General features: G+C 44.0%; 1 protein-coding gene across 1 annotated transcript; it reads right to left on the reverse strand.

Moving 5' to 3' along the window:
* Window positions 1-19,828: 19,828 nt before the first annotated feature.
* OPRL1 (opioid related nociceptin receptor 1) lies at window positions 19,829-175,061 on the reverse strand. The gene is made up of 4 exons (XM_077252956.1): window positions 174,671-175,061; window positions 138,077-138,296; window positions 44,240-44,595; window positions 19,829-29,866 (listed from the first exon to the last, which is right to left on the reverse strand). Exons 2-4 carry the CDS (start codon window positions 138,280-138,282, stop codon window positions 29,343-29,345), a joined length of 1,086 nt encoding a protein of 361 aa, XP_077109071.1. The 5' UTR covers window positions 138,283-138,296; window positions 174,671-175,061; the 3' UTR covers window positions 19,829-29,342.
* Between the last annotated feature and the right edge of the window lie 113,297 nt (window positions 175,062-288,358).

The raw sequence follows: 288,358 nt of genomic DNA on the forward strand, positions 1-288,358 counted from the left end.
AAGTATTGTAGCCAAGATCCCGGAGTCTGTCTCCTATCTCCCAAAATGTCCCCATGGATCTAATACCACTCTGATCAATCACATCTTTAATTTGTGGTATTACTCCCTGAGTGACGGGACGTATGATAGACGTTGATCCTTGTAGCACCGTAGGGAGCTGGGGATTATCTATTCATCAGTCAGAGGTCACAGTATTATTGCTAACGAGAAACGTTTTGCGTAACGTCTCCAAGCAAGTACTATAGTGTATAATGTAGGAGACATATCAAACTTCTTCAAATCAATATCGTATGGCAGCCAGAACAGCCCCTGGTAGAGACTCAGGGACAATTCATGTTCAATGTCCACCCACAGTTTGGATGTCCTATTATGAAAAAGATCTAATATGCAATTACCAATACTCGCCGCATGGTATGCTCTTAGGTCTGGAAGGCTCGTCTCCTCGTTGTTCTTGTGTCTGACCAGTTGGGTGTGACTTAAGCGAGAGCCACCGCTGTGCCAAACAAATTTCCTCATTATTTTGCATAGGCTATCAAAAAACGGTTTGCCTATATCCCCTGGAATAGTCTGAAAAAAATATAATATTTTGGGCAAAATATCCATTTTTAGGGCATTGACCCTTCCAAACCATAAGAGTGGAAGATTCTGCCAAGTTTCAATCTCCTTTTCCAAAGTTCATTTAAGAGGGGGGAAATTGAGATCGAATATTTTCTGAGTGTCTGCAGGGATACGAATACCCAAATATTTAATATGATGTTGACTCCATCGGAATGAAAAGTCAGACTTGAGCTGATCTACTTCATATTCAGATAAAGTGATGTTGAGCAATTCTGATTTCTGGAGATTCACCTTAAAGTTGTTCAATCTACTGAACTTGTCAAATTCTTTCAATATAGATGGAAGACTGACTTTGGGAGAGGTAATATACATCAAATGGTTGTCCGCGAATAAGGCTAACTTATGTTCTGTATGTCCCACTTGTATTCCCAAAATATAGAGAAGAAAAACCTTCGGCACTCAACTAGTCCACAACTTGTTTTTTATATTTTCAGAAAATTTATTTATTGATGGAGACAGCCAGCCAAACAAAACAGACATCAAACTTCCCAACGTTTCGGCAAAACAATGCCTTTCTCAAGGGGGTTGGAGTGGAAAGGGATATCACCCAGCAAGAAAAAGAGTCCCAAGAAGAAGATGATAATCATGGTGGCACCTGTATCAGAATGATGGAAAATAGAAAGTGTGGAGAAGTCTTGGAACGGTTCATGATCCAAAGCATACCACATCCTCTTAAGGTTGAACAAGGTTTCTTAGGATATATTCACACTGCAGATTTCAGGTCCAAGAACACAGATTTCTATACGCCTGATTTAGTTGTGTATACATAACATTTCAATCACTTATTCATCCCACCTGTATTCCCTTTATAGATGAATTCTGCCTAAGTGCATTTGCTAATGATTCCATTACTAAAATATATAGGTATGGAGACAACAGACAGCCCTGTCTAGTCCCATTCCCTATGGGGAACGGGGTCAACAGGCGCCCATTTAGCCTTACTCTGACCGAAGGATCATAATATAGGGCCATAATCCAATGTCTCATTCTTTGCTGTATACCAATTTCCTCTAATGCGGCTTCCATGAAACTCCAGTTCAGCCTGTCAAATGCCTTCTCGGCGTCTACTGAGAGTAGGCATAACAGAATCTTCCTAATTCGGAAACCTCAAGATCAGTGACATAGTTTTTATAATGTTGTCCCTTGCTTCTCTGCCCGGTACAAACCCCACTTGTTCTCTATGGATTATATTTGGAATATGGGGGGTTAATCTTAAAGCTATCATCTTGGAATATAGCTTAATATCAATATTGATCAAAGATATCGGGCGAAAACTAGAACATAACGAGGGGTCTTTACCTTCTTTATGTATCACTATAATATGTGCCTGTGTGGAATGAAATGGGAAATGGCAGGTCTGAGATATTGTGTTGAAAGCTTTCAACATTAACGGGGAGCATAATTCCTGACATGTGCTATAGAACCTGGGTGTAAACCCATCAGGTCCCAGACTTTTCCCTACTTTTAAGTTCTGAATAGCCTCTTTTAGCTCCACATCAGAGAAGTCTTGTTCTATTAAATGAGCCACCTCCTCTTGGAGAATAACTGTCTAAATACTCCACTATTTTCTGTTTTGTAGTTGAGGTAGAAATATTACCCTGCTGGGGTAAATTATATAAACCAGCATAGTATGTTCTGAATTCCTCTAAAATTTCAGATGTGAACTAAAGTCCCAGATGAAGAATTTATATTGAGATCAAGTCTAGGATGGAGCGATCTTGCCAGTAAGCGTCCACATTTGTCCCCAAATTCAAAATATTTTTTACGCATCTTGTCCCTTATACAAAAAGTATTTTGTTTCAAAATAGAAAGAGCTTGTTGTCTTAGAGATGAGATTTCTGCTTTAAGTATATCATTGGAGGCCACCTTATTGGCTGCTTCTTTGGTACCCAGCAAATCGAGAGTATCCTTTAAGGTTTGCGCCCTTTCTTTCTTGAGTCTAGAACCATGAGCTATGAAAATTCCCCTCAGTATACATTTTAGGGCTTCCCATTTAATGGGTTCCAGTGTGGGGTCATTAGAATGGTCCACTGAGAAATTATTAACCGCCCTCTTAATGTCCGCCATACACGATTCATCCTTTATAAGATTGTCATTCAGTCTCCATGTGTATCCACCACCCCTTCTCTCTTCATGTATCTCCAACTTTCCATATACCGGGGCATGATCTGACCATAGAATGGTATCTATAGAGCAGCCTGGGTTATTGTCTAGCAGAGCGTGTGAGATGAATATATGATCCAACCTAGAATAGCTGTTATGTGACAATGAATGATAGCTATAGTCCCTGATCCCCGGATGAAGCACCCGCCACATGTCCACTAGGCTAAGAGCGAGTAGATCCTTTTTTATTTACACAGTGACGGAAGGGAGACAGAGGACCTACCCGAAGATGAATCCAATGAAGGGTCCAGAGCAAGGTTGAAATCTCCTCCCAAAATGATGTTAGAGCCATCCGCAAATTCAGTCAGCAGTCGCTGGACCCCAGAAACAAAACTCACTTGACCCTGGTTCGGAAAATATATATTAGCAAACATATATAGAGTTCAAGAAAGTAAGCTTAAGGAAGATAAATCTCCCTTCTGGGTCTATCCTTGTGTCAGTTACCTTAGGTTGAAATGTCTTGTGGAATGCGACCAAAACCCCACAAACCTTACGAGAAGGATGAGGACAGTGATACCAGACTGGGTAGAATTTAGAGACACACTTAGGTACATTGGTGGCTAAGAAGTGGGTCTCCTGAAACATAACTACATTTATTTGTTTCTTATGAAAGTGATATAGTACTTTTCTCCGTTTCTCAGGTTTATTAAGACCCCTTGCATTATATGTGCAGAATGTTAACCCCGACATTCACAGAGGTCGTCAGAAGAATTAGAGAAGATGAAGGAAAGATATAGGAAGGAAAAGTAGAGGGGTTATCATCAGAGTAATAACCCCAGAAGGTTTCTAATATAGACAATTGTCTAAAACAGCAATTACGCTGCAAACCCTAGCTGAGGTAACGAGGCTGCATATGGTCAGAGGCGAGCTCTTCGCGTCCCAGCATATATATATATATTTATATATATATATATATATATATATATATATATATATGAGACACTTTGGGTCATCTGCATAGAGAGACATATAATGACATATTTACCCAGAATATAAGAAAAAAAAAGGGAATACCTGCATTAAATCAATTCCTTTCCAGAAACTTCTGGTGAATTGTGCTATAATATTTCCTTATCTTACTGGCATAGTAACACTAAACGTAAGAAGAGGTGCTACTGGAAACATAAATCAAATCGAGATAAAACTAAATACGTAGTTAAGACTATTTCCATTTAACTGCTGTGGAAAAGCCGCTTCCAAGAGAGTCATTCTCCAAGCGATATATAAGTGCCTTGAATGGACCGAAGCTGACATCCCTTCAAGGAACAACCGGGGATCGATTACCTCCCATCTACCTTGATCTTGGAGAGGCTGGTTGCCATTGTTCTCTGGGAGGCAGGGGTTTCAGGGATCCCGACATCGGCCAGTCTGGGAGTTTCATCATGGGTATTCCAAATGTTCCAAGAAACTTTGGAAGATCACCTATATGACGAAAAATTGCCATCTTTCCACCTTTTCTGGCAATTGAAAGGGATATCCCCAGCGATATTGAATATTTCTGTCTTTTAGCGAGCTCAACAGAGGCTTCAAAGTCCGGCGTAGTTATTATTATTATTATTATTTATTTATATAGCACCATTAATTCCATGGTGCTGTACATGAGAAAGGGGTTACATACAGGGTTATAGATATCATTTACAGTAAACAGGTTTACAGTGACACACTGGTACAGAGGGGAGGGAACCCTGTCCTTGCGGACTTACATTCTATGGGATAGTGGGGAAGAGACAGAAGGTAGGGGTGAGGTGGCGGCGGCTCTGGCGGTGGTGAGGCGGCGGCTCGGTTATTGTAGGCTGTAGGCTTTCCTGAAGAGATGGGTTTTCAGGTTCCGTCTGAAGGATCCGAGGGTGGTGAATAATCGGACGTGTTAAGGCATGGAATTCCGGAGGATGGGGGATATTCGGGAGAAATCTTGGAGGCGATTATGTGACGAACGAATAAGTGTGGAGGAGAGTAGGAGGTCCTGGGATGAACGAAGATTACGTGAGGGAAGATATTGGGAGATTAGTTCAGAAATATAGGGAGGGGACAGGTTGTGGATGGCTTTGTAGATCAGTGTTAGTAGTTTGAACTGGATTCGTTGGGGGATTGGGAGCCAGTGGAGGGATTTGCAGAGGGGAGAAGCGGGGGAGTAGCGAGGAGAGAGGTGGATTAGGCGGGCAGCAGAGTTGAGGACAGACTGGAGTGGTGCAAGAGAGTTAGCGGGGAGGCCACAGAGGAGGGTGTTGCAGTAATCGAGGTGGGAGGTGATGAGAGCATGCGCAAGAGTTTTGGTAGATTGTGGGTTGAGGAAGGAACGGATTCTGGCAATATTTTTGAGTTGGAGGCGACAGGAGGTGGCAAGAGCTTGGACGTGACGTTTGAAGGACAGGGCAGAGTCAAGAGTTAGCCCGAGGCAGCGGATTTCAGGAGCGGGAGAGAGCGTGATGCCGTTTACCATAATAGATAGATTGGGTAGGGGGGATACGTGAGGTGGGGGAAAGATGATGAATTCGGTTTTGTCTACATTGAGTTTTAGGAAGCGAGAGGTGAAGAAGGAGGATATGGCTGACAGACACTTTGGGATTCTGGACAACAGGGAGGTGACATCTGGGCCAGAGAGGTAGATCTGAGTGTCGTCTGCATACAGGTGGTACTGGAAGCCATGGGACTTTATGAGTTGTCCTAGGCCAAGGGTATAGATGGAAAAAAGTAGGGGTCCTAGGATAGAGCCTTGAGGGACTCCAACAGAGAGAGGGCGGGATGAGGAGGTAGTGTGGAGGTGGGAAACGCTAAATGTGCGGTTGGATAGGTATGAGGCAATCCAGGACAGGGCGAGGTCTTTGATGCCAAGGGAAGAAAGAATCTGTAGCAGTAGGCAGTGATCGACTGTGTCAAAAGCAGAGGACAGGTCAAGAAGGAGGAGGATGGAGAACTGTTAGCTTTGGCTGTGACTAAGTCATTAGTAATTTTTGTCAGGGCAGTTTCGGTGGAGTGGTCGGGGCGGAAGCCAGATTGGAGGTTGTCAAGGAGAGAGTTAGATGAGAGGTGGGAGGAAAGTTGACCATGGACCTGCTGCTCAAGGAGTTTTGAAGCAAACGGGAGCAGTGATATGGGGCGATAGCTGGGCATAGCAGTTGGGTCAAGGTTAGTTTTTTTGAGGATGGGTGTGATGGTGGCATGTTTGAAGGCAGAGGGGAAGGTACCAGAAGAGAGCGATAGGTTGAAGAGATGGGTTAGGGCTGGAATAAGCGTGTTAGTGAGGTTGGGGAGCAGGTGGGAAGGCATGGGGTCAAGTGCACAGGTAATGAGGTGTGATTTGGAAAAGAGGCGAGTAAGCTCTCCTTCAGTGATGTTGGAGAGGGAGGTTATTAGGGAAGGGCAGAGGTCTGGTATATGGAGTGGTTGGGGTGGAGGACAAGTAAAGGTTTGCCTTGTTTGGTCGATCTTGTTTTTGAAGTAGGTGGCAAAGTCCTCAGAAGAGATGAAGGGAGTTGGAGGTGGCAGTGGTGGGCGGAGGAGAGAGTTAAATGTGCTGAACAGTTGTTTTGGGTTGTAGGATAGTGAAGATACAAGGTTAGTGAAATAGGTCTGTTTAGCAGAGGTGAGGGCTGATTTGAAGTCAAATGTAGCTTGTTTGAAGGCAGTGAAGTCATCTGGCAGGCGTGTTTTCTTCCAACGCCGCTCCGCAACCCTGGATGCTTGTCGAAGTTTTTTTGTGACATTGTTATGCCAAGGTTGCCTATTGGTTTGTCGCACTGTGCCATGCATGAGAGGGGCGACTGAGTCTATGGCTGATGTGAGGGTCGAGTTATAGAAAGCGGTGGCGCTGTCCGTGGCGTGCAGTGAAGATATGGAGGACAGGGGTAGGAGAGAGTCTGAGAGTCTGTGAGTGTCTATATGTGCGAGGTTTCTGCGAGGATGTGGTAATGGCTGGACATGGGGGGCAGGTGAGGAGGACAAGGATGAGAAGGTGAGTAGATGGTGGTCAGATAGGGGGAAGGGAGAGGTTGTGAGATTAGATAAGGAACAAAGGCGGGTGAAGATGAGGTCTAGTGTATGTCCGTCTGTGTGGGTGGCTGTGGTGGACCAATGGGTGAGTCCAAAGGATGAAAGTAGTTGTATTGTTCTGCGAGCCAGATCAGGTAATACTATGAGAGGAGTGTCTTTAAATGAAATGGGACCTCTATCCCTGATTCATTTTAGGATTGCTTCCTTTTCTTTATAAAAATGAATCTGGCATATAACATCCCTAGGTCTGGTTAAATCCGTGGGTTTGGGCCCCAGAGCTCTATGTATGCGGTAAATTTCAATATTGCCCTGTTTTGTATTTTGCAATATGTCACTGAAAAATTTTTGGGCCCATTTTTCCAGTTGTGGAGGTTCCACTTCCTCACTAAGACCACGAATACGTAAATTATTACACCTGTGTCTATTTTCGATGTCATCTAAATGAGTGAGGATATCATTGATTTGGATGGAGTGATCTTGTAGCACTTGTTGGTGACAGTATAGCTGTTGGTAATGCTATTCCTGTATACCTCCATGTCCACAATACGCTGCCCCACATGTTGTATTTCCCTTTTGAGAGTAAACATGTCCTCCTTATGAGAGGCTTCCAGTTTATGTAATAAAGCATCCATCTCCTGCTTGGTTGGAATGGCTTTGATATGCGCTTTCCAGTCCTATTCCTCGTCTGCCATCTGCACCTGTGAATTTTTCCCGTGTCCCGAGGACATGCTGCGGGGGGAGGATGATGGTGATAGGGAGTTCTCGCCGTGTCCAGGCGGCTGAGCCCGATATGACATGGGGTGGGGATTCTTTTGGAGCAGTGCTGCTCCCTCTTGTTCCCGCTCCCTTCCCCTGTCTGGTACCTGTCGGTATCTTGCAGCCTCGAGTCTCCGCCACATTCTCCTGTTGTGCACGAGGAACGCCAGCCGGTGCCATCTTGGACAGCATGTCTCCGGTCTGCTGGAGTGCAGAGTGTTCAAAAAAGCAGGTAATTTCACCTTTTCCTCTGGTCGGGGGTGCTGTAGCTGATGAAGATCTCGTCTTACATCACATTCCAGGGGCTTTGTTACTATCCTATGCCTTTATGTCGGGTTTATTGCTGGAATCACGCCAGAGCTCTGCCCCTCTGCTTCTTATCTGGCCATGAGCAAGCCACACACCCCTTTTTATATTATTTAAATAAATCATTAAAAAAAACACATGGGGTCCCTCCCATTTTTGACAACCAGCTAAGCTAAAGCAGACAGCTGGAGGCTGGTATTCTCAGGCTGGTAAGGGGCCATAAATATTGCCCCCAGCTTAAAAACAGCAGCCCTGCAGAAATTTTGTTGTAACCTTGGCCAGATCTGTGCCTTGCCACAATTCTGTCTCTGAGCTCCATGGCCAGTTCCTTTGACCTCATGATTCTCATTTGGTCTGACATGCACTGTGAGCTGTGAGGTCTTATATAGACAGGTGTGTGCCTTTCCAAATCAAGTCCTATCAGTTTAATTAGGTTGATAGAAAACCTAGCACTAGGGGTGAGCGAAACAGATCGGCCATGTTAGCGCCATTTTTTCAGCCAATGAAGGAGTGTGGGCAGCGTGATGATATAGTTGCTTTCTGTGGCATCACAGAGCCATATTACCATTTGGGATGTAGCGATTTCCATAGTCCAACATAACCTACGCTTTGCACGGAGGGGAGAGAGAGAGAGAGAGAGAGAGAGAAAAAAACAAAAAAAAACCCCATTGACTTGCATTGGGTTTCGTGTTTGGGTCGGCCAACCGACTTTTCAAAATAATCGTCCGATTTCACACGATCCGACTTTTGAGAACGTCGGGTTTCACGAAACCCGACTCGATCCTACAAAAGTAAAAGTCGCTCAACCCTACCTAGCACTCAACTTAATTGCAAAATTGTGAAGAACTTTATTCACTCCATAGAGAGTAGTACAGCAAACGTTTCGGTCAAACCTGACCTTGGTCAGTTACGTACTATCTGAATGGTAGATTTCAGATAGATATCTGAGAGAGTTCTAATGATTATCCGTAAGGACTGACAGACAAGCGGTGGATACCGCGTCCAGGAGTACACAGGTGTACTCTGCCCACTCCACTAAGGCCACTCTAGGTACTGGCATATGGACTACCTATTACACTCCTTTATTACTCATCATAAACAGTCCTTACGGATAATCATTGGAACTCTCTCAGATATCTATCTAAAATCTAGCATTCAGATAGTACGTAACTGACGAGGGTCAGGTTTGACCAAAACATTTGCTGTACTACTCTCTATGGACTGAATAACTAGCTAGGTTTTCTATCTATCATATCACGGTTTGGGAACCTACCTAAGCACCCTCTGCAGTAGTGCTCATGGCTTTTTGTCTCTATCAGTTTAATTAAACACAGCTGGACTCCAATGAAGGAGTAGAGTAAAACCATCTCAAGGAGGATCACAAGGAAATGGACAGCATGTGACTTAAATATAAGGGTCTGAATATGGAGAGCCCATGTTAGTGCCTAGGGGATACTCGGTACTGGGTCTGGTGGTCGTTAAAGGGGTAGTCATAGTGGCAGCGAGCCGGTCGGTGGCCCTGGGCGTCCAAGTAAAGGGAAAGGACTTTAAAGGGGTGATTAGAAATAAGAATGTTTGTGACGCCACCAGTGGTATTCAGTCAGGGGTGACGGACGCTGCTTAAAGGGGTCCTCTGGGGAGTGATGATACTGCAGCAAGGATGGTATGGCTTCCCAAAGGTGAAGCTGGGTCCCAAGGGCTCCCGACGTATTTGGCAAGGATGGTGTGGTGCCAGAAATAATCAGAGGACACAAGGTTGCAGTCGCTTTTCCTATTTACTGGCGATTCACGGCCACAGTCCAGGGTACCGGTAACAGGTGTTGGTGAGATCCGGTTGGCCTGGAAGCGATTATGGATCCCCTTTCAGGTGAGGTTGTAACCCTTCCATCTTGTGCTGTAAGGTGAGTTCCTTGCTGCCTATGGCTCCACACAAGGTCCTCACTTTCCCTGTCCTAAGACAGTACCCACATGGTAGGCAACGCAAGCCTTTTTACAGGTGTCTCTAAGATGACTCCGGGATCTGTATGTTGCTATACCTTTGGGTGTGGGTGCGGACAGATGACTTGAAGTCTTCTGCCCTCCGGTTCTGCTATGGGACATACAGTTCCACACAGCCTAGGGCTCCCTGTGCCCAGTTCCTGTGCTTAGAAGGAGCTCAGTCGCAGCTCCCTTCCAGCTCCTTAATTCTGTGCTTCTTCCCTCTGGCACGTTCTACAGATGCAACACTGTCGGCTTCTCCTCTCTGGCCTGAAGCTGCAATACCATGCGGCTACACGCCTCCAGGTTTTCTGCTCACTCTCCTCTCTCCTCCAACTGTCTCTCACTGTCTGCCACAGACTGCCTAAATCCTCCTCCAAGCCAGAACATATAACTAGGGAAGCTCCCCTGAAACTGGGTTCAGAGCTCCCCCTTCTGGCCTGGAATCAGAACATGTTGTGTGTATGTAGCACCTGTTAAAGGGATCCTCCTCACTTCCAGGCATGGTATCACCCTCCCCGAAAGGAAGGCAACACCACTGTAACAACTGGCTTTCTGGAGTGTTACACTCCCCCCCATTAAATCCAGTACTCCTGGACTGGGAAAAGAAAAACAATAACAGGTTAGAATTATGCAATATTTTTGGAAATGCATTTCAACAGGTACATAAACTTTTTCTTCCCTTTATGGGAGGCTATTTTCTTTAAACGTTGCAAAACATAATTTACATAAGTGCAAACAGGTGAAAGGTGCAAACATTTTTACAAATCAAAGTGCAATGTTCGTAATATCAGGGTGTCCTTGTGCACCAACTGCAATGATGCGGCTGACCCGTTCTGAACCCCCAACGTAGGCTTGGGCAGGCTGCAAGGCATGAACATCTAGACCTGTCTTCGGCCACACCAAACGGATTGCTGCCGGCACGTGGTAAAACCAATAAGGTGTACCTTAAGAGGTGCCAACTATTTACAATGGAAAGTTTCAAGTTATTCACCGTTCATTACCTTGTTGTCCCTTTAAACTTTAATGAACACTAATAAACATTTCTAACCAAGTAACTACTAATTCTAATCCTCATTTACTTATTTCATCTTCATGGGTAGATCCTCAGGTTTGCAACCTCTTGGTTAGGAATAGTGCTCTCTGTAGGTCACAGCAGGTGACTCAAATCGGGACAGTCCAGCAACTGGGGTTTGTGTAGCCTGGGTTTGTACTTTAGTCTCAGTGGCTACATCTGAATCAGCACACTCTCCTGTGCATCTTTTTACATTCAGGGCATAGTATCCCTTTCACCATTGTGTCGGGTGAATGTCACTTTGTCTCCAGGGTAAAGGTCATGGTATGGGTGTCCCTTTAAGAGATGTGACTCAACGTCTCTGCGGTTGACAAAGAGTTCTGAAGGCTCTCCATGCTCTCTAATAAACCCCCATCCTCTATCCAGGTTAAAGGAGACCACAGTTCCTTGTCTGGTCTGACCTTAAATCGCGGGTCTGGCTTTGTGGGTTTAGGCTTTGGCCAGCATATTGCCTCCCACTTGGCTCTGCGCTCTTGCTGCTCTGTCTTCCGAAAGGAAGGCAACACCACTGTAACAACCGGCTTCCTGGTGTGTTACAATACTTACTCTATGACCATGTGATATTTCAGTTTTTCTTTTTTAATAAATATGCAAACATTTCTATGTTTGTTTTTTTCAGTCAAGATGGGGTGCAGAGTGTACATTAATGAGGAAAAAAGAACCTTTTTGAATTTACCAAATGGTTGCAATGAAAAAAAGAGTGAAAACTTTAAAGGGGTCTGAATAACTTTCCGCACCTCCTGTAACTATAGGATTAGTAATGGATAGGTGTCTTATAGACGCCTCTCCATTACTAATCTATAGGCTTTATGTCACTGGGCAATACAAAGGTGACATCAACCCCACAAATATGAACCCCACTTGCTACCACTACAGGGCAAGTGGGAAGAGCGAGGCAAAGCACAATAATTGCAAGGCTGATTGTCAAAAATGGGAGGGACCCCATATCGCTTTTTAAATTATTGATTTATTTAAATAATATAAAAAACCAACATGGGACCCCTCTATTCTTGATAACCAACCTTGCTAGCTGTTAGTTTTACCTGTCTGATTATCAAAAATACAGGGGAGCCCCACACCGCTTTTTTAAAAACTTATTAGAGCGTAGGGGCCAGCCGATGAATACTTCCATAAGCTGCTCCCGCTCTCGCTGTTATTAGTGGCAGCAGGCGTAGCGTGATGGGGGCAGTAGACCTATCAGACCATGCCAGTGACCGGTAAACTTCGTACCGCTGAACACAGCTGCAGCAGCATGGGAACCGTGGCTGTCTGACCGGCGGTAATGATTTTACTGCCGATCAGAAGCAGTGTTTGCACATGACAGCGCAACAAATACCCGGGTGTTTGGGGGGCCGAACCCGAACTGTAACACTGACTTCCTGGTGAAGTCCGTGTTGGATTTCTGTGCCTGAACAGTAGGTGTTTGGTATGACCACTGAACTTTACTGTTTGGGTTCGTCCATCTCTACCGAGTACCCCAGCGCTTCAAAGCCACAGTGCTAACCACTGAGCTACCTAAAAGTAAGAATACTATAGTGTCATAGTGGTATGTATTTTGTGAGTGTTGATGCTTCCTCCATTTCAATTCTGACTCTGCAGTTTGACATATAAGAGTATATGACTTCTACTGTATGTGACTTCTTATTTTTAGTTTCCCTGAATTTGCTGGTGTGATGCATCCTTGGAATTTACTATTAGGGCTCATTCACACGACCGTATTTTCGGTCCAAGTGCTGTCCGTGGAAAAAACGAACAGCACGTGGACCAATGTTATCCAATGGGACACTGCAGATGAGAGATTTGTTTTTCACTGCGTGTGAATATATTCTCAGCATGCACTAGTTTCTTCCATGAATTGGATGAAACTCACCCATTTAAGTCTATGGGTGCGTAAAAAAAAATCTAATGCCATACGGAGACACAGTATGGCATCCGTCTTTTTTTAACGGATACATTGCAATTCTGTAACATAGAAAACAGTAAATGATTAATAGCTGCTATAAAAAAAAAGACTGTTTATGGATGACAAGTAAGAAATAAATGGTCGTGTGAACCTGCCCTAGAACAGTTGTAAAGTTCAGACTTTGAAGGAGAGTGCTAAACACCATCAGCTCTAGCGAATCTCCCATCTACAGTGAGAAACATTGCATCATCTATTTACATAGTAAAACAAACATATGTGACTGTGTAATGTATTATTTTCCTGCTCCGTATCCTTTTCAGTTAACTATAGCTGTACATCTACTTGTACTAAAAGCATTTTATGGAAAAAGCAAATATATTTGTTATTCGCCGTCTTTTATCATAAAATATATTGCTCCACCTGAGGGCAAATTGCACTAGTGGCAAAGTATATATCTACTTAATGTTAAATTATAGATAGCGCCATAAATAAAACCGCGTCGCTGGCTGTTATTATGCACGTATCAGCAACATAGCTATTATTTACAAAGCCTGGAGCAAGACAAGTGCGGCAAAAGTAAGGGATTCGTGGTGATTTATGTTCTTATCACCATAATTAAATTGATGCATGATCTTTAATGTTGAGGCTTATTTTTCCTTTATCAGATGCAGATCAGATTCTTCCGGGCATGCTGAGAGTTCTAGTTCCACCCGATGTACTGATTGTAACCTAGCATTGTCGGCAGATTATCCCAGTAGTATCTTTACACATGTCCGACAGTCTATAAATACATCATGATATAAAATAGTCAGGCAAGGACACCCGGTGACATTTCTCAGAACTTGTTTCGTGTTCCGAGAACCTCCACGGAAGCTTGAAAATGTCAATGTGTCTATTTGCCCAGCATTAGGCCCCATTAATTGCGTTATTCAGGCGCACGGCTGCAAGTCTACAGGCGTAAAGGTCACAGGGAATTATTCAACAAAAATGACACGGCTCAACGAGACCCATTACATGTTTATTACATATTTCACCAAACAATACATAGGTGTATCCCACCCGGCACGGCCAGTGGGACCCACATAATATACCAAATGCAGAACAAAGCACCTGCATAGCAAGGATAGAGAGCCCTTTTGATTGCATAAGTGCAGTTTAGTAGATAAATAAGAAGCTAGAGACAGGATCCTCTTCCCTGGGTTGTATTAGATACTTATGGAGAGATTTAGGTGCCTTCCTACTTGGTTGTGTGGTATAGCAGCCACTCAGATTGATAAAGGAGAAACCGGACTTTATATCACCACATAGTAAGACTGAGAAGTGTAAACTGCAGGTACTGATATTCTTCATTAATGCCAATCAGTTATGATTACTACAGCGCCACAGTCCATCACTATGCAGGTCAATCACTTATCACTATAGTCAAGCTAAGTAGAGTCACATCACATAGTCACTGGATTTACATTCAGAGCAGTTTCACAGTTCTATATCTCTACAGCCGTGTAATTAGTCAGGTTATTGCAGTCAAACAGTCCTATAAGAGAACAGGTCAAGGTCAGAACAGTCAGTAAGCCGCAAGGGTGTAGCATGGTGTGCCAACAGCGGAGATAATTGTCATGCAGGCAGTTAGATACAGATTTGGGACTCTGTGGAGTCCTGTCTTATCATCTCCCACATGCTTCTGTTTGTATTAAGTTACAGCAGCCTTAGCTTTTTTCTGGCTGTTATAACTTGATGCAGGCAGCAGCTCTGACAGAACAGATAGAGGAGTGAAGGGGGATGGAGAGAAGAGATAAATTCAGGCAGGAAGCAGGTCTGCTCATCACTGCTCCTGCTGTGAAGTTACAGCAGCCTGAGCTATTTGCTGGCTGTTATAACTTGATGCAGGCAGCAGCTCTGACAGAACAGATAGAGGAGTGAAGGGGGATGGAGAGAAGAGAGAAATTCAGGCAGGAAGCAGGTCTGCTCATCACTGCTCCTGCTGTGAAGTTACAGCAGCCTGAGCTATTTGCTGGCTGTTATAACTTGATGCAGGCAGCAGGTCTGACAGAACAGATAGAGGAGTGAAGGGGGATGGAGAGAAAAGAGCAATTCAGGCAGGAAGCAAGTCTGGTCATTACTGCTCCTGCTGTGAAGTTACAGCAGTTTACAGAAGGAAGTATATAAGTATATCTATGTGTGTAATGATTATATGTAGGTATTTATATAAGTGTGTATACTATCTATGTTTAATACGTATTGTTTGTAATGTATGCATACATGTATTGTATTTGCATGTGTGTAATGTGCATACAGTCATAGCTGAAAGTGTTGGCACCCTGGAAATTGTCCCAGAAAATTATTGAAATTACACGTTTTGTTATATACGTTTACTTCCTTTGTGTGTATTGGAAAAACACACAAAAAAAAACTGAAAAAAAAAGGCAAAGTTTACATAATCTCACACAAAACTCTGCACACTTTTTAAAAAAAACATTCTGGGTGAAATACTTCATTTTATGGAACAATTTCAGGGGTGCCAACACTACCAGCTATGACTATATACACTCACTGGCCACTTTATTAGGTACACCTGTCCAACTTCTTGTTAACACTTAATTTCTAATCAGCCAATCACATGGCGGCAACTCAGTGCATTTAGGCATGTAGACATGGTCAAGACAATCTCCTGCAGTTCAAACCGAGCATTAGTATGGGGAAGAAAGGTGATTTGAGTGCCTTTGAACGTGGCATGGTTGTTGGTGCCAGAAGGGCTGGTCTGAGTATTTCAGAAACTGCTGATCTACTGGGATTTTCACGCACAACCATCTCTAGGGTTTACAGAGAATGGTCCGAAAAAGAAAAAAAATCCAGTGAGCGGCAGTTCTGTGGGCAGAAATGCCTTGTTGATGCCAGAGGTCAGAGGAGAATGGGCAGACTGGTTCGAGCTGATAGAAAGGCAACAGTGACTCAAATCGCCACCCGTTACAACCAAGGTAGGCCTAAGAGCATCTCTGAACGCACAGTGCGTCGAACTTTGAGGCAGATGGGCTACAGCAGCAGAAGACCACACCGGGTACCACTCCTTTCAGCTAAGAACAGGAAACTGAGGCTACAATTTGTACAAGCTCATCGAAATTGGACAGTAGAAGATTGGAAAAACGTTGCTTGGTCTGATGAGTCTCGATTTCTGCTGCGACATTCGGATGGTAGGGTCAGAATTTGGCGTAAACAACATGAAAGCATGGATCCATCCTGCCTTGTATGGAGCATCTTTGGGATGTGCAGCCGACAAATCTGCGGCAACTGTGTGATGCCATCATGTCAATATGGACCAAAATCTCTGAGGAATGCTTCCAGCACCTTGTTGAATCTATGCCACGAAGAATTGAGGCAGTTCTGAAGGCAAAAGGGGTCCAACCCGTTACTAGCATGGTGTACCTAATAAAGTGGCCGGTGAGTGTATGTGTTTAATGTGTGTGTGTGAATTGTGTCCATGTGGGTGTAGAGTGTGTATCATTTATCAATACTATATATTGTGCAGTATAACAGTACTATGTATGTATGATTTCGCTGCACAATGTATCTGTACATTGGAAAAGCAGATTGGAGGTTGTGGAATTAGAATCCACGGGAGGAAATAAATGGTGGGTGCCATGTCTCCTGCTGGTGTAGTGCAGCAATAGTAGAAGAGAAGAGGGCGGCACTGATGCGTTTCCTGCTATGATTAAGGGCGTTAGTTTTTTATCCTGTATGTCAGTTTTAATGCTTGATAAATAAAGATACCGTTTTTAATCAGCTGATAGAAGTGCCGCTCTCTTCTAATGCCTCTATACAGTATAACTGCATTACGTACGTGTGTGGTACAGCGGTACAACATGTGTGCGCTATACCTGCACTGCGGTATGTGGATAGTAGCACTATGTATGTGTGAGGTATTGAGTACTATGCAGGTAGGCAAATTCATCATGGCTAATTGTTTAGGTAAGTGACTTCGGCACAGATCACTGAGCAAACTTAGAAAACGCTTTCCGTAAAGTTCAAGAGTCAACTCCAGTCTATAAGTTCCTATGGTCTAAGGGGTTGTTATAAAGTCTATATCTACTGTAAATGAAAGGAGCTGGTCACTACTTGGGCAAACCCTTCCTATTCCCCCATTTACTTGCCTTCCGCACCGATGTTGTTCCAGTGCTGTCCGCACCGGGTTTCCCACCATTCGCGTGACATTGTTATGCCATGTCAGCGCTGTAGCAGGTCCATCCAAATTTTATTTGAGGGAAGTGTGAGCAGTGTAGCCCCTTAGCGGCCCTTGGCGTGGCATGAGAACATCACATAAATTCTGTCTTGAATGGCGCCGGTGTGGGAGATGAGTATCTGTTTTTTGGGTGGGGGTTTAAACCAGGAAATCAACATTTATAAAGGGATTGTCCAACAGAAACCTCAGAAAATATGGCTACCCTCAAAATCATTTATAGAAAAAAAAGTTAAAAATGCAATGAAATAAGTCAGAAACTAAATACAGATAAAAAAAAGAGTAAATCAGTATCTAGTTTAAATTTGTAAAAATAAACAACATAAAAATGAGTGATAAATTCCCTTAAGCCACACGGTCTAATATCTATAGGTAGCATAATTTTTGTTTCTTAGTTCTAAACATATAGACAGAACTGGTACCGATACTCAGTTGTTGTCAGTACCATTAAGGGTCAGGGGTTTATTAGTCAACTCTACACCTGAAAATCTTAAAATAAGTAATTTTTCTTGTGTTTTGTTTCTTGGTAATTCCCATCTCATGATTTACAACAAATAAAATAATTTGTCAATGTCTGGGAAAGTTTTCCAGCTTCTACTAAAGTGCATTTATTGCAGCAGGGCACAAGCGTGCAGCATACACTTCCATGGCCCATTGAACCAGCATGCGTGGGATATGGAACCATGGCACCAGGACAATTCATTGAACCAAGAAGCTTACAATCTTCCCACCTGAAACAAGTAGAAAAAGTGCCATGTTTAAGATGTACAAACATTTCAAACACTGAAATTCATAACATCATTTGTAATGGCCCTGTGGGGCCCATTTCACTAGTTAAGCATCGATTTTCCCTTCTATCTCAGATATGACTCTAAAGGCGCAGTCAGTTGGCCGTACAAATCAGAGTGAGACCTGAACGCGGTGTACAGACTGGCCGGCGGCTCTCCCGTCCCGAGCGTGACAGTTGCATGGACATACATGAAGCTCTTACGCTCGGGTCAAGAGAGCAGCCGGCCAGTCTGTTCACTGGGCTCTGATCCATATGGCCCTTACAATGCAAATAACAGTGATTGGTTCCCTGTAGGGGTCAATTCAGTAAATAAGGCTTACATTTAAAAAATTCTTGTCTTTTGATTAGTAAATCTAAAATGCAATTTATGCAATAGATAGAGATGAGCGGGTCGATTTCCGGGACTCAGGTCCAGCATCCACAACAAGAGTCCCATGAATCTCTTACCTTCCAGCATCCACGACGTGGAAATTCATGTGTCAATCAATATATTCAATGTGCGTGTAAATTTTAGTGTTTGCTGAAAAATTTGCTTTTGTATTGCAGTCACAGAAAATTTGGACCTGCAAATTTATTTCGCTCTAAGAAGTGACAACTATGTTTTTAGCAAAGTACATTCGAGAATGGCGACAGCCTCTATCTTGGCTGAGAACTTCTCCGATCTGTCCAAACCTGGTTTCAATTAGATCAGACTTGAGCTTTTTTCCTACCCACCTTCAGTTCATTTTTATGAGAGGTGAGTCTGTTTAGTGTAGGGTTGTTCCAGGTGGACTTGACACGTGCACTAAGATCCTCACGTTTAGGCCTCATTCAGACATCTGATTTTTAGAGTGCTAGCCATGTTTGTCTGTGGAAAATTGCAAGGAAGTATCTGACTTTGATCCAAAGATCGGATCAAAATCGGCAGCGCAATTCAATGAGTCTGTGAAAAAAATCAGACCGCACTTGAAGAAAAATAGATAACCCTAGGACCAAACTCTGATCAGAATAATTGATGCTCCCGTGGCTAAGTGGTTAGCAGTACTAAAGTCATGGCCATCCAAATTAAGTTTTAATAATGTGTCCTATTTTGTGGTACATATTTTAGGTCTGCAAGTTTTAAGGTACGAGCTTTCAATGTAAAGGGGGGAAAATACTGTACCTATAAAGGTTTTTTACTGCCTCCGACCCTGAATATCTGACCACATATTTTCTTCCATTGGATTCATACATGGATGTTGAGTCACAAAGATGTTCTCTTCTGGAAGCAACATCATCCTCTTCATACAATAACATAAAGCTATAGAGACATGATCTGTTTCCGTAGGGTACAGATATTCAAAATGGGACTGTAGACTCTTGTGGACCATCGACATACTCATTTTTCACTTGAAATAAAAAAAAATTGCCTATAGCAGATATTAAAAGAAAAAATGAAGCAAATACTGTTTTAGGCAGGTGAGGATATATGCTGGAAAGTAAGAATGCTTTTCTAAATGGAAGTGTTAATCGTTTATAGTTTCAGAACTAGCAGCAGTGAGTGAGATCCAGATACTGGTAAAACAAGTCTGGCTAGAAGTGGTCTTCATAGACCAATGGCGGTACAAAAACATACATTCGACTTGGAAACAAGGCCAAGTGACTCAACTATGACTGATAACATAACTGTGGTGAAAAAAAATGTCAGCAGGTTCCCTGGACTGAGGAGTCAAAATGTGAAATATTTGGCTGTAACTGAAGGCAGTTTGATAACCGAAAAGCTGGAGATCAGGACGATAATGAGTGTCTGCAGGAACAGTGAAGCTTGGTGGAGGATCCTTGCAAGTTTAGTCTGCATTTCAGCCAATGGAGTTGAGGATCTGGTCAGCATTAATGATTACCTCAATACTAAGAAATACAGGAAGATACTTTTCCATCATGGTATACCATCAGGGAGGCGTCTGATTGACACCAAATTTATTCTGCAGCAGGACAATGACCCCAAACCAACATCCAATGTCATTAAGAACAATCTTCAGCGTAAAGAAGAACAAGGAGTCCTGTAAGAGATGATACGGCCCCACAGAGCGCTGATCTCACATTATCCAATCTGTCTGGGATTACATGAGGAGACAGAAGGATTTGCACAAGGGAGATCCACTGAAGATCTGTGGTTAGTTCTCCAAGATGTTTTGAACAACCTCCCTGCTGAGCTCCTTCAAAAACTGTTTGCAAGTGACAATTTACCTAGAAGAATTGATGGAGGCAAAGGGTGGTCACACCAAATATTGATGTGTTTTAGATTCCTCTTTTATTCATTCACTTTGCCTTTTGTTAATTGATAACAATAAAGTATTAACATTTCTATTTTTTTATTGCAGTCTTACTGTTTTATGCAAGTGTGTAAAAAAAGTACTGTAGTTTCCTGCGATTTATGTCTACAGCTTCTTTGCAGATCTCTTTTCCGTGGAAACAGACTTCAAACAGTATGTAGTCTGATCCTGCAATAACCTGCTCTATATGATCGATAATTATTAATTTTATCGAAAAAACTGGAAATCAATGAAATTAATAATTATCGATCATATACCCGATAATGTGACAGACCGTTTAAGTAGTTTAATAAAAAAAGAAAGCTTTTGGATATTCAAGTTGGGCACATTGGCCCCTGAAGGATTGAACCTTGTGATTGATAAAGTGACTAGTTAGATGTTGGTCTGTTTCCTTGTTTTTATTATTATTTTTTTTATTATCTTTTTTTCTTATTTTTATTTTTTTATGATTAATTTCACTATTTTACTTATTTTTTTATCCTTGGTTATTTTTACTATGTTTTTATCTGGTAGGTCCCAGCTTTTAAAATGTTCTGGAAAATAAACAGCGCTTTCTCTCTTTTTATTAATTGTATTGCTATATTTGCATATGTAATTACAAGTGTCCTGTGATTTGCTGTCTCTTGTTTAAATACTGCTTCCCTTTGATGATTAATAAATGTCCACCTGAAGAAGACGGCCTATGCCATTGAAACGCGTTGTGGTTCACTCACATTGGTGCCTGAGTCCTTCATTCTGCGCTCCTGTGACCGGTCTTACTTCTATATTTGCAAATTAGTTATATGTCACAGATAAATGGTGTGTACAGGCAGGAACGTCTCCGGCCATTTCATTCTCCAACACCTATCCAAAAAAACTTGCAGGGACTCAAAAAAAAAAATTTGAAAATGTAATAACCTGCCCAACCCAAGAAGTAAGATTTTTATAGTCCATAATTAACACATTATGATACCTGAGTCTTGTCCTACAGACGAGTGCACACATGGGCGCAGAGCTCTACTGCGGAGAGGACATGAAAGCAAGGACTCTTGACAAGGATAGTTATAGGCGGTGGGTATCTATGTAAGAGGTTGATCAGAGCAATCTAATAAGTCCAAGGTGTGAAGGGTCAATGAGAAGATTCTATCTGAGAGTCAACGTGCAGTTTCCGACTTTAATTAACAGGAATACCATTATCTGCTTCATCTCCTACGTTCTGCTCCAGGGATTCTGAATTCGTCTCCTCGAACCAGAGCTTGTTAAAAAGGTAGCATGTGGCCAGATGATATAATGTTGTGGTTGTAGGGGGGTGATGTCTACCTTCTACCTATTCGCATTAAAAGACATCACCAAGGTAGATGGTAAACTAAAGGTTTTTTTAACTAAATATTTTTTTTAGACATATTTTACCTACCTTTTCAGCCCCCTTGTGAATGGAGATCAGCTTTGTTCCGGAACTCATGTCTGCTCATTTGGAACTCACCACGACCACTGCAGCCTGTGATTGACTGCAGGAGTTGGGTGACTGGAAGAGCACTACATTGGACATTGCTCCGATGATGTGTTCTTCTAGTTACTTGACTGCCGCAACCAATCACATGCTGCAGCGGTCATGTGACCAATGGAGCAGAGCACACAGTGGCCTTTGCTGGATCCGCGGGACTGCTGAAAGGAGAGTATGCATCCATTTATTGTTTTAAAACCATTCATTACTAAAAAATATATATTTTTATGTTAGAGAACCCCCTTATTTTGTAACCATATATTGTTTTACTTGTGGTAGCTGAATTCATAGGAAGGGTCTCTGTGTGCTATGGAGGATACCAAGCAGCTGTCCTTTTGCCCTCAGAAAGTAATTAAAGCCTGATCTGGAATGTGATCTTCACCAATACTGCAATGTAAGTGGAAAATGTACTTAAAAGCGTTGCACACCACCTTCAAACATTTTCTCAATGTGCCCAGGGGCAGAAGGCGGACCGGACAGCATGTGAAGGCTGCAGTGGATCAACTCCCATGGCTGCAGTGGATCCGTGATTCTCCTCGCCAGATGTTGATGCCATGAGATTCCACACATTGGGACATAGGCGCCATTCTTTACAGATGTAGCCATTCTTAAAATGACAAAAATATCAATTAAAAAGATCTCTCAGCACAAAAGAGTGTGCCTCGACACCTAACAATATAAATTCAATGCTTTTGCAAATTGTTGAAGCGTTAACTTTCTTATGTATTAGTTTAAGAACGGTTTCATCCATAGGTGAATACCCTCTTTTTTTGTCTTCTCACAATGGGCACATTAAGAAATATGCTTGAAAGTGGCATATAAGCACTTTAGGTCATGTAACTGGAAGAGGAGCACAAGAACATATCTTGTATGGTTAGGGATCTGGGGGATTGTCTATCAGTTCCTTAAAACAAACTAATTCTTATCTTTGCTGTAGGGCTCATCCGCTTATATATCCACCACAGATACCTGTCAAATAAAGTTGGTACAATTATATGACAGTAAATACTGCCAGCTATATATTCATTAAATCCTTTTCTGAAAATGTGCATTGCCCAACCCTCCGCCTGTTCAAAATCTTTGAGTTAGGTGAGCTCTTTCGGATGCCTCTGCTTAAAAGGCACTTGACATGAGAGCTGAACTTCAAAGGGATGGTTTCCTAGACAGGGGGAACAACTATCTTCATCAGTCTCATAGAAAGTGAATAAAGTGGTGATCATGCATTTGCATTGCCAAGTGGCGTAACTTGAAGCTTGAGGGCCACAATGCAAAATCTCCAATGGGGCCCTCACAACTAAGGCAGGTCTTTAATAGTAATAGTCTTTTCACATGGGGCAAATGGATCTTTGGAGACCCAGGGACTGGGTGCAATTGCTACCCCTGCACCTACTATAGTAATGCCCCTGGCACTACCCCTCCAAAACAGAGTCCTCAAGGTCGATATTGGTCCTACCAGCTGGACCATCAATCTATCACTTATCCACATGAAAAATGTTTATAGAAAGAAAGCCCCTTTAATTGTTTGCATGACCCCCACTTGCTACATTTGCACATCTTCTGTGACTTTCATGGAAAGGTACGTCCCACCGTCTGTCCTGTGTGCAGCAATCCTATTTTGATGATTAATGTGTGTTAGGACTGTGTCCGTGCCCTCAGCATTGGCCTACAGCTGCAGAAAACATCTTTATTTGTAATTGCAGGACGGGGGGAGGCATACTGCCAAATGTTGGTGAGTTTCCCAGAGGAAGAATTTCCGATTTTGGCTTAACTTCTTTGATTAAATTTGTCACCACTTATTTTCAACTAAAAGGAGTATCAGGTCTTGCAACACGTTCTGTTAAAGCCTATACTTTACGGAAAGGTTTTTGAATTTGCCAGGGAGGCTGGAGGTGAGAACGCTCCGCTGCCTCGCTGTGCCAGTCTAGACGTAGGATTTCACTGTGTAGAATAATCTGTTTAATGCTCGCGAAAATTGGTAGAGGAAGCGGCAAAGATGGAGGTGGGGGCGACTGAATGCGCTGAAGAGATTAATGGCTTCTGAGAATTTTACACATGAACCATCGGTAATTCTATTAACAAGAAAACAGGATAATTGCGTTCATTTGTTCTGCATAATATTAGCTTGATACATGTTCTTGATAAATGAAGCATAATTATTCCATAGAGGCAGCGTCTTATAAGCACTATGGTTTAGACAGTGACCTTGACAAACAGCGCGGATGCTTTTAGTCCTTTAAGTGTTGGCTTCCTGAGCGCAAAGCAGTTTTTTTTTTGCGGCTTTTATTTTAAATCCTATCTAGATTTTAATGTGACCTTGTCATGTTGAACATGCTGATCTATCTGCAGGCAGGAGGAGTAGATCAGATTGATGTATCGCTATATGGTTCAACCATGGAGAGATTTAGATTAAAATGGCATGAGAAGTGAATATCCACCCTTGTACACTATTTTTTCATATGCCCAGGATTTTGTGTTGGTTCATTCCTTAATATATTTTATGCTGATTTGACATCAAATTTTCTAATTCAGATCTTCAAAGTCAAAAGCCTACAGTCCCCATTAAGGGGCACTCAGTAGCTTCCTGCATACTTTTTATTCATTGATTTCAATAAGAACAAGCAGTAAGCTCCTAAGCTCCCTCTAGTGATGACTGCAGGCAAACAAAATTTTAGAATTTAAAAAATATTAAGAATCTGTCACTGAATGCTGGGAGTCACAATAGAGACCAAGGCTCTAGAGAGAGTGTGCAGATGTAAGAGCTATCACACCAATAAAGGGTATGATATACTACTTTTCTTCGATTATGAAGCCAGGCTTATAAAAACATTACTGTAATCACAAAATGACTATATCACCAAGCAGGGAACCAATCACAGTCCATTCACTGTTCACCTACATCATATTTAAAGAGGACCTGTCACTTACTCAAAAATATTGAGATAAATACCTTGCAAAAATCCCTGAGCTTCCCAGATTCTGCCACTTTTTTCAGTTTTGCGCTGCGTTGCTCCATTGCAGAGATAATCACATTTGTTTCTTCTGGAACACAGTATGTGAAATCTCTTCTTGAAGTCCATCTGGGCATTGTCACGGTCTTATATGGGGGTGTGTGCCTTCACAGCCAATCAGCACTGCCAATCAGCAGATGATCTATCAATGTCAGATGCTGCTGAGCTGTGATTGACAGCGTCTGCGAGGGAGGGGTGAAAGCGACGCTCCCAGAGTAGACTGTGTAGATACTCCCAGTTGCACTACAAACATAGATTTCACATAATCCTTTCCAAAAGCAACAAATGTGAATATCTCTGCGATGGAGCGACGCATTGCAAAAAGGAAAAGAGCTGCAAACTCAGGGGAGCTCTGGGATTTTTACAGTGTATTTTACTAAATTTTTTGGAGCAGTTTCTCTTTAAGGTTGAACTGCTATCATAGATATATACAGTGAACAGAGAATTACAGTACAAATATTATCTCAACCAATGAAAGCAGCAAAATTATGATACATTCGGAATAATAATTGGAAAACATCCCAACAATTCACTAGGGTGGTTTCTAATGGAGATGTGTAAAATATTGAACATATTTACCTTTTTATAGCGACCATTCCATATTTATCTTATATGTGCATTAAAGAACAAATCCGATCAGAATTAATTTTCTAATCCTTGACGTCATATCAAATATGCTAACTTACTTTCAATTTTTCTGAATGTTGGACCCATCAAGGCACCAGATTTCATATTCTTTGGAAAGTTTTTCAGTGCTCCCTGTCACCCCCTCCCCCCGTCCCACAAAGAAAAAGAGGAAAAACTATGTGACAACAGTTTTGAGCATAATTCTGGCTCACAATAGTAGCTGCCACTTTTCAAATTGAATGAGTTGATGCGTGCCCCTTGTGGAAAAGAATACAACTGCAATAATTCTCGGCATATAGACAAAAATATAATAGCTATAAAACTGCCCCCGGTGGACAATAATATAACTACTACAATAATACTAACCCCTGTATAGAGCAGAACTTGGAGCTACAGTGCTCATATGGAGAATTTCATTATCTGACTGGGGTTGTCCTTTAAACATATAGGCAACTTCCGGTGCCGTCAGGGATTTCCTTCCTCTTTAGTGTTTGGAGGGTCTCATGGTATACGCTAGTTCACAATACATTCCTTGGGTAAATCAATTGGCAATCCCAATTATTGTCTCATAGCGTCAGATAAATCTTGCTGCAAAATTAAGCACAAAGTCAGTGAAGACAAAAGCATTTCTGTATAGGTGAGTGAGGGAGCCCAGAACTGGCCGCGTCTCAGGCAGACATTCAATGAGTCGTTCTGCTAGCACAAAAATATGTGGGACATGAACCTGCATCCCGCAAAGCAGCATGTTAAGGTCACAGAAAACATTGGAGCAAGCAGAGGAAATCTGTACAGGAGGTTACGAAAAAGGAGAAACCGTCAAGATCCAATGCCGACCACTGAGAGACATCCACAAAGGAGCCATTCACCAAACAAGTCCACACCACACTCCAGACAGAAACACGGCTAAAATGACAATATTCTTAGCAATAAGGCACTCCTTCAAGCAGATTGCACTGTTCCCCTTCTTTTCATACCAAAATATATTACTTTTTTGTAATTTCTAATGTTCCCCACACTGCTTTTTTACAATAGATGAACATAAAATATGAAGGCTGTAAGATGTACAAAGCCACTGCTCGGTGCGGTCCAGGGTCCAGAAAGTGGCACGTGATCTTATATGAAGGCAAAAAAGTTCTAGAGGATCAGATACTATTGATTATGTGTGTCCCTCTTTGTCCTAGTCACCTACATGTTGCAGCCTACACCTACAAGTTGGCTGCTTACTCATAAAAAGCACCCATTGCCCGTGGTATAACTTGTAGTTGGGTCCAATAAAAGATCTATATTGTGGCTAAAGCCAAATGCCAATAATATTCTTCTATAGGTAAACTTTAAAAGGAATCTGTCAGCAGCATTTCTCCCCCATCTATTTACTGTATATGCGCACATAACTCTTCAAAGAGACGTACTGCAATAACTTTTGATGGCCAGTCCATCCCTCTTACTGAGAAATCAGGGTCTGAATTGACATGCAAGTGATGCTGAAGAACTATGGTAGATCTGAAGCCTCTGTTACTTCAGCTCTATTCTTTTCCCAGCACCACCTCCTTCTGCTTGATTAACAGCCTCTGTACTAAATGACTTCAAAAAAAGGAGCTGTTGGTCAAGCAAGAAAAGGCAGCGCTGAGTGCAGAATAGAGCCGGAGTGACAGAGGATTCAGATCTAGCATAGTGCTTCCATCTAATTTGCATATCAATTCAAATGCTGAATCCTCATTAGTGGAGGAACGGACTGACCATGTAAAGGTATCGCTGGACTGGTCTTTGAAAGAGCTAAGTGCGAATATAAATTGTTTGAGAGTGAAATTCAGCTGAGAGATTCCCTTTAATGCAGTGTAACTCCATATTTTAATGACCCCAATCATAGTCACTTTGAGACATTATATATCTATAGCTAAATCGCATATGGTATGTTATCCACTGCAAGCCACGTGGGCAATCCATATGCTTCAAAGTATATCATGTTCAGACGAGAATATTTTATAACTGGTAGGGCCATCTTTAGTCAAAGACTATAGCTTGGTCTATTGTCGTTAATAGTAGATGGGATTCTGGTATTTTATTGTTCTACTTGGAAACTACAGATGATTAAAGTTCAGTTTCTTTACTTAGGAGCAGTGAACATAAAATGGTTACTGCAAGAGGGGAAGCTCATTCTTAGCTACTTGGGACATGACACTCCATTCATTTCCCATTTAACATAGCCATAACCCATAATATTCCATAATAAATTATACAATCCTAATAAATATTTTCAAGGCCTCCATCATACACACCAAAATCATCCAACCAACATTAAAATTGAGGTCTGCAACACTCACTACAAACCCACTCAACTTTTGTCTATGCTCCAGATCATACAGCTATCTTTACCAATGCCAGAAGAGGTAGAAGTCCTAAGTAGTAAAATGTCCTATATCTTCACACCTTCTGAGGACCAGCAGAGCTTACAATCATCTGTACTTTGAGCATCACTGATCAAGGAATACATACTCTCAGTGGGCATTGGATCCTGGTCCATTCAGCATCTTGTAGGGCACAGAAAGAATTATCACGGGCACAATTAAAAAGTCAACTAGTTCTCTGCCCTTCTGCCCAAGGGACACTCTTCTTCATTTGATGGTTTGTTCACGTAGGCTGGCAATGTGGCCCGTGTGAGAAGCTCTATACATGGGTTGCTTCCAGAAACTTAATGTAAAGTCATAACTCTCATAAAAGCCATTTGCCTTTGGCTACAGAAATGTCTTTCTTTTTATTTTTTTTTTACGATTCCTTGCAGTCTGGAGCAAAGTTGAGCAAATCCCCAGAGATGAAAGGCTTATATTTTTGAGGCTTCAAATATATAGGATACATTATATATACATATACATAATGTATGTTTAGATAGAGTATATACATGTAACAGTGTCTATATACAAATCAGAAAGGCTTTAAGTAAGGGCAACAATAGGAACAACAGTTAAGGCTGCACGAGTGTAACGTTCTCAATAAATCAGATGTGGATGGATACAAGGGTGAAGACCTGTCAAGTATCTATAGAGAATATCGCCTCCGAGTCTGAAAAAAGGCTGTAATGAACTTTTTAGTCCGGATTGTGTTGTTTAGTGAAAAAAAATGGTTTGATCTTACAATTGTGCGAATGTAACTTGTCCAGTCTCGCAAAAAGTTGTGCCTTGTTAGACATGATCGTTTTTTTAATTACGGGTTTGAGAAACATCAGAAAGAACAACTTGATATAGGGAGTTCTATCTTTCGATCAGTCTAAACATTTTAAGAGAAGTTACACTTAGCAAGATGCAATGACACCAATTTGAGGAACGTCATTCAGAACATTGACCAAAATGATGAACCCATGTCTCTGATGTCTTCAAAATAAAGCTTCTGAATGATGGTAAAAAGATACTTCATGGATGTAGCTTGATTTTTCTGTCCAGAACACATTCATAGCTGATTCTTAGGTGTCTGTATGAGTTTAATGAGACAATTCTGGAAGAGAATTCCATCTGCGTGGAGGAACAACTGCGATAGGACATAAGACCATTACGGTTTTGGTCATTTATCTCAAAATGAATATCTTCCAGTTTCAGACAACATACCGAGTGCATGTGCAATATATAATTGTAATACATAACAATGTATGTACACATTCACAGATAACGAAATTATAAGCTGTATATATGCGAGGTGGAGGGGAACAAATCCCCAAAAGGTGGTTTCTGCTCCTCTGGAGCAAATTAACTTAGGACTCTTAAAAAGTCTTTGATTCTTGTACAGACTATAGTTAGAGAGTTAGAGTATTTTAATTTCAACAGGGAGGGTGAAAATCTGCTGAAGAAGATATTGCCCTCATTTTTTGTCTATACAGTAGTGAGATTTAAGTCGGCAGAACCCTAGTTGAAGTGTCTCTCCTCTGCTCTTATGAGAAGTTGACCAGTCCTATATTAAACAACCAATGGATTTCCACTTTATTTCCATTGTATATATGAATTGCATCCAAACGGAGGTGTTTTTTCAGTACACCTCCATCATCTTGGTCACAAAGCAGTGATTTGTGTTAGTTCTGCTTGTGGATTAGTCCCCACTTGGTCTACTTCTCCGCCCAACATGGGCAGTTCCATGCCTAGTCATGCTGGATTATTCGGTCCATCTGAGTTCTTGCAGGCGTAGGCAACATCTTTGGCAATGCTGCACATACGGTTGGACATTTGCAACTCGGTACGAAAAGCCGAGGGGAAGCAGAATTTCTTGAAGCATGCTTTAAAGTTCTCATCTAAGAAGGCATAGAGAACAGGGTTGAGACTGCTGTTGATATAGCCTAAAGCAATGCAAAAATGAAGTATGGCCACCTTGACATCACTGTTGGGCTTAGCTCCAAGGCTCTGCACTAGCACATAAATCTGAATGGGGGTCCAACAGATAATGAACACAGCTACAACCACCAGGACCAGCCTTGTAATCCGACGAAGGTTTCGGTCCTTCTCTCTTGACCCAGACAAGACTCTGACTTTTTTCAACCTTCTGATCATCAAACTGTAGCAGATGGTGATGATAAGGACAGGTATTACAAAAGAAAAAAGGAAAACGCAAGTACCAAAGACTGGTTCCCAATAATGTTCTGGATCAGGAAGCTGCACCATGCACTCAATATCTGTAGGGAAAGAAGACACAGTGTTATAGAAGACATGCCAGAGAATGCAGAGTGATAAAACTGCCTAGTTACATGCAAATTGCCAATAATTCACACACAATGGGCACAGGAAAATTACAGGTTCAATCGTCCTCTGCCGCACAAACACAATGTATCCAGAGTATCTCTGTAATTTTCTGCCTTAGAAATATTACATCAGTTTATACCTATTGATTTCTACTGTTATTGCAGTTTCTGTGCTTTTCCCCCATACCTTTATATTTTCAGCCATCTCTGCTCTATTACTGTGACTTGTGACTGGAGGATGATTACCTAATACTCTACATTATAAGGAAACCTAGTCTGGAAATGAATAAGACCTTCTCAGCTTTTCCACAACATCACAGTAAAAAAATCACTGTTGTTGCTTCTCTCTTAAAAATCAGCTCTCACCTATTCACCAACAACAATTATGTCCTTCACTTATAATCGCATTATCCAATTAAATATTGATGTTTTTACAATGGAAAAAAAGACCCAGAGAAGGAAAATTGCATCACTGAAAGGTTTAGCTTGAAAGGAAATGATCTGAAGGACAGACAGGGTATGTGTGCAATGTTTTCGGCTGGGGAATAGGGGAGCACAACAAATGAAATTCTGATGTGCCATTGGGGAGCACATTGGAGGTTCATCTCCTACCATCGTACTCAAAAGTGCTATAGAAAAAAACCTCATGAGTTCTTATTTGTCATCAATGGCCCAGTTGAAGGTGGAAATCTTCTAATTCATGACCGACACTTCAAAAAGTTATTCAATGGGTGCAAATATATCACTATATTAGTTTATAGCAGACATCTTCTATTTAATGCCGTAATCAAAAGAAAGCTTGTGCTGGAGAAAGGACTTCTTTCTTCTACTTCTGCAGTTTGTGGCTTGGTCTTAAAGCTCCTACACACATTAAAGAGTGTGTTACTGGCCGAACGATCATTTGACAATGATTATAAGACTGACACAGTAACATACATTTCAGTCAATATTGCCTATTATTGTCATTCAACCTTCCAGTTCATGTTCAGCGAGACCGAGTGATGATTGATCTAATCATTCTGAGAATGAACTGTCAACCGCCAAAGAATTTTATCACAGCCGGTTTCATTTTAAACAATGACCATCTGTGATTGGGGTGTAAAATGATCACTAGTTCCTTAGTTTTTACCTGATGAGGAACACTCATTTTGGTTGAAATCATTAATTGTCCTCAATTTTATCCTAATGTGTTGAGTGCCCCTAAAGACCTTTGAAGGACTGAGTATTGGAAAGGTTTACTTTAATGGTTTAGCTTGATCCTACCACTTAAATATTTTTAGTTTCAGTATGGATTTGGCTTTTTGGGAATGTTAGACATCAGTCCACATTGCTATCTAGTTATCAGGGGAAGGTGGGCTCGGGTGGAATAACAAAGAACAGTTGAGTCCATCTGAAACTTCAAGATCCAAGACTACGCTCATGTCAATCTGGGTCTGCAGTACAGGGGTCTTTCAAATATGAAGGTTAAGTATAATACAGGTTTGTTCTTATTGTCGGTATATAGCTATTAATTAGATGTTTTTATATCTTGTATGTTTCTTATTGTGTTGTATGCATTTATAATTTTCATTTTTTCGCAAACTGTACTATTTCACTTAGCCATTTTGTGTCATGGCCGTGGCCACGCTGAATGCAAGTGTATTGAGTGATGCCGGACACAGTTTAGTTGGAATGTGGCTAGACGTATGCAAATCACATACTTGCAGTTTGATGACCGTCCGCTTCTGGTGCTTGTACCAGAGAATCCTCACAGAGTGCAGTGTGCACATACCCCAAGGCTAGACAACCCGTTTAATGGCAGATATGTTCTTCTTTAACCATATTCCACCAAACATAAAATACTAAACACTTTTAAAAGACTAAATCCTTCAGAAAGATCCACGCCATCCTTATTTGAACTCATCAGTGAATGTAAATGACTTTGGAAGCCGGTTCCTCACTTGGCGACTCTTCTGCCAATAGCCAACTGCACATCACAGGCAGCTAAATCGAGACACTAATTCCAAGGTGATTAATCTTCACTTACTTCATTTTTTCTCTCAAAAGTCACAGCTACTGACTTAGGCTTGTGAAATATAACTTTAATAACACTCCCTGTTAGTAGAATGTAAAACCCTTTGAGAATGTGAAAATAAAGTCAGCACTAAGAAAGCAGGAGGCGACTGTCACCAACGACAGCTGGAAAAATAGTAAGCATAGGGACATGTTTGCCAGGGCTTGTTCTGCCTGGGCAATTTACTTGTATAAAAGAAGCATTTGCTCTTCAAGCGGCAGTGAAAGATGGATTTTATCGGCGTCTCATCTTGGTCCTCTGTATGTGTTGTGTTGAGCACAGCAGGGAGAGGACTCTACAATGATACTGGCTTAATAAGATCTTATTTCCCCAGAGACTGTAGTCTTTCCCCCACGTCTTGCCCAGATCCGGCAGTGCGACTGCAGACAAGATGCTTTTATTACCACCTGATGTCTTTGTTTTTATAAACCAGCAAAAATCAACGCTAAAAAAGGAAATACAACGACGGGGGGAAAAAAAATCCCAGTAATGAGATATCTACACGGGGATCTTTAGCCGAATCAACAAATACATATAGCATTAAGAGCAATCCAAAATAAAAAAAAGAAATAAAAACACCTCTAAATCCTTAAAGGGAATCTGTCAGTAAGATTAAGCCTCCTAAGCCGTCTATATGGGTATGCAGCTCATAGGAACTGAATAAAATGATACCTTGATATCTGCAATCCGATGTCTTGTTCCATAGAAATCCATGTTTTTCTTAATGAGTAAATGAGCAGTTAAGATCTATGGGCTGGACATAGATCTCTCATCTGCCCCTAGAGTTTATTTTAAATGAAGGGGGAATTACCAGTGTGACACATGTAGATCAGGAGAGCAGACTGTCACTCATTACATGTTTCACACTTAATTCAAAATAAGCTCTGGAGGCAGATTCTCAAGAAGATATATGCCCACCCAGAGATCTTAACAGCTCATTTAAATATTAGGGAAAATGAGGATTTCTCTGGAATAAGACATCATATGGCAGATATCAAGGTATACTTTTATTTATCTTCCTATGATCTACATGCTCATATAGATGTTCAAAACACTTTATTATAATCACAATCAATGATAAAAAAAATAGAACAGAGTATACCAGACAAACAGATACAATGGGGCTAAAAAGATGACAGAGGATGCCATCAGCATCAAGCCAAGCCCAAGGTAGGGTGTATCCCTAGAGAAGGTAATTGTATGCAAGTAATCCAAAGAGTATAAAGTGCAAGAGTGCAATAGTGGTGACAACCACTGACACACACAGCTATGCTAGCCGTACAATCAATAGGTAGTCCAATTCATATATTCCATAGCTGCAGTGACAGCGAATCTAGTACTAACATCTAAATGTGCATACGCATTACCTAGTGCAGATGGCAGAGAGCACACAGGCACACCTGTCCACCCCGACGCGCGTTTCGGTATGGTACCTTCCTCAAGGACAATCCTTGATTGTGATTATAATAAAGTGTTTTGGATTTCATGACTGCTTTGTGGTGCTTGAGGTTTCCTGTGATTAGTCTTGCAGTTATCCATATATTTCCATACTTGGGTGGTGTTTGGGTAGACATATAGATATATGTACATGTTTATTCCACTCTGTGACATTTTAAGTCCCCACCACCAATAATGTTCATCAGAATATTTCTTTATGCTCATATAGACGTTGTAGGGTTGATCCTACTGACAGATTCCCTTTAAAACATATTTCTTCTCTCCTTAGGATTGCTACAGAAAATAGCTTTGCTTTTCTACTTCCTGCAAAAGAGAATAAACTCCTGACTGTTTCACCAATTCTCTTTGGAGATGCTACAGATATTCATGGTGCCATTTCTTACAAGTGCAGTGCTAATCCAAATTCAGGCATCATGGACCTTTCCAGTCTGGTAATTAGTCTCGGTTTAAAATTTAAAGATTGCCACCGATATTTTCTTCAAAAGATGACTTAACTGCAACCTAATAAATATGCACAGGACACTGATAGTGTAGGTACATTAATGCGCTCGATGCTTGAGCATAGGGTAAGATGCTCACCAGCTTCTTTCTGCCCTAACATCCTTATAATTAGGAGCGTGACGGATCATTTAAGTCGTCTCCATTATACGAGTGACATTTCTACATATTAATCTTTTATTGTGCTGGTATTTATGCATAAGAATGACATTTCTGATGTGAAGGTGAACAATGCGTCTTATTAAAACTGTAATTTGAAAGCGTCAGCTGTACATATTGTGAACGCCAGGACACATCAATAAGTTTGCGCTTAGCATCTGCAGGAACGGCTCCTTTGCATTGCCTCAATAAAGTAGGCAAGTCTGCACAGAGTTGTTAAGCTTGGTGAAAAGAGGGTACAAGAACTGGATATGTTATTATTGGTTAGATTGGGCCCTTAGTTGCATTGTCCCACTGCTTAGTGCATGAGGCTCTGTGTAAGGTCGGGGTCACACTTTCGTGTGCAATGCAAGAAACTCGCACATCAATACCAGGCACTGCCGCCGGGACTCGGGACTGGCTGCATGTATTTCTATGCAGCTGAATGTTCCGCTCTCGAGTGCCGGCAGCAGTGCTGAGTATTGATGTGAGAGACTCGCGCGAGTTTCTCGCATTGCACATGCATCTGTGACCCCAGCCTAATAGGAGGAAACATTGCACCTAAGGGTATCTTCCTGATACTAGGTCATAAAAAAGTCAGTAGTAAATGCTACTATTGATTGGGATTGAAGTAGAAGAAAAGTGGGAAAATTTGGATGAAAAGTGGATTAATGGTCCCAATGAATCCAATACTCAGATGACATCTCTCTGTGCCATAATCATAAACTCAGTTGTCATTGGTAGGGATGAGACGACCCATAGAAGTTTGGTTCTGGTCTTTAGTACAAAGTTCAGTTAGGGTACCAGAACTTTACTCAAACTTGAACCAGAACCCGAACCCCATTGAATTGTATAGGAACATGAACTTTGCAGCTGGAGAAAAATCTCTGTTTCTCATAAACACCTGGATTTTTGAGTCACTACATGGATACAATTCACACCTTCACCAGATGGACTCAGGATAACTAAGAACATTATTCCCACTGCTTCTCCATTTGTAAGAAAATGCCTAATTTGATTACCTTGGCTTATCTTTAGTAGGCATCACACTTTCCCACCACCCTGAGCAAATGTCCTGCTGCAGTATTCTATAAATGTTGTGCTTGTTTCTTATTAATCTATTTGTAATCTTGCCTGAAGAAGGAGCCTCTGTGCTCTGAAAGCTTGCAAACATATTATTTTCTGGCTAGCCAATAAAGTTATCACTCCTAGAATACTTCTGTCATCATTGGGCAGAAAAGTATTCACATCGACCAATATGTGGGAATCTCCTTATTAAACAGATGGAATTATGAGTTTTTTCTCTTCACATGTTCTTGAGTTTATATTGAGTTTATTAATAAACACGAACTATTGGACTTTATACATTATATCTAATTTTATGCCTAATTTGTTGAATTATACATACACTCATATGATGTAAATCTGATTGTGCTTAATAAAAAAATTTGAAATAGGGAAAAGTTGATAAAATTGGTGGAGATTTTAAGAGTTGGGACTTCCAATGACTGCAGGACCTAATGAACCTAATTGCTTCTGTGGCTCCAAATGCAAGGTTTTTCGGCTGTGGGAAACAGAAAACTAATATCATTCCTCATTCATGGATATATCACAGTCATGTTTTGTGTGGCCAGGATGGTAAAAATATACTTGGAAACATGGCGGCCATATTATTTCACTAGGGAGTTAATGACATAAAGTCGAATTAGGCCTTAAACTTTGCTTTTCTTTCCATATTACTATCCTCCTCTTACCCCATAAAGTATGTGTTAGGTGTCGAGTTCCCGCCTCTGCACAGGGGTAATCTCGAGCCATCTCCGCTGCGGTCTCCCTTTCTTCTCCAGCCGCAGTGAAGCCTGCTCAGCGGAGACGTCAGTCCCAGGATCTGACTCAGGCTGATACTGGGCAACTGGTTACTACTGTTCTTCCAGGCTCTGCCTTTGTAGCCAGCGCTGAGTAGCAGCGAGCAGATCTTTCTGGGAATAAGTCCTGCTTTTCCCATACTGGGCATGCCCATGGCACGACCTCCCATTGGAGGTCGGAGGTCACATGCACAGGTCCTGAAGTGGTTCCTGTTTGACCACTAGGAAGCTCCTTGAGTGCTAAAACTATAAAAGGTTCGCATGGCCGCACGGCCATGTGCTAGTATCAAACCTATGCTATGAGCTCAGCACCAGTGTGGTCATGGTTGTATGTGGTCAGGGTTTGGCTGAAATAAGCTGCTAGAATACCGGCACCTCCGGTGAGGAGTTTTGTGTATGTTTATTCAGGGCTGGTGTATAGCCATTAGAATTCCGGCTCCACAGGAGAGGAGTTGCTTGTGTGCTATTGTGACTGCATGACAACTGTTGGCTCTATTAGGTAGCTGTGATCTCCTGTGAGGTTAACAGGGCACGGCGTTCTCTTTTCGTAGTGAATCTGTGAAGTAACAGAGTTTGCTTATACCGCCATATAGTACCACCTGTTACTAGCAGCAGGTTCCTCTCCTGCACGGTGGACCCCGGGTTGCAAACGCACCTACTATCTCATATATACAGTACAGACCAAAAGTTTGGACACACCTCATTTAAAGATTTTTCTGTATTTTCATGACTATGAAAATTGTACATTCACACTGAAGGCATCAAAACTATGAATTAACACGTGGAATTATATACTTAACAAAAAAGTGTGAAACAACTGAAATTATGTCTTATATTCTAGGTTAAAAATAGCCACCTTTTGCTTTGATGACTGCTTTGCACACTCTTGGCATTTTCTTGATGAGCTTCAAGAGGTAGTCACCGGGAATGGTCTTCCAACAATCTTGAAGAAGTTCCCAGAGATGCTTAGCACTTGTTGGCTCTTTTACCTTCACTCTGTGGTCCAGATCACCCCAAACATCTCGATTGGGTTCAGGTCTGGTGACTGTGGAGGCCAGGTCATCTGGCGTAGCACCCCATCACTCTCCTTCTTGGTCAAATAGCCCTTACACAGCCTGGAGGTGTGTTTGGGGTCATTGTTCTGTTGAAAAATAATTGATGGTCCAACTAAATGCAAACCGGATGGAATAGCATGCCGCTGCAAGATGCTGTGGTAGCCATGCTGGTTCAGCATGCCTTCAATTTTGAAAAAATCCCTAACAGTGTCACCAGCAAAGCACCCCCACACCATCACACCTCCTCCTCCATGCTTCATGGTGGGAACCAGGCATGTAGAGTCCATCCGTTCACCTTTTCTGCGTCGCACAAAGATACAGTGGTTGGAACCAAAGATCTCAAATTTGGACTCATCAGACCAAAGCACAGATTTTCACTGGTCCAATGTCCATTCTTTGTGTTCTTTAGCCCAAACAAGTCTCTTCTGCTTGTTGCCTGTCCTTAGCAGTGGTTTCCTAGCAGCTATTTTACCATGAAGGCCTGCTGCACAAAGTCTCCTCTTAACAGTTGTTGTAGAGATGTGTCTGCTGCTAGAGCTCTGTGTGGCATTGACCTATTGACCTGGTCTCTAATCTGAGCTGCAGTTAACCTGCGATTTCTGAGGCTGGTGACTCGGATAAACTTATCCTCAGAAGCAGAGGTGACTCTTGGTCTTCCTTTCCTGGGGCGGTACTTATGTGAGTCAGTTTCTTTGTAGCACTTGTTTTTGCAACTGCACTTGGGGACACTTTCAAAGTTTTCCCAATTTTTCAGACTGACTGACCTTCATTTCTTAAAGTAATGGTGGCCACTCGTTTTTCTAACAGTGTATTCAGTAGGACTATCAGCTGTGTATCCACCAGACTTCTGCTCAACACAACTGATGATCCCAACTCCATTTATAAGGCAAGAAATCCCACTTATTAAACCTGACAGGGCACACCTGTGAAGTGAAAACCATTCCCGGTGACTACCTCTTGAAGCTCAGCATGAGAATGCCAAGAGTGTGCAAAGCAGTCATCAAAGCAAAAGGTGGCTACTTTGAAGAACCTAGAATATAAGACATAATTTCAGTTGTTTCACACTTTTTTGTTAAGTATATAATTCCACACGTGTTAATTCATAGTTTTGATGCCTTCAGTGTGAATGTACAATTTTCATAGTTATGAAAATACAAAAAAATCTTTAAATGAGAAGGTGTGTCCAAACTTTTGGTCTGTACTGTATATATTTGGTGTGTTCCGCCAACCCTAACAGTATGGGTCAGGATAAAACCTAATAAAACATCTTATCAAGAGAAACTCAGGGTCAGACCCAAGAAGAAACAACATATATTGCAGATCTACGTTTTCCAAAGTGATCTCTCACAGATCCAATCCGTAAGACATTTTTGTTTTTAACCCTTTTATACAATATTGTTTTTGCCTTGTGTGTATGTGTTTTTATTACTTAGTCTTGTCGTAACTTTTTTTAAGCCCTGTGCCTAATTTTTCATATATTAAATCTAAAATGTAATAAGTTTGTTCTTTGGTGCTCTAAATGTACCCACAAGCTCGAAGAGGGAAAATATGGCCTGGTTGTGTTACCTTTGGTATGCCAGAGTGAGAGAACTGTACCTGTCAGGTGCTTGGGAAAGTTGGCATCAAGCTGGCTGCGGCAAAAAGTCTAGAGTGAATGTGTGGACTGGCTGTGGGGTTGTGCATAGCGCCTCGCCAGCCTATTGCGATATGTGAATGGATTAGTGAGGAGCGAAGTCCCCTTTTACAATTACAATCGAGTCACGTGTGCAGCGAGTGACAAGTTTTATCACCAGTTCCTAGCATACTTCACTGCTCCTCCAACTCTGGAGGGAGATGACATCATTAAAGGTCATTTTGGCTTGGTGGCATTGTTTGTACAGGTAAGAAAATGGTGAACACTGCAGGCAGTTGTCCGCATTTGCATTCATATATTTCACCCTGCAGCAAGCACCCTGCAGTATGAGCAGAGGACATGAATTATAGATGTGACTGTAATATCACATAGCGTTCAGTGATAGGGATGTGGTGGCGTTAAACCTCGGCAGATCAGTTTCAGTAGCGTCTGCCCCCCACCTCTCTCCACTCTTTCTCTTCCTCAATCCGCTGTGCAAGCGCATTAGACAATAAGCAGCCACATTAATTGCAACTTCAGCTGAAAATAATATTGAATCATTTTGGAAAAAGAAAAAAATAATATATTTTTTTTCTCCGCAACAACATAAAAGCAGGTCATGAGTTACACTAGCCACGGATAATTATAAACTTGGCGAAACTAACCTTCTTTTCAGATAAACCTTAATTATAATAATATTTCACTGCTGGAGAGAACAAACTCACTCCGTAGATTAGGTTTAATTGCAGTAAGTCACAAACAACCCCTATTTTACTAGACTCATTAACTCTTTCATAGAACCAATGTTGGTTAATAGACAGTCACAAAGAAATCGGTAATTTCGGGTCATTAAAAATACTGCCTTTGTTGGAAATCATCTAAAATAATAGTTCAGATAAAATCTGTGACACTAATTTTCTACATATTATCAATGGAGAAACAATTATTTTTTGAACTCCAAATCCTTAAATGTCACAGGATTATATCCTGGCTGCTTGCAGCCACCACTAGGGGGAGCTTAGTGCATACAGTTTTCTTATTGAGTTCACTGCATAAGTGGAATACATATAGCTCCTACTAGTGGTAAATGCAGGCATACACAGAATTTCATCATTTTAAGGTCATCTTTAGATGTGTTCACAACTCATTCATATTCCATTATTATCAAAAGTCGACCATTATCAGTACTGGATCATGGCAGGTAAACTTCCATTTTGAAAGCTTCCTGTGTTGTTACATGACCAGTGCTGTGTGTGAAGGAGTTCATTTCAGCAGACTGTAAACTTGTAAATCATCACAAAGCATGCACTGTGTGCTGAGGATTCTCCAGTGGCGATGTCGGAAGCAGTGGGTACATGATTGCAAATATCTGATTTCCATACATGCGATCACATGCCAACTAGTGTTGAGCGATACCGTCCGATACTTGAAAGTATCGGTAAGTATCGGCCGATACCGGCAAAGTATCGGATCTAATCCGATACCGATACCCGATACCAATACAAATCAATGGGACACCAAGTATCGGACGGTATCCTGTATGGTTCCCAGGGTCTGAAGGAGAGGAAACTCTCCTTCAGGCCATGGGATCCATATCAATGTGTAAAAGAAAGAATTAAAATAAAAAATAGGGATATACTCACCCTCCGATGCAGCCTGGACTTTACCGCCGTAACCGGGAGCCGTTGTACCTAAAAATGCGCCCTTGAAGGGCCTTAGATGACGTCACGGCGCTCTGATTGGTCCGTAGCGGTCGCGTGACCGCTACGCGACCAATAACAAAGCAGTGACGTCACCTAAGGTCTTTCAAGCGCTTGAAATACCTTAGAAGACGTCCGCAGCTTCTGATTGGTCGCGTAGCGGTCGCGTGACCGCTACGCGACCAATCACAAAGCAGTGACGTCACCTAAGGTCTTTCAAGCGCTGCGTCGGAGAGGTGAGTATATCCCAATTTTTTTTTTAATTCTTTCTTTTACACATTGATATTAATCCCGATACCGATTCCCGATACCACAAAAGTATCGGATCTCGATATCGGAATTCCGATACCCGCAAGTATCGGCCGATACCCGATACTTGCGGTATCGGAATGCTCAACACTAATGCCGACTAGACTTGTCCAGCTTTGCTCAATACAAGCAAATTCAGAGAGGCAGAACACGTCTAGTCAGAATGTGGCTGGAAGAATGCACTCCTGGCATCGGCAACAGGGAATCCTCATAGTCAGTCCACACGATGTGAGGATTCACAAGCCTGCAGTCACAGACTGCCTGCATATTTGTAGATAAAGATTATGAAAATTCACCGCACACTCTTTGTGGATTATTTTTCCAAATAGCTTGCAATTTTATTCATACAATAAATCAGGGAGCATAGCAATAGCTTGACAATAACATTGGTTAACATATATATTTTTCTAAATATCCAAATAGACAGTGTATGGCAGTGGCCAACCAATGCAAAATAAGGACCCAATATGGACAAATCATCAACTGAATCTAAAAAACACAGAGAACTTATAACGATCACAAAAGTCCAGCAAATTATGAATATAAAAATTATACTTTATTAACCAATAATTGTCACGATATGGTATGAAATATCATATAAGTTTAGTTCTCTTGCTAGCATGCTGTGGGCTTAGCCCCCTCCTTGGAGTGATTCAGCAACAGCTTGTAGCTGCAAATTCCTGACTTTCCTTCTCAGAGAGTGTGGGGGTTTTATGAGAGCCAAGGTATTTACGACCGGCATTTCCTGCCGTGTAAGCTCTTGTCCAGCTATAACTAGACTAGGAACTTCTAGAATCCATGAAAGTTCTTTGTTTGGTTTTTGTAAGATATTAAGCAAACCATCTAAGTTAAGAGCACGAAAATACATATTCTTACTTCCACTCGGTGGACCTACCCATCACTCTAAACACGGGCGTCTAACTCCATCTGGTGAAGAAGTAGGGATTTCTCTGTAAATATGTATCCCAGACAGGGCATATTTGATCTCATTGGAATGCCCACAATAATCCGAGATGAATGCTGGGTGTGATATGATAATGACATGTTTTGTAGCGGAGTTTTAGAAATTAGATATAGGTTAGGGAAAAGTTACTTAACTGAAGAGGTAGGAGGGACGAGGTGATCCAACCCCTTTCTGGGATGTTACAGGCTCCAGCTATAACTGTCTGCCCAGATCCCCAGCTCAGTCTTCTTGTCTTTTCCTGGAGAGCCCTGAGCACGTCCAATGAGCTGGGACGTATGGTTGCCTGCAATGCTTTGAACAACTGTAAGTGTTATTTCTCATGTTATTCCCTGTTTTTTTTATATAATTACCTTGTACATATTTGCAATTGTCTCTTTTGTAACATCCTTGTAAAATAACTTTTTATAAACACTGCCTAAAAATCATTTATGGGGTATAATATTTAATACTAGTTCGTTCTTCCTGCCCTAAACCGTACCCTGTCTCTGAAGGGAATTACGCTACTGTTTTGGGTTAGCTTCGGACCCGTTTAATCGAAGCTGGTGGCGGCACTACCGTGTGCAGGCCTTTGGGTGACATTGCAGTGACTGCGGCATTGATAATTATTGTTCCTGCCTGAGTGGGAGTAGTTTATCGCGTCGCTGCCGCGTGCCCAATAGCCAGTACATAGCAGGCAGCATTTCTGGCGACTAATTACCCTAGGTGCAGTACCTAATCTGACCTGACAGAAAGGGGGGCGCCAGAGAGCTGCAAGGTTTAAGTGGAACTGTAAGCGGGATATACACAAATCCCTGCAGTTCATGGTATATTGAAGAGCAGTGGGATACCTAAAATAAGCCCCTGCTGTAAACTAAGCGGTCCCTAGCCTTGTGTGTGTTTTTTCCATCACATTGTGGCAGTGGAGGGATAACTAAGATAAGCCCCCCTGCACGTGTGATAGCCGTCTGTTGGTCTAAAGTCACCCCAATCCGTGACATATTGGTGGCAGCGGCTAAGGGATCGTGACAATAATACAAAAAATGCAGGGGATATTACAGTAACTGTGAAACACACATGAAAAACACTTGGGGGCTAGCAAGACCCAGAGGACCAGAATCCAGGTATTATAAATGTAGTATTGAAAGCTGGCATCACAAAGGAAAGGGAGTATAAAATAAACAGCCTTGCATAATAACACCATACAACAGTATTGTTGGGGTACATATACAACAGTCTATCATCATAGCATCATACATTTAAAACTGTTGTGCAGTATATATGTCCCCATAAGCAGCGACATCACTGCTCATCAGTATATCAATGACTGATTTAATCAGATAACAGGTTGCATGGCCACAACACATTGACATTGCTAGAGTGCTAAGGTATAAATCAGAAGTGATGCACAATCGATTATATACATAGTTTCCAAAATTACCTATCAGATGTTAAAGTTGATGGCCCAGAATGTCCAGCTGTCTGCCCCGACGCACGTTTCAGATGGCACCTTCATCAGTTTTAAATGTATGATGCTATGATGCTAGACTGTTGTACAGTATATGTACCCCTACAATATTGTTGTATGGTGTTATTATGCAAGGGTGTTTATTTTATACTCCCTTTCCTTTGTGATGCCAGCTTTCAATACTACATTTATAATACCTGGATTCTGGTCCTCTGGGTCTTGCTAGCACCCAAGTGTTTTTCATGAGTGTTTCACAGTTACTGTAATATCCCCTGCATTTTTTGTATTATTGGTTAATAAACTATAATTTTTATACTCATAATTTGCTGGACTTTTGTGATCTTTATAAGTTATCTGTGTTTTTTAATAAATCAGGGAGCGTAACAGAATTGTGCAGTGGAAGCCATTATGTTAACAAAACAACAATGTTTTGGTTCCTCCAGAGCCTTTATCACAGAATGACTTAATCCAATGCCAAGAGGCACCAGAACTTGGCGCGGGAGTGCCGCTGCATACACTGATAGCCTAAGAGCCTCACTTCCTTTGTGTGGGGACAGGATAAACCCAAAAGGACTATCATTTCTATATAGCCTGTACTGGGCATTACAGGGACTTCTATCCCTCTACACTGCATTCTTCCTCTTGGCATTGGATTAAGCGATTCTGTGATAAAGGCTCCGGAGGAGCCGAAACCTTGTTGTTTTGTTAATATAATTGCTTCCACTGCCCAATTCTGTTACGCTCCCTGATTTATTGTATGAATAAAATTGCAAGCTATTTGGAAAAATAATCCACAAAGAGTGTGCGGTGAATTTTCATAATCTATGCTTAGGACCTTTGGTCCATTACACCAGCACCTCGTGATTTTTGGGCTGAGTGCATGCTAAAAATTAATTTCTATATTTGTAGATAAAGGCCGGACAACCATTTTAAGCCAGTCCTCTACTTAGCATATGTATTGGTCATAATAGAAAAGGGGTTTTCCTTAGCCAGCCCCCTTAACACACAGCGCCAATAAAGTGCCAAAACAAGAATCTATGAAAAAAACCTTATAGTATAGCTGCCAGGATACAGGATCTATTTCATTTTCAACACATTTTTGTTTCATTTTTGAACATATCTTAAGATCATTTTCTGACCAATTCCTTTAACTCCAACAGCAGTATCTGGGATAATAATAACATCTTATCTTTCCAAATTACCTCCATACTGACCTTCATTATCCATTTCTGCTGATCCCATGACCATAACAGGGACCCCAATGAAGGAGGCCAGAATCCAGATACAGACATTGACAACTTTTGCTTTGTGCGGTGTGCGGATGTCAAGGGCTTTGACAGGATGACAAATGGCAATGTACCGGTCCACGCTCATCATGGTCAGTGTAAAGGTGCTGGTGAACATGTTGTAGTAATCGATAGCGATGGCAATCTTACAGAGAGCGTTGCCGAAGGGCCAGATTCCCATGATAATGTCCGTCCCTTGGAATGGGAGCGTTATCAACACTAAGGCATCGGCCAAGGCCAGGTTATAGATGTAGATGTTGGTGGCGGTTTTCATCTTCGTATACCTGAAATTAACCAAAAGATGTGTTACTAGGTGCAATGGTTTATACAGAAAATGTAGTATCGCAGAAACCAGTCACAACCCAGAGTTCTGGCATGTATCCAAATAAAGCTTCATTAGTGGAAGCTTCAATTTATAGATAACATAGAAGGATCTTTTATATAAGATAATGTGTTTCAAAGTTGTACTGACGTCTTTATCAAGTCAGAAAACACGACAGATGACCTGTCATTTTTTTTTACTTGATAAAGATGCCGGTACAGTTTTGAAACGCATTGTCGTATATAAAAGAACCTTCTTCGTTATCTCCTTGCAGCAAGAACTCGTTTTCCATCAGCGCAGCCTATTTTTATAAGTGTTTTTTATTCCTTTTATGAACATTTTATCTTGGAATCCCTCTCCAGCCACGAGGCAGCAGCAGGTGCACTCTTTTGAGTGCGCTTTCCCCACAGCTCCTACTATCAATTTATAGGTAGACACCGGAAGATCTAACAATTGTTCTTTCTAGGACATAAAGGGGTTGCCCACTACTGGACAACCACTTATTAATGGCCATAGGAAGATAAACCAAGAAATATGACACCTTTCGGACCGGCGCTGGTATTCTGTGCTCATTGTTGCATCCCCTGCCGGTCTGCTAGCTTCTTCCGCTCAGGAGAAATCGGTGCCAGTCTGAGAGGTGAGTATCAATTTCTATTTTTCACCTCCTTTTGCCAGGACGCCCCCTGAGGAAGTGTGGACGAAACGCACGTCGGGGTGTAGGAACGAGTACACGGACATCACGCACCATGTAAGTTAGTTATTTTCGATTTACACACTGGAGCTTTAGCTAATACAGTAGGTGCCTTTATGCATGAAGGGCATTAATTTATAGCTTGCATATGTTTACATAGCAATTGATAGTTTGGTTATAAATAACCCAGCACTATGGCACTTTATGTGGATATCCTAGCAATGGATGGCTACATTGCTTTTTGCTTAAAGCCCAAGTTTTAGTGTGTTCATTGTTATTTAGGATTACTGCAGGTGTTTTTTGTTGATAGTCCTTGTTATTTGTGTTCCTTACATTGGAGGTAATTCTTTTTATGATAAATTGTTAGTGTATTTTATGTGATTATTCAATAAAATTAATTATGATGTGGAATAATTTTGTGCATTGTGTAATATGTCATCTTTCGCTTTATATAAGTGGATAGTGGCTGATTTTTGATTATGGTAGTTTATTTATAGCACAATGATAATTTTGGGATAACACAACTGTTTGATTTAACCCCTTTAACAAAGCAAACTAAAACTGACCATACATGACAGATAGCTGTAAGACCATATGGCTATCTAATCCAATCCAACCTCCATACTCAGCTGAGTATCTAGAGAGAAGGAAGTAATGGAGGCATGGCCAGACCAGACACCTTTGGTAGCAATTTATCTTCCCTAGAAATAAAGGGAAGCCATGCCCGATCCTTAATTCCCCCAATATCATTTGTCAGAGACGAGTAGGCACACCCTCATGTATATTAGATGTATGGACAGCCAAATTGAAAATGGCAGATTTGGCTGACATTATTTAACAATTAAGGTCAGGCAGGATAGATGATAATTTCGTAATTACCGGAGGACTGTCAATTAAGACCATCATTATTCCCGAATATGGGGCCCAAAAGACCCTTGTGTGAATCAATCGATAGTAAGCATGTGTAGCCAATGCTACATTAACTGTCCAGAGGAGTTACAGACCCTCACTATGGCTGCATTCACACAATGGACTTTGGGCCCAATGCGGGTCTCCGCAGCCAGACCTCCAGTAATGATACATTTATCACCAATCCTATGATTAAGGGATACATTTTATTTATAGGACAACCCCATTAAAGGGAAAGGTGCCGTGATTTTTATTTTTGTATTAATAATTATTGATTACATAATGAATTATTTTTAATACAAAATTAAATGCACTGGTTTAAAAAAAATGTTTAAATTATTATTTTATGCCGCCATTGAGGGCTGCCATTTTCATTTTCTGGTGAGTAAGTGTCTGAGCACAACACATAAGCGGTTGGTGTCTGACCACATCTCCTACACTGTGGCTGCCTCCAGCTTTGACCTTGTCACTCCTCCAGGGCTGCCCAGTCTACAGCTGTTGGAGGAGATGGGTGCCATTTTGTTTAAGCCGCAGCTAAGCTATGAGCTAGAATTTCCTCCCATCACCGATCACAGTGCTCAGCACTCTGATTAAAACATTAATACTTTCAAGCTTTTGAATTGTAAAATAAAAATATTGTGGGCATATTCCCTTTAACTCTGTAGAACAATGTATCACTACTTTCTGAGCTGAGCACAGACGAGACTAAATTAAACTATACCAAAAGTAAATGTTGGGGACACGATTCAGAGCCTTCTAGGGATGAGCCAACACATAAAACCTGTTGCCAGAGTTTTCAGTTCCATGCGTCCGGATTAAAGATTTCTGCCTTGGCAGGACTGTCTGCCACACGTACGTAATACACATCCAGGACTGCACCGAGGAGCTTTGCATTTTATAGGATTAGTTCTACGTAGTGTTGAATAGCTCAGCGGGGAACTTTTATCATCAGATTTCGGTTTCTCACTGCATTCAATGGTGGAACGACTTTCTATTATATTAGCTGCTGAATTTTATCAGAGAGATATATGACATATCACAGGTCAGTGTGTCATGTAATACACGGTGGCTCAGTGGTTAGCACTGTTGCTTTGCAGCACTGGGACCCTGGGCTCAAATCCCACCAAGGACAACATCGGTTTGCATGGGCTTCCTATGGGTTTTCTGGTTTCCTTTACACTCCAAAGACATACTAATAGGGAATTTAGATTGTGAGTCCCAAAGGGGACAGTGATGATAATGTCTGTAAAGCGCTGTGGAAATTAATGCCGCTATATAAAAAAAATATAAATAATACTGTGTCTTACTGCTGCCTTTGCATAAGTCCGATGCTGCCCCCTTAGCCTCAGTTGGGCACATATTATACAGAACATTTGTCTGATGTGAAATGATTCATATAAAATAATTCACCAGTTATATATACAGCAGGTGAAATAAGTGTTGGATAAGTCAACAATTCTCTAAGTACCGTATATATATTTCTAAAGGTGCTATTGACACTTACAGTACATCACAAAAGTGAGTACACCGCTCAAATGTTTGTAAGTATTTTATTATATGTTTTCATGGGACAACACTGAAGATATGACACTTTAATACAATGTAGTCAGTGTTACAGCTTGTATAACAGTGTAAATTTGGTGTGCCCTTTAAATAACTCAACACACAGCCACGCAGCAAAAGTGAGTACACCCCTAAGTGAAAATGGCCAAATTGTGCCCAATTTGCTATTTTCCCTTGCCGGTGTCATGTGACTTATTAATGTTACAAGGTCTGAGGTGTGAATGTGGAGCAGGTGTGTTAAATTTGGTGTTATCACAATCACACTCTCTCATATTGGTCACTAGAAGTTTAATATGGCCGCACCTCGTGACAAAGAACTCTGAGGATCTGGAAAAAAATTGTTGATGTACATAAAGATTGCCTAAGGTATAAGATGATTGCAAATACCCTGAAAATAAGCTGCAGTACTGTGGCCAAGACCATGCAGCAGTTTAACAAGACAAGTTTTCACTCAGAACAGGCTTCGTCATGGTCGACCAAGAAGTTTAGTGCACGTGCTCAGTGTCATATCCAGAGGCTGTCATTTCAAAATATACGTATGAGTGCTGCCAGCATTGCTGCAGATGTTAAATGGATGGGAGGTCAGCCTGTCAGTACTCAGACCATAAGCCACACAAACTGCATCAAATTGGTCTGCATTGCTGTCGCCTCTTCTAATGATGATGCACAAAAATGCCCGCAGTTTGCTAAAGACAAGCAGACTAAGGATATAGATTACTTGAACCAAGTCCTATGGTCTGATGAGACCAAGAAAAACTTATTTGTTTCAGATAGTGTCAAGCGTTTGTGGCAGCAACCAGGTGAGGAGAACAAAGACAACTGTGTCTTACCTACAGTCAAGCATGGTGGTGGGAGTGCCATGGTTTGCTGCTGCATGAGTGCTGCCAGTTGTGAGGAACTATAGTTTATTGAAGGAACCATGAATGCCAACATGTACTGTGATATACTGAAGCAGAGCATGATCCCCTCACTTCGGAAACTAGGCTGCAGGGCAGTATTCCAACATCATAACAATCACAAACACACCTCCAAGACAACCACTCCTTGCTAAAGAATCTGAGGATAAAGGTGCTGGACTGGCCATGCCAGTCTCCAGACTTAAACCGTATTGAGCATCTGTGGGGCATCCTCAAAGTGAAGGTGGCGAAGCGCAAGTGTAGCGCCCCCACTGCCGCAGGGCCGAGGGGTACCCGGTACCGGGCCTCTGAGTCTCTGTTCTGGGGTTGTCACGGTGGCTAGACCCGGTCCGTGACCCTGCTGAGGGGCGTACAATGAAGGTGGAGGTATGGGATGTCGTTATGGTGCGGTGAAGTGGCGGTCGCGGTAAATAACGAGGACACCAGGTTGCAGTCTCTTTACCTCTTTACTGAAGGCTTCAGGATCCTCAATCCGGAATACGGTTAACCGGGCTGCGCAAGCCTGGCCGGTCCAATGGCACATCCAGAGCTCCCTTTGCAGGTGGAAATCTGTGCCTACCTTCTAGCGCTTGTGTTGTGGTCCTCCCCTGCTGTGCTTACGGGATAGTCCCCACAACTGTTGTGTCTGTTTCTCGTGTTCCCTCACAACTCGATTCTGATGTTCTTCCACGTCCCCCAGATCTTATGGTTAGGACGCACCCGTATGACGGGGAGGCTCGGAGCTCTTCCGGGACTCTAGCGTCGCCCCACTCCTGTTGTTACCCCCCTGTGTCTTCCTAGGTCAATTGGGTGAGACAGCCCGCCTATAACTGACTGTCCTGCCGTAGGTTTGAAGTTTGGCCTGGAGCTCTATACTTCCTCGGCGTTCCGGCCACCGGTTATGCGCCTCAGTAGGATGTTGCCTCGTCTTACAGCACGACTCTTACTGGTATTCTCTTTGTTGCGTTGATCTCGTTTCTCACTCAGCTCAATAAACCTCGCTTCTTGTCCTTTCTTGGGGTACCGCCGCTATATCGTGCAGGCGCGGTCCCGTAACGTTCTCTCTGGTTGCTAGGCCTCTGTCAGGATCCCACCCCTGACAGGGACCCCTCTGAATCTTCCCCTACAACACCCTCTGCCACAAGGTGTTGCCTGGTTCCAACCCAGTCAGCTTTCTCAACTCACTTCCTATCCAACCCCCAGTTTTACCAGACTGTGAGGAGTGGCCTAATACATAGTACCCTTAGCTCCCCCTGGAGGCCAGACTGTGAAGTGTATTGGTGTCTGTGATACCTGGTCAGATGAACTCCTTCAGTGCCATCAGACGTACCATAGCCCCCCTTAGCGGCGGAGCACCAGTACTGCAACGACCAGGACTCTGGGGCGCGGCGCAAGGTCTCCAGCATCCACCAGCTCCGTGATGTGGAAAAGGATTCCAGTGGCAACCTGCGAAGCGCTAGTGAACTCCATGCCCAAGAGAGTTCAGGTAGTGCTTGAAAATAATGGTGGCCACACAAAATATTCAAACTTTGAGCACAATTTGGCCATTTTCACTTAGGGGTGAGCTCACTTTTGTTGCCAGCTGTTTAAACCTTACTGGCTGTTTGTTGAGATATTTAGAGGGCACACCAAATTTACACTGCTATACAAGCTGTACACTGACTACTTTACATTGTATCAAACTATTATATCTTCAGTGTTGTCCCATGAAAAGATATTGTAAAATATTTACAAAAATGTGAGGGGTCTACTCACTTTTGTGATATACTGTAATTCTCACTATTTGTTGGGAACAGGCTAAGAAATCAAACCATAGGTGTCCATATATTAAGTTATGTGTAATAATGAAAAATGAAGCAGTGAAAAAGTATTGAACACATCAAAAGTTATGACACCATCTGAAATCTAAGTATCAGTAATTAGAAAGCAATCCTGCCACTTAATATCAGGAAGCCCAATTGATGGTCTATAAAAGGTGTTTCATTACCAAGGACCAACACAAACAAAACAATTTCATGATGGATAAAACCAGTGAGCTGTGTCAAGACCTTTGCAAACTTATTGTTGCAAAACATACTGGTGGCATTGGTTACACAAGAATTTCTAAACTGCTGAAGGTTCCAGTGAGCACATTTGGGGCCATAATCCAGAAATGGGAAGAACATAATTTCAACACAAACCAGCCATGATCAGGTCCTCCCCACAAGATTTCATACAGAGAAATGAAAATAATTATCAGAAGAGTTGTCCAAGAGCCAAGGACCACCTGTGGATAGCTACAGAAAGAAATGTAATCAGCAGGTACAATGTTTTCAAAGAAAACAATAAGTAACAAAAAGCATGTACAAGCGTGTTTAAAGTTTCCTCAGCAACATTAATACAAGCCTATGAAATACTGGGAGAATATAGTGAGGTCAAATTAGACTAAAAATTAGCTCTTTGGATGCCATAATGAACACCATGTTTGAAGGCCAAAATGCACTGCATATCACCCCCAAAACACCAAACCGACAGTGAAGTTTGGAGGTAGGCAGTGGCAAACTTCAAATAATTGAAGGAAGGATGAATGGACAAATGTACCAGGAAATTTTTGATAAAAATTTGCTGTCATCTACCAGGATGATAATGATGATGAAACAAGAGTGGTCACTTCAGCAAGATAACTATCCCAAACAGACAGCCAATGAAACTCTTGATTGGTTTCAGAAACAGAAAATAAAGTTGCTAGAACAGCCCAGCCAATCACCTGACCTGAATTCAATAGAAAATATATGGAAGGAACTAAAGCTCAGAGTCCATAGAAGGAGCCCACGGAACCTTCAGGATTGGATGAGTGTTTGTGTGGAACAATGGGCCAAAATGACACTTGAGCAATGTATGCGACTATGGTAGTTTCTCCTTAAAAGAGGATTTTGTACGAAGTATTAATTACATTGCAGTAAGCATGTTCAATACTTTTTTCCTGTGTCATTTCTCATTATTATACATCCAGTTGTTGCAGTGTTGGCATCCTAGAAATTGTTACAGAAAATGAAGTATTCTCCCACAAAATTATTGCAATTGCACATGTTTTGTTATACACATGTTAATTTCCTTTCTGAGTATTGGAACAATATAAAAAAATGAGAAAAGAAGGCAAATTTGACATAATTTCACACAAACCCCCAAAATGGTCCATACAAAATTGTTGGCACCCTCAACTTACTATTTGTTTGCACACAATTGGAATAACTGCAATCAATCACTTCCTACAGTCATCAACAAGCTTATTACACCTCTGCAGGGGAACTTTGGACCACTCTTATTTGGCAAATTGCTCCAGTTCTCTCATATTTGAAGGGTGTCTTCTACCAAAAGCAATTTCAATAGAATTTAGATTCAGACTTATTGCTAGCCACTTCAGAACTCTTGGAAGCTTTGTTTACATCCATTTCTAGTTCATTCTTCAAGTATGTTTGTGGTCATTATCCTGCTGGAAGACCCATGACCTAGGATGCAAACCCATCTTTCTGACACTGGTCACTGCATTGCAGACCAAAATCCTTTGGTAATCTTCAGATTTCATGATGCTTTGCCAACAGTCAAGCCACCCAAGAGGAAGCAAAACAACTCCATAACGTCTTTGAACCTCCACCATATTTGACTGTAGGTACTGTGTTCTCATTCCATTTTCGATAAACAGTAGAATCATGTGTTTTACAAAAAAGCTCTATGTTGGTCTCATCTGTCCACAATACATTTTCCCAGAAGGATTTTAGCTTACTTGTGTATATTTTGCTAACTTTAGTCTAGCTTTTTTATGTCTCTGTGTCAGCAGTGGGGTCCTCCTGCATCTCCTGCCATAGCATTTCATTTCATTCAAATGTAGATGGATAGTTTGTACTGACACTGATGCACCCTGAGCCTGCAGGACAGCTTGAATTTCTTTGGAACTTGATTGTGGCTGGTTATCCACCATCTGGATTATGCTGCATTGCAACCTTTCATCAATTTTTCTCTGCCGTCCACATGCAGGGAGATTAGCTACAGTGCCATAGATTGTAAACTTCTTGATCATGTTGTGCACCGTGGATAAAGGAACATCAAGATCTCTGGAGATGGGGGTGTAACCATGAGGTTGTTGACATTTTTCACCAATTTTGCTTCTCAAATCTTTAAACAGTTCTCCTCTATCTATTCTTCATGCTTAGTGTGGCACACGCATATACACACAATGCAAAGATTTAGTCAATTTCTCCCCTTGTCTGGTTTCAGATGTGATTTTCATATGACTCACCTCTGTTACCTGCCACAGATGTGTTTGAACGGGCATCTTATGCTTGAAATAAAGTTATTTATCCACAATTTTGGAAAGGTGCCCACAATTTTGTCAGGCCCATTTTGTGTGAAATTATGTCCAATTTGCCCGTTCTTCTCAGTTTTTTTTGTGTTGGTCCAATACACATAAACAAAAAAAACATATGTATAACAAAACATGGGTAATTGCACTAATTTTCTGGGAGAAATACCGTATTTTTCGGACTATAAGACGCACCAGACCATAAGGCGCACCCCAAAATTGGGGTGAAAATTGCAGAAATAAAGATTTTTTTATAAGATAGGGGTCCGTCTTATTGTCCGAATTTACAGTATCTTACCTGAGGGCTAGCGGTGGCAGAGCAGGGTCAAGAGGAGGCATGGTGTCGGCAGAGGTGAGGTGATGCAGTACAGCGTGCACCTGAGCAGGGTCCCTTCCTGCTTAGGTGGGCGACGCCACAGCCTGGTGTCCATGGGAGGGTTGCAGCAGTGGTTACCGGCAGAGGTGCTGGGATGAGGAGGTGCTGGGATGAGGAGGTGCTGGGATGTTGTGAATTCCGTTCTCGAACTCCCTCCTGTGGTCATGAATGATATTTCGGCGAGTTCTGTCCGTGGACTACCTCTGGTGGCTGTGAGTGGAACTGCTGGTTCTGAGGTTGCTTCCTCAGCTGCCCTCGTTTGCGGCTAGGCTGGCTTCTCTATTTAACTCCACTCAGATCGTTACTCCATGCCAGCTGTCAATGTATCAGTACTGGTTCAGATCTCTCTCGGGTCTTTCTGATGACCTGTCTACTCCAGCAGAAGCTAAGTCCCTGCTAGTTTATTTGTTGTTCATTGTGTACTGAATATATTTCTTAGTACTTGCTAAGTTCTAGTCCAGATTGCTAATATGATATTGCCTTGCTAGCTGGAAGCTCTTGGTTGCAGAGTGGCACCTCCGCACCGTGAGTCAGTGCGGGGGTCTTTTTTCTCACTCTGCGTGGCTTTTTGTAGTTTTTTGTGCTGACCGCATAGATCCCTTTCCTATCCTCAGTCTATCTAGTAAGTCTGGCCTCCTTTGCTGAAACCTGTTTCATTCCTGTGTTTGTGACTTTCATCTTAACTCACAGTTAATATATGTGGGGGGCTGCCTTTACCTTTGGGGAATTTCTCTGAGGCAAGGTAAGGCTTATTTTTCTATCTTTAGGGGTAGTTAGCTCTTAGGCTGTGAAGAGGCGTCTAGGGAGAGTTAGGTACGCTCCACAGCTATTTCTAGTGTGTGTGTTATACGATTAGGATTTGCGGTCAGCAGAGTTCCCACTTCCCAGAGCTTGTCCTGTCTTCTAGTTTAACCATCAGGTCATTCCAGGTGCACCTAACCACCAGGTCCATAACAGTACAGCTGGCCCACAAAGTGTTAATGCATCTCAATAGAGGGATAAGAGAAGTTCTGAGACCATTTCTTTTTCTCTGCAGTGTGTTTTGTCTTTCTTTTCCCCTTAACCTCTGGGTGGTTCAGGACTCAGGTGTAGATATGGACATTCAAGGTCTGTCCTCTTGTGTTGATCACCTCACTGCGAGGGTACAAAACATTCAAGATTATGAAGTTCAGAATCCTATGTTAGAGCCTAGAATTCCAATTCCTGATTTGTTTTTTGGAGATAGATCTAAATTTCTGAATTTCAAAAGTAATTGTAAACTGTTTCTTGCTTTGAAACCCCGCTCCTCTGGTGACCCCATTCAGCAAGTAAAAATCATTATTTGTTTGTTACGTGGCGACCCACAAGACTGGGCATTCTCCCTTGCGCCAGGAGATCCTGCATTGCTTAATGTAGATGCGTTTTTTCTGGTGCTGAGATTGCTTTATGACGAACCTAACTCTGTGGATCAGGCAGAGAAAATCTTGCTAGCTTTGTGTCAAGGTCAGGATGAAGCGGAGGTATATTGCCAGAAGTTTAGAAAGTGGTCTGTGCTTACTCAATGGAATGAATGTGCCCTTGCAGCAATTTTCAGAAAAGGTCTTTCTGAAGCCCTTAAGGATGTTATGGTGGGGTTTCCCACGCCTGCTGGTCTGAATGAATCAATGTCCTTGGCCATTCAGATCGATCGGCGCTTGCGTGAACGCAAGGTTTTTTCGCCATTTGGCGGTGTCCTCTGAGCAGAGGCCTGAGCCTATGCAATGTGATAGGACTTTGACCAAAGCTGAACGGCAAGAACACAGACATCAGAATGGGCTGTGTTTTTACTGTGGTGACTCCACTCATGCTATTTCTGATTGTCCTAAGTGCTCTAAGCGGTTCGCTAGGTCTGTCACCATTGGTACTGTACAGTCTAAATTTCTTTTGTCCGTTACTCTGATTTGCTCTTTGTCGTCCTACTCTGTTATGGCATTTGTGGACTCAGGCGCTGCCCTGAATTTGATGGACTTGGAGTTTGCCAGGCGCTGTGGTTTTTTCTTGGAGCCCTTGCAGTATCCTATTCCATTGAGGGGAATTGATGCTACGCCTTTGGCCAAGAATAAACCTCAGTACTGGACTCAGTTGACTATGTGCATGGCTCCTGCACATCAGGAAGATGTTCGCTTTTTGGTGTTGCATAATTTGCATGATGTGGTCGTGTTGGGTTTTCCATGGCTACAGGTCCATAATCCAGTATTGGATTGGAAATCAATGTTTGTGTCCAGTTGTCAAGGGGTACATGGTGACGTTCCGTTGTTGTCAATTTCTCCTTCTACTCCTTCTGAAGTCCCTGAGTTTTTGTCGGATTACCGAGATGTATTCGATGAGCCCAAATCCAGTGCCCTACCTCCTCATAGGGATTGTGATTGTGCTATTAATTTGATTCCTGGTAGTAAATTTCCTAAGGGACGGCTTTTCAATTTATCTGTGCCGGAACACGCCGCAATGCGGAGTTATATAAAGGAGTCCTTGGAGAAAGGGCATATTCGCCCGTCGTCGTCACCGTTGGGAGCAGGGTTCTTTTTTGTGGCCAAGAAGGATGGTTCTCTGAGACCTTGTATAGATTACCGCCTTCTTAATAAAATCACGGTCAAATTTCAGTACCCTTTGCCTCTACTGTCTGATTTGTTTGCTCGGATTAAGGGGTCTAGTTGGTTCACCAAGATAGATCTTCAAGGGGCGTATAATCTTGTGCGTATTAAACAGGGCGATGAATGGAAAACAGCATTTAATACGCCCGAGGGCCATTTTGAGTACCTGGTGATGCCATTCGGGCTTTCTAATGCTTTATCTGTGTTTCAGTCCTTTATGCATGACATTTTCCGAAAGTATTTGGATAGATTCATTATTGTATATTTGGATGATATTTTGGTCTTTTCGGATGATTGGGAGTCTCATGTGAAGCAGGTCAGAATGGTGTTCTAGGTTCTTCGTGCTAATTCTTTGTTTGTGAAGGGGTCTAAATGTCTCTTCGGAGTTCAGAAGGTTTCCTTTTTGGGTTTCATTTTTTCCCCTTCTACTATCGAGATGGATCCTGTTAAAGTTCAGGCCATTTATGATTGGACTCAGCCTACATCTGTGAAGAGCCTTCAGAAATTCTTGGGCTTTGCTAATTTTTACCGTCGCTTCATCGCTAATATTTCTAGTGTTGTTAAACCATTGACTGATTTAACCAAGAAAGGTGCTGATGTGGTGAATTGGTCCTCTGCAGCCGTTGAGGCTTTTCGGGAGTTGAAACGTCGTTTCTCTTCGGCCCCTGTGTTGTGTCAGCCAGATGTTTCGCTCCCTTTTCAGGTCGAGGTTGATGCTTCTGAGATTGGAGCAGGGGCTGTTTTGTCTCAAAGATCTTCTGATGGCTCTGTGATGAAGCCATGTGCTTTCTTTTCTAGAAAGTTTTCGCCTGCTGAGCGTAATTATGATGTTGGCAATCGGGAGTTGTTGGCTATGAAGTGGGCGTTCGAGGAGTGGCGACATTGGCTTGAGGGAGCCAAGCATCGCGTAGTGGTCTTAACAGATCACAAGAATCTGACTTATCTCGAGTCTGCTAAGCGGTTGAATCCTAGACAGGCTCGATGGTCGCTGTTTTTCTCCCGTTTCGATTTTGTGGTTTCATACCTTCCGGGTTCTAAGAATGTGAAGGCCGATGCTCTTTCAAGGAGTTTTGTGCCTGATTCCCCGGGAGTTCCTGAGCCGGCTGGTATTCTCAAAGAGGGGGTAATTCTGTCTGCCATCTGACCTGATTTGCGGCGGGCGCTGCAGGAGTTTCAGGCTGATAGACCTGATCGTTGTCCAGCAGAGAAACTGTTTGTCCCTGATAGATGGACTAGTAGAGTTATCTCTGAGGTTCATTGTTCGGTGTTGGCTGGTCATCCTGGGATTTTTGGTACTAGAGATTTGGTGGCTAGGTCCTTTTAGTGGCCTTCCTTGTCACGGGATGTGCGTTCTTTTGTGCAGTCTTGTGGGACTTGTGCTCGGGCCAAGCCCTGCTGTTCTCGTGCCAGTGGGTTACTTTTGCCCTTGCCAGTCCCGAAAAGGCCTTGGACGCATGTTTCCATGGATTTTATTTCAGATCTCCCTGTCTCTCAAAGGATGTCAGTCATCTGGGTGGTTTGTGATCGCTTCTCTAAGATGGTCCATTTGGTACCCTTGCCTAAATTGCCTTCCTCCTCTGATTTGGTTCCACTATTTTTTCAGCATGTGGTTTGTTTGCATGGCATTCCGGAGAACATCGTGTCGGACAGAGGTTCCCAGTTTGTTTCAAGGTTTTGGCGGTCCTTTTGTGCTAAGATGGGCATTGATTTGTCTTTCTCTTCGGCTTTCCATCCTCAGACAAATGGCCAAACCGAACGAACTAATCAGACTTTGGAGACCTATCTGAGATGCTTTGTTTCTGCTGATCAGGATGATTGGGTGACCTTTTTGCCATTGGCTGAGTTCGCCCTTAATAATCGGGCCAGTTCGGCTACTTTGGTTTCGCCTTTTTTTTGTAATTCTGGTTTTCATCCTCGTTTTTCTTCAGGGCAGGTTGAGCCTTCGGACTGTCCTGGTGTGGATTCTGTGGTGGAGAGGTTGCAGCAAATTTGGACTCATGTAGTGGACAATTTGACATTGTCCCAGGAGAAGGCTCAGCGTTTCGCCAACCGCCGTCGCTGTGTTGGTCCACGACTTCGTGTTGGGGATTTGGTTTGGTTGTCTGTTATGACCCCAATGGCAGAGGGTCTCAGGAATAATGCTAAGTCTGTAAATACAGAAAACCAGCTCATAGGGCAGTGGTAACTGGGCTGACCATATAACTAATCCTAGCACCACAAATACCAGCAGCCGGGGAACGTTCCTACGTTGATCCTAGACGTCTCGCGCCAGCCGGAGAGCTAACTACCCCTAGAAGGGAAAAGAAAGACCTTTCTTGCCTCCAGAGGAAATACCCCAAAAGTTGGATAGAAGCCCCCCACAAATAATAACGGTGAGGTAAGAGGAAAAGACAAACATAAGAATGAGCTAGGTATTTAGCAAAGAGAGGCCCACTAGCTAATAGCAGAATATAGAAAGATAACTTATATGGTCAGCAAAAAATCCTATCAAAAATATCCACACTGGAAATTCAAGAACCCCCGAACCGTCTAACGGCCCGGGGGGAGAACACCAGCCCCCTAGAGCTTCCAGCAAGGTCAGGAATAACATTTAGTACAAGCTGGACAAAAATGATAGCAAACAAATAACCCAAAAAACAAAGAAGCAAGACTTAGCTTAATTTTGCACGAACCAGGACCAGCAAACAGGAGCAAACAGAATGTGTCTGATAACACCGATGCCAGGCACTGGACTAAGGTTCCAGGAGGTTTATATAGCAACGCCCCTGAAGTAACGACCCAGCTGGGTGCAGACTGAGGGAAGGAAATCCCAGAGTCATAACACTAGTAACCACAAGAGGGAGCCAAAAAAGTCTAATTCACAACAGTACCCCCCCCTTAAGGAGGGGTCACCGAACCCTCACCAGGACCACCAGGGCGATCAGGATGAGCAGCGTGAAAGGCACAAACTAAATTGGCCGCATGCACATCAGAGGCAACCACCCAGGAATTATCCTCCTGACCATAACCCTTCCACTTGACCAAATACTGAAGCCTCCGTCTGGAGAGACGAGAATCCAAGATCTTCTCCACCACGTACTCCAACTCGCCCTCAACCAACACCGGAGCAGGAGGCTCAGCAGAAGGAACCACAGGCACAACATAGCGTCGTAACAAAGACCTATGGAACACATTGTGAATGGCAAACGAAACCGGAAGATCCAAGCGAAAGGACACTGGATTAAGGATTTCCAATATCTTGTAAGTACCGATGAAGCGAGGCTTAAATTTAGGAGAGGAGACCTTCATAGGAACAAATCGAGAAGACAGCCACACCAAATCCCCAACACGAAGTCGGGGACCCACACCGCGGCGGTGGTTGGCAAAACGCTGAGCCTTCTCCTGTGACAATTTTAAGTTGTCCACCACATGATTCCAGATCTGCTGCAACCTATCCACCACAGAATCTACCCCAGGACAGTCAGAAGGCTCCACATGTCCCGAGGAAAAACGAGGATGGAAACCAGAGTTGCAGAAAAATGGCGACACCAAAGTAGCGGAACTAGCCCGATTATTTAGGGCAAACTCAGCCAACGGCAAGAAGGTCACCCAATCATCCTGATCTGCCGAAACAAAACACCTCAAGTAAGCCTCCAGAGTCTGATTAGTTCGCTCAGTTTGTCCATTAGTCTGAGGATGAAAGGCAGACGAGAACGACAAATCAATGCCCATCCTAGCACAAAAGGATCGCCAGAACCTGGAAACAAACTGGGATCCTCTGTCAGACACAATATTCTCAGGAATGCCGTGTAAACGAACCACATTCTGAAGGAACACAGGAACCAGATCGGAAGAGGAAGGCAGCTTAGGCAAAGGCACCAAATGGACCATTTTTGAAAAGCGATCACATACCACCCAGATGACAGACATACCCCGAGACACCGGGAGATCAGAAATGAAATCCATGGAAATATGTGTCCAAGGCCTCTTCGGGACAGGCAAGGGCAAGAGCAACCCGCTGGCATGGGAACAGCAAGGCTTAGCTCGAGAACAAGTCCCACAGGACTGCACAAATGACCGTACATCCCGTGACAAGGAAGGCCACCAAAATGACCTAGCCACCAGATCTCTGGTGCCAAAAATTCCCGGATGACCTGCCAACACCGAGGAATGAACCTCGGAAATGACTCTGCTGGTCCACTTATCAGGAACAAACAGTCTGTCAGGTGGACAAGAGTCAGGTCTACCAGCTTGAAATCTCTGCAACACACGTCGCAAATCAGGAGAAATGGCTGACAAAATAACTCCCTCTTTAAGAATACCAACAGGTTCTGTGACTCCAGGAGAGTCAGGTACAAAGCTCCTTGAAAGAGCATCAGCTTTCACATTCTTTGAACCTGGTAAATACGAGACCACAAAGTCAAAACGGGAGAAAAACAATGACCAGCGGGCCTGTCTAGGATTCAAGCGTTTAGCAGACTCGAGATACATCAAATTTTTGTGATCAGTCAAGACCACCACACGATGCTTAGCACCCTCGAGCCAATGACGCCACTCCTCAAATGCCCACTTCATGGCCAGTAATTCCCGATTGCCAACATCATAATTCCGCTCAGCAGGCGAAAACTTCCCAGAGAAGAAAGCACATGGTCTCATTACCGAGCAACCAGGGCCTCTCTGAGACAAAACGGCCCCTGCCCCAATCTCAGAAGCATCCACCTCGACCTGAAAGGGAAGTGAGACATCACGCTGGCACAAAACAGGCGCCGAGGTAAACCGGCGCTTCAACTCCTGGAACGCCTCCACGGCTGCAGGAGCCCAGTTAGCAACATCAGAACCTTTCTTGGTCATATCCGTCAAAGGTTTAACAACGCTAGAAAAATTAGCGATAAAACGACGGTAGAAGTTAGCAAAACCCAAGAACTTCTGAAGGCTCTTAACTGACGTGGGTTGAGTCCACTCATGAATAGCTCGGACCTTGACTGGGTCCATCTCCACCGCAGAAGGGGAAAAAATAAACCCCAAAAAGGGAACTTTCTGTACTCCAAAGAGACACTTTGAGCCTTTAACAAAAAAGGCATTCTCACGCAAAACCTGAAACACCATCCTGACCTGCTCCACATGTGAGTCCCAATCTTCAGAGAAAACCAGAATATCGTCCAGATAAACAATCATAAATTTATCCAGATACTTCCGGAAAATATCATGCATAAAGGACTGAAATACTGAGGGAGCATTAGAAAGCCCAAAAGGCATCACCAAGTACTCAAAATGACCTTCGGGCGTATTAAATGCAGTCTTCCATTCATCACCTTGCTTAATGCGCACAAGGTTGTACGCACCACGAAGATCTATCTTGGTGAACCACTTGGCACCCTTAATCCGGGCAAACAAGTCCGACAAGAGAGGCAAAGGATACTGAAATTTTACAGTGATTTTATTCAGAAGCCGATAGTCAATACAAGGTCTCAAAGATCCATCCTTCTTGGCCACAAAAAAGAATCCCGCACCAAGAGGGGAAGAGGATGGACGGATATGCCCCTTCTCCAGAGACTCCTTGATATATGAACGCACTGCGGCATGCTCAGGTACTGACAGATTAAATAATCTTCCCTTAGGAAATTTACTACCTGGAATCAAATCTATGGCGCAGTCACAGTCCCTATGAGGAGGCAGAGCACTGGATCTGGACTCACTGAATACATCCTGATAATCAGACAAATACTCCTCAGGAACTTCCGAAGGAGTAGAGGAAGCAATAGACACCGGCGGGGAATCAGCATGAATTCCCTGACAGCCCCAACTTGACACAGACATTGCCTTCCAATCCAAGACTGGATTGTGGGTCTGTAACCATGGCAGACCCAAAACGACCAAATCATGCATTTTATGCAGAACAAGAAAACGAATCACCTCCCGATGTTCAGGAGTCATGCACATGGTCACCTGCGTCCAAAACTGCGGTTTATTTTCCGCCAATGGCGTAGCATCAATACCTCTAAGAGGAATAGGATTTACTAACGGTTCAAGAACAAAACCACAGCGCTTGGCAAATGACAGATCCATAAGACTCAGGGCAGCACCTGAATCCACAAACGCCATAACAGGGTAAGAAGACAAAGAGCAAATCAAAGTCACAGACAAAATAAATTTAGGTTGCAAATTACCAATGGCGACAGGACTAACAACCCTTGTTAGGCGTTTAGAGCATGCTGATATAACATGTGTAGAATCACCACAGTAAAAACACAACCCATTCTGACATCTATGATTTTTCCGTTCATTTCTAGTCTGAATTCTATCACATTGCATTAAATCAGGTGTTTGTTCAGACAACACCACCAGAGGATTAGCGGTTTTGCGCTCCCGCAAACGCCGGTCAATTTGAATAGCAAGCGCCATAGAATCATTCAGACTTGTAGGAATGGGGAAACCCACCATCACATTCTTAATGGCTTCAGAAAGGCCATTTCTGAAATTTGCGGCCAGAGCACACTCATTCCACTGAGTAAGCACGGACCATTTCCGAAATTTTTGGCAATACACTTCAGCTTCATCCTGACCCTGAGAAATAGCCAGCAAGGCTTTTTCTGCCTGAATTTCAAGATTGGGTTCCTCGTAAAGCAATCCGAGCGCCAGAAAAAACGCATCAATATTCGCCAATGCCGGATCTCCTGGCGCTAGCGAGAAAGCCCAATCCTGAGGGTCGCCCCGCAAAAAAGAAATAACAATTTTAACTTGCTGAGCTGAATCTCCAGACGAACGGGGTCTCAGAGAAAGAAACAATTTACAATTATTCTTGAAATTCCTAAACCTAAATCGGTCTCCAGAAAACAATTCCGGAATAGGTATTTTAGGTTCAGACATAGGACTACTGGTAACAAAATCTTGTATACCCTGCACACGAGCTGCCAGCTGGTTTACACTTGTAATCAAGGTCTGGACATTCATGTCTGCAGCAAGCACAAGCCACTCAAAGGTAAAGGGGAGGAAGAGAAGGAAAATAAAAAAAAAACTCAGAATTTCCTTTCTTATTATCCCACTTCTGCAATGCTTTAAACATTCAATGTAGGCCTGGGGCATACTGTTATGACCCCAATGGCAGAGGGTCTCAGGAATAATGCTAAGTCTGTAAATACAGAAAACCAGCTCATAGGGCAGTGGTAACTGGGCTGACCATATAACTAATCCTAGCACCACAAATACCAGCAGCCGGGGAACGTTCCTACGTTGATCCTAGACGTCTCGCGCCAGCCGGAGAGCTAACTACCCCTAGAAGGGAAAAGAAAGACCTTTCTTGCCTCCAGAGGAAATACCCCAAAAGTTGGATAGAAGCCCCCCACAAATAATAACGGTGAGGTAAGAGGAAAAGACAAACATAAGAATGAGCTAGGTATTTAGCAAAGAGAGGCCCACTAGCTAATAGCAGAATATAGAAAGATAACTTATATGGTCAGCAAAAAATCCTATCAAAAATATCCACACTGGAAATTCAAGAACCCCCGAACCGTCTAACGGCCCGGGGGGAGAACACCAGCCCCCTAGAGCTTCCAGCAAGGTCAGGAATAACATTTAGTACAAGCTGGACAAAAATGATAGCAAACAAATAACCCAAAAAACAAAGAAGCAAGACTTAGCTTAATTTTGCACGAACCAGGACCAGCAAACAGGAGCAAACAGAATGTGTCTGATAACACCGATGCCAGGCACTGGACTAAGGTTCCAGGAGGTTTATATAGCAACGCCCCTGAAGTAACGACCCAGCTGGGTGCAGACTGAGGGAAGGAAATCCCAGAGTCATAACACTAGTAACCACAAGAGGGAGCCAAAAAAGTCTAATTCACAACAGTTGTAGTCTCGTCATGTCCCTATGAAGGTTTCTTCTCCTAAGTTTAAGCTTCGTTTCATTGGTCCTTATAAGATTTCTGAAATTCTCAATCCTGTGTCGTTTTGTTTGGCCCTTCCAGCTTCTTTTGCCATCCATAATGTGTTCCATAGGTCGTTGTTGCGGAGATATGTGGCACCTATGGTTCCCTCCGTTGACCCTCCTGCTCCGGTGTTGGTCGAGGGGGAGTTGGAGTATGTGGTGGAGAAGATTTTGGATTCTCGTATTTCGAGACGGAAACTTCAGTACCTGGTCAAATGGAAGGGCTATGGTCAGGAGGATAATGCCTGGGTTTTTGCCTCCGATGTCCATGCGGCCGAGTTGGTTCGTGCCTTTCATTTGGCTCATCCTGATCGGCCTGGGGGCTCTGGTGAGGGTTCGGTGACCCCTCCTCAAGGGGGGGGTACTGTTGTGAATTCCGTTCTCGAACTCCCTCCTGTGGTCATGAATGATACTTAGGCGAGTTCTGTCCGTGGACTACCTCTGGTGGCTGTGAGTGGAACTGCTGGTTTTGAGGTTGCTTCCTCAGCTGCCCTCGTTTGCGGCTAGGCTGGCTTCTCTATTTAACTCCACTCAGATCGTTACTCCATGCCAGCTGTCAATTTATCAGTACTGGTTCAGATCTCTCTCGGATCTTTCTGATGACCTGTCTACTCCAGCAGAAGCTAAGTCCCTGCTAGTTCATTTGTTGTTCATTGTGTACTGAATATATTTCTTAGTACTTGCTAAGTTCTAGTCCAGCTTGCTAATATGATATTGCCTTGCTAGCTGGAAGCGCTGGGTTGCAGAGTGGCACCTCCGCACCGTGAGTCGGTGCGGGGGTCTTTTTTCTCACTCTGCGTGGCTTTTTGTAGTTTTTTGTGCTGACCGCATAGATCCCTTTCCTATCCTCAGTCTATCTAGTAAGTCTGGCCTCCTTTGCTGAAACCTGTTTCATTCCTGTGTTTGTGACTTTCCTCTTAACTCACAGTTAATATATGTGGGGTGCTGCCTTTACCTTTGGGGAATTTCTCTGAGGCAAGGTAAGGCTTATTTTTCTATCTTTAGGGGTAGTTAGCTCTTAGGCTGTGAAGAGGCGTCTAGGGAGAGTTAGGTACGCTCCACAGCTATTTCTAGTGTGTGTGTTATACGATTAGGATTTGCGGTCAGCAGAGTTCCCACTTCCCAGAGCTTGTCCTGTCTTCTAGTTTAACCATCAGGTCATTCCAGGTGCACCTAACCACCAGGTCCATAACATTGGGATGAGGAGGTGCTGGGATGAGGAGGCGCAGTGAGAGGTATGGCGTCAGAGGGGTCCCTTTCCCCGGTGAGGTGATGCAGCAGCCCGTTAAGCAGCAGAGCCGGGTGAATACTGTTAGCGGTGGTGGCGGCCATCTTCCCGAGGCCGCGGGTGCGCAGATGAAGTGCTCTGCTTCCCGGAGCTTAAGGAAAATGGCCGCGGGAGGCCGCGCGTGCGCAGATGGAGATCGCGGCGGCCATTTTCCTGAAGCCCCGGGAAGCAGAGTGCTCCATCTGCGCACGCGCGGCCTCCGGAAGATGGCCGCCACCACCGCTAACAACAGGATTCACCCGGCTCTGCTGCTTACCGGGCTGCTGCATCACCTCATCGGGGAAAGGGACCCCGCTCACTGCGCCTCCTCATCCCCGCACGTCTGCCGCCGCACCTCTGCCACAGCACCTCTGCCGCCACACCTCTGCCACCGTACCTCTGCCGCCACGGTAAGCCTGCATTGCGACTATTAGATGCACCCCCCATTTTCCCCCCTTTTTTGGGGGGGAAAAAGTGCGTCTTGTAGTCCGAAAAATACGGTACTTAATTTTCTGGAAAGATTTCAAGGGTGCTAACACTTTCGGCCATGACTGTAACTTGATTTCTTTGCCTGTGTCGATTGGATGGGTTGTTACCGACATCTGGTGAGAATTTCATGTCAATAGCATCTTTAGAAATATATTTACTTAGAAAATTAGTGACCTGTTCAATACTTAATTTACCTGTTGTAAATTTGGAAATATTCAGAATAGAAGAAGCAGTGATCCACAGGGGATCGGCCATAAAGGGAAGTATTACCAAGAAAACATCTTCTAACACCATTGCGATCAAAATATGTTAGAAGATATCTGCAGTGGGGGTCTGTGTCCTGTCATATCCAGATCACTAGAACATTGGTTGACCAGGTTGACCTCTGAGTATAATGCCTTGGTCCATCTGAAAGATCATTGATTGTATGCGTTCATTCGCTACAATAGGACTGCATCCATATCACAGCCCCAGTGCATTAAGTGGAGTCCACTGTCCATACTAGTAGGTATCTCATAGGTGTCTGTATTTATAGTGCCACATCTCAGTAGCATAATGCATTGTAGATTAATTATAGGGAATACTCTCGTAAACTCCCATTAATAACCTCCAAAAGTGGGAGTTGAAGTTAAATTATATCCTGTTTAGAGAGCAAGCAGATTTCTCAATAAGTCATCCTGATGAGGTATTTTGCAGTTGTAGTGACCAAACTGTAACGGTGCACTGTTAGTGGAAGACTAGCAGCACTTAAAAGGCCATCCATGGACTAGCTTTATCCAAGGGTGTGGCAAGGGATAGTCAGAAAGTCAGGTCAGTAGCGGGATAGTCAAAACACAAGCCAAAGTCAGAAACAATAAACAAACTAGCTGCTTAGCAGCAGAGTAAAAGACGTGAACCAGGGTAAATAGAACTTATAACTGGCACTGGAGGTAGGGAGCTAGGGGTTTAAGTGGGATAATGCCCCATCCAAAACTCAGAGCAGGGAGTTAAGGAGACAATTAACCCACAAGTGCTGCATTGTCTTCCTGCATGGTCCACAACAAAGGTGCGGCACTACCCAGCGACAGTGCCAGATGGAGCAAGTACAAGCATGGATGTCATACAAATGTAGATTATTAATTTTATAAATCAGCCCTGGCTATACTGTAGGTGAAAAAGTGAAATTATACCTCTTGGATAATATGATGCAAGCAGCAAATAATGAATTTTAAGGCCTGTGAACATCAACCAAAGATAACAGAACAATTTGCTGCAATAGGATAATCCCATGACACATTATTCACTGACTCGAATACAAGATACTTTATTTCCAACCTGCATTGCAAATCCCATTAGAATTGATGTAACGATATACAGCAGATTTTGCACATTATAACCTTGGTTTCTTCATTCTTGACCCCAAAATGTAAAGCAAATAGAATACTTTAAGTCGGGTAAAGGTCTGGTCCTTACATGAAGACATGCTACAAGTAGAAGTAGGCAGCAGTGCGACAAGATCACAGGGTATAAGACCACTATGTGACTTATTGAGTTGATGTTCCAACATAATATGGTAATGGTTTTAGTTAGAAGTCTCTCGGTGCACACGTTTGGGCCGTTCTTGATTTCCCTCAAGCTATTTCCACCCTTGGGCTGTGAATTATTGAAATTACATGGAAATGAGGGATGGTGCAGAGCAGATGTAGCCGTCATTTAAAACGCATGCTGAGCCTTCCTGCTGATCTTTGTAGCGGAGGATATAACACAGAGCCTGAATATGTACAAGGGAAATACAGAATACCTGTCACCGAGTGATGAAACAGACCCCAGCACACATAAAAGAAAAGAATATATTAAGAAGTAGATTAAAGGACCACTAGACCTAAATCATAAATGGTATTAAAAAGAGGATATTACAGTGAAGCTTCATGTTAGGATATCTGCTGTCGATCTCATATAAGTGCATGAGTGATTAAAAGAATGTCCTCTTCTCTTTTATGGTAAAGAAATGGAAATGAATGAATTGACTAACTATCATTACTATGTGGGTAATTACGCTGACAAAACTAACCATCCTACAAGTCGAGGGTTCATTGCTGACTTGGCTCTGGTACACAGTGTCTACAAGATATAGTGTTGGGAGTCTTAGGGCACATCTATTATTGTGACTCCAAAACTAGGCTCCAAGTGTAGGGTGCTCTTGAAACACTGTTGTTTCTTTTTTGTCTCTATGTACCAGTACTCACACGAAGAGATATCATCAGACAGCTTGACAGAGGCATGTATGAAAAATTCCAGAAGAAGATTTATTTTCAAGTTGATTCTTGTAGTTATGCACAAATACAGCTTGGAAAAAAAGTCTACACTGAACAAGCATACAAGGCAAGAGCTTCTTAAGATGGCTGACATATTCAGAATGAGGAAGAAGAAAGGAGGGGTTACTGATATCAGAGCTAGTGAGGCAGACAGGGAAAACTTATTGCATAGCAACGCAACAACAATAATACAATACAATACTGTATAATTCCCAAGTCAGGGGATATGACATCAATTGACCATGGAATTTTGGGATTTTGAGCTTGGCACAATAGTAGTAATATATATCAGAATGATTACAACTACTACTTTTCCCACCTTCTGGAAAAGACCACATTATAACCTTGTGGAGCACAGGGGAGGGCCATGTCAATTACTGCTAATATAGAAAAGCATTGAATATGTGGACCCAGGTTGTAGCAGAATTATCTCTCCCATATTTTCCTCAACATATTTTTAAGGAAATCATCTTTGATTTCATAAAAAGAGAGAATACACAAGCGTTCAACGTGTCAAAGACACAAAACTGGCTAATAATGGCTCAGTTATAGCTCTGGCAAAAATTAAGAGACCACCACATCAAAACCCTATCGTGGGCAGCCCAATCTCCAGACCTGAACCCCACTTAAAACCTCTGGAATGTAATCAAAAGGATGATGGATAGTCACAAGCCATCAAACAAAGAAGAACTGCTTACATTTTTGCACCAAAAGCAGTGTGAAATACTGGTGGAAAGCATGTCAAGTCTTCCTGAGTTAAAACATTAGTATTGTTTTTTTTAAATGATTATGAACTTTGCATTATTTGAGGTCTGAAAGCACAGGTTTTTTTTTTAATTTTGCCCATTTTTCTTTGTCAGAAAAAAAAATACAAAATTTATTGCTTGGTAATTTGGAGACATGTTGTCAGAAGTTTATAGAATAAAAGAACAATTTACATTTTACTCAAAAATATACATATAAAGAGAAAAATCAGACAAACTGAACATTTGCAGTGGTCTCTTAATTTTGCCAGAGCTGTATTCTTAAAAGCTGATTAATGACCAGATACTGTAAATCTGATTATCTTGATTCTCTTCACTTCAATATCAAGTCGATTAAGTGCAATAAGTACAGTGGGCCATACGTTTTCTTCTGTATTCAAAACTGTTAAGAGCATTATCATGCAATTTCATTTTAAAAGCTTTTACAGAAGTTTTGCTGTACTACACAATGTAACTAGAGAAAAGTGTAATAATGGTAGACTGAATAGCACCTTGGCCCTAGTGCATAAACTGTACCTGATGCCACCAATTCTCACATTCCTTCGAAACCAATATATTCTTATCTTCTTATGTGACCAAGGCGCTCCATCATTTTCCAGCACCAGAACTGGACACAGTATTCCAGATGAGGTCTGACTAAGGAGGAGTAGCGGGGGATAATTACTTCAAATGATCTAGACTCTATGCTTCTCTTAATACATCCTAGAACTGTGTTTGCATTTTTTGCTGCTTCATCACATTGTTGACTCATTTGCTGTCTGTGATCTATTAGTATACCCAAGTCTTTTTCACACATGCTGTTCCTCTCATTCCGTAGATGTAATTTTGTTTTTTCTAGCCCAGATGTAGAATCTTGCATTTCACCCATTAAATACCATTCTGTTAGTCGATGCCCATTGTTCAAGCTTAGCCAGATCCTTCTGAATCCTTTCTCTGTCTTCTCTAGTGTTAGTTATCCCTCCTAGCTCCTAACTTTACAACATCTGGAAATTTGATCAGTTTACCTTCAGTTTCCTTATCTAAATCATTTATCAAAACAACACTGGGGCCAGGACAGAGCCTTGTGGTACCCCAATTAAAACACACTTCCAATTGGATGTACAACCATTTATTACCACTCTTTGAGTACGATGACTGAGCCAGTTATGAATCCACCTAACCATAGCCTTGTCAATCCCATACTTGATCATTTTTTCAATAAGGATAGTATGAGATACTTTATCAAATGCTTTGCTATCTACTGCATTTCTCTGATCCACCCAGTCAGTGATTCCTTCATAGAAGGAAATTATATTAGTCTGGCATGACTTGTCTGCTACAAAATGCAATGGCTCTGGTTAATTACTATATTCTTATCCAAGTACTTACATACACTCTGTTTAATAATTTGTTCAAAGATCTTTCCTGGTATAGAAGTAAGGCTCACTGGCCTGTAATTTCCTGGCTCCATCGTCTTTCCTTTTTTGAAGACAGGGACAACATTTGCCCTTCTCCAATCTTCTTGGACTTCTCCTGTTCTCCACGATTGTTCAAAGATTCTTGCTAATGGTTCTGCAATTTCCTCTGCTAACTCTTTAAGTACATTAGGGTGTAATTCATCTGGAGCAGGCAATTTAAATTAATTTAAATTATCTATGTGTTCTCTTACCATCACTCAGTTTATCTCATATCCCTTCGATGATACTGAGAAGACAAGTTGATGTTACAATTGCTTTCTTAGTGAACACAGATGCAAAATAGGAATTTAAAAGTTCAGCCTTCTCAACATCATTTTTGATCACTTCACCCTTTTCATCCTGTAAAAATCATATAACATGGTATAGTAATCCTTCTTTACTGCTTTTAGTCTCCCTTGCAAGCCTCACTTAATAACTGGCCTTAACTCCTCTAACGCTTGCCCTGCATTTTTTGCAAACAACATTATATTCTTGTTTAGATACGCCCCCTCTTTCCATTTAATATACATTTCTTTTTTCTTTTTAACAAGTGATTAAATTCTGTTTTCATCCATCCTGGACTCTTTAAAGGGAACCTGTCAGCAGTTTTGGCCAGTATAAGATATGGCCACTGCCTTTCAGGGCTTATCTACAGCGTTCTATAATGCTGTAGATAAGCCCCCCCCCCCCCGGTCTGACCTGCAAGATAGGAAAAATAAGTTGTATTATACTCAACCGGGGGAGGGGGGACCCGCAGGTCCGGGTCCTCCCATCTTCTTGCAAAGCTGCCCTGCTGTTGCTTCATCGCCCCCGTTGAGGGCAAAGTACTGCAGTGCGCAGGCTCCAGGAAAGGTCAGAGAGGCCCAGCACCTGCACACTGCAGTACTTTACTCTGCCCTCAACAGGGCAGATACGTACGCCTGCGCAGGAGCGCGATGCCGAGGAGCGATGAAGCAACAGGAGGGCGGCATCGCAAGTAGGTGGGAGGCACCGGACCCTGACCTGTGACGCCCATCGGACCGGCCCGCCCTGGACTGCTCCCCAGTGTAAGTATAATAAAACTTATTTTTCTTATCTTTCACCTTGGACCAGGGGCTTATCTACAGCATTATAGAATGCTGTAGATAAGCCCTGAAAGGCGGTGGCCATATCTTATATTGGCCAAAACTGCTGAGAGCTTAGTTTTAAATGCTTTAATTTCTTCCTTCTTTTCAGAATTGTTACCGACTGTGCAGTGAGAATTTCATTTAGCACCATCTCCCATCATTCTTGGACATTTCTGTCATTTAGAACATCCAGCTATTGGACCTTTCCTACCCTCTTTCTGAGTCCATTAAAATCTGCTTTTCTGAAGTACAGCCTTAAAGTCTTCCTCCTGTTTTAATCCCAAATTCAAGGATAGCCACCTTTATTTTCTCATCCAATTCCTCCCTGTTGGAAAGAATTAGGTCCAAAACTGCAGATCCTCTTGTTATCTCATCTACCTTTTGAAAGATAAAGTTGTCAGCAAGGGAAGATAAGAATATTCTGGACCCATTACTTTTGCCTGAGAGAGATTTCCAACAAATATCCAGATAGCTAAAATTTCGAAAGATCCCTATGTCGTACATTTTTTGGAACAGAAACATCTGATGTAAAAAGAGTTCATCCATACCTTCAGTCTGTCCATGTGGCCTATAGTAAACACCTGCAATAGTGTTCTTTCTGTTTTTATCTTGTTATATTCTTATCCAAATGGTTTTTACAGAGCTACCTGTCTCTGAAGCGTGGATCTCTATGGAGATATACATTTTCCTAACATACAATGCAACACCTCCTCCACTCCTGTTTCTAATAAATAAGTTGCAGCTTTCAATCATGTGTATCATCCTACCAAGTTTAAAAAAATTAATTCATTAGCAACACTTTTTCTTGGTCGTATATTTCCCGTACCATATTGCTCCAGTTTAAAGCTCTCCAAATATGTGTTTTTCTGTTTTTGTAAGATGTAACTCATCTCTAGCAAGGAGTGTATCACACAGGTGCACCAAATTTAACCGTTGAGCCAATGTTCATGTTCATGCAATATAATGGGTATATATGTTTTTTAGTGTTTGCTCAGTTTGAATAACAAATATGTCAAATTCACTAGCCAAATGTGTCTATGCAGCTTCAGGTTTCTAAACCTTTAGTACTTACTGCTCCATCACAATGTGTCCTATTATGGTTACTGTCCACTTAAAAAAAGAGTGTAACGCAATTCATGTACAATGTGACTAAAAATACACTATATAGCTATAACAAAGGCATCACAATATATTTTAAAGAAAAAAAGGTCAAATGGTTAAAAGTTGACTCCAATAGTGATGAGTAGATGGTAGATGTTTCATCCTTCTACTTACCTTTTATAACGTAAATCTGCTGCTTAAGTACAAGAAAATAGATTGAAGGGATTACCTCAAGTTCTTAAATGGGTAAAATATCAAAGTGCTTGTAAAAACGTGCAATTTTGCAATTTACCACTTACTAAAATATCTATCCATTCTCACAAATGGATTGATTTTAATTTTATAGTATATGGCTTGTATCGGAACTTACGGGCAACCCTGTGGTCTCAGAGTGGTTGGTTACCTAGGTATGAAGCCCCCTGCTAGCAGGCTCTATGCTTTATGGCTTGCTTGTGCCACTTTTAAGTTGAATCCAACCTGCTTCAGTGTCCTTATCCCTGCTCCCATGCTGCAGAGGCAAAGTTACCTCTGCAAGCAGACTGTGAGAGAACTCAGTTTGGACCAGTGGTGGGATGATGCTGTTGGTCCAAACTTTCAATCTTTATTAAAGCACTATTCTTGGCAATTAAAAAACTCAGAGGCTGATGAGTGATGCGCCTTCGAAGATACATGAAAAAACCCTTTATATCTAACATACAGGCACATGCCTAAGTATAGGGGGTGTGCAGAGGTTGAGATTATTTAGGAGTTCAAATGATCATACAGAAGAACACCCTTTCAACTGATGCTTTACATTTACATTTAGGGGTCATGTTTCTGATTTTGCATTGGAACATGGAAGATTCAGGAACATGGAAGAGCAGGATATGTCTAATATATATCACATTGTATCCCACTGCATGAGGAATATGCCATACAAGAGACGATTTGGGTTTTGGTCCTGATTCATCAAGACTGGCGATCTTCTTCCCAGTTTTTGTGAAGGGGTGAAGTGGAGCCAAATGCTTCCGATTCATGAAGCATTGCTTAAATCAGGGGTGTCTGATGAATGGTGTGTACCTTTGTGCGCCTTGCCACAAATGTTACTCCACTCTCTAGCATAAGATTTCTAGCATAGGGAACACTATAGCTCATCATAAAATAGATGAGCAGTGGAGTCATGCCAGCACTGTGCCTCCCTCCTGCCCCAGTTCTGCCCATTTTGGTGGAGCTGGGAGAAACTTGTGTGAAAACGACAAAAGTGGAAAAAAAAAAATTGCACAACTCCGAATTGACCCAAAATTTTGTGTCTTTTCAAAGCAGTTTAGGACAGAGTTCTGGCAAAATTGCTTTGATAAATTGGGGCCATTGTCAGGGCTGTGGAGTCAGTAAGCCAAACCTCCGGCTCCGACACCTCAATTTCCTTGACTCCCGACTCCGACTCCACAGCACTGCCCTCACTAATGAGCATGTGCATAAAGTGCAGCACAGATTCATCTCAACTAGAAGCCCAGAGCCTTAGATCAGGAATAGAACAGACATTTATAGAACATTTCATAACTTTCCTAAATTCTTATTAAAAAATGTACAGCTGATCCTGCATTGTTCTACGCTACCCAATGTATTATATATTTTAGCAGTCACAGTCGGTCCATTTTATACTGACTCCGGCTCCACCAAAATGGACACTGACTAACTCCACGACTCTGACTCCACAGCCCTGGCCATTGTAGCTATCTCCAGGGCTGGTTTTAGAGAAAGTGGGACCCTGGGAAAAAGTTTAAGTGGGGCCCCAAATGCCCACATATACCACATATTCCACATCACACAAACATTTTGGCTGTATTTAGAGGTGCAAAGTTCAGGCTATTAAACAAGCGTGATTGACGACGTTGAAGTCGATTGACACTTGTTCCTGAGTTTCTTTACACTGGTTGAGGAAGAATGATGGGGACAGATAGTCCTAGATGTAGTATAATGCACTCCTCATGGTCCTTGATAGAGTATAATGCAGCCCCCCTTAGGGTATACTGCAGCCCCCCATAGAGTATAGTGCAGCCCCCCTCAGAGTATATTGCAGACCACTCATAGAGTATACTGCAGCCCCCTTAGAGAGTACTGCAGCCCCCTCAGAGTATACTGCAGCTACCCACACACAGCACACACAGTATAATGCAGCTCCCCTCCACACACAGTATAGTGCATCTCCCCACACACACAGTATAGTGCAGCCCTCCTCCACACAGTATAATGCAGCCCCCCTACAACATACAGTATAATTCAGCCCCACTCCACACACAGTATAATTCAGCCCCACTCGACACACAGTATAATGCAGCCCCCCTCCACGCACAGTATAATGCAGCCCCCCTACAACACACAGTATAATTCGGCTCCACTCCACATACAGTATAATTCAGCCCCACTCAACACACAGTATAATGCAGCCCCCCTCCACGCACAGTATAATGCACCCCACTCCAATACACAGTATAATTCAGCCCCACTCCACACAGTATAATGCAGACCCCCTTCACATACAATATAATGCACCTCCCACCCAAAACACAGTATAGTGCAGCTCCCCCAACACACAGTATAGTGCAGCTCCCCTCCAAACACACAGTACAGTGCAGCTCCCCTCCAACACACAGTATAATGCAGCTCCCCAACACACAGTATAGTGCAGCTCCCCCAACACACAGTATAGTGCAGCTCCCCATCACACAGTATAGTGCAGCTCCCAACACACAGTATAGTGCAGATCCGCTTCACACAGTATAGTGCAGCTCTCCCAACACACAGTACAGTGCAGTTCCCCCAACACACAGTACAGTGCAGCTCCCCCAACACATAGTATAGTGCAGACGTGCACACACACAGTATAATGCAGCCCCCCTCATTCTCACACACACACAATAATGCATATACTGTATACACGCACACAATACTGCATACACACATACTTGCACAATAATCACCCCTCCTCCTTCTTCCCCGTGCTGCTCCAGGCTCTAGTGCTCCAGTCTCATCGACTCCACTGCTGGCAAAGCGTGGCGCATGATGAAGTGACATCATTGCGTGCCTGCTGAATCACAAGCAGAGGGGGAGTGATGGGAGAGGGACCTCATTGATGACATGACCTTTGTGTACAATTATGAATGACAAGGTTATGAAACAATTAAAATATGGAGGATCAGCCCTTAGAATCATATCCTCATAGACTCAGTCTGACACTTTTATACTCTAAAATGTATATCACACTTCAGAACAAGGAGAAAATAACCAATAATAAAGGTAAAAGGGTATACATTTTATTAGAATATAAATTTAATTTTAAAATAATCAAACATGAAAAACAACAGGACAAGCACAGGATAATATAATCAAGGGCAGTGTGCCCAGAGTGGTAATAGTATAATTAATAATGATATAGTACTCCCATAGTAGGGATGGGTTATATATGTAAGAAGGCAAGCCTGGCCACAAACTGAATACACGCATAAAATAGCCAAAGTGGATAGCCACAGATTAGAATCAATAGTCAGTTAATAAGGGCAGAGCTTACCAGAACTGTGCACAGACCCAGAGGCAGACGGCAGGAGCCCCGAAGCGCGTTTCGAGTCCACACTGGCCGCTTTCTCAAGGGGATGTACAGAAATGCAGTGGCAATGACTTTATGAAGCCATGGTGTCTTTTGTTGTTTTTATCGTTTTTGTGTCTTTTTTATTGTAATAACTGTTTTAATATGTATTTTCGTTTGTTTGTATTTGGCCACTAACACTCATCGAGTGGTCAAGTTTCCCCTTCTGATGCTCAATCTGCCGTCACCTTTACAAGTGCTACGCCCTGCAGCAGCTTCGCATAACATGATGTTGATGATCTACAGACATGTTGCCTTTAATACGCCTTATATTTACCCCCTTCTTTTCTTGTCCTAATTACTTATTATTAGTGTTGAGCGATACCGTCCGATACTTGAAAGTATCGGTATCGGATAGTATCGGCCGATACCCGAAAAGTATCGGATATCGCCGATACCGATACCCGATACCAATACAAGTCAATGGGACACCAAGTATCGGAAGGTATCCTGATGGTTCCCAGGGTCTGAAGGAGAGGAAACTCTCCTTCAGGCCCTGGGATCCATACTAATGTGTAAAATAAAGAATTAAAATAAAAAATATTGATATACTCACCTCTCCGGAGGCCCCTGCACCTCACCGCTGTTAACCGGCAGCCTTCTTTGCTTAAAATGAGCGCGTTTAGGGCCTTCCATGACGTCACGGCTTCTGATTGGTCGCGTGCCGCTCATGTGACCGCCAGGCGACCAATCACAAGCCGTGACGTCATTCTCAGGTCCTAAATTCCTAGAATTAGGAATTTAGGACCTGAGAATGACGTCACGGCTTGTGATTGGTCGCGTGGCGGTCACATGAGCGGCACGCGACCAATCAGAAGCCGTGACGTCATGGAAGGTGCTGAACGCGCTGATTTTAAGCAAAGCAGGCTGCCGGTTACTACCAGGGCACGTCAGAGGGTGAGTATATCCCTATTTTTTATTTTAATTCTTTATTTTTTACATGGATATGGATCCCAGGGCCTGAAGGAGAGTTTCCTCTCCTTCAGACCCTGGGAACCATACACTGGGAACTTCCGATTCCGATTCCCGATACCACAAAAGTATCGGATCTCGGTATCGGGATTCCGATACCGCAAGTATCGGCCGATACCCGATACTTGCGGTATCGGAATGCTCAACACTACTTATTATATGTTGCTGTATGCAGCTCTGAGATGATACTGTGCCTATATGGTTCTGGTAATACTATTACACATATACTTTTATATTTGTCACTGTTATTATCTTTACTAACGTTATGTGCTGCAGTATCCTTGCATAATATGGTGCTGTTTTTCTATGGACATGATGCCTTTGTGGCACCCCTGAGGGTTAAGTCACCACAGAGTACTGCACCTCACCCAGAGGTGTGGTATTCCGCCCTCAGGTAAGGAGGGGGCATGGTACAGAACCCTACACCGCCATCCAACACTAGACACTTCAGTCAGGGCACCTGGGCATAGCCTAAGGGAGAAAGGCCTCATCCCAGTCTGGATAGGAAATGGTGTTGGAGGAGTGGGTGAGGTAGGTAGAGTAGGGGAGGAGCTAATTAGGAGGGAAAGTTAGGCAGATTGTGAGAGGAGGGGAGCTGAGCAGACCTGAGGGTCTGCAGCTCCTGACAGCTTGAAGAGAGAAGTGAGAGAGAGAGATTGAAGGAAGCTCCCAGAGGGACAGAAGGGGTCCTAGAGGCACGGGTAGTGAGAAGTCCACCTGTGGGGCTCGTATTCACACTGACCAGAGTCAGGTGGAGGGACCAGGTCGCAGGCAAGGGGGCCGGCCCCATTATAGTGGAGAAACTAAGGACTCGGCTAAATAACCGGAGACTGTGGCTTTTGTAAGAAGCACAGTCACATCTGCACACATTCGCTGAAAAGGCAGCCATATTGGATCCAGGGGGACTTAGAGCTCGCCACAAGACAATATCCGAGGCTGCTGGCTTCGGACACTGTGTGGCAGGTGCAGGGCAGGAGAGGCGAAGCCAGTGCAGAGAGATGGCCAGAGAAAGGAATATAGAAAGAGGGCTCTGGAACATTTAAGCCCATAAACTTTAATTCCCTTTTTCACATTTTTTATTGGATGCCCAGGGCCACAGACCGGGTCACTGCTGCCGTGACCACAATAAGAACTGTCCGACCCGGCCCGGGTACCACACGGCCCTTGGGGGCGCTCCACCTTTAATATGTTTTAAATGTACCCCCTTTGCTCCTGTTCCAACTACCTACTATGAATTGTTGTATGCTGCCCTAGAGGGCACTGTATCTACATGGTCTTAATAACATTATTAAACATATCTTATATCTTTGTGGCCGTGCGTATGCGTGCTGCTCCCCCCTGTCCCACATGGGGGTGGGTGTCTTTGGTGCCTCCTATGCACGCCTGGGGACTTTCATCTCCCTGCGCGTGCGCAGTGATGCTCCATGCTCAGTTCTCCTCTTGTCAGGACCTGCTGGGTGCACTGCGCATGCGCCAACAGTGCCACTTGTTATTGGTCAATTATGACCAGGTGATGGGCCATGTGATTTGTTTCCATGGCTTCATAAGGTCCTTGCCACTGTATTTTTGTACATCCCCTTGAGAAAGCGGGCAGTGTGGATGCGAAATGCGCGTCGGGGCTCCTGCCATCTGCCTCTGAGTTTATGCACAGTTCTGGTAAGCTCTGCTCTTATTTATTGACTACTGATTCTAATCTGTGGCTATCCACTTTGCCCATTTTACGCTTGTATTCTGTTTGTGACCGGGCTTGCCTACATATATATATATATATATATATATATATATATATATATATATATATATATATATATATATATATATACTGTATATATATATATATACAACCCATCCCTGCTATGGGAGTACTATATTATTATTAATTGTACTATTACCACTCTGTGCACACTGCCCTTGAGTGTATTATACTGTGCTTGTCCTGTTGTTTGTCATGTTTGATTCTTTTAAAATTAAATTGATATTCTAATAAAATTTATACCCTTTTACCTTTATTATTGGTTACTCCGGTTTTTCTCCTGTTTCTGAATTGTATGATGGAGTTCAATATATTTTGATTATGGTGGGGTACTGCTTAGAAGAAAACCCAGTTGCATTTTAGATTCAGAAAGTGGGAATACTTTGTATTTTTTTTTCTAAAATGTATATACAGAATACCCCAAATTGTATTCTGACATTTCTCAGAACTCACGAATTACCGTATATCTGGTTTCTATAAGAATCTACACGATATACTGATAACAATTATAATTGTTATCAAACAGAATAAGTAAATGTCCCTTACAAAATAGACCTAAGGACAAAGCCTCCAGATATTCATCCCCTTTTAACCTCTTGTGCATCCCTACAGGAGAAAACATCAGTTATTCAGAGGAATATAGGAGCCAGGTAGAGGTGTAATATGAATACTGGAGATTATAGACGCATAAATGATGAGCGATGGAAAAAGAAACATTGCAAGATCAATCATCAGCCATATTCTAATAAAAATCAATTAATTCTCCTTGTACTAGATAAAACAAAGCATAATTATTTTGTAACTTCTTACATGTTGTTGTATCAGATCATTGTGTCCTTGAACCTTGGTTCATTAATCTGCATTACTGAAGGACTATGTGCACACGGTGCGTTTTTGAACGGAAATGGGCCAAAAACGTTATGGAATCCTTATGCAAGCTAATTGAATAACAATCCTGAAGTGCTGTGCACATGATCAGCAAATTTCCTTAGAGTATTTGCCGTGTGTTTTTTTCTGCAGCATGTGAATTCTTTGTGCAGATTTGTAGCGTTTTCCACACATTGACTTCAAATGAGTCAGTCGAATCCACAGCAAAAATGCAGGTATAAAAATGTCTGTAGATTTGCTTAGCGTATGTTTGTGTTTTTACCAGTTTCTTATGGTGCTTCCCATGCTATCATCTGTGTGACAGCATGGGAAACACCAGAGTGGTGGTTCTTATCGGTGGTAACTCTACCGCCGGTATGACCATCGGTCAGAGCGCTGTGGGATTGTGCTGTCAGATGTCAGTGTGACCCCGCAGAGATTCTGTGACCTGCAGTGGTGACCTGCGGTAAAACGCTTACTTACTGCAGGTAAGCAGGCTTGGGCTGATGAGACTACTCCTCCCTTCAGCCTATGTCTGCTGTCACTCATAAAAGTGATGGCAGGAGCCGCTGATGTGAGACGTAGTCTCTCATCAGCCGGCACCTGTGGTCACACTTAAAAAAAAACCACAACATGTAAAATAATTCCATACATATTCAAATAAAAGTAAAAAACACATTACACTCACCTAACACAAAATCCCCGATGCCCATGTATCCTAGAAAAAATGTAAAATAATAAACCACCATATAGTCACCTGTCCTCCATAGTCCATGTAATCCCAAGTGTCCCACGGCGATCTCACGTGTAAAACAGTCATATCGGGAGATGTGACTGCTCTATCTGGTGGCTGGAGGTACACTAACAGGAGGTAATCGCTCTCGCAGTGTATCACTGAGCTGCCATGAGAGAAAGAAAAATTCTCATGCAGCGGTGGTACTGGAGCTGATCAGCTGATGAACTCCAGTGAACTCTCTCACAGCAGCTCAGTGATACACTGCGGGAGAGATTACCTCTTGTCAGTGTCTAGTTGGCTGTCTTTGAGACCAGTCACATCAGTGACTGCTCTCAAAGTCATCGGGATTGTTGTGGGACATTATGGATTATCTTCTTTGCGGACAGGTGAAGAATATGGTGGTTTATTATTTTATTTTTGTTGCAGGAGATGTTGGTGTCAGTGGATTAGGTGTCCAGTAAGTTTGGTTTAATTTAGATTTAATAAAGGAGTCTGTGTTGTTATTTCAAATAAAGCACTTTATTCTATGTGTTTGTTTTTATACTATCACTATGGGGTTAGTAATGTGGGTGTCTTATTGACGCCTCTTCATTACTAACCTGTGGGCTTGATGTCACCTGATAATACAAAGGTGACATCAATCCCCTCAACCATCATCCCACCTACCACCGCTACAGGGCAAGTGGAAAGATTGAGGCTAAGCACCAGATTTGTCGCATCTTATAGATGCGCCTTTTTTAGGGCGGCTGAGAGCTGATGTTTTTAGCCTGGGAGATACAATATCCATGGCTCCTTCCTAGGCTATTAATATCAGCCTGCAGCTGTCTGCCTAGCCTTTGATGGTTAGATTTTATAGGGGGACCCTATGTCAATTTTTTTCTGGGGTCACCCTGTAAACTAGCCAGTAAAGGCTAAGCAAACAGCTGTGAGCTGATATTAATAGCCTGGGAACTTTTAAGGCTATTGGCTCCTTGCCAGAATATTAACATCAGCCCTCAGCTGTTGGCTTTCCCTCTGCTGGTTACGAAAATTACACAAAAGCACAAGCAATGTTTTTTTGTTTTGTTTTTTTTCTTTAACCCATTCCCCCCGAAGCCTGTTTTGAACTTCCTGACCAGGCCATTTTTTTCAATTCTGACCACTGTCACTTTATGATGTCATAACTCTCAAGTGCTTCAATGGATCCTGGTGATTCTGAGATAAAACTTCTTCGATATGACTTGCGCTTGGAATGGAAATTTGGGGAAAATTTTGAAAATGTCGCAATTTTCAAAGTTTTAGTTTTTATGCGCTTAAAGTAGAGAGTCATATCACACAAAATAGTTAATAAATAAAATTTTCCACATGTCTGATTTACATCAGCACAATTTTGGAAACATTTTTTTTGTTAGGAAGTTATAAGGTTTAAAAGTTGACCAGCGATTTTTCATTTTTACAACAAAACTTGCAAAACCATTTTTTTTAGGGACCACCTCACACTTGAAGTGACTTTGAGGGGCCTATATGACAGAAAATGCCCAAAAGTGACACCATTCTAAAAACTGCACCCCTCATGGTACTCAAAACCACATTCAAGAAGTTTATTAACCCTTTAGGTGCTTCACAGGAATATTTGGAATGTTTAAAAAAGAATGAACATTTAACTTTTTCTCACAAAAAATTTACTTCAGATCCAATTTGTTTTATTTTACCAAGGGTAACAGGAGAAATTGGACCCCAAAAGTTTGCTGTACAATTTGTCCTGATTACGCTGATACTCCATATGTGGGGGTAAATCACTGTTTGGGCGCACGGCAGAGCACGGAAGGGAAGGAGCACCGCTTTACTTTTTCAACGCAGAATTGGCTGGAATTCAGATCGGATGCCATGTCTCGTTTGGAGAGCCCCTGATGTGCCTAAACAGTGGAAACCCCCCAATTCTAACTCCCACCCTAACACACCTCTAACCATAACCCTAACTACATCCCTAACCTGAACACACCCCTAACCCTAATCCCACCCTTAACCACAACCCTAACCCCAACACATTCCTAACCCCAACACACCCCTAACTCTAATCCCAACCCTAACCATAACCCTAACCACACCCCTAACCCTGACACACCCCTAACCCTAATCCCAACCCTCACCCTAATTCCAACCGTAAATGTAATCCCAACCCTAACCCTATTCCAAACCCTAACCCTAACTTTAGCCCTAACCTTAATGGGAAAATGGAAAAAAATGGTAATAAATATTTTTTTTATTTTCTTATTTTTTTTTTAACTAAGGGGGTGATAAAGGGGGTTTGATTTACTATTTACAGCGGGTTTTTATAGCGGGTTTTTATGTTTGGCAGCTGTCACACACTAAAAGACTTTTTTATTGCAAAAAATATTTTTTGCATCACCACATTTTGAGAGCTATAATTTATCCATATTTTGTCTCACATGTGAGACATGTGAGGTCTTGTTTTTTGAGGGACGAGTTGACGTTTTTATTTTTTATTGGTACCATCTCCGGGCACATGACATTTTTTGATCGCTTTTATTCCGATTTTTGGGAGGCAGAATGACCCATAACCAGCAATTCAGGAATTGCTTTTTTTTATATACCGTTCCGCGTGTGATAAAATTGATAAGGCAGCTTTATTCTTTGGGTCAGTACGATACCTCACTTATATCTTTTTTCATGTTTTGGTGCTTTTACACAATAAAAACTATTTTGTAGAAAAAATAATTATTTTTGCATCGCTTTATTCTGAGAGCTATAACTTTTTTTTTTTTTTTCTGATGGAGCTGAATGGTGGCTTGTATTTTGCGGGACAAGATGACGTTTTCAGAGGTACCATTTTTATTTACATCTGTCTTTTTTATCATGTTTTATTACACTTTGTTCGACAGTATGATGATAAAGTATTGTTTTATGCCTCATTTTTTATTTATTTTTTTACGGTGTTCACTGAAGGGGTTAACTAGTGGAATCGTTTTATAGAGCAGGTCGTTACGGACATGGTAATACCAAATATGTGTACTTTTATAGTTTTTTTTTTTACATAAATAAATGGATTTATTTGAAAAATATATATCTTTTTTTCTTTATTTGGGGATTTTTAAAAAAAATATTTTTAAACATTCTAATTTTTTTTTAAATTAACTTTATAACATTGTCCCAGGTTGAGACATCACTATATAAAGTCAGATTGCTGATCTGACACTTTGCATAGCACAGTGTCAGATCAGCGATCTGACAGGCATTGTAGGAGGCTTGCCAGCACCTGCTCTCAACAGGCGCTGACAAGCCACCTCACTGAAGGACCCGAAAAGACCCCGCGGCCATCTTGGAGCTGGGGATCTCCATGGAGACCACAGGAAAAACGCGATCGCATTCGCCTTACTAGTACTGCGGTTTGCGGGAACGCAGAGAAACATTTGCTGCATTTTTGCAGCACTTTTTACTAACTCATTGCTTCTATGTGTGAAAAAAACACTGCAAAAAAGTAAAAGAATTGGCATGCTGAAGATTTAAAAAAAAAAAAAACGCTGCAGTTTTCAAATTCAATGAAGAAAAAAAAAACAAGCGGGTGCATGAGATTTCTGAAATCTCATAGCTTTTGCTGGTAATGTAAAAATCAGATTTTAATTTACATTAATAAAAGCAGCAAAAATGCTGCATGTGGACATAACCTAATACAATTGTGTACTAGACACACCTCTACAGCTAGCAATGGCGTTCTGGCCATAGAGCCCAAGGTCAAAAGCTATAAGTTACTAAGTTAATCACTTAGGACAAGAGAAGTCAAAAAGAAAAAGAAAAAAAACGGAAACTCTACAGTAGCTTCATAAGGACAATGTACCATTTTACCCAGATGTCCTGTCACAACATAAAACCTTAACTGCTGGTCATGACAAGATGCAATAGTGCAGATGGCACCTCCTCCCAAAAATAAAAATACTTGTTTATCATCTGCCTTTAACTTCTGGCTTAAATCCATGATAACCTTTCATCTGCTTTAAGTATAACAAATTCTTCTCTGCTAGTACTGGGGTTGTTCTGGGGTATCTGTTATGCAAGCTGGTATAGAACTTGCCTGTTCATCACTACTGCCTGTATTCATTTGCTTGCAGTATACAATGCTGCCATTAACCATCTGACTGCTGCAAGTCCTGGATTCACTATATATCTACTGTTCCTGTAAATATTCATACTTTTGGCCCTGTGTCAACTGGTGTTACTGTTCCACTTGTCTGCCTGCTGTCCTGTATACCCTGATATCCTGGTGGTTGGTGATCCAAGTGCCGTCTGGTCCCTCGCCTTCGGCCTGTATGCTCACACTGACCTACTACTTAGAGAATCCACCTTACCAGGTAGGTCCATAACTACCATTGTCAGCCATATGCATTTTCATGCCAGCTGGTCATCAAGATGGTCTACTTTGACTGAGATTTCACCCCAATCACAGCTTGGCAACTGATCTACCAGTCTAGCAGCTTCAGAGGCTTCCGCACTGTGATTGGCAGTATTTGGGAGGGAGGATTGAAGGCCCAAGCACCCAAAAAAACTCTGATGAAATGGTCAATGGAATTACATAGATTTTACATACTGCGCTCCAGAACCAAAAAATGTGAATATCTCTGCAATGGAGTTACACAGTGCAAAACATAAAAGAGTGTCAGACTCATGCTAGCTCACAGATTTTTACAAGGTATTTAACTCTTTTTTTTTATTTTAGCAAGTGACAAGTCCTTTTTAAAGGTTAACTGTAATTTCACCCCAAACCAGAATGACATGCTCTTGTTGCCCCCGTTCCCCAGCAAAATAAAACTGTTTGGGAGCACAGAACAGTCTAATATGTCAAGGAAAGAAGTGTCCTAATTATCATGCTCTGTAACCTGCCAGCCACTGATTTGAGTACCCCTTCATCAGCATTATGTCAGCATTAAAAGTGCTTGAACTTCCTTTACCTCATATTCTAGCATGCACTGTGTCTACCATTGTCCAATGACTTGTCTTCCCTCAACATTGGTAGGTAGCAGAGAGCTGTATAATATTGCAGAAAACCTAGGCAAACACATGGCAGATGAACTGTAATGTTGAGAAATGTAAAGTAATGCACCTAGGAAGGAGTAAAACTATTGCTGCATGTATATTAAATGGAAGCATACTCGAGACTACAAAACAGGAGAAGGCCTTGGGTACTCTGGTTACACAGAAGCTGAGCAGCAGTACTCAATGTCAAGCAGCAGCTGCAAAAGCAAGCAAGATTTTAGTGTTTTTAAAAAGAGGGATACAACCCTGTGATCCCAATCTAACGTCACTCTTTGTGAAAATCCCCTTTACAGCCAATTGAATAGAGAATCCAGTTTTGGGCTCCATATTCTAAAAAAGATATCGGAAAGCTAGAGTCCATTTTAAGGAGGGCTTGTAGATTAACCAATGAGATGGAAAGTTTCTCTGATAATGAAAGGTTAGAAAAATGTGGCTTGTTGACTCTTAGAATAAATAAAGCCTCAGAGGTGATCTAATGGACAGGTAATAAATAATGACGCACTTACAGCATGCAAAAAGTCTGCTACATCCTATGAGTGCATTCATTTTCTGACCTGTGTTAGTAAATACAGCTGACTTTTTTCTGATTTTTTTGTGTCCTTTTGCTACGTTTTTACTATGTAAGGTTATGCTCATACTTTGCGTTTTTGCTGCATTTTTTTATACAGCAAAACCTGCTTTCTTGGCTGTAAGAAATTTGCTGCACAAAAGCAGGTTTTGCTTGGTTTTTGTTGCCTTTTTTGCTTCGTTTTTGTCATGCTACATTTATCTCTTGTGCATACTGATAAACGTTAGTGCCCCCCCAAAAAAAATCTGATTCTACTTCATCAGGTGTTGGCACAAAAAACACAGCAAAACCTGATACCTGCGTTTTTTATTCACCACCCATTACTTTCAATAGGTGAAAAATGCTAAAAAAACGCTGAAAGTAAAATGCCCTATTCCGAAAAACCCAAGGTTTTGCACAAAAGACTGAGGCCAAAAAGAAAAAAAACAACAATCTGTGTGCATGAGATTTGTGAAATTTCATAAACATAAGAGGCTGGTACTGCAAAACGCTGCTAAAATTAGCATTAAAAAAACGCTGAAAAAAGACAAACCAAGAACGCATACGTGTGAACATACAGTACCTTAACTGAAAACCCATCTCTATGTAAGGCTTCTTTCACACTAAGCGTCGGCGTGACGTACCGACGGACGTTGTGAAAATTTGGCACAACGTGGGCAGCGGATGCAGTTTTTCAACGCATCCGCTGCCCATTCTAAAATCCCAGGGAGGAGGGGGCGGAGTTCCGGCCGCACATGCGCGGTAGGAAATGCAGGACCCGACATACGAAAAAACATTCCCTTGAACGTTTTTTCGTGATGGCGGTCTGCCAAAACACGACGCATCCAGTGCGCGACAGACGCGACGTATGGCCATACGTCGCGATCCGTCGGCGATACAAGTCTATGGGAAAAACCGCATCCTGAGGGCACATTTGCAGAATGCGTTTTTTTCCCAAAACGACGCATTGCGACGGAGGCCAAACGACGGAAGTGTGAAAGAAGCCTTATACATGAGTGCAGTTTTAAAGACCCCACTTCCTGTAATGGATCTCACTGTTTCTGCTGTTAAAGATGGATTATACATAACAGGCAGTGGACAGAAAACTTCCTAGAAAGAAAACACCTAGCGTTTGGCACTTTGAAGTGATTTTTGAAGCTAAAAATATCAGTTTTGGTAAATAAAGTCCTTTGCGATTTTGCTAGTTATTGCTTTAGCCATCAGAAGTAACAGCCATCCCTCTCACTGTACATGCAAATTGTCTTCTCAGAGAGAAATAGGACTTGAACTCTAGTGCCACCTATTGGAACTTGCAATCCCAAAAGTCAATATAGACCCTTTTTAGTATTGCTACTTCCAGTAGGTGGCACCAAAGTGTAGGTCCTCTTCCTATCTGAAGCGGCAACTTGCATATTTAATTTCCCAAAGTAACACTGCATGGCCTATAAGTCTCCTTACACTGGACTGCCAGAAATATCGCTCTCCACAAGGAGAAATGATATCTATTAGATCTCATTCTACTGATACATGATGGAATAAATGATTAAATGTTAATTTGTCCCTCTGGAGTATGTCAGGAGGACCAGATCCTTCACAGTATTTTATAGCAAATATGATTTACAAGGGTTTATTTAGTTGAAGAACAAGCAATGCCGAGCGGTGTAGTTCAACTGTGAATTTTGCAAAGAATGTAGGTAACGTCTCTCCTCTTAATACTTGGATTTATAAAGAATGAATATAGTCTGGATCATCACTTTATGAGATATTTATTGTATGGAATTGTATGGGTATGCAATGGAATTGTTAGCAGTTAGAGGATTAATTGGCCACCTTGAGACATTAACAAGAAACTCTAGGAATAAGCTTTAAACTATTGGACAAATTATATAAAAGGTCTAAGAATAATGTCAGAATGTGCTATAATTAGGACTGTATTGTGTCCTGTAATGGTCATATCTACCTAAACAGCAAAGGTGATGAGCATAACAAAGAATATGTCAATAATAAAATCAATAGTGAATGACCGAGCATAGTCATGCCCATAGCCAGCATTGTCAGTGAGAGCGTATGTGCTAATTTGTATCTAGAAAGCTGCTGAGGCCGATTTATAGCGTGTGAACAAATAGGGTCATTCTGCATCTTATACAAAAATTGACATTTTGGAGGGATTTGGGTATTTAAATATTAGTTATTCTCAAAAAAAAAAGTTATTTGGCAGTCCCGTAGACCATAAATGGAGTGGAGGTCACTCTACATTCAGGATGGAGCTGCAGAGCATTATTCTCGGGGTTCTATAGTCACAATCTTGAAATTGCTAGGGTTGCCACCGGTCTAACCCCTGAGATCGGCAAGTTTTCCCTTAACTCATGAAGTGCTGGGTCCTGGGATCAAATCCTACCAAGGACAACATCTGTAAGGAGTTTATATGTTCTCCCCAAGTTTGCGTGGGTTTCCTCCGGGTCCTCCAGTTTCCTCACACTCTCACACTCCAAAGACATACTGATAAAGAATCTAGATTGTGAGTTCCAATGGGGATAGGTTGGATAATGCCAGTAAAGTGCTGTGAAATCAATTGTGCTATATAAGCGAGTACAAAAATAAATAAATAAATCCATGGATAAGAAATAATCCTTTAAAAATATTAGTTATCCTCAAGGGTCATGTCTCTTTATGTTTTATTTTGGCAGGCCTGAATTACATTGTTTTACTCTACAGGTAACAGACGATGGATGACAACCATTAGCGGCTGTCCGGTCAGTGCATCTAGGGGTTGTCGATATACTTTTCACAGGCCCTAAATGGTAAAATAATCCTGTTCAGACCTGTTCAACAGTTCTTAAGAAGGTTTGTCACCAGCTAAGACATCAATCCCCGCTATAAAAAAAAGTTTATAAGTTGGTGTGTATATATTTCATGCAACTTGATCTCACTTGATAGATTATGGCTAATGACCTAAATAGACAAAGTGAAAATCATATTATGTATTGATGTCATAATTCTAAAAAAAAAAGTCGCTCAAAGATGCAAATCACTAGAAGATTCTCTTCTGTCTAAGTTGCTATCCACTGCCTGTTGTCAAGTGCAATCCATATTCAGCAGAAGAAACACTAAGACTGATTACAGGAAATGTGGACAGGTTTTTGTCTCTGATAGTGATCACCTTTCTGTCAAGCTGCATAAAGGCATAACAGAGAACCGGGCTATTGATTAAGGGCAGACAAACCATTGAATAATGATAAGTCTAATGACTGGAAATGAGTAAAATGAAGTTCCATCACCTATAGTGCAGACAAAAATCTAAAGATGAGGAACAGTCCACTGAAAATGAATGAATGGCAAGTTACAGATCATAAGAATTAGGACAGTTATTATAGCATATACATCAAGAGCAGTATTATCTTGTTATGAGGACAATAAAAGTATTCTTTTCTAGAGGTTTTATTTAGAAGGACAAGTAAATATCAAAACCAGCATGTCCCTCATGGGTAATACAATGGCCTGATTTTATCATTCCAATCATTTTTGTATATTGTTTTGATGAATGAATGCCAGCATGATGCTGTGCTGGTCTACAATACAGCACTTAGGCTCAGCTCCCAAGCAGGAACGCTTCTTGATTTCCAGAAGCAGTGATTCATTGCATGGTTGTGTTAAGACACCAGCTGATTCATCACAGTTTGTTTAACTGGAGCAAATGAATTTATTCCCCATTCAATCGTAAAACGACAATCGAGAAAGTGTCACGAATAACCTAGATTCTATTCTTTATTTTCAAATTGAGAACATTAATAACATGGGCTGTGACCGTAAGGATTATCTTCTCATGAGAGTATACAGCTGAAAATTATCAGTATATTTTCTGACTGCCGGTTACTTTGCTTGCTTTTAGGATGGAAAAAAATATTTCGAAAAGTAAATGATGTTCTATGTACACTTACAGTTGTGCTCAAAAGTTTACATACCCCGGCAAAATTGTAGCTTTCTTGGCTTTTTTTAAGAGAATGTGAATGATGACACCAAAACTTTTTCTCCACTCATGGTTAGTGGTTGGGTGAAGCCATTTATTGTCAATCTACTGTGTTTTCTCTTTTTAAATCATAATGACAACCCAAAACATCCAAATGACCCTGATAAAAAGTTCACATACCCCATTTCTTAATACCGTGTATTGCCCCCTCTAACATCATTGGCAGCTTGAAGTCTTTTGTGGTAGTTGTGGATGAGGTTCTTTATTTTCTCAGATGGTAAAGCTGCCCACTCTTCTTGGCAAAAAGCCTCCAGTTCCTATAAATTCCTGGGCTGTCTAGCATGAACTGCACGCTTGAGATCTTCGCAGAATGGCTCAATGATATTGAGGTCATGAGACTGAGAAGGCCACTCCAGAACCTTCAATTTGTGCTGCTGTAGCCAGTGAGAGATCGACTTGGCCTTGTGTTTTGGATCCTTGTCATGTTGGAACATCCAAGTACGTCCCATGTGTAGCTTCCGGGTTGATGAGTGCAAATTTGCCTCCAGTATTTGCTGACAACGTGCTACATTTACATCTTACCTTAAACTTTGACCAAGTTCCCTGTGCCATTGTAGATCACACATCCCCAAAACATCAGTGATCCACCTCCGTGCTTTACAATAGGAATGGTGTTCCTTTCATCATAGGCCTTGATGACCTCTCTCCAAATGTAATGTTTATGAGTGTGGTCAAAAAGTTAAATTTAAGTCTGTATTTCAGCTGATGTTATTTGTGGGTTTTTCTTTGCATCTCAAACAATTTTCCTGTCAGTTGTGGATGACAATGTTGTTAGTCTATCTGACCATGGTTTTGTTTTTAAAGAGCCCCTGATTTTCCATTTATTAATCACAGTTTGAACACTGCTGACTGACATTATCAATTCCTTGGATATCTTTTTGTATCCATTTCCTGTTTTATACAATTCAACTACCTTTTCCCATAGATCCATTGACCATTCTTCTGCTTTCCCCATGACTCACAATCCAGAAACGTCAGTGGCTGGATGAAAGATGCAAGAGTCTGTCTGGGTCCCAGAAACTCACTCAGCTTTTATGCACACACAGATTACAAGCAAACAGGTCACAGGTGAGGATGTTACCTTTAGTAGCCATTCAAATCCATTTGTGTCAACTTCTGTGCATGTTATAAGGCCAAAATCACCAGGGTATTTGAACTTTTGATCAGGGTCATTTGAATGTTTTGGGTTGCCATTATGATTTAAAAAATAAACAATAGTTTGACAATAAATGACTTCACACAACCACTAATCATGAGTGGAGAAAAAGTTTTGGTGGTATTCATATTCTCTAAAAAAATAAAAAGGCCAAGAAAGCAAAATTCTGCCGGGTTATGTAAACTTTTTAGCACAACTGTATATAATGGATATAATATGTCTTCACACCCTTTTTAAAATGCCAAGTTTGTGATGTGTAAAAAATCCTACCAAGATGAATCAATTCAGAACTTTTTTCACCATTAATGTCAGTCATTATCTGTACAAGTCTACTGAAAAATAATGTGAAAATCTTTTGGGTGTTAAATCAAAACTAAAGAACTAAAATAATGTGGTTGCATAGATATGCACACCCTAAAACTAATACTTTAAGTACTCTCTGAATTTATGACTCAATCACTCTCTTTGAGTAGAAGTCTATAAGTATGGCACATCTAGAATTGGCAATCTATGCCCACTGTTCCTTATAGTAGTGCTCCTTAACTGTACCTCTCCCGTGATCAGGTCAACCCACATATTTGGGCCAGTCCAAAACTTTGATCCTATTTTGGCAAAGCTATTCTTGCGTTAATTTAGAGGAATGCTTAGGGTGGTTGTTGTGCTAAAAAGAAAAGTTCCCCTTCATCTTGAGCTTTTAAGCAGAGGCCTTAAGGTTTTGTTACAAAATTGATATTTGACACTGATCATATTTGATCCACCTTGACTAAAGTATCAGTTCCAGTTAAAGGGAACCTGTCAGCAGGATTGTGCACAGTAAACTACAGACAGTGTCAGGTCGGCACCGTTATATTGATTAAAATGATATGTTGGTGGCCTGTGGGGGGTCTTCATGTGGTGCTCTGATTAGTTATTCATAATGCAGACTGCTGACAGGTCACTGATCCCTCACTGACCTGCCCCCTAGTTCATATGATGAATATTATATACAGTATATTAAAAAAAATCACCTTCTGCATTTCAGGCGCCGATGCCTGCACTGCAGCAAGGTCGCATCTATAATGTGTATTTAATTATTGTTTTTGATGGTATACATCAGGGGTCCCCAACCTGTAGCTCGGGAGCCACATGTGGCTCGTGGGCCCGTGATGTGTAGCTCGCGGCTGCCTACCAGCTTGGTCCATTAGCACCAGGTGTAAAGAACTATTAAGAGCAGATGTCTAAATGGTGACTTTTGTGTGTACCCTGTATGCAAGAGCAGATCTGAATGGGGGTGAGATAGGAAACCGTGGAGCTTAGCATACTGCCTTGGTGTGATTTCAGAGGAAAAGCTTTGGTTATCATTATACCGGTAATGGAGGCTCTCGGTGTCACTACTGTGAGTGGGGAAGGAGCTGGTTGTGGCTCGCGACCCTCTCTCAGAGCTGAATGTGGCTCGTGACCCTCTTTCATAGCTGGATGTGGCTCTCAAGGTCAGAAAGATTGGGGACCTCTGGTATACATAAATACAAATAAATAAAATCAGTCTGAAAATGACGCCGGCCGCGCCGTAGCAGCTGTTGGCGATCCGATAGCTGATACGGCGCAGGCACCGGTGGAGTCATCTTGCTAGAGTAAAACAAAATTTCCTTTTCCAATTTTCCAAGATGGCACCACCGGCACCTGCGCAGTAGCATCAGATCGCCCACAGTGCCATCTTGCTAGAGAAAAAAATAATTGCCTCCACTAAGATGGCACCAGCCGTGCCTGCGCAGTAGCATCTATCGGCGATCGGATAGATGCTACTGCGCAGGCGCAGATGGCGCAATCTTGGAGGAAGCAATTTTTTTTTCAATAGCAAGATCGCCGATAGCTGCCACTGTGCAGGTGCGAATGGCGCCATTTTCAGACTGATTTTTTAAATTTATGTATACCATAAAAAAAATAATTAAACATTACAGATGCGATCATGATGCAGCGCAGCTTGCAGAAGGAGTTTCTTTTTTTTTTTTTTTTTAAATATATATAATATTCATTATGTAAACTAGGGGGAACAGTGACCTGTCATAAGCCATACACGTGAATACCTAATCAGAGCACCACATGAAGACTCCCCACAGGCCGCATATCATTACCTCAAAACTGAAAATAAAGATTAAACAACAACCACAAGACGGTTTTTAGCAGCCAAGGTATTATTTTAATCAGTATAACGGCGCCGACCTGACACTGTCTGTAGGTTACTGTGCACAATCCTGCTGACAGGTTCACTTTAACGACAAACAGACCCAAAGCACAATGGTGATGCGCAGTGTTGGCTTTGTGCCAAACATACCTTTTGGAATTATGGCAAGAAAGTTCAATCTCGGTCTCATCAGACCATAACACATTTTCCCACAGGCTTTTGACAGACTTGATGTATGTTTTGGCAATTGCCACAATTTGATGCAATAGATCATACACCATGGCAAGGACTGAGCACAGTAAAAAGACACAAGGTAGTTATACTGCAACAGCAAGGTCTCTGCCTGGTAAAGATTTCAAAAGAGAATGGAGTTTCAAGATATGTGCTCTGGACTGGTGATGAGTCAAAATTTTAACTATTTGGTTGTAATGCGCGCGTCTCCTGCCTCCCGTGACGTCACGGCTTGTGATTGGTCGCGTCGCCCATGTGACCGCGACGCAACCAATCACAACGCCGGAACGTAATTTTAAAATCCTGAAGGACATGAAATTATGTCACGGCTTGCTGTGATTGGTTGCGTCCCGGCCACATGGGCGGCGCGCGACCAATCACAAGCCGGGACTTCGCGTAAGGAAGTTAAAGCGCGAATTTTAAACAAACAACGCTGCCGTTTCCCTCGGTAAGGTGCAGGCTGCGTCGGAGAGGTGAGTATAGCAATATTTTTTATTTTAATTCTTTATTTTACACATTAATGTTGTTTCGATACCGATACCCGATACCACAAAAGTATCGGATCTCGGTATCGGAATTCCGATACAGCAAATATCGGCCGATACCCGATACTTGCGGTATCGGAATGCTCAACACTAGTGACCGCTCATGCAGGAAGAAGGTGCTGCGCCGGGAGTTGGGACAGAGCGAGAGGGATGTCGGCGCGGCTGTGCAGTGTGGCACAGGTGAGTATGGGACGGGGGGACGGGGGGATGAAGGAGGACTGTTATGATCCTTAGTGGTTGAGGATCACAAAATACTCCAGCTAAGTAACAAAACATAGGACAAGCTCTAGGGAGGTGGTAAACTGGGCTGACCGCAAATCTGAACCTATCCAACACACTAGAGGTAGCCGGTGAACGTGACTAAAATCCTAGACGTCTCGAGCCAGCCTGAGGAACTAACTACCCCTAGAGAGAAAGAAAGACCTCACTTGCCTCCAGAGAAATAATCCCCAAAGATATAGAAGCCCCCAACAAATAATAACGGTGAGGTAAGAGGAAGGCACATACACAGGGGTGAAAGCAGATTCAGCAAATGAGGCCCACTAATACTAGATAGCAGAAAATAGAAAAGGGGTCTGTGCGGTCAGTAAAAAACCCTTACAAAATATCCACACTGAGATTTCAAGAACCCCCGCACCAACTAACGGTGTGGGGGGAAAAACTCAGTCCCCTAGAGCAACCAGCAAGCGAGGGAATCACATTTTAGCAAGCTGGACAAGAAACATGATGAATGCTGATAATCAAAAAATAAACAAACAAAAACTTAGCTTGTCTTGGAGAGATTGGGAGCAAGGTAGTCACAAGGAATCTGAAGAGCGCTGAATACATTGAGAGCAGGCAAGGAACTGAGTATCCAGGTGAGCTAAATAGGAAACCAACCAAGGATAACGAACCAGCTGATGCTGCCAACCTGCAGAAAGACAACACTACCAAGTAACCGCTTGTGACCACTAGAGGGAGCCCAAAAATAGAGTTCACAACAGTACCCCTCCCTTGAGGAGGGGTCACCGAACCCTCATCAAGACCCCCAGGGCGATCAGGATGAGCCGCGTGGAAGGCACGAACCAAATCGGCCGCATGAACATCAGAGGCGACAACCCAGGAATTATCCTCCTGACCATAGCCCTTCCACTTAACCAAATACTGAAGCCTCCATCTAGAGATACGAGAATCCAAAATCTTCTCCACCACGTACTCCAATTCGCCCTCGACCAGCACCGGAGCAGGAGGCTCAACAGAAGGAACCACAGGTACCACATACCACCGCAACAAAGACCTATGGAACACATTATGAATGGCAAACGATGCTGGGAGATCCAAATGAAAAGACACCGGGTTAAGGATTTCCAAGATCTTATAAGGACCGATGAAGCGAGGCTTGAATTTAGGAGAGGAGACCTTCATAGGAACATACCGAGAAGACAGCCACACCAAATCCCCAACACGAAGTCGGGGACCCACACCGCGGCGGCGGTTGGCAAAGTGCTGAGCCTTCTCCTGTGACAACCTCAAATTGTCCACCACATGGTTCCAAATCTGCTGCAACCTATCCACCACAGAATCCACCCCAGGACAGTCAGAAGGCTCAACCTGACCCGAGGAAAAACGAGGATGGAAACCAGAATTGCAGAAAAAAGGCAAAACCAAAGTACTCAAAATGGCCTTCAGGCGTATTAAATGCTGTTTTCCATTCATCTCCCTGCTTAATGCGCACAAGGTTATACGCACCACGGAGATCTATCTTGGTGAACCAACTGGCACCCTTAATCCGAGCAAACAAATCAGACAATAGTGGTAAAGGATACTGAAATTTGACTGTGATTTTATTCAGAAGACGATAATCTATACAAGGTCTCAAAGAACCGTCCTTCTTGGCCACAAAAAAAAATCCTGCACCAAGAGGGGAAGAGGATGCGCGAATATGTCCCTTCTCCAAAGACTCCTTTATATAACTCCGCATCGCGGCATGCTCTGGTATAGACAGATTAAAAAGTCGTCCCTTAGGGAATTTACTACCAGGAATTAAATTTATAGCACAGTCACAATCCCTATGAGGGGGCAGGGCACTGGACCTGGGCTCATCAAATACATCCTGGTAGTCAGACAAAAACTCAGGGACCTCAGAAGGAGTAGAAGAAGCAATAGTCACCAACGGAGCATCGCCATGAATTCCCTGACAACCCCAACTTGACACAGACATAGCTTTCCAATCTAAAACTGGATTATGAGCCTGCAGGTCATTTGCGTCCAATACTGAGGCTTATTCTCAGCCAATGGCGTAGCATCAATTCCCCTCAGAGGAATAGGAAATTCCAAAGGCTCCAGGACAAAACCACAGCGCCTGGCAAACGACAAATCCATCAGATTCAGGGCAGCACCCGAATCCACAAAAGCCATAACCGGGTTGGACGACAAAGAACAAATCAAAGTAACAGACAAAATAAATTTAGGCTGCATAGTACCAATGGTGACAGGTTTAGCGATTTTTTTTAAGCGTTTAGAGCATGCTGAGATAACATGAGTAGAATCACCACAGTAAAAGCACAACCCATTTTGACGTCTATGACTTTGTAGCTCAATTCTGGTCAGAGTTCGGTCACATTGCATAGACTCAGGTCTCTGTTCAGAAAATACCGCCAAAGGATGAGCAGATTTGCGCTCCCGCAAACGCCGATCAACCTGAATGGCTAAAGCCATAGAATCACTCAGACTTGTAGGGGTGGGAAACCCCACCATAACATTCTTAACGGCCTCAGAAAGACCTTCTCTGAAATTTGCAGCCAGGGCACACTCATTCCATTGAGTAAGCACCGACCATTTCCGAAATTTTTGACAATACACCTCTGCTTCATCCTGACCTTGAGAGATAGCCAGCAACGCTTTTTCTGCCTGATTCTCAAGATTAGGCTCCTCATAAAGCAGTCCAAGAGCCAGAAAAAATGCATCTACATTAAGCAATGCAGGATCTCCTGGCGCCAGAGAGAAAGCCCAATCTTGAGGGTCACCACGCAACAAGGAGATAACAATTTTAACTTGCTGAGCGGAATCACCAGAGGAACGAGGTCTCAGAGATAGAAATAACTTACAATTATTCTTAAAATTTAGAAACCTAGATCTATCTCCAGAAAACAACTCAGGAATGGGTATCTTTGGTTCTGACATAGGGCTATGAATAACAAAATCCTGAATACTTTGCACCCGTGCAGCAAGATGATCCACACTAGAAGCCAGAGTCTGAACATTCATGTCTGCCGCTGAGCTCAAAACCACCCAGAGTTCAAGGGGATGAAAGAAGCTAAACAGACTGCAGCAAAGGAAAAGCGGGAGGAAAAAAAAAATGTACTCAGGTCTTCTTTTTATCCCACTTCTGCGATGCATTAAACACTTTTTGGCATGCTCTACTGTTATGATCCTTAGTGGTTGAGGATCACAAAATACTCCAGCTAAGTAACAAAACATAGGACAAGCTCTAGGGAGGTGGTAAACTGGGCTGACCGCAAATCTGAACCTATCCAACACACTAGAGGTAGCCGGTGAACGTGACTAAAATCCTAGACGTCTCGAGCCAGCCTGAGGAACTAACTACCCCTAGAGAGAAAGAAAGACCTCACTTGCCTCCAGAGAAATAATCCCCAAAGATATATAAGCCCCCAACAAATAATAACGGTGAGGTAAGAGGAAGGCACATACACAGGGGTGAAAGCAGATTCAGCAAATGAGGCCCACTAATACTAGATAGCAGAAAATAGAAAAGGGGTCTGTGCAGTCAGTAAAAAACCCTTACAAAATATCCACACTGAGATTTCAAGAACCCCCGCACCAACTAACGGTGTGGGGGGAGAAACTCAGTCCCCTAGAGCAACCAGCAAGCGAGGGAATCACATTTTAGCAAGCTGGACAAGAAACATGATGAATGCTGATAATCAAAAAATAAACAAACAAAAACTTAGCTTGTCTTGGAGAGACTGGGAGCAAGGTAGTCACAAGGAATCTGAAGAGCACTGAATACATTGAGAGCAGGCAAGGAACTGAGTATCCAGGTGAGCTAAATAGGAAACCAACCAAGGATAACGAACCAGCTGATGCTGCCAACCTGCAGAAAGACAACACTACACAGTACCGCTTGTGACCACTAGAGGGAGCCCAAAAATAGAGTTCACAACAGAGGACATAAGCCGGCGCGCCATGTAAGATGGGAGCGGGAGCGGGGGCGTGGGGGGTGGAGAGATAAGCCATGCATTCAGGGGGGAATATGAGCCATGCATTCGGGGGGGAGGGGAATATGAGCCATGCATTCGGGGGGGAATATGAGCCATGCATTCAGGGGGGGAATATGAGCCATGCATTCAGGGGGGGAGGATATGAGCCATGCATTCATGGGGGGATATGAGCCATGCATTCAAGGGGGGGGATATGAGCCATGCATACAGGGGGGAATATGAGCCATGCATACGGGGGGGGATATGAGCCATGCATACAGGGGGGGAATATGAGCCATGCATACAGGGGGGGAATATGAGCCATGCATGCAGGGGGGAATATGAGCCATGCATACAGGAGGGGGAATATGAGCCATGCATACAGGGGGGTGGTTATATGAGCCATGCATACAGGAGCGGGAATATGAGCCATGCATACAGGGGGGGGATATGAGCCATGCATACAGGGGGGCGGGATATGAGCCATGCATAAAGGGGGGGGGAATATGAGCCATGCATACAGGGGGGGAATATGAGCCATGCATACAGGGGGGGATATGAGCCATGCATACAGGAGGGGGAATATGAGCCATGCATACAGGAGGGGGGAGATATGAGCCATGTACAGTTATATGAAAAAGTTTGGGCACCCCTATTAATCTTAAGCTTAATGTTTTATAAAAATTATTTTTTTTGCAACAGCTATTTCAGTTTAATATATCTAATAACTGTTGGACACAGTAATGTTTCTGCCTTGAAATGAGGTTTACTGTACTAACAGAAAATGTGCAATCTGCATTCAAACAAAATTTGACAGGTGCATAAGTATGGGCACCCTTATCATTTTCTTGTTTTAAATACTCCTACCTACTTTTTACTGACTTACTAAAGCACTTTTTTTGGTTTTGTAAACTCATTGAGCTTTGAACTTCATAGCCAGGTGTATGCAATCATGAGAAAAGCTACTTAAAGTGGCCACTTGCAAGTTGTTCTCCTGTTTGAATCTCCTCTGAAGAGTGGCATCATGGGCTCCTCAAAACAACTGTCAAATGATCTGAAAACAAAGATTATTCAACATAGCTGTTCAGGGGAAGGATACAAAAAGCTGTCTCAGAGATTTAACCTGTCAATTTCCACTGTTAGGAACATAGTAAGGAAATGGAAGAACACAGGTACAGTTCTTGTTAAGGCCAGAAGTGGCAGGCCAAGAAAAACATCAGAAAGGCAGAGAAGAAGAATGGTGAGATCAGTCAAGGACAATCCTCAGACCACCTCCAGAGAGCTGCAGCATCAACTTGCTGCAGATGGTGTCACTGTGCATCGGTCAACTATACAACGCACTGTGTTTTTTCGCCACCATGCATAACGCCTTTTTGTATGACCAAACAACTCAATCTTGGTTTCATCAGTCCACAGGACCTTCTTCCAAAAAGAAATTGGCTTCTCCAAATGTGCTTTTGCACACCTCAGCCGACACTTTGTGGCGTGCTTGCAGAAACGGCTTCTTTCGGATCACTCTCCCATACAGCTTCTCCTTGTACATAGTGCGTTGTATACTTGACCGATGCACAGTGACACCATCTGCAGCAAGTTGATGCTGCAGCTCTCTGGAGGTGGTCTGAGGATTGTCCTTGACTGATCTCACCATTCTTCTTCTCTGCCTTTCTGATGTTTTTTTTGGCCTGCCACTTCTGGCCTTAACAAGAACTGTACCTGTGTTCTTCCATTTCCTTACTATGTTCCTCACAGTGGAAATTGACAGGTTAAATCTCTGAGACAGCTTTTTGTATCCTTCCCCTGAACAGCTATGTTGAATAATCTTTGTTTTCAGATCATTTGACAGTTGTTTTGATGAGCCCATGATGCCACTCTTCAGAGGAGATTCAAACAGGAGAACAACTTGCAAGTGGCCACTTTAAGTAGCTTTTCTCATGATTGCATACACCTGGCTATGAAGTTCAAAGCTCAATGAGGTTACAAAACCAAAAAAAGTGCTTTAGTAAGTCAGTAAAAAGTAGGTAGGAGTATTTAAAACAAGAAAATGATAAGGGTGCCCATACTTATGCACCTGTCAAATTTTGTTTGAATGCACATTGCACATTTTCTGTTAGTACAATAAACCTCATTTCAAGGCAGAAACATTACTGTGTCCAACAGTTATTAGATATATGAAACTGAAATAGCTGTTGCAAAAAAATCAATTTTTATAAAACATTAAGCTTAAGATTAATAGGGGTGCCCAAACTTTTTCATATAACTGTGTTGTGAAATTGGATTTTGGGCTCCCCCGGTGGCCACTGGTGGAATTGAACTGGTGTGCATCATCCTCTCTGTTCACCTGTTTCCATCAGGATGTGGGAGTCGCTATTTAGCCTTGCTCCTCTGTCACTTCCATGCCGGTCAACATTGTAATCAGAAGCCTTTCTGTGCATGTTCCTGCTGCTAGACAACTCCCAGCTAAGTTGGACTTTAGTCCTTGTTTGTTTTTGCATTTAGTTCCAGTTCACAGCTGTAGTTTCGTTTCTGTGTCTGGAAAGCTCTTGTGATCTGAAATTGCCACTCTGATGTTATGAGTTAATACTAGAGTCTTAAAGTAATTTCAGGATGGTGTTTTGATAGGGTTTTCAGCTGACCATGAAAGTGCCCTTTCTGTCTTCCTGCTATCTAGTAAGCGGATCTCAATTTTGCTAAACCTATTTTCATACTACGTTTGTCATTTCATCTAAAATCACCGCCAATATTTGTGGGGGCCTCTGTCTGCCTTTCGGGGAAATTTCTCTAGAGGTGAGCCAGGACTATATTTTCCTCTGCCAGGATTAGTTAGTCCTCCGGCCGGCGCTGGGCGTCTAGGGATAAACGCAGGCTACGCTACCCGGCTACTGTTAGTTGTGCGACAGGTTTAGTTCATGGTCAGTTTAGTTTCCATCCTTCCAAGAGCTAGTTCTTATGTTTGCTGGGCTATGTTCTCTTGCCATTGAGAACCATAACAGTTTGACCGGCCAAAAAAGGGTTAAATTAATTGACAGAGAAAGGAGAGAAAAGAGAAGTCTGCTGAAGATTTTTTTTTTTTTTTTTCCTTCAGTTCTGAGTGTGCTTGTAATTGAATCTCTTGCAAGTCTGCCTATATTGCAGCCTTTCTCTCTCTCTCTCCTTCTAATCCTGGAATGGCTCTGTGTTCACCTGTTTAAAATGGATATTCAGAGTTTAGCTGCAGGTTTGAATAATCTCACCACGAAAGTTCAAAATTTACAAGATTTTGTTGTTCATGTTCCTATATCTGAACCTAGAATTCCTTTGCCTGAATTTTTCTCGGGGAATAGATCTTGCTTTCAAAATTTCAAAAATAATTGCAAGTTGTTTTTGTCCCTGAAATCTCGCTCTGCTGGAGATCCTGCTCAGCAGGTCAGGATTGTGATTTCCTTGCTCCGGGGCGACCCTCAGGATTGGGCTTTTGCATTGGCTCCAGGGGATCCTGCGTTGCTCAATGTGGATGCGTTTTTTCTGGCCTTGGGGTTGCTTTATGAGGAACCTCAGTTAGAACTTCAGGCGGAAAAGGCCTTGATGTCCCTATCTCAGGGGCAAGACGAAGCTGAAATATACTGCCAGAAATTCCGTAAATGGGCTGTGCTTACTCAGTGGAATGAGTGCGCCCTGGCGGCGAATTTCAGAGAGGGTCTCTCTGATGCCATTAAGGATGTTATGGTGGGGTTCCCTGTGCCTGCGGGTCTGAATGAGTCCATGACAATGGCTATCCAGATCGATAGGCGTCTGCGGGAGCGCAAACCTGTGCACCATTTGGCGGTGTCTACTGAGAAGACGCCAGAGAATATGCAATGTGATAGAATTCTGTCCAGAAGTGAACGGCAGAATTTTAGACGAAAAAATGGGTTGTGCTTCTATTGCGGTGATTCAACTCATGTTATATCAGCATGCTCTAAGCGTACTAAGAAGCTTGATAAGTCTGTTTCAATTGGCACTTTACAGTCTAAGTTTATTCTATCTGTGACCCTGATTTGTTCTTTATCATCTATTACCGCGGATGCCTATGTCGACTCTGGCGCCGCTTTGAGTCTTATGGATTGGTCCTTTGCCAAACGCTGTGGGTATGATTTGGAGCCTCTTGAAACTCCTATACCCCTGAAGGGGATTGACTCCACCCCATTGGCTAGCAATAAACCACAATACTGGACACAAGTAACTATGCGGATGAATCCGGATCACCAGGAGATTATTCGCTTTCTTGTGCTGTATAACCTACATGATGTGTTGGTGCTTGGATTGCCATGGCCGCAATCTCATAACACAGTCCTTGACTGGAAAGCTATGTCTGTGTTAAGCTGGGGATGTAAGGGGACGCATGGGGACGTACCTGTGGTTTCCATTTCATCATCTATTCCCTCTGAGATTCCTGAATTCTTGACTGAATATCGTGACGTTTTTGAAGAACCTAAGCTTGGTTCATTACCTCCGCACCGGGAGTGCGATTGTGCCATAGATTTGATTCCGGGTAGTAAATACCCTAAGGGTCGTTTATTTATTCTGTCTGTGCCTGAACATGCTGCTATGCGAGAATATGTAAAGGAGTCCTTGGAAAAGGGACATATTCGTCCTTCGTCATCTCCCTTAGGAGCCGGTTTTTTCTTTGTGGCTAAGAAAGATGGCTCTTTGAGGCCGTGCATTGATTATCGGCTTTTGAATAAAATCACGGTTAAATATCAATATCCGTTGCCACTGCTGACTGATTTGTTTGCTCGCATACAGGGGGCCAAGTGGTTCTCTAAGATAGATCTCCGTGGGGCGTATAATTTGGTGCGAATTAAGCAGGGGGATGAGTGGAAAACCGCATTTAATACGCCCGAGGGCCACTTTGAGTATTTGGTGATGCCTTTTGGTCTTTCAAATGCCCCTTCAGTCTTTCAGTCCTTTATGCATGACATTTTCCGTGATTATTTGGATAAATTTATGATTGTGTATCTGGATGATATTTTGATTTTTTCGGATGACTGGGACTCTCATGTCCAGCAGGTCAGGAGGGTTTTTCAGGTTTTGCGGTCTAATTCCTTGTGTGTGAAGGGTTCTAAGTGCGTTTTTGGGGTTCAAAAGATTTCCTTTTTGGGATATATTTTTTCCCCCTCTTCCATCGAGATGGATCCTGTCAAGGTTCAGGCTATTTGTGATTGGACGCAACCCTCTTCTCTTAAGAGTCTTCAGAAATTTTTGGGCTTTGCTAACTTTTATCGTCGATTTATTGCTGGTTTTTCTGATGTTGTTAAACCATTGACTGATTTGACTAAGAAGGGTGCTGATGTTGCTGATTGGTCCCCTGCTGCTGTGGAGGCCTTTCGGGAGCTTAAGCGCCGCTTTTCTTCCGCCCCTGTGTTGCGTCAGCCTGATGTTGCTCTTCCTTTTCAGGTTGAGGTCGACGCTTCTGAAATCGGAGCTGGGGCGGTTTTGTCGCAGAGAAGTTCCGATTGCTCCGTGATGAGACCTTGTGCTTTTTTCTCGCGTAAATTTTCGCCCGCCGAGCGGAATTATGATGTTGGGAATCGGGAGCTTTTGGCCATGAAGTGGGCTTTTGAGGAGTGGCGTCATTGGCTTGAGGGGGCTAGACATCAGGTGGTGGTATTGACTGACCACAAAAATCTAATTTATCTTGAGTCCGCCAGACGCCTGAATCCTAGACAGGCGCGCTGGTCGTTGTTTTTCTCTCGGTTTGATTTTGTGGTGTCCTACCTGCCGGGTTCTAAGAATGTTAAGGCGGATGCCCTTTCTAGGAGTTTTGAGCCTGACTCCCCTGGTAATTCTGAACCTACAGGTATCCTTAAGGATGGAGTGATATTGTCTGCCGTTTCTCCAGACCTGCGGCGGGCCTTGCAGGAGTTTCAGGCGGATAGACCTGATCGTTGCCCACCTGGTAGACTGTTTGTTCCTGATGATTGGACCAGTAAAGTCATTTCTGAGGTTCATTCTTCTGCGTTGGCAGGTCATCCTGGAATCTTTGGTACCAGGGATTTGGTGGCAAGGTCCTTCTGGTGGCCTTCCCTGTCTCGAGATGTGCGAGGCTTTGTGCAGTCTTGTGACGTTTGTGCTCGGGCCAAGCCTTGTTGTTCTCGGGCTAGTGGATTGTTGTTGCCCTTGCCTATCCCGAAGAGGCCCTGGACGCACATCTCGATGGATTTTATTTCGGATCTTCCTGTTTCTCAGAAGATGTCTGTCATCTGGGTGGTGTGTGATCGTTTCTCTAAGATGGTCCATTTGGTTTCCCTGCCTAAGTTGCCTTCTTCTTCCGAGTTGGTTCCTCTGTTTTTTCAAAATGTGGTCCGTTTGCATGGTATTCCGGAGAATATCGTTTCTGACAGAGGTACCCAATTCGTGTCTAGATTTTGGCGAGCATTCTGTGCTAGGATGGGCATAGATTTGTCTTTCTCGTCTGCTTTCCATCCTCAGACTAATGGCCAGACCGAGCGGACGAATCAGACCTTGGAGACATATTTGAGGTGTTTTGTGTCTGCAGATCAGGATGATTGGGTTGCTTTTTTGCCTTTAGCGGAGTTTGCCCTCAATAATCGGGCCAGCTCTGCCACCTTGGTGTCTCCCTTTTTCTGTAATTCGGGGTTTCATCCTCGATTTTCTTCTGGTCAGGTGGAATCTTCGGATTGTCCTGGAGTGGATGCTGTGGTGGAGAGGTTGCATCAGATTTGGGGGCAGGTAGTGGACAATTTGAAGTTGTCCCAGGAGAAGACTCAGCTTTTTGCCAACCGCCGGCGTCGGGTTGGTCCTCGGCTTTGTGTTGGGGACTTGGTGTGGTTGTCTTCTCGTTTTGTCCCTATGAGGGTTTCTTCTCCCAAGTTTAAGCCTCGGTTCATCGGCCCGTACAAGATATTGGAGATTCTTAACCCTGTGTCCTTCCGTTTGGACCTCCCTGCATCTTTTTCTATTCATAATGTTTTTCATCGGTCATTATTGCGCAGGTATGAGGTACCGGTTGTGCCTTCCGTTGAGCCTCCTGCTCCGGTGTTGGTTGAGGGCGAGTTGGAGTACGTTGTGGAAAAAATCTTGGACTCCCGTGTTTCCAGACGGAAACTCCAGTATCTGGTCAAATGGAAGGGATATGGTCAGGAGGATAATTCTTGGGTGACTGCCTCTGATGTTCATGCCTCCGATTTGGTCCGTGCCTTTCATAGGGCTCATCCTGATCACCCTGGTGGTTCTGGTGAGGGTTCGGTGCCCCCTCCTTGAGGGGGGGGTACTGTTGTGAAATTGGATTTTGGGCTCCCCCGGTGGCCACTGGTGGAATTGAACTGGTGTGCATCATCCTCTCTGTTCACCTGTTTCCATCAGGATGTGGGAGTCGCTATTTAGCCTTGCTCCTCTGTCACTTCCATGCCGGTCAACATTGTAATCAGAAGCCTTTCTGTGCATGTTCCTGCTGCTAGACAACTCCCAGCTAAGTTGGACTTTAGTCCTTGTTTGTTTTTGCATTTAGTTCCAGTTCACAGCTGTAGTTTCGTTTCTGTGTCTGGAAAGCTCTTGTGATCTGAAATTGCCACTCTGATGTTATGAGTTAATACTAGAGTCTTAAAGTAATTTCAGGATGGTGTTTTGATAGGGTTTTCAGCTGACCATGAAAGTGCCCTTTCTGTCTTCCTGCTATCTAGTAAGCGGACCTCAATTTTGCTAAACCTATTTTCATACTACGTTTGTCATTTCATCTAAAATCACCGCCAATATTTGTGGGGGCCTCTGTCTGCCTTTCGGGGAAATTTCTCTAGAGGTGAGCCAGGACTATATTTTCCTCTGCCAGGATTAGTTAGTCCTCCGGCCGGCGCTAGGCGTCTAGGGATAAACGCAGGCTACGCTACCCGGCTACTGTTAGTTGTGCGACAGGTTTAGTTCATGGTCAGTTTAGTTTCCATCCTTCCAAGAGCTAGTTCTTATGTTTGCTGGGCTATGTTCTCTTGCCATTGAGAACCATAACTGTTGTGAATTTGCTTTTTGCTCCCTCTAGTGGTTACTAGTTTTTTGACTCTGGTTTTTCTGTCATTCCTTTTATCCGCACCTGGGTCGTTAGTTAGGGGTGTTGCTATATAAGCTCCCTGGACCTTCAGTTCAATGCCTGGCAACGTAGTTATCAGAGCTAGTCTGCTGTGCTCTTGTCTACTGATCCTGGTTCCAGTTATATCAGCTAAGTCTGCCTTTTGCTTTTTGCTATTTGTTTTGGTTTTGTATTTTTGTCCAGCTTGTTCCGAATCTATATCCTGACCTTTGCTGGAAGCTCTAGGGGGCTGGTGTTCTCCCCCCGGACCGTTAGACGGTTCGGGGGTTCTTGAATTTCCAGTGTGGATTTTAATAGGGTTTTTGTTGACCATATAAGTTACCTTTCTTTATTCTGCTATCAGTAAGCGGGCCTCTCTGTGCTAAACCTGGTTCATTTCTGTGTTTGTCATTTTCTCTTACCTCACCATCATTATTTGTGGGGTGCTTCTATCCAGCTTTGGGGTCCCCTTCTCTGGAGGCAAGAAAGGTCTTTGTTTTCCTCTACTAGGGGTAGCTAGATTCTCCGGCTGGCGCGTGTCATCTAGAATCAACGTAGGAATGATCCCCGGCTACTTCTAGTGTTGGCGTTAGGAGTAGATATATGGTCAACCCAGTTACCACTGCCCTATGAGCTGGATTTTTGTATTCTGCAGACTTCCACGTTCCTCTGAGACCCTCGCCATTGGGGTCATAACATTTTGCCAGGCCAGTATTAAATGTTTAATGCATTGCAGAAGAGGGATTATAAGAAAGAAGATTCTGAGTTTTTTTTTTTTTTCTCCTTCCCCTTTACCTCAGAGTGGCTATGCTTGCTGCAGACATGAATGTCCAGACCTTGATTACAAGTGTGGACCAGCTGGCTACTCGTGTGCAGGGCATACAAGACTATGTTATCAGAAATCCTAGGTCAGAACCTAAAATACCGATTCCTGAACTGTTTTCCGGAGACAGGTTTAAGTTTAGGAATTTCGTGAATAATTGTAAATTGTTTTTGTCCCTGAGACCCTGTTCATCAGGAGATTCTGCTCAGCAAGTAAAAATTGTTATTTCGTTCTTACGGGGCGACCCTCAGGATTGGGCTTTTTCGCTGGCGCCAGGAGATCCGGCATTGGCTGATCTTGATGCGTTTTTTCTGGCGCTCGGTTTACTTTATGAGGAACCCAATCTTGAGATTCAGGCAGAAAAGGCCTTGCTGTCTATGTCTCAGGGGCAGGACGAGGCTGAAGTGTATTGCCAAAAATTTCGGAAATGGTCCGTGCTGACACATTGGAACGAGTGTGCACTGGCCGCTAATTTTAGAAATGGCCTTTCTGAAGCCATTAAGAATGTTATGGTGGGTTTTCCCATTCCCACAGGTCTGAATGATACTATGGCACTGGCTATTCAAATTGACCGGCGGTTGCGGGAGCGCAAAACCGCAAATTCCCTCATGGTGTTGTCTGAACAGACACCTAATTCGGTGCAATGTGATAGAAAAACCGCAAATTCCCTCATGGTGTTGTCTGAACAGACACCTGATTTAATGCAATGTGATAGAATCCTGACTAGAAATGAGCGGAAAATTCATAGACGCCGGAATGGCTTGTGCTACTACTGTGGTGATTCTACACATGTTATCTCAGCATGCTCTAAACGTATAGCTAAGGTTGTTAGTCCTGTCACCGTTGGTAATTTGCAACCTAAATTTATTCTGTCTGTAACTTTGATTTGCTCACTGTCATCTTATCCTGTCATGGCGTTTGTAGATTCAGGTGCTGCCCTGAGTCTCATGGATCTCTCATTTGCTAAGCGCTGTGGATTTACTCTTGAACCATTAGAAAATCCTATTCCTCTTAGGGGTATTGATGCTACACCATTGGCAGCAAATAAACCGCAGTATTGGACTCAGGTTACCATGTGCATGACTCCTGAACACCGCGAGGTGATACGTTTCCTGGTTTTACATAAAATGCATGATTTGGTCGTTTTAGGGCTGCCATGGTTACAGACCCATAATCCAGTCCTGGACTGGAAGGCTATGTCAGTCTCAAGTTGGGGCTGTCGTGGTATTCATGAGGATTCCCTGCCTGTGTCTATTGCTTCTTCTACGCCTTCGGAAGTTCCGGAGTATTTGTCTGATTATCAGGATGTCTTCAGTGAGTCTGAGTCCAGTGCACTGCCTCCTCATAGGGACTGTGACTGTGCTATAGATTTGATCCCAGGCAGTAAATTTCCTAAGGGAAGACTGTTTAATCTGTCGGTACCTGAACATACCGCTATGCGTTCATATATCAAGGAGTCTCTGGAAAAAGGACATATTCGTCCGTCTTCTTCCCCTCTTGGTGCGGGATTCTTTTTTGTGGCAAAAAAGGACGGATCTTTGAGACCTTGTATTGATTATCGGCTTTTAAATAAGATCACTGTCAAATTTCAGTATCCTTTACCGCTGTTGTCTGACTTGTTTGCCCGGATTAAGGGTGCCAAGTGGTTCACCAAGATAGACCTTCGTGGTGCGTACAACCTTGTGCGCATTAAGCAAGGTGATGAATGGAAAACCGCATTCAATACGCCCGAAGGTCATTTTGAGTACTTGGTGATGCCTTTTGGGCTCTCCAATGCGCCTTCAGTTTTTCAGTCCTTTATGCATGACATTTTCCGGAAGTATCTGGATAAATTTTTGATTGTTTATCTGGATGATATTTTGGTTTTTTCTGATAATTGGGATTCGCATGTGGAGCAGGTCAGGTTGGTCTTTAAAATTTTGCGTGAAAATTCTTTGTTTGTCAAGGGCTCAAAGTGTCTCTTTAGTGTACAGAAGGTTCCCTTTTTGGGGTTCATTTTTTCCCCTTCTGCTGTGGAGATGGACCCAGTCAAGGTCCGAGCTATTCTTGATTGGACTCAGCCCTCGTCAGTTAAGAGTCTTCAGAAGTTCTTGGGCTTCGCTAACTTCTACCGTCGTTTTATCGCTAATTTTTCTAGCATTGTGAAACCTTTGACGGATATGACCAAGAAGGGCTCCGATGTAGCTAACTGGGCTCCTGCTGCCGTGGAGGCTTTCCAGGAGTTGAAACGCCGGTTTACTTCGGCGCCTGTTTTGTGCCAGCCTGACGTCTCACTTCCCTTTCAGGTTGAGGTGGATGCTTCGGAGATTGGGGCAGGGGCCGTTTTGTCGCAGAGAGGCCCTGGTTGCTCTGTTATGAAGCCTTGTGCCTTTCTCTCTAGGAAATTTTCGCCTGCCGAGCGAAATTATGATGTAGGCAATCGGGAGTTGTTGGCCATGAAATGGGCATTTGAGGAGTGGCGTCATTGGCTCGAGGGTGCTAAGCATCGTGTGGTGGTCTTGACTGATCACAAAAATCTGATGTATCTCGAGTCTGCTAAACGCCTTAATCCGAGACAGGCCCGCTGGTCATTGTTTTTCTCCCGCTTTGATTTTGTTGTCTCGTATTTACCAGGTTCAAAGAATGTGAAGGCCGATGCTCTTTCTAGGAGCTTTGTGCCTGATGCTCCTGGAGTCGCTGATCCTGTTGGTATTCTTAAAGATGGAGTTATCTTGTCAGCTATTTCTCCGGATCTGCGACGTGTGTTGCAGAGATTTCAGGCTGATAGGCCTGAGTCTTGTCCACCTGACAGACTGTTTGTCCCGGATAAGTGGACCAGCAGAGTCATTTCCGAGGTTCATTCCTCGGTGTTGGCAGGTCACCCGGGAATTTTTGGCACCAGAGATCTGGTGGCCAGGTCCTTTTGGTGGCCTTCCTTGTCAAGGGATGTGCGGTCATTTGTGCAGTCCTGTGGGACTTGTGCTCGAGCTAAGCCTTGCTGTTCTCGTGCCAGCGGTTTGCTCTTGCCCTTGCCTGTCCCGAAGAGACCTTGGACACATATCTCCATGGATTTCATTTCTGATCTTCCGCTATCTCAGGGCATGTCCGTTATCTGGGTGATATGTGATCGCTTCTCCAAGATGGTCCATTTGGTTCCTTTGCCTAAGCTGCCTTCCTCTTCCGATCTGGTTCCTGTGTGTTTCCAGAACGTGGTTCGTTTGCACGGCATCCCTGAGAATATTGTGTCAGACAGAGGATCCCAGTTCGTTTCCAGGTTCTGGCGATCCTTTTGTAGTAGGATGGGCATTGATTTGTCGTTTTCGTCTGCTTTCCATCCTCAGACTAATGGACAGACGGAGCGAACCAATCAGACTTTGGAGGCTTATTTGAGGTGTTTTGTCTCTGCTGATCAGGACGATTGGGTGACATTCTTGCCGTTGGCTGAGTTTGCCCTTAATAATCGGGCTAGTTCCGCCACCTTGGTTTCGCCTTTTTTCTGCAACTCTGGTTTCCATCCTCGCTTTTCTTCGGGTCATGTGGAGCCTTCTGACTGTCCCGGGGTGGATTCTGTGGTGGATAGGTTGCAGCAGATCTGGAATCATGTGGTGGACAACTTGAAGTTGTCACAGGAGAAGTCTCAGCGCTTTGCCAACCGCCGCCGCGGTGTGGGTCCCCGACTACGCGTTGGGGATTTGGTGTGGCTTTCTTCCCGCTTTGTTCCTATGAAGGTCTCCTCTCCCAAATTTAAACCTCGTTTTATTGGGCCTTACAAGATATTGGAAATCCTTAATCCTGTATCTTTTCGTCTGGATCTTCCTGTGTCGTTTGCTATTCACAATGTATTTCATAGGTCCTTGTTGCGGCGGTACATTGTGCCTGTAGTTCCTTCTGCTGAGCCTCCTGCTCCGGTGTTGGTTGAGGGCGAGTTGGAGTACGTGGTGGAGAAGATCTTGGATTCTCGCCTCTCCAGGCGGAGGCTTCAGTACCTGGTCAAGTGGAAGGGCTATGGTCAGGAGGATAATTCCTGGGTGGTCGCCTCTGATGTTCATGCGGCCGATTTAGTTCGTGCCTTTCATGCCGCTCATCCTGATCGCCCTGGTGGTCGTGGTGAGGGTTCGGTGACCCCTCACTAAGGGGGGGGTACTGTTGTGAATTTGCTTTTTGCTCCCTCTAGTGGTTACTAGTTTTTTGACTCTGGTTTTTCTGTCATTCCTTTTATCCGCACCTGGGTCGTTAGTTAGGGGTGTTGCTATATAAGCTCCCTGGACCTTCAGTTCAATGCCTGGCAACGTAGTTATCAGAGCTAGTCTGCTGTGCTCTTGTCTACTGATCCTGGTTCCAGTTATATCAGCTAAGTCTGCCTTTTGCTTTTTGCTATTTGTTTTGGTTTTGTATTTTTGTCCAGCTTGTTCCGAATCTATATCCTGACCTTTGCTGGAAGCTCTAGGGGGCTGGTGTTCTCCCCCCGGACCGTTAGACGGTTCGGGGGTTCTTGAATTTCCAGTGTGGATTTTAATAGGGTTTTTGTTGACCATATAAGTTACCTTTCTTTATTCTGCTATCAGTAAGCGGGCCTCTCTGTGCTAAACCTGGTTCATTTCTGTGTTTGTCATTTTCTCTTACCTCACCGTCATTATTTGTGGGGGGCTTCTATCCAGCTTTGGGGTCCCCTTCTCTGGAGGCAAGAAAGGTCTTTGTTTTCCTCTACTAGGGGTAGCTAGATTCTCCGGCTGGCGTGTGTCATCTAGAATCAACGTAGGAATGATCCCCGGCTACTTCTAGTGTTGGCGTTAGGAGTAGATATATGGTCAACCCAGTTACCACTGCCCTATGAGCTGGATTTTTGTATTCTGCAGACTTCCACGTTCCTCTGAGACCCTCGCCATTGGGGTCATAACACATAACATAACTGTATATGGGATGGGAGGGAGATGAGCCATGCATACAGGAGGGGGGTCATTATACAGTATTGAGCATCATGTGGGATCATTATACAGTATGGAGAACTGTGTGTGGCCATTATACAGTATTGAGCATCATGTGTGGTTGTTATACAGTATGTAGCATCATGTGTGGCCATTATACAGTATGGAGCATCATGTGTGGTCATTATACAATATGGAGCATCATGTGCGGTCATTATACAGTATGGAGCATCATGTGTGGCCATTATACAGTATGGAGCATCATGTGTGGTCATTATACAATATGGAGCATCATGTGCGGTCATTATACAGTATGGAGCATCATGTGTGGCCATTATACAGTATGGAGCATCATGTGTGGTCATTATACAATATGGAGCATCATGTGCAGTCATTATACAGTATGGAGCACTGTGTGGCCATTATACAGTATTGAGCATCATGTGTGGCCATTATACAGTATGGAGCACTGTGTGGCCATATTTTTTTGTTTAATTATTGTATATGAAACAGTGTGATCAGCAGTGCTAAATGGGTGTGGTTGGGATGTGGATATGGGTGTGACTAATTATGAATGGGTGTGGTCAGAGGTGTGGCCTAAAATTTGCCGCGGAGCGCGTTGCAAACTTTGTCCCTCTTTCCCATCTTCAAAAGTTGGGAGGTATGCATTACCCTTGAATCGCAGAGCTGCTGGCCAGGCATCTGTATATCTTTTTAATAGTAAGTAGCAAGCAGATACTAGACTAGATGGGTGTATGAACATGGATATAAATTTACACCTATTTATTGAGAGTGCAGCCTATCCATTCACTAGAGAGCAGTCATATCACTGAGAATGCAGCCTATCCATTCACTAGAGAGCAGTGACATCTGGATCGCCCCAGCGTTAAGGGCAATGGGGTACTCGGTACCGGGTCCTACGGTTCGGGAGCTGTCACGGTGGCCTGGCCCGGTCCGTGGCCCTTTTAGGGGTGTCCAATTAAAGGTGTAGTTTGTATAATGTTCGTGACGCCACCTGTGGTATTCGGTCAGGGTGACCGACGCTGCGGTGAGGGGTCCACTGGAGTGATGTTATGGCAGCTAGATGGTATACCTTCCCACAGGTGAAGTGTTTCCCCAGGGCTTCCCAGAAGTGTAGATGGTGATGTTGGATGATGTAAGGTGCAGTGAATAACGAGGACACAAGGTTGCAGTCTCTTTACCTTTTACTGGAAGCTTCAGCATCCACAGTCCAGGGTACAGACCACAGGGTAGGCAGAGTCCGGCTGGTCCGAAGGCAAATCCAGAGTCCCCTTATCCAGGTGGAAATCAGTAGCCTTCCTACTAGCGCCTGTGTGTTGTAGTCCCTCCCTGCTGAGCAACTCGGGAAGGTCCTCACAACTTTCGTGGATGTTCTAGATGATGTTTCTTCCTCTCTGTCCCCCTGATGGTGTGGATAGCACAAACCCCTATGACTGATGGCCTGAGGCTTGTTTATAGGGACCCTAGAGACGCCCCGACCCCCACAATTTGCCACTGTGTCTTCTTAGGTATTAAGGTCGGGCAGCCAACTTGGAATTGAATGTCCTGCCGGTCTCTGAACTAAAGCGTAAAGTCAATTACACCCTCGGTGTTACGGCCACTGGCTACGCGCCTCAGACGGAGGCAGCCTTTACAGGGCAGAACTCCTTCTGGTGTTTTCTCCTTGTGCTGTGACTTCGTTTCTCACTCTCTACAACACAGTTCTCTTCGTGTCCTTTCTTTGGATGCTGCCGCACTTGGGGCAGGCGCAGCTCCGTAGCTTTCTGTCTCGCTAGGCCTCTGTCAGGATCCCACCCCTGACAGGGACCCTCTGTCTGCAGCTCAGATGTTCCTCCTTTCCCCCTGTCTGCCTGACAGGTACTCTCTGGGTCAAACCCAGGCAGCGTCTGACTCACTTTCTATCCAAACCACCAGTTTTACCCTTCTGTGAGGAGTGCCCTACTAGATAGGAGCGTAGCTCCCCCTGGTGGATTGGAGTGTGAAGTGTGGTGTTTGGTTTGTGATACCTGGAAAAATGAACTCCTTTATTACCTTCAGACGTAATATCACTCCCCCTGGTGGAAGAATGACGTTACTGCAGGAACCAGGACTCTGGGGCGCTGCACATCACTGAAAGTGCAGCCTATGCATTCGCTAGGAAGCAGTGATATCACTGAAAGAGCAGCCTATCCATTCCCTAGAGAGCAGTGATATCACTGAGAATGCAGCCTACCCATTCACTAGAGAGAAGTGACATGACTGAGAGTGCAGCCTATCCATTCACTAGAGAGCAGTGACATCACTGAAAGTGCAGCATATCCATTTGCTAGGAAGCAGTGATATCACTGAGAGCAGCCTATCCATTCCCTAGAGAGCAGTGATATCACTGAGAATGCAGCCTATCCGTTCACTAGAGAGCAGTGACATCACTGAAAGTGCAGCCTATCCATTCACTAGAGAGAAGTGACATGACTGAGAGTGCAGCCTGTTCCATTCACTAAAGAGCAGTGATATCACTGAGAAAGCAGCCTGCCTATTCATTACAAAGCAATGGCATCACTGAGAATGCAGCCTGTCCATTCAACAGAGAGGAATAACCCCAAAGAATGTAGTCTAAACATTCATGAATGGTGACATCAATGAAAGTCCATCCTATCAATTTATCCATTCAAAAGAGAGCAATGACACCACTGAGAATACAGCAGTGCCATCAGCTCAGAACTGGCAACTACCAATGGAACCAGCTATACCCATCTACTGTTTAGAGACATCTGGCCAGAAGTGATCTTTATGAAAAAAAATTGCAGCCAAAAATTTAATATGCCAAGGCCAAGCGACTTAACTGTACACAAAAACAGGAACCAGAGGTGCAAAAAAAATGGCAGCAGGTGCTCTGGACTGATGAGACAAAATGTAAAAAATTTGGCTTTAACAGAAGTCAGATTGTTCACGGAAAGGATGGAGGTGACAATAATGAGTGACTGCAGGAACAGTAAAGCATGGTGGAGGGTCCTGGCAAGTTTAGGTCTGTATTTCAGCAAATGGAGTTGTGGAGTTGGTCAGACAGATATTTATTCATTATGCAATACCATCAGAGAGGCATCTGATTTCCTCCAAATTTTTTCTGCAGCACGACAATAGCCCAAACATACAGCCAATGTCATTAGGAGGCATCTTCAGTGTGAAAAAAATCGATGAATCTTGGAAGTGATGATACGACCACCACAGAGCCCAGATCTCACATCATCCAGTGTGTCTGGGATTACATGAAGAAACACAAGGATTTGAACAAGCGACATCCACAGAAGATCTGTGGTTACTAGTGTTGAGCGATACCTTCCGATATTTGAATGTATCGGTATCGGATTGTATCGGCTGATATCCGAAAAATATCGGATATCGCCGATACCGATACCCGATACCAATACAAGTCAATGGGACACAAATATCGGAAGCGATCCTGGATGGTTCCCAGGGTCTGAAGGAGAGGAAACTCTCCTTCAGGCCCTGGGATCCATATTCATGTGTAAAATAAAGAATAAAAATAAAAAATAGGGATATACTCACCCTCTGACGGGCCCTGGTGGTAACCGCTGCAACCGGCAGCCTCCGTTCCTAAGAATGAGCGGGTGAAGGACCTGCTCACGCGACCAATCACAAGACCGCGTCCTTCGCGAGTCAGAGGGTGAGTATATCCCTATTTTTTATTTTTATTCTTTATTTTACACATGAATATGCATTCTGATCCCGAGTCCCGATATCGCAAAAATATCGGAACTCGGTATCGGAATTCCGATACCGCAAATATCGGCCGATACCCGATACTTGCGGTATCGGAATGCTCAACACTATTGGTTACTTCTGCAAGATGTTTGGAACAACCTCCCTGCTGAGTTCCTTCAAAAACTGTGTACAAATACAAGTGTACCTAGAATAATTGATTAACCGATACTTTTTTGAAGGCAAAGGGCTTTCACACCAAACATTGATGTTATTTAGATTTCTCCTTTTCTCATTCACTTTGCATTTCATTTAAGGGAACCTGTCACCCCTAAAATCGAAGGTGAGCTAAGCCCACCGGCATCAGGGGCTTATCTACAGCATTCTGGAATGCTGGAGACAAGCCCCCGATGTATCCTAAAAGATGAGAAAAAGAGGTTAGATTATACTCACCCAGGGGCGTTCCCGGTGCAGTCCAATCCGATGGGCGTCGCGGTCCGGTCCGGGGCCTCCCATCTTCATAGGATGACGTCCTCTTCTGGTCTGGCTTTGGCGCAGGCGTACTTTGTCTGCCCTGTTGAGGGAAGAGCAAAGTACTGCAGTGCGCAAGTGCCGGGAAAGGTCAGAGAGGCCCAGCGCCTGCGCACTGCAGTACTTTGCTCTGCCCTCAACAGGGCAGACAAAGTACGCCTGCGCCGGACCCGCAGCGTGAAGACCAGAAGAGGAGGTCATCTGATGAAGATAGGAGGCGCCGGACCGGACCGCAACACCCATTGGACCGGACCAGCAGCGGGTTCGCCCCTGGGTCTTTTTCTCATCTTTCAGGATACATTGGAGGCTTATCTACAGCATTCCAGAATGCTGTAGATAAGCCCCTGATGCTGGTGGGCTTACCTCACCATCGATTTTGGGGGTGACAGGTTTCCTTTAATTGATAAAAATAAACGATAAACTTTTGCACGGTACTGTATCTCCATTCACTATAAACCAGTAGCAAATATACATTATGTAAAGTGTATCATCATGACTTAAAAAATATATATATATACTATTGGAAATGTGGATAATTTAATTACATGCAGACTTTTGAGACTGAAAAACCAATACAAGTGGCAAGAGATAGAAATACATAGCATCTAGAGATTGTGAGCGAGAGAGTAGCTCTCGATCAGTGGACAATATAACATGAGTGTGGGTAATTATGTGATTCATGGTCAGATAAAACAAGATGTGAATGCAGAGACCAAGAGCATAAAGTTCTTATATCAGGGGGGATCACGTCATTGAGTATTCTCAACCCAGGAGCTTCATTAACACCCACCACTTTTCTTCTTTGTCTTTGTGTCTTGTAAGGATCTGGAAGTAGAAGCATGCTGAGAACAAAGTTTTGGCTAATTAATCTGAACAAACCATTATTGATTTACAGCAAGCTCAATCAATATACACATTTTATTAAAGTACAAGTGAGTCATGAGAATAGACACTGCGTGCCCCATTCCTAAATATCAAAGAAAAGGTTTCTAAGTACAGTCTTCTGCACACAGACCTGGGATCTGTTCTTTTTTATAAACTAAAAGGATAAAATGCTTCCACAAAAAGGTACAGTTAAAGTGCAAGTTCAGTCATATGAAACTCTTCATGTCTCTTTTGATTCATATTTTTATCTATATGGGGCAGTATTATAGATATTCATATTCCTGTACATATGGAGAAGTATTATCTACTATATAATTGTCTAAGGGTCACTTCCGTCTGTCTGTCTGTCCTTCTGTCTGTCTGTTACGGATATTCATTGGTCGGGGCCTCTGTCTGTCATGGAAATCCAAGTCGCTGATTGGTCGCGGCAAAACGGCTACGACCAATCAGCGATGGGCACAGTCCGGCGGCAAAATGGCCGCTCCTTACTCCCCGCAGTCAGTGCCCGGCGCCCGCTCCATACTCCCGAGTCCCCTCCAGTCAGCGCTCACACAGGGTTAATGGCAGCAGTAACAGACCGCGTTATGCCGCGGGTAACGCACTCCGTTACCGCTGCTATTAACCCTGTGTGTTTCCAACTTTTTACTATTGATGCTGTCTATGCGGCATCAATAGTAAAAAAATGTAATGTTAAAAATAATAAAAAAAACAAAAAACCTGCTATTCTCACCCTCTGTAGTCCGCCGCCATTTTCCGTTCCCGGAGATGCATTGTGAAATTACCCAGAAACCTTAGCGGTCTCACGAGACCGCTAAGTCTTCTGGGTAATTTCGCAATGCATCCTGGGAACGGAAGATGGCGGCAGTCGCGCCCGGCTCGGCAGAGCTTCGGTGGATCCGGGTGGGTGAGTATAGAACTATTTTTTATTAATTATTTTTTTTAACAGGGATATGGTGCCCACACTGCTAAATACTGCGTGGGCTGTGTGATATACTGCGGGGGCTGTGCTATATACTACATGGGCAGTGTGATATACTGTGTGGGCTGTGTGATATACTGCGGGGGCTGTGCTATATACTACATGGGCAGTGTTATATACTACATGGGCAGTGTTACATACTGCGTGTTATATACTGCGTGGGCTGTGTTATATACTACATGGGCTGTGTGATATACTGCGGGGGCTGTTCTATGTACTACATGGGCAGTGTTATATACTACGTGGGCTGTGTGATATACTGCGGGGGCTGTGTGATATACTGCGAGGGCTGTGCTATATACTACATGGGCTGTGTGATATACTGCGGGGGCTGTGCTATATACTACATGGGCAGTGTTATATACTACGTGGGCTGTGTGATATACTGCAGGGCTGTGCTATATACTGCGTGGGCTGTGTTATATACTACGTGGGATGTGTGATATACTGCGGGGGCTGTGCTATATACTACATGGGCAATGTTATATACTACATGGGCAGTGTTACATACTGCGTGGGCTGTGTTATATACTGCATGGGCTGTGCTATATACTACGTACCCTGTGTTATATACTGCGTGGCCTTTCTTATATACTACGTCGCCTGTGTTATATACTGTGTGGGCTGTGTTATATACTACGTGGGCTGTGTGATATACTGCGGGGGCTGTTCTATGTACTACATGGGCAGTTTTATATACTACATGGGCTGTGTGATATACTGCGGGGGCTGTTCTATGTACTACATGGGCAGTGTTATATACTACGTGGGCTGTGTGATATACTGCGGGGGCTCTGCTATATACTACATGGGCAGTGTGATATACTGCGTGGGCTGTGTGATATACTGCGAGGGCTGTGCTATATACTACATGGGCAGTGTTATATACTACGTGGGCTGTGTGATATACTGCGGGGGCTGTTCTATGTACTACATGGGCAGTGTTATATACTATGTGGGCTGTGTGATATACTGTGAGGGCTGTGCTATATACTACATGGGCAGTGTGATATACTGCGTGGGCTGTGTGATATACTGCGGGGGCTGTGCTATATACTACATGGGCAGTGTGATATACTACGTGGGCTGTGAGATATACTGCGGGGGCTGTGCTATATACTACATGGGCAGTGTGATATACTGCGTGGGCTGTGTGATATAAAGCGGGGGCTGTGCTATGTACTACATGGGCAGTGTTATATACTACGTGGGCTGTGTGATATACTGCGTGGGCTGTGTGATATACTGCAAGAGCTGTGCTATATACTGCATGGGCAGTGTTATATACTGCGTGGGCTGTGTGATATACTGCGGGGGCTGTGCTATATACTACATGGGCAGTGTTATATACTAAGTGGGCTGTGTGATATACTGCGGAGGCTGTGCTATATACTACATGGGCAGTGTTATATACTGCGTGGGCTGTGTGATATACTGCAGGGCTGTGCTATATACTGCGTGGGCTGTGTTATATACTGCGTGGCCTGTGTTATATACTACGTCGCCTGTGTTATATACTGCGTGGGCTGTGTTATATACTGCATGGGCTGTGCCATAAACTACGTGCCCTGTGTTATATACTGCGTGGCATGTGTTATATACTACGTCGCCTGTGTTATATACTGCGTGGGCTGTGTTACATACTACGTGGGCTGTATGATATACTGCGGGGGCTGTGTGATATTCTGCGGGGGCTGTTCTATGTACTACATGGGCAGTGTTATATACTACGTGGGCTGTGTGATATACTGCGGGGGCTGTTCTATGTACTACATGGGCAGTGTTATATACTACGTGGGCTGTGTGATATACTGCGGGGGCTCTGCTATATACTACATGGGCAGTGTGATATACTGCGTGGGCTGTGTGATATACTGTGAGGGCTGTGCTATATACTGCATGGGCAGTGTGATATACTGCGTGGGCTGTGTGATATACTGCGGGGGCTGTTCTATATACTACATGGGCAGTGTGATACACTGCGTGGGCTGTGTTATATACTGCGGGGGCTCTGCTATATACTACATGGGCAGTGTTATATACTACGTGGGCTGTGTGATATACTGCGGAGGCTGTGCTATATACTACATGGGCAGTGTGATATACTGCGTGGGCTGTGTGATATACTGCAGGGGCTGTGCTATATACTACATGGGCAGTGTTATATACTACGTGGGCTGTGTGATATACTGCAGGGCTGTGCTATACACTGCGTGGGCTGTGTTATATACTACGTGGGCTGTGTGATATACTGCGGAGGCTGTGCTATATACTACATGGGCAGTGTTACTTACTGCGTGGGCTGTGTGATATACTGTGGGGGCTGTGCCATATACTACGTGCCCTGTGTTATATATTGCGTGGGCTGTGTGATATACTGCAGGGCTGTGCTATATACTGCGTGGGCTGTGTTATATGCTACGTGGGCTGTGTGATATACTGCGGGGCTGTGCTATATACTACATGGGCAGTGTTATATACTGCGTGGGCTGTGTTATATACTGCATGGGCTGTGCTATATACTACGTGCCCTGTGTTATGTACTGCGTGGCCTGTATTAACGCATCGGGTATTCTACAATATGTATGTATGTATATATCAGCCACATAGTATATCGCACAGGCCACGTACTATTTGTTTGCTATATACTACATTCCTCCTATATACTACGTGGCCTGTGCTATATACTATGTGGCTGCTATATACATACATACATACATATTCTAGAATACCCGATGCGTTAGAATCAGGCCACCATCTAGTAGTAGTTATATTCTTGTACATAGGGGCAGTATTATAGTAGTTATATTCTTGTACATAGGGAGCAGTATTATAGTAGTTATTTTCTGGTACATAGGGGCAGTATTATATCTACTATATAATCACTTCCGTCTGTCTGTCTGTCACGGAAATCCCAAGTCGCTGATTGGTCGCGGTCAAACGGCCACGACCAATCAGCGACGGGCACAGTGCGGCCGCGAAATAGCCGCTCCCTACTCCCCTGCCGTCAGTGCCCGCTCCATACTCCCCTCCAGTTAGCGCTCAGACAGGGTTAATGGCAGCGTTAACGGACCGCGCTATGCCGTGGTGTAATGCACTCCGTTAACGCTGCTATTAACCCTGTGTGACCAACTTTTTACTATTGATGCTGCCTATGCAGCATCAATAGTAAAAAGATCTAATGTTAAAAATAATTTTTAAAAAATCATTATATACTCACCTTCTGTCGGCCCCGGGATCCAGCCCAGGCCTTTCCAGCTCCTCTCGACGCTCCAGTCCATGCATTGTGGTCTCGCGAGATGATGACATAGCGGTCTCACAAGACCGCTACGTCATCATCTCGCAAGACCGCAATGCACTCTTGGGCCTGGAGTGTCGCAAGGAGCATCGGTAAACGCCTGGGCTGGATCCGGGGGCTGACGGAAGGTGAGTATATAACTATTTTTTATTTTAATTATTTTTTTAACAGGGATATGGTGCCCACATTGCTATATACTACGTGGGCTGTGTTAGATACTGCATGGGCTGTGTTATATACTACATCTCTGTGCTATTTACTAATATACTACGTGGCTGTGGTATATATTACGTGGCTGGACAATATACTACATCGCTGTGCTCTATATTACATGGCCTGGGTTATATACTGCATGGGCAGTGTTATATACTACGTCTCTGTGCTATATACTACGTGGCTGTGCTATATACTACGTGGCTGTGCAATATATTATGTGGCTGTGCAATATACTATGTGGCTGTGCAATATATTATGTGGCTGGGCAATATACTACGTGTCTGTGCTATATACTACGTGTTTGTGCTATATACTACGTGGCTGGGCAATATGCTACGTGGCTGGGCAATACACTACATAGCTGGGCAATATACTACGTGGCTGTGCTATACACTACGTGTCTGTGCTATATACTACGTGGCTGGGCAATATACTACGTGGCTGGGCAATATACTATGTGTCTGTGCTATTTACTACGTGGGCTGTGCTATATGCTACATGGCTGGGCAATATACTACGTGGGCTGTGTTATATACTATGTGGGCTGTGTTATACGCTACTTGGCTGTGCTATATTTCTCTGCTGTATCTGTGCATCATCAATCGTGGTATGTGTTAAAGAGGGGGGCCAACTGAGACTCTTTTGCCCAGGGTCCTCAAAAACCTGGAGCCGGCCCTGGCTTCACTGATTGATCACGGCTGGCCGGCTGAATCCATTGTATAAATTGCATTATTCTGAAAACTTCATAAATAAACTACATACATATTAGAATACCCGATGCGTTAGAATCGGGCCACCATCTAGTTAGTCATATTCCTTTACATAGGGGGCAATATTATAGTAGTTATATTCTTGCGCATAGGAGCAGTATTATGGTAGTTATCTTCTTGTACATAGGGGGGTATTATAGTAGTTATATTCTTGTGCATAGGAGCAGTATTATATTAGTCATATTCTTGTATATAGGGACAGTATTATAGTAGTTATATTCATTTACATAGGGGGTAGTATTATAGTAGTTATATTCTTGGGCATAGGAGCAGTATTATATTAGCTATATTCTTGTACATGGGGGACAGTATTATGGTAGTTATATTCTTGTACATAGGGGCAGTATTATATTAGTCATATTCCTTTACTCCTTTACATAGGGGGCATTATTATAGTAGTTATATTCTTGTGCATAGGGGACAGTATTATAGTAGTTATATTCTTGTACATAGGGGCAGTATTATAGTAGTTATATTCTTGTACATAGGGGCAGTATTATAGTAGTTATATTCTTGTGCACAGGAGCAGTATTATATTAGTTATATTCTTGTACATGGGGGACACTATTATGGTAGTTATATTCTTGTACATAGGGGCAGTATTATATTAGTCATGTTCCTTTACATAGGGGGCAGTACTATAGTAGCTATATTCTTGTACATAGGGGCAGCATTATAGTAGTTATATTCCTGTACATAGGAGCAGTATTATAGTAGTTATATTCTTGTACATAGGAGCAGTATTATAGTAGTTATATTCTTGTATATAGGGGCAGTATTATAGTAGTTATATTCTTGTACATAGGAGCAGTATTATAGTAGTTATATTCCTGTACATAGGAGCAGTATTATAGTAGTTATATTCTTGTACATAGGGGCAGTATTATAGTAGTAATATTCCTGTACATAAGAGCAGTATTATAATATTTATGTTCTTATAACTAGAGAGTATTGTAATAAATTACTTCATATCTTCATTACTTCATACTCCTATCTTCATACGATGACGTCCTCTTCTTGTCTTCCTGCCGCGGGCCTCTCTGACTTTTCCCGGCGCCTGCGCACTGCAGTACTTTGTTCTGCCCTCAACAGGGCAGACAAAGTACACCTGCGCCGGAGCCACAGCAGGAAGACAAGAAGAGGACGTCATCGTATGAAGATAGGAGGCGCCGGACCTGGAACGCGACGCCCATTAGACCCGAACCGCAGCGGGACCGCCCCTGGGTGAGTATAATATAACCTGTTTTTCTTACCTTTCAGGTTACATCGGGGGCTTATCTACAGCATTACAGAATGCTGTAGATAAGCCCCTGATGCCGGTGTACTTATCTCATATACGATTTTTGGGGTGACAGATTCCTTTTAAAAAATATTGAAAAAAACAGGTAAAGATTATTAACCTGTTATTTATGGAGGAGATAAAATTAAGATTTTTTTCAGTGTTTTTTATCAAAACAAATTTTGTTTTATTTGATCAACAAATACAAAAGCTGCCACCAACATTACGGTAATTTAAGGAAACCTAAAATCGTCTAGTATGTGAATAATAATGCTAGAACATAATTTCCTCTTGGCCAATATCTCATCATCGGCTGGCGCTGGACCATGTATTAAAATGTCCATATTTCTAATACTTTACAACATCTGCAATGATCGTCTGGATTCAGATAAGCTTGACTGGCGTCAAAATAATTTTCTTCTGCTGTCACTGTAATCGATCAGTTTTTCTCTTTCATTAATAAATGCTCCAGTACATGTGGGTGTATCTTACAGTTATGTCTACACAACTGGCAGTAAAGGGGATCAAGAAAAAGACCCATGAACCTGGCTGAAAAATTTTCTAATTGCATTTGGATTTGCAACTGAAGGGTACAGATCGAAACTCGTCCTACACAACCCCCCTTTGACATTTCTCTTGTTAACCTGTAGAAGAAAAATGTTGGAATGTCGCCATACTGTATAATTTGATTACTTTGGGCCCTCTCCTCCAAGCTAGGAGAAATCCAATTACTTTTTCATGCATTTGAAGTACATTTTTAATGCAAATACCCGGAAAACATCATCATCAATCAATCTCTAAATTAGATGGGTGACCAGTTACACATATTAATTTTGACATTTGCTTAACCCTCTTAATTAATTAAGAGTATAAGCTCTGGAGGCAACTACAACCTCTGATTATATCTAGATCTCCAGAACTTAAATTGTTCAGCATTATTTCATGACAGATATGGGGTTATATCATGCTTCATTGAAGTGTCACTAAACTTTGAACATGGTTTTTTATATTTTACAGGCATTTTAATTTCCTAAAATGTGTAAGGGGTCCGGGTCCCAAGACCCCCATCAGTCACTCAATAGACTGCAGAACAGTGTGCAGTTCTTGTGTGAGCATGCACACCTCTTGTCTGAGAACGCACAATATTCTTGCACATAGAGGGCAGTCTTAGGCCCTCTGCAAATGTCAATGTCTCCAGTAAGTGTGATTACAGTTTTCACACGTACTGGAGACACCTACACATGTAGACCCATTTAAATCTATGGGCAGCTCACATGTCTGTGTGTACACACAGACCGTGTGTCTGAGTGACTCACAAATGAACATGTCCTTTTTATTCTGGCAGCATGGACGTCAATACGTCCTGCACACGTGCACACTGATGACTGACAAAGTTACTGGTAGAGTGCTGGAGGGGAGATATGTGTCACTACGCTTAATGGCGTCAGTGATATAAAACCCAGAGTTTTATGTTCTAAGTGTCGTGAGGGGTTAAGCTAATTTATATAATGGGCTGGCTTTTATGGGGACATCCATAGAGCGGGTGGGAGGATATCCACCTGATCTCCACCCCAGGGTGTGGTCTAGAACTTAAATAGCTGGGCTTGTCTTGGAGGCAGTCTTGGTTCAGCAGGACAGGAGAGAGGATCTCCAGTGGTTTGTGTCCTGAGGAGGAAAGACTGAACCTGTAATGCTGCAGAGTGGGCAGCTCCCCACAAATGTATGGACTGTGTACAGCATTATTGTTTTGTTTGTTGTTTTCCTGTTTTTGCCTAAAGGACTGTGTTTTACTTCCCCTTTTTATTGGTTTATGCCGCCATATAATAAACCAAAGGAAGATTTAAAGAGACAGTGTTCCTGTTTTCTACCTCCGTGTACCGCTGAATGAGTTGAACTGCCACATGACACACGGACATCAATGTGTCATCTGTGGGACACATACTGGAATGAAATGCTCTGGCGGCTGGGAAAAGCAGTAGAGTCACCCATCTGCCGATCAGCGAGATCAGGCGATGCTGATAACACTTGTAGTCAGTACCCGCCGCCTGGGAAAAGCATGAAGTTTTCTGCTTTTCCCTATCGCACATTAAATAAATAATTGAATTAAAAAAACGTTGTGGGGTCCCCCCTATATTTTAAGACCAGCACAAATAAAGCAGACAGCTAGTGATGAGCGAATATACTCGTTGCTCGGGTTTTCCTGAGCACGCTCGGGTGGTCTCCAAGTATTTGTTAGTTCTTGGAGATTTAGTTTTGTCGAGGCAGCTGCATGATTTACGGCTGCTAGACAGGCTGAATACATGTGAGGAATGCCTGTTTGTTAGGGAATCCGCACATATATTCAGCCTGTCTAGCAGCCATAAATCATGCAGCTGCGTCGACAAAAACTAAATCTCCGCACACTAACAAATACTCGGAGACCACCCGAGCATGCTCGGGGAGACCCGAGCAACAATGCTATTCGCTCATCACTACAGACAGCTGCAGCCTTCCATTACCTGGCTGAGACGGTCTATAGTTATTGGCCTGTCCCCAGCCAAAAAAATAGATGCCCGCAGCTGCCCCAGAATTGGTGCTTTACCCGACTCATACCGATTGCCCTGGTATAGTGGCAATCGGGGTAATATATAGGTTTGATGACAACTGCGATTTGTCAAAAATCACAGGTACCATCAAGCTCTGGGCTTAGTAATGGAAAGATGTAAGTCAGACATCCCCATTATTAACCCTGTAAGTAAAAATCATTAAACATACACACAGAAAAGTCCTTTATTTTAACATAAAAACCAAAACACCCTTCTGTCACCATTCCCATTTGATTTAGGTGTATCCATATAAATGGCCCACCCAAAAAAATTTGCCTCATCACTGAACATAATGTTCTGAGCAAACTGAGGGTCCTGTTCTAATTTTTGTTTTGCCCATTCTGCAAATTCAGCGCGCCGATTCATCTAAATCAAATGAGAATGGTGACAGATTTCTTGCGTAGGGTGTCTTTCATTGAAATCTGCTGCAATGACCCGGGTACTGCATTCACCAGACATCAACACAATTTCTATCCGCTCCTCACATGTTAACCTCTGCGATATGTCAATGGCTGTAAACAAAGAGAAACTTGTAAATAAATCATGAAAGAATAAAGTTACATTAAAACCAAGCACACCATTGTTTTTCTTGTGAAATTCTCAATAAGTTTGATGTGTCACATGACCCTCTTCCCATTGGAAAAAATAAAGTTGGATCCAAAATGGCTGACTTCAAAATGGCCGCCATGGTCACGACCCATCTTGAAAAGTTTTCCCCCTCCCATATACTAATGTGCCACAAACAGGAAGTTGATATCACCAACCATTCCCATTTTATTTAGGTGTATACATATACATGGCTCACCCTGTAGTTACATTCTTGTATATAGGGGCAGTATTATAGTCCAGAGGAAGTCCTGCTTCACTTTAACGGTAAATGCCTTATTTCCAGTGTAAATGAGCACAATATCATCGGTGCAGTTAAAATATCATGATAAATTAAAATTCTATCCAAGTATTATTAAAGTAGTTATATTCCTATACATTGGGGAAGTATTACAATAGCTATATACTTGTACATAAGGAGCAGTATTATAGTAGTTATATTTTTGACAGTTTGAGGTAGTATTATAGTCGTAATATTCTTGTACATAGGAGGCAGTATTATACTAGCTATATTCCTGTACACAGGGGCAGTATTATAGTCTAATGGAAATTAAGGGAGTCCAGCTTCATGATGACGGTAAATGCCTTAATTCCAGTGTGAACAAGTACAATAACATCGGTGCAGGTAAAATGTCATGATAAATTAGAATTATATCCAAGCAATATTATAGTATTTATATTTCTACACATAGGGGAAGTATTATGACAGCTACATTCTTGTACATAGGGAGCAGTATTACAGTAGTTATATTTTTGCCAGTTTGAGGTTGTATTATGGTTGTAATATTTTTGCACATAGGAGGCATTATTATAGCAGTTATATTCTTGTACAGTATATAGGGGTCAGTATTATAGTAATTATATTCTTGTAAATACAGAAAGTATAATAGCAATTATATTCTTGTACATGGGGCAGTATTATAGCAGTTACATTCTTACACATAAATGCATCATAGCTACAGTAGGACAATATTATAGTAGTTATATCATTGTGCATATGGGGCAGTATTATATTAGTTATATTCTTGTACATAGGAGGCAGTATTATAGTAGTTATATTCTTGTACATAGGAGCAGTATTATAGTAGTTATATTCTTGTACATAGGAGCAGTATTATATTAGTTACATTCTTGTACATAGGGGGCAGTATTATAGTGGTTTTATTCTTGTACATAGGGAGCAGTATTATAGTAGTTATATTCTTGTACATAGGAGGCAGTATTATAGTTATATTCTTGTACATAGGAGGCAGTATTATAGTAGTTATATTCTTGTACATAGGGGTAGTATTATAGCTTATAGTGGTTATATTCTTGTACATAGGGGGCAGTATTATAGTGGTTTTATTCTTGTACATATGGGGCAGTATTATAGTAGGGTAGAGGTTTGTACTCACTCATCTGCAAATGAGGTAGGCACAGGAAATGGTATTGCTGCAATGTCCAGGCAAGTTTATTTAAAGTTTATAAACCGCTCCGGATAGCAAAACAAACCAGAGCCTTTTCTTTCACAAAGTGAAAACAAACTGAAAATGATTAGTCCATATAGTACTGAGGGTCCACCAGCTCAGGTCAGTGCCTTTAGCAACACACACTGGAGGTCTCCACACCTCCAGCTGCAGACACTGAATGAGAGACTCCGCCTGCATTTTATCTGCCAAACCGCGCCCCTGGGGTTGGGATATGTGAGCAGTCATTCCCACCCATCTCTTATGGCCCTGGTGTGATAGAAATATATATATATCATGTAGATCTCACTTGCATGTATACTGCTCTATAATCATATATACTCATATACTCACAGCTAATATATACATTATAATCAATGGCTTAAAATGGCTGACATAAACTGATATAAGCCAGACAGATTGTATGGGGTTTTCCATCTCAAAAGCGGAACAACGCCAGATGTATTAAGTGCTGATCAGATGTCTCAACTTTGTCCTAGATGCAGAGCTACATTTTAGTTGCTTAATCAGCATCCATATGTGCATTAATCACAATATTCCATATATGTTTAGATAACCAATGACATAGGGGGCAGTATTATAGTAGTTATATTCTTGTACATAGGGGGCAGTATTATAGTAGTTATATTCTTGTACATAGGGGGCAGTATTATAGTAGTTATATTCTTGTACATAGGGGCAGTATTATAGTAGATATATTCTTGTACATAGGGGGCAGTATTATATTAGTTATATTCTTGTACATAGGGGGCAGTATTATAGTAATTATATTCTTGTACATAGGGGCAGTATTATAGTAGTTATATTCTTGTACATAGGTGCAGTATTATAGTAGTTATATTCTTGTACATAGGGGCAGTATTATAGTAGTTATATTCTTGTACATAGGAGCAGTATTATAGTAGTTATATTCTTGTACATAGGTGCAGTGTTATAGTAGTTATATTATTGTACATAGAGGGGACAGTATAGTAGTTTTAGTCTTTTTAATACGATCCAAGATAATAGTAGATATATTTTTGCCAATAATCGTAAAATGGGCTTAAAAAGTGACAACCACTTCTATGATCCACAGATGTACACAAACCTACAATTATTTTCATCGCTCACTTCTGTTTGTATAAAGTATAGTTTTCATTTTTTTGGCTTTGCTTCGGTCTTTTGTACTCAGTACATTTGGTGGAGTGTCTCCTTTGGGCTGTGCACCTCAGCTTTACACAGGCACGTGTTAAACACAGTCCAGCACATGTCCTGCTCTGCCATCAAGATTGAGTACATCTTGTCGCACTGGGATGGCTTTTCCTCTTTTTTTTATTTAAAAAAAATGTCATCTAAGTACCCGATTTTTTTTTTTGCATGTGTTACTATTTATTTACTTCCTGCAGTGCTTTTATGCAATGTTTTTATTCTCGATGATAAAATCCATTTAATGTGTATGGGGATGTCCCAACTCTTCGAAGGTAGATTTGGAGGAAAGAAGGGCATGTTGGATTTCAATGTGGCTGTCCTTATGTTCTCAACGGAGAGAAACTACTGCCAATGGATTCTGGAACTAGCCTATTCCCATCTTCCCAGTGATAACAAAAATGTATAGGGCGAGGTCAATAGGAATCACTGTCAATCGAATAAAATTTAGCTGCCTGCTATTTAAGGTGTATCGCCACCTAAAATCTGTGCTCTATCCTGAATAATGATGGGAGTGACATTAAATGGAGACAAAATACGGTTGTTCTAGTCTAGTCGAGCTGTAACATAATTCCTCCATCTAAATGTCCGAAGCAAAACAGGCTATAAATGGTGCGTATGATCAGTGTGGGAGGACTGAGGACTTTATATCCGTATACCTATGTTAATATTTTGTTTACAGATGATATTACACATATAGGTCATTGGGTAAGATCTGTTTTGCATCCACGGAATAGTATTCTGGTATTTAGAGATTAAGTGATGATTTATAGCAGTGGGTGAGATCCTGAGTCATGCTATAATCATAATCTTTATGTTGGCTGCTCTCAAAAGTTCCACAGAAGCTGACTGACTCCCTCTAGAAGTGGGAGTATCTATATTTGGCAGTGAATCTAGGATTTAATACCATTTACAACCTTTAAACTCATTTTAAAACTTAGCCCTTTAAATGTCCTCATCCATTACCGGATTCAATGAATATTATGCAAAAATGTCAATATAGTCAATGAATATTCTGATTTACCACTAGTGAGGTCACTGCCACATCTGCCATGATGTCACTGCAACCACAACGATGATGTCACTTTACAGTATGTGAGATGCTTACCCAATCAAGACTGTGCATGTAACCATGCTATCCAACATGGATATTCCCTTTCTGAATACAGTCTGCCCTTCCACAGACGACGGCAGGGATCCAGGATATCTTGAAATTCATTGGCCCTGTTGCAAAAACCGTAACAAAGCACCTAAAAAACAGATGTAAGTAAAGCAACTGATACCACATTAAAGTGGTTATCAAGGACTCTATTAAATTTTGACTGTGTGCCTAAGAACTTACAGGCAGATAGTTATGACTAGTGCCGATCTCTGCACCACTACTGTCGGCGATTCTGCGAATTCCAATGACGTCACATTGACAGCAATGGCTTCTCTTCCAATCTGTTCATGGGGCATGACTGGCGGTATCATACTGACTGACAGCCGACTCCCTGCTGTCTAACTGCGAGGAGCCAGCTGTCAATCAGCATGACGTCCTATGTCACACACTGTCAACAGAGCAGCCCAGAACAAAAGGCGCTGTTCTGTTGACGAGGAGAAGCTGAATCGCCAGCAGCAGGAGTGGTCGGTGACCACTCTGAGTCAGCACCAGGTAGAACAGGCAGGTTAGTTATTTGGCTTACAGTAAAAAATAAATAAATAACTAAATAAATGTAGTCCTGGATAACCTCTTTCAGGAGCAGAAGGACTTTTTAGTCTTGGGTGAGACTGCCCCCTTTAGTACCTATTGACACGATGGGTTTTTGCCGCTTTTTCTATATGCTTTTTCAAGGGTAAAAAATGTACCAGCAAAGTGAGTGTGATTTCTGAAATGTCATGCGCAAGCAGCTTATTTTTCTTTCCTTGCAAATCTGAAAGCATTTTTTTTTAAGCTACGTGCACACGTTCAGGATTGTTCACAGAATATTCCTGATCAAAACCGGACTCCTTTCGCAGGAAATCCGCTCGCGTTTTTATCGCATTTTTTGCGTGTTTTTCTCACTTTTTTTCACGTTTTTTTCTGGAGCTTCCCAATACAATAACAAATCTGCAGATTTTCAGAAAAATTAATGAACCTGTGTTTTTTTCTGCGATGCGTTTTTTTAACGGAAAAAACGCAACTTGGGCACAAAAATTGCGAATGCATTAAAATAATGGGATGTTTAATGTAAGCGTTTTTTAAGCGTTTTTGCAGCAGAACATCGCCGCAAGAAGGTTAAAAAAATGCTAAAAATCCGTGGGCACATAGCCTTAAATCTTCAACATGTCAAATCTTTCAGCGTTTTTGTAGAGAGAAAAAAAAAATGCAAGTAAAAAATGAGCCAATAGTACACATAAAACCTTGTCAAAAACAAGCGTATTTTTCGCAGAGTATTTCCTGCCAACACTCTGGTGGAGAAAAAATCTGCTGCAAAAACTCAATGTGTGCACATAGCCCTAGCAAAGATCGAGTCCGCAGTCTCCAATATCATGTCCGCTCTCTATCTGAAACTCAACCTTTCCAAAACTGAACTTCTTCTGCTCCCGCTGTCTACTAACCTCCCTAAATCTGACATCTCCGTGGGTGGCTGCCCATTCATTATAGGATCCAATTCAAACTGCTTGTTCTCACCCACAAAGCTCTCCACAGTGCGGCACCCCCTTATATCTCCTCCCTCATTTCTATTTATCGGCCTACCCGCTCGTTACGCTCTATAAAAGACTTTCAACTAGCCTCTGCACTAATCCGTACCTCCCACTCCCGACTCCAAGACTTCTCCCGTGCTGCGCCAAACCTCTGGAATGCTCTACCCCAAGAAATTATGACTATCCACAACTTGCACAATTTTAGGCGCTCCTTCAAAACACATCTGTTCAGAACAGCCTATCACGTTCCCTAATCAACCTCATTTTATGTGTAAGTGTGTGTGTGTAGCCCATTCACTATCTGAGAATAACCCTCCATCAAACTCTACTGCAACTAACAGCAGGGGTGTCACCCCTGCCTAACAGCACCACAAATACTGGCTGGTGACCAGTTCACGCCGCCTTTATCTATCCCCAAGTCCCTCAAGATGGCTGGATCATCATTGTAAATACGCACCTGTACTTTTGTGCCTCCAACCACCTCATTGTAGATTGTAAGCTCTCATGAGCAGGGTCGTCTTATTTAGCTTTAATTATTGTATTATCTTTACCGTTGTTACTTATGACTTGTGTATTAACTGTTTAACTGTAAAGCGCTGCAAAACATGTTGGCGCTATATAAATAAAGATTATTATTATTGTGTCCACCTGAGATTAATCGCAAGTTGCTGCCGTTTTAATCTTGTGCCTAATGTGTTACGGTCCAACCTGACTGTACTTCATTACGATTCAATGTGGAGCATGGCTCTATTTCATGGAGTGATGATTGACAGGCCTGGTACTATTCCTAGCTGCCTTGATGGTGAATAATGAGTTTACAGTTGTGTCCTAGCGCAGAAAGTCTTGTAGTTCGAAGCTGCGGACTTCTGCTGGGCCTCCATGTAAACACATAGCAGAAGCTATGATACTATTCGCTGCGCTTGGTTGCTGCTTCTCGTCTTATTTAGTCAAGCGTTTCCTAAACTGAACAGCCAGAGAGAGATGATGGTGAAAAAATCTCCCAACCCATAATTCTGCCTTCTTTACCAGTCATCAGAACATTCTGTACTACATGCTACACATTATTCTTCATTCTATAGGGACAACGAATGATTCAGGAGTATGTTCTGCTCCTTAAATATCCCTACTCATGTGCCACAAGCCCTTGTCTATCAAAAGGTGGCCATAAAAAATTGATGAAAAGCTGCCCAAAAACATGCATTTTGGCTGGACTGGATGACCTTCAGGTGTGAATTGGGAGTGTTCTAATTCAGACTTGAGAGTCAGGCAGAGTAGATGTTGGATGAAAGAAGGGTTGAAAATGTTGGATTCCAATATGCCTGATCCATTTGTTTTCATCGAAGACAACCAATATAAGAGGTGTTTAGCAGGTACCAAACAAACACATTAGATGAAAGTTGGCTGAACCTGATAATTTTAGTGGACCGGCAAAACATCTGATTTGACCAGCCATCAGTGTATGGAGCCTCCTGACCCTCATCTTGAGAGCAGGTTCACATAACTGATTTCTTCACGTCAGAGAAAAATGGTTCAACTTTTCTGATCAGAGATTGATCACAGTGGCATCAAATTTTCTCCACCTTCTCCATTCTGTCAGCTCATGAAAATCAGACATCACTCGGATGTTGTCGGAGTGCGGTCCTATGTTTTTCACGGACTCATAGTCTTGCATTACTGATTTTGATCCGACAGTTGGATCAAAATTGAACTTGTCTCAAATTTGTCCACGAACCACTAAATTCAAGGAAGAAATTGGAGATGTACACAGCCCCAAAGAATATTACAGGCATGGATAGCACTCGTGTGAGAAAATCAGTTATGTGCACAAGTCCAAAGAAGATGTCAGATTGAAACCATTTTAGAAATTTCGGGGAGTTTTTGGGGGAGTTTGTCAATTAAATTTTTATGAAGAAATTTAAAAAGGTTTTCACGCTTCAAAGAGGTGATGCACTTGTTACTTTTCCATTTCGTGTTTTTCCAAATGTTTTCAGGTTAAAAAAAAATATAGATATATTATCGCTATAGAGTGAATTTGCTCCAAAGAAAACTCGGTGATCATAGCCTGTCATTTTAAACTCTCCCATCCAAAACAACTCACTGACTGATGGTCAATTGACTCATTCTACATCCAGCAATAGACAGTGCACCACAAAGGCTATGGAAGACAAAAGATGCAAACATTTTTCCTAAATGTATCTGTGACCATTAATTGAAGGGGTGGCTTCATTGATCCCATTGGAGCATGGGTGGAGTATTTGCATAATATTACCATTTCTCCTCCTCAGTTGATGTTTTACACTCAAATTTTGGGTAAAATCTGTATTCAGTGAAGACAGATTTTCTCATTCCTGAGATAAGAGATGACAGTTAGTGCTTTTATAATTCTATGGAGGAAGGAGGAGGAGCTAGAAGCAGACATTCTGCTGCAAGCTCTCCTGAAACTACAGTTACAGTTCTCCATAGATCTTAATAAGCACCGACTGTCATCTCCTATCGCAGTAATGGGAAAATCTGTCTTCATTGAATGTAGATTTTACTAGATGGAGGCCTGATGCTGTTGCATCGGGAAGATGGTAATGTCACGATGGGGGCAGGCTTTGCAGCACTGAGAATCTCTCCCCCCCATGTGCTCACCCACCTATCCACTCTCTCTTTCCCCATGTGCTGACTTCTCCCGTCTGTGCTCTCTTCTTTGACCTGTCTACCCCATGTGCCATCCCCCTTGTCTGCTGTCTCTCTCCTTCCTGTGCTGTGTTCTCCCCTCATGTGCTATCTCGTTTGAGCTGTCTCCCCCCTGTGCTCTGTCTCTCTTACCCCTGTGCGCTTTCTCTCTCCCCCATTTGCTGTCTTCTCCTCTCATGTCATCTCTTCTTTGACCTGTGTACCCCATGTGCTCTCGTACACAGTCAGACACAGACAATTTTTAAAATGAAATTTCGTTCGTGGGAAAACCCCTTTAATGTGATCGGCTTCCCCTGCCTGTAGACACGTCGTGCATCTGCCACCGGGATCAGCCGAATGATTTACTGCGCCTGCGTGGAATTCACACAGGCGCAGTAAATCAGACCACCGCCATCTTTGTGAAGACAGATAATGACGGTCACATTAAAACTGCGCATGCGCTCCTCCTGTACAAAGATGACGACGGTCAGTGAATCATTCGGCTGATACCGGTGGTGGCGTGTTCGCGACGGTGTTCCGCTGGTGGTACCACGCAAGAGGCTGCGTACGGCGTATACAGTGTGTGTGTGTTTGTGTGGTGCGTACGGCATATACAGTGTGTGTGTGTGTGTGGTGCGTACGGCATATACAGTGTGTGTGTGTGTGTGTGTGTGTGTGTGGTGTCTACGGCGTATGACGGTGTTCTGCTGGTGGTACCGCGCAAGAGGCTGGTACCACCAGCAGTTTCCATATTGAGACACCCATCACTTGGGTGTCCCAATATGGCGGTCGGTGAACTTCTGCCGCTTGAAATTCTGGGATCCGGACACATTTATACGGAACAGGGTGTGAAGACATTACAAGGCAAGTATATATTAAGATACGTGAATTGAGAGTAAAAGACTGGTCTAGAAGGAGAAAGAAGCAGATTTCTCTAATAATATATTATAAAGTGGCTTATTTTCACACGTATTATTAATTTATGGAGAGAAAAAAATTAAATCTAGATACAAATTTAACTTCTGTATTTCCAACTATAAGACAAGCAGTGTTTGTGCCTTTTGTTATCTCTTAGCTTTGCCATCACTTTTTAGACTTTTTCTTGATAAATTGGATGACATTCTTCTATACGTTTTCCCACCCATTGCCCCACTGTGTGACGCCTGGGGTACACAATCTACATTATAATGTGAGTTTTACATTCAGCTGCGATTTGATGCAGTTATTCATGGTTGCTGTTGCCATGGTAGCGAAGCAGTCGGACAAATTATATTGCCAACGTTCCAGCAACACTAAGATTTATATACGTATATATTACCGGCTGATCATTGGATGAGTGCGGGAAAAGTGAATTGCTGGCAATCAAATATTACCAAACCCTCCAAACCGGCTTTCATATGGGTAAAAGAGCAGTGCAGACAACAGTATCCAACATATTATTTGATTTAGTTGGATGGTCATAAAGAGGCTTGGGAAAGGAACTTACAGCACATGAAGGTAAGCGATTATTGGGGAGAAGCACCAATCCTGGTAACAACTGACATTACTTAAAGGAGCTATCCAGGATTTATACACTGATGAACTATCTTTCATATTAGTCATCAATATCAAATTGGTGGGGGTCCGACACCTAGCAACTCTACCTATCGGCTGACTGCAAACCCCACAGTGGCCAGATGTGAACAGTGTATGGAAAAGGGAACATTAAAGCTCCTACTGAAGTGAGTTCCGACTCTGCCTGGTGTCATCATCCTCCCACTTATCTGATACTTATTGGAGGATAGGTCATCAATTTATGTCCTGGAAAACCCCATTAAAAATGGTTTGAATAAGCTTTAAACTGGAATGAAATGCAGAGTTTCACCTCTTGTCAGCTCCATTTCCACAATGGGTTCAAAACACAGGAAAAAGTTCACCTCCGCTGTGTATGCAAATTGAGAGGAAAAGGACTTGAAGTCTAGCGCCACTTATTGGAAGCAGCATCCTAAAAGTCAATATCGAACCTTTAACTAAACTTTTCATAAAGTTAGAATTAAAGCCAAGCCAGACTTTCAATATACAGACACGTGTTCCGGGTGTTGCACCTTCTAAGTGCAAAGCATGAGATTTGATTTTGAAACCTCTGACTCGGTTCAAAGAGAAAACGATTCTCCTTGAAGAGAGTGAAGAACCAGTGGTGTGTATGAAAGGGACTGACTGCCTCATTACAAAAGCTAAGCCAGCCCTCTTTTTCAGTCTATGTATTAGTTATGATTGAGAAGGGGGTTGGCTTAGTTATCGAAGTAAAGTAGGTGCTAGTCCCCTTCCTCACATCAATAGCCAGTGCAGAGTGGGAGGAAGCTCAAATTGTAAGTGGATCTGCAAGAACCTAGGATGGGAAGTAAAATCGAGCCATTGGTGAATTTAAAAAAAATATATTACCTGCTGAAAGTAGGGTCATACAATATCAATGTGTTATTGAAATGTAACATTTTTAGCTTATATTAAAAACAGCAAAAATGAGTTTCAAAACAGAGATATTAAAAATTGTATAAGTTGCAAAAGTATTAATGCAAAAACCCTCAGACATGTTACCAGACACCCATCTACTTTGCTTTAGTTCCCCATCCAAGATTTCTCATGATCACTTCACCATACCATATCCAGCATTTCACCACTACCAAAGAGAATCAAATAGGGAATGCATTGCAGCCCCTTGTGCATGCCTATTACAGAGGAGGATACAGTGCCCCTCGGTTGCACCATACATGTACCGAAACATGTATCATAGAATCATAGTTGGAAGGGACCTCCATGGTCATTGTGTCCAGCCGCCTGCTCAAGGCAGGATTCACAAACCATCTCAGACAGATGTCTGTCCATGTAAGTGCTTAGAGACACATAATATGGTCCTCTAAGGACTTGAAGGTTTAGCACTGTATAGGGTCAGAGTGTATAGTGTCATGCGTCGATGGGTACCAGGTTATGAACCAACGTATAGACTTATCTGTCTACAGTTTTAGCTCAATTGGCAAACAAGCAAGTCACAACTAAGAAATCTACCACTATACAAGTCATCTCAACATTACATGTAAACGCAAAAAAATACTCCTCACAGTAATACCACTATGCATTTCATCAACATGAATGTCCTGTCATTGTAGGGCATCAATTTCACATCTGATGGACAATGGTAAGAGCATTTTATTGGAATAATTACACAATTTGGCATTCTATAGCTAGAAACATTGAATGTCTTACCTAATAATGACGTACATTACGGCACAGTTGCCCACCAGGCCCACCACACAGACAATCAGATACACCACGACGATGGTGACTTGGATACCCAGTGGTAGAAACCTGTCTCCTGTCCCATTGAAGAAACTGCCATTTAGGCTGGAATTGAGTAAGAACGCTCTGAGGAAGGCAGCCTCGTAGGGCAAGTCCGGTAGAGGGAAATCCATCTGTCAGCAGAGACCTGAGGGGCAGAAGAAGACAAGTTCAAATGGAGACCAGTAAGCCACATCCACCGTGCTTTGGATAGAAGTTTTAGATATGACCCACCAGGAGGCACCAGAAGGTGATCCTGTCACTGCACTGAGCTCAGAATCTAATGCATTATACATGGAAGAGCAGAGCAATAAAACATCTTACCTGAGAATCTGCTGAGCCATAAAATAAAATGTCACTGAGCACATGGTCCGAACACATCCCCTGACGCCAGCTTTCTAACCATTTACACTGAGAATATGGCCGCACTCGAGCCAGCTTGTCGGGACATTGGGCACCGAGGGCTCCTTGAATTTTTAGAGTGTATAGTACATGATCAAGAGCTTAATGACCAAAGCTCCATGACTACAAGATTGTAATGATGCCATTCACATCCAGGATCTGTTTACCTTTATTAATCAATCCCTACAATTCATTCCAGTTCATGGTTATAAGTAAATATTCACTAAACGAGACGATATAAAATGTTAATATGTAATATAAAATGTAAATGAGCAAATTAGAATGAAACTCATGATAAAGAACATTCAGCTACTAGGTACCTATGGGGTCATGAATTTGCATTGTGCCATTATTTCATGGACGAGAGCTCACGTGGTTCATGATTTTTGAGCAAATCAAAAATGTTCTTTACTTTTGTTGTTAACCTTTTTTGCAACTTTTAACTGCAAGAAGTTACATGTTACGTTAAAATGGCACAAAATGTGCAGAAAAAATGATAGAAGTACATAAAATTACCCCAGAGGGAAGTGGAGTGCATTGTTTTTCTCAAAATTTTTGGACTTTTTAAAAAGTTGCAATTGATGAATCAGCGAAAACATCTGGAAACATCAAACCCACAATAATGAACATAAAAAACAAGTTGAACACCTATAACATAGACTTTTAAAAAGGCGCAATAATAATTTGTAAATGAAAAAGAGGCAAAAAAAACACCAAAAACTAGGCAAAACAAGGTGCAATTGCAATAATGAATTGCTTGTGTCTCTTCTGGACTTGTGTACACATAGTAATATAAATTTGCACAGAAACTGGAAGATGTTATATAGAGGAATTGCATTGCAAGAGGAGAACAATTCTACAGTGGCACATACAGTAGACTGCCCACAGCTCAGGGAAGCCTACAGCTCAGGAATATGGAGGACTCTACAGAACAAGCACTGATGTCATTTGGAGGACTCCTGTCTCAGTTCTTCAGAAAGAGCAACATAAACCTTGTGACAATTTCCACTTTCAAGACCTCTCCCCGCTGGCAGAGAATGGAAAGGGGGCAAGGTTTTATGCACATTGTGAATGGTAGCAAAAAAGAACCAGAAACAAAACTACTGTCACGACCCACAAGTGTCAGTCTAGCGGACGGCACAACAAACACTAACGACGGGGATGGAAAAAAGGAGACAAAGACCGTACCAATAGGGAACGAGGGATGGGGCACCTTGTAACACAGCCTGTGCCTATCCCTAAGCTCCCCTAATGCCCTATGCGGGTCCTTCCCCCCGCTGCCGTCACGTGCCTAGTCCCCAGCTGTCACCTCACTATACCCTGGCTAGTGCACTGGCCGGCAAGGACACTAGCCTCATCACTGCAGATGGTGTAAACACAGGGGTTAGTGACAAACACGAGACAGACAAAGACAGGGAACAAGAAAACTTAGCTTTCAAGCTTCTGCTGCAAGCTCTATACAGCAGAAGATACGGAACCAGGACCTCAAGCAGCTGATCCACACTAGCACCAGAGAGCTCTCAACTCCTCGGCTGGTCTCCAGAGAAAAACTCTATAACCAACAGTCAGCTGATGCATCAAGTGACTAGTTAAAGGATGGAGGGAGTGGTCACCACACTCATCAGCTGACCAGCAAACACAGCAGCTGCCAGCAAGGAAACTGACAGTAACTGTTGCTGGCCCAAAAGGAAAAACCACGTTTAAATTAAAGCAGAACCAGAGCTGTCATGACTTCCACAAAATGAGTCGTGAAAACTAGTTTGGACACAATTTTCATGCAGTGGTTTGCCATGTTCATATTGCAATGTGTATATTGTAGATTCAGACTGGAGCCAAAAATGCATGAAGGAACACGTGAAAGCAAGAGTAGAGAAACATGTGAAACAAACCAAAATTTATGTTAACTCTTGGATTGTTCAAAATACTCCCATTTTACACTGATGATGGCTTTACACCCCATTTACATTCTCTAGAGCAGCTTCATCAGGAATCACCTGGTATGGATTTCAACAATTTTGAAGGAGCTCCCAGAGGTGCTGAACACTTGGCTTATTATCTGTCCCAAACCATCTCAAATGGGCTGAGGTCGAGTGATACTTGAAGCCTTGTCATGTCCATTCCTCTCCTTTTTGGTCTTGTAGCCCTTACATAGGCTGGGAGGGTTTTGGGTCATTGTCCTAATGCAACACAAATTATGGTCCCACTAAATGCAAATTAGATGGATAACATGTCGCTGTGGAATGATATAGTAGCCATGCTTGGACAGTGTGTCTTTAATTTTGAATATATCACTAAGTGCACTCTCATCCCACCCCGCCGCTTCCATGTTTGATTATAAGAACCACACATTTACAAACCATCTACTCAGGTTTTCTGTGTCTCACAAAGACAAGGCATTTGGTACCAAAAAATCTCACATTTTGACTCATCAAACTACAGTATATATTTCCACTAATCTAACGTGCAGTCCTTGTGTTGCTTGGCCCAAACAGGTACCTTCTCCTTTGTAGTCCTCAGTAGTGGCTTCATTGCAGCAATTCGATCATATAGACTCTGGACAGCTGATGTGGACATGTATCTGCTACCTGATGTTTGTGCATTATTTATGAAGGCTGTTATCTGAGGTGTTGTCAGTTTGTGGTTTCTGGGACTGGTAATTTATTCTCTGCAGCAAAGGCAATCCTCAGCATTTCTTTCCTGGGATTTCATGACTGCATTTGAGGATACCTTCAATGTACTACTCATTTTCTAAATTGACCCACCTTCAAGTCTTAAAGTGATGATGGATTGCTGTTTGTCTTAGTTGACTGGTTCTTGAGATATTTTAACTTACAACAGTTTTACAATAGGGCTCAGCATTGTATGGAGCTGTGCACCAAGACTGCCTCTGCAAAACACATCTGATGGTCATAAACTCTTTCTGAAGGTGGGTGCTTGATTTCACTACTTAACTCTTGGCTAGTCATAAATGTTCATTAAAAGCAATTCCAGGTGACCCAAAACACAACTTCAGACTATGGGATGGAGGCTGCGTCAGATGACATGGCCTTTACAATCACCCAAAAGCAACCCAATTTAAATAGTTTGGGATGAGATGGACGCAGAGTAAAGGCAAAGCAGCAAGAAATGCTCAGCATCACTGGAACCTCCGTAAAAACTGATGGAAGCAATTCCAGGTGACAAACCTGAAGTTTGACAAAATACCAGGGGATTGTGAAACTGTCACCAGTGGAAAAGAGGGGGACTTTGAGAAATCTAAGATTTACCACATATTCTGGTTTGCTTTCTTTACTAATTGTGCTCCTTCATGGCTTTGCTGCCTTCAGTCTGAATCTATAATGTGCACATTCCGATAAGTACAAGGGAAACCACCAACAGTTCCATAAAAACAAAATGTGGGGAACAGCCCAGGGCCTATGATCTTCTTGATCATCCACTCAAGGCAATCTGTCATTTTGTAAAGCAGCTGATGCAACCCGACATTGCTGAAGAATCAGTTACGGTACTTTGAAGCAAAGTCCTCTTTTGCCAAAACCAATGCACAGTGCATTTGTTAAGGGTATGTGCACACGTTCAGGAATTTTCGCTTTTTTTCGAGATAAAAACGTATAAAAAACGCATACATATGCATCCTATCATTTAAAATGCATTCCGCAATTTTTGTGCACATGATGCGTTTTTTTCCGAGAAAAAAACTCACCGCAGTAAAAAAAAAGCAGCATGTTTATTAATTTTGCGGATTTTTTGCGTTTTTCCCACTATGTAATGCATTGGGAAAAAACACGAAAAGAAGCGCGAAAAATGCGCAAAAAGCGCATAAAAACTGCGCAAAAAAACGCAAAAAAAAGGCATGCGGATTTCAGGTAGAAATGTCTGTTTTTTGTCAGAAATTTCTGCAAGAAATCCTGAGGTGTGCACATAGCCAAAGATAGTATACGATTCAGGAATAGGATGTCAGCCAAGCCGGCCATTATCTGTGGGATCAGCCTACAGTCTAGTGCAGTGATGGCGAACCTATGACACGCGTGTCAGTGCTGACACGCGTAGTCATTTTCAGTGACACGCCGGCCGCCGGCCGCGGCCCCATAGAAATTGCTTCTTTCCCAGGGTCTGAAGGAGAGGAAACTCTCCTTCAGGCCCTGGGAACCATATTAATATGTAAAATAAAGAATTAAAATAAAAAATATTGCTATACTCACCTGTCCGACGCAGCCTGGACGTCCGCGAGGGAACCGGCAGCGTTGTTTGCTTAAAAATCGCGGTTTTCCTTCCTTACTTGAAGTCCCGGCTTGTGATTGGTTGCGTGCCGCCCATGTGACCGAGACGCGACCAATCACAGCAAGCCGTGACGTAATTTTAGGTCCTTCAGGATTTTAAAATTACGTTCCGGCGTTGTGATTGGTTGCGTCGCCCATGTGACCGCACGCAACCAATCACAACGCCGGAACGTAATTTTAAAATCCTGAAGGACCTAAAATTACGTCACGGCTTGCTGTGATTGGTCGCGTCTCGGTCACATGGGCGGCACGCAACCAATCACAAGCCGGGACTTCAAGTAAGGAAGGAAAACCGCGATTTTTAAGCAAACAACGCTGCCGGTTCCCTCGCGGACGTCCAGGCTGCGTCGGACAGGTGAGTATAGCAATATTTTTTATTTTAATTCTTTATTTTACACACATTAATGTTTCGATACCGATACCCGATACCACAAAAGTATCGGATCTCGGTATCGGAATTCCGATACAGCAAATATCGGCCGATACCCGATACTTGCGGTATCGGAATACTAAACAATGGCATCCGATCCGATTTTTTATCGGATCGGATGCCATGCAGGAGGTCTGTGGGTCCAAACAACAGAGCTCCGGTGCAGAGCGTCTAGGCCTGGGACTTCCGGTAGGCTAGGCGCAGCTCCCGGAAGTCCCAGGCCTCTGCGTCGGATCTGTGTTGTTTGGGCGACATTGCGCTGCTCCCTGCTGCGCCGACCAGAAGTCCCAGGCTGCACTTCTGAGGCCTGAGGAGATTGCTGTCTGGACTCAGGCCCTGTGATTGCTGTCTGGACTCAGGCCCTGTGATAGCTGTCTGGACTCAGGCCCTGTGATAGCTGTCTGGACTCAGGCCCTGTGATAGCTGTCTGGACTCAGGCCCTGTGATTGCTGTCTGGACTCAGGCCCTGTGATTGCTGTCTGGACTCAGGCCCTGTGATAGCTGTCTGGACTCAGGCCCTGTGATAGCTGTCTGGACTCAGGCCCTGTGATTGCTGTCTGGACTCAGGCCCTGTGATAGCTGTCTGGACTCAGGCCCTGTGATAGCTGTCTGGACTCAGGCCCTGTGATTGCTGTCTGGACTCAGGCCCTGTGATAGCTGTCTGGACTCAGGCCCTGTGATTGCTGTCTGGACTCAGGCCCTGTGATAGCTGTCTGGACTCAGGCCCTGTGATAGCTGTCTGGACTCAGGCCCTGTGATTGCTGTCTGGACTCAGGCCCTGTGATAGCTGTCTGGACTCAGGCCCTGTGATAGCTGTCTGGACTCAGGCCCTGTGATAGCTGTCTGGACTCAGGCCCTGTGATTGCTGTCTGGACTCAGGCCCTGTGATAGCTGTCTGGACTCAGGCCCTGTGATAGCTGTCTGGACTCAGGCCCTGTGATTGCTGTCTGGACTCAGGCCCTGTGATATCTGTCTGGACTCAGGCCCTGTGATAGCTGTCTGGACTCAGGCCCTGTGATAGCTGTCTGGACTCAGGCCCTGTGATAGCTGTCTGGACTCAGGCCCTGTGATAGCTGTCTGGACTCAGGCCCTGTGATTGCTGTCTGGACTCAGGCCCTGTGATTGCTGTCTGGACTCAGGCCCTGTGATTGCTGTCTGGACTCAGGCCCTGTGATTGCTGTCTGGACTCAGGCCCTGTGATAGCTGTCTGGACTCAGGCCCTGTGATAGCTGTCTGGACTCAGGCCCTGTGATTGCTGTCTGGACTCAGGCCCTGTGATAGCTGTCTGGACTCAGGCCCTGTGATAGCTGTCTGGACTCAGGCCCTGTGATTGCTGTCTGGACTCAGGCCCTGTGATAGCTGTCTGGACTCAGGCCCTGTGATAGCTGTCTGGACTCAGGCCCTGTGATAGCTGTCTGGACTCAGGCCCTGTGATTGCTGTCTGGACTCAGGCCCTGTGATAGCTGTCTGGACTCAGGCCCTGTGATAGCTGTCTGGACTCAGGCCCTGTGATTGCTGTCTGGACTCAGGCCCTGTGATAGCTGTCTGGACTCAGGCCCTGTGATAGCTGTCTGGACTCAGGCCCTGTGATAGCTGTCTGGACTCAGGCCCTGTGATTGCTGTCTGGACTCAGGCCCTGTGATTGCTGTCTGGACTCAGGCCCTGTGATAGCTGTCTGGACTCAGGCCCTGTGATAGCTGTCTGGACTCAGGCCCTGTGATTGCTGTCTGGACTCAGGCCCTGTGATAGCTGTCTGGACTCAGGCCCTGTGATAGCTGTCTGGACTCAGGCCCTGTGATTGCTGTCTGGACTCAGGCCCTGTGATAGCTGTCTGGACTCAGGCCCTGTGACTACTACAGCAACCATCATCCAGTGAACTGTGGGGTGTCATTGGCCATTACTGAGATAAGTGAGAGGGAGGCATCAGTGATGGCGAACCTGTGGCAGTCCAGCTGTTGCAAAACTACAATTCCCATCATGGCTGGCCATTCAAAGCAAAGGCTTTGGCTGTAAAGACATGATGGGAATTGTAGTTTTGCAACAGCTGGAGTGCCACAGGTTCGCCATCACTGGAAGAATTCCCCCTCCCCCTCACTTATCTTAGTTCACGGCACCCCACACAAGTTAAATAATAGCAAGACCAACAAAAGAAACCAACTGACAGATGAACAAAGAAGTCACTAAGCAGGTAAGTTAATTCTAATTATACATATTTGTTATTTAAACTATACATGTCGCAAAATAGTTTTTTTATCAAGGTGACACACCACCCAAGTTATGCTCGGTTTTTTGGCGAATTTTGACACACCGAGCTCAAAAGGTTGCCCATCACTGGTCTAGTGTGTATGGGGGCCTCTCAAACCTCCTCTGACAGAAGTTGTCAGAGGAAAAAAGGATCTAGTCTATTGGATTTTCAACAGCCAATCGTTTTGTTTTCCCTGGAAATAAGATGGTGGTAGAGGAGACTCATATAGAACACAGGTGTGCTTGGCCGAACTGAGCACTTCTGTGTATGGGGAGTCAGGAATGATAGTTGTGGCATTTGGATGTTTCGCCCCCAGCAGTTCGCCCCCAGCAGTTTACCCCTGGGTACATTTCGCCCCCGCACATTTCGTCCCCAGAATTTGGCCAACAGGATGTTTCACCCCCGCACATTTCACCCCCAGCAGTTCGCCCCCAGCAGTTCGCCCCTGGGTATATTTTGCCCCCGCACATTTCGGCCCCAGTGTTTGGCCCCCAGGCAGTTCGCCCCTGGATGTTTAGCCCCCGGCAGTTCGCCCCAGATGTTTGCACTCTTGTGGTTCATGAATTCCCATCCGTCATCAATGTTTCCCCAGCATTTGGCCCCTGGATGTTTCGCCCCCAGCAGTTCACCCCCGAATATTTGTACCCTTGTGGTTTATGAATTCCCGTCCATCATCAATGTTTTGCCCCCAGCAGTTTGCCCGGATGCTTGTACCCTTGTGGTTCATGAATTCCCGTCCGTCATCAATGTTTCCCCAGCATTTGGACCCCGAATGTTTCACCCCGGCAGTTCACCCCCGGATGCTTGTACCCTTGTGGTTCATGAATTCCCGTCCGTCATCAATGTTTCCCCAGCATTTGGACCCCGAATGTTTCACCCCGGCAGTTCACCCCCGGATGTTTCTACCCTTGTGGTTCATGAATTCCCATCCATTATCAATATTTCACCCCCAGCAGTTCGCCCCCGGATGTTTGTACCCTTGTGGTTCATGATTTCCTGTCCGTCATCAATGTTTCACCCCTGGCAGTTCACCCCCGGATGTTTGTACCCTTGTGGTTCATGAATTCCCGTCCGCCATCAATATTTTGCCCCCCAGCAGTTCCCCCCTGGCAGTTTGCCCCCGGATGTTTGTACTCTTGTGGCTCATGAATTCCCGTCTGTCATCAATGTTTCGCCCCCAGCAGTTCGCCCCCGGCAGTTCGCCCCCGGATGTTTCTACCCTTGTGGCTCATGAATTCTCGTCCATCATCAATATTTCACCTCCAGCAGTTTGTCCCCCGATGTTTGTACCCTTGTGGTTCATGAATTCCTGTCCGTCATCAATGTTTCGCCCCCAGCAGTTTGCCCCTGGCAGTTCGCCCCCGGATGTGTGTACCCTTGTGGTTCATGAATTCCCTTTCATCATCAATGTTCTGCCCCAGCAGTTCGCCCTCGGCAGTTCGCCACCGGATGTTTGTACCCTTGTGGTTCATGAATTCCCGTCTGTCATCAATGTTTCGCCCCCAGCAGTTCGCCCCTGGATGTTTGTACCCTGTTTTGCCCCCAGAATTTTGTGTTTGGAATTTTTGCCAGTTTGTCCCTGTGGTTCATGAATTCCCATCCGTCATCAATCCACATGCCACAAAAGTACTGTACAGAGTGCTCCACAAAAAAACATAACACGGAAAAAATAAACGGATTAAAAAAATGTAGTGTGAATGAGGCCTGATTTAGGTGGGGAATATAAACCACTCTAAAATCAAAACATTTTGTGAACTTTTACCTGACCCAGCACTGACCTGCTTGTTTGCAAGTTTTGTTGCAGATGTAACATTTTTCATGTCAGGTATCCTGCAAGTTACATTAGACTAGCTCAGAGGGAAAGGTCAGAGAGGCCCGGCGCCTGCGCACTGCAGTACTTTGCTCTGCCCTCAACAGGGCAGTCAAAGTACACCTGCGCTGGAGCCGCAGCATGAAGACAAGAAGAGGACGTCATCGTAAGAAGATGGGAGGCCCCGGACCGTGCCGCCCATTGTAGCGGGACCGCCCCTGGGTGAGTATAATCTAAACTCTTTTTCTCATTTTTCAGGATACATCGGGGGCTTATCTACAGCATTCCAGAATGCTGTAGATAAGCCCCTGATGCCAGTGGGCTTAGCTCACCTTCGATTTTGGGGGTGACAGGTTCCCTTTAAGGATTCTACTATTCTTGGGTCAGACCTCATCTGGAATACTGTGTCCAGTTTTGGGCACCACATTTAAAAAAAGACATCAACAAACTGGAGCAAGTTCAGAGAAGAGCGTCCAGAATGGTGACTGGTCTGCAAACCATGTCCTATGAGGAACGTTTACAGGATTTAGGAATGTTTAGATTGCAAAAAAGAAGACAGATGAGACTTAATAGCTGTTTACAAATATCTCAAGGGATGTCACATTGTAGAAGGATCATCTTTATTCTCATTTGCACAAGGAAAGACTAGAAGCAATGGGATGAAACTGAATGGGATGAGACACAGAATAGATATTAGAACAAACTTTTTGACAGTGAGGGTGATCAATGAGTGGAACAAGCTGCCACAAGAGGTGGTGAGTTCTCCTTCAATTGAAGTCTTCAAACAGAGGCTGGACAGACACCTGTCTGGGATGATTTAGTGAATCTTGCTTTGAGCAGGGGGCTGGACCAGATGACCCAGAAGGTCCATTCCAACTCTAACATTCTATGATTCTGATTCTATGATTCATTAACATGTCTACTAACCTCTGTGGATTGTCCACAACTGTAGATCTACAGCTATTCTGGTGTAGATAATTCTACACCAAAATCTCTATTTAGCTCTATGGATTTAGGTGCAGGTTTTAGTGCAGGATTTTAGCCCCTTGTCTGAATGGCTGGAATCTTCTTTGCATAATAGCAGTATACATTCACATGCAGTGACAAAAGTAGCTTGCCCCTGGCCCCATAGCAAAGTATTGAAGGGGCCTGGGCCCCCCTTCCTCCGTGATGCCCTGCCCCTTTAGCCACGCCCCCTGCCAACAGCCTGAAATGAAGTTCCAATGCTGAATTAGTGCTGGGAAGAGGGTACACCATGATCCGGTAGGTGCCTGTCACCTACCGGAGCATGGCAGGGGGTTAAGTAATATTCACCACCTGCTGCCACACGCTGCATTTCTCTGCTTTGATACAGGACCTGGAATGATGTATGCAATCATGTGATCTCTTAAGTCTCAGCATCTGCATCAAAGCAGAGTGAGGAAAGCAGCGCAGCAGCAGGCGGTGAGTATTCCTTTATCCTTGCCATACTCCAGTAGGTGACAGGCACCTACTGTACCAGACCTTGGTAGATCCAGGGGGCCTGCTGTTCATGGGTGCATTACACCCCTTGGCGGCAGGCCCCCTGACGGCCTGGGGGCAGTGGCGTCCCCTGCCTTCATGGTAGGTACGCCACTGCTGTACTGCATGTCATTTTTTTTAACTGTGCATTTTTTCATCAGCATGTGGATGGGATTTAGACATTCACGCTGCATATGACCCCAACCTAATGAGCCATTGAGTTACTATGGGTTTTTTTCACAAATACTTCTTACATGTTTGCTCGCTTTTCCTGATGTAAACCTTTTATTATCATGGAATTCTGCATTTTTCTAGTTTTTGCTGCCGTTAATCCTTTCACGACTTTGAAAATGTGACATTATTGAAGCTTGGAAGCATTTTTAAACAGGAATATATCATTTTCCACTGGGACAATACATGTCGTAGAAACAAATATTGCTTAGCCCCTTCACACCAGATTTTGCTTCAGTTTTATGTTTCTGTTATAAAATCAGAAAATCTGAAGCAAAATGTGAGTTTTTAATGTGAGATATGAACAACGGATGCTTCTGATTTGGAAAATTTATTGTGAATTCATCCCGAAATTCTCTGTCTGCTACTTGTTACTTTTTATTTTGTCTCTCATTATTTCCTGTACTAATACTTTCACTTTTAATTAGGGAGTGGACACAGGCATATCTTGATATTTGGAACAAGAGACAATCTCCATCTACTGGCCCAAAGTAAAGAGTGGTTTGCTGATGGCATTTTTTCCACTACACTATCCCTGTTCAAGCAATTTTATACAAATCATGTAGTCCACCACGGCCTTGTTGTTCCTGTAGTGTGCGCCTTGCTGACGGACAAGAGCCGTTCAACATACCAGAGATTGCTACAGGAGCTGAAGAACATGCAACCTGGACTGCAGCCACACAACCTGATGTTGGATTTTGAACTAGCTGCAATCCAGGCATTTGAGAATGAATTCCTCAACCTCAAGAAGACCAGTTGCTTCTTCCACCTATCACAGTCAGTTTGGCGTAAAGTTCAAAATGAAGGACTCAAGGTGCAATATAAAAGTGACCATGAATTTGCTCGTTGGATATGCATGATACCTGCCCTTGCCTTTCTACCAACACAGAATGTTGTGCCTTCATTTGAAGAGTTAGTGGAAAATCCTGACTTTCCACAAGAAGTCATACCCATTGCCAACTATTTTGAAGATACCTATATTGGTCAAATGACTCGCAGAGGACGTCAGGCACCTTTGTTTCCAGTTGAATTTTGGAATATGTATGAACGAACATTAAATGATCAACAGCGAACAAATAATGGTGTTGAAGGATGGCACCATAGCTTTCAAGAAACATGTGGTACTCTTTTCCCAAATATATACCGGTTGATTAACTGTCTGAAACATCAGCAAGAGCTCCACAGTTTAGAAATTATTCAGATAATAGCAGGAAATCCCACCACTTTAAGAAACAAAAAATACGCTGCAATTTCAGCAAATGTTAAACGCATTGTGCAAATTTTAACAATAGAAGCTTGATAGATTATCTGAGAGGCATCGCCTACAGCATTGAATTTTAGTTGATGGTCACATATTTAGCTGTAAAATAATTCAAACTAACACCTGCAATTTTTCTTTTCTTTCCTCTTTTTCTCTAACCCTTCCCCCTCTATACCGTTTATGTTTCTTGTTTAACAGTTTTAATTTATACAGTTAAAGTGTAACTCTAAAAAAAAAACCAAGTTTTACTATGTTATAGTACCTGTTGGACTGATCTTCTTTTCCAATGGAGAACCCCTTCCAGCAACTTCACTTCTGTGTGAAAAGTCCCATCCAAGTTCCCAGCAGCAGGCTCCATGTGATGCAGGATTTCAGTGGCTAATAAGAAGGTTGTTTCGCCTTAGTAGCAGAACTTGTGGATGGACTCTAGGGAGCATGGCTACATGGGACATGCAACTGTCAGGTCTCTTTCAGACTAGCGGTTTTGCCGGCGATTATCGCAGCAGTTTAAAACCGCGGCGGTAGTCACCAGCAAAACCACTACATAGCACTCGATTTGCCCAATGCAAGTCAATGGGCTCAAATTCTTGGCCTAATCTGAGGAATGGGCATACCACTTTTATCTGCTGCTCCATTCTTTTGTATACTGGCAGAGTGTTCTGTGAGGGCTAATCCCAAAACCCCCCTTTCTGAAGACCTGATAAAGAGGTTCTGTAGAAGCTGGTTGACTACCACTTTAGTTCAGCAAAGCCAATACCTCAGTTCTGCAGAGATGGTTGGTGGGAATAACCCTGTAGTCAGTCAACAATCCCCCTGCTTTCATACATAGCCTGCATTAAAGGGGTATTCTCATGCCGAACAGCAAAATCAAAATAAGGCAGCATGCTTCAGCAATCATGTTGTGGTAAGCATGCTGCTGATCTTCCCCTTCTGGTACTTACCTAGAGGTTTTCTGCTCATCTTTGCCTGATCTCCTGGCTGTGTGGGCTGGCGATGGCCATGCTGGATAAAGAGGCCACCACGAGTCTTGGTGACAGGAGAGGCATCCTGCCGGCTGGATTGACTCAGAGGTGTATCTAGCCTTTCCTGCACCCCGGGGCAAAGGATCAGTTTGGCGCTTCCCCCCCCAAACCTCCCCCATTTGAACCTTAACTCTATTGAAACTGTATGACCAAGCCAAGGTACATTCCTGAATCCCCATAATGTTAAAATAGATACCAATAAAAGTAAAATTAATTGAGACATCAGTAGGTTGTGTTTTTGAATATCCATATTGAATCAGGAGCCCCATATACCCTGCATAAAGGTTAATAATGGCCCCATAAGATGCTCCATAGACACACTTGCCCAATATAGTGCTGCAGAAACGTTGATTATGGCCCCATAAGATGCTCCATAGAGACATTTGCCCCATATAGTGCTGCAGAAAAGTTGATTATGGCCCCATAAGATGCTCCATAAAGATATTTGCCCCATATAGTGCTGCACAAACGTTATGGCCCCATAAGATGCTCTATATAGACACTTGCCCCATATAGTGCTGCACAAACATTGATTATGGGCCCCATACAGACACTTGCCCCATTATAGTGCTGCACAAATGTTATGGCCCCATAAGATGCTCCATACAGACACTTGCCCCGTTATAGTGCTGCACAAACGTTATGGCCCCATAAAATGCTCCATACAGACAATTGTCCCATATAGTGCTGCACAAAGGTTATGGCCCCATATGATGCTCCATACAGACACTTGCCCCGTTATAGTGCTGCACAAACGTTATGGCCCCATGCAGACACTTGCCCCATTTGCTGTTGCTGCGATAAATAAAAAAAAAATCACATACTCACCTCTCCATCGCTCAGGCCCTGTCATGATTCTCAATGGCGAGAGAACATAGCCCAGCATATATGAGAACTAGCTCTTGGAAGATGGAAACTATACTGACCATGAACTAAACCTGCCGCACAACTAGAAGTGGCCGGGTAGCATGCCTACGTTTTTTAACCCTAGATGCCCAGCGCCAGCCGGAGAACTACCTAATCCTAGCAGAGGAAAAGACAGTCCTGGCTCACCTCTAGAGAAATTTTCCCAAAAGGCAGACAGAGGCCCCCACATATATTGGCAGTGATTTTAGATGAAATGACAAACGTAGTATGAAAATAGGTTTAGCAAAATCGAGGTCCGCTTTCTAGATAGCAGGAAGACAGAAAGGACACTTTCATGGTCAGCAGAAAACCCTATCAAAACACCATCCAGAAATTCCTTTAAGACTCTAGCATTAACTCATAACACCAGAGTGGCAATTTCCGATCACAAGAGCTTTCCAGACACAGTAACGAAACAGCAGCTGTGAACAGGAACAAAATGCAAAAACACACAAGGACAAAAGTCCAACTTAGCTGGGAGTTGTCTAGTAGCAGGAACAAGCACAGAAGGCTTCTGATTACATTGTTGACCGGCAAGAAACTGACAGAGGAGCAAGGTTATATAGCGACTCCCACATCCTGATAGGAGCAGGTGAACAGAGGGGATGATGCACACAAGTTCAATTCCACAAGTGGCCACCGGGGGAGCCCAGAATCCAATTTCACAACAGTACCCCCCCCTCAAGGAGGGGGCACCGAACCCTCACCAGAACCACCAGGGCGATCAGGACGAGCCCTATGAAAGGCACGGACAAGATCGGAGGCATGAACATCAGAGGCAGTGACCCAAGAATTATCCTCCTGACCGTATCCCTTCCATTTGACCAGATACTGGAGTCTCCGTCTGGAAACACGAGAGTCTAAGATCTTTTCCACAACGTACTCCAACTCCCCCTCAACCAACACCGGAGCAGGAGGCTCAACGGAAGGCACAACCGGTACCTCATACCTGCGCAACAATGACCGATGAAAAACATTATGAATCGAAAAGGATGCAGGGAGGTCCAAACGGAAGGACACAGGGTTAAGAATCTCCAATATCTTGTACGGGCCGATGAACCGAGGCTTAAACTTAGGAGAAGAAACCCTCATAGGGACAAAACGAGAAGACAACCACACCAAGTCCCCAACACAAAGCCGAGGACCAACACGACGACGGCGGTTGGCAAAAAGCTGAGTCTTCTCCTGGGACAACTTCAAATTGTCCACCACCTGCCCCCAAATCTGATGCAACCTCTCCACCACAGCATCCACTCCAGGACAATCCGAAGATTCCACTTGACCGGAGGAAAATCGAGGATGAAACCCCAAATTACAGAAAAACGGGGACACCAAGGTGGCAGAGCTGGCCCGATTATTGAGGGCGAACTCCGCCAAAGGCAAAAAAGCAACCCAATCATCCTGATCCGCAGACACAAAACACCTCAAATATGTCTCCAAGGTCTGATTAGTCCGCTCGGTCTGGCCATTAGTCTGAGGATGGAAAGCAGACGAAAAAGACAAATCTATGCCCATCCTAGCACAGAATGCCCGCCAAAATCTAGACACGAATTGGGTCCCTCTGTCAGAAACGATATTCTCAGGAATACCATGCAAACGAACAACATTTTGAAAAAACAGAGGAACCAACTCGGAAGAAGAAGGCAACTTAGGCAAGGGAACCAGATGGACCATCTTAGAGAAACGGTCACACACCACCCAGATGACAGACATCTTCTGAGAAACAGGCAGATCCGAAATAAAATCCATCGAGATGTGCGTCCAAGGCCTCTTTGGGATAGGCAAGGGCAACAACAATCCACTAGCCCGAGAACAACAAGGCTTGGCCCGAGCACAAACGTCACAAGACTGCACAAAGCCTCGCACATCTCGAGACAGGGAAGGCCACCAGAAGGACCTTGCCACCAAATCCCTGGTACCAAAGATTCCAGGATGACCTGCCAACGCAGAAGAATGAACCTCAGAGATGACTCTACTGGTCCAATCATCAGGAACAAACAGTCTACCAGGTGGGCAACGATCAGGTCTATCCGCCTGAAACTCCTGCAAGGCCCGCCGCAGGTCTGGAGAAACGGCAGACAATATCACTCCATCTTTAAGGATACCTGTGGGCTCAGAATTACCAGGGGAGTCAGGCTCAAAACTCCTAGAAAGGGCATCCGCCTTAACATTCTTAGAACCCGGTAGGTACGACACCACAAAATTAAACCGAGAGAAAAACAACGACCAGCGCGCCTGTCTAGGATTCAGGCGCCTGGCAGACTCAAGGTAAATTAAATTTTTGTGGTCAGTCAATACCACCACCTGATGTCTGGCCCCCTCAAGCCAGTGACGCCACTCCTCAAAAGCCCACTTCATGGCCAAAAGCTCCCGATTCCCAATATCATAATTCCGCTCGGCGGGCGAAAATTTACGGGAAAAAAAAAAGCACAAGGTCTCATCACGGAGCAGTCGGAACTTCTCTGCGACAACACCGCCCCAGCTCCGATTTCAGAAGCGTCGACCTCAACCTGAAAAGGAAGAGCAACATCAGGCTGACGCAACACTGGGGCGGAAGAAAAGCGGCGCTTGAGCTCCCGAAAGGCCTCCACAGCATCAGGGGACCAATCAGCAACATCAGCACCCTTCTTAGTCAAATCAGTCAATGGTTTTACAACATCAGAAAAACCAGCAATAAATCGACGATAAAAGTTAGCAAAGCCCAAAAATTTCTGAAGACTCTTAAGAGAAGAGGGTTGCGTCCAATCACCAATAGCCTGAACCTTGACAGGATCCATCTCGATGGAAGAGGGGGAAAAAATGTATCCCAAGAAAGAAATCTTTTGAACCCCAAAAACACACTTAGAACCCTTCACACACAAGGAATTAGACCGCAAAACCTGAAAAACCCTCCTGACCTGCTGGACATGAGAGTCCCAGTCATCCGAAAAAATCAGAATATCATCCAGATAAACAATCATAAATTTATCCAAATAATCGCGGAAAATGTCATGCATAAAGGACTGGAAGACTGAAGGGGCATTTGAAAGACCAAAAGGCATCACCAAATACTCAAAATGGCCCTCGGGCGTATTAAATGCGGTTTTCCACTCATCCCCCTGCTTGATTCGCACCAAATTATACGCCCCACGGAGATCAATCTTAGAGAACCACTTGGCCCCCTTTATACGAGCAAACAAATCAGTAAGCAGTGGTAACGGATATTGATATTTAACCGTGATTTTATTCAAAAGTCGATAATCAATACATGGCCTCAAAGAGCCGTCTTTCTTAGACACAAAGAAAAAACCGGCTCCTAAGGGAGATGACGAAGGACGAATATGTCCCTTTTCCAAGGACTCCTTTATATATTCTCGCATAGCCGCGTGTTCAGGCACAGACAGATTAAATAAACGACCCTTAGGGTATTTACTACCCGGAATCAAGTCTATGGCACAATCGCACTCCCGGTGCGGAGGTAGTGAACCAACCTTGGGTTCTTCAAAAACGTCACGAAAGTCAGACAAGAATTCAGGAATCTCAGAGGGAATAGATGATGAAATGGAAACCAAAGGTACGTCCCCATGAGTTCCTTTACATCCCCAGCTTAACACAGACATAGCTCTCCAGTCGAGGACTGGGTTATGAGATTGCAGCCATGGCAATCCCAGCACCAAAACATCATGTAGATTATACAGCACCAGAAAGCGAATAACCTCCTGGTGATCCGGATTAACACGCATAGTCACTTGTGTCCAGTATTGTGGTTTATTACTAGCACAATGGGGTGGAGTCAATCCCTTTCAGAGGTATCAGAGCCTCCAGTGGCTCCAAATCATACCCACAGCGTTTGGCAAAGGACCAATCCATAAGACTCAAAGCAGCGCCAGAGTCGACATAGGCGTCCGCGGTAATAGATGACAAAGAACAAATCAGGGTCACAGATAGAATAAACTTAGACTGTAAAGTGCTAATTGAAACAGACTTGTCAGGCTTCTTAGTACGCTTAAAGCATGCTGATATAACATGAGTTGAATCACCACAATAGAAGCACAACCCATTTTTTCGTCTAAAATTCTGCCGCTCGCTTCTGGACAGAATTCTATCACATTGCATATTTTCTGGCGTTTTCTCAGTAGACACCGCCAAATGGTGCACAGGTTTGCGCTCCCGCAGACGCCTATCGATCTGAATAGCCATCGTCATGGACTCATTCAGACTCGCAGGCACAGGGAACCCCACCATAACATCCTTAATGGCATCAGAGAGACCTTCTCTGAAAATCGCCGCCAGGGCGCACTCATTCCACTGAGTAAGCACAGACCATTTGCGGAATTTTTGGCAGTATATTTCAGCTTCATCTTGCCCCTGAGACAAGGACATCAAGGCCTTTTCCGCCTGAAGCTCTAAATGAGGTTCCTCATAAAGCAACCCCAAGGCCAGAAAAAACGCATCCACATTGAGCAACGCAGGATCCCCTGGTGCCAATGCAAAAGCCCAGTCTTGAGGGTCGCCCCGGAGCAAGGAAATTACAATCCTGACCTGCTGTGCAGGGTCTCCGGCAGAGCGAGACTTCAGGGACAAAAACAATTTGCAATTATTTTTAAAATTTTGAAAGTGAGATCTATTCCCCGAGAAGAATTCAGGCAAAGGAATTCTAGGCTCAGACATAGGTGCATGAACAACAAAATCTTGCAAATTTTGTACCTTTGTGGCGAGATTATTCAAACCTGTAGCTACACTCTGAAGATCCATTTGAAACAGGTGAACACAGAGCCATTCAAGGATTAGAAGGAGAGAAAGAGAGGAAGGCTGCAGTATAGGCAGACTAGCAAGTGATTCAATTAAGAGCACACTCAGAACTAGAGGAAAAAAAAAAAAAAAAAAAAAAAATTGTAGCAGACTTCTTTTTTCTCTCCTTTCTCAGCCAGTAATTTAACCCTTTTTTGGTCCGGTCAAACTGTCATGATTCTCAATGGCGAGAGAACATAGCCCAGCATATATGAGAACTAGCTCTTGGAAGATGGAAACTATACTGACCATGAACTAAACCTGCCGCACAACTAGAAGTGGCCGGGTAGCATGCCTACGTTTTTTAACCCTAGATGCCCAGCGCCAGCCGGAGAACTACCTAATCCTAGCAGAGGAAAAGACAGTCCTGGCTCACCTCTAGAGAAATTTTCCCAAAAGGCAGACAGAGGCCCCCACATATATTGGCGGTGATTTTAGATGAAATGACAAACGTAGTATGAAAATAGGTTTAGCAAAATCGAGGTCCGCTTTCTAGATAGCAGGAAGACAGAAAGGACACTTTCATGGTCAGCAGAAAACCCTATCAAAACACCATCCAGAAATTCCTTTAAGACTCTAGCATTAACTCATAACACCAGAGTGGCAATTTCCGATCACAAGAGCTTTCCAGACACAGTAACGAAACAGCAGCTGTGAACAGGAACAAAATGCAAAAACACACAAGGACAAAAGTCCAACTTAGCTGGGAGTTGTCTAGTAGCAGGAACAAGCACAGAAGGCTTCTGATTACATTGTTGACCGGCAAGAAACTGACAGAGGAGCAAGGTTATATAGCGACTCCCACATCCTGATAGGAGCAGGTGAACAGAGGGGATGATGCACACAAGTTCAATTCCACAAGTGGCCACCGGGGGAGCCCAGAATCCAATTTCACAACAGGCCCCCGGTATGTTCAATATTCACCTGATCCTCGTTCCAGCCGCCGCTCCATCTTCAGCACTGACGTTCAGGCAGAGGGCGCGCACTAACTACGTCACCGCGCCCTCTGACCTCAGCGTCACTTCTGAAGACGGAGCAGCGCTGGAACGAGGAGCAGGTGAATATCGTGCTGCACTCCCCTCCCCGTTATACTCACCTGCTCCTGGCGCGGTACAGTCCCTGCTTCCCCGGCGCCGGCAGCTTCTTCCTGTACTGAGCGGTCACAGTTATCGCTCATTACAGTAATTAATATGCGGCTCCACCCCTATGGGAGGTTGAGCTGCATATTCATTACTGTAATGAGCGGTACCATTTGACTGTTCAGTACAGGACGAGGAGTGTTATGACCCCAATGGCGAGGGTCTCAGAGATATCAGCAAGTCTGCAAAGTACAAAAATCCAGCTCATAGGGCAGTGGTAACTGGGTTGACCATATATCTACTCCTAACGCCAATCCTAGAAGTAGCCGGGGAACATGCCTACGTTGGTCGCTAGATGTCTCGCACCAGCCGGAGAGCTAACTACCCCTAGAAGAGGAAAACAAAGACCTCTCTTGCCTCCAGAGAAAAGACCCCAAAAGTAGGATACAAGCCCCCCACAAATATTAACGGTGAGGTAAGAGGAAATGACAAACACAGAGATGAACTAGGTTTAGCAAAGAGAGGCCCACTTACTAATAGCAGAATATAGTAAGATAACTTATATGGTCAACAAAAACCCTATCAAAAAATCCACGCTGGAGATTCAAGAACCCCCTAACGGCCCGGGGGGAGAATACCAGCCGCCCTAGAGCTTCCAGCAAGGTCAGGATACAGATTATATACAAGCTGGACAGAAAATGCAAACAAAAACGAATTGCAAAAAGCAAAAAAACAGACTTAGCTTAATCAAGCAGGAACCAGGATCAGTAGACAAGAGCACTACAGATTAGCTCAGATATCAACGTTGCCAGGCATTGAACTGAAGGTCCAGGGAGCTTATATAGCAACACCCCTGACCTAACGACCCAGGTGAGCATAAAAGGAATGACAGACATACCCAGAGTCAAATCCCTAGTAGCCACTAGAGGGAGCCAAAAAGTAAATTCACAACAGTACCCCCCCCCTTAGTGAGGGGTCACCGAACCCTCACCAAGACCACCAGGGCGATCAGGATGAGCGGCGTGAAAGGCACGAACTAAATCGGCCGCATGCACATCAGAGGCGACCACCCAGGAATTATCCTCCTGACCATAGCCCTTCCACTTGACCAGGTACTGAAGCCTCCGCCTGGAGTCACGAGAGTCTAAGATCTTCTCCACCACGTACTCCAACTCGCCCTCAACCAACACCGGAGCAGGAGGCTCAGCAGAAGGAACCACAGGCACAACGTACCGCCGCAACAAGGACCTATGAAATACGTTGTGAATGGCAAACGACACCGGAAGATCCAGGCGAAAAGATACAGGATTAAGGATCTCCAATATCTTGTAAGGACCAATAAATCGAGGCTTAAATTTGGGAGAGGAGACCTTCATAGGAACAAATCGAGAAGACAGCCATACCAAATCCCCAATGCGAAGTCGGGGACCCACACCGCGGCGGCGGTTGGCAAAACGCTGAGCCTTCTCCTGTGACAACTTCAAGTTGTCAACCACATGATTCCAGATCCGCTGCAACCTATCCACCACAGAATCCACCCCAGGACAGTCAGAAGGCTCCACATGTCCCGAGGAAAAACGAGGGTGGAAACCAGAGTTGCAGAAAAATGGCGAAACCAAGGTGGCAGAACTAGCCCGATTATTAAGGGCAAATTCAGCCAACGGCAAGAAGGTCACCCAATCATCCTGATCAGAAGAGACAAAACACCTCAAATACGTCTCCAGAGTCTGATTAGTTCGTTCCGTTTGACCGTTAGTCTGTGGATGAAAAGCGGACGAAAACGACAAATCTATGCCCATCCTACCACAAAAGTATCGCCAGAACCTGGAAACAAACTGGGATCCTCTGTCCGACACAATATTCTCAGGAATGCCGTGCAAACGAACCACGTTCTGGAAGAACACAGGAACCAGATCAGAAGAGGAAGGCAGTTTGGGCAAAGGAACCAGATGGACCATCTTGGAGAAACGATCACATATCACCCAGATGACAGACATGCCCTGAGACACCGGAAGATCCGAAATGAAATCCATAGAGATGTGTGTCCAAGGTCTCTTCGGGACAGGCAAGGGCAAGAGCAACCCGCTGGCACGAGAACAGCAAGGCTTAGCTCGAGCACAAGTACCACAGGACTGCACAAATGACCGCACATCTCTTGACAAGGAAGGCCACCAAAAGGACCTGGCCACCAGATCTCTAGTGCCAAAAATTCCCGGGTGTCCTGCCAACACAGAGGAATGAACCTCGGAAATGACTCTGCTGGTCCATTTAGCAGGCACAAACAATCTGTCAGGTGGACAAGAGTCAGGACTACCAGCCTGAAATCTCTGCAACACACGTCGCAGATCTGGAGAAATAGCTGACAGGATAACTCCTTCCTTAAGAATACCCACAGGTTCAGCGACTCCAGGAGCATCAGGCACAAAGCTCCTAGACAGAGCATCGGCCTTCACATTCTTAGAACCTGGTAAATATGAAACCACAAAGTCAAAACGGGAGAAAAACAATGACCAGCGGGCCTGTCTAGGATTCAGGCGTTTAGCAGACTCGAGGTACATCAGATTTTTGTGATCAGTCAAGACCACCACACGATGCTTAGCACCCTCGAGCCAATGACGCCACTCCTCAAATGCCCACTTCATGGCCAACAACTCCCGATTGCCCACATCATAATTTCGCTCAGCCGGCAAAAACTTCCTAGAGAAAAAGGCACAAGGTCTCATAGTAGCACAACCAGGGCTTCTCTGCGACAAAACGGCCCCTGCCCCAATCTCCGAAGCATCCACTTCAACCTGAAAGGGAAGTGAGACATCAGGCTGGCACAAAACAGGCGCTGAAGTAAACCGGCGCTTCAACTCCTGGAAAGCCTCCACGGCAGCAGGAGCCCAGTTAGCCACATCAGAGCCTTTCTTGGTCATATCCGTCAACGGTTTAACAACGCTAGAAAAATTAGCGATAAAACGACGGTAGAAGTTAGCAAAACCCAAGAACTTCTGAAGACTCTTAACTGACGAGGGTTGAGTCCAATCATGAATAGCTCGAACCTTGACTGGGTCCATCTCCACAGCAGAAGGGGAAAAAATGAACCCTAAAAAGGGAACCTTCTGTACACCAAAGAGACACTTTGAGCCTTTAACAAACAAAGAATTTTCACGCAAAATCTTGAAAACCATCCTGACCTGCTCCACATGCGAGTCCCAATCATCAGAAAAAACCAGAATATCATCCAGATAAATGATCAAAAATCTATCCAGATACTTCCGGAAAATGTCATGCATAAAGGACTGAAAAACTGAAGGTGCATTAGAGAGCCCAAATGGCATCACCAAGTACTCAAAATGACCTTCGGGCGTATTGAATGCGGTTTTCCATTCATCTCCTTGTTTAATGCGCACAAGGTTGTACGCACCGCGAAGGTCTATCTTGGTGAACCACTTGGCACCTTTAATCCGGGCAAACAAGTCTGACAACAACGGCAAAGGATACTGAAATTTGACAGTGATCTTATTTAAAAGCCGATAGTCAATACAAGGCCTCAAAGATCCGTCTTTTTTAGCCACAAAAAAGAATCCCGCACCAAGAGGGGAAGAAGAAGGACGGATATGCCCCTTCTCCAGAGACTCCTTGATATATGAACGCATCGCGGTATGTTCAGGTACCGACAGATTAAACAGTCTTCCCTTAGGAAACTTACTGCCTGGAATCAAATCTATTGCACAGTCACATTCCCTATGAGGAGGCAATGCACTTGACCTAGACTCGCTGAAGACATCCCGATAATCAGACAAATACGCCGGAACTTCCGAAGGCGTAGAAGTAGCAATAGACACGGGCAGGGAATCTCCATGAATTCCATGACAGCCCCAACTTGACACTGACATTGCCTTCCAGTCCAAGACTGGATTATGGGTCTGTAACCATGGCAACCCCAAAACAACCAAATCATGCATTTTATGCAGAACAAGAAAACGTATCACCTCCCGATGTTCAGGAGTCATGCACATGGTGACCTGTGTCCAAAACTGCGGTTTATTTTCTGCCAATGGCGTAGCGTCAATACCCCTAAGAGGGATAGGATTTTCTAATGGCTCAAGAACAAAACCGCAGCGCTTGGCAAATGACAGATCCATAAGACTCAGGGCAGCACCTGAATCTACAAACGCCATGACAGGATACGATGACAGTGAGCAAATCAAAGTTACAGATAGAATGAACTTAGGTTGCAAATTACCAATAGCGACAGGACTAACAACCTTAGTAAGGCGCTTAGAGCATGCTGAGATAACATGTGCAGAATCACCACAGTAGTAACACAAGCCATTCTGGCGTCTATGAATTTTCCGCTCATTTCTAGTCAGGATTCTATCACATTGCATTAAATCAGGTGCCTGTTCAGATAACACCATGAGGGAATTTGCGGTTTTGCGCTCCCGCAACCGCCGGTCAATTTGAATCGCCAGGGCCATGGAATCATTCAGACCTGTGGGAATGGGAAAACCCACCATCACATTCTTAATGGCTTCAGAAAGGCCATTTCTAAAATTTGCAGCCAATGCACACTCGTTCCACTGGGTCAGCACGGACCATTTCCGAAATTTTTGGCAATACACCTCAGCCTCGTCCTGGCCCTGAGACATAGCCAGCAAGGCTTTTTCTGCCTGAATCTCAAGATTGGGTTCCTCATAAAGCAAACCGAGCGCCAGAAAAAACGCATCAATATCAGCCAATGCCGGATCTCCTGGCGCCAGCGAGAAAGCCCAATCCTGAGGGTCGCCCCGTAAAAAAGAAATAACAATTTTCACTTGCTGAGCGGAGTCTCCAGAGGAACAGGGTCTCAGGGACAAAAACAATTTACAATTATTCCTGAAATTTCTAAACTTAAATCGGTCTCCGGAAAACAGTTCAGGAATCGGTATCTTAGGTTCTGACATAGGATTTCTGGTAACATAATCTTGTATGCCCTGCACACGAGCAGCAAGCTGGTCCACACTTGTAATCAAGGTCTGGACATTCATGTCTGCAGCAATCACAAGCCACTCAAAGGTAAAGGGGAAAAGAAAAAAAAAAAATGAGAGAGAGAAAAAAAAAACTCAGAGCTTTCTTTCTTATAATCCCACTTCTGCAATGCATTTAACATTAAATACTGGCCTGGCAAACTGTTATGACCCCAATGGCGAGGGTCTCAGAGATATCAGCAAGTCTGCAAAGTACAAAAATCCAGCTCATAGGGCAGTGGTAACTGGGTTGACCATATATCTACTCCTAACGCCAACCCTAGAAGTAGCCGGGGAACATGCCTACGTTGGTCGCTAGATGTCTCGTGCCAGCCGGAGAGCTAACTACCCCTAGAAGAGGAAAACAAAGACCTCTCTTGCCTCCAGAGAAAAGACCCCAAAAGTAGGATACAAGCCCCCCACAAATATTAACGGTGAGGTAAGAGGAAATGACAAACACAGAGATGAACTAGGTTTAGCAAAGAGAGGCCCACTTACTAATAGCAGAATATAGTAAGATAACTTATATGGTCAACAAAAACCCTATCAAAAAATCCACGCTGGAGATTCAAGAACCCCCGAACCGTCTAACGGCCCGGGGGGAGAATACCAGCCGCCCTAGAGCTTCCAGCAAGGTCAGGATACAGATTATATACAAGCTGGACAGAAAATGCAAACAAAAACGAATTGCAAAAAGCAAAAAAACAGACTTAGCTTAATCAAGCAGGAACCAGGATCAGTAGACAAGAGCACTACAGATTAGCTCAGATATCAACGTTGCCAGGCATTGAACTGAAGGTCCAGGGAGCTTATATAGCAACACCCCTGACCTAACGACCCAGGTGAGCATAAAAGGAATGACAGACATACCCAGAGTCAAATCCCTAGTCGCCACTAGAGGGAGCCAAAAAGTAAATTCACAACAGAGGAGCTTCCTTGTACCGCCGCATCATCAGGCGGCCCGCTGGCGCCTCCCTGTTGGCTGCACCCGGGGCACATGCCCCGGCTGCCCCCCCGGATACGCCACTGGATTGACTGATGAATGGGGCAGCAGGAGTGACGTCATGTCAGTGAGTGGCCTGGAGACATTTGGCCTCACTGCTGTGGCATTCATCATGCTTCATGGATCAGTGATCCAGGGAAGATGAAAAGACAGCCAGAAGCAGGAGAAGACATCATGGGGAACTGCTAGACTGCACTCCGTGACCCAAGGAGCTGCAACTGCGACAGGTAAGTATGTCAGTTTTTTTTGTTCTAGGGTAATAATACTCCTTTAAGGACAGCCAGAAGAGACACTGGGTGAGCTGCTGAAAAGGCAGCCACAGGAATCCCCTGCAATTGGGGTCCTGTATATTTTACCCCCAGGTATATTCAGCCCTAGTTGTTTTGATCCCTGCATGTTGACCCCAAAATTTGAGGGTGAAATATCTGGGGTCAAAATGTTAGGTGCGAAACATCAGATGGCGACACATCCAGGAACAAAATGCTGTAGGAGAAACATTTGGGGCGAAACATCCAGGGGTGAACTGCTGGGGGCAAACTGCTGGGGGCGAAACATTGATGACGGACGGGAATTCATGAACCACAAGGGTACAAACATCCGGGGGCGAACTGCTGGGGGCAAAACATTGATGATGGACAGGAATTCATGAACCACAAGGGTACAAACATCCGGGGGCGAACTGCTGGGGGCAAAACATTGATGATGGACAGGAATTCATGAACCACAAGGGTACAAACATCTGGGGGCGAACTGATGGGGTGAACTGCCGGGGGCGAAACATCCGGGGGCCAAATGCTGGGGACGAAATGTACCCAGGAGCGAACTGCTGGGGGCGAACTGCTGTGGGTGAACTGCTGAGGGCGAACTGCTGGGCGAAACATCCTAGAACCGATAGTTGTTGACCAAAAGCTATCTAGTATGTATTGGCGACCAAAATCTTTGCTCTGTCAGGATAAAGCCTAACTGCAGTAAGATTTCTGACTTAGTGTACCTCTAGAGGCGCATGCCAGATTCACAGAGTGGAGTGCACCTCTTCATGAATCAGGAGCATCTGACTCCAGCACTCCCCCATTATCAAGACCAGCATGAACAACACCAGTCTTGATTAAATGGGCCCAAAGTCTCAAGTTTATTGTATATTTTAAGTTTTGAGGCTTGTCTCTGCGCTGTTTTGCGTATTGTAGGCGAGATACTTTGTGGCATTCGCGCAGTAAAGGCTTTCTTCGGGCGACTCGACCATGCAGCCCATTTTTCTTCAATTGCCTCCTTATTGTGCATCCTGAAACAGCCACACCGCTAGTTTTCTGAGAGTCCTGTATTTCAGCTGATGTTATTTGTGGGTTTTTCTTTGTATCCTGAACAATTTGACTGGCAGTTGTGGATGACATTTTTGTTGGTCTACCTGACCGTGGTTTTGTTTTTCCAGAGCCCCTGATTTTCCATTTGTTAATTACAGTTTAAACACTGCTGACTGGCATTATCAATTCCTTGGATATCTTTTTGTATCCCTTTCCAGTTTTATGCAGTTCAACAACCTTTTCCCGTAGATCCGTTGACAATTATTTTGCTTTCCCCATGACTCACAATCCAGAAACGTCAGTGGTTGGATGAAAGATGCAAGAGCCTTTCTGGATCTCAGAAACTCACTCAGCTTTTATGCACGCACACTGATTATAAGAAAATAGGTCACAGGTGAGGATGTTACCTTTAGTAGCCATTCAAATCAATTTGTGTCAATTTCTGTGCATGTTAAAAGGCCAAAATCACCAGGGTATGTAAACTTTTGATCAGGGTCATATTTGGATGTTTTGGGTTGTCATTATGATTTAAAAAGAGAAAACACAGTAATTTGACAGTAAATGGCTTCACCTTACCAGTAACCATGAGTGGAGAAAAAGTTTTGGTGTTAGCATTCATATTCTCTGAAAAAGGCCAGGAAAGCAAAAATTCTGCCGGGGTATGTAAACTTTTGAGCACAACAGTATATAGATCCATTAATTCCGCAGCAATTTACAGACATTATCCTCATTGTCCCCACAATCGAGATTCATTATCACTATGTCTTTGGAATGTGGGAAGAAACCAGAGATTACCCAAGCATACACGGGGAGAACATACAAACTACTTGCAGATGTTGTCCTTGGTGGGATCTGAACCCAGGACCTCAGAAATGCTAACCATTAAGCCACTGTCCTGCCTTATTTAGCACAAGAAATGCACTATTAAGATCATTTTGAAGTAATTTGCACCAATGTTGCCAACTATTGACTAAATGCATCCTTCAACACTATTGCAAAATATCATCAAGAAGTACGGTCATTAGCTGTACAGTATATAATCAATAAGACTTTAAATTAGTAAGAATCCCAATCATCTTAGATTTCTAAAAATCTGTAGGAGGGCTACATTAGGAACTGCGTAAGTGCTGTTGAAGTTGGGCCCTGAGACTTGAAAGACCCAAAAGGCTCAGAGAGAGAGATATTGTACATTGTAGGTCTTAGTGCATATCATGTGTTGGAGCTTGGGAGTTTAAAAAAAAAACCTCTAGCTGCCATAATGTTGACCAAAGGATTGGATGTCAAATGATCTGTAACGATACAAACCAAAATATAGATCTTTCTATAACATGTATGCTTCCAGCGTTGGACTGGAGCACCTTGGGCCCACCAGAGAAAATCATTCTTGAGGCCCACTATGTAGCTACATAGAAATAAATTCAAGACCATCAATTGTGTGGTAAAACACACTAATATCAGGGTATAATATAAGGTAGTAAACGTCTTAATTATGTAGGGGGGTTGGGGTAGCCCCCTCGTAGAATATAAAATAGCCCCCTCATAGAATATAATGTAGCCTCCCTCATGGAATATAATGCAGCCCCCCTCATAGGGTATAATACAGCACCCCACAAAATACAATGCAACCCCCTCATAAGGTATAATGCAGCCCCCCATAGAATATAATGTAGCACCCTCATATGGCATAATGCAGCCCCCCTCATATAGTATAATGCAGCCCCTCTACAGAATATAATGTAGCCCCCTCAGAGTATAATGCAACCCCCTCATAAGGCAGCCCCCCATAGAATATACTGTAGCCCCCTCATAGGGCATAATGCAGCTCCCCTTATATAGTATGATGTAGCCCCTGAGAGAATAATGCAGCCCACCACATATAATATAATGCAGCCCCTCCACAGAATATAATGTAGCCCACTCAGAGTATAATGCAACCCCCCTCATAAGGCAGCCCCCCATAGAATATACTGTAGCCCCCTCATAGGGCATAATGTAGTTCCCCTCATATAGTATGATGTAGCCCCCTGAGAGAGACTAATGCAGCCTCCCACAGAATTATAATGTAGCCCCCTCATAGAGTATAATGCAGCCCCCTGAAAAGGTATAATCAGCCCCCCTCCATCACCATCATTGTTCTCCCCCTCCACCCCCATCATTGTACTCATCATCACCTCCATCATTGCCTTCTCACCCACCACCTCCATCATTGCCTCCTCCCCCACCATTGTCCTTTTCACCACTACCATCTTTGTCCTTTACACCACAACCATCATTGCTTTCTCCCCACCACCATCATCATTGTCCTTTCCACCACAACCATCATTGCCTTTCCCCCCACCACCCCATCATTGCCCATTCCATCACCTCCACCATTGCCTCCCCCACCATCATCAGTGCCTCCACCTCACTAACATCACTGCCTTCTCCCCCACCACCCCATCATTTCCCATTCCACCACTTCCATCATTGCCTCCCCACCACCATCATCATTGCCTCCACCACCATCATCATTGCCTCCACCACATCATCTTGCCTCTACCACCAACATCATTGCCTCCACATCATTGCCTCCCCGACCACCATCATCATTTCCTCCCCCCACCACCATCATTGCCTCCCCCACCACCATCATTGCCTTCTCCATCACCACTCCCATCACGCACATCATTGTCAATCTCCAATATCTCCAATACACACACAGACACAACATCACTATCACACAGACAGCACCGCACCACTCTCACACACACACACACACACACACACACACACACACACACAGCACCGCACCACATACACACACAGCCGCACACACACAGGTAGGCAGGAAGGCAGAAACACACACACAGCACCCACTCACCTCTCTGCACGTTCCCAGCAGCCAAAGCACATCCTAGCAGCTTCCTCTCTGAAATAGCCATGCTGAATGATGACGTCATCCAGCCGCGCTGAGTCAGACAGGAAGTGCCGGGCAGGTGGGCAGGAAGGAGGATGGCATCGGATCCCTGCAGCTCCACTCCAGTCCCAAGCTGCACGGATCGCAATCAGGGTTCGCTGCCCTTTAGGGGCCCACCTCCGGGGCCCCGATTCAGCAGCACCTGCGGGCAGTATTAGCCTCAGCATGTGGCTAACGCTGCCCGCTATTAAAGTGTAATAGTATTCACTCCTCTCCACGCCCATGGGAGCGTGGGGAAGCGTGAATATTAATTTCTCTTTAGCAGCGGGGACAGCTGCTGCTCTCTGGCACCAGGAGGGCCCCAAAGCAGCTAAGTGTGCCGCTATTAGCCACTGGCTGGGGGGCCCCTGGAGCAGTGGGGGCCCTAGGCAGCTGCAGACCAATATGCCACCAGGTGTCAGTGCCTGGGCCCACCGGAGAATCCTCCTTTTCTCTGGTTGGCCAGTCCATCCCTGTATGCTTCTAACACTTACCCACTGATCACAGAAAAAAAATAAAACATTTTTACAAACCTATAGATATGTGATAAGTAGCATGGTAGTTACTACAATCAGCTCATAACAATAGTCTGTATAGACAACCACAAGTGAAATGAAATCCTTAAAGTGACATGATGAGGTAGTTTTTTAAAAGAGCGAACAGCTCAAGAACCTCTTAAAGGGGATGTGTAGCTATTTAAACTAATGGCCTATCATTATGATAGGTTGTCAATGCCAGACGGTGCGACACCTGGTATGCACATCAATTAGCTGTTCCCGATGCCGATGGTCAGTTGCAAAGCTGCACTGCACATCTGCCTCTATTCGAATGAATAGTGTTGGATCTTGAGCTGACCTCTCTGGCAAAAAAAAGCGAGTCTGAAATGTTTCAAAATTTTTGCGCAACTGATAGTTGCACAAAAATTGTGCTTCTTTTTGGTATTTTTACACAGGTTTCTGCTAGGTGCTCCAACTTTTTAAGAAGTGAGCAAAGCTTAGCTGGGAGGGGCAAGGTCAAGCGTTGTAGGCAGATTTATCATAATATACAACACAAAATAGCTTAAATTAGGACAAAAAAATATATACTCCAATACTCTTTTTTCGCAGTGGCGCATGGCAGTTTAAAGTTATGCCAAAATCATTAAGAGGCACCCTGTTCACTGTTCATCAAGGGGCGAACATACCATTGGTACAATCTGTGCCGCCGCACCTTACCCAAGAGGTAACGGAGCTCAGATCCACCTCTATAGCAGGAGGAATTGTTCATTATGATGAGCAACTGGACTGCATTGGGCTCATCTACTGTTCTTGCAGAGCAACAAAGGGCCCTCTTCTTTCTGTGCCCGCTCCTGGTTCATCATCAATCTTAGGCTGGTTTCACACTTGCGTTTTTGTCTGCATGCGTTTTAAAAAAAAAACGCATGTGTGAAAAACGCATGTAAACGCGGTAAAACGCATGCGTTTTTTAGACGCATGCGTTTTTATAGAAAAACACAAGAAAACACAAGAAAACACAAAAAACAAGAAAACCCTAACCCTACCCCTACCCCTAACCCTAAACGTGACTGAAATACGTGGCACTGAAATACGTGCAACTGAAATACGTGGTACTTAAATACGTGGCACTCAAATACGTGGCATGTGGCACTTAAATACGTGGCATGTGGCACTTAAATATGTGCCACGTGGCACTTAAATACGTGGCACGTGGCACTTTAATACGTGGCACGTGGCACTTAAATATGTGGCACGTGGCACTTAAATACGTGGCACGTGGCACTTTAATACGTGGCACGTGGCACTTAAATATGTGCCACGTGGCACTTAAAGTGCCACGTGCCACATATTTAAGTGCCACGTGCCACGTATTAAAGTGCCACGTGCCACGTATTTCAGTGCCACGTATGCCACGTGCCACGTATTTAAGTGCCACGTGCCACATATTTAAGTGCCACGTGCCACGTATTAAAGTGCCACGTGCCACGTATTTAAGTGCCACGTGCCACATATTTAAGTGCCACGTGCCATGTATTAAAGTGCCACGTGCCACATATTTAAGTGCCACGTGCCACGTATTAAAGTGCCACGTGCCACGTATTTCAGTGCCACGTATGCCACGTGCCACGTATTTAAGTGCCACGTGCCACGTATTAAAGTGCCACATGCCACATATTTAAGTGCCACGTGCCACGTATTTAAGTGCCACGTGGCACATATTTAAGTGCCACGTGCCACGTATTAAATACGTGGCACGTGGCACGTGGCACTGAAATACGTGATACGTGGCACTTAAATACGTGGCAATATGACTGTCAGAAAATGTTCATTAAACGGTTAGGGGTGAGGTTAGGGGTAGAGTTAGGGTTAGGGTTTAGATCCCTTTATCACCTTGATGGTGGTGGGTGGCTTTTCAGTGTGTTTTCTGGTTTTTTTTCTATAAAAACGCATGCGTTTTTAGCGCAAACAAACGCATGTGCTTAAAAACGCATGCGTTTACATAGACAGCAATGCATTTTTTTGCCGCGAAAAAACGCATGCGTTTTTTCGCGGCAAAAAAACGCATGCGTTTTTTCGCGGCAAAAAAACGCGCAAGAAAATACTGCAGGTAGCATTTTTGAAAATGAACGCATGCAGACAAAAAACGCATGCGTTTGAAAACGCGACCAAACGCATGTGCAAAAAAACGTATGCGTTTTCAATGTTAAATATAGGAGAAAAAAACGCATGCGTTTTTTGTGCAAAAAACGCTGCAGACAAAAACGCAAGTGTGAAACCAGCCTTAATGAACTAGGTCCTACTCTGCTCTGAGGTCACCCCACAGAGGCACCCTTTGCTAGCGCATTTTGCACCACGGCACACACAGGAGAGATGTCCTGGCTCAGATTGGACCCATGTACCAAGGCACCTGCCAATAACATAGAAAGGTGAAAATTCCCTCAGGACAACTTAAATTGTCCTCCTGTCCTAAGAGATGGGTGCTGAGGAATGAGCCAGCACCAGAAGGGAAGGAGACGTTTTGATATTTGCTGTTTGTCCTGTTTTCACTATACTTATGCTATGTTCACAAGTTGCTTTTTTGCTGGTTTTTTCTGCAGGCAAAACCTGGTCAAAGCTGCCTCAAAAAAGCAGGTTTTGCTACGTTTTTTCGCTACTTTTTTTGCTGCACTTCTAATTCCTCTTATGCAAGATGATAAAGTTTAGTGGCCCCAAAAAATCATGATGCAACTTCATTAACATTTTTTGCACCAAAAATGCAGCAAAAATTGATACCTGCGTTTTTGCTGCGTTTCTGTACCTACCCATTGTTTCCTATGGGAAAAAAATGCTGCAAATACACAGAAAAAAGCAGAAAGAAGTGACATGCAGCACCTGAAGTGACACCTCTCACCCAGCTAAACCAGATCTCACACTTTGAGCTGATGAGGGGCAGTACCCCGAAACACAATTTCTGCAAATTGAGATTTTGGTTTTGGCTTTTATCCTAAGTCATGTGACAAGGCTCGTTAAAGGGTGGATATTGACTTTTAGGATTACTACTTCCTATAGGTGGCACTAGAGTTCTAGTCCTCTTCCTCTCTCAAGAGACAATTTGCAGTTTTCAAAACGCAGTAGTCAGGAAAATAATACCAATGCGTGTGCATGAGATTTCTGAAATCTCATAAGCTTTGCTGGTACTATGAAATGCAGCTTAAAATTGGCATTTAAAAAGCTGCAAAAATGCAAAGTGTGAACATAGCCTTACCCGTGTTTTACATCACCTTTCAATTCCCTTCATCACATTCCCACATTAATGCCATAAAAGATGGATTTCTTGATCCACTGTGCACAGGTTATTAGTGAAAGTTGTATTATCATAGATTAGTAACTTCTCTTATGACCATAAGATGCCACATTGGAACATACCACATCAAACATTTATGTAAAGAGGACCTGTTGTTACACACCTGTCCCAGGTTTGGGCCTTGCTTCCCTCACCTCGGTCTGTTGGCCTCAGTTGCCCCGCATGTGACATCATCTCCTTAGGCCTTTTAAGGCCCATTAGGACACATACCTGAGTTTTCAGATCGTTATCCCAGACTTTAGTTTGTTTCTTGCCTTCTGTTACTTGCTTCAATTCCTGCTGACCTCTCTTCATCCTTTCTGATGTTCTCGAAACTTCTGTGTGTCCATGTCCATGCTGCACCGACGCCCGGGGTCCATGTAACCACTGGACATGATGCTTAGCAGATCCAAGTCACAAGGTGAACCTTACACCTGTCACTTGGTCAAAAAAGGCCAATATTGGTCTTACTTTATTCCCATTGCTCCCGAGTGTTCCCTGGGGGTGTGGCTCACAGGATCCTCTGGGGCGTATCTCTAGGTTGCTTTGCATATTTATCCTGTGAGCCACGCCCCCCCTTGGTATAGACTATAAAAATTAGCTCTGAATAAAAAAGGCCCACTTCCTTAAACCATATAGTGGGTTATAAAAAAAAACCCAGATTACTCAGGGGAACTGTGGGAATAAAATAAGAACAAAAACCTGCAGCTCGTGATCTGGTAGTAGGTCCTCTTTAAAGGACCAGGAAGAAATGCAAAGTGCTTAAGTCAAGTAACAGATATGAGAGCATCTCTCTTAAAGCCCTCATCAATGTAATAGAATTTCTTAAGTTGCTGCAAAACTTCAGTAAAAGTCAAGCTTTGTGGTTCAGCATGCCATAAAGTGTGACACTGGCCCCCTAATTTTGATCTACTGACTTTTTTTCTTCAGGTGTGAGGATTGGATGACACTTTTAGGTGTGAGACTATGCTATAGTTCAAATAATCATAGAAAATATGTCCATAGGGACTCCGGGTTCTAGATTTACAATCTCAAAGAAAAGAGCTTATCTTCAGTATTAAACTATAGATGTAGGTCTGCCCTAGTGTAGCATGTACAAAGACCCTGCAGCCCCTCTATGGTCACAGCTGTCTCATTACATGACATGGGACATTTACAGAAGGGCCACAGAACCTAAAGTCTGGAGCTTCTCAGCACTGGAGATTTGTGATAGCACGTAGTGATCATGGGGGGCGAGAAGTTTTTGTCACTCCTCATCTGTCTGTCATCCAATTGAAGAACACTACAGGGAGCTATGACAGACGGCACAGTACACAGTAGACCATAGGTGTAGCGTTCCTGCTTGGTATACCTGCTGCTAAATTCTGTACATCCCCAAGTGTCATCAATGGGTATCCAAAGATGCAACTCTGGATAACACCTAGAGGCTGAAAAGAATTATATACTAAACCAACGCCAAGCTATATCTTGCAAGATAGCCAGGCAGAATAATACAGTGTAAGCCCTTGTGCCTAAGACGAGCAGTCTCTATAGGTATATACAGTAGATCAGTGCATGTGTACATATCTATTAACACAGAAAATGAATCAGATTAGTAACTTCCCCCTCTATCACTGATATGCAAGGTATCCATATCCCCAAATGTCACAATTCCCTTCATATCCCAAGGATGATGTCACTTATATGTTACAACATAGCAGACCCCCCCATCATAATGGTAATTGTGTATATGGGAGGGGGTCAGTCTTCTGCTACAGTGCGGTGTCAGAAAAAAACATCTCATAAGGTATCACTTAGTAGGAAGGGTCAGACAGACAGACGTCAGGTACACAGCACTGTGAATGGCCTTTGCAGGGTTGGAAACATTGCACACACTGCTGTCTGCAGCACATCCATACAGTCTGCAGCACATCCATACAGTCTGCAGCACAAAACCTGCTCTGAAGGTGCAGTATCATATATATGCCCCAACGTAGTGTGAACAGCTGCATAAAACTCTGCATAATGTGACACTTAACAGGTAGTATACAACCCAATGTGTCTGTATAGTAAGACAGCAAAATGCACATTGCACATATATAAGCAACCTGTAGCTTCTCTTTTTGTATGACTTGCTGGAACTTGTAGTCCCCCAACTACTACAAAGCTACAGGTTAGCAAATCCAGCATATGTACAGTAGCCAAAACAGAAAAAGCCATCACTGGGCATCCCCTAGAGGAGACAGAATGAGGGTAATGCAGAGGATGCCATATGGGGTCATTACCCCAGTGTAAGTGGGTAAGTTGATGGGGTGACACTTTGCTGGTCCCAGAAGTTAGGCTGTAGTTGGGGTCTCTCTGCTGCAGAGCATCTCACACTGCACCACACATCCCTGCACCAGTCCATAGCAACAGGACACTTGGTGCAGACTGCATGACAGCAGAGCATCCCACAGCAAGGCAGGCCTGTCAAGACAGGGGGCTGGAGGGGTACCCCAGGGTAACACAATCCCAGAGGGGATTCTGGAGGCCAGGGGCTGGAGGAGAAGGCTGGGACTTACCCTGTCTGGTTGCACCTTGATTTGCAGTGTGATGTCTGGAGTCTCCCTGCTTCTCAAGCTGATGATGATGATGATGATACCTCCTTCCCCAAAACAGAGACAGCTGCAAAGCCCTGACCAGGGAGGGAGAGGGGGGATAACCACATCGATGCTTCGGAGGGGAGCACAGGCACAGGAAAGGAGGGGGTGCTGGCTGCAGAGAGCAGGGCTGGAATTCTGCATTAACTCACTGTGCTGCTGATGCTACACAGACAATAGGAGAGGAGGAAGCTCCAAGGCTCAGACCTGGGCTGGAGGGGAGGAGAGGAGACGCTCATTACACAGACATAGACCTGTGCAGTGACTGATATTGTTGTGGGGGTCCACCCTGCACATGGAGATGTTGCTCTGTGGCAACTCAGGGGTTAATAGCGCTGCAGAAATGCCCTTGAGTGGGAAGGGGTTAAAAGGATTGGTTATAGTCACTTCCATCCATGGGTTTGATGGAAGCAGCCCCAAGCACCTCAGACTAGTACTACATGGTTAAGGTGATAAAGGGAGGCAAGGAGTTAATGTCAGGGGACTTAGAGAGACACTTTTGGTCCTGAAACCTAGGGGGGGGGCCATAAGATCCTGCTGGTCCATAAGAAAACCAATACTATTAGAAACTCAAGAAAGCTGAGGCTTATGTTGGCGATCCTTCAAAGTATGCCACTGGTGAATGCCAAAATACGGTGCAAGATTCATTGGAGGGGACCGAGGTGACAGAAAATAAAGGTGAAAGAAAAGTGACTTAGGCCACGTTCACACAATCAGTATTTGGTCAGTATTTTATCTCAGTATCTGTAAGCCAAAACCAGGAGAGGAACAATCAGAAAAAAAGTATAATAGAAACACGTCACCACTTCTGTATTTATCACCCACTCCTGGTTTTGGCTTACAAATGCTGAGGTAAAAAAATCACCAAATACTTAATGTGTGCACGTGGCCTTAAGGCTTTTTTTACCGCAATGCGTTTTTTTCGCGGAATAAAACGCATCATGTACACAAAAATTGCAGAATGCATTCTAAATGATAGGATGTATATGTATGCTGTTTTAATGCGTTTTTATAGCATTTTTATTGTGAAAAAACACAAAAAAACACGAAAAAACCTGAACGTGTGCACATACCCTAAAAGTTCGGGCCACAGGAAAATTAGGTTCACGATCCCCCCAATCACTGTATGCTGAAAACTTTTGCAATTGTGTCAGAATAACATGGCACTGACAGCTCGGACCGCTTTTTCTAATTTCAAGTAGGGTTCACCATTAGAGTTGAGCGACATTTACTTTTTTCGGATCGAGTCGGGTTTCGCGAAACCCGACTTTGTCAAAAGTCGGGTCGGGTGAAATCGGCCGATTATTGCGAAAAGTCGGGGGCCGACTGAAACACGAAACCCAATGCAAGTCAATGGGGAATCAAAGTCAGCAGTGAGTGGAGGACAGGAAAACACCTACAGTGCCCATTTTAATGCCAAAAACATCAATTCTTATTACTGAAGCTTGTCAATCTTAATTTACTTTATAATAATAGTTAGGCATTGAAAATGGGGGGTCATTTGGCTAAAGTTGTGGGGGGGTAGGGCTGGCTCAAGATTTTCGTGGGCCCAGGAAACGCGGAATACGTCACAGCGATGGAGCAGGGAGAGGTAAGTATTTCAACTTTGCAAGTGCTGTGATCCTGAGCAAGCAGTGGGGGCCCACTCGTTGGCATTGGCACTGGCACAGGGCCCCTCATAGTACGGCGGTGTGTTTGACAGCGGGTGGTGCCTCCCACCGACAGAGACACGTTTGCGTACTATGAGGGGCCCTGTGCCAGTGACGTCGCCAACGAGCATGCCCCCCCACCTGATGAAGGAACCTGCACTTTCATCTGCACCTTCCTCTTTGTCCCCGTGTAAGTTGGTATAGTATGCGGGAAGGGGAACCTGACTTTCAGCAGGGTCAGATTCTGGCTGTGTAGAGTGCAAGGGGAATGTAGTGGTCTGGGTCAATGTACCAGCAGACTCATCTAGCAGTGGCTGGGCAATGGGCAGGATGAGGAGGAAACACAGATATAGGCCCAAATAATAAAGTGGGCTAAATGCAGTTCAAATGTGGTAACATGTTATGATCTGGTGGCCTAGGAGCAGCATGGGGGACACTCTGGAGAAGGTGGTACCTGTACTGACCGCAGACCCTGAACTTAACACCACAACTAGAAGCAGCCGTGGGATGTACCTAACACTCCCTAGATACCCCGACACAGCCGGAGATCTAAATACCCCTAGAGATAAGAAAAGGGAAAACTATCTTGCCTCAGAGAAAACCCCAAAGGATAGACAGCCCCCCACAAATATTGACTGTGAGAGGAGAGGGAAATAACATAACATACGCAGACTGAAATCAGGATTTAGCAAAGGAGGCCGTACTAGCTAGATAGAAAGGAAAGAACAGAGTACTATGCGGTCAGTATTAAAATACTAGAAAATATCCACCACAGAAAAATACAAAAGCTCCACAACTAACTAAAGATATGGAGGGTATATCTGCATCTCCAGAGATACCAGCATGGCTGAACAAATCCTTGCACAGACCAAGCTGGACAAAACAAACATGAAAATGAACTGAACTATTAAGCCCACAATATGTGGACAGCAAAAGCAAAACCAGAACTTATCTTTGATGAAATGCACAGCAAGCAGGAGAGACCAGGAAAGGATGTGAATCCTCCAGGAACAATGGACAACTGGCACTGACAAAAGGGTGAAGCCAGACTAAATAGCCCAGTCCGAAGTGGACACACCTGATGACTGCTGTGAAAGACAGACAGCAGCGATACCACTTATAATCACCGGAGGGAGCCCAAGAGCAGAATTCACAACAGTAACAGGACTAAACAGGCGGCATTGCTTTGTTCAGAGGAGGACAACTGTAATGAGCGGCAGACACAGTAGGCCCACTTAATAAAGTAGGCTAAATGCAGTTCAAAGTTGGTAACAGGACTAAACAGGCGGCATTGCTATGTTCAGTGGAGGACAACTGTAATGAGTGGCAGACACAGTTAGTAGGCCCAAATAATAAAGTAGGCTAAATGCAGTTCAAAATTGGTAACAGGACTAAACAGGCGGTATTGCTTTGTTCAGTGGAGGACAACTGTAATGAGTGGCAGACACAGTTAGTAGGCCCAAATAATAAAGTAGGCTAAATGCAGTTCAAAATTGGTAACAGGACTAAACAGGCGGCATTGTTTTGTTCAGTGGACAACTGTAATGAGTGGCAGACACAGTTAGTAGGCCCAAATAATAATGTAGCCTAAATGCAGTTCAAAATTGGTAACAGGACTAAACAAGCGGCATTGCTTTGTTCAGTGGAGGACAACTGTAATGAGGGGCAGACACAGTTAGTAGGCCCAAATAATAAAGTAGGCTAAATGCATTTCAAAATTGGTAACAGGACTAAATAGGCGGCATTGCTTTGTTCAGTGGAGGACAACTGAAATGAGCGGCAGACACAGTTAGTAGGCCCAAATAATAAAGTGGGCTAAATGTCTGCCAAAAAATTGTTCATAAATAAACAGGTGGCATAGCTAGGTACAGGGGTGGGCTTCTCTGCTGAGTAGCAGATAGTGGTAGTAGGCGCAAAGTATTAACTGGTCTAAATGGAGGCCAGGGCCCCTGTATATTTTAACTATCATCTATCATTTCAACAAATTTGTATTGGCAGTGCCATTGAAGGATTTAAGAGCCCAGACTACACAGTGGGGGAGCAGGGAGAGGTAAGTATTGCAAGTGGTAGAGCACTGTTCGAGCTGGGGGGGGAACACTCTCTCGTGGGTGGCGGTACTGGCACAGGGCCCCTCATATTACGACGGTGTGTCTGACGTTGGTTGTGCACCACCACCGTCAGAGACACTTCATTGTACTATGATGGACCCTGTGCCAGTGCCGTCGCCCAAGAGTGGGCACACCCACCTGTTCAGGCAAACGGCACTCGCACGGGTGCTTGCGCCAGGTGGTGACCACGGCCCTGTGGAGGGAGTCAGCCCATTTAGAGAGGTATAAAAATGGCCTATGGTGGACATTCAGCAGCTGCAAATGGAGGAATTGGAGAAGTCAGTAAGAGGAGGCCAAAAGCAAGACATTTTTCAGGCAAGCTACGTGTCAGCGGGGGAAGGTGGGGCCAAATAATTTGAAATCCATGATTAGTTCATTTTAATGAAGGTTAGATCATCAACATTTCGGGTAGCCAGACGTGTCCTTTTTTCGGTCCGTATTGAACCAGCAGCACTGAAGACTCTTTCTGATAGCACACTAGCAGCAGGGCAAGCGAGCTCCTGTAATGCATATTCTGCCAATTCAGGCCAGGTGTCTATTTTAGATGCCCAGTAATCAAAGGGGAATGACCTGTGAGGGAGAACGTAGATAAGGGAGGAAAAGTAGTTCGTAGCCATACTGGAGAAATGCTGTCTCCTGTCACTTTGAATCGATGCAGCAGTACCTGTCGTGTCAGCAGTCATTGCAAAATCACTCCACAACCTGGTTATAAAACCCCTCTATCCAATGCCACTTCGGATTTGTGCACCTCTAATACCTCGGCCATGTTGCCCCCTACGGCTCCTGTGAGAACCATCACCGCCGCTTTGTGCTGGGAATGCCTGAACCAAACGGTCTACAAGAGTTGCTTGTTTGGTAGCCAATATTTGCTCCAGGTTCTCATGTGGCAAGATTTTTTATCATTTTCCTTTATATCGTGGATCCAGGAGGCAGGCCAACCAGTAATCGTCATCGGTCATCATTTTCATAATGCCGGGGTCCCTTTTTAGGATATGCAAGGCATACTCAGCCATGTGGGCCAATGTTCCAGGTGTCAATTCACTGCTTGTGCTGGGTTGAGGAGCACTTTCTTGCAAATCAACATCACTTGTGTCCCGCAAAAACCCTGTACCTGACCTTGCAACGCCACCAGTTTCTATTGCCCCCTGAGAAGCATCCTCCTCCCATAAATATTCATCCCCATCATCATCCTCCTCCTCTTCGTCCCCACCTCGTCCAGGACAGTTCCCTGAGCAGACAATGGCTGACTGTCATCAAGGCTTCCCTCCTCCTCGGCTGCAGACGCCTGCTCCTTAATGTGCATCAAACTTTGCATCAGCAGACGCATTAGTGGGATGCTCATGCTTATGATGGCGTCGTCTGCACTTACCAGCCGTGTGCATTCCTCAAAACACTGAAGGACTTGACAGAGGTCTTGTAGCTTTGACCACTGCACACCAGACAACTCCATGTCTGCCATCCAAGTGCCTGCCCGTGTATGTGTATCCTCCCACAAATAAATTACAGCACGCCTCTGTTCGCACAGCCTCTGAACCATGTGCAGTGTGGAGTTCCACCTTGTTGCAACGTGCTGGGGAAGATTCAGCGATCGCTGATGGTTCAGCATACGGCTGGAGTGTACGGGCGACTGGCGGATGTGCGAGCAAAGTCTTCGCACCTTCAGGAGCAGGGCTGGTAACCCCGGATAATTTTTCAGGAGGCGCTGCTGCAGCGCCCCAGAGTCCTGGTCGTTGCAGTACTGTGGCTCCGCCACTAAGGGGAGCTATGGTACGTCTGATGGCACTGAAGGAGTTCATCTGACCAGGTATCACAGACACCAATACATTTCACAGCCAGGCCTCCAGGGGGAGCTAAGGGTTCTATTCATTAGGCCACTCCTCACATACTGGTAAAACTGGGGGTCAGGCAGGAAGTTAGAAAGAAAGCTGACTGGGTTGGAACCCGGCAACACCTTGTGGCAGAGGGTGTTGTGGGGGAAGATTCGGTAGGGTCCCTGTCAGGGGTGGGATCCTGACAGAGGCCTGGCAACTTGAGAGAATGTCACGGGACCGTGCCTGCTCAGCATAGCGGCAGTGCCCAAGGAAGGATTAAAAGCGAGATAGATTGTGCTGAGTGAGAAACAAGATCAAAGCAACAAGGAGAATACCAGTAGGAGTCGTGCTGTGAGACCGAGGCAACATTCTACTGAGGCGCACAACCGGCGGCCGGAACGCCGAGGAAGTATTTATAAATCTAGCTTCAAGCAATACTTCAAACCAACGGCAGGACAGTCAGTCATAGGCGGGCTGTCTCACCTAAATCACCTACGAAGACATAGGGGGCAACTTGTGGAGAGGGGCGACTCTAGGGTCCCGGAAGAGCTCCGAGCCTACCCGTCATACGGGTGCCGTCCTAACCGTAACATCAGGGAGGGACGGAAGATTAGCAGAACATCATCTAATCGAGTTGTGAGGGAACTTAAGAAACAGACACAACAGTTGTGGGGACTTTCCGTAAGCACAGCAGGGAAGGACCACAACACATAGCGCTAGCAGGAAGGCACAGATTTCCACCTGCAAAGAGAACTCTGGAGGTGCCATTGGACCGGCCGGACTTGCGCAGCCTGGTTAACCGTATTCCGGATTGAGGACCCAGAGATCTTCAGTAAAGAGGTAAAGAGACTGCAACCTGGTGTCCTCGTTATTTACTGCGACCGGCATATCACAACTGCACCGCACCACCATCCACATCTACTACTGTACGCCCCTCAGCAGGGTCACGGACCGGGCCTAGCCACCGTGACAACCCCAGAGCAGAGACTCACAGGCCCGGTACCGGGTACCCCTCGGCCCTGCGGCAGTGGGGGCGCTACACTGCACCACCAGGTTCAAGGTGTGAGCCAGGTAAGGTATGTGTTTCAGTTCTGAAAGGGCTATGGCAGCCATAAAATTCCTTCCGTTATCACTGACTACCTTGCCTGCCTCAAGATGTACACTGCCCAGCCATGACTGAGTTTCTTGCTGCAAGTACTCGGCCAGTACTTCCGTGGTGTGTCTGTTGTCGCCCAAACACTTCATTTCCAACACAGCCTGCTGACGCTTACCACTAGCTGTTCGATAATGGGACACCTTGTGTGCAACACTGGCAGCTGCGGATGGAGTGGTCGTGCGACTGCGCTCTGTGGACGAGCTTTCGCTTCTGGAGGAGGAGGAGGAGGAGGGGTGGCGAATGCCTACAGCCAACTGTTTCCTAGACCGTGGGCTAGGCAGAACTGTCCCACTATGGCTGTCCCTTGTGGACCCTGCCACCACATTAACCCAGTGCGCCGTGATGGACACGTAACGTACCTGGCCATGCCTACTGGTCCATGCATCTGTTGTGAGGTGCACCTTTCCATGCCTCAGTGCATGGACAATGCGGTCTTTGACATGCTGGTGGAGGGCTGGGATGGATTTTCTCGCAAAGAAGTGCCGACTGGGTAGGTCATAGCGTGGTACTGCATAGGCCATCAGGTCTTTGAAAGCTTCCCTATCAACCAACCGGTAGGGCATCATCTTTAACGAGATTAGTATAGCAATGTGGGCGTTCAAACCCTGTGTACGCGGATGAGAGGATGAGTACTTTTTTTTCCTAACGAGAGTCTCTTGTAGGGTGAGCTGGACTGGAGAGCTGCATATGGTGGAACTAGCGGTGGTGGTGGTGGTGGTGGACATGGCGGATTGAGAGAGGGTTGGTGATGGTATTCTTGATGTTGGCCTACATACAGTGTTTCCTACCAATAACCTTGTGATTCCCTGACTGCTTTGGCCTTGCAACGATACCTCCACATTTGCTGCTGGTGGGGTCCTAACCAGTGGGCTTACAGTGAGGGAAGCAATGTAGCGTTGCTGACTACCTTCATTCTGAGCAGGTGCACCAACTGTACGTGACGTTTGGTAATTAGTCCAGGCTTGCAAGTGCATGCTGGTTAAATGTCTACGCATGCACGTTGTATTTAAATTTTGAAGATTCTTCCCTCTGCTAAAGGTCTTTGAGCATTTCTTACAGATAACTTTGCACTGATCATCGGATCTTGGTTAAAAAATTGCCAGACTGCACTCTTCCTACTATCGAATACCTTTTCAGGCATTGCACGCTGTGCTACTTTCACCGGATGGCCATGCTGTCCTAAAACTGTTTTTGTTTTTGACAAACGCTTTTGGCCTGATACGGGCCTGCCAGATGACAGCTGTTGCGATGTAGATGGCTGCTGCGGATCATCCTCCTCCGCTTCTGAGCTACTGGCAGCGGCACCGTCTTCCCCCAATGGCTGCCAATCTGGGTCAACAACTGGGTCATCTATCACCTCCTCTTCAATGTCATGTGCACCTTCCTCTGTGTCACCGTGTAAGGTGCTATAGCGTTCGGGATGGGGCACCATAGTCTCATCAGGGTCAGATTCTGGCTCAGTACACTGCGAGGGCAATGTAGTGATCTGAGTCAATGGAACAGCATAATAATCTAGCTGTGGCTGTGCATCAGTGCACTCCATGTCCGATTCATCTTGTAATGGGCAGTTAACAATTTCCCGTTCTAACCCAGGCACAACCGTTATATGCAGAAACACATGGGCCACTTGCACATTGAACAAGTCTGTAGGAACCTGTTCACACCACCAGAAAACTTGAAGACACAAAAGAGCACAGTGAGGTCAAAAATACTCTGTTGTAAAAAAATCACAGTAATCAGCAAGTGCTAGTCAAAAGATGTAAAGAAAACAGGGTATTTAGTTGATACGTTTTTTTGCAAAAAAATGTATACTAAGCTGCTCCACCAGATTCTGGCTCAGTACACTGCGAGGGCAATGTAGTGATCTGAGTCAATGGAACAGCATAATAATCTAGCTGTGGCTGTGCATCAGTGCACTCCATGTCCGATTCATCTTGTAATGGGCAGTTAACAATTTCCCGTTCTAACCCAGGCACAACCGTTATATGGTACTGTAAAACAAGGTAGAAGGTGTATATAAACTTGTTGAGAATTGGAATCTCCCTTTTTATGCGGAGACTGAACCAAAACTCAGGCCCAGTGTATAAAACAACACAATGTAAGTGGCAGAAAGTGGCTGGCTGATATAAGACAAACTAACAGGACTGTAGCATATCCACTTTGTGAGAATTTGAATCTCCCTTTTTTTAGGGGGAGACCAGGGCCGTATTTGCCACTAGGCACTTGAGGGCACGTGCCTAGGGTGGGGCCATGCGGGGGGGGCTCTTTTTTTTTTTTTTTTTTTTTTTTATGCAAAGTCCGGTCCGGCCGGGGTCACCTAAAGGCTTAAGCCCCTCCCCCCTCGCCGCCCCCTCCTCGCCGCCACCGCCGCCCCCCCGCCGCTGCCTCCTTGCCCATACACACTATGATTGATGCATACTCACCTCACCTGCTCCAGCGACGCCTGGTCTGCTCTCAGTGACTGCACCCTCGCTGTGTGAGCGGTCACATGGTACCGCTGATTAAGGTCATGACCTTAAATCAGCGGTACCACCTGACCACTCATACAGGACGACGAGGGTGCTGCGCCGGGACACAGCACAGAGGTGGAGGATCCCGTTCTTCTGCGCGCCGTGCGCGGTGTGAGGTGACACAGCCAGGTGAGTATGATGACAGCCAGGGATGGGGGGAGCCGGGGAGGATGAAGGAGGAGGATCGGGGAGCCCGGCAGGCGGCAGCCACAAGATAGATGGGGAGCGGCGGGGCAGGCTGCCGATGAGCCACGCATGGGGGATGGGAGATGACGAGCCAGAGCCACCAATGCCACCATGCATGCATGCATACATACAGGGGGGGATGGGAGATGAGCCACACATACAGGGGGGATGGGAGATAAGCCAGAGCCACGATGCATACAGGGAGGGAGGGGGAGATGAGCCATGCACACAGGGGGGGTGAATATGAGCCATGCATACAGGGGGGGTGAATATGAGCCATGCATACAGGGGGGGGGGTGAATATGAGCCATGCATACAGGGGGGGGTGAATATGAGCCATGCATACAGGGGGGGTGTATATGAGCCATGCATACAGGGGGGGTGTATATGAGCCATGCATACAGGGGGGGTGTATATGAGCCATGCATACAGGGGGGGTGTATATGAGCCATGCATACAGGGGGGGGTGTATATGAGCCATGCATACAGGGGGGGTGTATATGAGCCATGCATACAGGGGGGGTGTATATGAGCCATGCATACAGGGGGGGGTGTATATGAGCCATGCATACAGGGGGGTGTATATGAGCCATGCATACGGGGGGGTGTATATGAGCCATGCATACAGGGGGGGGTGAATATGAGCCATGTATACGGGGGGGGTGAATATGAGCCATGTATACGGGGGGGTGAATATGAGCCATGCATACGGGGGGGGGTGAATATGAGCCATGCATACAGGGGGGGAATATGAGCCATGCATACAGGAGGGGGGGTTATTATACAGTATCATGGAGAACTGTGTGGCCATTATACAGTATTGAGCATCATGTGTGGCCATTATACAATATGGAGCATCATGTGTGGTCGTTATACAGTATGGAGCATCATGTGTGGTCGTTATACAGTATGGAGCATCATGTGTGGTCGTTATACAGTATGGAGCATCATGTGTGGCCGTTATACAGTATGGAGCATCATGTGTGGCCGTTATACAGTATGGAGTATCATGTGTGGCCGTTATACAGTATGGAGCATCATGTGTGGCAATTATACAGTATGGAGCATCATGTGTGGCCGTTATACAGTATGGAGCATCATGTGTGGCCGTTATACAGTATGGAGCATCATGTGTGGCCATTATACAGCATGGAGCATTATGTGTGGCCTTTATACAGTATGGAGCATCATGTGTGGCCGTTATACAGTATGGAGCATCATGTGTGGCCGTTATACAGTATGGAGCATCATGTGTGGCCGTTATACAGTATGGAGCATCATGTGTGGCCATTATACAGTATGGAGCATCATGTGTGGCCGTTATACAGTATGGAGCATCATGTGTGGCCATTATACAGTATGGAGCATCATGTGTGGCCATTATACAGTATGGAGCATCATGTGTGGCCGTTATACAGTATGGAGCATCATGTGTGGCCATTATACAGTATGGAGCACTGTGGCCATATTTTTTCGTTTATAATTATTGTATATAAAACAGTGTGATCAGCAGTGCTAAATGGCTGTGGTTGGGACGTGGATATGGGTGTGACTAGTTGTGAAATGGGTGTGGTCAGAGGCGTGGCCTAAAATTTGCCGCGGCGCGCAACGCGCGCCACACACTTTCTCTCCTTCCCTTCTTCAAAAGTTGGCAGGTATGGTACCGCATTTGCCAGATCATAAGTGCCGCAAATCCCATAAGGAATGAATGAGGCCGAACGCAGTGTTGCCGTAAGTGATCCGTTACGTGGCACATGCAGAAAAACTGCCGGATTTGCTGCAAAAGGCGACTTTCACATCAGCGATTCTTGCTAAAGTCACTGCTGATAGTGTCATACTCACCAAAGGGGGAGGGGCAGCACTAAAAGTGCCTAGGGCAGCAGAAACCCTAAATACAGCCCTGGGGGAGACTGAACCAAAACTCAGGCCCAGTGTATAAAACAACACAATGTAAGTGGCAGAAAGTGGCTGGCTGATATTCGACAAACTAACAGGATTGTAGTATATCCACTTTGTGAGAATTTGAATCTCCCTTTTTTTGGGGGGGAGACTGAACCAAAACTCAGGCCCAGTGTATAAAACAACACAATGCAAGTGGCAGAAAGTGGCTGGCTGATATACGACAAACTAACAGGACTGTAGTATATCCTCTTGTGAGAATTTGAATCTCCCTTTTTTTGGGGGGGGGGACTGTTAGGGCTAGCGGAACACACCAAATGAATAGAGAGACTTTATTATAATATATGCGTTCGCAGCCCGGGGTCCACCGTGCAGGAGAACCTGCTGCTGGCAAATGGCGGAACTAAATAGCGGTATGAGCTATGTTATGATCTGGTGGCCTAGGAGCAGCATGGACGAGCTCTGGAGTAGGTGGCCTCTATACTAACTGCAGACCCTGAACTTAACACCGCAACTAGAAGTAGCCGTGGGATGTTCCTGTCACTCCCTAGACACCTCGTCACAGCCGGAGGACTAATTACCCCTAAAGAAAGAAACAGGAAAACTATCTTGCTCAGAGAAAATCCCCAAAGGAAAGACAGCCCCCCACAAATATTGACTGTGAGAGGAGAGGGAAATTACAAACGCAGACTGAAAACAGAATTTAGCAAAGGAGGCCACGCTACCTAGAAAGAAAAGACAGGACAGAGTTCTGTGCGGTCAGTATTAAAATACTGCAAAAATCCACCACAGAGAATACAAAAATCTCCACACTTAACTAAAGGCATGGAGGGTAACTCTGCAACTCCAGAGCTTCCAACTTGGCTGAATAAATCCTTACACAGACAAAGCTGGACAAGAAAAAACATAGCAATTCACTGAACTATAAAGTCCACCGCATGTGGACTGCAAAAACATCATCTTTGATGATTTGGACAATCCAGCAGGAGAAACCAAGCAGAGATGTGAATCCTCCAGAAAAACAACGGACAACTTGCACTCCCTAAAGGGTGAAGCCAGACTAAATAGCCCCGTCCAAAGTGGAAGCACCTGATGACTGCTGTGAAGGACAAACAGCAGCACTACCACTTATAACCACCGGAGGGAGCCCAAGAGCAGAACCCACAACAGAATTCACAACAGTACCCCCCCCTTGAGGAGGGGTCACCGAACCCTCACCAGAGCCCCCAGGCCGATCCGGATGAGCCAAATGGAAGGCACGAACCAAATCATCAGCATGAACATCGGAGGCAACAACCCAAGAATTATCCTCCTGGCCATAACCCTTCCACTTGACAAGATACTGAAGTGTTGTGAATTCCGTTCTTGGGCTCCATCCTGTGGTTGCGAATGGTATTTTTGGGAGTTCTGCTCTTGGGCTCCCTCTGGTAGTTTCAAGTGGAACTTAGCAGCTGCGTTCACTAATCGGTTTCCTGGCCTTGTTATTTAACTGGGATTTGGCTTTAGTGGATGCCAGCTGTCAATGTATTTCCTGTGGATTCAGTCCTTTCCTGGAAGTTCTCTGTTGGCCAGTCCATTTTCAGCTTAAGATAAGTCTGCTACTTTTTGGGTGTTTCCTGCTTATGACCTTCTGTTCAGTTCAATTTATGTCTCTTTTGTCCAGCTCGTCATTATGAAATATTCCGGCTAGTTGGAAGCTCTGCGGTCGCAGATTTGCCCCTCCACACCGTAAGTCGGTGTGGTGGTTATTTTTGTAAACTCTGCATGGACTTTTAGTTTTTATACTGACCGCACAGCAACCTATCCTATCTCTGTCTATTTAGATAGTAGTGGCCTCCTTTGCTAAAAAATATAGTTTCATTTCTGAGTTTGTCATTTCCCTCTCCACTCACCGTCAATATTTGTGGGGGGCTATCTTCCTTTGGGGATTTCTCTGAGGCGAGATAGCTTTCCGTTTCCATCTTTAGGGGTAGCTAGTTCTTAGGCTGTGCAGAGGCGTCTAGGCAGAGTTAGGTACGCTCCACGGCTATTTCTAGTGTTGGTGTTAGGAGTAGGGATTGCGGTCAGTAAAGTTACCACCTCCTCAGAGCTAGTCCTATTTTTGTTTTACCCACCAGGTCATTTCAGTGCTGCTCCGTAGTGAGTCCATGATTGGTTTTGCCCACCAGGTCATCTCAGCACCGCTCCGTACCCACCAGGTCATAACAGTACAGCTGGCCCACAATGTGTTAAATGCATCTCAAAAGAGGGAAGAGAAAGTTCTGAGTCAATTTTTTTTTTTTTTGTGTTGCTTGTTTTGTCCTTTTTTTTCCCCTTGATTTTTGGATGGTGCAGGAGCTTGGTGCTGATATGGAGGTTCAGGGTTTGTCTGCGCGTGTTGATCATCTCGCTGCAAGGGTACAGAGTATTCAAGACTATGTTGTTCAAACTCCTGTTTCTGAGCCTAGAATTCCTATTCCTGATTTGTTTTCTGGGGATAGATCTAGGTTTTTGAATTTTAAAAATAATTGCAGATTATTTTTTGCTCTGAGACCCCGTTCCTCTGGTGACCCCATTCAGCAGGTGAAGATTGTTATTTCTCTGTTGCGTGGCGACCCGCAGGACTGGGCATTCTCCCTTGAGCCAGGAAATCCTGCATTGCTCAATATAGATTCGTTTTTTCAAGCACTTGGACTGCTTTATGACGAACCCAATTCTGTGGATCAGGCAGAAAAAATTTTGCTGGCTCTGTGTCAGGGTCAGGAAGCAGTAGAGATATATTGTCAGAAATTTAGAAAGTGGTCTGTGCTTACAAAATGGAATGAGGATGCCCTGGCGGCTATTTTCAGAAAGGGTCTTTCTGAAGCTCTTAAAGATGTTATGGTGGGGTTTCCCACGCCTGCTGGTTTGAACGAATCAATGTCTCTGGCCATTCAGATTGATCGGCGCTTACGTGAACGTAAGGAGGTGCACCATATGGCGGTGTCCTCTGGGCAGAGTTCTGAGCCTATGCAATGCGATAGAGTTTTGACGAGAGCAGAACGGCAGGAGTTCAGATGTCAGAATGGGCTGTGTTGTTACTGTGGTGACGCTATTAATTTGATTCCTGGCTGTAAGTTCCCTAAGGGTCAACTTTTCAATCTGTCTGTGCCAGAGCATACCGCTATGTGGACTTATGTAAAAGAGTCCTTGGAGAAGGGGCATATTCGCCCGTCTTCGTCACTGTTGGGAGCGGAGTTCTTTTTTGTTGCCAAGAAGGATGGCTCCTTGAGGCCCTGTATAGATTATCGCCTTCTCAATAAGATCACGGTCAAATTCCAGTACCCTTTGCTTTCTGATTTGTTTGCTCGGATCAAAGGGGCTAGCTGGTTTACCAAGATTGACCTTCGAGGGGCGTATAATCTGGTTCGCATCAAACAGGGTGATGAATGGAAAACAGCATTTAATACGCCCGAAGGCCATTTTGAATATCTTGTGATGCCATTCGGGCTCTCTAATGCTCCATCTGTGTTTCAGTCCTTTATGCATGATATTTTCCGGGAGTATTTGGATAAATTTATGATTGTATATTTGGATGATATTTTGTTTTTTTCCGATGATTGGGAGACTCATGTGAAGCAGGTCAGGATGGTATTTCAGATTCTTCGTGCTAATACACTGTTTGTGAAGGGGTCTAAGTGCCTTTTTGGAGTTCAGAAGGTTTCTTTTCTGGGGTTCATTTTTTCTCCCTCGGCTATTGAAATGGACCCTGTTAAGGTCCAGGCTATTTATGATTGGACTCAGCCCACATCTGTGAAGAGCCTTCAGAAATTTTTGGGCTTTGCTAATTTTTATCGTCGCTTCATTGCTAATTTTTCTACTGTGGTTAAACCTCTGACCGATTTGACCAAGAAAGGTGCAGATGTGGTGAATTGGTCCTCTGCGGCTGTGGAGGCCTTTCAGGAGCTTAAGCGTCGTTTTACTTCTGCCCCTGTGTTGCGTCAGCCAGATGTTTCTCTCCCTTTTCAGGTTGAGGTTGACGCTTCTGAGATTGGGGCAGGAGCTGTTCTGTCTCAGAGAAGCTCTGATGGCTCTGTGTTGAAGCCGTGTGCTTTCTTCTCCAGAAAGTTTTCGCCTGCTGAGCGTAATTATGATGTCGGCAATCGGGATTTGTTGGCTATGAAGTGGGCATTCGAGGAGTGGCGACATTGGCTTGAGGGAGCCAAGCATCGTGTTGTGGTCTTGACCGACCATAAGAATCTGATTTACCTTGAGTCGGCCAAGCGCTTGAATCCTAGACAGGCTCGGTGGTCTTTGTTTTTCTCCCGTTTTGATTTTGTGGTCTCGTATCTTCCGGGATCTAAGAATGTGAAAGCTGATGCCTTGTCTAGGAGTTTTTTGCCTGATTCTCCTGGAGTCCGTGAGCCGGCTGGTATTCTCAAAGAGGGGGTGATTCTTTCTGTTATCTCCCCTGATTTGCGGCGGGTGCTTCAGGAGTTTCAGGCTGATAGACCCGACCGCTGTCCTGTGGGGAAATTGTTTTTTCCTGATAGATGGACTAATAAGGTGATTTCTGAGATCCATTGTTCGGTGTTGGCTGGTCATCCTGGGATCTTTGGAACCAGAGATTTGGTTGCCAGGTCCTTTTGGTGGCCTTCTTTGTCACGGGATGTGCGTTCCTTCGTGCAGTCCTGTGGAATTTGTGCTCGGGCTAAGCCCTGCTGTTCTCGTGCTATTGGGTTGCTTTTGCCCTTGCCTATCCCTGAGAGGCCCTGGACGCATATTTCCATGGATTTTATTTCCGATCTTCCTGTGTCTCAGAAGATGTCTGTCATCTGGGTGGTTTGTGACCGGTTTTCTAAAATGGTCCATGTGGTACCTTTGCCTAAGTTGCCTTCCTCCTCTGATTTGGTTCCTTTGTTTTTCCAGCATGTGGTTCGTTTGCATGGTATTCCGGAGAATATTGTGTCTGACAGAGGTACCCAGTTTGTTTCTAGGTTTTGGCGGTCCTTTTGTGGTAGAATGGGCATTAATTTGTCTTTTTCTTCGGCATTTCACCCTCAGACAAATGGACAGACGGAGCGAACCAATCAGACCTTGGAAACCTACTTGAGATGCTTTGTGTCTGCTGATCAGGATGATTGGGTTACCTTCTTGCCGTTGGCCGAGTTTGCCCTTAATAATCGGGCTAGTTCGGCTACTTTGGTTTCGCCTTTTTTTTGCAATTTCGGTTTTCATCCTCGTTTTTCGTCAGGGCAGGTTGAGTCTTTGGACTGTACTGGGGTGGATTCTGTGGTGGACAGATTGCAGCGGATTTGGACTCATGTGGTGGACAATTTAACATTGTCTCAGGAAAAGGCTCAACGTTTTGCTAACCGCCGTCGGTGCGTTGGTCCCCGGCTTCGGGTTGGGGATTTGGTCTGGTTGTCTTCTCGTCATGTTCCTATGAAGGTCTCTTCCCCTAAGTTCAAACCTCGTTTTATTGGTCCTTATAGGATTTCGGAAATTATCAATCCGGTGTCTTTTCGTTTGGCCCTTCCAGCTTCGTTTTCCATTCATAATGTGTTTCATAGATCTTTGTTGCGGAGATATGTGTTTCCCATGGTTTCCTCCGTTGACCCTCCTGCTCCGGTGTTGGTTGAGGGGGAGCTGGAATATGTGGTGGAGAAGATTTTGGATTCTCGTCTTTCAAGGCGGAAACTTCAGTATTTGGTCAAGTGGAAGGGTTATGGCCAGGAGGATAACTCTTGGGTTTTTGCCTCCGATGTCCATGCTGCCGATTTGGTACGTGCTTTTCATTTGGCTCGTCCCGATCGGCCTGGGGGCTCTGGTTAGGGTTCGGTGACCCCTCCTCAAGGGGGGGGTACTTTTGTGAATTCCATTCTTGGGCTCCATCCTGTGGTTGCAAATGGTATTTTTGGGAGTTCTGCTCTTGGGCTCCCTCTGGTGGTTTCAAGTGGAACTTAGCAGCTGCGTTCACTAATCGGTTTCCTGGCCTTGTTATTTAACTGGGCTTTTGGCTTTAGTGGATGCCAGCTGTCAATGTATTTCCTGTGGATTCAGTCCTTTCCTGGAAGTTCTCTGTTGGCCAGTCCATTTTCAGCTTAAGATAAGTCTGCTACTTTTTGGGTGTTTCCTGCTTATGACCTTCTGTTCAGTTCAATTTATGTCTCTTTTGTCCAGCTCGTCATTATGAAATATTCCGGCTAGTTGGAAGCTCTGGGGTTGCAGATTTGCCCCTCCACAAAGTGAGTCGGTGTGGTGGTTATTTTTGTAAACTCTGCGTGGACTTTTAGTTTTTATACTGACCGCACAGCAACCTATCCTATCTCTGTCTATTTAGATAGTAATGGCCTCCTTTGCTAAAAAATCTAGTTTCATTTCTGAGTTTGTCATTTCCCTCTCCACTCACAGTCAATATTTGTGGGGGGCTATCTTCCTTTGGGGGTTTCTCTGAGGCGAGATAGCTTTCCGTTTCCATCTTTAGGGGTAGCTAGTTCTTAGGCTGTGCAGAGGCGTCTAGGCAGAGTTAGGTACGCTCCACGGCTATTTCTAGTGTTGGTGTTAGGAGTAGGGATTGCAGTCAGTAAAGTTACCACCTCCTCAGAGCTAGTCCTATTTTTGTTTTACCCACCAGGTCATTTCAGTGCTGCTCCGTAGTGAGTCCATGATTGGTTTTGCCCACCAGGTCATCTCAGCACCGCTCCGTACCCACCAGGTCATAACACTGAAGCCTCTATCTTGAAAAACGAGAATCCAAGATCTTCTCCACAACATACTCCAACTCCCCATCAATCAACACCGGGGCAGGAGGATCAACAGAGGGAACCACGGGCACCACTTATTTCCGCAACAAAGATCTATGAAAAACATTATGGATGGAAAAAGAGGCTGGAAGGGCCAAACGAAAAGACACTGGATTGATAATCTCAGAAATCCTATAAGGACCAATAAACCGAGGCTTGAACTTCGGGGAAGAAACCTTCATAGGAACATGACGAGAAGACAACCAGACCAAATCCCCAACCCGAAGCCGGGAACCCACACGCCGACGATGGATGGCAAAACGCTGAGCCTCCTCCTGAGACAACACCAAATTGTCCACAACATGAGCCCAAATCTGCTGCAACCTGTCAACCACAGAGTCCACCCCAGGACAATCAGAAGACTCAACCTGCCCTGAAGAAAAACGAGGATGAAACCCAGAATTACAAAAGAATGATGAAACCAAGGTAGCAGAACTAGCCCGAATATTAAGGGCAAACTCGGCCAATGGCAAGAAAGCCACCCAATCATCCTGATCGGCAGACACAAAGCATCTCAAATAAGTTTCCAAAGTCTGGTTAGTTCGCTCGGTTTGGCCGTTTGTCTGAGGATGAAATGCGGAAGAAAAAGACAAATCAACTCAGAAGAGGAAGGCAATTTAGGCATAGGTACCAAATGAACCATCTTAGAAAACCGGTCACAGACCACCCAGATAACAGACTTCCTCTGGGAAACAGGAAGATCTGAAATAAAATCCATAGAAATATGCGTCCAAGGCCTCTCAGGGACCGGCAAAGGCAAAAGCAACCCACTGGCGGGGGAGCAGCAAGGTTTCGCCCGCGCACAAGTCCCACAGGACTGCACAAAAGAACGCACATCCCGTGACAAAGAAGGCCACCAAAAGGACCTACTAACCAAATCTCTGGTACCAAAAATCCCAGGATGGCCAGCCAACACAGAACAGTGAACCTCAGAAATCACTTTACTAGTCAATCTGTCAGGAACAAACACTTTCCTCGCTGGACAGTGATCAGGTTTATCACCCTGAAACTCCTGAAGAACCCGTCGCAAATCAGGGGAGATGGCAGAAAGAATCACCCCTTCCTTCAGAATACCAACCGGCTCAAGAATCCCAGGGGAATCAGGCAAAAAACTCCTAGAGAGGGCATCAGCCTTAACATTCTTAGAACCCGGAAGATACGAGACAACAAAATCAAAACGGGAGAAAAACAGGGACCATCGGGCCTGTCTAGGATTCAGCCGTTTGGCAGACTCGAGGTAAATCAGATTCTTATGATCCGTCAAGACCACAATACGGTGCTTGGCCCCCTCAAGCCAATGTTGCCACTCCTCAAATGCCCACTTCATAGCCAACAACTCACGATTGCCGACATCATAATTGCGTTCCGCAGGCGAAAACTTTCGAGAAAAGAAGGCACACGGTTTCATCAAGGAACCATCAGAATTCCTCTGAGACAAAACAGCCCCTGCCCCAATCTCAGAAGCATCAACCTCAACCTGAAAAGGAAGAGAAACATCCGGCTGACGCAACACAGGGGCAGAAGTAAATCAGCGCTTAAGCTCCTGAAAGGCAGAAACAGCCTCAGACTACCAATTCGCTACATCAGCGCCCTTCCTCGTCAAATCGGTCAGGGGTTTAACCACACTGGAGAAGTTGGCAATGAAACGGCGATAAAAATTAGCAAAGCCCAAAAATTTCTGAAGGCTCTTCACGGATGTGGGCTGGATCCAATCATGAATGGCCTGAACCTTAACCGGATCCATTTCTATAGATGATGGAGAAAAAATGAAGCCCAAAAAAGAAACCTTCTGTACTCCAAAGAGGCACTTAGACCCCTTCACAAACAAGGCATTATCACGAAGGACCTGAAATACCATCCTGACTTGTTTCACATGAGACTCCCAATCATCTGAAAAAATCAAAATATCATCCAAATATACAATCATGAATTTATCAAGATAATTCCGAAAAATATCATGCATGAAGGACTGAAACACAGATGGGGCATTAGAGAGTCCGAATGGCATCACAAGATATTCAAAATGGCCCTCGGGCGTATTAAACGCAGTTTTCCATTCGTCACCCTGCTTAATACGAACAAGATTATATGCCCCTCGAAGGTCAATCTTAGTAAACCAACTAGCCCCCTTAATACTGGCAAACAAATCAGAAAGCAAAGGCAAAGGGTATTGGAATTTGACCAGGATCTTATTCAAGAGGCGATAATCAATACAGGGTCTAAAGGAGCCATCCTTCTTGGCAAAAAAAAAAAACCTGCTCCCAATGGAGAAGAAGATGGCCGAATATGCCCCTTCTCCAAAGACTCCTTTACATAGCTCCGCATGGCGGCATGTTCAGGCACAGACAGGTTGAAAAGTCGGCCCTTAGGAAACTTAAAGCCTGGAATCAAGTCAATAGCACAATCACAGTCCCTATGCGGTGGAAGGGAACTGGACTTGGGCTCATCGAAAACATCCTGGAAATCTGACAGAAACTCAGGAATTTCAGAAGAGGGGGAGGAGGAAATTGACATCAGAGGAACGTCATCATGAACCCCCTGACAACCCCAACTAGTCACAGACATAGATTTCCAATCCAACACCGGATTATGTACCTGTAACCATGGAAACCCCAGCACAATAGCATCATGCAAATTATGCAACACCAGGAAACGACAATCTTCCTGATGGGCTGGCGCCATGCACATGGTTAACTGTGTCCAAAGCTGAGGTTTATTTTTAGCCAATGGTGTAGCATCAATACCCCTCAAAGGGATAGGACTCCGCAAAGGTTGTAAGGGAAAACCATAACGTCTGGCAAATTCTAAGTCCATCAAATTTAAAGCGGCGCCTGAATCCACAAATGCCATGACAGAGAATGACGATAATGAGCAGATCAGGGTCACAGATAACAGAAATTTAGGTTGTACAGTACTGATGGTAACGGAATTAGCGATTCTCTTGGCACGCTTAGGGCAATCAGAAATAACATGAGCAGAATCGCCGCAGTAAAAGCACAACCCATTCTGACATCTGAATCCTTGGCGTTCAGCTCTAGACACAATCCTATCACATTGCATAGGCTCAGGACTCCGCTCGGAAGACAACGCCATAGTGTGCACAACTCTGCGCTCACGCAAGCGCCGATCAATTTGAATGGCCAGAGACATAGAATCACTCAGACCTGCAGGCGTGGGGAACCCCACCATAACATCTTTAACAGATTCAGAAAGACCCTTTCTGAAAATTGCCGCCAAAGCATCCTCATTCCACTTAGTAAGCACAGACCATTTTCTAAATTTCTGGCAATATGATTCTGCCGCTTCTTGACCCTGACACAGGGCCAACAAGGTTTTCTCAGCATGATCCACAGAATTAGGTTCATCATACAATAACCCAAGCGCCTGAAAAAAGGTGTCTACATTAAGCAAGGCCGGATTCCCAGATTCCAGGGAAAATGCCCAATCCTGCGGGTCGCCACGCAACAGAGAAATGACAATTTTTACCTGCTGGATGGGATCACCAGAGGAACAGGGCTTCAGAGCAAAAAACAGTTTACAGTTATTTTTAAAGCTCAAAAATTTGGACCTGTCCCCAAAAAACAGATCGGGGGTAGGAATTCTAGGCTCTAAAACAGGAGTCTGCACGATATAATCAGAAATACCCTGTACTCTAGAAGCAAGTCCCTGAACATCCATGTCAGCGCCTAACTCCTGAGCCACCCAGAGGTGAAGAGGGAAAAAAAAACACAACAGAGTACAGAAAAAAAAATGGCTCAGCACTTTTTCCCTTCTTTTGAGATGCGGTTAACTCATTGTTGGCCAGTTGTACTGTTATGATCTGGTGGCCTAGGAGCAGCATGGACGAGCTCTGGAGTAGGTGGCCTCTATACTGACTGCAGACCCTGAACTTAACACCGCAACTAGAAGTAGCCGTGGGATGTTCCTGTCACTCCCTAGACACCTCATCACAGCCGGAGGACTAATTACCCCTAAAGAAAGAAACAGGAAAACTATCTTGCCTCAGAGAAAATCCCCAAAGGAAAGACAGCCCCCCACAAATATTGACTGTGAGAGGAGAGGGAAATTACAAACGCAGACTGAAAACAGAATTTAGCAAAGGAGGCCACGCTACCTAGAAAGAAAAGACAGGACAGAGTACTGTGCGGTCAGTATTAAAATACTGCAAAAATCCACCACAGAGAATACAAAAATCTCCACACCTAACTAAAGGCATGGAGGGTAACTCTGCAACTCCAGAGCTTCCAACTTGGCTGAATAAATCCTTACACAGACAAAGCTGGACAAGAAAAAACATAGCAATTCACTGAACTATAAAGTCCACCGCATGTGGACTGCAAAAACAAAGCCATGACTTATCTTTGATGATTTGGACAATCCAGCAGGAGAAACCAAGCAGAGATGTGAATCCTCCAGAAAAAACAATGGACAACTGGCACTCCCTAAAGGGTGAAGCCAGACTAAATAGCCCCGTCCAAAGTGGAAGCACCTGATGACTGCTGTGAAGGACAAACAGCAGCACTACCACTTATAACCACCGGAGGGAGCCCAAGAGCAGAACCCACAACAGAATTCACAACAGAGCTACCTCTGTTACTTCACAGAGTAGCTGTGAACTCAAAGCACTGCGCCCTGTTAACCTTCACAGTGGCACAGGCTAACTACCCAAACGAGAGCAGTCAGTGGTCATGCATGCACACAAAACTCCTCGCCAGAGGTGCCAGCATTCTAGGGGCTTATTTCAGCCAGGTCCCTGAATACTCAAACACACAAACTCCTCACCGGAGGTGCCAGCATTCTAGGGGCTTATTTCAGCCGGGTCCCTGAACACTATCATACGTGACCACACTGGTGCAAAGTACAACATAGAACAATACTATGCGGCCATGCGAGCCTTAAATAGATGCAGCACGTACAGAACCTTCCAGGAAGGACCAATGAGAGGCTGCCACAGAGCGTGAGCACCTACAGGACCTTCCTGAAGGACCAATGGCCTTAGCTGCAGTGTCTGATCATGTGACCCTCAATCTCCACTGAGAAATCTTACTCTGGGCATGCTCAGAACGAGAAAAGCAGGACTTAGTCCCAGAAGCGTCTGCTCGCCGCTGCCCAGCACTGACTCCAATGGCAGAAGCAGGAAAAGCAGCAGTAACTCTCTGTACAGAGTCAGACCGAGCGAGATGCTGGGACCGCCGAGCAGGCTCCACTGCGGCAGGAGAAGAATGGGAGATCACAGTGGAGATGGTACGAGATTCCCCCTGTGCAGAGGTGGGAACTTGACCCCTAACAGAAACTGAACCAAAACTCAGGCCCAGTGTATAAAACAACACAATGTAAGTGTCGTATATCAGCCAGCCACTTTCTGCCAAACTAACAGGACTGTAGTATATCCACTTTGTGAGAATTTGAATCTCACTTTTTTTTGGGAGACTGAACCAAAACTCAGGCCCAGTGTATAAAACAACACAATGTAAGTGGCAGAAAGTGGCTGGCTGATATACAACAAACTAACAGGACTGTAGTATATCCACTTTGTGAGAATTTGAATCTCCCTTTTTTGGGGGGGAGACTGAACCAAAACTGAGGCCCAGTGTATAAAACAACACAATGTAAGTGGCAGAAAGTGGCTGGCTGATATACGACAAACTAACAGGACTGTAGTATATCCTCTTTGTGAGAATTTGAATCTCCCTTTTTTGGGGGGGAGACTGAACCAAAACTCAGGCCCAGTATATAAAACAACACAATGTAAGTGGCAGAAAGTGGCTGGAAGATATATGAAAAAATACAAGGACTGTAGTACAATTTCAATCTCCCTACAATGATCTCAGGACAAGTATGGCAGCAATAAAAAGGACTGCTGCACACAAAAGTGTGGACAAATAAACAAGATAACTGTGCAGAAAGGAGCAACAGGATTTTTGCTTTTAAAAAAGCAGTTGGTTTGCACAGCAGCGTGCAAACAGCAATGCAGCTATCAGGGAGCCTTATAAGGCAGCCTAATAAGCTACAGAGCTGATGCACAAAGATATAGCCTCCACTGTCCCTGCAAAAAAAAAAAGTGGTGTTGGACAGTGGAAATCGCTACAGCACAAGCGGTTTGGGGGTTAATCTTCCTAACTATATCCCTTCTTCTGATGAAGCTGCAGCAACCTCTCCCTATGCTAAGATCGGCAGAAGTAAGATGGCGGTCGGCGTGCACGCCCCTTTATACCCCCTGTGACGCCGCAGAAAGCAAGCCAATCACTGTCATGCTCTTCTCTAAGATGGTGGGGACCGAGACCTATGTCATCACGCTGCCACACTCTGCGTCCTCCTTCATTGGCTGAAAAATGGCGGTGAAAGCGTCATATGAAACGAGACTTAGGCGCGGAGATCGCCGACCGCATGGCCGATCCCACGCTAGGATCGGGTCGGGTTATTTGTCCGATCCGTTTCGCTCAACCCTATTCACCATGATTTCTGTAAAATTTTAGAAGACTTTTTTTTTTTTCCAGAAATGATGCCCCACAATGTGCCTAGAAATTTCAGGCGCGTTCAGGATTAATGCTTTTAGGCTACATTCCCATAATGAGCAAATACCAGGCAGTATCAGAAACAAAGCAGCTGTATTTAAAGAATGGCATCCCAAATAATGCCCCCCAAAAAAGCCATAAAATCACGTACTAAAAAAACGCAATGAAAAAATGCAAGTAACCAACCATAATTTGTAGAAATGGTGCAGACATTCTAAAGCGTCCAAAACTGACTGTGCCAGGACAAATGCAAGTTCTGCAAATATTGCATCTCTTGTACTTTATGGCCACTGATACTAAACTGCAGGAGGCGCTACAAATCACTTGAATCTTCATATGGTTCCACTCTCTTGCGATTTGGAGTTGCAAAAATCCTATAATGATTCATGTCCCCTACTGCAGTATAAGGGACAAATTATAACATTGCTCTGTGATCCTCCACGATCAGCTCTGATCCTCTGTCCAACTGATTGCAAAAAAAAAAAAAATGAAAGAAGAGCATAATTTTGACTTCACTAATTGCACCCCCAGCCAAGATAGGTTCCCTACTGCTCAACAACTTTAACCCTTTAAGAACCAGGGGTATTTCCATCTTTGATGTTCCATTTTTTGCTCCCCTTCTTCCCAGAGCCATAACTTTGTTATTTTTCTGTCAATATGGCCGTGTGAGGGCTTGTGTTTTTGCAGGACAGATTATACTTTTGAACGACACCATTGATTTTACCATATAGTGTACTGGAAAATGGGAAAAATATTCAAAGTGCGATGAAATTGCAAAAAAAGTGCAATTCACAATTGTTTTTTGGATTTTTTTTTGACCATGTTCACTAAATGCTAAAAGTGACTAGTGTCCTGCCATTATGATTCTCCAGGTCATTATGAGTTTGCAGATACCAAACATGTCTAGGTTCCTTTTTATTTAAGTTAGAAAAAAAATTCAAAGGTTGTTAAAAAAAAAAAGCTGTGATTTTCCGAGACCCGTAGCATCTCCAATTTTCGAGATTTGGGGCTGGGTGAGAGCTTATTTTTTGCGCACTGATCTGACATTTATTGATACCATTTTGGTGTAGATACAATCTTTTTATCGCCTGTTATTGCATTTTATTGCAGTGACCAAAAAAACGTAATTCTGGCATTTTGATTTTTTTCTCGCCACGCCATTCACCGATAAAATTAATTCTTTACATATATATTGATAGATTGGCCAATTTTGAACGCGGTAATACTAAATATGTGCATTTTAAAAAAATTGTTTTGTTTTGAATTTGGCGAATGGGGAGTGATTGAAACTTTTATAATTTTTTTGTTTTTTTAACCCCTTCACCCCCGGAGCTTTTTCCGTTTTTCCGTTTTCGTTTTTCGCTCCCCTCCTTCCCAGAGCCATAACTTTTTTATTTTTCCGTCAATTTGGCCATGTGAGGGCTTATTTTTTGCGGGACGAGTTGTACTTTTGAACGACATCATTGGTTTTAGCATGTCGTGTACTAGAAAACGGGAAAAAAATTCCAAGTGCAGTGAAATTGCAAAAAAAGTGCAATCCCACACTTGTTTTTTGCTTGCCTATTTTGCTAGGTTCACTAAATGCTAAAACTGACCTGCCATTATGATTCTCCAGGTCACTACGAGTTCATAGACACCTAACATGACTAGGTTATTTTTCACCTAAGTGGTGAAAAAAAATTCCAAACTTTGCAAAAAACAAAACAAAACAAAATTGCGCCATTTTCCGATACTCGTAGCGTCTCCATTTTTCGTGATCTGGGGTCAGGTGAGGGCTTATTTTTTGCGTGCCGAGCTGGCATTTTTAATGATAGCATTTTGGTGTAGATACGTTCTTTTGATCGCCCGTTATTGCATTTTAATGCAATGTCGTGGCGACCAAAAAAACGTAAATCTGGCGTTTCGAATTTTTTTCTCATTACGCCATTTAGCGATCAGGTTAATGCTTTTTTTTAATTGATAGATCGGGCGATTCTGAACGCGGCGATACCAAATATGTGTAGGTTTTTGGTTTTTTTTATTGATTTATTTTGATTGGGGCGAAAGGGGGGTGATTTAAACTTTTATGTTTTTTTTATTTTTTTCACATTTTTAAAAACTTTTTTTTTTTACTTTTGCCATGCTTCTATAGCCTCCATGGGAGGCTAGAAGCAGGCACAGCCCGATCGGCTCTGCTACATAACAGCGATCATCAGATCGCTGTTATGTAGCTAAAATGCAGGTGTGCTGTGAGCGCCGACCACAGGGGGGCGCTCACAGCCACCGGCGATCAGTAACCATAGAGGTCTCCAGGACCTCTATGGTTACAATGTACAAGCATCGCCGACCCCCGATCATGTGACAGGGGTCGGCGATGCGCTCATATCCGGCCGCACGGCCGGATGCGGTAGTTAAATGCCGCTGTCTGCGCTTGACAGCGGCATTTAACTAGTTAATAGCGGCGGGTGATCGCGATTTCACCCGCCGCTATTGCGCGCACATGTCAGCTGTAAAAAACAGCTGACATGTCGCGACTTTGATGTGCGCTCACCGCCGGAGCGCACATCAAAGCGGGGGTCCCGACATGTGACGTACTATACCGTCACATGTCGGGAAGGGGTTAATATTTAAAAAAACCTTTTTTTTAGCTTTTACTTGCTTCAATAGTCGTAGACTAGAAGCTGCAATCATCCGATCACTTGCGCTGCAGCCCTGCTCTAGGCGGCGCTAGGCGGCGCTAATAGCAATCCGGCAATGACAACCACAGGGGCCTCCTGCAGACCCCGGGTTGTCATTCCAACCCACTGGCGATCCCATGGTCATGTGACTTGGGTGACAATGGGCGGAGTTTTCCTGATCGTGCATGTTAAATGCCTCTGTCAGAGTTTGGTAGCCGTGGGTAGATCGCGATTCCTCCCGCGGCTCTTAGGGACTCAGGACAGCTGATCAGAACAGCTGTCATGGGCCGGAAAAGGTGCGGGCTCATCGCCGAACCCTGCACCAAACAGAGGAAGTGTCCAATGTCAGATTTATCTGTCATTGGACGTTAAGGGGTTAAACCCTTCACTCCACCAAGTCAGTTTTCACCTTCATCACCAGGCCACTGATGTGCCAACAAGGCCACTGATGTGCCAACAAGGCTGCGATGTCAGAAAGGAGGTGGAGAAGTCATGTTTTGGTCAGAAATCACAGGGAAACAGCTGGTAGGGCCCTTTAAGGTTCCTGAAGGTGTGAAAATGACCTCTGCAAAGTACAGTATATAGAGTTTCTGACTGTGTCAGCGTTTTGGATTAAAACGTAACCTTTATTTTATATCTCTAAAAGGTAAAATACTCAAAACAACAAAGGGAAGAAAAAGGAAAACGGGGGAACCCACTTACTCAAAGTGCAAGGTGCATAAGTCAAACAATACTCATAAGCAGTGGAGTGCATATAGACATATGGAGTTATAAGTGTATAAACTCCTATTAGAATATATTGGTCTGTTCCTTATAAGTATTACTGCATTACAAGCAATCCCAGCAAATTCCTCTGCACAGGTTATATATACAGACAATACTAACTGGATAAGACCCAATGGGCAATCCTAATAATACTCTCTTGCCCATTTGCTGAACTCTCCACATCATACATATAGTCACAAACGCCCATTAAATATGCTTCTATTATCCACTGATGAGAACAATGAAACGTGTCGGGAGAAAGGGGGAAAGTATCCACCGCTGAACCTGGATAGGGGTCGTTTTTCTGACCATAGCAAAGAAAATGTTCAGCACAGCCTAAGGTGGAGGTGCCTGGAAGTAGGTTCCCAAACCTTAAATAGTGGTATAATATATGCAGCGCGCCAGAGTCTGGTCGTTGCAGTAACGTCGCTCTTCCACCAGGGGGAGTGATGGTACGTCTGATTGCACTAAAAGAGTTCACCTTGCAGGTATCACAGACACACATTACACTTCACACTCCGGCCGCCAGGGGGAGCAAAAGGTCCTATCTACTAGGCCACTCCTCACACATGGGTAAAACTGGGGGTTGGATAGGAAGTTAGGGAGAAAGTAGCTGGGGAGAGTTCGAGAGAGGACCTGTCAGGGGTGGGATCCTGACAGCGGCCTAGGACAGACAGATCGTTACGGAGCCGTGCCTGTGCCTTATAGCGGAAGACTCCTAAGAAAGGACACGAAGTGAAGCATATTGTGGAGAAGTGAGAAACGAGATCACAGCACAAAGGAGATAGAACCAGAAGGAGTCGTGCCCCAAGATCAGTAACATCCTTCTGAGGCGCGTAGCCGGCAGCTGGAACGCCGAGGAAGTAAGAGACTCTACGCATTACTTTGAACTACGGCCGGGCAGTTAACTTTAGGTTGGCTGTCTCACCTTTACACCTAACGAAGACAACGGAGGCAATTGTGGGAGAGGGGCGTCTCTAGGGTCCCTATAAAATAACTCCAGGCCTACCCCATCATACGGGTGCATCCTATCCATATCATCTGGGGTACGGAGAGAAAGAACAGAAACATACACGACAGTTGTGAGGACTATCCCTGTTGTGAATTAGACTTTTTTGGCTCCCTCTAGTGGTTACTAGTGATATGACTCTGGGATTTCCTTCCCTCTGTTTGCACCCAGCTGGGTCGTTACTTCAGGGGTGTTGCTATATAAACCTCCTGGAACCTTAGTCCAGTGCCTGGCATCGGTGTTATCAGACACATTCTGTTTGCTCCTGTTTGCTGGTCCTGGTTCGTGCTAAATTAAGCTAAGTCTTGCTTCTTTGTTTTTTGGGTTATTTGTTTGCTATCATTTTTGTCCAGCTTGTACTAAATGTGATTCCTGACCTTGCTGGAAGCTCTAGGGGGCTGGTGTTCTCCCCCCGGGCCGTTAGACGGTTCGGGGGTTCTTGAATTTCCAGTGTGGATATTTTTGATAGGATTTTTTGCTGACCATATAAGTTATCTTTCTATATTCTGCTATTAGCTAGTGGGCCTCTCTTTGCTAAATTCCTAGCTCATTCTTATGTTTGTCTTTTCCTCTTACCTCACCGTTATTATTTGTGGGGGGCTTCTATCCAACTTTTTGGGGTATTTCCTCTGGAGGCAAGAAAGGTCTTTCTTTTCCCTTCTAGGGGTAGTTAGCTCTCTGGCTGGCGCGAGACGTCTAGGATCAACGTAGGAACGTTCCCCGGCTGCTGGTATTTGTGGGTCTAGGATTAGTTATATGGTCAGCCCAGTTACCACTGCCCTATGAGCTGGTTTTCTGTATTTACTGACTTAGCATTATTCCTGAGACCCTCTGCCATTGGGGTCATAACATATCCCGTGGTGCTCAGCAGGTAAGTACTTCAACACACAGGCGCTGGTAGGAAGGCCACTGATTTCCACCTGTAAAGGGAACTCTGGATGTGCCTTCGGACCGGCCGGTCTCAGCCAGGCCTGTTAGCAGTGCTCTGGATTGCGGATGCCGAAGCCTTCAGTAAAGAGGTAAAGAGACTGCAACCCTGTGTCCTCGTTATTTACTGCGACCTACACCGTCACCTACATCTTTAATTGGGCGCCCCTTAGCAGGGCCATGGACCGGGTCAGGCCACCGTGACATCCCCAGCACCGAGAGATAGACCCGGTACTGAGTACCCCGCTGCCCTGCATCTGGGGGCTGCTTCATATATACTTAGCACACTCCGGTGGGTCTGATGCTAAAAGGGTGTTTAATATCATACATACAGTAGTCACAAACGTTTCGGTCTGCAAGGACCTTCATCAGTGTGCTATAGATAAGCGAGGTAGGGTATATGTAGTTTAACCCTTAAAAGAATATTTTGCATCAATAAATAGGATAAACAGAAGATCTTGTTAAGATGGTGGGCCAGAAAAATGGCCAGTCTAGCCAGGGGAGGATAAGAGGTGAGAAAGAGACGCGGTATTTGCCGCACTCTCCACATCATACATATAGTCACAAACACCCATTAAATATGCTTCTATTATCCACTGATGAGAACAATGAAACGCGTCGGGAAAAAGGGGGAAAGTATCCACCTCTGAACCTGGATAGGGGTCGTTTTTCTGACAGTAACTGATGGGGGTAAGATCTTTCTGGTTTGTTTAATAAGCCGATTGAATATGCTGCAGCAGTCCCCTCCGACTTTAGGGGAGAAGTGGGAGATTTACACTCAAGAGCAGAGGCGTAGCTAGGGTTTTAGTTCAGGGGGGCGAAGCTTCTGAGTGGGCCCCTAACCAGGTAACCTTAATTACAACTTGATGACGCGCCCTAATTGTGGAGGAGGACCTCAGCAGATGACAGATGTTACTGAAAATAATCTCTATAAGACCAGTATTGATATTACCGCCATATGGTCAGTGCTAGATACCAGTCCTACAGAACATATAAGAGATCACTGCACAGTTACAGATAATGTCTTACCGCTGACGTCCTTTATGCTGGAATCGTTCATTTTTCCCATCTTTTTCCATCTGACCCAGACCGTCATGACAACTTCTTCCAGCCACGACTCGGCTGCAGAGAAAACAAAAAAGACACATTTCGCTTCTCATATTCCAGCCCCATCACCATCTATTCCCAACCTGCACTAACCCCTCATCCTGCTGATACCCCAATACTGAGCCCCTGCTGCCGTATGTGTCCCTATTACTGCCCCTGATACCCCAATGCTGAGCCGCTGCTGCCTTATGTGTCCCTATTACTGCCCCTGCTGTGTGGTTCTCTGTGCCCTCTAAATTCTAAAGCACCCCTCTATAATATAGTAATGCCAGGTGCAAGTGCCCTAGAAAACAGTGCCCACATTTTGCCCCCTAGAAAGTAATATTGCCATGTGTGCCCCTTTGATAGTCACAGTAACCTGAGTTCCCCTATAACAATAAGTGCCCATTTTATATTTAATAATGTCCCGAGTCTCCCCCCTGTACAGCTCCCCTATACACAGTATGATGCTCTCTCATACACAGTATACTGACCCCTTAGTAGCCTCCAAACTGTTTGATGGCTCCAACACTGTATGATGGCCCCCTCACTGTAATCTCCACACTGTATGATGCCCCTGTAGATAGCCTCAATATAGTATAATGCACCAGATCGTCCTCAATATAGTATAATGCACCAGATAGTCCTCAATATAGTATAATGCACCAGATAGTCCTCAATATAGTATAATGCGCCAGATAGTCCTCAATATAGTATAATTCACCAGATAGTTCTCAATATAGTATAATGCACCAGATAGTCCTCAATATAGTATAATGCACCAAATAGTCCTCAATATAGTATAATGCACTCCCCATAGGCCTACTCTATATTGTATAATGCACCCCCCAGAGGCAGACTCTATAGCACAAGGTAGCACCCATAGGCAGACTCTGTAGTATAAGACAGCACCCCATAGGCAGACCCTGTAGTATAAGGTAGCACCCTCATAGGCAGACCCTGTAGTATAAGGCAGCACCCCATAGGCAGACCCTGTAGTATAAGGCAGCATCCTGCAGGCAGACCCTGTAGTATAAAGCAGCACCCCCATAGGCAGACCCTGCACTATGAGGCAGCACCCCCATAGGCAGACCCTGTACTATAAGGAAGCACCCCTATAGGCAGACCCTGCAGTATAAGACAGTACCCCCATAGGTAGATCCTGTAGCATAAGACAGCACCCCCCATAGGCAAATCCTGTAGTATAAGGCAGGCCCCCATAGGCAGACCCTATAGTATAAGGCAGACCCCCCATATGCAGACCCTGTAGTATTAGGCAGACCCCCCATAGGCAGACCCTATAGTATAAGGCAGACCCCCCATAGACAGACCCTGTAGTATTAGGCAGACCTCCATAGGCAGACCCTGTAGCATAAGACAGACCCCCCATAGGCAGACCCTGTAGTATTAGGCAGACCCTCCCATAGGCAGACCCTGTAGTATAAAACAGACCCCCCATGGGCAGACCCTGTAGTATTATATTAGGCAGACCCCCCATAGGCAGATCCTGTAGTATAAGGCAGACCCCTCATAGGCAGACCCTGTAGTATTATATTAGGCAGAACCCCCATAGGCAGACTCTATAGTATAAGGCAGCCCCCAATATGCAGACCCTGCAGTATTATATTAGGCAGACCCCCCATAGGCAGACCCTGTAGTATTAGGCAGACCCCCATAGACAGACCCTGTAGTATTAGGCAGACCCCCCATAGGCAGACCCTGTAGCATAAGACAGACCCCCCATAGGCAGACTCTGTAGTATTAGGCAGACCCTCCCATAGGCAGACCCTGTAGTATAAAACACCCCCCATAGGCAGACCCTGTAGTATTATATTAGGCAGAACCCCCATAGGCAGACTCTATAGTATAAGGCAGCCCCCAGTAGGCAGACCCTGTAGTATTAGGCAGCACCCCATAAAAAAATAAATAAGTACTAACCTCTCTTCTTCATGGTTTCTGCGCTGCTCTGAGTGCCGGCTCATCTCCTGACAGCGGGCGCCGGGCGGTGACGTCATCGCGCCCACTGTCAGCATCGCCGACGTCAGAAGCTGACGGGGATGATGGGGGAAGGAGCGCAGCACTCCTTCCCTCATCATTGCGGTCAGCTGTATCGGCTAAATGATGGTACAGCTGACCTTGCGATGACAGGCGGGGGGCCCACTGCTGGCACCGGGGCCCCCCGCCTGCTCAGGGGCCCCATAGCGGCCGGTGGCAGAGCAGGGAGATCGATTCTCCCTGCTCTGCTGCAGAAGGTAACTGTATCGGCACACTGCACGTGCAGATACAGTTACAGTAGCGTAGCTCCGGGTGGGCCCCCTCTGAGCACTGGGCCCGGGGCGCCCGCACCCTCTGTCCCCCCGGTAGCTATGCTACTGCTCAAGAGGATGCACTGATGAAAGGATGTGATGCATCGATAGGTGATACCACCCAGGGACTGTTACTGGTGACATTGTTGACCCAGTAATTTGCCGCATAATGTTATTATTTTTGTACACTATGTTCCAAATTATTATGCAACTGACATTTTTATCTGATTTTCCTAAATGGTTGGTGCAAATGACAGTCAGTCTAAAAAAAGTAATCACCCATTAGAGTATACATCGAATTTTATTGAAGAAAGCTCCCAATGATAACAGTATAATCTCCAAAATGAATAAAAACTCAAAATGCACTGTTCCAAATTATTAGGCACAGTAGAATTTCTAAACATTTGATATGTTTTAAAGAACTGAAAATGCTCATTTGTGGAATTTTCAGCATTAGGAGGTCACATTCACTGAACAAAAAAGCTATTTAACGCCAAAACATTCTAACAGGCCAAGTTACATGTTAACATAGGAACCCTTCTTTGATATGACCTTCACAATTCTTGCATCCATTGAACTTGTGAGTTTTTGGAGAGTTTCTGCTTGTATTTCTTTGCATGAGGTCAGAATAGCCTCCCAGAGCTGCTGTTTTGATGTGAACTGCCTCCCACCCTCATAGATCTTTTGCTTTATGATACTTCAAAGGTTCTCTATAGGGTTGAGGTCAGGGAAAGATGGTGGTCACACCATGAGTTTATCTCCCTTTATGCCCATAGCAGCCAATGACTCAGAGGTATTCTTTGCAGCATGAGATGGTGCATTGTCATACATGAAGATGATTTTGCTCCTGAAGGCACATTTCTGGTTTTCATACCATGGAGGAAAGTTGTCAGTCAGAAACTCTATATACTTTGCAGAGGTCATTTTCACACCTTCAGGAACCTTAAAGGGCCCCACCAGCTGTTTCTTCATGATTCCGGCCCAAAACATGACTCCTCCACCTCCTTGCTGATGTTGCAGCCTTGTTGGGACATGGTGGCCATCCACCAACCATCCACTACTCCATCCATCTGGACCATCCAGGGTTGCTCAACACTTATCAATAAACAAGACTGTTTGCAAATTAGTCTTCATGTATGTGTGGGCCCAATACAACCATTTCTGCTTGTGAACACTGTTTAAGGGTGGCCGAATAGTAGGTTTATGCACCACAGCAAGCCTTTGAAGGAGCCTACACCTTGAGGTTCGAGGGACTCCAGAAGCACCAGCAGCTTCAAATATCTGTTTGCTGCTTTGTAATGGCTTTTTAGCAGCTGCTCTCTTAATCCGATGAATTTGCCTGGCAGAAATCTTCCTCATTATGCCTTTATCAGCACAAACACATTTGTGCTCGGATACAGCCACAAATCTCTTAACAGTACGATGATCACGCTTACGTTTTCGGGAAATTTCTAATGTTTTCATCCCTTCACCAAGGCATTGCACTATTTGATGCTTTTCAGCAGCAGAGAGATCCTTTTTCTTTCCCATGTTACTTGAAAACTGTGACCTGCTTAATAATGTGGAACATCATTTTTAAGTAGTTTTCCTTTAATTAGAATCACTTGGAAAACCAATTATCACATGTGTTTAAGATTGATTTCAGTGATCCATTGAGCCCTGAGACACAATACCATCCACGAGTTTATTTGAAAAACAAAACAATTAAATCTTTATGACACTTAAATCCAATTTGTATAATAATTTGGAACACAGTGTACATGTGGTCATAGTAAAGGGTCTTATTGGTGGCAAGCTGATGGACCTAATATTATTTTAGAGTTCCGCAATAGATAATAGTCACACTCAGTAATATGGATATTATCTCCCCAGGAGTATGATATATGCACGCACGGACAATAGAAACATATTTAATGAGTGTTTGTGACTATATGTATGATGTGGAGAGTGCAGTAAACGGGCAAGAGAGTATTATTAGGATTGCCCATTGGGTCTTATCCAGTTAGTATTGTCTGTATATACAGTATAACCTATGCAGAGAAATTTGCGGGGATTGCCTGGAATGCAGTAACACTTATAAGGAACAGACCAATATATTCTAATAGGAGTTTATACACTTATAACTCCACTAGATGGTGGCCCGATTCTAACGCATCGGGTATTCTAGAATATGTATGTATGTATGTATATAGCAGCCACATAGTATATAGCACAGGCCACGTAGTATATAGGAGCCATGTAGCATATAGCAGACAAATAGTACGTGGCCTGTGCTATATACTATGTGGCTGCTATATACATACATACATATTGTAGAATACCCGATGCATTAATATAGGCCACGCAATATATAACAGTGGCCACGCAGTATATAACACAGCCCAAACAGTATATAACACAGCCCACGTACTATATAACACAGCCCACATACTATATAACACAGCCCACGCAGTATATAGCAGCCATGCAGTATATAACACAGGCGACGTAGTATATAACACTGGCCACGTAATATATAGCACAGCCCACGCAGTACAAAACAGCCCACATAGTATCTAACACTGGCCAGGTAGTAAATAGCAGCCACGCGGTAGATAACACAGCCCACATAGTATATAGCAGTGTGGGCACCATATCCCTGTTTAAAAAAATAATTAAAATAAAAAATAGCTATATACTCACCCGCCGGGATCCAGCGAAGCTCTCGCGATGCGCGCGTGGCTGCCGCCATCTTCCCTTCCCAGGATGCATTGCAAAATTACCCACATGACTTAGCGGTCTCGCGAGACCGCTAAGTCTTCTGGGTAATTTCGCAATGCATCTCGGCTCGGTGGACTGCGGAGGGTGAGAATAGCAGGTTTTTTGTTTTTTTTTTATTATTTTTAACATGACATCTTTTTACTATTGATGCTGCATAGGCAGCATGAATAGTAAAAAGTTGGGGACACACATTGGTTAATAGCAGCAATAACGGAGTGCGTTACCCGCGGCATAACACGGTCCGTTACCGCTGGCATTAACCCTGTGTTAGCGGTGACTAGAGGGGAGTATGTGGGCACCAGGCACTGACTGCAGGGGAGTAGGGAGGGACTAATCGGACTGTGCCTGTCGCTGATTGGTCGCGGCAGCCATGACAGGCAGCTGGCGAGACCAATCAACGACGTGGGATTTCCGTTACGGAAGTTGCGGACAGAAAGACGGAAGTACCCCTTAGACAATTATATATATAGATATGTCTATATGCACTCCACAGCTTATGAGTATTGTTTGACGTATGCACCTTGCACTTTGAGTAAGTGGCTTCCCCCGTTTTCCTTTTTTTCCCTTTGTTGTTTTGAGTATTTTATCTTTTAGAGATATAAAATAAAGGTTACATTTTAATCCAAAATGCTGACACATTATATTAGTTGGATTTACCACTGGCTAATTTCAGAGTTTCTGACTGACAACTTTCTTCCATGGTATTAAAAGCAGAAACGTGCCTTCAGGAGCAAAATCATCTTCATGCATGAGAATGCACCATCTCATGCTGCAAAGAATACCTCTGAGTCATTGGCTGCTATGGGCATAAAAGGAGATAAACTCATGGTGTGGCCACAATCTTCCCATGACCTCAGCCCTATAGAGAACCTTTGAAGTATCATCAAGCAAAAGATCTATGAGGGTGGGAGGCAGTTTACATCAAAACAGCAGTTCTGGGAGGCTATTCTGACTTCATGCAAAGAAGTACAAGCAGAAACCCTTAAAAAAAACTCACAAGTTCAATAGATGCAAGAATTGTGAAGGTGATATCAAAGAAGGGGGTACTCTAAAAGGTAGAGAGGCCCAAGTCTCCGACCATGCTATGCTCCTATTAATGTTCTAAGCTGTCCCCTCCCCCTCCCCCAGGAGGCCTGGGACAGTGTATGTACATGTAAGACAAACAGGGATAACAAAAAGCAACTTACATACAAAAACACTCACCAAGGGTAGGGAGGAATAAAGGGAAGAATAGGAAAGTACAAACCAAATGGGACCTCAACCCTATAGAGAACCTCTGGAGTATCATCAAGCAAAAGAAATACAAGCAGAAACGCTCCAAAAACTCACAAGTTCAATGGATGCAAGAATTGTGAAGGTGAAATCAAAGAAGGGGTCCTATGTTAACATGCAACTTGGCCTGTTAGGATGTTTTTGAGTTAAATAGCTTTTTTGTTCAGTGAATGTGACCTCCTAATGCTGCAAATTCCACAAATGAGCATTTTCAGTTCTTTAAAACATATTAAATGTTTAGAAATTCTACTGTGCCTAATAATTTGGAACAGAGCATTTTGAGTTTTTATTCATGTTGGGGATTATACTGTTTTCATTGGGAGGTTTCTTCAATAAAGTTTGATGTATACTCTAACAGGTGATGACTTTTATTAGACTGACTGTCATTTGCACCGACCTTTTAGGAAAATCCGAGAAAAATATCATTTGCATAATAATTTGGAACATGGTGTACAGTACTGCTTAGCCACACTGCGAGACACGGGAGGGACGGAGCATTATTTTCTTCCTGGAGCACAGATATTCCTAGAATAGTTTGCAGACTCCATATACAGGACCCCAAAATGCAGGAATAACAGAATACCCCCTCAAGTGACCTGTACTGTTCATGAGTTACAGTATATCCTGTATTATACTCCAGAGCTGCACTCACTATTCTGCTGGTGGAATCACTGTGTACATACATTACATTACTTATCCTGTACTGATCCTGAGTTACATCCTGTATTATACCCCAGAGCTGCACTCACTATTCTGCTGGTGGAGTCACTGTGTACATAATAATAATAATAATAATAATAATAATAATAATCTTTATTTTTATATAGCGCTAACATATTCCACAGTGCTTTACAGTTTGCACACATTATCATATGTATCATCACATACATTACTTATCCTGTAATAATCCCGAGTTACATCCTGTATTATACTCCAGAGCTGCACTCACTATTCTACTGGGGGAGTTAATATACACATACATTACATTACATATTTGTGTTATACTCCACAGCTGCACTCACTATTGCAAACTGTGTCTGATGCAATGACGATTGTAAGGTGAAATAGTTTTCAAAAATGGACAATCGCCTTAACCACTCTCTGCATTCTAATTCCTTCCCTGTATAAATATTCAGAATGCAGAATTCCTTAGCAAACTCTTCTGCAGACTTCATTGCTAATATACATGTTGTAAGACTGCAGAGATAAAACACCTTCTGCTCGGCTCATCACTGCTAATTGCCGCTTTTGTATGACTAAGCATTACATCCCCATATATTCTCCATACATCTGTGAGATACTGTAAAATTCTCCAAGGCCGCAAGCCCCAACAAATTAATATAACATCAACTTGTTCTGTTTTGCACATCACAAATATCTCTTGGCGATGTCTCATCACATCAAAAGCCCTCCTCTGTCTGGTCTGGTTTATGTAGATAACATTTTGCTTCATATTTTAGTTCAGGAAGACTAAAAGTTTCTTGTTAATGTCATTGGGTGTCACAGGATAAAGGCCCTGCCACCGGGCCGCTGACACAAAAGAGTTTTGTCGTCATTACGTAGACCATAACCATGACAGTCACGCGTATTAGGCAAGTTCCAACTGAAATAGTGTTGCTACAGATCTGGTGTTGAATTAAACTAATGAGCCAACGGAAAGATCAACTGTAAAAACAATACATATAATGGTCAATATACAAATTTAAAGAAGGGAATCAATATGTCATGGTTAGGACATGGTTAATGTCCTGTTCTCTCAGGGTTAATTTTGCTGGCCTCTCTTTCGATCTGGGAGGGGTATTTATACTCACTCCAGACTAGGATTCGCTGTCAGCTATACTTTCTGTTCTAGTCTGTGTGCCTGACCTCTGGAGTGTGTGCCCGATTTGCAGTTGTTTTCTTTGCCCTCCGTGCGTTACTCTGTTTGTTTGTTCTTCTGGATTCCTGACCTCTGGCTTCACTTCTGACAATCCCCTGTCTCACCCCTTTGGTACTTCGTGATCTCCTGGCTCCGATCTTAGCTTGTTCAACTACTTTCTTGTATTTATTCTTTCTCTATTCCCTGGCGTCTGGCTCCACCGTAATCACCTCCCACTCTGTCACAAGGTTCAGATCCTGTTTGTACCTGATGAGCGCTTTGCTCAGCTCCATTGCTTGCTGTGTGCAGCGTTTCCCACATCAGTATTATGCGGGAGCCGTGACACACAGTAATGCCACTAGATACGCTATGTAATATTTGACTCTCTCTAATTCTTATGCAATCAGTCATGTACAACTCTTTGTCATTCTATCGATCATCACTCGCCAGGTAGTTCTATCCAGCATTGCTTCTTTAAGTTTGCCAATGGTCATTCTCATGTTGCTCATAATGGTATTGATCCAGTGATTTCTTGGCCGTCACCTTCTTTTTCTACCACTGACCGATCCAAGCAGGACATCTTTCTCCAATGACTGACTGCACATAATTGTGGCCCAAAAAAGCTAAATTTTGTTTATCTTAGCATCCAGGGACAGTTTTGGATTGACTTGGCCCAAGACATCTCCATTGATGATCCTCACACTCTCATCCCGCTTCAAAGTTCAAATGTGTGAATTGTTTATGGTCAGCTATCTTCAGATGCACATTAGATACATGGGAACCAAAATACTGATTAGTGTCTGTCCCAAATGGATATATAATATGTATCCACAGTCAACTAACATGATGTCCTTATGCCAACTAAATTAGAATCAACTACTGGTTTCCAAGCACTGTCTTGGTATATAGATCCTGTTGGAATAGCAGTTACGGTGACAACTATAGATACTTAGTAAGGGTTTGTTTAGTGGAGAGTGGAGACCCTGGCAGGGCCTCCCACGCTATCTCATAGACTTCCAGACTAAAGTTCCAGGTATGCAATTACTCACGGCAGTAACTCAAATGCATTCCAATCACCATGCTAATCACTGCGCTCGCCGCTCTGCTCCTTCCTGTGTCAGTTCGCTTTGCTGAATTGGCTTATGTAGTACTTTCTGCTCTGCTGTATCTTCCGGCTGTCTCCACCTGGCTATATGGAGGTGCTTCCAGATCCTGCAGGAATTTAATCCTGCAGTGTTCTGCAGGGTCTGGCTTCCCAAACCTATCCACTTTCAGGCCAGCAGGGGATATAAAAAGGGGAAGTGAAAAAGCTGCTATGCAAAATGCGCATCAAGGAGCAAGCAGGGAGATAAGTGGACACTGCAATTTTTTATGGGTAAGGTGGGATTAATTCTTTGTGACCTATGAGCCTTGTGTTAAATGTATCATGTGGATGGTGACTAGTCAATGGTTTTCTCTGTGGCTATGTACCTTTATCACTTGTTGTATCCATTCTGATACATGTTTCCACTTGCCCTTGGTTATTTAAGTGCTCACTTTCTCCCTGCTGTACTAGTATGTCTTCTTACCCTTTTGTCCTCTCTGTGCCACTTTGTATGATATATTCTAATATTGTTGTATAAGATATTTAAATAAAAATACGTTGTTTTTTACATTTTCGGTGGTGTCCTTGTACTCCATTTTCTTTGTGTGTATACCTTTTGGGAGTATTCAACATGTTCACTATTTATTCTGGTGAAATTACACTGGGAGTGAGGTCTTTTCCTCTCTTAGCCTCTGCGATATAAATTGCTTATTTGACTCTTGTTTAAAGACTTGCATATACAGTATATGGTAATCTATAATGCATAAGTAATGCATTTAGTGTACAGTGTAGGATTTAGAACATAGGATAGACATTGACTATAGGGTAATCATTATAAGTGTGATATATTTAATGTATATAATGTAAGAAGTGGTATAATGCCTAATGTGAAAGTGATCTGCCCAGCTACATACTGTGGGGACGGGCATAGTTAAAGTTTGGGACTAGCCCATAGTAGAAGGAGGAAAGCCCCAGTAAAAAGGGACAGCTTTCTGGTAGATAGATAATGAGGTATAGTAAGCAAGGTCAAGTTCAAAGGCAGTGGGCTACTAGTGTCAGCAAGGATCTATCGTTCATGGCAGTGGGAACCCCTACTGGAATCTCTTGCCGACATGTCTGGAGCTCAATACTCGGTACAGGAGCTATGGAGAAGAAGTGTTGTGCCCAATACTGCCTGTTACAATCTGATGAACTTGAACCGTCCAGGAAACATTTGGTTGTTAAAAAGAATAGGGTGTCCCTTGATTTATGTGCAGCAGCTCCTGAATATGGAGGCCTGGAGAAGGCGAAGGCTTGTGATACACCCCACACTTGACAGCACATTGAGACTGGGACTTGACTTTCCTGTAAATGGCCAGGGCATTATGGAGCAGCAGTTTGCCCATTGCTACCTCTCTCGGTCACTTTACAGTAACCCCACATCTAGTGTGAGTTTATAAAAGGACTGATCCTATGAGAATCCTAAGACATTGGTTCTCACTAGAGAAGGCCAATTCTTCTTCCTTCCTGTGCAGAATTTGACCCTTTATGGAAGATAGCTTCTCTGCCTGGCTACCCCTTAGCATCCTTTATCTGGTCACTTCCCCCTTCTTTGTAATTATTCCATGTTCAAGGCTGTCCGCACCGCTCCCGGCACTTTAACCCCATAAATGCTGCGATTGAACTCAATAGCAGCATTTCGGGAGCAGACACAGGGAAGACAGCTCCTCTGCCCTTGGATCGTAGACCCCACGACGTCATTGTGAGGTCCCTATCTTTGCCATGGTGACCTGTTGTCTTCATGATAACATCCGGGTTAACAGAGCTAGCAAAGTTCCCATGCTATACAAGCGATCAGCCTGCAAAAAATGAAAGACCCATAGTGGGACAAAGTAAAAATGTTAAAGAAAGCTAAAAGAAAAAAGCTGTACATTTTTTTAATATATTAAAAAATTTATAATAATAAAAAAATTAAAATAGTGTATATTATATTCTTAAATAAATATTTTCATGAAAAGCAATAAAAGTACACATATTTGGTATCACTGTATCCGAAGCGACCCGACCTATGAAACTGCCCCACTAGTTAACCCCTTTAGTGAATACCATGAAAAAATTAAAAAAGTGGCAAAAAACAATGCTTTATCATCATACTGCTGAACAAAAAGTGGAATAAAACGCGATCAAAAAGACGAATATAAATAAACATGCTATCGCTGAAAACGTCATCTTGTCCTGCAAAAAAAAAAAGCCATCATATAGCTACAGCAGCAAAAAAACAGTTATGGCTCTCAGAATAAAACTATGCAAAATTAATTATTTTTTCTATAAAATATTCTTTATTGTGAAAAAGCAGCAAAACATACAAAAACTATATAGATGGGGTATCGCACTGACTAGAAGATTAAAGCTGCCTTATCAATTTTACCACTCGCGGAACGACATAACCCCCTACCCCCATAAACAATTCCTGAGTTGCTGGTTTTTGTTCATTCTGCCTCCAAAAAATTGGAATAGAAAGCGATCAAAAAATGTCATTTGTCTGAAAATGGAAACAATAAAAACATCTACTCATTCCGAAAAATACGAGCCTTCACATGACTTTGTGGGCCAAAATATGGAAAAATTATATCTCTCAAAATAAGGGTGAATTTTGCAATACAAAGCATCTTTTAGTGTGAGACAGCAGTCAAACATAAAAACCAGATATAAATCTGGTATCACCGACCAGAAGAGTAAAGTCGTCTAATCACTAATACCACATGAGGATCGGCCTAAAAAAATAAATAAAACCAATTATTTTCCTGCTGTTTTGTTCATTCTGTCTCCCAAAGATTGCAGTAAGGCCCAACCACATTTATCCTGCGCTCTGCACTGAGCACTCACACCGGGGTTTCCTTGTAAATCTCTGAAATACATCATTCACATAGAACCCCTGGCAGAAGATTCCCTATAATGAGGCAGATGGAGGCACTGTGGATGCAATAGGACCTGTGATCCGGCAGTGTTTGTCTTTTTAAGATTGCATAAAAGTGCCGTCGGCCACAGTTTTGTGCCTTCTGAAAAGAAGGACACTGCTGAACAGAGGCAAGACAGAGTTCAGAATAACTCTGCTGCCTCATTATAGTGAATGGATCCCCCCGGGGGTTTCATCTGAATCACATCACTCAGAGATTTACATGGAAACCCCAATGTAAGTGTTCAACGTAGATAGCCGGATAAATATGATCCCAAATGTTATGTAAAATATTCCCAATAAAAGCTTTGACTCAATCCACAAAAAAATCAAACCACATTTCAGGTTTGTCATTTGTTAACGAAAATATAGGGAGCTTCCACGTTACTGGTAGTACAATAGCCCTGGAAAAGCAAAATGGCTCTGGACTCCATCTTGCCTCTTGCACTTTTATGCAATCCTAAAAAGATGGACACCGCCAGATCACAGGTCCTATGGCGTCCACAGTGCCTACCTCTGTCTCATTATAGGGAATCTTCTGCCTGAATCATGTGTTTCAGAGATTTACATCGAAACCCTGGTGTCAGCGCTCAGAGCAGAGTGCAGGATAAATGTGTTCTGCGCCTTACTGCTATCTTTGGGAGACAGAATGAAATAATCCACAGCAGGTGAAGAATTGGGTTTATTTATTTTTTACGCCACTCCTCTTGTGGTTTAACTGATTGGACAACTTTATTCTTCTGGTCAGTGCGATTACAACGATACCAGATTTCTGTTGGGTTTTTATGTTTGGCTTCTATCACACACTAACAGACAATTTTTATTGCAAAAACTAGTTTTCGCATCCCCATATTTTGAGAGATATAATTTTTCCATATTTCGGCTGACAGAGTCATGTTAGGGATTGTTTTTTCCAGGACAAGTTGACGTATTTATTGGTACCATTTTTGGGCACATGACATTTTTTGATCACTTTCTATTCTGATTTTTGGGAGGCAGAATGGACAAAAACCAGCGATTCAGGAATTGTTTTTTTTATGTCGTTCCGCGTATGGTAAAATTGATAAGGTAGCTTTATTCTTTGGGTCAGTATGATTACAGCGATATCTAATTTCTATTTTTTTTTTATGTTTTGGCGCTTTTATACAATAAAAACAATTTTATCGAAAAAATATTTTTGTGTATCGTTTTATTCTGAGAGCTATAACGTTTTTATTTTTCTGCTGTTGGAGCTGTATGATGGCTTGTTTTTTGCGTTGGTGACGTTTTCAGAGGTGCCATTTTTATTTAAATTCTTTTTTGATCACGATTAATTGCACTTTTTATTCAGTGATATGATGATAAAGAATTGTTTTTTGCATCTTTTTTTTTTTTTACGGTGTTCACTGAAGGGGTCAGTTTTATAGAGCCAGTTGTTACGGACGAGGCAATAAGATATGTGTACTTTTATTGTTTTGGGATTTTTTTACATAAATAAATGTATTTATTGGAAAAATATTTATTTCTTCTTTTTTGTTATTTATTTGGAGATTTAAAAAAAATATTCTTACACATTTTAATAATTATTGTTTTTACATTGTCCCATCCTGGGACATCACTATATAGCATCAGATCGCTTCTCTGATACTCTGCAATGCGTCTGCACTGCAGAGCATTAGTACAGCATGTGACAGGCAGGGAACGAGGCATGTCAGCGCCTGCAGAGAGCAGCCACGTTCCCTGCAGGACCCTGAAGGACCCTGCGGCCATCTTGGGGCTGGGGGTCTCCATGGAGACCATTAGAAAAACACATTCGCATCGCGTTGTTCTGTGTGCGATCTCCTCGATGTCGCTGTCACTATTGACAGCGGCATCAGAGGGGTTAAATGCCCGCAATTGGTGCTAGCACCGATCGTGGGCATTGTTGCCAGGTGTCAGCTCTCACACAGAGCTGACACCTGCACCTCATCGCCGCTGCGCTCAATGTGAGGCCACGTGATCCGTGAGCCGTACCTGTACTGCGGTTTGTGGGAATGCAGTTTCCACAGAGCAGTACTAGTATTCCGCATGTCAGGAAGGGGATAAAATAAACTTTGTTTATGGGAAAACCCCTTTATGAATTTGTTTGCAACAACATGTTGTGATGGTTGATTTTCTAAGGAAGAGCCTTGATGCCGTTCTTAACCCCTTAACCTCCAAGGGTGGTTTGCACGTTAATGACCGGGCCAATTTTTACAATTCTGACCACTCTCCCTTTATGAGGTTATAACTCTGGAATGCTTCAACGGATCCCACTGACTCTGACATTGTTTTCTCGTGACATATTGTACTTCATGATAGTAGTAAAATTTCTTTGATATTACCTGCGTTTTTTTTGTGAAAAGAAATGGAAATTTGGTGAAAATTTCGCAATTTTCAAACTTTGAATTTTTATGCCCTTAAATCAGAGATATGTCACAAAATACTTAATAAGTAACATTTTCCACATGTCTACTTTACATCAGCATAAATTTGGAACCAAACTTTTTTTGTTAGGGAGTTATAAGGGTTAAAAGTTGACCCGCAATTTGTCATTTTTACAACACCATTTTTTTAGGGACCACATCACATTTCAAGTCACTTTGATGGGTCTACATGATAAAAAATACCCAAGTGTGACACCATTTTAAAAACTGCACATCTCAAGGTGCTCAAAACCACATTCAAGAAGTTTATTAACCCTTCAGGTGTTTCACAAGAATTTTTGGAATGTTTAAAAAAAAATGAACATTTAACTTTTTTTCATAAAAAATTTAATTCAGCTCCAATTTGTTTTATTTTACCAAGGGTAACAGAAGAAACTGGACCCCAAAAGATGTTGTGCAATTTGTCTTGAGTACGCTGATACCCCATATGTGGGGGTAAACCACTGTTTGGGCGTATGGCAGTGCTTGGAAGGGAAGGAGCGCCATTTGACATTTCAATGCAAAATTGACTGGAATTGAGATGGGATGCTGTTGTGAATTTGCTTTTTGCTCCCTCTAGTGGTTACTAGTTTTTTGACTCTGGTTTTTCTGTCATTCCTTTTATCCGCACCTGGGTCGTTAGTTAGGGGTGTTGCTATATAAGCTCCCTGGACCTTCAGTTCTATGCCTGGCAACGTAGTTATCAGAGCTAGTCTGCTGTGCTCTTGTCTACTGATCCTGGTTCCAGTTATATCAGCTAAGTCTGCCTTTTGCTTTTTGCTATTTGTTTTGGTTTTGTATTTTTGTCCAGCTTGTTCCAAATCTATATCCTGACCTTTGCTGGAAGCTCTAGGGGGCTGGTGTTCTCCCCCCGGACCGTTAGACGGTTCGGGGGTTCTTGAATTTCCAGTGTGGATTTTGATAGGGTTTTTGTTGACCATATAAGTTACCTTTCTTTATTCTGCTATCAGTAAGCGGGCCTCTCTGTGCTAAACCTGGTTCATTTCTGTGTTTGTCATTTCCTCTTACCTCACCGTCATTATTTGTGGGGGGCTTCTATCCAGCTTTGGGGTCCCCTTCTCTGGAGGCAAGAAAGGTCTTTGTTTTCCTCTACTAGGGGTAGCTAGATTCTCCGGCTGGCGCGTGTCATCTAGAATCAACGTAGGAATGATCCCCGGCTACTTCTAGTGTTGGCGTTAGGAGTAGATATATGGTCAACCCAGTTACCACTGCCCTATGAGCTGGATTTTTGTATTCTGCAGACTTCCACGTTCCTCTGAGACCCTCGCCATTGGGGTCATAACAGTTTGCCAGGCCGGTATTAAATGTTTAATGCATTGCAGAAGAGGGATTATAAGAAAGAAGATTCTGAGTTTTTTTTTTTCTCCTTCCCCTTTACCTCAGAGTGGCTATGCTTGCTGCAGACATGAATGTCCAGACCTTGATTACAAGTGTGGACCAGCTGGCTACTCGTGTGCAGGGCATACAAGACTATGTTATCAGAAATCCTAGGTCAGAACCTAAAATACCGATTCCTGAACTGTTTTCCGGAGACAGGTTTAAGTTTAGGAATTTCGTGAATAATTGTAAATTGTTTTTGTCCCTGAGACCCTGTTCATCAGGAGATTCTGCTCAGCAAGTAAAAATTGTTATTTCGTTCTTACGGGGCGACCCTCAGGATTGGGCTTTTTCGCTGGCGCCAGGAGATCCGGCATTGGCTGATCTTGATGCGTTTTTTCTGGCGCTCGGTTTACTTTATGAGGAACCCAATCTTGAGATTCAGGCAGAAAAGGCCTTGCTGTCTATGTCTCAGGGGCAGGACGAGGCTGAAGTGTATTGCCAAAAATTTCGGAAATGGTCCGTGCTGACACATTGGAACGAGTGTGCACTGGCCGCTAATTTTAGAAATGGCCTTTCTGAAGCCATTAAGAATGTTATGGTGGGTTTTCCCATTCCCACAGGTCTGAATGATACTATGGCACTGGCTATTCAGATTGACCGGCGGTTGCGGGAGCGCAAAACCGCAAATTCCCTCATGGTGTTGTCTGAACAGACACCTAATTCGGTGCAATGTGATAGAAAAACCGCAAATTCCCTCATGGTGTTGTCTGAACAGACACCTGATTTAATGCAATGTGATAGAATCCTGACTAGAAATGAGCGGAAAATTCATAGACGCCGGAATGGCTTGTGCTACTACTGTGGTGATTCTACACATGTTATCTCAGCATGCTCTAAACGTATAGCTAAGGTTGTTAGTCCTGTCACCGTTGGTAATTTGCAACCTAAATTTATTCTGTCTGTAACTTTGATTTGCTCACTGTCATCTTATCCTGTCATGGCGTTTGTAGATTCAGGTGCTGCCCTGAGTCTCATGGATCTCTCATTTGCTAAGCGCTGTGGATTTACTCTTGAACCATTAGAAAATCCTATTCCTCTTAGGGGTATTGATGCTACACCATTGGCAGCAAATAAACCGCAGTATTGGACTCAGGTTACCATGTGCATGACTCCTGAACACCGCGAGGTGATACGTTTCCTGGTTTTACATAAAATGCATGATTTGGTCGTTTTAGGGCTGCCATGGTTACAGACCCATAATCCAGTCCTGGACTGGAAGGCTATGTCAGTCTCAAGTTGGGGCTGTCGTGGTATTCATGAGGATTCCCTGCCTGTGTCTATTGCTTCTTCTACGCCTTCGGAAGTTCCGGAGTATTTGTCTGATTATCAGGATGTCTTCAGTGAGTCTGAGTCCAGTGCACTGCCTCCTCATAGGGACTGTGACTGTGCTATAGATTTGATCCCAGGCAGTAAATTTCCTAAGGGAAGACTGTTTAATCTGTCGGTACCTGAACATACCGCTATGCGTTCATATATCAAGGAGTCTCTGGAAAAAGGACATATTCGTCCGTCTTCTTCCCCTCTTGGTGCGGGATTCTTTTTTGTGGCAAAAAAGGACGGATCTTTGAGACCTTGTATTGATTATCGGCTCTTAAATAAGATCACTGTCAAATTTCAGTATCCTTTACCGCTGTTGTCTGACTTGTTTGCCCGGATTAAGGGTGCCAAGTGGTTCACCAAGATAGACCTTCATGGTGCGTACAACCTTGTGCGCATTAAGCAAGGTGATGAATGGAAAACCGCATTCAATACGCCCGAAGGTCATTTTGAGTACTTGGTGATGCCTTTTGGGCTCTCCAATGCGCCTTCAGTTTTTCAGTCCTTTATGCATGACATTTTCCGGAAGTATCTGGATAAATTTTTGATTGTTTATCTGGATGATATTTTGGTTTTTTCTGATAATTGGGATTCGCATGTGGAGCAGGTCAGGTTGGTCTTTAAAATTTTGCGTGAAAATTCTTTGTTTGTCAAGGGCTCAAAGTGTCTCTTTGGTGTACAGAAGGTTCCCTTTTTGGGGTTCATTTTTTCCCCTTCTGCTGTGGAGATGGACCCAGTCAAGGTCCGAGCTATTCTTGATTGGACTCAGCCTTCGTCAGTTAAGAGTCTTCAGAAGTTCTTGGGCTTCGCTAACTTCTACCGTCGTTTTATCGCTAATTTTTCTAGCATTGTGAAACCTTTGACGGATATGACCAAGAAGGGCTCCGATGTAGCTAACTGGGCTCCTGCTGCCGTGGAGGCTTTCCAGGAGTTGAAACGCCGGTTTACTTCGGCGCCTGTTTTGTGCCAGCCTGACGTCTCACTTCCCTTTCAGGTTGAGGTGGATGCTTCGGAGATTGGGGCAGGGGCCGTTTTGTCGCAGAGAGGCCCTGGTTGCTCTGTTATGAAGCCTTGTGCCTTTTTCTCTAGGAAATTTTCACCTGCCGAGCGAAATTATGATGTGGGCAATCGGGAGTTGTTGGCCATGAAATGGGCATTTGAGGAGTGGCGTCATTGGCTCGAGGGTGCTAAGCATCGTGTGGTGGTCTTGACTGATCACAAAAATCTGATGTATCTCGAGTCTGCTAAACGCCTTAATCCGAGACAGGCCCGCTGGTCATTGTTTTTCTCCCGCTTTGATTTTGTTGTCTCGTATTTACCAGGTTCAAAGAATGTGAAGGCCGATGCTCTTTCTAGGAGCTTTGTGCCTGATGCTCCTGGAGTCGCTGATCCTGTTGGTATTCTTAAAGATGGAGTTATCTTGTCAGCTATTTCTCCGGATCTGCGACGTGTGTTGCAGAGATTTCAGGCTGATAGGCCTGAGTCTTGTCCACCTGACAGACTGTTTGTCCCGGATAAGTGGACCAGCAGAGTCATTTCCGAGGTTCATTCCTCGGTGTTGGCAGGTCACCCGGGAATTTTTGGCACCAGAGATCTGGTGGCCAGGTCCTTTTGGTGGCCTTCCTTGTCAAGGGATGTGCGGTCATTTGTGCAGTCCTGTGGGACTTGTGCTCGAGCTAAGCCTTGCTGTTCTCGTGCCAGCGGTTTGCTCTTGCCCTTGCCTGTCCCGAAGAGACCTTGGACACATATCTCCATGGATTTCATTTCTGATCTTCCGCTATCTCAGGGCATGTCCGTTATCTGGGTGATATGTGATCGCTTCTCCAAGATGGTCCATTTGGTTCCTTTGCCTAAGCTGCCTTCCTCTTCCGATCTGGTTCCTGTGTTTTTCCAGAACGTGGTTCGTTTGCACGGCATCCCTGAGAATATTGTGTCAGACAGAGGATCCCAGTTCGTTTCCAGGTTCTGGCGATCCTTTTGTAGTAGGATGGGCATTGATTTGTCGTTTTCGTCTGCTTTCCATCCTCAGACTAATGGACAGACGGAGCGAACCAATCAGACTTTGGAGGCTTATTTGAGGTGTTTTGTCTCTGCTGATCAGGACGATTGGGTGACATTCTTGCCGTTGGCTGAGTTTGCCCTTAATAATCGGGCTAGTTCCGCCACCTTGGTTTCGCCTTTTTTCTGCAACTCTGGTTTCCATCCTCGCTTTTCTTCGGGTCATGTGGAGCCTTCTGACTGTCCTGGGGTGGATTCTGTGGTGGATAGGTTGCAGCAGATCTGGAATCATGTGGTGGACAACTTGAAGTTGTCACAGGAGAAGGCTCAGCGCTTTGCCAACCACCGCCGCGGTGTGGGTCCCCGACTACGCGTTGGGGATTTGGTGTGGCTTTCTTCCCGCTTTGTTCCTATGAAGGTCTCCTCTCCCAAATTTAAACCTCGTTTTATTGGGCCTTACAAGATATTGGAAATCCTTAATCCTGTATCTTTTCGTCTGGATCTTCCTGTGTCGTTTGCTATTCACAATGTATTTCATAGGTCCTTGTTGCGGCGGTACATTGTGCCTGTAGTTCCTTCTGCTGAGCCTCCTGCTCCGGTGTTGGTTGAGGGCGAGTTGGAGTACGTGGTGGAGAAGATCTTGGATTCTCGCCTCTCCAGGCGGAGGCTTCAGTACCTGGTCAAGTGGAAGGGCTATGGTCAGGAGGATAATTCCTGGGTGGTCGCCTCTGATGTTCATGCGGCCGATTTAGTTCGTGCCTTTCATGCCGCTCATCCTGATCGCCCTGGTGGTCGTGGTGAGGGTTCGGTGACCCCTCACTAAGGGGGGGGTACTGTTGTGAATTTGCTTTTTGCTCCCTCTAGTGGTTACTAGTTTTTTGACTCTGGTTTTTCTGTCATTCCTTTTATCCGCACCTGGGTCGTTAGTTAGGGGTGTTGCTATATAAGCTCCCTGGACCTTCAGTTCTATGCCTGGCAACGTAGTTATCAGAGCTAGTCTGCTGTGCTCTTGTCTACTGATCCTGGTTCCAGTTATATCAGCTAAGTCTGCCTTTTGCTTTTTGCTATTTGTTTTGGTTTTGTATTTTTGTCCAGCTTGTTCCAAATCTATATCCTGACCTTTGCTGGAAGCTCTAGGGGGCTGGTGTTCTCCCCCCGGACCGTTAGACGGTTCGGGGGTTCTTGAATTTCCAGTGTGGATTTTGATAGGGTTTTTGTTGACCATATAAGTTACCTTTCTTTATTCTGCTATCAGTAAGCGGGCCTCTCTGTGCTAAACCTGGTTCATTTCTGTGTTTGTCATTTCCTCTTACCTCACCGTCATTATTTGTGGGGGGCTTCTATCCAGCTTTGGGGTCCCCTTCTCTGGAGGCAAGAAAGGTCTTTGTTTTCCTCTACTAGGGGTAGCTAGATTCTCCGGCTGGCGCGTGTCATCTAGAATCAACGTAGGAATGATCCCCGGCTACTTCTAGTGTTGGCGTTAGGAGTAGATATATGGTCAACCCAGTTACCACTGCCCTATGAGCTGGATTTTTGTATTCTGCAGACTTCCACGTTCCTCTGAGACCCTCGCCATTGGGGTCATAACAGGATGCCATGTCGCGTTTGGAGAACCCCTGATGTGCCTAAACATTGAAACCCCCCACAAGTGACACCATTTTGGAAAGTAGACTGTCATGATTCTCAATGGCGAGAGAACATAGCCCAGCATATATGAGAACTAGCTCTTGGAAGATGGAAACTATACTGACCATGAACTAAACCTGCCGCACAACTAGAAGTGGCCGGGTAGCATGCCTACGTTTTTTAACCCTAGATGCCCAGCGCCAGCCGGAGAACTACCTAATCCTAGCAGAGGAAAAGACAGTCCTGGCTCACCTCTAGAGAAATTTTCCCAAAAGGCAGACAGAGGCCCCCACATATATTGGCGGTGATATTAGATGAAATGACAAACGTAGTATGAAAATAGGTTTAGCAAAATCGAGGTCCGCTTTCTAGATAGCAGGAAGACAGAAAGGACACTTTCATGGTCAGCAGAAAACACTATCAAAACACCATCCAGAAATTCCTTTAAGACTCTAGCATTAACTCATAACACCAGAGTGGCAATTTCCGATCACAAGAGCTTTCCAGACACAGTAACGAAACAGCAGCTGTGAACAGGAACAAAATGCAAAAACACACAAGGACAAAAGTCCAACTTAGCTGGGAGTTGTCTAGTAGCAGGAACAAGCACAGAAGGCTTCTGATTACATTGTTGACCGGCAAGAAACTGACAGAGGAGCAAGGTTATATAGCGACTCCCACATCCTGATAGGAGCAGGTGAACAGAGGGGATGATGCACACAAGTTCAATTCCACAAGTGGCCACCGGGGGAGCCCAGAATCCAATTTCACAACAGTACCCCCCCCTCAAGGAGGGGGCACCGAACCCTCACCAGAACCACCAGGGCGATCAGGATGAGCCCTATGAAAGGCACGGACAAGATCGGAGGCATGAACATCAGAGGCAGTGACCCAAGAATTATCCTCCTGACCGTATCCCTTCCATTTGACCAGATACTGGAGTCTCCGTCTGGAAACACGAGAGTCTAAGATCTTTTCCACAACGTACTCCAACTCACCCTCAACCAACACCGGAGCAGGAGGCTCAACGGAAGGCACAACCGGTACCTCATACCTGCGCAACAATGACCGATGAAAAACATTATGAATCGAAAAGGATGCAGGGAGGTCCAAACGGAAGGACACAGGGTTAAGAATCTCCAATATCTTGTACGGGCCGATGAACCGAGGCTTAAACTTAGGAGAAGAAACCCTCATAGGGACAAAACGAGAAGACAACCACACCAAGTCCCCAACACAAAGCCGAGGACCAACACGACGACGGCGGTTGGCAAAAAGCTGAGTCTTCTCCTGGGACAACTTCAAATTGTCCACCACCTGCCCCCAAATCTGATGCAACCTCTCCACCACAGCATCCACTCCAGGACAATCCGAAGATTCCACTTGACCGGAGGAAAATCGAGGATGAAACCCCAAATTACAGAAAAACGGGGACACCAAGGTGGCAGAGCTGGCCCGATTATTGAGGGCGAACTCCGCCAAAGGCAAAAAAGCAACCCAATCATCCTGATCCGCAGACACAAAACACCTCAAATATGTCTCCAAGGTCTGATTAGTCCGCTCGGTCTGGCCATTAGTCTGAGGATGGAAAGCAGACGAAAAAGACAAATCTATGCCCATCCTAGCACAGAATGCCCGCCAAAATCTAGACACGAATTGGGTCCCTCTGTCAGAAACGATATTCTCAGGAATGCCATGCAAACGAACAACATTTTGAAAAAACAGAGGAACCAACTCGGAAGAAGAAGGCAACTTAGGCAAGGGAACCAGATGGACCATCTTAGAGAAACGGTCACACACCACCCAGATGACAGACATCTTCTGAGAAACAGGCAGATCCGAAATAAAATCCATGTGCGTCCAAGGCCTCTTCGGGATAGGCAAGGGCAACAACAATCCACTAGCCCGAGAACAACAAGGCTTGGCCCGAGCACAAACGTCACAAGACTGCACAAAGCCTCGCACATCTCGTGACAGGGAAGGCCACCAGAAGGACCTTGCCACCAAATCCCTGGTACCAAAGATTCCAGGATGACCTGCCAACGCAGAAGAATGAACCTCAGAGATGACTCTACTGGTCCAATCATCAGGAACAAACAGTCTACCAGGTGGGCAACGATCAGGTCTATCCGCCTGAAACTCCTGCAAGGCCCGCCGCAGGTCTGGAGAAACGGCAGACAATATCACTCCATCTTTAAGGATACCTGTGGGCTCAGAATTACCAGGGGAGTCAGGCTCAAAACTCCTAGAAAGGGCATCCGCCTTAACATTCTTAGAACCCGGTAGGTACGACACCACAAAATTAAACCGAGAGAAAAACAACGACCAGCGCGCCTGTCTAGGATTCAGGCGCCTGGCAGACTCAAGGTAAATTAAATTTTTGTGGTCAGTCAATACCACCACCTGATGTCTGGCCCCCTCAAGCCAGTGACGCCACTCCTCAAAAGCCCACTTCATGGCCAAAAGCTCCCGATTCCCAATATCATAATTCCGCTCGGCGGGCGAAAATTTACGGGAAAAAAAAGCACAAGGTCTCATCACGGAGCAGTCGGAACTTCTCTGCGACAACACCGCCCCAGCTCCGATTTCAGAAGCGTCGACCTCAACCTGAAAAGGAAGAGCAACATCAGGCTGACGCAACACTGGGGCGGAAGAAAAGCGGCGCTTGAGCTCCCGAAAGGCCTCCACAGCATCAGGGGACCAATCAGCAACATCAGCACCCTTCTTAGTCAAATCAGTCAATGGTTTTACAACATCAGAAAAACCAGCAATAAATCGACGATAAAAGTTAGCAAAGCCCAAAAATTTCTGAAGACTCTTAAGAGAAGAGGGTTGCGTCCAATCACCAATAGCCTGAACCTTGACAGGATCCATCTCGATGGAAGAGGGGGAAAAAATGTATCCCAAGAAAGAAATATTTTGAACCCCAAAAACACACTTAGAACCCTTCACACACAAGGAATTAGACCGCAAAACCTGAAAAACCCTCCTGACCTGCTGGACATGAGAGTCCCAGTCATCCGAAAAAATCAGAATATCATCCAGATACACAATCATAAATTTATCCAAATAATCGCGGAAAATGTCATGCATAAAGGACTGGAAGACTGAAGGGGCATTTGAAAGACCAAAAGGCATCACCAAATACTCAAAATGGCCCTCGGGCGTATTAAATGCGGTTTTCCACTCATCCCCCTGCTTGATTCGCACCAAATTATACGCCCCACGGAGATCAATCTTAGAGAACCACTTGGCCCCCTTTATACGAGCAAACAAATCAGTAAGCAGTGGTAATGGATATTGATATTTAACCGTGATTTTATTCAAAAGTCGATAATCAATACACGGCCTCAAAGAGCCGTCTTTCTTAGACACAAAGAAAAAACCGGCTCCTAAGGGAGATGACGAAGGACGAATATGTCCCTTTTCCAAGGACTCCTTTATATATTCTCGCATAGCAGCGTGTTCAGGCACAGACAGATTAAATAAACGACCCTTAGGGTATTTACTACCCGGGATCAAGTCTATGGCACAATCGCACTCCCGGTGCGGAGGTAGTGAACCAACCTTGGGTTCTTCAAAAACGTCACGAAAGTTAGACAAGAATTCAGGAATCTCAGAGGGAATAGATGATGAAATGGAAACCAAAGGTACGTCCCCATGAGTTCCTTTACATCCCCAGCTTAACACAGACATAGCTCTCCAGTCGAGGACTGGGTTATGAGATTGCAGCCATGGCAATCCCAGCACCAAAACATCATGTAGATTATACAGCACCAGAAAGCGAATAACCTCCTGGTGATCCGGATTAACACGCATAGTCACTTGTGTCCAGTATTGTGGTTTATTACTAGCCAATGGGGTGGAGTCAATCCCTTTCAGAGGTATCGGAGCCTCCAGTGGCTCCAAATCATACCCACAGCGTTTGGCAAAGGACCAATCCATAAGACTCAAAGCAGCGCCAGAGTCGACATAGGCGTCCGCGGTAATAGATGACAAAGAACAAATCAGGGTCACAGATAGAATAAACTTAGACTGTAAAGTGCTAATTGAAACAGACTTGTCAGGCTTCTTAGTACGCTTAAAGCATGCTGATATAACATGAGTTGAATCACCACAATAGAAGCACAACCCATTTTTTCGTCTAAAATTCTGCCGCTCGCTTCTGGACAGAATTCTATCACATTGCATATTTTCTGGCGTTTTCTCAGTAGACACCGCCAAATGGTGCACAGGTTTGCGCTCCCGCAGACGCCTATCGATCTGAATAGCCATCGTCATGGACTCATTCAGACTCGCAGGCACAGGGAACCCCACCATAACATCCTTAATGGCATCAGAGAGACCTTCTCTGAAAATCGCCGCCAGGGCGCACTCATTCCACTGAGTAAGCACAGACCATTTGCGGAATTTTTGGCAGTATATTTCAGCTTCATCTTGCCCCTGAGACAAGGACATCAAGGCCTTTTCCGCCTGAAGCTCTAAATGAGGTTCCTCATAAAGCAACCCCAAGGCCAGAAAAAACGCATCCACATTGAGCAACGCAGGATCCCCTGGTGCCAATGCAAAAGCCCAGTCTTGAGGGTCGCCCCGGAGCAAGGAAATTACAATCCTCACCTGCTGTGCAGGGTCTCCGGCAGAGCGAGACTTCAGGGACAAAAACAATTTGCAATTATTTTTAAAATTTTGAAAGTGAGATCTATTCCCCGAGAAGAATTCAGGCAAAGGAATTCTAGGCTCAGACATAGGTGCATGAACAACAAAATCTTGCAAATTTTGTACCTTTGTGGCGAGATTATTCAAACCTGTAGCTACACTCTGCAGATCCATTTGAAACAGGTGAACACAGAGCCATTCAAGGATTAGAAGGAGAGGAAGAGAGGAAGGCTGCAGTATAGGCAGACTAGCAAGAGATTCAATTAAGAGCACACTCAGAACTAGAGGAAAAAAAAAAAAAAAAAAAAAAATTGTAGCAGACTTCTTTTTTCTCTCCTTTCTCAGCCAGTAATTTAACCCTTTTTTGGGCCGGTCAAACTGTCATGATTCTCAATGGCGAGAGAACATAGCCCAGCATATATGAGAACTAGCTCTTGGAAGATGGAAACTATACTGACCATGAACTAAACCTGCCGCACAACTAGAAGTGGCCGGGTAGCATGCCTACGTTTTTTAACCCTAGATGCCCAGCGCCAGCCGGAGAACTACCTAATCCTAGCAGAGGAAAAGACAGTCCTGGCTCACCTCTAGAGAAATTTTCCCAAAAGGCAGACAGAGGCCCCCACATATATTGGCGGTGATATTAGATGAAATGACAAACGTAGTATGAAAATAGGTTTAGCAAAATCGAGGTCCGCTTTCTAGATAGCAGGAAGACAGAAAGGACACTTTCATGGTCAGCAGAAAACACTATCAAAACACCATCCAGAAATTCCTTTAAGACTCTAGCATTAACTCATAACACCAGAGTGGCAATTTCCGATCACAAGAGCTTTCCAGACACAGTAACGAAACAGCAGCTGTGAACAGGAACAAAATGCAAAAACACACAAGGACAAAAGTCCAACTTAGCTGGGAGTTGTCTAGTAGCAGGAACAAGCACAGAAGGCTTCTGATTACATTGTTGACCGGCAAGAAACTGACAGAGGAGCAAGGTTATATAGCGACTCCCACATCCTGATAGGAGCAGGTGAACAGAGGGGATGATGCACACAAGTTCAATTCCACAAGTGGCCACCGGGGGAGCCCAGAATCCAATTTCACAACAGTAGACTACCTAAGGCACTTATCTAGATGTATGGTGAGCACTTTGACCAACCAAGTGCTTCACAGAAGTTTATAATGCAGAGTCGTAAAAATAAAAAATCATATTTTTTCACAAAAATTATCTTTTGCCCCCAATTTTTTATTTTCCCAAGGGTAACAGAAGAAATTGGGCCCCAAAAGTTGTCCTGAGTACGCTGATACCCCATATGTGGGGGTAAACCACTGTTTGGCCGCATGGCAGACCTCACAAGGGAAGGAGCGCCGTTTGACTTTCCAATGCAAAATCGACTGGAATTGAGATAGGACACCATGTCGCGTTTAAAGAGCCCCTGATGTGCCTAAACATTGAAACCCCCACAATTGACACCATTTTGGAAAGGAGACCCCCTAAGGAACTTATCTAGATGTGTTGAGAAAACTTTGAACCTCCAAGTGTTTCACTACAGTTTATAACGCAGAGCCGTGAAAATAAAAATTATTTTTTTTCCACAAAAATTATATTTTAGCACCCAGTTTTGTATTTTCCCAAGGGTAACAGAAGAATTTGGACCCCAAAAGTTGTTGTCCAATTTGTTCTGAGTACGCTGATACCCCATATGTGGGGGGAACCACTGTTTGGGCGCATGGCAGAGCTCGGAAGGGAAGGAGCGCCATTTGGAATGCAGACTTAGATGGATTGGTCTGCAAGCGTCACTTTGCATTTGCAGAGCCCCTGATGTACCTAAACAGTAGATACCCCCTACAAGTGACCCCATATTGGAAACTAGACACCCCAAGGAACTTATCTAGATGTGTTGTGAGAACTTTGAACCCCCAAGTGTTTCACTACAGTTTATAACGCAGAACCGTGAAAGCAAAAAATCATATTTTTTCCACACAAATTATTTTTAGCCCCCAGGTTTGTATTTTCCCAAGGGTAACAGGAGAAACTGGACTACAAAAGTTGTTGTCCAATTTGTCCCAAGTACGCTGATACCCCATATGTGGGGGGAAACCACTGTTTGGGCGCATGGCAGAGCTCGGAAGGGGAGGAGCGCCGTTTGGAATGCAGACTTAGATGGATTGGTCTGCAGGCGTCACGTTGTATTTGCAGAGCCCCCACAAGTGACCGCATATTGGAAACTAGACACCCCAAGGATCTTATCTAGATGTGTTGTGAGAACTTTGAACCCACAAGTGTTTCACTACAGTTTATAACACAGAGCAGTGAAAATAAAAAATCTTTTGGTTTTTCCACAAAAATTATTTTTTAGCCCTGGTTTTGTATTTTCCTAAGGGTAACAGGAGAAATTGGACCCCAAAAGTTGTTGTCAAATTTGTCCTAGGTACGCTGATACCCCATGTGTTTGGGTAAACCCCTGTTTGGGCGCACGGGAGAGCTCGGAAGGGAAGGAGCACTGTTTTACTTTTTCAACGCAGAATTGGCTGGAATTGAGATCGGACGCCATGTCGCGTTTGGAGAGCCCCTGATGTGCCTAAACAGTGGAAACACCCAAATTCTAACTGAAACCCTAACCCAAACACACCCCTAACTCTAATCCCAACCCTAACCATAACCCTAATCACACCCAAAACCCTAATCCCAACCCTAATTCTAACCGTAAATGTAATCCAAACCCTAACTTTAGCCCCAACCCTAACTTTAGCCCCAACCCTAACCCTAAGCCCCAACCCTAACCCTAACTTTAGCCCCAACCCTAACCCCAACCCTAACTGTAGCCCCAACCCCAACCCTAACTTTAGCCTCAACCCTAACCCTAACTTTAGCCCCAACCCTAACCTTAACTTTAACCCCAACCTTAACCCTAACTTGAGCCCCAACCCTAACCCTAACTTTAGCCCCAACCCTAACCCCAACCCTAACCCCAACCCTAACTGTAGCCCTAACCCTAGCTTTAGCCCCAAGCCTAACCCTAACTTTAGCCCCAACCCTAACCCTAACCCTAATGGGAAAATGGAAATAAATACATTTTTTTAAATTTTATTATTTTTCCCTAACTAAAGGGGTGATGAAGGGGGGTTTGATTTACTTTTATAGCATTTTTTTGGCGGATTTTTATGATTGGCAGCCGTCACACACTAAAAGACGCTTTTTATTGCAAAAAATAGTTTTTGCATCTCCACATTTTGAGAGCTATTATTTTTCCATATTTTGGCCCACAGAGTCAAGTGAGGTCTTGTTTTTTGCAGGACGAGTTGATGTTTTTATTGATGCCATAATATTTTTTTTTAACTTTTTTACGTTGCCCCGGGGGGGGGGGGGGGCATCACATTATATTGACAGATCGCTGATCTGACACTTTGCAGTGTACTGTGTCAGATCAGCGATTTGACAGGCACTGCAGGGACGCTTGCCGGCGCTTACTCTGAGCAGGTGCTTGCAAGCCACCTCCGTGACTGCTCCTGGCACATGGTGCCGGATGTCAGCTGTAATAATCAGCTGACACCCGGCGACGATCGGCCTCGCTCCCCCCGTGAGCGCGGCCGATCACCTATGACGTACTATCCCGTCACTGGGAATTAAGTCCCATGTCTCTTCGACGGGATAGTATGTCATATGGGATAAAGGGATTAAAAAAATGTATTACATGTCATGGGTACTGGACTCTGGAGATGGGAAATGGATCCAGAGAACTAGTCTCTTTGTCATATTTATAGTCAGTAAATAATTTTCTCCCCAATATGGGTCCAATTAGCATCTTCCCCATTGGCGTTTAGTAGTCCTCTGGATGAACATGTCAGGTTATAGGTTGAACTCGGACCTGTGTCTTCTTTCAACCTAAAAACTACTGTTATAAAAGTTATTATGTTTTACACATAATGGGGAAGTGAGACCAATGTAACTTTAAGAGCTGAATAAGTTTGATTTATTAAATGAATTTGCTGATCAGACTTTCTAACTAACAGCTAACGGCCGGGTAATTGTTGTCTTTGATTTTCGATTGTTTAGAGACTAATTACCAGTTGCAATTAGTCTGTTTGACAGAAATTCTTGGAATTCAGCTGGTAAATGAATTGAGAAACACATATGCACAACCATGGATTTGACATCAAGGCTTTTACACAATATCTATTTTACGCAGAGCTGGAGCCCATAGGAGTGACCACATGAAAGACACATAATTAATCCAAAATCATGGGTAATTCTGAATGCCAAAAAAACAACATATGTTTTCTAGTTTCTAATTACATTTAAAGAGCATTTCATTTTGATGCATTTTAAAGGGGTTCTCAGAGAATCGAAAAAACGTCATTATAAATAATTTCCTAAATACTTTTAATTAGCATATCATACTTGTTTTATCTAGGGAGGTAATCACTATATCGTTAATATGGCCACTGCATTATTACACTGTCAGGAATCTCTCCAAGAATGTTAGGGTATATGCATGGGAGCATGTGCAGTAGTAAGCACTGCCCCGTTTCATGCCTAGGAAGATGTTCTCCCTGTGGATATTCTGATGTAAAGCTGTAAAGCTGTAAAAGTGTGGATACCAGTAAGAAGTGGCCACTCACACTGATGTCAACTCTGACTTACTGAAATAATACTGGAGATACCCGGTGTACTAAGGTATGAGGCTGCTCAAACTGCTGTCCACCCTGTCTTTATTATCTAATACAGGAGATACCAGGAGTTATGATGTAAGAAGAAGCTGTTCACCCTGCTGTCCACTCTTTCTATCTGATCTAATACTGGAGATACCAGGGTACTGAGGTAAGAAGAGGCTGCTCACACTGCTGTCCACCCTGTCGATCTGATCTAAGACTGGAGATACCAGGGGTGCTGAGGTAAGAAGAGGCTGATTATGCTGCTATTCACCCTATCTGATCTAATACTGGAGATGCCACGGGTGCTGAGGTAAGAAAAGGCTGCACACAGTGCTGGCCATTATGTCTCTCTAATCTACTGCTGGAGATACCAGGGGTACTGAGGTTGGAAGAGGCTGCTCAAGCTGCTGTTCACCCTGTCTATCTAATACTGGAGATACCAGGGGTGCTGAGGTAAGAAGGAGCTGCTTACACTACTGTCCACAATGTTTATCTGATCTAATTTTGGAGATACCAGGGGTGATGAGGTAAGAAGAGGCTTCTCACACTGCTGTCTACCCTGTTTATCTGATCTACACCATGTTCCAAATTATTATGCAAATTGAATTTAAGTGTCATAAAGATTTAATTGTTTTGTTTTTCAAATAAACTCGTAGATGGCATTGTGTCTCAGGGCTCAATGGATCACTGAAATCAATCTTAAACACGTGATAATTAGTTTTCCAGGTGATTCTAATTAAAGGAAAACTACTTAAAAATGATGTTCCACATTATTAAGCAGCATACTGTGAAGAGATATGTGGCAGAAATAGAGCACAGACAGAGTTCATGCAGATAAAAGCATAATGAGGAAGGTTTCTGCCAGACAAATTCATTGGATTAAGAGAACAAAATGCCAAAATACCAATACAAAGTCGCAAACAGTTATTTTAAGCTGCTGGTGCCTCTCAAGTCCCTCGAACCTCAAGGTGTAGGATCCTTTAAAGGCTTACTGTGGTGCATAAACCTACTATTCGGCCACCTCTAAATAGTGTTCACAAGCAGAAACGGTTGCAGTGGGCCCAGACATACATGACGACTAATTTTCAAACAGTCTTATTTACTGATGAGTGTCGAGTAACCCTGGATGGTCCAGATGGATGGAGTAGTGGATGGTTGGTGGATGGCCAGAATGTCCCAACAAGGCTGTGACGTCAGCAAGGAGGTGGAGGAGTCATGTTTTGGGCTGGAATCATGGGGAAACAGCTGGTAGGGCCCTTTAAGGTTCCTGAAGGTGTGAAAATGACCTCTGCAATAGAGTTTCTTGACTGACAACTTTCTTCCATGGTATAACATTACATGCTTGACGTTTAAGGTTGTTTAAGGGTGCACTTGTGCACCACTGAATAGAGTCATGAGAAAATCTAACTACCAGTCTTTGCATTGTATGATTTTACTTATCAAGACATAATAATAAAAAAATACTGTGTCATTACTTAATTATCAAAAACAAGGCCAAAATGCAGAAGCGGTGTGTGAAAAATTAGGTACGCACCATGAATGAATAGCACTTAGAACCACCTTTAACAGTAATAACTTGATGTAATTATTTTCTCTATGACTTTAACAGTCTCTCACATTGTTATGGAGAAGTTGTGGGCCACTCTGCTTTACAACATTGCTTAAGGACATTGGGGTTTGTGGGTATTCTCTTAGGCCCAGTTCTCTTACAGTCATGGGACAGCATTTCTTTTAAGTTGAGATCTGGACTTTCACTTGGCCACTGCAACACCTTGATTCCCTTTTTTAGCTATTCTATGGATTTGCTTGTGTGCCTAAGATCATTGTCCTGTTTCATGACCCAGTTTTTACCAAGTTTCAACTTTTAGATAGATGGCCTTTCATTTGACTGTAGCATACTTTGGTATACAGAAGAGTTCATGGTTGACTCAATGATTGCAAGCTGCCCAGGTTCTGTGGCTTCAAAATAAGTTAAAAAAAAGCAGAAATGTGCCTTGAGGAGCAAAATCATCATCATGCATGACAATGCACCATCTCATGCTGCAAAGAATACCTCTGAGTCATTGGCTGCTATGGGCATAAAAGGAGATAAACTCATGGTGTGGCCACCATCTTCCCCTGACCTCAGCCCTATAGAGAACCTTTAAAGTATCATCAAGCAAAAGATCTATGAGGGTGGGAGGCAGTTTACATCAAAACAGCAGTTCTGGGAGGCTATTCTGACTTCATGCAAAGAAGTACAAGCAGAAACCCTTAAAAAAAAAACTCACAAGTTCAATAGATGCAAGAATTGTGAAGGTGATATCAAAGAAGGGGGTACTCTAAAAGGTAGAGAGGCCCAAGTCTCCGACCATGCTATGCTCCTATTAAAGGGAACCTGTCACCCCGTTTTTTCCATATGAGATAAAAATACTGTTAAATAGGGCCTGAGCTGTGCATTACAGTAGTGTATTTTGTGGACCCCGATTCCCCACCTATGCTGCCGAAATACGTTACCAAAGTAGCCGTTTTCGCCTGTCAATCAGGCGGGTCTGGTCAGATGGGCGTGGTGTCTTCCCCCAGATCTTGCTTATTTTTCCGTTGGTGGCGTAGTGGTTTGCGCATGCCCAAGTCCAGAATCCACTGCACAGGGGAGGGAAAAGAGCGCGATCTGAACCCACAAATCGTCAGTTCAAAAGTAAAGTACAAACCGTGTAGCCTTATTAAAAACTTCTAGGTACACTTTTTGGTGCCAAGAGGAGCAGCTATTAAAAAAGATAAAGGAAACTTGTCACCCCCCAGGGCGTTTTTTAACCAAAAGAGCCACCTTCAGCAGCACTAAGGCTGCACTCTGTGAAGGTGGCTCTTATGTTTCTGATCCCTAGTATCACTGAAATATTGAATTTTATAAATTGCACCCCATACCTGTATTGAGTCCCAGAAGTATGGTGTCTCTCCCTGTTTCAGCCGCCTCCCAGCCGTCCGTCATCCCCCTCTTGCGTCTGTGTACCGCCCCCTGTGTTGCTGTTACATGCCCGGCGCCTGCGCTGTGCCAACAGTTCTCAGGCATGCGCAGTGCGCGAAGCTCAGGAACTGACATCAGGCTATCGCGCCTGTGTGTTGCGGAGGCCCCCGATCCCGCCCCGCAGTGTGTTATGATGTAGTCACACTGCGGGGCTGGGAATCTGACGCCTGCGCAGTAGAGCGTGTCACCATGCTCCATTGAATATGCAGCCTCACAATGCTCCAAAATTTTGCAACATTTCAAAGCTTTTTACACCAGAATTGTGATGTAAAAGTTTTGATGAGTCGGGTCCTATGTCTGGCCACAGCAGGAGCTGCAAAAAATGTAATGGTTCAGGATGAAGTGTTGATCACTGACTGATCTGAAACTGATAAGGAGGAGCCTATTACACCAATATTCACAATCTGAATGATGCGGAATATGATGTGAGGCCGAACTAATTATTTCGCCATACAGTTACCTGGTAACGCTACAGTATGTTACAAGTCCTGTTGGAGCTGTAATGTCAAGCACATTGGGTTGCACCAAACCATAGGAAAGAAGACATTAAAAATGTTAACAATTTGACAAAAGAGGTCAAATCATAACAGAGATATTTTCTCTTTTACTTCAATTTAATTTCAGTTCTCTTCTTGCTTAGTCTTTGCTTTTCTACGCTAATGCTATGGAAGAGGGGCAAGAACTGAACATGCAATAAATAAATAGAATTAGCACAAGGTGACAAAAAGCTAATTTCATCCTTAGGGCCATCTGTCCCCTGTGTGCATACTGAGAAATGAAGACATTGTGGCCATCAGCAACTTACCTAATAGAAAAACCTTGATCAATTGCACCATATGGGATCATGTTCAAAAGATGTTGCGTCATCTGCCATCACAACACCACAATTGTGCTCCAGCGGAAGTTTTGTTGCCCAATGCAAGATCCAAGCTAGAAACCAGAATCATCCATTTAGTGAAATGAATATTTGTGAATTAACATCTAATGACAATCCTTAATATTGTGCCGGTATCCACAAAAGTTTGGCTGACAAGAGGGTTGAGCTTGTGCTGCCCTAGCTGCATACTTCCCTGTATGTCAAATGCATAAAGAGGGACAATTTTGGCTTATTATGTGAAATATCCACTACTCCACGCATTTACATATTCTTCAGCTGTTTTCCATTAACCGTGGCCAATTTCCATTTTTGCATCTGTTGTTTCCTCCCCTTATTCCCAGAGCCATAACTCATTTATTTTTCTGTCTATAAGGGCTTGTTTTTTTGCAAGACAAGTTGTACTTTTGAATGACACTATTAATTTTACTACATAGTGTACTGTAAAATGGGGACAAAATTAAATTACTGTGAAATTGTGAAAAAAACACAATTGTGACATTGTTTTTTGAGAGTTGTTTTACGGTGCACATTTTGTGGTAAAAATGGCCTTGCAATATGATTCTTCTCATCAATACAATTCTGGCGATAGCCTACATATCAAGTTTTTTAAATTATTTTAGTGATGAAAAAAAAATTAGAAGTTTGCAAAAAAATGTATGGGTTGTGTCGCCTTTTTCCAAGACTTGTAATATTTTTATTTTTTGCCCAATGAAGCTGTGTGATGGCTTACTTTTTGTGGGGTGAGGTAATGTTTTTAATAATACCATTTTGGGATAGGTGTGATTTTTTGATCACTAGTTACAGCCATTTTTCTGGAATTTCGACAACCAAAAAATTTAATTTTGGCGTTTTAGAATTTTTTTGTTTACCATGTTTACCAATCGTATTAATTGTTTTTATGTTTTTATAGATCAGACTTTTCTGAACTTGGGGATACAACATTTGTGCATTTTTTATTATCTTTATTTTCAATGGGCGAAAAAGGGAGTGATTTGAACTTTTACCTTTTTTAAATTTTTAAAAAATTTTCAGTTATTGTTAGTCCACTCAAAGGACTTGCAGATCCAATAATCCGATTGCTTGTGCTATATACAGCGATTCGACAGCATCGCTACATACAATGCCTTGCGAAAGTATTCGGCTCCCTGGAATTTTTCAACCTTTTCCCACATATCATGCTTCAAACATAAAGATACCAAATGTAAATTTTTGGTGAAGAATCAACAACAAGTCGAACACAATTGTGAAGTTGAACGAAATGTATTGGTTATTTTAAAATTTTGTGGAAATTCAAAAACTGAAAAGTGGGGCGTGCAATATTATTCGGCCCCTTTACTTTCAGTGCAGCAAACTCACTCCAGAAGTTCATTGTGAATCTCTGAATGATCCAATGTTGTCCTAAACGCCTAATGATGATAAATATAATCCACCTGTGTGTGATCAAGTCTCCGTATAAATGCACCTGCTCTGTGATAGTCTCAGGGCTCTGTTTGAAGCACCGAGAGCATCATGAAGACCAAAGAACACAACAGGCAGGTCCGTGATACTGTTGTGAAGAAGTTTAAAGCCGGATTTGGATACAAAATTATTTCCATAACTTTAAACATCCCAAGGAGCACTGTGCAAGCGATCATATTGAAATGGAAGGAGTATCATACCACTGCAAATCTACCAAGACCCGGCCATCCCTCCAAACTTTTATCTCAAACAAGGAGAAGACTGATCAGAGATGCAGCCAAGAGGTCCATGATCACTCTGGATGAACTGCAGAGATCTACAGCTGAGGTGGGACAATCTGTCCATAGGACAACAATCAGTCATACGCTGCACACATCTGGCCTTTATTGAAGAGTGGCAAGAAGAAAGCCATTTCTCAATGATATCTATAAAATGTGTAGTTTAAAGTTTGCAACAAGCCACCTGGGAAACACACCAAACATGTGGAAGAAGGTGCTCTGGTCAGATGAAACCAAAATCGAACTTTTTGGCAACAATGCCAAACGATATGTTTGGCGTAAAGGAAACACAGCTCATCACCCTGAATACACCATCCCCACTGTCAAACATAGTGGTGGCAGCATCATGGTTTGGGCCTGCTTTTCTTCAGCAGGGACAGGGAAGATGGTTAAAATTGATGGGAAGATGGATGGAGCCAAATACAGGACCATTCTTGACGAAAACCTGTTTCAGTCTGCAAAAGACCTGAGACTGGGATAATATTGCACGCCCCACTTCCAATAAATTTCTTTCAACTTCACAATTGTGTTCCACTTGTTGTTGATTCTTCACCAAAAATTTACATTTGGTATCTTTATGTTTGAAGCATGATATGTGGGAAAAGGTTGAAAAGTTCAAGGAAGCCGAATACTTTAGCAAGGCAGTGTATAGCACAAATCTCTGTCTCCTTTGTAGTCCGGCCACAGGCATCAGCTGACCCCCAACTGTCATGACAACCCATCGGCAAGCCGCGATGATGTCTTGGGAGCTCCGATAGACAGAGGCAATTATGCACACGCTTGTCGGCGCATGTTAAATGCCACTGGTAGAGATTGACAGCAGCATTTAACAGGTTAATAATGCTCCGCTCGTGATTGTTAACAACAAGTCCTGGCTGTAATACACAGCCATCACTGGCCTCCGACATGTTTCTGGCATGCGCCGTACATGTAGGGCAAATATAATGAAGGGGTTAACCAATTCCAAAAAAGGAATGGTCTGTATGGTGGCAGGAAGTTCCTGATGGAGTACTGAAGGAGTTTTTAGACAGAATTTAAAAAAAATACATCAAGGCACATATTCTTTCTTGTGTTTGCTCCAGAAATCTGGCATAAAAAACTTTGAAAAGACTCAAAAAATATTGCACAAAATTGTATCATTTTCAGTTTTGGTCCAGCCCTGCCAAAATGGGTACAGTTGTAGTGAGACGGAGGCAGGACGGGGCATGGTGATGCACCCTCATCTAATACATGATGAGCTGTGGCATACTTTACTCCTCCTATTTTACCTGGGAAGACTGGATTAAGATTTGTGGTGAAGCACACATAGGTGTACCTTACTTTTAGGAGGCACCTGATTCATTAAGAAATAGGCACCTCTTAATTAATTAATCATAGAATCATAGAATGTTAAAGTTGGAAGGAACCTCCTGGGTCATCTGGTCCAACCCCCTGCTCAAAGTAGGATTCACTAAATCATCCCAGACAGGTGTCTGTCCAGCCTCTGTTTGAAGACTTCGATTGAAGGAGAACTCACCACCTCTCGTGGCAGCCTGTTCCACTCATTGATAACCCTCACTGTTGTTGTTAAGGTTTGCATTCTGAACCAATGTCAAACATGCCAGATCACCAGTGAGGCCAAATCAGGAGGTTACGCCCTTCATTTACAAGCGCTTGGAGAAAAAGGAAATCGCACATGTTCTGTGAGAAAAGTCACTTTTATCTGATGTAATGCAGAAAAAGGCAGTATTTTATACCATTTACAACAACTGTAACTCATGTAGCCCCCACCATTACTCAGGGTCATACTTTATTTACCATGCACCCAGAACATGTTGTGGCTGACTATTGAAAACATTCATGATAAGAAGTATAGTATCCTTGAAGAGGAGACCATCAGACTACTGCATCAACAGATTCTAGAAATTCTAGCAATTTAAGGCAAAAGGCACTTAAAGGCAAACTATTAACCCTTCTATATCACTGTCAAAAAGTTTTTTCTAATATCTAATCTGTGTCTCCTCCCATTCAGTGTCATCCCACTGCTTCTAGTCTTTCCTTGTGCAAATGAGAATAAAGATGATCCTTCTACAATGTGACAGCCCTTGAGATATTTGTAGACAGCTACAGTCTCCCCTCAGTCTTCTTTTTTGCAAGCTAAACATTCCCAAATCCTGTAAACATTCCTCACAGGACATGGTTTTGCAGACCAGTCACCATTCTGGTCGCTCTTCTCTGAACTTGCTCCAGTTTGTTGATGTCTTTTTTAAAATGTGGTGCCCAAAACTGGACACAGTATTCCAGATGAGGTCTGACCAAAGAGTAGAGGGCAATAATGACTTCACATGATCTAGACTGTATGCCTCTGTTAATACATCCCAGCAGGGCCGGCGTCAGCGGACGGCAGGGTCGGGCAGATGCCGGGGCCCCCTGACTTCTGGGGGCCCCCCGGCCCCCAGGATCCGACGGCAATTTTTTTTAATTTTTTTTTTCTTACTTGTGACTGGCCGCCGACTCGCCGATCCAGAGACAGAGGGGACGGAGGAGACGGAGTCCCCGCTGAAAGCCCCGCCCAGCCATATGTTGCCCGGCCCCTCCACGCGGAACGTCCTTCAGCCGTTGCTTGCTGGACCCGGAAGCGAGCCACTGCTGCACCCCGGCGGAATTGAATCCGGACGCAGAACCCGCCGGCTCGCAGGACACAGGTGGCTCTGTCTGACAGTGTCACAGTCACAGAGGCTCTGTGATATTGTAAGCTGGCCACCTGGTGTTAGTCACGTGAGTGGGCTGCGTTTCCATGCTGGGGCCAGGGACAGGAAATTGTGTTGTGGGTGTGCTTGTGCGACATTACTCCAGAATCCACAAGCACACCCACATCAACCATCAATTCTGATATACATGGGGCAGTACCACTCCCTTTAACCCTTTCAATAAGGAAGCTAGACCAGTTTTTACAAAGAATGTCCTTTTTATGCATGGTCAAACTGGTGAACAGAGAGTAATAGGTTAAGCATTCTTCATCACCCTTCCTGTAGTACACCAGCTCCTTTCCCAGAGTCACAGTTAGTATTTTGTTTCCGGCAACAGGTACTGCAAAGGAAGGAGGAAAAGTTTGGAATACGTGCTTTATCCTAGGTGTGGGGTCCACCACCGGCTCCAGACCACGGCCGTCGGCCGTCCACTTACTTGCCCATCTCGATCTCCCCATCTCCCCTCGTATCGGCAGGTTCACCGCCGCTGGCCCGCTGCACACCACTGTCACCACACCTGCCCGCCAGAACCAGCAGACAGCAGCCAGTAACAGTAAGTACTCAATTAACGTCCACTATGTATATACATATGTGTTACTGACTGTGTATATATCATATGTATTTGTATATATGTGTGAGTGTGTGAGTGAGTGTGTGCGTGAGTGTGTGTGTGTGTGAGTGCGTGTGCGTGCGTGCGTGTGTGTGCGTGGCAGCGTGAGTGAGAATGAGTGTGTGCGCACACAGCCAATATAATGAATAAACATTACTTTCCTTGACTGAACTACATGTGGAAGTGCTGCGTTATACACTATATATGGGGGAAGGGGGGGCCCCGGCCCAGGACCATTCTTTGAACATGGGCCCTTTGGCCTCTGTGTCCGCCACTGGTCCTATGTGACATAGGAGCGCAGACACAGGGAGCCGTCCGGTCCGCTGGAGCCACGGCGCATGGCAGCGCAAACTGAGCCGCTGAAGCCGCTGTGGAACATCAGCGCACACTCAACGCCGGGGATGCGAGCATCCTGTCCGCTGAAGCCACTGCCGCTCACCGCCTGACAGCATTTTTGTAAGTACACTGCATGGTATATATATATATATATGACCATGCTAGTAACGGTTGGACCCCCTTTTGCCTTCAGAACTGCCTCAATTCTTCGTGGCAGAGATTCAACAAGGTGCTGGAAGCATTCCTCAGAGATTTTGGTCCATATTGACATGATGGCATCACACAGTTGCCGCAGATTTGTCGGCTGCACATCCCTGATGCGAATCTCCCGTTCCACCACATCCCAAAGATGCTCTATTGGATTGAGATCTGGTGACTGAGGAGGCCATTTGAGTACAGTGAACTCATTGTCATGTTCAAGAAACCAATCTGAGATGATTCTAGCTTTATGACATGCACATGGCGCATTATCCTGCTGAAAGTAGCCATCAGATGTTGGGTACATTGTGGTCATAAAGGGATGGACATGGTCATCAACAATACTCAGGTAGGCTGTGGCGTTGCAACGATGCTCAATTGGTACTAAGGGGCCCAAAGAGTGCCAAGAAAATATTCCCCACACCATGACACCATGATGGATCCATGCTTTCATGTTGTTTACGCCAAATTCTGACCCTACCATCCGAATATCGCAGCAGAAATTGAGACTCATCAGACCAGGCAACGTTTTTCCAATCTTCTACTGTCCAATTTCGATGAGCTTGTGCAAATTGTAGCCTCAGTTTCCTGTTCTTAGCTGAAAGGAGTGGTACCCGGTGTGGTCTTATAATGGCGGTGATGTGGAGAAGCCGGAGATGATGGGGACATGATAGCAGTGAGGCAGAGAATAATAGTGGTGATGCAAAGATGATAGGGACATGTTGGCAGTGATCCACAGTATAATGGCGGTGATGCGGTCATGCGGAGATGATGGGGACATGATGGCGGTGATGCAGAGAATAATGAAAGTGATGCAGAGATGATGATGATGGGGACATGATGGTGCTGATGCAGAGAATAATGGCGGTGATGCAGAGATGATCGAGACATGATGGCGGTGATAGGAAAAATAATGACGGTGATGCGGAGATGATGGCGGCGATCCCTTTTTATTTTTTTTAGGCTAAAATGGATAGCACGGATCAAGGCCAAGAACTGGCAAGTCAACATGGACCTCCTACAAAGAAGTACAAGTCTGGAAGTCAGAAAAGAAAAGATAAACAGTTATTGGGGGACAAAATCAAGAAGCTACCTTCTATTGATCGTTTCTTCAGGAAGAGTGCATCTAAAGAGAATGAAGAATCTGTGATTTCTACCATGTCTGATGTGCAGCCAAATGTTAGTGGCTCATTAGAAGCGTGTTCCAACATTGAGGAAATAGGTGACATGCCTTTGGATTCTCCAGACCAGCCAGTCCTGCCCTGTCATCCTGGACCTGTGCCAGAACTCAGTGATGATCCAGCAAAATGGCCTGATGTAATCACCAACCTTCAGAGATGCCAAACTATCAAAAGGGGACCTAAACAAGTAAATCTTCACGATTTTCCACTCACAGATTTTCCGGATGGTAGTAAGAGACGATTTTCTTCTGTTCATTATTACAGGGTGATAGGTACTGGAGAAAAGGTTCCACGTGATTGGCTAATATACTCAATGCTTGGTGACTCCATATATTGTTTTTGTTGTCGGTTATTTGACAATCAAAGTAGATCAATATTCTCCAGCCCAGGTGGATTTAAAGACTGGAAGCATGTCGGTGGTAAGGGATCTTTGCACCTCCATGAAGTATCTAGCAGCCACATGTCTAATTATGTCAAGTGGAAAGAGCTAGAGGCAAGCATCAGTTCAGAGAGAACTATTGATAAAGATTTGCGCCAACAACTCCGTTTAGAAGAACAGCGGTGGCGTGAAGTATTGTTGAGATTGTTAAAAGTTATTCGATGGATGGCAAAAAATAATCTGCCATTTAGAGGATCGTCAGATACAGTGTTTACAGAACAAAATGGAATTTTTCTGCAGTTACTGGAGTTAATCTCCGATTTTGATCTGGTTCTGAAGGAACACTTGCAGCGTGCTAAAGAAGGAACCAATGTCCACTATCTAAGTAAGGATATGCAAAACAAGTTCTTGCAACTGATCGCAGAAGCAGTGATTGAAATAATAATTCAAAAGGTAAAACAAGCTAAATTTTTCAGTATAATAGTGGACTGTACACCAGACATCTCCAAAAAAGAGCAGTTGTCACTTGTGCTGCGATATGTGGAGATTGATAAAATAACAAAAACAGTGGAGGTAAAGGAAAGTTTTCTGCAATTCGTTCATGTCACAGAAACAACTGGAAGAAGTCTTGCAGGAGTTGTTTTGGAAAGACTGAGCGAACATGGATTATGTGTATCTGACATTCGAGGTCAATGCTACGACAATGGTGCCAATATGAGGGGGCAATACAAAGGAGTGCAGGCCATAATTTTAGAAAAAAATCCCTATGCCTTTTTTGTACCCTGCTCGCCACATAATTGGAACCTTGTCATTGTACACGCTGCTGAAAGTTCGAGCCAAGCCAAACGTTTTTATGACGTCCTAAATCGCCTTTATACATTTTTCTCTGGAGCGACAAAAAGGTGGGAAGTGGCCAAAGAGCATTTGTCACAGTTGACACTTAAGGCTTTGTCTCAGACACGGTGGTGTGCTCGTCTTCAATCATTGAAAGCTGTTTTATTACAGTTTCCCCAGCTTGTCGAAGCCCTAGAAGTATTTGTACATGGTACTACTACTACATATTCAAGTGACACATACAGCGAGGCAAAGTTTTTATTAGACTGCATATGCTCATACCCTTTTGTTGTCGCATTATGTGTTTGGTATGATGTCCTTCTGCAGGTTAATCAAATTAGCCTGGCTGTCCAGACAAAGACCATTAATCTCGCTGATGTCCTTCCACTTGTCGAATCTGTGACTGCTTCTTTTAAAGAATATTTGTCATCAGGATTCAAAACAGCAGAAAGTAAAGCTGCTGGTATTTGTGAAAAGCTCGATATCCCGATTGTGTACCCAACTCACAGAATGAGAAAAAAAACTCGACAATGCAGTGATAAAGATTGTCAAGAGCCAGCATGCCAGCAAGCAAGTAGTGGATCGTCATTTTTAGACACAAGGACTGAATTTGAAGAAACTTACTTCAAGCCTCTGCTTAACACCGTCCTTGAGGAAATAGATACAAGATTTAATTTTTTGAAACAATTCACTACCAAATTTGGATTTCTAACGGACCTCAAGAAATCAGCCTCTGATGGATCGGTGCTGGAGCAACACTGTTTAAACTTTTCTGATCCAGCAGTTGATGGGGAGGATATGCTGGAAGAATGTAAAACACTGGCTAGGATGTTGCCAGATGATCATCTAAGCCCACAAGAGACTTTGCAGTATATAGTGTCTCACTCACTGTACTTGACATTTCCTAATCTTGTTTTAGCATTGCAATTGCTGTTAACTGTTCCTGTCTCAGTGGCATCAGCTGAAAGGAGCTTCAGCAAACTGAAGCTGATTAAGAACTACCTCAGGTCCCAGATGTCTCAGGACAGGTTAAATGCTTTGGCCGTTCTTTCCATTGAGGCAGAAGAAGCTGAGTGTGTAGATTTTAATGACGTTATACACCGTTTTGCTTCAGAGAAATCAAGAAGAAAGGTTTAAAGGAGCACCTAAGAAAAGTAACTACTGTTAAAGATCTAGCAAAAGGCATAAATTGTTTAAATTTGTTTAGAAGTTTACAACTTACAGAGAAGCAAATTTATCAAAAGTTTCCCTGATATATTGCACTTTCTCTATTTTGCACTAGTGTTTTTATAAAGTTTACATAGTTTTTTTCTAAATAAAATATTTGGGTCTCTGTGGTCCCTGCTGTTTTACTGTCGCCACATGATTTGCTCCACAAGGGGGCCCACTGAGGTTCTGTCGCCCAAGGGCCCATGAAAACCTGGAGCCGGCCCTGCATCCCAGATTAGTATTTGCCCTTTTTGCTGCTGCATCACACTGTTGACTCATGTTCAGTCTGTGATCTATTAGTATACCTAAGTCTTTTTCACATGTGCTGTTGCTTAGCCCTATTCCTCCCATTCTGTATATGCTTTTTTCATTTTTATTGCCCAGATGTAGTACTTTGCATTTTTCCCTGTTAGATGCTTCTTACTCCTCCACAGCCTCATTACATGCTTGACTTTTAAGGTTGTTTTAGGGTGCACTTGTGTACCACTGAATAGAGTCATGAGAAAATCTAACTACCAGTCTTTGCATTGTATGATTTTACTTATCAAGACATAATAATAAAAACTACTGTGTCATTACTTAATTATCAAAAACAAGGCCAACATCAGAAGCGGTATGTGAAAAATTAGGTACTCACCATGAATGAATAGCACTTAGAACCACTTTTACTGGTAAATATATTTTTATTAAAGAGAAGAGAATTTTACAAGAAAAACAGTAGTTGAAAACTATGACAATGATCAAAGTACTTTTTCTTATAATATACAATTCGAGAAGAGTAACACAAAAAACACTCGTTCACAAACCTTGCATAAATCTTACATAAAAGAAAAAAAAAAAAAACGGTAACTTTAACATATAAGCAATAACTCCTTGCCCCCGCTCAGGTGAGGACTTTCATTACTGTGAATAAAAGAAAGCATACCTAAAATCAGTTCGCCCATGTCCCCTAGAGCGAGACATGCACACAAATAGTAACATTATAAAAGTAACTGGTAAATCATGGTACAGACCTATCACACCGAGCTGGTGGAAGGTGAACAGCTCACCCAGCGGGGAGATAGAAAGAGGAGGAAATAGAGGGGGGAGCCCACGTAGGTGGGGCTCAAGAAAAGAAATATAAAATGAGAACACGAAAAGAAAAGAAGAGTAGCTTAGTAATCGACTGTAGAATAGACAGGTGTATTCAGGTAAACAGGTCAGGGAAACGAGCAGAATCTTTAAATAGAATCCATTCAGTCCAGATACCTAAAAAGGAGACCCTTATCTGTGAAAGGTCTGCATCAATTTCCTCCATCCTAAAGATGGTTTCAAATTCTGAAAACCACTCCACAACATTGGGGGGAACCGGGTCTCGCCATCGGCGGGGGATCACCGTCCTAGCAGCCGCTAGGCAAAATCTAAGGATGTCCTTTTTTTGGGATCCCACCGAACCGGGAATCATGGAGAGCAATGCCATCTCCGGAGTACCGGTTATGTGCTTGCCTGTGATCAAACCATAATTTCGGAACACTTGGTCCCAGAATGTTCTAATCAACGGGCAGCCCCACCAGATATGCAAAAGGGAGCCAATGCCATTTCCACACCTCCAGCAGCAGTTTGAAATTGAGGGAGAAAATTTGTGTAACCTGTCAGGTGTGAGGTACCACTTATATTGCAGTTTATACCCCTTCTCCGAGGCCTCACTGGAACTCGGGAGTTGATGGTTCATCAGGAAGCAACGCTCCCATTCCTCATCCGACAAAGTCCGCCCTAAATCCTTCTCCCAAGCAGATTGGAAATAGAGCCTTGCGTCAGAGTCAGGTGTTGAAAAAATTGAGTAGAGGGAAGAGATTCCCCTGCTCGGGGCGTCTCCACCGGCGAACAACAGTTCCAAGGGAGAGAGTCTACAGTTCGAACCCCTTGGCAAATTCAAAGAGGCCAGGAAGGACCGGACCTGCAAGTACTCCCACCAAAGAAGTTTAGTGGATGGAGATTGGGTTTGGAGGGAACAGAGGGTGGGAATCTCACCACGCTGTAAGATATCACCAACCCGTATGTCATCCTCATATTTCCATCCCATGAAGGCTTTCCTGTGAATGCCCGGAGGAAATGCCGGGTTGCAGAAAATAGGTGTAAGAAGGCTGGCCCCAAGAGGAGCAGACCCCTTCACACCACTGCAGCGCCATGCCCTCATAGCCTCTGAGGTTAGGAAGGAAAATCTCCCCCGTTGAAGAGCATATTGCTTTGGGATCCACTGAAGATAATGAAGAAGCAAATCGGACCATTCTTGTTCCAACTCTACCCATTTTTTAAATTTAATTTTATATTTCCAGTCCAAGAGGCGAACTAATATGGCCGCCCTGTAATAGTTTCGGAGGTTGGGTAGACCAACCCCACCAAACTGGCGTGGCCTAGATAAAACCTTGTAACTCACCCTCGGTGTTTTCCCTTTCCAGATAAAACGGGAAATCAAGGACTGTATTTTAATAAAAATGATTTATGTGGCCAAATGGGAATCGCCTGAAAGATATAAAGAAATCTCGGCAGGATATCCATCTTAACCACCTGAATCCTACCGAGCCACGACAGCCTCAATGGGCCGTAAGACTCCAGAAGGGATCCCACCCTGTTCAAAATGACCTGATGGTTCAAAGAAAATAATTGAAGAGGATCCGAGGTGAGGTTCACCCTGAGATATGAAATCTGATCCTGTTGCCATCTAAAGTGGAAGGCCCGCTTCAAGGAAGCCACCACGGAAGAAGATAGAGAAATGTTTAGGAGCTCAGTTTTGGAGTAATTAATCTTGAAGTTACTTAAATCCCCGAAGGATTCGAACTCCTTCATAAGCACTGGAAAAGAGACGACTGGGTTAGAGACGAAGAGGAGGATGTCGTCGGCAAATAGGGCTGTTTTATGGTTAGAGTTTCCAACCTGAATCCCTGAGATACTGTCATTAACTCAGATAGCCTTAGCCAAATGCTCAATAACTAAAACATATAATAGGGGCGACAACGGGCAGCCTTGTCTAGTACCGTTCTGAATATAAAAACGATCGGACAAAGATCCATTGACTCTAACACGAGCTGAGGGTTTTGAATATAATGACATAATTTTCCCCAGGAAATTGGATTGTAAGCCAATATGGGTCAGGGTCTCCCGTAGAAAGTCCCACTGGACTCTATCAAAGGCCTTTTCCACGTCAATTGACAGAAGACAAAGAGGGGACTTTTGCATCTTGGTCCTCTCAATAAGGAGAAGAGACCTGATAATGCTGTCCCGCGCCTCCCGGCCCTTGACAAAGCCCACCTGATCAAGGTCGATAATAGATGGGAGAAGTCCCGACAATCTGTCAGCCAATACCTTGGCAAATAATTTTACATCGACGTTGATCAGGGAGATTGGCCTATAACTCCCGGCCAGCAGGGGATCTTTATTAGGCTTTGGCAGAACAGAAATATGAGCCTCTAGGGACTGGGGGGTAAAGCTATTCTCCTCAGAAATCGCATTAAAGGTGAGGACCATTTGGGGAAGCAAGTCAGATAGAAGGGATTTATAGAATAAGGGAGTGAACCCATCCGGCCCAGGACATTTAGAGGTGGACGTGGATTTAACAGCTTCTGACAGCTCCTCAGGGGTTACGTCCTTTTCCAGGACCGCCAAATCCGCCTCAGGGAGGGACGGGACCTTGATCCTATTCATATAAGATTTAATTTTATTTTTCAACGTGGTGGGATCCAAGTCAGCGTACCTGCCCCTAATGTTGTACAGGGATTTATAGAACTTTTGAAAGACCTCTAGGATCTCCTCATTACTATGGACCAGTTGGCCCTTATCATTTTTGAGTGATGAGATAAGGGTGGGACCCGATCTAGGATGAAGCAGTCGTGCTAGAGGGCGCCCACAAACATTAGCTCTTTTGTAGAAAAACCCTTTAGTTCTTTCCTTGTCACCCATAAACCGTCTATCCAGCAGGCCTTTAAGTTCAAGCCTTGTTGTATTGAGCTCGACCAAAGTCTCAGAGGACCTCAAATTCTTATGACTGCTTTCCAGGGTCTGAATTTGTGACAGCAAAGCGTCTATTTCCTCAGTCTGAAGTTTTTTGATTCTAGCCCCATGTTTGATTAAGGTGCCTCTCATGATGCACTTCAGTGCTTCCCATTTAATTGCCTGAGGTGTGGGATCTGACGCATGAGTATGGGCGAACGCTGCAATGTCAGATTTAAAATCACTCAAACAGGTGGTGTCTCGTAAAAGGTTGCCATTCAATTTCCATGAGAATTTTTTCATAGCCAGCCCGGGTATCTTCAAGGATAGAAAAATAGGGCAATGATCCGATTGAACCATATTACCAATCTTGGCATCAGGCCTCCAAGATAAGACCCCCCTGCTGACCAGAAAAAGGTCAATTCTGCTGTAGGAGTTATGTGGAGTAGAATAGAAAGTATAATCCTTACCTCTAGGATTGAGGATTCTCCAAACATCTATCAGATGTAGTTTAAGTAAGAATTTTTGTAGGGCTCTCACCTTTCTCGATGGGACCGCCCCCCGACCAGAGGAGGTATCTAGTTTGGGATCAAAGACAAAGTTAAAATCACCACCTATCACAACCTGGCCCTCCGCAAATGAAGACAGTTTCAACAATAGAGACTTGCAGACCTTAGGCTGTTCCCGGTTCAGGAGATACCAGTTAACTAGGGTCAGGATCCATTCAGCAACTTTAACTTTCATAAAAATATAGCGTCCCCCTTCATCTATGACCTTGTCTATCAATATGATATTTAAATTCTTACAAAAGGCTATTGAGACACCTTTTGTCCTCGATTCGGGGTTGGAACTATGGGACCATCTATCATAAAGTTTACCCCCGACAACTGGTATCCGGTCAGCTCTAAAATGAGTTTCTTGAAGAAAAAGTATCTGAACCCCTAGCTTGTGCATATCTGAAAGTACGTGGCTTTGTTTTTGGGGAGTATTGAATCCCCGTACATTTAGGGAACCAAATTTTAAGGAACCCATTTTTCAATAGAACGTCGAGTACCCAACCGTTAGGCCCCAAAAAGGAGTTATCCTGCCACCTGAGATATGAGAGCAGAAAACAAGACGCAGCAAATTAGAAGAAAAAGAAGAGAAAAAGAGTAGGCAAATATAGAAGAAAAAAGGAATGTAGCAGTAAATTGTACCCCTGAGGGAGCTGAAAATTAAAAACTCTTACTTAAAATTTGGGGTATAGTCGTTTCACGAATATCACGGTTTGGACCAATCGTATAACCCCTTAATGGGTCGTGTCCTTTCCACTGAAGAAAGGAAGAAAGTCAAAACAATATATAACAAAATAAATCATATACCGACGGATTCGATAAACAATATAACTGTATAACACACCATGTTCCCCGGCGAACTTCCCTGAGACAAAACAAATACACAAAATTACCCAGTACAACCGAACCACCAGAGGGGGAGGGAAAGGGAGAAGAAAAAAAGGGGGGGGAAGGGGTAATCAAAGGAGAGGAGAGGGAGGGGGAAGAATAAGAAGGGGGAAGGAAGAGAATGGAATAGTGGAGAGGGAAGGGAAAATGACCAAGGGAAAAGAGCAAAGCATATATCATCAACACGGCCATTACTGCCTAAAGCTAGACCAAAGACCTAAGGGTCTGCAACCGACTGAACCAAAAATACTGGACGCTTGCATATCAGCCGTCTTCAGATACATCATTACAGTTCAGTCCTCTACCACGAGATCTAGTGCGGCCTCTTCCACGGTTGCGACGCGCCCTCTTTCGGCGCTGTGGCATAGGGCCCATATCCTGACCAACGGGATAAGGCCAGTCAGGGAATTGTAGGCCCAGATCCTCGAGGTTCAGAAGGGAGAGAAATGAACGATGCTCCCTGGGGTGAGATAAGGACACCATCTGGGTTCCCCGCCGAACCTGAAGGCGGAACGGATATCCCCAAGAATAGGGGATCTGGCTCTGGCGAAGGAGGTTAAGTAGAGGTCACAGAGCTCTCCTCTTTTGGAGGGTTCTCCGTGACAGATCCGAGAGGAACTGTAATTGGCAATCTTGGAAACGGATCTCCTGGGTCTTTCTGGAACAGTTGAGGATTTCTTCCTTCACTTGGTACCTATGAAAACGACAAATCACGTCTCTAGGCAGACCTCCATCCTCAGGGGGAGAACCCAGCGACCTATGAGCTCTGTCAAATTCAATACCCAACTCTGGGGCAGTGTTCCTAACGGAGTTGAACAAAGCTTGAAGAGTCGCAGTTAGGTCACTGGCTTGGACTGATTCCGGTAGACCCCTCACTCTCAGATTTTGCCTTCTCTCCCGATTCTCCAAGTCCTCCATATGGTCTAGAAAGCTCTCAAAGGTGGACGTCTGGGCTGACAGTTTATCCTCAAGGGCTAGGATCTTGCTGGAGAGATTTTCCACAGTAGTGTCAGTAAGTGTGACTCTGCCCGCTAGAGCTGAGACATCCCCTCTCAGGGCCATTGTTTCAGCTTTAAAGGAGTTCTCCACCCTGGAGATAAAGCCCTCAAGTTCCTCTTTAGTTGGAACGTTGCTAATACGGGCCTTAAAAGCTTCCCACATGTCTGGGTCAGGGCTATCTTGTGGCCGCATATTTGGTAAAATAGGGGAACCACTGGGGCCTCCACTGATGGTCGGCTCCACTCGTCGCTCACCCCCTGTGGCTTCTGTGGGGTGATTTAGTAGAGGGGGGAGATAACCTGCTCCACAGCCCGGTTTCTGAATAGAGAGTTGTTGAAGCACCCCCTCTGCAGGTGTAAGTGGCCGAGGTGACAGGCTAGGAGGCAGCCGAGTCTCCTGCAGCACAGGCCACTCAGTTTGGGAGGGGTAGAGATCAGCTCTCTGTGTCCAGGACCTCACCGCTTCTCCCTCTGTTTGTACAGTTTCATGATCCGAGCCCCCACCATCCTCCCTCTCCCCTGCGGTACCTTCATCTGAGACCCCCTGCAGGGGGGCCTCTCCTGAGTAAACAGTCTGGTGACAGACGCTCTGGAAACCTCAGTGCAAGCCTGCAGTGTCTCCTTCTCTCTCTGTTTGTTTTTTGCCTCATGTGTAGTGCTGCAGGGCTTGGGGGAGGGATAAGCCATCTTAGGATCAGTGCAGCTCCAAGGCCCCTTCCCAGAGCTTGTTAAAAAGCGAGAACACTTGCAGAGAACTCCACAGGGGGTCCAGAAGGGGTGTTGGGGCGTGCAGGTTTCCGTTTAGCAGGCATAGACTCCGGTAAAGTCAGTTTCTGGGCTGTTGCAGGGCTTTATTCGGCTGGGGAAGCAGGAGCTCAGGGATTAGCAGCCTTCCTCCATTATGGCCAGGACACGCCCCCCTTAGAACCACTTTTAAAGGTAATAACTTGATGTAATTATTTTCTCTATGACTTTAACAGTCTCTCACATTGTTATGGAGAAGTTTTGGGCCACTCTTCTTTACGACATTGCTTAAGAACATTGGGGTTTGTGGGTATTCTCTTAGGCCCAGTTCTCTTACAGTCATGCCACAGCATTTCTTTTAAGTTGAAGTCTGGACTTTCACTTGGCCACTGCAACACCTTGATTTCCTTTTTTAGCTATTCTATGGATTTGCTTGTGTGCCTAAGATCATTGTCCTGTTTCATGACCCAGTTTTGGCCAAGTTTCAACTTTTAGATAGATGACCTTTCATTTGACTGTAGCATACTTTGGTATACAGAAGAGTTCATGGTTGACTCAATGATTGCAAGCTGCCCAGATTCTGTTGCTTCAAAATAAGTCAAAATCATCAGCCCCACACCACCACCACCACCATGCTTTACATTTTCTGTAAGGTGTTTGTGCTGATATACTGTTTGATTTTCACCAATCATGGCTCAGGGCATTTTGTCTCATGTGTCTAATGAACATTGTTCCAGAACTTATGTGTTTTGCTTGGATACAACTTTACAAACTTAAGACATGCTGCCATTTTCTTTTTTGAAACAAAGAGTATTCTTGTTGCTGTTTTGTAATAAAAGAAAGAAAAGACACCTCCGCACAGCTGTTCAACGCTAGACTCTGTTTTCCGAAAACCCTTTTAACAGAAAAGCCGACAAACTAATCCCTTATACATTCATCGGGGTGCAACTTCCAAAGTAACACAATATAGTCCATGAAAGAGTAAAAAAGAAGTGCACTTACCCGTGTATAGTAGTCACAATTTTATTCGGACATATTACAAAAGGTGCAGGGAGGGGTGTGTCCGCTTGTCCGCGTTTTTTCACACCCCTCCCTGCACCTTTTGTAATATGAAATAAATATATGAAATAATATAAAATTGTGACTACTATACATGGGTAAGTGCACTTCTTTTTTACTCTTTCATGGACTATTCTTGTTGCTGTCCCTGCAAACAAGTCAAAATTGTTCCGTCTTCTAATTGTTCTGCCGTGAACTTGAACATTTAACATGCTGAGACCTTTAGAGTCTCAGCTGTTGGTCTTGGGTTTTTTGCAATAACTCTGAACACTGCAAAGTCTCAGGTATGTCCACTCCTGGGAAGATTGTCAATTGTTAAATGTTCTCCAGTTGTGAATAATTTTTTTTCACTGTGGAATGATGGACTCCAATTTGTTTGGAAATGGCTGGACAACCCCTCACACATTGATAGGCAGTAATAATTGCTTCTCTAAGATCATTGTTAAGGTATTTCTTTCTTGACATTGTGTTAGCAAACACCTTAATGGTCCAGACCATCAAACTGACAAAACATCTACTGATGAACAAGGGAATTTGATTAGCAGCACCTGACTGCTACTTACAATTTCATACACTATTTACCCAATACATAATATTTGCTTGGCCGATCCTGCCAAGATATATACAGAAACCACAAAAGGAGGAAAAAGAGGAAAAAACCTCCACTATTCTAGAAGAAAAACAACAGAAAAACAGGCAAAGGTGCTCACCTGTCTAAGGGTATGTGTCCACGTTCAGGAAACGCTGCGTTTTTGACGCAGCGCTGAGCCGCAGCGTCAAAAACGCAGCGTCCAGATGTTACAGCATAGTGGAGGGGATTTAATGAAATCCCGTCTCCACTGTGCATTAAAAAACGCATGCGTTTTTCCCGCAAAAACGCACATGCGTTGTGTTTTTTTCAGAACGCAGCCACTCTCTGCTCATTCTCCTCGATCTTTCTGCAGCTTTCGACACTGTTGACCACCCTCTCCTACTCTCTAGGCTCCAGTCACTAGGCATTAAGGACACTGCTCTCTCCTGGTTCTCTTCCTATCTGTCTGACCGCTCCTTCAGTGTTCTGTTCTCCGGCTCCACTTCATCTCCTCTTCCTCTCACTGTCGGGGTACCTCAGGGCTCAGTCCTTGGCCCCTTCTCTTCTCCCTCTACACGGCCCCAATTGGACAGACCATCAGCAGATTTGGCTTTCAGTACCATCTTTACGCTGATGACACACAACTATACACGTCAGCCCCTGACCTTACCCCTGCTGTACTACAGAACGCCACTGACTGTCTGTCTGCAGTCTCTAACATCATGTCCGCTCTCTATCTGAAGCTCAACCTCTCCAAAACTGAACTTCTTCTGCTCCCGCCTTCTACTAACCTCCCTAAATCTGACATTTCCCTCTCCGTGGGTGGCACCATAATAACACCTAGGCAGCAGGCACGCTGTCTGGGTGTCATGTTTGACTCCGATCTCTCCTTCACCTCCCACATACAATCTCTTGCCCGCTCGTGCCGCTTACACCTAAAGAACATCTCTAGAATCTGCCCTTTTCTCACCATGGAGACAACAAAAACTCTCACTGTCGCCCTAATCCACTCCCGCCTGGACTACTGTAACTCTCTTTTAATTGGCCTCCCCCTCACGCGACTTTCCCCTCTCCAGTCTATCCTTAATGCAGCAGCCAGGGTCGTCCATCTGGCTAATCGTTACTCGGACGTGTCCGCTCTTCGCCAGTCATTACACTGGCTGCCCATTCATTACAGGATACAATTCAAAGTACTTGTTCTCACCCACAAAGCTCTCCACAGTGCGGCACCCCCTTACATCTCCTCCCTCATTTCTGTCTATCGGCCTAGCCGACCGCTGCGCTCTGCAAACGACTTTCGACTAACCTCTGCACTAATCCGTACCTCCCACTCCCGACTCCAAGACTTCTCCCGTGCTGCGCCAATCCTCTGGAATGCTCTACCCCAAGATATTAGGACCATCCACAACTTGCATAGCTTTAGGCGCTCACTCAAAACTCATTTGTTCAGAGCGGCCTATCACGTTCCCTAATCAGTCATTTTATGTTTGTGTGTGTGTGTAGCCCATTCACTATCTCATCTACCCCCCACCCCCTGAAGATGGCTGGACCATCATTGTAAATACATCATTGTAAATACACACCTGTACTTTGTATCTCCCCACCTCATTGTAGATTGTAAGCTCTCACGAGCAGGGTCGTCTTATTTTGCTTTATTGCTGTATTGTTAACATTGTTACCTATGACTGTTGTGTTTGAAACTGTTAAACTGTAAAGCGCTGCGGAATATGTTGGCGCTATATAAATAAAGATTATTATTATTATTATTATGTTGCTACAATGAGCAAAACACGCAGGAACACCGCAGGTGACCTGCCAGTGACCTCAGGTGCATTTTTGGTCAGGATTTTACCTGCATAAAATCCTGACCAAAGCCTGAAGCAAACCTGAACTTGGACACATACCCTAAGCCATGAATCAAATGCACTATCATGGTGCAGTGGGCCCAAGTAAAGATTGCAACTACACAGGTGCGGTAATACCAATGAGACAGCCAGCCTACAATCAGGGATTGGCCGTTTGGTACACCAGTGCAAACAGATAATCTGCACCAGTGTTCACACAGAAAATGTAAAGCATCTGGATCATAGCCTATTAGTAACGCCTTGTGGCGGGTTGCCCAGTGCTGTGTAGTTGCCATCTTTACTTGGGCCCGCTGCACCATGATAGTGCATTTGATTCATGGCCTAGACAGGTAAGCACCTTTGCCTGTTTTTCTGTTGTTTTTTTCAAGATATATACAGGTATAGCCAACTTTAATCTAACATGCATGGAGCTCCATCAAAATTATGTAAAAATATAAGAACGACTTCCATTGTTTTAATAGGAAAGACTAAAAATGCTCTAAACTAAACTTATTTGTTTTTAGACTGGATTTTTTACATTTCCCTCTATCTACAGAATGTATGACCGCAGCAAGTACTGCAAATAATATTCAGTGCTACCAAAATCATGCCAATTATATAATTCATCTTGTATATTATGCATGGGAATTGGGAATGGTTTTTAACTGAAGCTTTGATGTGTTGATAAGCAACCAGGGATTTCTAAGTTGTGCTTTTATGACATGAAAGAGAATTAGAGAAGCAAGGTCTTGTTATTGATTTCCTCTTCAAGATGCACAGAACCATAGGACATGCAGAAGAGATGCTGCTATAACCTCTCGATAATGCTTTTTTCCCCAATGTGAATGCATTAATATAAATATTTACACTCAGGTTTTCCCTAAGGCTGTGTGCACACGCATTTTTTTCATGTTTTTTTTTGCACTTTTTCGCTATAAAAATGCATAAAAAACGCATACATTATGCATCCCATCATTAGAAAGCATTCCGCAAAATTTTCGCAGAAAAAACGCATCGCGGTAAAAAACGCAGCATGTTCATTAATTTTGCTGATTTTTCAGGTTTTTCCTATTTAATGCATTGGGAAGCTCCGGAAAAAAACGCGTAAAAAACGTGCAAAAAAAAGCGCCAAAAACTCGAAAAAAAACTCATGCAGAAAATGTCCGGTTTTGCTCAGGAAATTTCTGCAAGAAATCCTGAACGTGTGCACATAGCCTAAAAACGTTCCTATGATGGACTTCATATTTAAATATTAAAGACAAATTCTGCTCATATTTTGATTGAGGGAAATTTTAAAATGCTAAAGGACAGTATTATAGTAGTTATATTCTTATACATAGTGGCAGTATTGTAGTAGTTGTAGTCTTGTACATAGGAGGGAGTATTATAGTAGTTATATTCTTGTACATGGGGGCAGTATTATAGTAGTTATATTCTTGTACATAGGAGCAATATTATAGTAGTTATATTCTTGTACATAGGAGCAGTATTATAGTAGTTATATTCTTGTACATAAGGGCAGTATTATAGTAGTTATATTCTTGTAAATAGGGAGCAGTATTATAGTAGTTATATTCTTGTACATAGGAGCAATATTATAGTAGTTATATTCTTGTACATAGGAGCAGTATTTGTTATGATCTGGTGGCCTAGGAACGGCATGAGACGTACTCTGGAGAATGTGGTAACTGTACTGACCGCAGACCCTGGACTTAACACCGCAACTAGAAGTAGCCGTGGGAAGTACCTACTGATCCTAGACACCTCGACACAGCCGGAGGACTAATTAACCCTACAGATAGAAAAGGGAAGGCTATCTCGCCTCAGAGAAAATTCCCAAAGGATAGGCAGCCCCCCACAAATATTGACTGTGAGATGAGAGGAAAAAACATACACAGGCTGAAAACAGAATTTAGCAAAGGAGGCCAATCTAGCTGGATAGGAAAGATAGGACAGAGTACTATGCGGTCAGTATTAAAATACTATGAAGTATCCACCACAGAAAATACAAAAACTTCACATCTAACTAAAGATATGAAGGGTATATCTGCATCTCTAGAGATACCAGCTTGACTGCATAAATCCTTACACAGATAAAGCTGGACAAGAAAAAACATGAAATGCACTAAACAATAAGGCCCACAAAATGTGGGCTGCAAAACAAGCAGGACTTATCTTGGTGAAAAGACTAGGAAGCAAGAGAGACCATGAAGAGATGTGAATCCTCCAGATACAATTGACAACTGGCACTCACTAAAGGGTGAAGCCAGACTAAATATCCCAGTCCAGAGTGAACACACCTGATAATTGCTGTGAAGGACAACAGCAGCGCTACCACTGATAACCACCGGAGGGAGCCCAAGAACAGAATTCACAACAGTACCCCCCCCTTGAGGAGGGGTCACCGAACCCTCACCAGAGCCCCCAGGCCGATCAGGACGAGCCAAATGGAAGGCACGAACCAAATCGTCAGCATGAACATCAGAGGCAACAACCCACGAATTATCCTCCTGGCCATAACACTTCCACTTGACAAGATACTGAAGCCTCCGCCTTGAAAAACGAGAATCCAAGATCTTCTCAACAACATACTCCAACTCCCCATCAATCAACACCGGGGCAGGAGGATCAACAGAGGGAACGACGGGTACCACATATTTCCGCAACAAAGATCTATGAAAAACATTGTGGATGGAAAAAGAGGCTGGAAGGGCCAAACGAAAAGACACTGGATTGATAATCTCAGAAATCCTGTAAGGACCAATAAACCGAGGCTTGAACTTAGGGGAAGAAACCTTCATAGGAACATGACGGGAAGACAACCAGACCAAATCCCCAACCCGAAGCCGGGAACCCACACGCCGCCGACGGTTAGCAAAACGCTGAGCCTCCTCCTGAGACAACACCAAATTGTCCACAACATGAGCCCAAATTTGCTGCAACCTGTGAACCACAGAGTCCACCCCAGGACAATCAGAAGGCTCAACCTGCCCTGAAGAAAAACGAGGATGAAACCCAGAATTGCAAAAGAAAGGTGAAACCAAGGTAGCAGAACTAGCCCGATTATTAAGGGCAAACTCGGCCAATGGCAAGAAAGCCACCAAATCATCCTGATTGGCAGACACAAAGCATCTCAAATAAGTTTCCAAAGTCTGGTTAGTTCGCTTAGTTTGGCCATTTGTCTGAGGATGAAATGCGGAAGAAAAAGACAAATCAATGCCCAGCTTAGCACAAAAGGCCCGCCAAAACCTGGAAACAAACTGGGAACCTCTGTCGGACACAATATTCTCCGGAATGCCATGCAAACGAACCACATGCTGAAAAAACAACGGAACCAACTCAGAAGAGGAAGGTAATTTAGCCAAAGGTACCAAATGAACCATCTTAGAAAACCGGTCACAAACCACCCAGAAAACCGACATCCTCTGGGAAACCGGAAGATCCGAAATAAAATCCATAGAAATATGCGTCCAAGGCCTCTCAGGGTCCTGCAAAGGCAAATGCAACCCACTGGCGCATGAGCAGCAAGGTTTGGCCTGCGCAAAAGTCCCACAGGACTGCACAAAGGAACGCACATCCCGTGACAAAGAAGGCCACCAAAATGACCTACTAACCAAATCTCTGGTACCAAAAATCCCAGGATGGCCAGCCAACACAGAACAGTGAACCTCAGAAATCACTTTGCTAGTCCATCTATCAGGAACAAACAGTTTCTCCACTGGACAGCGGTCAGGTTTATCAGCCTGAAATTCCTGAAGAACCCGTCGTAAATCAGGGGAGATGGCAGAAAGAATCACCCCCTCCTTCAGAATGCCGACCGGCTCAAGGACCCCAGGGGAATCAGGCAAAAAACTCCTAGAGAGGGCATCAGCCTTAACATTCTTAGAACCCGGAAGATACGAGACAACAAAATCAAAACGGGAGAAAAACAGGGACCATCGGGCCTGTCTAGGATTCAGCCGTTTGGCAGACTCGAGGTAAATCAGATTCTTATGATCGGTCAATACCACAATACGGTGCTTATCCCCTTCAAGCCAATGTCGCCACTCCTCAAATGCCCACTTCATAGCCAACAACTCACGATTACCGACATCATAATTGCGTTCCGCAGGCGAAAACTTTCGAGAGAAGAAGGCACACAGTTTCATCAAGGAACCATCAGAATTCCTGAGACAAAATGGCCCCTGCCCCAATCTCAGAAGCGTCAACCTCAACCTGAAAAGGAAGAGAAACATCCAGCTGACGCAACACAGGGGCAGAAGTAAATCGGCGTTTAAGCTCCTGAAAGGCAGAAATGGCCGCAGAGGACCAATTCATCACATCAGCGCCTTTCTTCGTCAAATCGGTCAGGGGTTTAACCACACTGGAGAAGTTGGCAATGAAACGACGATAAAAATTAGCAAAGCCCAAAAATTTCTGAAGGCTCTTCACGGATGTGGGCTGGATCCAATCATGAATGGCCTGAACCTTAACCAGATCCATTTCTATAGATGAAGGAGAAAAAATGAAGCCCAAAAAAGAAACCTTCTGTACTCCAAAGAGGCATTTAGACCCCTTCACAAACAAGGCATTATCACGAAGGATCTGAAATACCATCCTGACTTGTTTCACATGAGACTCCCAATCATCCGAAAAAATCAAAATATCATCCAAATATACAATCATGAATTTATCAAGATAATTCCAAAATATATCATGCATGAAGGACTGAAACACAGATGGAGCATTAGAGAGTCCGAATGGCATCACAAGATATTCAAAATCGCCCTCGGGCGTATTAAACGCAGTTTTCCATTCGTCGCCCTGCTTAATATGAACAAGATTATATGCCCCTCGAAGGTCAATCTTAGTAAACCAACTAGCCCCCTTAATCCTAGCAAACAAATCAGAGAGCAAAGGCAAAGAGTATTGGAATTTGACCATGATCTTATTCAAGAGGCGATAATCAATACAGGGTCTCAAGGAGCCATCCTTCTTGGGAACAAAAAAGAAACCTGCTCCCAATGGAGAAGAAGATGGCCGAATATGCCCCTTCTCCAAAGACTCCTTAAGATAACTCCGCATGGCGGCATGTTCTGGAACAGACAGATTGAAAAGTCGGCCCTTAGGGAACTTACAGCCTGGAATCAAGTCAATAGCACAATCACAGTCCCTATGCGGTGGAAGGGAACTGGACTTGGGCTCATCAAAAACATCCTGGAAATCTGACAAAAACTCAGGAACTTCAGAAGCGGGGGAGGAGGAAATTGACATCAAAGAAATGTCATCATGAACCCCCTGACAACCCCAACTAGTCACAGACATAGATTTCCAATTCAACACCGGATTATACACCTGTAACCATGGAAACCCCAGCACAATAGCATCATGCAGATTCTGCAACACCAGAAAACGACAAACTTCCTGATGGGCTGGCGCCATACGTATGGTTAGCTGTGTCCAAAACTGAGGTTTATTTTTAGCCAATGGTGTAGCATCAATGCCCCTCAAAGGGATAGGACTCTGCAAAGGCTGCAAGGGAAACCCACAACGTCTGGCAAATTCTAAGTCCATTAAATTTAACGCGGCGCCCGAATCCACAAATGCCATGACAGAAAATGATGATAATGAGCAGAACAGGGTCACAGATAACAGAAATTTTGGTTGTACAGTACTGATGGTAACGGAACTAGCGATTCTCTTGACACGCTTAGGGCAATCAGAAATAACATGAGCAGAATCGCCGCAGTAAAAACACAACCCATTCTGACGTCTGAATCCTTGTCGTTCGGCTCTAGACATAATCCTATCACCTTGCACAGGACTCCGCTCGGAAGACAACGCCATAGTGTGCACAACTGCGCTCACGCAAGCGCCGATCAATTTGAATGACCAGAGACATAGAATCACTCAGACCAGCAGGCGTGGGGAAGCCCACCATAACATCTTTAACGGATTCAGAAAGACCCTTTCTGAAAATTGCCACCAAAGCATCCTCATTCCATTTAGTCAACACAGACCATTTTCTAAATTTCTGGCAATATGATTCTGCCGCTTCTTGACCCTGACACAGGGCCAACAGTGTTTTCTCAGCATGCTCTACAGAGTTAGGTTCATCATATACTAACCCAAGCGCCTGAAAAAAGGTGTCTACATTAAACAACGCCGGATTCCCAGGTTCCAGTGCAAATGCCCAATCCTGGGGGTCACCACGCAACAGAGATATGACAATTTTAACCTGCTGGATGGGATCACCAGAGGAACGGGGCTTCAGAGCAAAAAACAGTTTACAGTTATTTTTAAAGCTCAGAAATTTAGACCTGTCCCCAAAAAACAGATCAGGGGTAGGAATTCTTGGCTCTAAAGCAGGAGTCTGCACGATATAATCAGAAATACCCTGTACTCTAGCAGCAAGTTGATCCACACGAGAAGCAAGTCCCTGAACATCCATATCAGCACCTAACTCCTGAGCCACCCAGAGGTAAGAGGGAAAAAAACACAACAGAGTACAGAAAAAAAAATGGCTCAGCACTTTCTTTCCCTTCTTTTGAGATGTGGTTAACTCATTGTTGGCCAGTTGTACTGTTATGATCTGGTGGCCTAGGAACGGCATGAGACGTACTCTGGAGAATGTGGTAACTGTACTGACCGCAGACCCTGGACTTAACACCGCAACTAGAAGTAGCCGTGGGAAGTACCTACTGATCCTAGACACCTCGACACAGCCGGAGGACTAATTAACCCTATAGATAGAAAAGGGAAGGCTATCTTGCCTCAGAGAAAATTCCCAAAGGATAGGCAGCCCCCCACAAATATTGACTGTGAGAGGAGAGGAAAAAACATACACAGGCTGAAAACAGAATTTAGCAAAGGAGGCCAATCTAGCTGGATAGGAAAGATAGGACAGAGTACTATGCGGTCAGTATTAAAATACTATGAAATATCCACCACAGAAAATACAAAAACTTCACATCTAACTAAAGACATGAAGGGTATATCTGCCTCTCCAGAGATACCAGCTTGACTGCATAAATCCTTACACAGATAAAGCTGGACAAGAAAAAACATGAAATGCACTAAACAATAAGGCCCACAAAATGTGGGCTGCAAAACAAGCAGGACTTATCTTGGTGAAAAGACCAGGAAGCAAGAGAGACCATGAAGAGATGTGAATCCTCCAGATACAATTGACAACTGGCACTCACTAAAGGGTGAAGCCAGACTAAATAGCCCAGTCCAGAGTGAACACACCTGATAACTGCTGTGAAGGACAACAGCAGCGCTACCACTGATAACCACCGGAGGGAGCCCAAGAACAGAATTCACAACAAGTATTATAGTAGTTATATTCTTGTACGTATGAGCAGTATTATAGTAGTTATATTCTTGTACATAGGGGCAGTATTACAGTAGTTATATTCTTGTACATAGGAGCAGTATTATAGTAGTTATATTCTTATACATAGTGGCAGTTTTATAGTAGTTATGTTCTTGTATATAGGAGCAGTATTATAGTAGTTATATTCTTGTACATAGTGGGCAGTATTATAGTAGTTATATTCTTGTACATAGGGGACAGTATTGTAGTAGTTATATTCTTGTACATAAGGGGCAGTATTATAGTAGTTATATTGTTGTACATAGGGGACAGTATTGTAGCAGTTATATTCTTGTACATAGGGGACAGTATTGTAGTTATATTGTTGTACATAGGGGGCAGTATTATAGTAGTTATATTCTTGTACATAGGGGGCAGTATTATAGTAGTTATATTCTTGTATATAGGGAGCAGTATTATAGTAGTTATATTCTTGTGCATAGGGACAGTATTATAGTAGTTATGTTCTTATACAGAGTGGCAGTATTGAAGTAGTTATATTCTTGCACATAGGAGGCAGTATTATAGTAGTTATATTTTTATACATAGGGGCAGTATTACACTACTTATTCTTGTGCATAGGGAGCAGTATTATAGTAGTTATATTCTTGTACATAGGAGCAGTATTATAGTAGGATTTCTTACATATATATATGTGTATACACATAGATATAAATTCTCGCTAATTACAGCCACTAAAAAAGGATAGTAGGTATTAAGATAACCATTGGGTGAGCCAACCTTAATAAATATAAATCCAGGTATGTATACCTAATATTAAAAAACGCAAATGTAGTTCCACAGTTGATAATGAGCACATAGGCCCATAGAGAAGAGTCCGTATAGTTAAAGGGAACCTGTCACCCCCAAAATCGATGGTGAGGTAAGCTCACCGTCATCAGGGGCTTATCTACAGCATTCTGTAAGGCCGGTTTCACACGTCAGTGTCTCCAGTACGTGAGGTGACAGTTTCCTCACGTACCGGAGACACTGACACACGTAGACCCATTAAAATCAATGCATCTGTGCAGATGTCATTGATTTTTTGCGGACCGTGTCTCCGTGTGCCAAACACGGAGACATGTCAGTGTTCGTGGGAGCGCACGTATTACACGGACCCATTAAAGTCAATGGGTCCGTGTAAAACACGCACCTCACACGGACCTTCTCTGTGTGCGGTCCCTGTGGCGTGCAGGAGACAGCGCTACAGTAAGCGCTGTCCCCCCCACATGGTGCTGAAGCCGCGATTCATATCTTCTGTGCAGCAGCGTTTGTTGCCTAGAAGATATGAATAATAGTGTTTAAATGAAAGATCTACCTGTCCGCCGCCCCCCCACCCCCTGTGCGACCCCGCTGTTCTGAAAATACTCACCCGCTCCCACGTTGGCTGTCGCTCCTTCCTGGTCTGGCCGCGGCTTCTACTGTATGCGGTCACGTGGGGCCGCTCATTTACAATCATGAATAGTCGGCTCCGCCCCTATGGGAGGTGGAGCAGCCTATTCATGACTGTAAATGAGCGGCCCCACGTGACCGCATACAGTGGAAGCCGCGGCCAGACCAGGAAGGAGCGACAGCCAACGAGGGATGCGGGTGAGTATTTTCTGAACAGCGGGGGGGCGTACAGGGGGTGGGGGGGCGGCGGACACATAGATCTTTCATTTAAACACTATTATTCAAATCTTCTATGCAGCAAACGCTGCTGCACAGAAGATATGAATCGCGGCTTCAGCACGATGCAGGGGACAGCGCTAAACTTTAGCGCTGTCTCCTGCACGCTCCGTGTGGTACCCACTCGCCACACGGGTGGCACACGTGTGCCGCACGTATGGCCTACGTGAGCTCATGGGCACACGGACACGGATAACTCCGGTACCGATTTTTTCCGGTACCGGAATTATCTGGACGTGTGGGACAGCCCTAATGCTGTAGATAAGCGCCCGATGTTACCTGAAAGAGGAGAAAAAGAGGTTATAATATACTCACCCAGGGGCGGTCCCGCTGTGGTCCGGTCAAATGGGTGTCTCAGGTCCGCTCCGGCGCCTCCTATCTTCATTCCATGACGTCCTCTTCTGGTCTCCGCGCTGCGGCTTCGGCGCAGGCGTACTTTGTCTGCCCTGTTGAGGGCAGAGAAAAGTACTGTAGTGCACAGGCGCCCGGCCTCTCTGACCTTACCGGCGCCTGCGCACTGCAGTACTTTGCTCTGCCCTCAACAGGGCAGACAAAGTACGCCTGCGCCAAAGCCGCGGTGTGGAGACCAGAAGAGGACGTCATGGAATGAAGATGGGAGGCGCTGTACCGGACCTGAGACGCCCATCGGAGCGGGACCGCCCCTGGGTGAGTATAATCTAACGTCTTTTTCTCCTCTTTCAGGTAACATCGGCAGCTTATCTACAGCATTACAGAATGCTGTAGATAAGCCCCTGATGTCGGTGAGCTTACCTCACCATCGATTTTGGGGGTGACAGGTTTGCTTTAAAATATTTCAATTCTTACCCCAATGTAAAGGCCGTGGATAAAGAAGGATGATAATCCACAGCGATGGGGATGAGGTGGAGAGAGTCTTGCAGATAATACCGGATGGCTGCCCTGGCCGGTGGCAGCGTTTTCCTCCAGAGCTTGCAGCGTGCAGCGGGATCCAAACAGCCTGGCGCCTCACAATGTGCGAGCGGTGAGAGGGACGCGTCTGAAGGACCTGGGTGATGTAGTGAGTAACGTGACAGCTTGCGTGATTAGGCAGTGACTGCACGCAGTATTATAGTAGTTACATATATTGTATATAGTATATATACTTAGTATTGTATATAGTATATATACTTGTATATAGTGGCAGTATTATAGTAGTTATATTTTTATACATAGAGGGCAGTATTATAGTAGTTATTCTTGTATATAGAGGCAGTATTATAGTAGTTATTCTTGTACATAGGGAGCAGTATTATAGTAGTTATATTCTTGTACATAGAGGCAGTATTACAGTAGTTATATTATTGTACAATAGGAGGACAGTATTATAGTAGTTATATTCCTGTACATAGGGGCAGTATTATAGTAGTTATATTCTTGTACAATAGGAGGCAGCAGTATAGTAGTTATATTCTTGTATATAGAGGCAGTATTATATTAGTTATTATATTAGTTATATTCTAGCACATAGGGGGCAGTATTATAGTAGTTATATCCTTGTACATAAGGAGTAGTATTATAGTACTTACATTCTTGCACATATGAGGTAGTATTATATTAGCAAACCGTGAATATATGCAGCAATAGATGATAAAGATGACCCACTGCGCGTTGTAATAAGCCAAATCAACCACTACATATACTGCAGGTCTGCTTGCTCATTAAAATATGTCCCATGCACACAGGTATACATATACTCCAGCAAAAGTAACCATAAAGTGCCCGTAACTGATAGATTTATCACACTTGTGTGCTGAAATGACCTTATGCAACAACGACTCTTACCATGTGGAAGTGTAGTCGGCAGGATGATATCTGTTGTGCGGGACTTCCACCACACTGCTCGTGGTGGGTACCGGGGGTGGTGTGCGGTGTCTCACCGCTACGAGCGGCAGATGCGCGGGCAAGGTAACCTGTGGGCGGTAGCTGTAAGGTGGGCGCACGTCTGCTGGTGCCGCCTTGACGAGTGCGGGGTGTCGCTACTCAGTGCAGGGCCAGGAAACGTCCCAGCCGGAGGCGTCCCTGGTTACACTGAGAAAAAGGGCGCTTACCCTTCGAAACGCGTCGGTTAGCCTTTTGGTCCTAGCAAGGCTCCATAGGTCTGTGACGTCACGCGCTGCTTGTCAGTGGCGGCCATTTTTTTCTCACAGGTTACCTTGCCCGCGCATCTGCCGGGTAAGAGTCGTTGTTGCCTAAGGTGGTTGATTTAGCTTATTACAACGCGCAGTGGGTCATCTTTATCATCTATTGCTGCATATATTCACGGTTTGGTTGTATTCCTGCAGTTAGGGTCAGTCTCCTTTTTTAATCACCCAAGCGCGGTATCAGTTGTTATATGTACTAGTTTTTTACAGAAGTGGCACATTTTCTGGGGATACCAGCAGCTGGGAAATTCCATGGTCCATTCCCACTTGTCTAGTGGACACTAGTGGTGAGCGCCAGTGATATTTGTATATTCATTAGTATTAAATTAGTTTTATTCATAGGGGCATTAAAATAGTAGTAATTTTTTTGTACATTAGAGGCAGTATTATAGTAGCCACATTCTTGCACAAAAGAGCAGTGGTATAGAAGTAAAATATTTGTATATAGGAGGCAGTTTTATAGTAGTTACTTATCTATCCAACATGGGCAGTATTATTGATGTTATATTTATGGTCAACATTGAAGTAGATTTCTTCTTGAGCATAGGAGCAGTACTGTAAAACATATATTCTTGTCCATAAATGTCAGTATTAAATTAGTATTGCTGTATATGGGCAATCAATATATTATTTATACTCCTGTATATGAGGGCAGTATTATAATAGTTATATTTTAAATAGCAGGATAGGAAGCAATTTCTGCGCTCTCCGGCATATGACACAAATATTGGTTATAGAATTGTAGGTTTATTGTCAGAGTCCTCTGATTTCTTCTTCAGGACAACCAGTCAGTGGACTCTGAAATGCGTTTACAATAAAACTGCAATTCTATTACCAATATGTGTGTCGTATTCTGGAGAACGCAGAAATTTATTACTATCCTGCTATTAAAATCTACTGTTTCTTGGAAGCTGCTGCATCTGGTATTCAGGCTCTATAAGTGTTGTGTTGCACACAACGCAAGATGAGCAGATCTACTTATAAATGCCAACCCTTTAACCTGGATAAAACTCTATTGCGCTCTTGCATTTCTTTACAGTATTTATTTTTTGTCAATCCTGCAGCACAGTTTTGGGGCTCAAGAATGGAACATTGGATAAATAGGCAATATTTACACATTTCATAATAATTACCTGCAAGAAGGGTCATAATTGCAGGTAATTCCATGTGAAGATCGCAATATTTCACTACCATTTCCAGTACTGTGTGAAAACCTCTACTTTGTGATGCGTTGGTCTACATAGGAGTTGTGTAAACAAGACAGTCATCAAAAGTTTTTTCATGTGTTAGATTAGTGGCAAATTTCAAAGAAGTTTTCATTCATTTCACATTGAAAGTTCCACAATAACAGTTTTCATGTTTTATGGGATTTCTGGTTCCACAAAACACCTCTTTCTCAGCTGCAGTTTGTCTTTAAAAAGTTTTACTGAGCCCTCCCAGGGTCTAGTGCCACGTCTCCACTGCTGCTCTAAATGTCTGCAGCACTGATGTCACGTTTTTACAAAAAAAAATCTTTATTTCTATCTTTACTCTGAACTTTTTAATTATCTGTTTCTTGAAAAGCAATGCAAACCTTTTTCAAGAGCTGTCACGCCCCCGAGGAGCTGGATGGACTTCATAATAAATTATGACAATAGAAACTTGGAATAACCAAACCTTGTCTTCAATATATTAGTTTTTTATTGTTCCCTTTATATCCTAAGGACAGGCAATCTTCATGAAAAATGTCTAGATTGTCCCAATAAAGAGGAGACAGACAAGTGGTCAGACTGTATGTGATTGAGCCTCTATGAAACACATTAAATTGTGTTACTTAATCCGTCAGTGTGATCCTGATTCTCTGTCAGTGTTTGCGCTCCCTGTGATATCTGCCATGATTGTGCGGAGCTGTGAAGAACCACTTCACACTGCAATCACTGCCTCGACTTCCATTATTTCCTTCAATATCGGGAAAATAGAGTAGGAAATTCAGCCGCTAAATACTGTTTTTGTGTCTCTCATCTCCAAGAATGATTTGTGTTTGGGAACGAGCAAGGGATACATACTGTAGAAAGCACCAAGTGTATTAACATGCGGATGTTAGATTTAATGGAAGAGTGATTACCTGAAGCGTTAAATAAATGTACACGCTTCACAACTCTACTTTCATGGACTGCTGCATTTTAGTGACACTAGAAATATGATTTACAAAGATGATGTTGCTGTACCTAGTTAACTCAATCACTTCCAAGTATGGGAATTAGAAAGTACAAGGCACGAAAACTCTTAGGTTATGTGCATACAATACCAATATTCTGCAGACTTTCATGGAATGGAACAGAAATTGCACCACAATTTGTTTTTTTATTCTTTTTTTTCATTGTGAAGGTGATGTGGATTTGGTGCAAATTTGATCCTCTGAGTTGCAAAGAGTGAAATCTACAGCATAAATTGGGAATTGAAAACTAATCAATTTATACTTTTTGGAACGTTTTGTGATGAGCACATTTTAATAGTTTTCTAGTGAAGGGAGATATGTGTCACGGACACTGCTTTCCTCCGTGATCTAGAAACCCATAAGTGTCTTTTCAGCATGCTAGGTGCTGAAACAGTTAAGCGGCCCTGTTATGGGCGGGTTTTTAGGTGAGTAGGTAAAAAGATGGGCGGGACGCCTACTCACCATATCTCCACCTCAAGGGTGTGGCTGGGGAAATAAATGTCCAGCCAGTTTTTTTTTCCTCTGTGTTGTGTGGAGGCAAGAAAGTCTCCATACTGAAGTTCGTGTGAGAGCTGCCATATGAAGTACTGGGCAGGACTGCGTATGAACTGTTTATTTTCTTTTCAGCTGGTCAGGCCCTTTTCTGTTACCATTTTGGGTTTTTGGTTTATGATACAATAAACTACCCAGAGACTTTAACCCCACGTGTGCCTGTGTCTACCTCAAGGAGCATCTAAGTGAGCCGACCTTCCATAATAGAATAAAGAAAGTTCCTCCTGACCATACCTGGATGGTGTGCACTATCATCTCTTTGTACTACTAGGTTTATCTACAGTGGGTGTGTGGGACTGGTGGGGAAACTCTTTCCAAGAAGCATAGGAAAGCGATGGAAGGACAGGAGAAAAGACCAATAGCTATTAAGTATGTAACTTTTACCCCTGGTAAACAGGGAAGTAACTTTTGGTGAATAATTTGAGGCTAGTAAGAAATACCATGGATTTCTAGTGTTGTACCGTATAAATGACATTTTGTACTTGAAAAGAAAATTTTCAAGTAATTTCAAGTGACTTTTCAGAACAGTCTGCCATGTGAGGAATAAGGGATGATGTTTCTTCTTGTGGTGAGTGACATACCAGAATAAATGAAATCTCATGATTTGCACTGACGAGGGGTAGTACCCTGAATCACAGTATCTGCTAATTGAGATTCTGGTTAAACTTTTATCCAAGTCATGTGACAATGCTTGCTGAAGGGTCGATATTGACTTTTAGGATTGCTACTTCTACTAGGTGGCACTAGAGTTCAAATCCTGTAGAGGAACATTTGCTCTCTGAAGAGACAATTTGAATAAGGGAGGAATAACACATTTCTGGCTATTTTACTACTTGTTCTGTATTTTACTCCTCTGTGGGCTCTCCCTTGTCTCTATGTAGCATATGTTCAGAAACAGTAGAATGGAGGACGTTGGACAGCAGTACTGAGCAGTGTAATTGTAACTCCAGCACTAGGGTGAGATAAACACTTACTAGAAAGTAGCAGCATCACCTACTGCTACATTCATGCGATCACTTCGTCCATCTTCCCTCTTCATCAACTTCAATAGGCAGATTTTGAGCCTTAGTGAACTGGAGTTCCATTTTGTTTTGAACATAAATTTTAGAGCACTTTTTCAATGAGTTCATGAGAATGGAAGGAAGAGAAGTGGCTCATAAGCAGAGAAAGCAGCAGGTTTCTCTGATAAGATATATTGCAAAGTTTCTTATACAGTTATATGAAAAAGTTTGGGCACCCCTATTAATCTTAAGCTTAATGTTTTCTAAAAAAATATTTTTTTGCAACAGCTATTTCAGTTTCATATATCTAATAACTGTTGGACACAGTAATGTTTCTGCTATGAAATGAGGTTTATTGTACTAACAGAAAATGTGCAATCTGCATTCAAACAAAATTTGACAGGTGCATAAGTATGGGCACCCTTATCATTTTCTTGTTTTAAATACTCCTACCTACTTTTTACTGACTTACTAAAGCACTTTTTCTGATTTTGTAACCTCATTGAGCTTTGAACTTCACAGCCAGGTGTATGCAATCATGAGAAAAGCTACTTAAAGTGGCCACTTGCAAGTTGTTCTCCTGTTTGAATCTCCTCTGAAGAGTGGCATCATGGGCTCCTCAAAACAACTGTCAAATGATCTGAAAACAAAGATTATTCAACATAGTTGTTCAGGGGAAGGATACAAAAAGCTGTCTCAGAGATTTAACCTGTCAATTTCCACTGTGAGGAACATAGTAAGGAAATGGAAGAACACAGGTACAGTTCTTGTTAAGGCCAGAAGTGGCAGGCCAAGAAAAACATCAGAAAGGCAGAGAAGAAGAATGGTGAGATCAGTCAAGGACAATCCTCAGACCACCTCCAGAGAGCTGCAGCATCAACTTGCTGCAGATGGTGTCACTGTGCATCGGTCAACTATACAACGCACTTTGAACAAGGATAAGCTATATGGGAGAGTGATGCGAAAGAAGCCGTTTCTGCAAGCACGCCACAAACAGAGTCGGCTGAGGTATGCAAAAGCACATTTGGAGAAGCCAATTTCTTTTTGGAAGAAGGTCCTGTGGACTGATGAAACCAAGATTGAGTTGTTTGGTCATACAAAAAGGCGTTATGCATGGTGGCAAAAAAACACAGTGCGTTGTATAGTTGACCGATGCACAGTGACACCATCTGCAGCAAGTTAATGCTGCAGCTCTCTGGAGGTGGTCTGAGGATTGTCCTTGACTGATCTCACCATTCTTCTTCTCTGCCTTTCTGATGTTTTTCTTGGCCTGCCACTTCTGGCCTTAACAAGAACTGTACCTGTGTTCTTCCATTTCCTTACTATGTTCCTCACAGTGGAAATTGACAGGTTAAATCTCTTAGACAGCTTTTTGTATCCTTCCCCTGAACAGCTATGTTGAATAATCTTTGTTTTCAGATCATTTGACAGTTGTTTTGAGGAGCCCATGATGCCACTCTTCAGAGGAGATTCAAACAGGAGAACAACTTGTAAGTGGCCACTTTAAGTAGCTTTTCTCATGATTGCATACATCTGGCTATGAAGTTCAAAGCTCAATGAGGTTACAAAACCAAAAAAAGTGCTTTAGTAAGTCAGTAAAAAGTAGGTAGGAGTATTTAAAACAAGAAAATGATAAGGGTGCCCATACTTATGCACCTGTCAAATTTTGTTTGAATGCAGATTGCACATTTTCTGTTAGTACAATAAACCTCATTTCAAGGCAGAAAAATTACTGTGTCCAACAGTTATTAGATATTTGAAACTGAAATAGCTGTTGCAAAAAAAAAACAATTTTTATAAAACATTAAGCTTAAGATTAATAGGGGTGCCCAAACTTTTTCATATAACTGCATTTGCTTGCACTATTGATACATGTAAAGTTTTTGAAACAAAAGAGACATGTTAGTAGAGAACCTGCTGCCTTGTAAGCAAGTCAAACAATTGTTCCAGAAGCATAAAACACACAGACATAATAGATTACTGCAGTTTGCTATCCAGACAAATATGAACACAGAAAAGAAAACATTAGCCATGTAGGCTTCAACAAATGGGATCTTTATTGAACACAAAATGACACAGTGCAAGGAACCAGACGTAATGAGGAAATCTGGTAGGGACAGGTTGTTTTATTAGGACTTTCTCATCGCTGCTTTCATTACACATTGGATTGCTTCCGACCAGCCTTGAACTTTACACAAACACCTGTTCTCTCTTCTCCAGGCCCCGGACAGCAAGGAACTTAATGGGAACTGCAAAAGCAGGTAATTGTCATTCATGGAATCATTGCACGTTTTTTCACTGTGGTCAATCATTTCACATTTGAGGGTCCCTTAAAGGGGTTTTCCAGGACTTTAACATTGATGGTCTATCCTTCGGATAGGTCATCAATATATGATTGTTCGGGTGCTACACCGGGCATCCCCTCCGATCAACTCATCCTGCTGGCGGCTGCGGCTAGTAGTGCTTAGTTACAGAGCTGCACAGTCCTGTCTATGTAATAGTAGCCGGGGTAGGGTACTGAAGATCCACCCCTTATTAAACGGAACCTGTCACCCCCAAAATCGAAGGTGAACTAATCCCACCAGCATCAGGGGCTTATCTACAGCATTCTGTAATGTTGTAGATAAGCCCCCGATGTATCCTAAAAGGTGAGAAAAAGAGCTTAGATTATACTCACCCAGGGGCGGTCCCAGTACGATGGGCGTTGCGGTCCGGTCCGGCGCCTCCCATCTTCATTAGGTGACATCCTCTTCTTGTCTTCATGCTGCGGCTCCCGCACAGGCGTACTTTGTCTGCCCTGTTGAGGGCAGAGCAAAGTACTGCAGTGCGCAGACGCTGGGCCTCTCTGACCTTTCCCGGTGTCTGCGCACTGCAGTACTTTGCTCTGCCCTCAACAGGGCAGACAAAGTACGCCTGCGCCGGAGCCGCAGCGTGAAGACAAGAAGAGGATGTCACCTAATGAAGATGGGAGGCGCCGGACCGGACCGCGACGTCCATCGTACCGGAACCGCCCCTGGGTGAGTATAATCTAACCTCTTTTTCTCATCTTTTAGGATACATTGGGGGCTTATCTACAGCATTCCAGAATGCTGTAGATAATCTTCTGATGCTGGTGGGCTTAGCCCACCTTCGATTTTGGGGGTGACAGGTTCCCTTTAACCCCTTAATCCCATATGACGTACTATCCCGTCGAGGTGGGGTGGGCCTTAATTCCCACCGACGGGATAGTACGTCATATGCGATCGGCCGCGCTCACGGGGCGAGCGCAGCCGATCGCGGCCGGGTGTCAGCTGACTATCGCAGCTGACATCCGGCACTATGTGCCAGGAGCGGTCACGGACCGCCCCCGGCACATTAACCCCCGGCACACTGTGATCAAACATGATTGCAGTATTCCGGCGGTATAGGGAAGCATCGCGCAGGGAGGGGGCTTCCTGCGTGCTTCCCAGAGACCCTCGGAGCAACAAGATGTGATCGCGTTGCTCTGAGCGTCTCTTACCTCCTCTCCCTGCAGTCCCCGGATCCAAAATGGCCGTGGGGCTGCATCTGGGACCTGCAAGGAGGTGGCTTACCAAGCACCTGTTCAGTGCAGGCGCTGGTAAGCCAGGAGCACTGTAAGTCAGATCGCCAATCTGACAGAGTGCTATGCAAACTGTCAGATCAGCGATATGTGATGTCCCCCCCTGGGACAAAGTAAAAAAGTTAAAAAAAAAATTCCACATGTGTAAAAAAAATAAATAAATTATTCCCATAAATACATTTCTTTAAATTAAAAAAAAACAATAAAAGTACACATATTTAGTATCGCCGCGTCCATAACGACCCAACCTATAAAACTGTCCCACTAGTTAACCCCTTCAGTGAACACCGTAAGAAAAATAAAAAAAAAACGAGGCAGAAAACAACGCTTTATTATCATACCTGTTGTGAATTCTGTTCTTGGGCTCCCTCCGGTGGTTGTTGGTGGTAGTGCAGTTGTCTCTGGGTTGTAATCCAGGGCAGGTGTTTCTGCTGATTGCAGCTCTACTAGGTATTTAGGTGTGCAGGATCCATTAGTCCTTGCCAGTTGTCCATTGTTCTTGGAGGGATTGCATTTCTGTCTGGCTACTCATGCCCTGCTGTCAATTCAGCTAAGATAAGTGTCTGTTTTTTTTGTCTCTGCGGCACACATGCAGCGTGCTTTACAATTCAGTGCAATTCATTGTTTTTGTCCAGCTTAGACTTTGTTTGGATTTTTCAGTCATGCTGGATTCTCTGGAGATGCAGATATACATTCTATGTCTTTAGTTAGATGTAGAATATTTGTATTATCTGCTGTGGATATTTTTAGGGTTTTAATACTGACCGCTTAGAATTCTGTCCTATCCTTTTCTATTTAGCTAGAAGTGCCTCTTGCTAAATCCTGTTTTCTGCCTGCGTGTCTTTCCTCTTATACTCACAGTCAATATTTGTGGGGGGCTGCCTATCCTTTGGGGTTCTGCTCTGAGGCAAGATAGAATTCCCATTTCCATCTATAGAAGTATTTAGTCCTCCGGCTGTGTCGAGGTGTCTAGGACGTGTTAGGTACACCCCACGGCTACTTCTAGTTGCGGTGTCAGTTTAGGGTTTGCGGTCAGTACAGGTACCACCTACTCCAGAGAACGTCTCATGCGGCTCCAAGGTCACCGGATCATAACAGTACAACTGGCCAACAATGAGTTAAATGCATCTCAGAAGAAGGGAAGAAAGGTGTTGAGCCATTTTTTTTTCTGTAGTCTGTTTTGTCTTTCCTTCCCTCTTTTCCTCTGGGTGACTGAGGAGTCTTGTGCTAGCATGGATGTTCAGGGATTAGCTTCTCGTGTAGACCAGCTTGCTGCTAGGGTACAGGGTATTTCTGATTATATTGTTCAGACTCCGGTTTTAGAGCCTAGGATTCCTACTCCTGATTTGTTTTTTGGGGACAGGTCCAAATTTTTGAGTTTTAAAAACAACTGTAAACTGTTTTTTGCTCTGAAACCTCGTTCCTCTGGTGATCCCATTCAGCAGGTTAAAATTGTCATCTCCCTGCTGCGTGGCGATCCTCAGGATTGGGCATTTTCCCTGGAATCTGGGAATCCGGCCTTGCTTACTGTAGACGCCTTTTTTTAGGCTCTAGGATTATTATATGATGAACCAAATTCTGTGGATCAAGCTGAGAAGACCTTGTTGGCCCTGTCTCAGGGTCAAGAAGTGGCAGAATTGTATTGTCAGAAATTTAGAAAATGGTCTGTGCTGACTAAATGGAATGTGTTGTGAATTTGGATTCTGGGCTCCCCCGGTGGCTACTGGTGGAATTGAACTGGTGTCTTCATCTTCTCTGTTCACCTGTTCCCATCAAGATGTGGGAGTCGCTATATAACCTTGCTGCTCTGTTAGTTGCTTGCCGGTCAACAATGTTATCAGAAGCCTCTCTGTGCTTGTTCCTGCTCCTAGACAACTACTAGATAAGTTGGACTCTTGTCCATGTTTGTTTTTGCATTTTGTTCCAGTTCACAGCTGTAGTTTCGTTACTGTGTCTGGAAAGCTCTTGTGAACGGGAATTGCCACTCTGGTGTTATGAGTTAATGCCAGAGTTTTAAAGTAATTTCTGGATGGTATTTTTGATAGGGTTTTCAGCTGACCATGAAAGTGTCCTTTCTGTCTTCTGCTATGTAGTAAGTGGACCTCAAATTTGCTAAACCTATTTTCATACTACGTTTGTTATTTCATCTCAACTCACCGCCAATACATGTGGGGGGCCTCTGTCTCCTTTCGGGGTATTTCTCTAGAGGTGAGCTAGGACTAATATTTTCTTCTGCTAGCTTTATTTAGTCCTCCGGCTGGGCTGGGCATCTAGAATCAACGTAGGCATGCTACCCGGCCACTGCTAGTTGTGCGTTAGGTTTAGTTCATGGTCAGCTCAGTTCCCATCTTCCAAGAGCTAGTTCCTATATATGCTTATGCTATGTTCTCTTGCCATTGAGATCATGACAGTTTGACCGGCCGACAAAGTGTTAATTGTTTGGGCTGAAGCAGGAGAAAAAGAAGTGTTGAAGGGAAATTTTTTTTTTTTTTTTTTTTTCCCCCTCAGAGTTTTGCTGCCTAGCCCTTAATTGCTGTCTAGCTGCTTCTTACCTCCTCTTAACCCTTGAATGGCTCTGTGTCCATCTGTTTGTAATGGATCTTCAGAGTGTAATTGCAGGTTTGAATAATCTCGCCACGAAGGTACAAAATTTGCAAGATTTTGTTTGTCATGCACCTGTATCTGAGCCGAGAATTCCTTTGCCGGAATTTTTCTCGGGGAATAGATCCGGGTTTCAGAATTTTCGAAATAATTGCAAATTATTTTTGTCTTTGAAATCTCGCTCTGCCGGAGACCCTGCACAGCAGGTCAGGATTGTGATTTCCTTGCTCCGGGGCGACCCTCAAGACTGGGCTTTTTCATTGACACCAGGGGATCCTGCGTTGCTCAATGTGGATGCGTTTTTTCTGGCCTTGGGGTTGCTTTATGACGAACCTCATTTGGAGCTTCAGGCAGAAAAAACTTTGATGTCCCTATCTCAGGGGCAAGATGAAGCGGAAATTTACTGCCAAAGATTCCGTAAATGGTCTGTGCTTACTCAGTGGAATGAGTGCGCCCTGGCGGCGACTTTCAGAGAGGGTCTCTCTGATGCCATTAAGGATGTTATGGTGGGGTTCCCTGTGCCTGCGGGTCTGAATGAGTCCATGACAGTAGCGTAGCTAGCAGGGGGGCAGAGGGTGCGGCCGCCCCGGGCCCACCACTCACAGGGGCCCACCCGGAGCTATGCTACACTTAATTATATCAGCGTGCACAGCCCGCCGATATAGTTACTGTAAGCTCCGTGGTAGAGAAGAGGGAGACATGATCTCCCTGCACTATCGCGGGCAGTGTCTGAAGAGAGAGGAACAAATTCCCCAAAGCAGCCCCCCCATGCAGTGCCAGCACTGTACCTGACCTGACACCTGCAGTATACTGAGGACACGCCCACATTGCACGCTGAGTGAGTGCTGCAGAGCAGACAGGAAGAAGGAGCATCTTTTTCCAGTGAGAGAGGAGCAGGACACAGGGGTGTAAGTACAGCTCCCACTACTACTCTACTCTGCTGCTCTCCTGATAAGACCCAGCAGGATTCCTGTGCTGTATCTGCAGTTTTTAAGGCACTGCAGATTTATGGGGGCTGGTCAGTAATGTGATGTGCTGCAGGACCCCACAGTGGAGGATATACAGTATGTCTCTTTCCTATATATACCATATATGGGAAAGGGTCAAATATCCTCATGTGTGGGGTCCTGCAGCCAGGGTCACGTCCATGAGTGCACATTACTGACCAGTCTTGTCAGTATACGGTATATATATATATATATATATATATATATATATATATATATATATATATACACATATATATATATATATATATATACACACACATACACACACACACACACATATATATATATACTGTATATACACATACACAATGACACTGGTCTGATAAGACGCCAACAAATTTATATGTTCTATCCTGTAGCCTGGGTCGGGATCCCATCAGACCAGTGTCTGCAGGATTTCATATCAGTAAATCTAAGGTGGTAAACATGAAAAATAGAAAACACAAAATATGAAAAATAAAAGGTAAAACCTTTTATTAAAAAAGTTGAGGATGAATATATATTTACTATATGGAGACCCGATGCTATGGCATCGGGAGCGCGGTAATGTCACAATGGGGGCAGGCTTTGTAGTGTTGAGAATCTCTCCCCCTATGTGCTCACCCACCTATCCACTCTCTCTTTCTCCCGTCTGTGCTCTTCTTTGACCTGTCTACCCCATGTGCTATGCGCTCCTCTTGTACAAAGATGGCGGCAGTCAATGAGTCATTTGGCTGATCCCGGCAGTGGCATGTTTGCAACAGTGTTCCGTTGGTGGTACCGCGCAAGAGGATGAGTATAAAGTGTGTGTGTGTGTGCTGCCTACGGCGTATACAGTGTGTGTGGGTGTGGTGCGTATGGCGTATACTGTGTGTGTGTGTGGTGCGTACGGCGTATACAGTTCGTGGTTGTGCGTATGGCATTTACAGTGTGTGTGAAGTGCGTACGGCGTATACAGTGTGTGTGTAGTGCGTATGGCGTATACTGTGTGTGTGGTGTGTACGGTGTATAAAGTGTGTCTGTGTGTGTTGCGTACGGTGTATACAGTGTGTGTGCGTTGCGTATGGCGTATACTGTGTGTTTGTGTGTGTAGTGCGTACGGTGTATACAGTGTGTGTTGCGTATGGCGTATACTGTGTGTGTGGTGTGTACGGTGTATAAAGTGTGTTTGTGTGTGTGGTGCGTACGTTGTATACAGTGTGTGTGTGTGTTGTGTATGGCGTATACTGTGTGTGGTGTGTACGGTGTATACAGTGTGTTTGTGTGTGTGGTGCATACGGCGTATACAGTGTGTGTGGATGTGTGGTGTGTACGGTGTATACAGTGTGTTTGTGTGTGTGGTGCGTACGGCGTATACAGTGTGTGTGGATGTGTGGTGTGTACGGTGTATACAGTGTGTTTGTGTGTGTGGTGCGTACGGCGTATACAGTGTGTATGGATGTGTGGTGCGTACGGTGTATACGTTGTGTGTGGTGCATATGGCGTATACAGTGTGTGTGGTGCGTACGGCGTATACAGTGTGTGTGGTGCGTACGGTGTATATAGTGGGTGTGTGGTGCGTACGGTTTATACAGTGGGTGTGTGGTGCGTACGGTGTATACAGTGGGTGTGTGGTGCGTATGGCGTATACAGTGTGTGTTTGGGTAAATGGGTGCGGGTCCATTTACATATACTCAGTCTAGACCACAAGATCCTCAAGGGGGAGAAGAGGAAAGAGGAACAGAAGAGCCAGGGGGTGTACTTTTTTCTTTAGATTGCCAATATTCTACCTCCCCCTCTTTTTTCTGGTTCCCTCATTTCCGTTTCCCTCTTTGCGGTCTTGTCCAGACAAGGATGTTCCTTTAGGGTTACCTGGACACATTCAGGGAGCTATACCCATATGATGGCCTCTATACACACTCACTGGCAGTTTCTTCTATTTAGGTCTTTGTCATATATTTCAGGGCTGTGCAAGTATCAGCCCACAGAGAGGGACAGACAGTGACCAGAATCCAAGGAGTGGGAGCTACAGCGGGTTCCATTATACAGCGTGGACACTAATGCGGGGGTCATTATACAGTGTGGAAGCTAATGGAGGGGTCATTATAAAGTGTGGTAAATAATGTGGGGGCCGTTACACAGCGTGGGACCTAAGGCAGGAGTCATTATACAGTGTGGAAGCTAACGCAGGGGTCACTATACAGTTTGAAGGCTGCTCTCGGGCCATCATAGAGTGTAGGGCCATCATACAGTGTGGGGGCCTGTAAAGAGTTTGGGGCTACCGTGAGAGCACAAAGGAGACATTGTACTATGTAAGGGCACAGTGGTGGCATTACTATGTGATGCAGTATGAGGAGCATTGCATTTGTATCACACAGCAGGAGCAGTAATAGGGACACATACGGCAGCAGCTCAGTATTGGGGTATCAGCAGGATGAGGAGTTTGTGCAGGTTGAGAATAGATAGTGATGGGGCTGGAATATGAGAAGTGAAATATGTCTTTGTTGTATTCTCTGCAGCTGAGTCCTGGGTGGAAGAAGTCGCCATGTCGGTCTGGGCCAGATGGAAAAGACGGGAAAAGTGAACGATTCCATCAGAAAGAACGTCAGTGGTAAGTCACCATCTGTAACTGTGCTGTAATCACTTGTATGCTTTGTAGGACTGGTATCTACCCCTATATGGTCACAATATGGTGGTAATATCAGTATTGGTCTTGTGGAGATGTTTTTTTTTTTGGTTGAAGCATGATCATCTGATGAGGTTCTCCTACATCCACTATTAGGGTGCATCACCATAGTTGTAATCAAAGGTTAGGGGCCCACTCAGATGTCTCGCCCCCCCTGGGCTGAACCCCTAGCTACGCCTCTGGTCCATGACAATGGCTATTCAGATCGATAGGCGTTTGCGGGAGCGCAAACCAGTGCACCATCTGGCGGTGTCCACTGAGAAGTCGCCAGAGAGTATGCAGTGTGATAGAATTCTGTCCCGAAGCGAGCGGCAGAATTTTAGACGGAAAAATGGGTTGTGTTTCTATTGTGGTGATTCTACTCATGTTATATCAGCATGCTCTAAGCGCACTAAAAAGCTTGGTAAATCTGTTTCCATTTGCACCTTACCGTCTAAATTTATTCTATCTGTGACCCTGATTTGCTCTTTGTCATCTATTACCACGGACGCCTATGTCGACTCTGGCGCCGCTTTGAGTCTTATGGATTGGTCCTTTGCCAAACGCTGTGGGTATGATTTAGAGCCTTTGGAGACTCCTATTCCTCTGAAGGGGATTGACTCCACCCCATTGGCTAATAATAAACCACAATACTGGACACAAGTAACTATGCGTATTAATCCGGATCACCAGGAGATTATTCGCTTTCTGGTGCTGTATAATCTACATGATGATTTGGTGCTAGGATTGCCTTGGCTGCAATCTGACAACCCAGTCCTCGACTGGAGAGCTATGTCTGTGTTGAGCTGGGGATGTAAGGGGGCTCATGGGGATGTACCTGTGGTTTCCATTTCATCATCCATTCCCTCTGAAATTCCTGAGTTCCTGTCTGACTATCGTGACGTCTTTGAAGAATCCAAGCTTGGTTCGTTACCTCCGCACCGAGAGTGCGATTGTGCCATAGATTTAATCCCGGGTAGTAAATACCCAAAGGGTCGTTTATTTAATCTGTCTGTGCCTGAACATGCTGCTATGCGAGAATATATAAAGGAGTCCTTGGAAAAGGGACATATTCGTCCATCGTCATCTCCCTTAGGAGCCGGTTTTTTCTTTGTGTCAAAAAAAGACGGCTCTTTGAGACCATGTATTGATTATCGGCTTTTGAATAAAATCACTGTTAAATATCAATACCCATTGCCGTTGCTGACTGATTTGTTTGCTCGCATAAAGGGGGCCAAGTGGTTCTCTAAGATTGACCTTCGTGGGGCGTATAATTTGGTGCGAATCAGGCAGGGGGATGAGTGGAAAACCGCATTTAATACGCCCGAGGGCCACTTTGAGTATTTAGTGATGCCTTTTGGTCTTTCTAATGCTCCGTCAGTTTTCCAGTCCTTTATGCATGATATTTTTCGCGATTATTTGGATAAATTTATGATTGTGTATCTGGATGATATTCTGATTTTTTCGGATGACTGGGACTCTCATGTCCAGCAAGTCAGGAGGGTTTTTCAGGTTTTGCGGTCTAATTCTTTGTGTGTGAAGGGTTCTAAGTGTGTTTTTGGGGTACAGAGGATTTCCTTTTTGGGATATATTTTTTCCCCCTCTTCCATTGAAATGGATCCTGTCAAGGTTCAAGCTATTTGTGATTGGACGCAGCCCTCTTCTCTTAAGAGTCTTCAGAAATTTTTGGGCTTTGCTAACTTTTATCGTCGATTTATTGCTGGTTTTTCGGATATTGCTAAGCCATTGACCGATTTGACTAAGAAGGGTGCTGATGTTGCTGATTGGTCCCCTGATGCTGTGGAGGCCTTTCGGGAGCTTAAGCGCCGTTTTTCCTCTGCCCCTGTGTTGCGTCAGCCTGATGTTGCTCTACCTTTTCAGGTTGAGGTCGACGCTTCTGAGATCGGAGCTGGGGCAGTGTTGTCGCAGAAAAGTTCTGACTGCTCCGTGATGAGGCCTTGTGCCTTCTTTTCCCGTAAATTTTCGCCCGCTGAGCGGAATTATGATGTTGGGAATCGGGAGCTTTTGGCCATGAAGTGGGCTTTTGAGGAGTGGCGCCATTGGCTTGAGGGGGCCAGACATCAGGTGGTGGTATTGACTGACCACAAAAATTTGATTTATCTTGAGACCGCCAGGCGCCTGAATCCTAGACAGGCGCGCTGGTCATTATTTTTCTCTCGGTTTAATTTTGTGGTGTCATACCTACCGGGTTCTAAGAATGTTAAGGCGGATGCCCTTTCTAGGAGTTTTGAGCCTGACTCGCCTGGTAACTCTGAGCCCACAGGTATCCTTAAGGATGGAGTGGTATTGTCAGCCGTTTCTCCAGACCTGCGGCGGGCCTTGCAGGAGTTTCAGGCGGAGAGACCTGATCGTTGCCCACCTGATAAACTGTTTGTTCCTGATGATTGGACCAGTAGAGTCATCTCTGAGGTTCATTCTTCTGCGTTGGCAGGTCATCCTGGCATTTTTGGTACCAGGGATTTGGTGGCAAGGTCCTTCTGGTGGCCTTCCCTGTCACGAGATGTGCGAGGCTTTGTGCAGTCTTGTGACGTTTGTGCTCGGGCCAAGCCTTGTTGTTCTCGGGCTAGTGGATTATTGTTGCCCTTGCCTATTCCTAAGAGGCCTTGGACGCACATCTCGATGGATTTTATTTCAGATCTGCCTGTTTCTCAGAAGATGTCTGTCATCTGGGTGGTGTGTGACCGTTTTTCTAAGATGGTCCATTTGGTTCCTCTGCCCAAGTTACCTTCTTCTTCCGAGTTGGTTCCTCTGTTTTTTCAAAATGTTGTTCGTTTGCATGGTATTCCTGAGAATATCGTTTCTGACAGAGGGACCCAATTCGTGTCTAGATTTTGGCGGGCATTCTGTGCTAGGATGGGCATAGATTTATCTTTTTCGTCCGCTTTCCATCCTCAGACGAATGGCCAGACCGAGCGGATTAATCAGACCCTGGAGACATATCTGAGGTGTTTTGTGTCTGCTGACCAGGATGATTGGGTTGCTTTTTTGCCATTGGCGGAGTTCGCTCTCAATAATCGGGCCAGCTCTGCCACTTTGGTGTCCCCGTTTTTCTGTAATTCGGGGTTTCATCCTCGATTTTCCTCTGGTCAGGTGGAATCTTCGGATTGTCCTGGAGTGGATGCTGTGGTGGAGAGATTGCATCAGATCTGGGGGCAGGTGGTGGACAATTTGAGGTTGTCCCAGGAGAAGACTCAGCTTTTTGCCAACCGCCACCGTCGTGTTGGTCCTCGGCTTTCTGTTGGGGATTTGGTGTGGTTGTCTTCTCGTTTTGTCCCTATGAGGGTCTCTTCTCCTAAGTTTAAGCCTCGGTTTATCGGCCCGTATAAGATATTGGAGATTCTTAACCCTGTTTCCTTCCGTTTGGACCTCCCTGCATCCTTTTCTATTCATAACGTTTTTCATCGGTCATTATTGCGCAGGTATGAGGTACCGGTTGTGCCTTCCGTTGAGCCTCCTGCTCCGGTGTTGGTTGAGGGTGAGTTGGAGTACGTTGTGGAGAAAATCTTGGACTCTCGTGTTTCCAGACGGAGACTCCAGTATCTGGTCAAGTGGAAGGGATACGGCCAGGAGGATAATTCTTGGGTGAATGCATCTGATGTTCATGCCTCCGATCTGGTTCGTGCCTTTCATAGGGCCCATCCTGATCGCCCTGGTGGTTCTGGTGAGGGTTCGGTGCCCCCTCCTTGAGGGGGGGGTACTGTTGTGAATTTGGATTCTGGGCTCCCCCGGTGGCTACTGGTGGAATTGAACTGGTGTCTTCATCTTCTCTGTTCACCTGTTCCCATCAAGA

The sequence above is a fragment of the Ranitomeya variabilis genome, chromosome 4 (genome assembly GCF_051348905.1).
Source record: "Ranitomeya variabilis isolate aRanVar5 chromosome 4, aRanVar5.hap1, whole genome shotgun sequence".
Taxonomy (NCBI): domain Eukaryota; kingdom Metazoa; phylum Chordata; class Amphibia; order Anura; family Dendrobatidae; genus Ranitomeya; species Ranitomeya variabilis.

Bases quoted from the DNA above. Each gene is read 5' to 3' on its own strand.
- OPRL1 (XM_077252956.1), bottom strand. From the start codon at position 138,282: ATGGATTTCCCTCTACCGGACTTGCCCTACGAGGCTGCCTTCCTCAGA. The intron at 44,596-138,076 runs GTAAGACATTCA...GGTTAATTTCAG, and splicing joins GTAATGTACGTCATTATTAG to GTATACGAAGATGAAAACCG. The intron at 29,867-44,239 runs GTCAGTATGGAG...CTTTCCCTACAG, and splicing joins AGCAGAAATGGATAATGAAG to ATATTGAGTGCATGGTGCAG.